The following is a 288,358-nucleotide window of genomic DNA, read 5'->3' as shown; positions in this document are numbered from 1 at the left end:
AACAGGCTGCCTGCGTTTCCAAAAAGCCTATCCTCCATTTATCCTATACGATCAAGCAGCTTAGTTTTAAGAAACCAATCAACCCATTTCTGGAAAAGATTCAAAAGCGATTCGCATGAATATGGCCACTTCTCTTAAAATAAAGGTTCATTGACATTGATGGTTCCATGAAGAATTCTAACAACATTTCAATTCCACAAAAGGTTCTTTATTAAAATGTTCTTCACAATAAGAAAATATGTTTAAGGACTGTTCATTTAAAGGTTCTTTGTAGAACCTGAAAAGGTTCTTGAGTGCATGGCATCACTGTGAAAACCCCCTTTTAGGACCTTTAGTTTTAAGAGTGTACAGGTGTTGTTTTTGTTTTTTATGCATCCAACATCTGACAGCACACATACATCGCAGAGATGTGCGTATTCATCTAGAAGATTTTTCAGAGTGTTTGCTCATCTGCAATATGAAGCCTCAAAAAGTACACAAATATATAAAAAAAATAATGCCAGGGGTAAAATTACAAATTAAAACTATAAATCAATGAAATTTAAATCATGAAATCAATGACTTTTACTTAAAATGATATCATAAAAGGACAGATGATCCTGGAAACGTGGATTCCTTCAGTTTCTCAGAGACTGTTTGTATTGGTAGGCCAAGATTTGTATGCATTAAACCCACGTCTGTCAGCATACCCACCCACACCGCTGCATCATGTGTTTGATAATATACATACTTTTAATTTATGCTTGAATAGACCAAGTCAAATGTTGCAACTGACCCCATAATAGAAGCCATGCTAGAACTTGCTATGCTAGCTTGACACAATAGCGTTGACATGCTAACTATACCAGTTAGAAGCTAAGAAAACACTGATTAAAATGTTGACTTTACAATGTTTCATGCAAATCTAGGCCGTGACAAAATCTCTCATCTTTTAACTTGAAAAGTATTTTTTATTTGCAGAAGGAATGATCACATGTGTTTGCTTGCTAACAGAGTATTTTTGCTAACAAAGCATGTGCAATGTAAATATAATTGCTGTAACTTGAAATGGTTTAAATTGAACGTTTCTGATTGAAACCGTCCCCACTCTCAGTGGTGTAGTCTACGTGATACGCAGGTATACGCCGTATACCCACTAGAAAAGGCCAAGGATTTCCGTATACCCACTTAAAAAATCGTGAGGATACGTAACAACTTCGTTTTGTGTCAGAACTTCTCTGAGTTCATTTCCACTTCCTCACGCATTTGTAAGGCAAATAACAACCTTGTTTTTGTCCTGTGAATAATGTATTTTCCAGTGGTGGGTGTGCAATACATTTACATTTATTAATTTAGCAAATTCTTATAAAAGCGACTTACAAACGAGGAATATAGCAAGCGATTAATCTTAAACATGAGAATTGCTAGTAGTTTCAGACATTGTTCAAAATGTTCCAAGCTAGAACAGGGAGGGATTAAAGGGTTAGTTCACCCAAAAATGAAAATTCTGTCAGTAATTACTCACCCTCATGTTGTTCCAACCCCGTAAGACCTTCATTCATCTTCGGAACACAAATTAAGATATTTTTGATTAAATCTGAGAGCTGGATCACTTCTCCATAGGCTTCTAAGACATTATACCTTGTTGCCGTGTTATCCTCTTTTTAAAATTTGCACCCTGTTGACTTCAATGGGGCAAGTTTTAAACCTGCTTTTAGCCTCTTAACATCCTTGATGTGTCATTACAAGTGCACAGCCATGTGAGTGATTCCTTCAGAGTGAACGCGGGTGAATCTGACTGCAGTAGATGTGAAAGATATGAATAAAAATTATGTTTATTCAGCCAGCGCACATACCTGTATTTACATCCTGTTTTCGGTCGAAGTCCATAGTAATCAATTGTCGAGTTCACGCGCATATGTACCTATGATCACGCGGTACTAAACCTATGTGCGTGATCGTGTGCATAGGTATATGCACACGATCATAGTACCTATGATCATCCTCTTTTTAAAAAGAGGATAACACGGTGTTGGCAACACCGATTTTTGTCGTTGTTCTCTGTATTGACAGCACTCCAAATTTACAAAAAAATGAGCTCAATGTTAAAATTGACCGGAGTTCTCCTTTAAGGGAATCCTTTTGAAGGAAAGAGCTAGTGAATTGATGAATACAGGTTGATGTAAAATTACAGATAATGACAAAATATGAGTTGCAAAATACATAAAAGTAACGAAAGGGATGATTGTGTTTTAATGGAACACTTTAAAAGGGTTTAGATGATATAGAGAGACTAATCTCACGGATTATTTACAATGATAACTGCAAAAAATTTATCACAAGCAGAGAGTGCTAGCCTCCTCAAAGTTAGTGTGAATCCTAATTTCAGATTTATAAACTCCTAGAAAAAACATTGAAGTAATTGACAACTAAAATTTAGATGAAATGTGATCAAATAAGCAGAAGCAGTATTACTGGATTAACAGTTGCTAAATGTAAAATGTAAAAAGGCATCTGATTAAACAAACAGCTTGTTAGTGTTTTGAACGTGGAGGAATTGTTGACCATAAAAGAACTAGGAGCTGATGTTTTGCTTTCAAAAGATAAGCTTGTGATTGGCTGAAACAGTTTGCTTATCTAAATCTGGTGTGTGCTGTGGCTGAAACGGCCATGTGCCACAGAGGCACGATCTGAGTGGAAATTTGTAATGTCTAAATTCCCTGATGTGGGCAAAAGACAAATATAAAAATTATGTTTATTTGAAAATGCATGTAATTTCTGGCAAAGATGCCTTAAGCTGGGCCAGAGTTAAAAGATGGTAGATAAAGTTTGATTTTAGAAGTTTATGAGAATGCAGTGTACCAGTCCTGAATGCCTCAAGAGTATCTCTCATTCAATGTCAGCTAAAAGCGGTTATCTGAGCCTGTGTCATAATATAGTAAGACACAGTGTTTTAGTTGAAAACCATAGACATGGATGTTAAAAGAAATCATGCTATACAAGGCAGTTCAGATTTCATACATTTAAAGGGAAATTTGTAAATGTTTTTGAAAGTAAAACTGAATGACTTTAAAGAAGTCTTAAACGATAGAAGTGACGATTTTGACTAGTTTAATTCAGGGCCAGTAACTTCTTTGTCTGATTTTAGCCTCCACCATGAAACAGGGCTAATGACTCCGGCTACAGATGTAACAGTACACTGAATGGATGTTGTGATAACTAAATTCACTGAGTATACCGTAAGCTCAGTATTGCGATTTTGCTGATTTGAAAATGTTTAAAAGATTTAAGTGATTAAATACTGTTGTTATTAACCTGTCTCCCTGTGTTAACACTATTAGGCAGTCCAGAGTGCTCTGGTGACTCTTGAATGTGCCTTTCCTAAGCTCCAGAAAACAACTGAGTCTGTTGAAGAAAACTGATTTTGACCAGTGTGCACGAAGTGACTACTCAAAGACGGGTAAGAACCTTTGGCCAGAAGTCAACCTAAGGCAGGGGGTCACGCCGACACTGGGCATCTCCTGAATGGAGGTGTTTTATGTGAGATGGGTATGAGAGTGCAGCGGATGACTGAGGCCAGCAGCATCAGCAGAACATTGAGCGAGGAGATGAGCTGTGAGGAGTTACGGCAGTCTGACCCAGAAACTGTGAGTTCCTCTATACCACTAACGAGAAACCGCATTCATTGTATGGCTCGTTTTTCATTATGAGTTTTTCATAAGTGTCTGCAACTATGCCAGGGGACAACACCCTGAAGAGAAGAAAATTATAGATTAAGAGCTAATGGGAATGGGCTTTCAAGAGCCAGCTCGAGACCATGAGGTGATTGTCATTATTTGTTGTGGAGACAGTAACAAAACTTAATTTATTTCAGGAAAACGATGCTGGTTGCCTTATGGGCAAGGAAAAAATTATAGAAGTGTTGATATTGAAATAATATGTCTGTAAGATTATTTCTGATTAAAGATCAGGTGTAAGATTAAAGATGAAGACAGCTTTTGTAGATTCAAGAAAAGTCTGGATAACAAAGGATGGTCAAAGGTTATTGTAATTAATTTATTATTAGATTTTGTCTAAGTTACAGTCTTAGGAGGCTGTTGAAAAGATTATTTGTTTATAGTGAGAGAGACTGCTGAGTGGAGGAAGGGATGGTACTCTGTCTGTCTTTCTGTTATCGGCCTGCTAAAGCAAGCTGAAGCAAAATAATGATGATGAACAAAAACAACCCAGCTGACTTTTCTAAGAGAAAATTAATAATGAACAGACGTGCTTTGAAACTGGTTAAGAGACCATGTAAAATTAGATAAAAGCTACAGGAAAATGAGAAGTTTAAAATCTTATTTAAAATTGTAATATTTTTAGAGTAAACATCAAAAGATGTGAATATGAGATTATGAGGTTCATAGTCAGGTATGCGTGTGTGTGTGTGTGTTTGATGGTGACAGCATTGTATGTTTTATGAGTGTTGATTCATGTTTGGTATGTGGTAGTTTAAAGTATGGAGCTCATAATATGACAAAACGATTTGAATTTGAATTGTGTAAATTTGAATTATTTGCAAGTGTAATCTAACAAAATTGAATTTTAGGTGATAGTTTAAATAGTTCTGAATTTGATTTTTTTTAAACAAATATTGAACATTTGAAATTTAACAAATTGAAATGTTTTTATGGCTGAATTTTATAGACATGTATTTTCAAACAGCTAGTTTTTTTGTTCTGAATTCGTATACTGCAAATTTTCAGTTAAAAAAATACAGATTCAAGTTTTCAAGATGAAGAAATTCGGAACTTCAAATTCAGTTTTCTAAAATTCAAGTTAAAAAATTCAAGTTCAAAAATTCAGATCTTACAGAAAGTAGGTCACAGGTCATCCACAGGGAAGAGTAAAGGATCTCAGATAAGTCGAACAGAGCATTTTGGCTGCACTGCAGTAGTTTTCTGCCGCAAATGCGGTGGTGGTTCAAGAGAATCCGTGTATCTTTCGTTCAGTCGTTTTTTATTTAATATTAAGAGTAGAAAAATGAGAAAACAGCTTGAGTATTAGATTTCTAATATTCTAGAAATAATAGTCCGCTGCAGCAGTTGCACGGAGCTTACAAAACTTAACGCGTGTATTGCAACTATAGGCTACATTTAATTTTCTCATCAAACAACTAGACTAACGAATGGCTCGGTACAACAGAAGAGCTTAGAAAGGGCTTTTTCTCTGTGTAGACCAGCAGTTGGTCTGAATTTGCTATAACCTATAGCCTATTTTCAGGACTGTATAGGCTAAGTCACGTTTTATCATGAAACACGTTAAATAATCTAAATGTTGACTTTCAAAAGTAGGCGCGCCAAGAAGGCTATTCTCTGTATTTTGGTTCATTTTTGACTATTATTACTGTAGCCTATATTATTTTATTATACATGGCTACTTATTTTTCATTCTTGTTGTTTTCTGCATTAATTTGTCATACAGTAAGGGAAAGTAAAATAGGCAACACATAGCCTACATGTTAACAGTGTTTATCATGTAAATGTTGTATTTTATTTACAGGTATTTTACACTATTGCTGAATAGGCTAATATTATAATGTTTTTTTTTTGTTTTTTTTTATGACGCGTTTCTCTCTCAGTCTCAACATGATCCGGTGTGACTTGCACTCATGTGTATGCGACTTATTTTCTGGCAAATACGGCCAGTTAAAAAATGTTGCTGTAGCCTATTATTACAAAATGCATAGAGTGGAGACCATTTGGGCAAAAAAAATTAAAAAATAAAAAAAATTTTTTTTGGAAGTTTAGTTGCCAGAGAAAATAACACACCGTTTTGTTTAACATCAATTGATACTCAATATTAATTAATTAAATAAATATAATGTCAGAGAATGCACAAAGCGCATCCTTTTGAGATGTAAATTATAATACATTTTAACACACAAGGCCTACATCATAAAACTCAGAAGATTTTGTATTTTAATATATTATATTATAATACAAATAAAAAGGCGTCATACTTCAGTCGAGTCCCAAAATACACGTAGGCATATAGGCTAAATCAGCGTCTTCACAGCAAGGTAAATGTTTGGAATAACAAGTAGGACTGTGTGCGGCACAGCTTGCCCTTTATATTGTACAACAGACCAATTAAATTAGGCAGAATAACTTTTTATATGTTTGGTTGACTGTGTTTCATTTTGATAATGAGCAGTCTGCGATATGAAGCAACGCCAGAACTGATACTATGTTGTGTGAGAGCGCGATGCGCGAGCGCCATCTCTTGGATTTGTTCCACTGCTGTTATTTATAGTCATACAGATAATATGACATCATTCGAAACAGTAAAATGTATATTTTTATTTGTGTACATTCAAAATGACTACAAAATATCATGTCATTGAAAAATAAATAAAACAACATGATGAGCTGCTTTAGCGCGTCTCGGTCTCTTTAGATCTTTCTGGCGCTCACCAAAAATGAACCAAAATACAGAGAATAGCCTTCTTGGCGCGCCTACTTTTGAAAGTCAACATTTAGATTATTTAAGGTTATAACGTTGCATTATATATGCCTGAGTCAATTTGGAATAAATCACAGCGTGTTTCATGATAAAATGTGACTTAGCCTATATACAGTCCGGAAAATAGGCTATAGGTTATAGCAAATTCAGACCAACTGCTGGTCTACACAGAGAAAAAGCCCTTTCTAAGCTCTTCTGTTGTACCGAGCCATTCGTTAGTCTAGATGTTTGATGAGAAAATTAAATGTAGCCTATAGTTGCAATACACGCGGTAAGCTCCGTGCAACTGCAGCAGCGGACTATTATTACTGGAATATTAGAAATCTAATACTCAAGCTGTTTTCTCATTTTTCTACTCTAAAAAACGACTGAACGAAAGATACACGGATTCTCTTGAATCTTGAACTTGAATTTTTGAACTTGAATTTTAGAAAACTGAATTTGAAGTTCCGAATTTCTTCATCTTGAAAACTTGAATCTGTATTTTTTTAACTGAATATTTGCAGTATACGAATTCAGAACAAAAAAACTAGCTGTTTGAAAATACATGTCTATAAAATTCAGCCATAAAAACATTTCAATTTGTTAAATTTCAAATGTTCAATATTCGTTTAAAAAAAATCAAATTCAGAACTATTTAAACTACCACCTAAAATTCAATTTTGTTAGATTACACTTGCAAATAATTCAAATTTACACAATTCAAATTCAAATCGTTTTGTCATATTATGAGCTCCATATTATGGGAGCTATTCTGTCTTAATAGTGTGTATATTGTGTCATTAACCTCTGGAACGAGAGTTTTATCATTACAGATGGGTTAAGGCAAATGACAAATTTGAAAGAAATTTGTTCATCAAGCTCTGTAGATTATTGTGAACAAAGGGAGGAGAATGTTGTTTGACTGATACTGACCAAGTCTGTACACCACGACCTGACCTGATAGAAACAATTGATGACTTTGACATTGAAAAAATGTTTATAGATGACTGACTTAAGATACCAAATAACAGGCCTGAAAAGCAGTGAGACTCAGGGCCAGTGCCCTTCAAATTATTAGATAAGAAGATGAGATTGTGGCTTACGTAATATTTTGTTTCAGAGGCAGGGAAAGATGTCTGGGGGAAATTTGGCTGAAGGATGGCATTTGGGTTAGTGTTGTAAACTTTGTTTACTCAAACAGTTAAATTGATGCACGAGTTGGATCATGCATCAAAAGGGGGATGGTAACAATTGCCATACCAAGGGGTTAAAATTTGCTGAAAGCCATCGTACAGGTGGGACAATAAATGATGGGAGGACACTGCGTTTAACTGGGTAAAAGCCCTGTAAGAAGTCATTTTTCTCCCTAACAAAATTGCTGTCTGTAAGTGTGCTAATAACAAGGACTGTTTCAACAGGAAACGCCAGGGCAGATGCGGCAGCGAAGGCCACGGCAGCACAGCAGACAAAAGAAACTATGTGTACTTTACTTTCTGACAGTAACCTCGACATTTGTTTTTCTTTACAGAGCATGCAGACTTTTGATACAGGGCAGAATGTGCCCATAATGGCTATGGATGAATTGGCTAACTATCCTGGCCTGGGTTATTATTGTGGCACAGTATAACTTAAAATTTTCCTTTTGCAGAATGTCAGGATGGATTGTGTCAAACAGAACTGATTCTGTTCCAAATGTATAAATATTGTTTTGTTAACATGAGCAAAGTGGGTTTTAGGTTTTTCAGTGCCATTCAGTAAGCAAAATTATCTGGTGACAATATGTTTTAGGCTGTTGACTCCACAGGTCACACCAAAAGGGACGACCAGCTAGACAAGCGGTCAATAACAAAATAGCTAGGGTCTGCATTCACAGGTGACAGCAGGCAGGAAATGGTTCATTCCAGTGGAGGTGCGGTCGGGATCTAAGGAAAAATCTTGTAATGATCAGAAAATGGTTGGAGAGGGTGACACCTGGGTCAAAGCATCTCACCTTAGACTACACCAACCAACCTCAGCAACCCCACGCGCCGACGCGGAGGGCAGTGAGGGATCAAGGAACGTGCTGGTAACGTACCTCCCTTGCCTACGAGGGAAAATCCTCTTATCTCTACGGCACGCAAAGTGTCATATTGGTGAAGACGGAATGTCCATGGGACGAACGAGATGGTCAACACACCTGGAGGAGGATGTGGACCAACTAATGGTTTAAGTTTAGCAGAATAATTTGTTTTGTGACGATTTTGATGATTTTATTTGATTAAATCAAACTAGGGCTTAGTATTGATATAGATCTAATGATTTGATTGGTGCAAATGTTTTCAGGAAAAGTAGAAAATCTATTCAATGATGTGAAGTACGGTCATAAACAAAAAAAGACAGTCGGTCTGTAATGGAAAAGTTAATTTTTAACAACCACATTGGATAGAATGGATAAAATCATAAAACTCTTCTGGTTAGATTTGATTAAATAGGGTATTAAATAGAGCTTACTAAGTAAAACCATTGCCCGATTGAATTAAAAGTTAACAAAATATGGTTAGGAAAATGGTTAGGAAATATGTAGATGGGTGTGGATTAATGGAAAAGGCAGAATGTATAGGAGTTATGATTGTATGTGTTATTCTGATAATTATGTTATTCATGGGTGAATATGAGTGCAGGAATGAATGTTCAATTGGTGAAGATGACGGTCAATTCTGATAATGAAACTGGTGAGAACAAATGTGAATGTGACTGTGATACAAATAGCGGAAGCTACAGTAACGTGGTAAAATTGGGGGGAGTGATTTTTTTTTCTTCTTATTTTCTTACTTTCTTATTCTTTCTTTCTAAGGACGATGATAATGTGTAAAGAGGGTTAAAAGCAGCAGTCATCCATGTCACGAGGTGGCATACAAGGACAGGGTTTGAAAATGAGGGATTTTTTATATACTTTTTATCTTTGTGTATTTTTATGGCTAATTGAATTAACTAGGGGTGTTGAATTGATGTGTTTTTCCTACTAAATATAATCTACACTATTTCTTGTTTATACTGAGGTGACTGAGGGTCCAACCTATAGTGTTGGGAATGCAATAGCAGTGCCTGTTCATTTAGCCCGGCTTCAGAATAAACCTTTATTTGCTTGCTATAAAATTAAGGGCCTAAACTTACAAAAACAGCCTAAGCTTCTTTCCTTTTAATCTTTTTTTTTTCCCTACGAGTTTAAGAAGAGTGATCAGTCATATGAAAATCAGAAGTGAAGAGTATAAGTGTGATGTAAGACTCAAACTTGGTTCATTTTATTATTATTATTATTATGGTTTGATGTGTTTTGATTAATCAATTATCAGTAAATGATAAAAAGGGGGAATTGTTATGGAAAATTTTGATTTTCATTGATTTACAGTATTGATTTTCATTTACTTTCAGTAAGACATTGAAATGACTCTTTGCTGGACTGTATGTGGTCTGCCAACATATGACTAATGTGTGTGTGTTTTTAAACACTGGGAAACAGGTGAGACGTCAGGAGGAGGCAGATTGAAAAGGGACAATGTTTTTGTTTTTGTCCTGTGAATAATGTATTTTCCAGTGGTGGGTGTGCAATACATTTACATTTATTCATTTAGCAAATGCTTATCCAAAGCGACTTACAAACGAGGAATATAGCAAGTAATTAATCTTAAACATGAGAATTGCTAGTAGTTTCAGACATTGTTCAAAATGTTCCAAGCTAGAACAGGGAGGGATTAAAGGGTTAGTTCACCCAAAAATGAAAATTCTGTCAGTAATTACTCACCCTCATGTTGTTCCAACCCTGTAAGACCTTCATTCATCTTCGGAACACAAATTAAGATATTTTTGATTAAATCTGAGAGCTGGATCACTCCTCCATAGGCTTCTAAGACATTATAACTTGCTGGCCCAGAAAATGTATTAAAAGACATCATTAATATAGTCCAAGTGACTACAAGTGAAAAAACTCGAGGCCCAGAGAGAAGGAAATGAAAAGTGGAATAAAGTCGTTATTTTTGTGTGTTTTTTGCGCACAAAAAGTATTCTCGTCGCTTTATAAACTTAAGATTGAGCCACTGTAGTCACTTGGACTATATTAACGATGTCTTTAATACATTTTCTGGGCCAACAAGTTATAATGTCTTAGAAGCCTATGCAGGGACGTGCACAGACATTTTGAGGGGCAGGGGCTCAAGTGAAATAAAGGGCACTTCTAATAATTATTTTTTTATTTTTTTTAAAACAAAAAAGTATATATATTAACACAACTCTGACTTCCTTTTTAAAAAAATAATTAAAAAAGTTAATTAATTTTATCTTCCTCAAACTCACGCAATTGTTTCATTTTCAAAAGATGTCTACAAAATAATCAGTTCACACAGAAACCATGGTCTCATAGTATTCACTAGGTTTATAGAGCAGCAAAGGAAACCATTCCACAATGTGCATGTTTTGAAAACATTTCCTATGCTACTAGTTTCAAGTATATATTTAGAATAACCTAAATAACTGCATCAAGCAGAGGGGCGTGTTTTACTAATAATTTGTTTATTTTTGCACAAGGCACTACATCATTTTAATCATTTTGGTGTTATCAGAATACATAACACTTTAAAATCAACACAAATATTCACTCTAAACTATTTTGTTACAGATAGCAAAATCTGCTAATTTATTAATTACTCATAAATAAAAAGTTAATTTATAAATATTGCTATTTTTAATGTTTAATGTTAACTTATTTCTACTCAGTTTTATTTATTAATGTACCAGATGCAGTTACTCAGATTTACTACATTTTTTAGAGTGTATCCTCCATCTGTTTGCATCTGTAGATTTCTTCTAAATTCACCAATTTAGATTTCTAAATTTCAGGGGAGCGCTTCAGAACTCCTGACCTGATATTTGGATATACTATTCTTCAATAAATATATTTGTTTGACAGGGAAGCTGTGCGCAAACAGGAATATATATTATAAAAAAAAAAATTATAAAAAAAAAAACCACCCCAGAAAAAAGGGCACTTTCTCTCCAGGAATAAAAAGGGCAGGTGCTCAAGCCCCCTTTGATGTCTATGTGTGCACGTGCCTGAGCCTATGGAGGAGTGATAGCTGGGAAGGAATACATGAAAAATCATGAAGATTGGGAACTTCTGGAAAAGTTTTTGATTTTTGGCAGGGTGTTAGGTATGGGCCTAAGGTTTTTAAAAATCCATGGATACAAGTTGGGGTGGCCCCCCAGTGGCAGTTATCCATAAAATCCAAATTGGCCCCTGCCGAAAAGAGAAAAGGTTATATCTCACCTTCCTTTAGTCTTAAATTGTTGTATAATGTAATTTTTTTCTGCTTTGTTTGATACAAGGAAGCCAATTATGATATATTCTTCTTATTTTAAGTCCATTTCCAAGTTAAATCTATTATCATAGTCATATTTAGCTCAAATAAACTGTCAATATCTCTGAAAAAGTCACATTGAAATATTACACAGGGCCCTAGACCCATATGTTTACCTCCAAGGTATGATTTTCTTTGTTGATTGGACAGGTCACTATCACTATAGTGTCAAAAATCACATGTTGTGACCAAAAGGACCATTGTTGAGGCTTTAAATTAACACAACATCAGAACTATGCCACAGTGAAAAGTTATATTAGGCTTTTTCACCATTTCATCATTACATTTTAGTCAAATAACACACAAAAAAACAATACATACTTAAACATCATGTATTTATAAAAAAAAAAAAAAAAATGTTTCACTCTTCATCATTATTAGTACAGCCTCCCTCACACTTGCACAATGTGGTACAGCGAAGTCCAGCTCGTTGGCACTTACAGTTGCCCTTACAGGCAACCACACAGCCACAGTTGAGGAGGAGAGCATCCCTTGCTGACATCTTCCAGATCTGTCCAATATGGCACCCAGACTTTGGTTCTGTCATTCCATTCCCAACCCCACTTACTGGGGTCTGGAATCTCTGGAGTTTTGGAGAGGGACTGCTTCCAGACAAAAGCTGCAGTGTGCAGGGCACGCTTCCCATGCTGGAATAAGGCATGCTGGGTCGGGGGGATTGAATCCAGGGACTTGAGGCCATGAGTGAAAAGAAGCTTCCGGGCTTCATTGACTGACTTGACACCGTAGTTCTTACTATACATAAGTAAAGTCCAGCGTTCAAGAACTTGCATGTGCACTGATTCCAGTGTGAGACTGATTGGGTCTTGGGTGATCACAATGAGGGTGTCGGTGACTTCTGGGTAAGCTGCCCACGCATTCCATGCAGTTTTTTTGCCAATTCCATACATTGCTGATACAACGTCACATCCTGTAAACGTGTGGAAGAGGGGCAGTGCTTGGCATTTTTGAGATCCCAACATTTCTGAGATCTGGTGGATTGGAATATCTTTATATGCCTTCCCTGATCCAAATCCAATCCACAGCTCTGAGGCCTAACTCCTGGAACAGATTGATGGCCAGCACAACCACATCACTATCTACTGTCCGTAGGTAAGCCTTGGTGTGACCCTGTTCGGCAGCATGACGTAAATGTAGCATAATTTGTGTGTCTGCTTCCTCTTGCTGACATGTTGACAATGCTTCTAGATCAGTAGGTTTGTTGCTCAAGACCAAGTTAGCCTTTGTTGTGAGGAGGAGGTACTTTGAGCCAGTTGTGGTCTTCAGAAGTTCGTCACTGATGAGTGACACCAGCCCAGCCCCCCCAAAAAAGTCGCTGTTTGAATTTGAATAGGCAAATGCTTAAGAGTCTATGATTGGATCATTATTCCAGTGATTATTATGTTTCTAGCATGTTATATTTGGAAACAGTTCTCCAGTGTGTAGCTTTTCATTTCTTAAACAACCATGTTGGAAGACACATCATGGCCATATTCCAGGATGCCAATTTAAAAAAAAAAAGGCTCAAACTGGGAGAGAGCATGAAGAATAATTTTTATACATGAATTAAAGTCTAGAATTCATTGAAAGTTTTTGGAATGTCAAATATCACAACATTTATTTCCATCAAAAGGCACATCAATTCTTAGCCAAGTTCTTGTATTGACAATGCAAGAGTACAGCACTCTGTAAAGTCTCCTCCAGCACATCCCAAAGACTTTCAATGAGTTTAAGGTCTGGACTCAGAGGAGACGATTCACATGATGTGTGAATTTGAGTCCGATTTTTTAAATTTTCATCCTGGAATACGGCCATGATAAGTCTTCCTACATGGTTGTTTAAGAAATGAAAATCTACACACTCCATCAGTTAGAGTTAGAAGAACTGCTACCAAACATATAACATGCTAAATATAATAATCACTGCAATAACGATCCAGTCATAGACTTTTGTATTTGCCTATTAAATTCCAAACTGTGACTTTTTTTTTTCTTTTTTTTTGCCAGGCAGTGTATTTGTACACACACACACATAGATTGCAAAGTATTTTATTATATTGTATTAAATGTTAACCCATGATTGATGGATGCCCTCTACTGGTTCATTAGGAGCATTGGTCATTCTGTTAACACTGTAAGCTGTCAGTATAGCTCAAGAATGGCAAATAAAGTGATTTTAAAGCATTCTGTCAGTGTAGATATGATGTTTGAAAGAACTAACACTGTGTAACTACACTGAAAGAACTACACTGAGCTCTGATAACATTTCTACACTGTAAAAAAATCTTTTGTTGAGTTAACTCATTATTTTTTTATGGGTTTTTTTGTTTTTTTTTAGTTAAACTAACGTATTTGGAAAAGTGTACCTGACAAATTTGGAAAAGTTTACCTGACAAGTTTCAAAGTACAATGAACTGATTTAATTTAGTTAAGTAAACTTCGAATTTAAGTTCAGCCAACTAAAGTTAAGTTTTCTAAACTACATCCAATAAGTTCAGCCAACTAAAGTGGTGTTTTGAAACCTGCAGTAGTACCAAATAATTAATTACTACTAGAACATTAATGTGTAAAATACATTTGATTTAAAAAAAAAAATATGGAAAATTAACGATCACTGATACAATTTACAATAATTAAGTCACCTTTATTTATATAGCACTTTTTACAATACAGATTGCATCAAAGCAGATTCACAGTGATAACATGAAATAATACAACAAAATTTGTTTCTAGAAGAAAATTGCATCATCTTCCACCTTAAGTAAGGCAGATCAATAATATTGTTGAATATTAAATGTCCCCAACTAAGCAAGCCAAAAGCCAAGGCAACAGTGGCAAGGAACCAAAACTCCATCAGGTGACAGAATGGAGAAAAAACCTTGGGAGAACCCAGGCTCAGTCGCTCAGTTCTCGTATACGGCCCGGATCCGGCTGACTTCAGTAAACCTAGGAATAAACAGAAAGACTAACATTAGCGTAGATGCCATTCTTCTTATGATGTAACGAGTACATCAGGTGTTATATACAATACAATTTTCTTTGCAATGAACTGCAATGAAATTGCAGCAAACAACCTCATGGAAAGGTGTTTTTACACCTGTCTCAATGCATGTCTTGTGGATTAATCTGTTACATAACATTAAACAAGATCAACCCACAGCATTCAATATAGAAACATCCTTTGTTCCAAAAGAAACCGTTTAAACATTGTTAAACACATTAAAGATGGCATTTTAATATCAACTAAGTTACCAATTATTTATGCTCTCAAGCTTCAACAAATTCATCAATTAGACTAAACACTCTAAAATGCCACTCCCACAACATACCAACAAATGAAACATCCTGTTCACAACATTCCTTTCAAAAAGAAACTCTGAAAAGCATTAACGGTGTTGTTCCAACCCCGTAAGACTTTCGTTCATCTTCGGAACACAAATTAAGATATTTTTGATGAAATCTGAGAGCTGGCTAACTCCTTCATAGGCTGCTAGGTAATCGATATCTGCCAGCCCAGAAAAGTTAGTAAAAACATTGTTACAATAGTCCAAGTGACTACAGTTGCTCAACCTTAAGTTTATCAAGCGACGAGAATACTTTTTGTGCGCAAAAAACAAACAAAAATAACGACTTTATTCAACTCTTTGAATTTTCTTCTGTGTGGGCCTCTGAATGAGTTCACGAGAGCGCCATGAACGCCATGAGTGCGAGAACTGAGAAGATGACGCTCGCGATCATTTGATGGGAAAGTGTGAAAGGTAAGCCATTCATTTTGCAGCACTGGTAAAGCACTTTTACGTTTTCTCATTGGTTTCTCACGATTCGGACATCCAGGAAATGCATACTTTAGAACCATTTTAAACACTACATTGCGACCCATCTTCGTCATCTTCTCAGTTCTCACGCATGCGTCGTTGCGCTCTCGTGAACTCACGTCAGAGGCCCACATGGAAGAAAATGAAGAGTTGAATAAAGTCATTATTTAGGGGTTCAAGCACGAAGTGCTGAAACCCTATTGTAATTGCTCTGATTTTTAGGGGTTCAAGCACGAAGTGCTGAAACCCTATTGTAATTGCTCTGATTTTTAGGGGTTCAAGCACGAAGTGCTGAAACCCTATTGTAATTGCTCTGATTTTTATTAGGGGTTCAAGCACGAAGTGCTGAAACCCTATTGTAATTGCTCTGATTTTTATTATTATTATTTTCCCCTAAAACGCATCGTGCAGCCCAAACCGTAAATGCTGGAGACTTGAAACTCAGCCAAATGGTAGTCCTCAATTTGGGGAGAACCTATCAAAGTATGACCCCGATTGGTCAATAGGTGGCGCTATAGCAAGCAAAAGTATGAAATCAGCCATAACTCCTAGACGATTTGCCATAGAATCAAGTGTCTTATATCACTGTAATCCTTGGCTCAAGACGGTCAAAACGTATATCTCCGATTTCATTTCCGCCTGGGAAAATTTTCCGCCATTTTGAATTTTCTCAAAAACCTACTTTTGCGAACTAGTCCTAGGTTTTTCGTCCGATTGGAACCAAACCAGTGCAGAAATGTTCTCTGGAGTCTGAATATCAATAATTATCGAAAAAAAGTTGAAATTTCGATTCACGGTCGCTAGGGGGTGCCAAAACGTACATTGTGGGAGGAGCCTATTTTACTAAAACGGCTATAACTCGAGAAATAAATGAGGTATCTTCACCAAACTCGGTACACATGTGTAATAGTTCAATTTGAGGTCACAGTAAAAAAATCGCGACGATTTAACAGTAGGTGGCGCTATAACTTGAAAAAAACATGAAAAGGGCTATAACCACCTGACCGTTTGTCCGATTGACTTGAAAATTGGTATGCAGTGTCTTGGTCCAAGGTGCCATGTATGCCTATGAGGACATTGACGTATCTCAAAAAACATGGCCGCCATCGGCCAATGAAGTTTGAGCACCTATTAGACAAGGTTAACGGAGGCTGATCGGAACGAAACTCGATGGGCATGTTCGACTCATGGCCCAAGAGGTCTGTAAGAATTTTGAAAGAAATCGGCCACTAGTTGGCGCTAACAAGTTTTTTCGGCTCTGTAATCACGTGGTGTTGTATACATCCACACAATATGCATATCAGTTGATAGATCTCCTCATACTGAACAACTTTGCCTCAAGAACCATTGCTGTCAATCAAACCGTTCATTTAATATTCGCAAACATGTTAAAAACCTACTTTTGCGAACTAGTCCTAGGTTTTTTGCCCAATCGGAACCAAACCAGTCTAGGACAATTCTCTGGACTCTCTAGATCAATAATTATCAAAAAAAAGTTGAACTTTTGCATTTGGATGGCTGTAATAGGGTCATTTATAAAATGGGCGTGGCAAAATACACTAAAAAGCCTATAAATCCTAAATGAAAACTCAAAACTTCACAAAAATTGGTGAGCATATGTCACATAACCTCATTAACAAGCATGCCAAATTTTATGGACATCGGACCAAAGGTGGCACTATAACTGTTAAAAAGCTTTAAAACCACATATTTCCTATGGTAAATTGCCTGTATTGGCTGTAAATGGACTTTTCAATCTATTATTTCAGTGGTTAAAAGCTTTCTAAATAAATCTTAATGTCTTAAATGCTTATGTGCTTAAAGGCCTTAAATGCTTGAACCCCGATAAATGCTGCTTGCAGCTTTAATTATTATTATTTTCCCCTAAAACGCATCGTGCAGCCCAAACCGTAAATGCTGGAGACTTGAAACTCAGCCAAATGGTAGTCCTCAATTTGGGGAGAACCTATCAAAGTATGACCCCGATTGGTCAATAGGTGGCGCTATAGCAAGCAAAAGTATGAAATCAGCCATAACTCCTAGACGGTTTGTCATAGAATCAAGTGTCTTATATCACTGTAATCCTTGGCTCAAGACGGTCAAAACGTATATCTCCGATTTCATTTCCGCCTGGGAAAATTTTCCGCCATTTTGAATTTTCTCAAAAACCTACTTTTGCGAACTAGTCCTAGGTTTTTCGTCCGATTGGAACCAAACCAGTGCAGAAATGTTCTCTGGAGTCTGAATATCAATAATTATCGAAAAAAAGTTGAAATTTCGATTCACGGTCGCTAGGGGGCGCCAAAACGTACGTTGTGGGAGGAGCCTATTTTACTAAAACGGCTATAACTCGAGAAATAAATGAGGTATCTTCACCAAACTCGGTACACATGTGTAATAGTTCAATTTGAGGTCACAGTAAAAAAATCGCGACGATTGAACAGTAGGTGGCGCTATAACTTGAAAAAAACATGAAAAGGGCTATAACCACCTGACCGTTTGTCCGATTGACTTGAAAATTGGTATGCAGTGTCTTGGTCCAAGGTGCCATGTATGCCTATGAGGACATTGACGTATCTCAAAAAACATGGCCGCCATCGGCTAATGAAGTTTGAGCACCTATTAGACAAGGTTAACGGAGGCTGATCGGAACGAAACTCGATGGGCATGTTCGACTCATGGCCCAAGAGGTCTGTAAGAATTTTGAAAGAAATCGGCCACTAGTTGGCGCTAACGAGTTTTTTCGGCTCTGTAATCACGTGGTGTTGCATACATCCACACAATATGCATATCAGTTGATAGATCTCCTCATACTGAACAACTTTGCCTCAAGAACCATTGCTGTCAATCAAACCGTTCATTTAATATTCGCAAACATGTTAAAAACTTACTTTTGCGAACTAGTCCTAGGTTTTTTGCCCAATCGGAACCAAACCAGTCTAGAACAATTCTCTGGACTCTCTAGATCAATAATTATCAAAAAAAAGTTGAACTTTTGCATTTGGATGGCTGTAATAGGGTCATTTATAAAATGGGCGTGGCAAAATACACTAAAAAGCCTATAAATCCTAAATGAAAACTCAAAACTTCACAAAAATTGGTGAGCATATGTCACATAACATCATTAACAAGCATGCCAAATTTTATGGACATCGGACCAAAGGTGGCACTATAACTGTTAAAAAGCTTTAAAACCACATATTTCCTATGGTAAATTGCCTGTATTGGCTGTAAATGGACTTTTCAATCTATTATTTCAGTGGTTAAAAGCTTTCTAAATAAACCTTAATGTCTTAAATGCTTATGTGCTTAAAGGCCTTAAATGCTTGAACCCCGATAAATGCTGCTTGCAGCTTTAATTATTATTATTATTTTCCCCTAAAACGCATCGTGCAGCCCAAACCGTAAATGCTGGAGACTTGAAACTCAGCCAAATGGTAGTCCTCAATTTGGGGAGAACCTATCAAAGTATGGCCCCGATTGGTCAATAGGTGGCGCTATAGCAAGCAAAAGTATGAAATCAGCCATAACTCCTAGACGGTTTGTCATAGAATCAAGTGTCTTATATCACTGTAATCCTTGGCTCAAGACGGTCAAAACGTATATCTCCGATTTCATTTCCGCCTGGGAAAATTTTCCGCCATTTTGAATTTTCTCAAAAACCTACTTTTGCGAACTAGTCCTAGGTTTTTCGTCCGATTGGAACCAAACCAGTGCAGAAATGTTCTCTGGAGTCTGAATATCAATAATTATCGAAAAAATGTTGAAATTTCGATTCATGGACGTTAGGGGGCATCAAAACGTACGTTGTGGGAGGAGCCTATTTTACTAAAACGGCTATAACTCGAGAAATAAATGAGTTATCTTCACCAAACTCGGTACACATGTGTAATAGTTCAATTTGAGGTCACAGTGAAAAAATCGCGACAATTGAACAGTAGGTGGCGCTATAACTTGAAAAAAACATGGAAAGGGCTATAACCACCTGACTGTTTGTCCGATTGACTTGAAAATTGGTATGCAGTGTCTTGGTCCAAGGTGCCATGTATGTCTATGAGGACATTGACGTATCTCAAAAAACATGGCCGCCATCGGCCAATGAAGTTTGAGCACCTATTAGACAAGGTTAACGGAGGCTGATCGGAACGAAACTCGATGGGCATGTTCGGCTCATGGCCCTAGAGGTCTGTAAGAATTTTGAAAGAAATCGGCCACTAGTTGGCGCTAACGAGTTTTATGGCTCTGTAATCACGTGGTGTTACACTTATAGTCACATTATGCATATCATTTGATAGATCTACTCATGCTGAACAACTTTGCCTCAAGAACCATTGCTGTCAATCAAACCGTTCATTAAATATTCGTGAACATGTTAAAAACCTACTTTTGCGAACTAGTCATAGGTTTTTCGCCCGATCGGAACCAGACCAGTCTAGGGCAATTCTCTGGACTCTCTAGATCAATAATTATCGAAAAAAAGTAGAAATTTTGCTTTTGTTTGGCTATAACATGATCATTTAGAAAATGGGCGTGTCAAAATACACTCAAACGTTTATAAATCATAAATAAAAACTCAGAACTTTACAAAAATTGATGAGCACATGTGACATAACATGCTAAAGAAGCATGGGAATTTTTATGGAGATTGGACCATAGGTGGCGCTATAACTGTTAAAAAGCTTTAAAACAATATATATTCTATGGTAAATTGCCTGTATTGGCTGTAAATGGTGTTTTCCATTTATGATCTTATAATTTTCAAATCATAATGTTCAAATCTAGTGCAGTACAATTCTCTGGACTCTCTAGATCAATAATTATCAGAAAAAGTATAACTTCTTCATTTGGATGGCTATAATAGAGTCACTTCAATATGTAGCCTTGACCAAGTGTCCCCAAAAGCCTATATCTTTTAAATATCTTTCAGATCTAGTCAGAACATGTTACTCTTAACAAGCATGAAAAATTTCAGACAGATCGGACAAAATTTGCCTCTATAACAGTTAAAAAGGTAAAAATTATATAACATGGCATATTAAGCCAATAAGTGGTATTGTACTGCCCCCTGCTGTCATTTAATCATACTACTCCCTAATATTGTTATATAATTCATATTTAGACTTTATAAAATCATTATTTTAACATTTACAATCACATTTTGTCAAAATGCATCTATTGGAGTGTTACTATTGACAATTGTTTTACATTTAGAAAACGAAAGTAAAACCTTGTCCGCCATTTAGGCCACGCCCCCCCCAGTACAAATTCACTCATAACTCGAAAACGGAAAGTCGCCGCGCGCTCAAATTTTGATGGTAAGGACCTCTCCGGGCTCTTGATCGAAACGTAGCTCCCGGCCCCAATCGCCCAAAAACACTGTGATGGTCTCATTCAACAGGGCTCCTCAAGCACTATCTATGCTCTGAGGTTTAGAATTTTTCGCCATCTGGTTCCCGAGATATAAGTGAAAAAACTAATTCCCATTCATTCACTTCAATTGTAAGATGGAGGCTGTAATTCCACTGTTGTCAACTAGAGGGAGCAGCAGTATTAGACATAGTATTAATCTTTTTATCAGCTTTCAGCTTTGGCCAACAAGCAAATGCTTAAAGCTATTTATTATTATTATTATGGACTGATAATACAGATCACAAAAAAATATGTGAAATGGTTAGACCATTAAAAGATATTTTCACAATAACATCCCAAAAACATTGAAAACATATTTGTCTTTGTGTGTGTGTGTGTCTGTGTGTGTCTGTGTGTGTAAGCATGCTTAATGGAAAGAACATGGAGAAACTGCTTTGTTTTACTGGTGGATAAAAAAGTCTTTCAAATGAAAGTGAGTCAATTAGTGGTCTTCTACTGCCCTCTGCAGGACATTCTACTTATTAAAATATTTTTACCTGTGCTTTTGCATACATTTTTAGACTATATAAAATTGCTTGCATGAAAATCACCTATTATAACACAATCATGTTTTGTCAGTTTATCACTTCATTTGTACTGAGCTCTCAGTTTGAACAATTCTGCCTCTCAGTGATTAATTTGAAATCTGAAAATGGTGTTATACAGAGGAGATTTGCAATTATCATTTTGTTACCTATCTTTTGTTTAAAATATCTACATCTACAACCAAATGTGTTTGCATGTGTGTGTTGAAGCATGGTTAGTGTATTAAGTATTATTGTTTAAGTATTATTGTTTTCATTTACATTTTAACCACCAGAAGACCACTCATTGCTTCATTCTGCTTACTAAAATATTATTTTCCATTTAGTTTCCATTTGAAATATTGTTTAAACTTTATAAAATCATTAAAATAACATTTCAAATCATATTTTGTCTGTTTATAAATCCCACAGACTCACATTGGCTGCAATACTAATGTTTTTGAAAGACACAGACCTGATAGTCTAATCTTTGTGTATTGTGCATATAGTATTGATATTATTACTATTGCAAATCATGTTATTGTAACTCATATCTTAACAGAATATTATTTGTAATTTTAATTCTTTATTTCTTAATTGTTTTTTTCTGATTACTACAGATATTATCAACAAAGATATCAACTACACCTTCACTTTTAATATTGATAAGCTGCACACACAGCGCAATCACACACCCACTAATGCATTCAAATAAATGTAATCTTACTGTGCTACTTTATTTGTACATGATTAGAATGAACAGACATCTAAGAATATTTTTCTTCTTTTGTTAAAGCCACTTCAGAATACAAGTAAGCATTATATTACTAATCAACTATTTTAAAGGTGCCATACAATTGAAAACTGTATTTATCTTGGCATAGTTGAATGGTAAGAGTTCTGGACATGGAACTGACACACCGTGAGCCTCAAACACCATTGTTTCCTCCTTCATGTGTAAATCTCCTGTTTGCAAAAGACCGCTGAAAAATGAGTGAATTACAGCATAACACTGACTGTGACGTTGGAGTCGGGATCATTCATATTTATACCCCCCCAATTTGCATATACCAGCCCATGTTCTAGGCCAGGCAGTGTTAACGTGGACCTGCACAGCCGAATCATCAGAAGTTCTGCAGGTATTGTGAAGAAGCAAGCAAGGACAATAGTGAAAATGTCAGATCATGGATATAAATGTTATGTTCGAGGCTGTGCTGCGGATTTCAGAACTTTTCATTCCCTTCCCACAAAAGAGAACTGCCAACAGGCATGGTTGATTTTTACAACAGGATACCTTACCATTTTAATTCAAAGCTGTTAGTTTGCTCTGCCCATTTCACCACTGACAGTTTTTCTAACCTGGGACAATATCAAGCAGGTTTCGCTCATCGTTTGATACTGAAGAAGGGGGCAGTTCCAACTAATGTTATATTTCCATTACAACCCCTACCGCAAGCAGAAAGTAACGTTACTGATTTTATCCACTACTTGACTGTTGAAGACATTTCTGTTTCAGAGATATCAGAGAACAATTTAAAATATATCAATGCATTCTACGGCACCTTTAAAATAATTATTTAAAATGGAGATCAGGCCATAACATCACAAAAACATGAAAAGGGCTATAACCACCTGACCATTAGTTCGATTGACTTTAAAATTGGCATGCAGTGTCTTGGTCCAAGGTGCCATGTATGTCTATGCCGCCATAGGCCAATAAAGTTTGTGCACCTCTTAGACAAGGTTAACGAAGGCCGATCGGAACGAAACTCGGTGGGCATGTTCGACTCGTGGCCCTAGAGGTCTGTAAGAATTTTGAAAGAAATCAGCCACTAGTTGACGCTAACAGGTTTTACGGCTTTGTAATCACGTGATGCATGTCATTTGATAGATCTCCTCATACTGAACAACTTTGCCTCAAAAACTACTGCTGTCAATTAATTTGTTCATTAAATACTTGCGATTATGTTAAAAACCTACTTTTGCGAACTAGTCCTATGTTTTTCACCCGATCGGAAATATACCAGTGCAGTACAATTCTCTGGACTCTCTAGATCAATAATTATATAAAAAACTTAAACTTTACCCATTGGGTAGCCATAATAGGATCATTTAGAAAATGTGTATGGCAAAAAACACTCAAAAGCCTGTAAATCCTAAACGAAAACTCAGACAACTCACTAAACTGCCTTCTGTGCTTAAAGACCCTAAATGCTTGAACCCCGCTAAATGCTGCTTGCAGCTTTAATTATTAGGGGTTCAAGCACGAAGTGCTGAAACCCTATTGTAATCGTCCTGATTTTTATTATTATTATTTTTCCGCCATAAAACGCATCGTGCAGCCCAAACCGTAAGACCTAGAGACTTGAAACTTTGCCAGATGGTAGTACTATTGCTCGCTACTCAGATACACGGACTCAGCCCAATCGGCCCATAGGTGGCGCTATAGCAATCAAAAGCGCAAAACTGCTCAGAACTCCCAGACCGTAAGGCGTAGCTTCAAGTGTCTTATATCATTGAAATCCAGAGCTTCTGAAGAAAAAAACGTATATCTCCGATTTCATTTCCGCCATGATAGATTTTTCGCCATTTTGAATTTTGTCAAAAACCTACTTTTGCGAACTAGTCCCTGGTTTTTCGCCCGATCGGAACCAAACCAGTGCGGAATTGTTCTCTGGAGTCTGAAGATCAATAATTATCGAAAAAAAGTTGAAATTTCGATTAATGGTCGCTAGGGGGTGCAAAATTAACGTTGTGGGAGGAGCCTATTTTACTAAAATGGCTATAACTCAAGAAGTAATTAAGTAAACTTCACCAAACTTGGTACACTTGTGTAAGAGGTCAATCTGAGGTCACAGTAAAAAAATTGCGTCGATTGGCCACATGGTGGCGCTATAAAACAAATAAAAACATATAGACAACTGACCGTTTTTCCGAATGACTTGAAATTTGGTATGCAGTGTCTTGGCCCAAGGGGCCATGTATGTCTAAAAGGATATTGGCGTATCTCAAAAAACATGGCCGCCATTGGCCAATGAGGTTTGAGCACCGTTAACGACGTCCGATCGGAGCGAAACTCGATGGGCATGTTCGGCTCAAGCCCCTAGAGGTCTGTAAGAATTTTGAAAGAAATCGGCCACTAGTTGGCGCTAACGAGTTTTAAGGCTCTGTAATCACGTGGTGTTACACTTATCATCACAAAATGCATATCATCTGATAGATCTGCTCATGCTGAACAACTTTGCCTCAAGAACCATCACTGTCAATCAAACTGTTCATTAAATATTCATGAATATGTTAAAAACCTACTTTTGCGAACTAGTCCCTGGTTTTTCGCCCGATCAGAACCAGACCAGTCTAGGACAATTCTCTGGACTCTCTAGATCAATAATTATCGAAAAAAAGTTGAACTTTTGCATTTTTCGCATGGGTATAATTGGGTCATAAAGAAAATGGGCGTGGCAAAATGCACTCAGAAGCCTATAAATCCTAAACGAAAACTCAGAACTTCACGAAAATGGGTGAGCATATGTGCCATAACATTCTAAACAAGCATGCAAAATTTCATGTAGATCGGACCATAGGTGGCGCTATAACTGGCAAAAAGTTTTAAAACTACATATTTCCTATGGTAAATTGCCTAAATTGGCTGTAAATGGATTTTTCCATCTATAATTTCAGTGGTTAAAAGCTTGTTAAATAAAACGTAATGTCTTAAATGCTTATGTGCTTAAAGGCCTTAAATGCTTGAACCCCGATAAATGCTGCTTGCAGCTTTAATTATTATTATTTTCCCCTAAAACGCATCGTGCAGCCCAAACCGTAAATGCTGGAGACTTGAAACTCAGCCAAATGGTAGTCCTCAATTTGGGGAGAACCTATCAAAGTATGACCCCGATTGGTCAATAGGTGGCGCTATAGCAAGCAAAAGTATGAAATCAGCCATAACTCCTAGACGATTTGCCATAGAATCAAGTGTCTTATATCACTGTAATCCTTGGCTCAAGACGGTCAAAACGTATATCTCCGATTTCATTTCCGCCTGGGAAAATTTTCCGCCATTTTGAATTTTCTCAAAAACCTACTTTTGCGAACTAGTCCTAGGTTTTTCGTCCGATTGGAACCAAACCAGTGCAGAAATGTTCTCTGGAGTCTGAATATCAATAATTATCGAAAAAAAGTTGAAATTTCGATTCACGGTCGCTAGGGGGTGCCAAAACGTACGTTGTGGGAGGAGCCTATTTTACTAAAACGGCTATAACTCGAGAAATAAATGAGGTATCTTCACCAAACTCGGTACACATGTGTAATAGTTCAATTTGAGGTCACAGTAAAAAAATCGCGACGATTTAACAGTAGGTGGCGCTATAACTTGAAAAAAACATGAAAAGGGCTATAACCACCTGACCGTTTGTCCGATTGACTTGAAAATTGGTATGCAGTGTCTTGGTCCAAGGTGCCATGTATGCCTATGAGGACATTGACGTATCTCAAAAAACATGGCCGCCATCGGCCAATGAAGTTTGAGCACCTATTAGACAAGGTTAACGGAGGCTGATCGGAACGAAACTCGATGGGCATGTTCGACTCATGGCCCAAGAGGTCTGTAAGAATTTTGAAAGAAATCGGCCACTAGTTGGCGCTAACAAGTTTTTTCGGCTCTGTAATCACGTGGTGTTGTATACATCCACACAATATGCATATCAGTTGATAGATCTCCTCATACTGAACAACTTTGCCTCAAGAACCATTGCTGTCAATCAAACCGTTCATTTAATATTCGCAAACATGTTAAAAACCTACTTTTGCGAACTAGTCCTAGGTTTTTTGCCCAATCGGAACCAAACCAGTCTAGGACAATTCTCTGGACTCTCTAGATCAATAATTATCAAAAAAAAGTTGAACTTTTGCATTTGGATGGCTGTAATATGGTCATTTATAAAATGGGCGTGGCAAAATACACTAAAAAGCCTATAAATCCTAAATGAAAACTCAAAACTTCACAAAAATTGGTGAGCATATGTCACATAACCTCATTAACAAGCATGCCAAATTTTATGGACATCGGACCAAAGGTGGCACTATAACTGTTAAAAAGCTTTAAAACCACATATTTCCTATGGTAAATTGCCTGTATTGGCTGTAAATGGACTTTTCAATCTATTATTTCAGTGGTTAAAAGCTTTCTAAATAAATCTTAATGTCTTAAATGCTTATGTGCTTAAAGGCCTTAAATGCTTGAACCCCGATAAATGCTGCTTGCAGCTTTAATTTTGTTTGTTTTTTGCGCACAAAAAGTATTCTCGTCGCTTGAAAAACTTAAGGTTGAGCCACTGTAGTCACTTGGACTATTTTAACAATGATTGTACTAACTTTCCTGGACCGGCAAAATTGAAATTGCCTAGAAGCCTATGGAGGAGTGAGACAGCTCACAGATTTAATCAAAAATATCTTAATTTGTGTTCCGAAGATGAACGAAAGTCTTACGGGGTTGGAACAACATGAGGGTGAGCAATTACAGAATTATTTTACAAGAAATGATTAATGCATGACAGAATTTTCATTTGTGGGTGAACTAACCCTTTAATATTTTTGCTTTCAAATGCCTAAAACTTCAGACAACAGGTTTATAAATGATTCACATGATGAATTTAGGAAGATAGTTGAAATGTGTTCTCAAATTACAAGTGACTCAAACACGCATCACTGAAACGCAGTGTGTCAATCACAACCATTTCCAATATTAATAAAAACAGTCACATTTAAAAGTACAGATGTAATAAGTTATTTTACCCACATCAATTCAAATTGATAGTTAATTTTAAGAATTCCCAAAGATTGCAGTGAAAACTCACCTGTATCTGGTGCTCTGCAACTGAGATGTAGTGGCTGAGGTAAAAAAAAATCCAGTTTGTGAACAAGCTTTTAGTCAACTTGACGGAACCTGTGAGTCAACACGAGGAAATACAATGAGCGAATCTTCTATGTGAAAAACACTCTGATTCGAAATACACTCAATAACAGGGTTCCCACGCGTCCTGGAAAACCTGGAAAACCTGGAAAATGAAAGACCAATTTTCCAGTCCTGGAAAACACATGGAAAATGGGAAAAAAAGTTAAATGTCCTGGAAACGTTTGGGTTGTCCTGGAAAATAATTTTCCCTCCTTGTGGATGAATGCAAACGGGTTAAACATTTTACGCATGAATGTCTGTTTTCAGCTGCCTTCAACGGGTAATATTGGGCTGGAGCGCTGGTCTGCTTTCATTTCTGCATGTAGCCAGCACAGCGGCCCACGTGACACAAACCTGCCAATATGTACACATTTTGCGTAGCAAGTATGCAATTTGACATCTCAGTACGCTGGTAAAACTTGCCCCTCTAAACTACGGACATGTGAGTTCTGTGGCAAATGTGCACGTGCGGTACTCCTGTCTGACAACACGATGCAGCAGCGTGGTGAAGCAGTTTCAGCTAATCATTGTAGAAAAGCGGAGAATAACGAGTCTACCGAACCTACAACGTAACATTCCCGTCCCTCTCCTCCTGCCCTCTGCCTCAGCACCGCTCTACTCAATGGCACTGCTCTGCCTCACTCTCTGTACCCCGTTCCCCATTTGCTGCAGCTGGGCTTAAAAAGGTAAACTGTGTGTGTATGTAACACTTGTTCAGCAGGTCTGCAGCTGAACATGATTGATAGATTTGCTAAGAAAAAACGCCTCCCAAAACTTTATTTTTCTTTTTTCAGACTTCGGCTCGAATGTTTCCACAGTGAAAGTAACCTTACGCGTAACGGTTCACATTTACCAAAAGCTGGCAGGTCCGCTCACACACATGTGTGTGCGTGTGTGTGTGTGTTTGTTTTGCAGACTGTCGACGCCATGTGGAGGGCAAAAAACATTTAAAGATTGTGGCCAGTACAGTACAAAATGTCTATATTTTCTTTATTAAAAGTATTGTAATCAAAAATATAGGTTTTATTGTTTGTTTTTTATAACCAATTTCTAGCCAGTGAATGGGGAAATTACTGCGTGCAAAGTAATGGAGTTGCAAAAGTCTGCCAAAAGCTAGCGACTTTCTGTTAAAGAGTGTTGCTGTATGGCAGTATATCGAGTGAGAGGTTTTTCTCCCTCTTTCTGTTGAGTGACAGAGGAGCAGTGGAGAGCTGTGGGCGTGTCGTCACTCATACCTTTGCGTGAAATATATTTTTGGTTTTAGTGGAGCCGTAGCGAGCACGATGACAGCTTCGAGATAGCGACGGGTAACAGGTAGTCTTACCGGGCCACGTTCCACTAAGTATTTCATACTTGTTCTATTGTCCGACAGCAGAAACAAAAAACATGTGAATGAGAAAAACGTCATGAATTCAGCTCTATCAAAATACTGTGTATGTGCACAGAGCCCCAACTTTTCATGCTGTTTTTAGCTAGATACACAGACCGCAGAGAAGAGGCAGTAAGAACTGAAGACTTGCATGTTCATTTGAACACAGTTGTTTAAACGTAAATTTTGTTTTGGTGATTTATTGAACATAAAATATTTTGTGGAGAAAGTACAAGAGAGAAAGATTGAGATGAATAAACATTTAAGCAATCTGGTTAAATGTACAAAATATAAGGTACAACTGTAGAAAATAGCAATTCTCCAAAGCTTGGGATATATGATATATACCGGTATTTTACCCTAGTTTTTCAGAATATTTTACTTCAGATCCATTTCATACACAACACCAGTAGGCTAAATGGATTTAGCATTTAAACACATTTAGCTTTACAAAAGGTCTATCCATTTCAGCAATATAATTGACAAAAACGGTTACAAAGATTTGATAAATCAAAATAATTTAGAGTCAAAAACACATAACTCATCAGTTTATGCCATTATGTATACCAGATGCGTAATGTGCCTTGGTGCGAGCAAATGCAATTAATTTAGAAGTCCGATAATAGTTAATATTTTCTAACGTTAGTGACTGATTGCGAATACAGCTTGACTGTGAGAGTTTGGACTTTTAAACTGATACCAGCAAGTAAAATAGCAGTGTATGAACTAAAGTAGAGAATAACTTCTGTTTTAGTAGTGTGGCATTGCAAGTAGAGGAAAGCAGGTGGCATTGTGAAAGACAACAATCTTTGCACAACTATAATACAGATATAACGGTATAGGTACAATATCTGTTTCACTCTGTTTCAAAATATATCTCGATATGATAATATCGGTATATCGCCCAGCCATAGTTGTGATAACTTGACTCGCACTGTAGCAGCTGAAAAAGTCTTGAAAATGTCCTGGAAAATCATTTCAAGAAAAGAGTGGGAACCCTGAATAATCTTAAATGCGTGACAACATCATGTCTAATTCACCTTATTAACAAGATTTCTTAAAACATGAACATAAGCGCGACGACATGGCGCAAGATCCAAACTCCGAATTAATGAAAACATTCAAACCACAGACGTATTAATTGTAGGCCTATATCACCCATACCGGTTCAATTTGACATTTACTTTTTAAATTCAAAGATTGTGGTGAAAACTTACCTTTTTTCTGGCGCTCTGCAACTGAGTTGAAGTGAATTCTGACTGAGGTTAAAAAAAATCCGGTTGGTGAACAAGCTTTTAGTCAAAGTAGCCTACTTGCCTGTGAGTCAACCTATTTTTTTCAGTCTGGAGTCAACACGAGAAAGTACAATAAGCGAATCTTCATGTGCAGAAATACACTCAATAATATTAAATTAGTGACAGCATCGTGAGTAATTCACCATTATCAAGATTACATGAACAAAAGCGCATCGAAATGGCGCGAGGCCGGCAAAATCCAAACACTGAATAGTAATAATGAAAACCGTGAAATTTCAAACCACAGACGTATTACTTGCTATTTATATCACCCATATCGATCCAATTTGACAAAAGTTAACTTACTTTTTTTAATTCAAAGATTGTGGTGAAAAATTACCTATATCTGGCGCTCTGCAACTGAGATGAAACTGAGGTAAAAAAAAAACTAAAAAACAATTCCCATTTGGTCCGGTTGGTGACCGAGCAGCTTTAATCAACTTGACTGAAACTTGAACACAAGGAAGTAAAATCAGCGAATCTTCTATGTGCAAAAACACTGACTCGAAATGGATAATATAATTCTAAAAATCTGCTTTTACTAATTGTCATTTGCACTTATAAATTTAATGTAGGCCTATGATTTGTCAGAAATTATGTATTTGTGAACACTGTGACTGTAACAAACATTTAATTGTGTACTTTACAAATCTTTTATATTCGATAACACAAGACTATAAAACGCTTATTACGAACTAAAAACTTGCATCCACTTTCACAATATAAAATGTCACACTTGCTCTGTATCACTCCAGAAGACACGTGTAATAAGCTCTAACATGGAAAATCATCCGGTTTCCGCGGGCTTCTCTCGAAAATTCTCAGAGTAAAAAAAAAATATTCACTGAATCATCTTGAGAGGTTCATTTTCATGAATGCTCAAATCCGCCCATGATGGATTGAATCTGACCATGAATAAAAATTGAAACAGCTAGACAATTTTTTTGTGTAATTTAATTAATCTGTGCTCATAATTGTAAATAACAGTAATGTTTTTAATGTACACAGTAAAATAAAATTGAAGTTTAGGTTTTAATGCAGTCTACCAGACAGCAAGATATAGAGATAAATTAAGTTTAGTTTAGGCTAGGCTACTAAGTTTAGTTTACAGAGTAAATTTACTATTAAACGTACAGTATGGAATTTTTCGCCACTAGGGGTCGCTAACCTCTTTACAATAACAAAGGCGTAGTTTGATGACGCAACATTTGCTAAGAATTATGGATCTTGTTGTCAAGTCAAGCCGACCGATCTAATAATGTTTATGGATGACTGAATACAGATGCTTTTATCATGACTGTGATATGAAGCAGTTCGGGATTGCTAAGAGACAGCTATCAGCTCCACACGCGACGCGAGTCCCGCGGATATAACAGTTAAAATGAATATGGACATTTCATTCTACCGAACTACACGCAAGTGCAGAATTACAACTCACAGGTCAGTTTATTAGACAAATTAAACTTGTGAGGTAACGCAGCGCTGTTTCACTTGGTCTAACATTACACTAGCACACTAAACTGCATTTGAATGTGTTTAAATGTATGTGTTAGTCTGTCTGTATGAGACTAGCAGTAAGCTAGATCAACATTAGAATAACATACAGATCATATTCTGACATTTTATCATTGTTGAACTATATAACATTTATTAGTTTTATGTAAATGTGCTCACCTGTTTAATAAAGTACATGTAAGTTAGGAAAGGTCGAAGTCTCGGACGTGGAGCTCTCGTTTATATACTGTCTATGGGAGCTCTCGGCATCTCGAAAACACCGCGCTGATATTGATTCTCGTTTTAGTTCTCTTTTTTATTCAAAGTCTGCTTGCCATGGTCCATAATGTTTGAACGAAACAACAACAGCGTGCAGATAGACATTGCGAACTACAAGTTGTCCGCGTCAGTAGCTTTGGTAACTATCAGAGGGCTCTGGTTCATAGCTCTGGTTGCCATGGCAGCACGAGCGGAAACCAGGGACAACGCGGATATGACGGCATTGGCGGCGACAAAACGGAAATAAAGAAACGGGACGTTTCTCAAATTAAATTACAAATTTCTCCTGGTTTGAAAGTTGTTGGAAACAGTCGGGATAATGTAAGTACACAACTAAAAAAAATATATGTAACAATTTACAATAAGGTTCATTTATTAAACATTAGTTAATGTATTAACTAACATGAACTAACAATGAGCAATACATTTACTACTGTTTTTGTTAATCTTTGTTAATGTTAGTTAATGAAAATAAAGCTGTTCATTGTTTGTTCATGTTAGTTCACAGTGCATTAACTAATGTTAACAAGATTTTAATAAAGTATTAGTAAATGTTGAAATTAACATTAACAAAGATGAACAAATGCTGTATAAGTGCAGTTCATTATTAGTTAATGTTAACTAATGTAGTTAACTAATGAACCTATGTAAAGTGTTACCAAAATATATAACTTAGATATAGTGATTTTTAAAGCAAAAAAGTTACATATTGTGCCTTTAAAGCATTAGAGTATAATTGAAGTAAAACCCACAGAAAATTTAGTGCAGTTGGTTCAACTTACATTTATAAGTTAAAATAACAATTATACTTGTTAATTCAAAAGAAAATCTAGTGCAGTTGTTTAAACATACATTTTTGAGTTAAAATAACAATTTAAATTGTCTAGTTGAGGGCAAGAAAACTTAAAATTTCTTGTTGTCTGGACAATCTAGTCATCTCTACACACAAAAATAAGTTGAAATAACTAAACTGCAAAAAAAAATCTCACATTCTCAATGTCATATTTAGAATAAACAAATCCCTTTTCTACACATGCAGAAGCATTTTGCCTTTTTTGGGAAGTCAAACTGAATTTGCGTATTTATTTTGTCCTTTAGTTAGTTTGAAGGTTAACAGTATTTATTTGCATCATCTGATTTGCATCTCAGGGCGTTTAAAAAAAAAAAAAAAGGACAAAAAGGACAATGTTTCAGTCACAATTTCTTTTATCTCATGATTTTAATTTTCACATACATGTAGTGTCAAACCCTGTAAATGAGTAAATGTTTTTTCACAGAAAAGCAGATTCACAAGATGTGGATATAAACCGCCATATACTGTATTTTCCTGTGTGTGATAAAAGAGGAGCTAAAACACGATGCCAAGCCACCCCACCCCCAGTGCAACAATAAAAAAGATAAAAAGTTGATCAAAATGCTCTGTTAATAAAAACGAATCCAACAGAATGAAAAACTGAAAGGACTGTAGAGGAGATTTCTAAAGTGCACTAAAAATTAGAGACAATGTTACAACAGATCCATACTTTCAGGACATTTCCACATCCTCAACACATTTAAAGGCAAACTTAGTTTTGCTGTTTTTACAGTCTTCAACAATTGGCAATTTAATTTACAGAAAACATCAACTGTGTGCAGCTGTGAAAGTGAAAGTCCAGCTTTCTGCACTTCAGATTGCTCTTGGTCTACTACACCATTCCATGGTATGGAGGTTAAAAATATTGATCTTGGTGGAGCAGGAAAACACATTTAAAGAGGTCCTGTAAGACTGCAGACACACGATACACTGATCTGATCACACTAACCTCAGAGGAGAAAGATAAGAGCACACACCAGCACTGACAGATGATGTTTGGACTGGTCTGCGCTTTATCGCTGGTCACTGGTTCTGGGTCAGTGGAGAAGGTCTTGGATGTAAGGTCTGGTCTGTGGATGCAGAGCTCCAGTGTCCTGCGTTTCAATAGAAAAAACACGGCACTCAACTTTGTCTGTGTCAGGATACCATAAAGCAAAATATACCTTAATTTCAACCTTTCTCACTCATTGTGAAACTAACCGCTGCCAGTCCCACACCAGACACGCGTTAAAGTGGCCGGAGCAACTTCTCTCTATTTATGGTCTCTCAACGATATTGACAAGACACGCATGCGTGACACATGTATGCAATTTTAAAAAAAACAAAAAAAAAACATCCCATCAGGTCTAAAATATAAACACTTATAATTTGTAGGAGCAATGGTTATTCTGTTAACACTGTAAGCTGTCAGTATAGCTCAAGAATGTCAAATAAAGTCATTTTAAAGCATTCTGTCAGTGTAGATATGATGTTTGAAAGAACTAACACTGTGTAACTACACTGAAAGAACTACACTGAGCTCTGATAACATTTAGAGTTCTCTCACATTCTCAATGTCATATTTAGAATAAACAAATCCCTTTTCTGCATATGCAGAGGCATTTGCCTGTTTTGGAAAGTCAAACTGAATTTGTGTATTTATTTTGTCCTTTAGTTAGTTTGAAGGTTAACAATATTTATTTGCATCATCTGATTTGCATCTCATGGCGTTTTGTTTTTTTAAGGACAAAAAGGACAATGTTTCAGTCACACTTTCTTTTATCTCATGATTTGGCATGGCAGAGGTTAGTTTCACAACGAGTGAGAAAGGTTGAAATTAAGATAAGTAATATATTTTGCTTTATGGTATCCTGACAAAGACAAAGTTGAGTGCCGTGTTTTTTCTATTCAAACGCAGGACACTGGAGCTCTGCATCCACAGACACAAATGGACGAGTGACGCATATGCAATTTTCACAAAAAAAACCCCCATCCCATCAGGTCTAAAATATAAACACTTATAATAGGCTTACCATAGTGAATAAGGATAAGACAAGAACACGTTTTGGAAGAAGGATTGATGATGTATTGATTTAAATTGTATTAATTTTTCACAAAAAAGTGACATAGTGTACCTTTAGTTAAAACTAACAGTGCTATTTTTTTCAGTAACTTAAATAAAGCTGAAATAAAATGACCCAAATGATAAAAATAAATACAATAATCAAATAAATAAAAACTACATTAAAACTATATAAAAATATTTCCAAAATATAAAACAAAATTACTTAAACTAAAATTAAAATTACAACTGAAAATATAGCTATAAAAGGTAATTCAAAATATTACTATAATAATACTATAATAGTATTTTAAAAAGTACTGGTAATTCATATCTAGCAGCATTTGACTGAGATTTTCACATTTGCGATTCATGCACAATTTATTGTAATGGTTATTGGCTGATACCAGAGATTTTTTATTTATTAGCATTGGCCAATATTGGATATTCAATTGCTAAATGTATTTATTGCTTTTGCTGTTATTGGACATTAAAAGTTCTTGAAGCTTTAGCACATTTGAAAGTGAACTTTCCCAAACCTCAAAATGAAGCAAATTTTCATACTGTACATTAGGCCTATATATTTTAATGCACATTAAACTGTAAATATTGTACAAATCTCTGTTTTCTCATTTGAATGCCTTTTACCTGTTTCTGAGGTCAATCTGAGCTTGTTTCTTTCAGTTAGTTTGAAAAGTAAACTATCTATTTGCATCCTCTGATTTGTATCGCAGGTCATTAAAAAAAAAAAAAAAAAAAATTTCAATTCCAGTACGGCCCTCTTTTAAAGTGTACTTGAAACATTACACAAACGGTGAGTCAGAGTATTTTTTAAATCAAAAACAGAATCACAAAATGGGGACAAACAAACATGTTGTCTCTGCATTGAAGTGTTCCTTAACCGTTTCTTACATGATAAAAAAATAGAGGTAAATCATGATGACGAGCCACCACATCCACAGTCTCTTTAAAAAGATATAAAGACACAGCCTGCCTCTATCAACATTTTAAGCACATTGACTATTATATTGTCAAGATCAGGAACTACAGTGAGCCATCAGATAAACAGTCTGCAAAAACAAATGAATGCAACAGGATGAGAAACTAAACTAGACCTGAAATGCTTGTAGATTTTTTTAAGCATACAAAGACAGTTCTACGTTAGGCAAGGCAAGGCAAGGCAAGTTTATTTATATAGCACATTTCATACACAATGGCAATTCAAAGTGCTTTACATAGAAGAAATTAAAATAATAACAAGAAATAAGAATAATTAAAACAGTTAAGAGTTTTGAGTCTGGATTTGAAAGTGACTACAGTAGGAGCACGTCTGATCTCCTCTGGAAGCTGGTTCCAGCTGCGGCTGGCGTAATAGCTAAAAGCGGACTCGCCATGCTTAGAGTGAACCCTTGGTATTTCTAGCTGATATGATCCTAGTGATCTGAGTGATCTGCTGGGTTTATATTCAGTGAGCATATCTGCAATGTATTTAGGTCCTAGGCCATTGAATGATTTATATACCAGTAATAATACTTTAAAATCAATCCTAAATTTAACTGGGAGCCAGTGTAAAGACCTGAGGACTGGTGTGATATGTTCATATTTTCTGGTTCTGCTCAGAATCCTGGCGGCAGCGTTCTGTATGAGCTGCAACTGTCTTATGGTCTTTTTGGGAAGGCCAGTGAGGAGTCCATTACAATAATCCACCCTGCTAGTGATGAAAGCATGCACAAGTTTCTCTAAGTCTTGTCTGGAAACAAAGCATCTAATTCTTGCAATATTTTTCAGATGATGGTATGCTGATTTAGCTATTGCTTTGACATGACTACTGAAACTAAGGTCTGACTCTAGTGTCACACCAAGATTCCTGACTTGATTTTTAGTTGGTTGACCCCTAGAGTGAAGGTGTGCGTTCACCTTGAGAACTTCATCTTTGTTTCCAAACGCAATGACTTCAGTTTTGTCTTTGTTTAACTGAAGAAAGTTTTGACACATCCAACTGTTGACTTCATCAATGCATTGGCACAGGGAGTCAATGGGGCTGTAATCGTTAGGCGATAGGGCTAAGTAAATCTGTGTGTCGTCTGCATAGCTGTGGTAAGCAATTTGGTTCTTTCTCATTATTTGGCTCATTGGGAGCATATACAGGTTGAACAGGAGTGGCGCAAGAATTGAGCCTTGAGGGACTCCGCATGTCATGGATGTCCACTCAGACTTATGATCTCCTATACTCACATAATAACCTCTCCCATCTAAGTATGACCTGAACCATTTTAGGACTATCTCAGAAAACCCACCCAGTTTTCCAGCCTGTCAAGAAGTATGTTATGATCGACAGTGTCAAATGCAGCACTGAGGTCGAGTAGCACCAGCACTGATAATTTGCCTGAATCAGTATTTAAGCGAATATCGTTTATTATCTTTATGAGCGCTGTCTCTGTGCTGTGGTGCGGTCGGAAACCAGATTGAAAATTGTCAAAGTATCCATTCGAGCATAAGAATTTGTTCAGCTGATTGAAGACAACTTTTTCAATGATCTTGCCTATGAAAGGAAGATTTGAGATCGGCCTATAGTTGCTTAATATGGTCTTATCCAGATTGCTCTTTTTCAGGAGGGGCTTGACAACTGCAGTTTTCAGGGAGTTTGGAAAACTCCCAGAGAGAAGTGAGGCATTTACCACTTCTAGAAGATCTGCTTCTAAACTGTTTAACACACTTTTGAAAAATGATGTGGGAAGTGTGTCAAGAGCACAGGTTGATGTTTTAAGGTGCTGTACGGTTTCTTCCAAAATTTTGCCATCAATTTCTTTGAAATCAGACATAGTAACTACTTTCTCAGTAGTTCAATATGTTACTTTGGAATGACAGAAATGTAATTTCCACATTCTCCACACATATAAATTATACTTAATTTTACTCCTAAATTTGTGTTTGTGAGAATGGTATCTATCAGATTTGTCTTATACTGAGCAGCATGGACCCTGGACTTACTGTCTGTGAAACAATCTGTGCGTTATTTCACATCAATTCACTTCATTTTCATTCAAAGCTAGACATTTTTTTTTTTAAATACCGTCTCCAGGGTTGGGGTGTCTAATACAAAGCAACTCAAAGGAACAAGGCAAGTCAAGAGGAGGAGTCTTAAAAGTAAAGCTTGACATTTGATTGGTCAAGGCTGTCCTTGTCTTAGTAAGAAATCTTCATAAATTCAGACTTGCAATCGTCACTTCGGGCATTTCTGCTGATGGTAAAACACTGGATATATTGACAATATGGCAATGAAGGCTACAGTCACTGTGTTTGTGTTTTTGAGTCTCTTTGGATTGAACACCAGCCTCTACAGAAAACATTATTATGTGGATGAGTATATGCAGTGGTCAAACGCACAGCAATACTGCAAAACTCACCATGATGACCTGTCCACCGTTAGCAATGAAGAACTGCAACCACTTTCTGATAATTCGCAGATCACTGGTGATTATTTCTGGATTGGACTTCAGAGAGATGCCAGTTACCAGTGGAGATGGACTGGAGGTGAGGATGCAACTGGTGTCATGTGGGACAGTGGCGAACCAAGTACTCAGCAATCTAAAAAATGTGGTGGAGTCAAAACGTCCTCTTCTAAAGTTCATAATGGTGATTGCACTATGCATTATTTACCATTTTATTGTATGGAGGTCTTCGAGCTGATCCTGGTGCCGCAGGAAAACACGTGGGAAGAGGCTCTGGTATACTGCAGACAAAACTACATTGATCTTGCCAGTTTAAGCTCAGATGTGATTATGAAAGAGGCAGAAGATAAGAGCACACCAGCCCTGACAGATGATGTTTGGATTGGTCTGCGCTTTATCGCTGGTCACTGGTTCTGGGTAAATGGAGATGATCTGGGCTATAAGGTCTGGTCTGCGGATGGAGAGCTCCAGTGTCCTGCCATGGATCAGCGCTGTGGAGTTTATGATGTAAACAACAAGGTTTGGAAACCCGCAGACTGTGAGAAGAGACTCAACTTTCTCTGCGTCAAGAAACCATGAAATTATTCATGGTTAGTTAATTCAATTTAAAATAAAAACTATTTTGAAGCATATTTTAATAGTTGTTATATGGTGTAGGTTAACTGCCATGCATTGTGATAGTAATGATAAAGTCTAGTCTTACTTTTGAAACTAGTGAAATATTGTTAGCTGCATCCTACACTTGTTTAGTGCTTTTAAACTTTACATTTGTAATAATAAAAATACCTGTCAAGATGAAGTTTTTTGGTATGTTATACACACATTTAAACCTGCTGTGACTTTTTTTTTTGCACAAATTCCACATATACTTTAAACCATGATCTTTCTGTCTGAATACTCATATATTTTACTTTTTACTTCTTTTGCTTTCTTAAACCATTAAACAAAACTCTCAAAGATGTTGTAATCGATGTTTTATTCCACACAAACCTACTGAAGCACTATATCTTTATTACATCCAGTGTAAAACAAACCCATACAGAAAAAAATATATTGAAATATATTTTAAAGTGTCAAAAATATATATGGCATATATTCCAAATACACTGAAATATATTTGCATTGTTGTTCCCTTATATTTATCATTTTGAAATATATTCTGAAATATAACAAAAATATATGATGTTAAGTGTGAAATATATTTACATTTATAACATGTAATGTAAAATATATGACAAAATATATGGTCATAAAATGTTTAGCTTGCTAAAGAAGGGTCGAAAATGTATTTTGATCATAGTAATTCCTCTACCTTTTCCCCTATACACAACAGTAGGCTACCATATTTAGGGGCCAAGCCCCGAAGGGGCTATGGCACCTATTGTATCTGTTAGTTTTCTTATTATTATTAGGGGCCAAGCCCCGAAGGGGCTATGGCACCTATTGTATCTGTTAGTTTTCTTATTATTATTATTATTATTATTCTTCTTCCTCCTCTTGAAGTCTATGGCAGCCCTATGAACCATACATAGGAAAATGATGAAATTTGGCACACTTGTAGTGATGGTAATGAAAAGTAATTGTAGCAATTTTTGAGTCTCTAGGTCCAACTCTATAGCGCCACCAGCAGTTCAAAAATTCAACATTGAAATGGTTATAACTTTTGAACCCTTTGATCTAGAAAAATGAAACTTAGTACACCTGATTCATCTCATCATGCTGATTAGAACCAATATCTTACATTAAGACTCCGCCCATTACAGTAGTGGCCATTTTGAAAAGTACAGTATGCAGTTTTTTTGCTACTCCTCCTTCAAAATTGGTCTAATTTTGTCCAAACATGTACTCAAATGATCTTCGGACTGAGCCGCATAAAAGTACTGTCCCCGATTTTTTTTATTCTTCTCTGATCAAAAGTTATGACGTCGCAAACTTAACGAGGTCGACCCAAAATTGGTTCAGAAGCTATAGCTCGGCCAAACTTTGATCAATCGAAACGAAAATTGGTACACTTCATCGGAAGCATGATCTGAGGTTCCATGCCAAAGTTGGGAACAGCGCCACCTACGGGTCATGAGATATGGAAAATGCATATTTTGGCCAATAACTTATGAACAGTTTGTCAGAAAATTATAAACTTGGTGTCTATCGATTCCTTGGGTCATGACAAATCCGTGGATATCGATTTTGCCATGATGGGATGTACCACGTGTCCGCCATTTTGAATGATGTCATAATTTGCAATATCTTTTAAACTATTTGAAATTTCTTCACCAAATTTGGTATGGATCATCATTAGCATGGCCCGAAGGTACCTGAGAAATTTGATCACAGCGCCACCTAGTGTTCCAGAGATATCATTGTTTTTTGAAAAAACGCTTATAACTTTTGCTAACATTGCTTGAAATTTGATTTCTTTATGTCAATATATTCCTTGGCTTATGCCGATTTCAACGATATCTCATATGTTATTTATCAACAATGTGACTGGCCGCCATATTGGAGTGAATGTAAAACAGTTTTTTCGCTACTCCTCCTTCAAAATTGGTCTAATTTTGTCCAAACATGTACTCAAATGATCTTCGGACTGAGCCGCATAAAAGTACTGTCCCCGATTTTTTTGCTATACTGGAAAAAAAAAGTTATGATGTCGCAAACTTAATGAGGTCAACCCATAATTGGTTCAGAGGCTGTAACTTGTGAACAGTTTGTCACAAAATCATAAAATTGGTGTCTATCGATTCCTTGCGTCATGTCGAATCTGAGGATATCTATTTTGCCAGCATTGGATGTACCACATCATAAGCTATATTAGCATTAAGTTAGCTTAGCATGCTAATCTCGTTAACATGATTTTGTGTGCTCATTCACACACTGAAGCCTCTCCTCTGCAGCTTTGTAAAACATGTCCTCTGGGTGGCGCAAGTGGTTCAACCATGCGTCATGAATCCCGAACCATTGTGGTCGTGGGTTCGAGACCAGTGTGGGGCGACTTTGAAATTGTGTATAAAATAATAATTTAAATTCCTTCCGGCTCTGCACTGCTGTTGGTGCTTAAATGCTAGCTGTGCTGCTGTAATTGATGTGCTTACTGTGCTTGATGTACATTAAATTTCTGATGTTTTGCTCTTCTGGCTCCGCATTGCGCTACAGCGGCTGTTGCTTGCTCTGCCTTGCAGGGCTTGGCCCCGTATTGCTGCTTGCAGCTATATTTAGGGGCCAAGCCCCGAAGGGGCTATGGCACCTATTGTATCTGTTAGTTTTCTTATTATTAGGGGCCAAGCCCCGAAGGGGCTATGGCACCTATTGTATCTGTTAGTTTTCTTATTATTATTAGGGGCCAAGCCCCGAAGGGGCTATGGCACCTATTGTATCTGTTAGTTTTTAGGGGCCAAGCCCCGAAGGGGCTATGGCACCTATTGTATCTGTTAGTTTTCTTATTATTAGGGGCCAAGCCCCGAAGGGGCTATGGCACCTATTGTATCTGTTAGTTTTCTTATTATTATTATTATTATTATTCTTCTTCCTCCTCTTGAAGTCTATGGCAGCCCTATGAACCATACATAGGAAAATGATGAAATTTGGCACACTTGTAGTGATGGTAATGAAAAGTAATTGTAGCAATTTTTGAGTCTCTAGGTCCAACTCTATAGCGCCACCAGCAGTTCAAAAATTCAACATTGAAATGGTTATAACTTTTGAACCCTTTGATCTAGAAAAATGAAACTTAGTACACCTGATTCATCTCATCATGCTGATTAGAACCAATATCTTACATTAAGACTCCGCCCATTACAGTAGTGGCCATTTTGAAAAGTACAGTATGCAGTTTTTTTGCTACTCCTCCTTCAAAATTGGTCTAATTTTGTCCAAACATGTACTCAAATGATCTTCGGACTGAGCCGCATAAAAGTACTGTCCCCGATTTTTTTTATTCTTCTCTGATCAAAAGTTATGACGTCGCAAACTTAACGAGGTCGACCCAAAATTGGTTCAGAAGCTATAGCTCGGCCAAACTTTGATCAATCGAAACGAAAATTGGTACACTTCATCGGAAGCATGATCTGAGGTTCCATGCCAAAGTTGGGAACAGCGCCACCTACGGGTCATGAGATATGGAAAATGCATATTTTGGCCAATAACTTATGAACAGTTTGTCAGAAAATTATAAACTTGGTGTCTATCGATTCCTTGGGTCATGACAAATCCGTGGATATCGATTTTGCCATGATGGGATGTACCACGTGTCCGCCATTTTGAATGATGTCATAATTTGCAATATCTTTTAAACTATTTGAAATTTCTTCACCAAATTTGGTATGGATCATCATTAGCATGGCCCGAAGGTACCTGAGAAATTTGATCACAGCGCCACCTAGTGTTCCAGAGATATCATTGTTTTTTGAAAAAACGCTTATAACTTTTGCTAACATTGCTTGAAATTTGATTTCTTTATGTCAATATATTCCTTGGCTTATGCCGATTTCAACGATATCTCATATGTTATTTATCAACAATGTGACTGGCCGCCATATTGGAGTGAATGTAAAACAGTTTTTTCGCTACTCCTCCTTCAAAATTGGTCTAATTTTGTCCAAACATGTACTCAAATGATCTTCGGACTGAGCCGCATAAAAGTACTGTCCCCGATTTTTTTGCTATACTGGAAAAAAAAAGTTATGATGTCGCAAACTTAATGAGGTCAACCCATAATTGGTTCAGAGGCTGTAACTTGTGAACAGTTTGTCACAAAATCATAAAATTGGTGTCTATCGATTCCTTGCGTCATGTCGAATCTGAGGATATCTATTTTGCCAGCATTGGATGTACCACATCATAAGCTATATTAGCATTAAGTTAGCTTAGCATGCTAATCTCGTTAACATGATTTTGTGTGCTCATTCACACACTGAAGCCTCTCCTCTGCAGCTTTGTAAAACATGTCCTCTGGGTGGCGCAAGTGGTTCAACCATGCGTCATGAATCCCGAACCATTGTGGTCGTGGGTTCGAGACCAGTGTGGGGCGACTTTGAAATTGTGTATAAAATAATAATTTAAATTCCTTCCGGCTCTGCACTGCTGTTGGTGCTTAAATGCTAGCTGTGCTGCTGTAATTGATGTGCTTACTGTGCTTGATGTACATTAAATTTCTGATGTTTTGCTCTTCTGGCTCCGCATTGCGCTACAGCGGCTGTTGCTTGCTCTGCCTTGCAGGGCTTGGCCCCGTATTGCTGCTTGCAGCTATATTTATTATTATTATTATTCTTCTTCCTCCTCTTGAAGTCTATGGCAGCCCTATGAACCATACATAGGAAAATGATGAAATTTGGCACACTTGTAGTGATGGTAATGAAAAGTAATTGTAGCAATTTTTGAGTCTCTAGGTCCAACTCTATAGCGCCACCAGCAGTTCAAAAATTCAACATTGAAATGGTTATAACTTTTGAACCCTTTGATCTAGAAAAATGAAACTTAGTACACCTGATTCATCTCATCATGCTGATTAGAACCAATATCTTACATTAAGACTCCGCCCATTACAGTAGTGGCCATTTTGAAAAGTACAGTATGCAGTTTTTTTGCTACTCCTCCTTCAAAATTGGTCTAATTTTGTCCAAACATGTACTCAAATGATCTTCGGACTGAGCCGCATAAAAGTACTGTCCCCGATTTTTTTTATTCTTCTCTGATCAAAAGTTATGACGTCGCAAACTTAACGAGGTCGACCCAAAATTGGTTCAGAAGCTATAGCTCGGCCAAACTTTGATCAATCGAAACGAAAATTGGTACACTTCATCGGAAGCATGATCTGAGGTTCCATGCCAAAGTTGGGAACAGCGCCACCTACGGGTCATGAGATATGGAAAATGCATATTTTGGCCAATAACTTATGAACAGTTTGTCAGAAAATTATAAACTTGGTGTCTATCGATTCCTTGGGTCATGACAAATCCGTGGATATCGATTTTGCCATGATGGGATGTACCACGTGTCCGCCATTTTGAATGATGTCATAATTTGCAATATCTTTTAAACTATTTGAAATTTCTTCACCAAATTTGGTATGGATCATCATTAGCATGGCCCGAAGGTACCTGAGAAATTTGATCACAGCGCCACCTAGTGTTCCAGAGATATCATTGTTTTTTGAAAAAACGCTTATAACTTTTGCTAACATTGCTTGAAATTTGATTTCTTTATGTCAATATATTCCTTGGCTTATGCCGATTTCAACGATATCTCATATGTTATTTATCAACAATGTGACTGGCCGCCATATTGGAGTGAATGTAAAACAGTTTTTTCGCTACTCCTCCTTCAAAATTGGTCTAATTTTGTCCAAACATGTACTCAAATGATCTTCGGACTGAGCCGCATAAAAGTACTGTCCCCGATTTTTTTGCTATACTGGAAAAAAAAAGTTATGATGTCGCAAACTTAATGAGGTCAACCCATAATTGGTTCAGAGGCTGTAACTTGTGAACAGTTTGTCACAAAATCATAAAATTGGTGTCTATCGATTCCTTGCGTCATGTCGAATCTGAGGATATCTATTTTGCCAGCATTGGATGTACCACATCATAAGCTATATTAGCATTAAGTTAGCTTAGCATGCTAATCTCGTTAACATGATTTTGTGTGCTCATTCACACACTGAAGCCTCTCCTCTGCAGCTTTGTAAAACATGTCCTCTGGGTGGCGCAAGTGGTTCAACCATGCGTCATGAATCCCGAACCATTGTGGTCGTGGGTTCGAGACCAGTGTGGGGCGACTTTGAAATTGTGTATAAAATAATAATTTAAATTCCTTCCGGCTCTGCACTGCTGTTGGTGCTTAAATGCTAGCTGTGCTGCTGTAATTGATGTGCTTACTGTGCTTGATGTACATTAAATTTCTGATGTTTTGCTCTTCTGGCTCCGCATTGCGCTACAGCGGCTGTTGCTTGCTCTGCCTTGCAGGGCTTGGCCCCGTATTGCTGCTTGCAGCTATATTTCACTACTGTATTATGACACACAGCTATAACATATATACAGCTATACTGTACTTACATTTAAATGACTGCAATGTAAAATGACAGATAGTTGCTTTCCTAGGACTATTAGGTCATATTAGGTGTCACGTATCTAACACTAAGTGCAATTATTAGATTTATTGTTGTTTTATTGACATCTTTCCTGAAGACATTTTAAATATTGAAAATATGCACAATATTTATGATGCAAGCATAACAGTGACACTCCAACAGTGAAGTGCACTTAAACAATAGATAGAACTCAGTATCTAACACTGCATACACACACTATTAAATAACTGTATTCAATTCTGTAAAAATAGGGAAAAAATCTCTGCATTCTGTGTGTTATTTCCTACATAAAATTGTCATTTTAGGCCAATAAAGACAGTAAAGGGGCAGCCGTGGCCTACCGGTTAGGGCTTCAGGCTTGTAACCGAAGGGTTGCCGGTTTGATCCCCGACTAGGAAAAATGTGGGCGGGGGAAGTGGTAGAGCACTGCTCACATCCATGGCTGAAGTGGTCTATCTAAAAAATAAATTGAAATTGTGTTGCTTGTTTGTCAAAATATATTTCAAATGAAACAATTGGCAAAAGTTAAAACATATATGAACATATATGTAAATGTGAAACTTATTAACTAAAATATATTTATTGGGCCAATTTCGAATATTTGCATATATTCCAAAAATATATTTTGAAAATATATTTCAAATATATTTCTTTTGTGTATGGGAAGTAGCCAATCAAAAACGGCCTCTGGACGTGAGGTGAGTCATTTTGATCGTTTGAAAAATGTAGTAGCCCATGATGAAGAAAGGGGTGGTGTAGTTCAGTGGCTAAGTTACCAATACCAATTAAACCAATACATTTAACGCTATACATTTGACTTGCAGTATTTCAACATTCTCAAGGTGTGCGTCCATTGTTCTCTGTAGATTCGTGATGTAATCACTGTGATTCAGAAAGTGGTTAGGCAAAATGATCTGAATCAGTTCACTCACTATTGCATTGAATAGTTTCTGAATGAAGCGATGTTCAACAAAAAATGAAAAAATGAAAAAAATATAATTTAGGCCCTACTCATTATCTGTCATTTCAGACGCTTAAAGGGATAGTTCACCAAAAAATGAAAATTCATTTAGTCTTCATTTACTAGCCCTCAAGTTGTTCTAAACCTGTATGAGTTTCTTTGTTCTGCTGAACACAAAGGAAGATATTTGGAAGAATGTTTGTAACCAAACAGATCTCGGTCCCCATTGACTACCATAGTATATTTTTTTCCAAAAAAAAAAGGTTTTAGCAGATATTAATCAGATGGTCCACTAATACTCGAATGACTGCTAGTTGACATGTAGGTGCAAAGTTACTTATAGTCAGAGCCGGACAGTAACGGAGTACATTTACTTGAGTACAGTACTTAAGTACAATTTTGAGGGATCTTTACTCAAGTATCATTTTTGGGGAGTACTCATGACTTTACTCAAGTACATTTGAGAGGCAAATATTGTACTCTTTACTCCACTACATTTCTATTCATAACTGTGAGTACCCGTTACTACTACTTCTAAAAAATAAAAAAAATAAAATAAAAAAAAAGGAAAAAAGAAACATCTCGGAAACCCTCAATTTGTTGTTTCCCTCTCAAATGTGATTGGATTGTGCAGGCGCCACTGATTGGGACAGCCTATCAGCAATCACCTTCAACTTTCTGCCAAAGTCAACTCCATGGTCAGATTTTGATAAGAGACGAAACCATGGACGAAACAATGGATGAAGACGCAGCAGGTCCATCCCGGGAGCGATATTTTTTTTCCCTGGATGGTAGGGGAAGACTCATGAATATTCATTAGGGAAATTGGTCTTAACCCCAGTGACAGGTAGGTTTAGGGGCGGGGTTAGGGAGGTCATAAGACCCCCAGTGATGGGTAGGCATCAGACCAATCAGAGTCTTCCCCTACCATCCTGGGGAAAAAAAGATCGCATCCCAGGAATGTGCCAACCCGTGGCCCCACCTCGCCAGACTATTTCAATTTTCTGATGTTAATGATAGTTTTCGCTTCAAGTGTTTGTTGTGTTTACCAATGTAAGCACTGTGGCAGTAGTAATGCAATATTTAGAAAATGTACTCTTGTACTCTTGATACTCAAGTACTTTTAAAAACAAGTACTTTAGTACTTTTACTTAAGTAGACATCTGACTGTAGTACTTTTACTTGTACTTGAGTAAAATTTAGCAAGGGGTATCTGTACTTTTACTCAAGTAATGTAGCTGTGTACTCTGTCCGCCTCTGCTTATAGTTAGTAGAGTGGGCCATCAAAATAGAGTGGCACACTTTCAGTAGTCAAGCTAAAAAAACACAACAGGAAATGTTAAAAAATTAAATAAAAGAAAAGGCACTGTTTGTCAGAGTTGTATGTATTTTATTTCATTGGATATTAATCATAAACATTGTAAGCATTAACAATCACAACCACACAACCAAAATAATCAAAACTTTTGGAAGTATTTAATGTATTAAATCTCTTGTAATAAAAAATAGAGTTACAAACTCATAATTAAGCTTATATTGTAACTCTTACATTAAATTCTGACAATCAAAGGTGTCATTTTTGTTACACATAGAGTTGTTCTCCAAGATGCCACATGTAGCAGAAAGGAAAACATCGTCTCAGAGCAAAGCAATATAACCCCTCGCTCTTAAACCAATGGAAAAAAAGGCCTACACATATACAATCAAACACAGCTCTGTTTCCATCTCTCATACCTGTGGTCAAAGACAGATGCACATGTTGTCAGACCACTCATGCACTCTTTAAAACAGGAAATGACTCGGACTCTTTGGGGTTGGTGGCATGTTGCTATAGAAGCCAGGGCAGGAAGTTAGCCTCGAGAAAAGTGACACGCAGTGTGGTATACATGTTAGAAGCTAAACATGTAGTTTAAAGGCCCGATAGAAAAATACATTCATTAAACAAATATTATTTAAATTATTAAACAAGTAGAAAAGTAGACATTTTGCATTCTGTTTGATTATTTGCTAATACATGTAAGTGATTACCATATACTACATAAACACAAAAAGTTGTTCTTGTGATAATGTTGAAAGCTTATTTACAGGTGCGACACACTTAAGATGACAGTGGAACTGAGTCCGGAAACTTCCTTCCCACTTTTGATTTGAGTCTTATTGTTTTCCTTTCTTCATTTTGATGGTCTCGTATGTGTCCTGATCATGAGGCTTGAGACCCTGCGGTGTGGAGGAGAGAGAGGGACAAAACGGATGTGGCAGAGAGTGAGCGCCATTTCAATAGAAGCTTACACCAGATCAACCACAGGCTTCAGAAACGTAATATGCATCAGTTAAATGCTATACAAAAAAAAACAAAAAAAAAACTGCATGCTTTCATTATAATACCGTCATAACGAAACTTAGTGTATTTACTAGTTGCCTTATCAGCACTATAGAGTAGAAATTGCACCAGAATTAAAAAAATCTTTGGAAGATATCACTGAACATTTATTTAACCATAGCAAAAGTACATTTCTCAAGTTCATTTCTCATCTCTGTTTTGATATTATCTCAATCTGATATTATTTCAATCTTATATCTGTTATTTAACAGTTGAGATCGTTCTTTAATGCTGATCTAGCCGGGTTTAAATCCCATTGCACAGGTGAGGATCATTGTAACACTGCATTACAGTTTTCCCCTTTGAACTATGCTATTATATTCTTTTGAGAAACCATTAGAAAAAGGTGAATAAAAAATTATTAAAGAAATTATTAATTATTGTTATGCTTTGAACTATGCTGTATAGCTGTGTTTTGCGGTGTGTTTGTTGTCAAACTCAAAATATGTTTTATTTTTAATTATTAAAAAGTTCCATTCTTTTATATGAAAAAGTTAATAATTGCATTTTAGTTTTCCTTTTATATATATATTTTTTATTAGATCAGATAACATTTTAAGCTGTCATGGTCATGTTACAACGTGCCACACCTATGGGGCATGTTGTTACTTTTGAGGTAAATCAAGAAAAAAGTATACACTATATTAATGAAAATTTGTGAAACATTTTTTGACTGAATTTTCAGAGTTGTCAGCAAGCTGACTAGATAGTGAATGTTTATGGTTGTCAATGAATGGGATGCTAAATATCATTTTAACTTTAAAGGGATAGTTCACACAAAAAATGGAAATTTTGTCATCATTTACACACCCTCAAGTCATCCCAAACCTGTATTGAGTTTCTTTCTTCAGTTGAACACAAAAGAAGATATTTTAAAGAATGTAGGTATTCAAACTGTTTCTGGCCTCACTGACTTCCAAAGTAGGTAAAAAAATACTATGGAAGTGACGTCGATGGGTGCCGTCAACTGTCTGGTTTACCACATTCTTCAAAATATTTTCTTTTCTGTTCAACAGAAGAAAGAAACTCAGGTTTGGAACAACATGTTGATGCATAGCCTAAATAATGACAGAATTTCCATTTTTTGGTGAACTATCCCTTTAAGAAGATTTTACAAATAAATAGGCAAGAATAAACCCAGTGTCTTGCATGATTCTTGTCCTTTCCGACAACAAAGAACTTGTTGTATAATTGTATTTACGACTTCATAAGTCGGAATTAGGACATTTCCTATAGCACGTGAACTGAAGGCAGCATTAATGTACCTAGCATGCGGGTGAGACTGAAAGATGCAAGGCCTATAGTTTTACAAATAAATTACATTTACAACTCAAAAGTAAATATGAAGATTATGTAGGTATTTTAAATCTTTTTTTTTTTTTTTGTAAATAAATTAATAAATCCAGTCAAACGTATTAACAGATAAAATTTGAACAGCCCGACAGTCTTATAGCAAAGGGTGAGTCATTTTTTCACTTCCTTATTTGCTTAATGAAAGCCTACTTTAAAGTATTGTGTTTATGGTGCATTTTCAATCTGTTTATTGCTAAATTTAGCGCAGCCTTTTGTCATTTAGCGATGTATCTTCTGGTTGCTATGACAACTTCACGCGCAGTCATAGAAATATCACTTCAGTATTATTATTTATAGGTAAATTAAAATGACCAACGCTACTGGCTCGGTCTACAGAATATAGACATACACACAAGAAAGGTTAATTTTACTGCTACACGGAATATTAAAAAACCACAACACAAAAAGAATAACGTTACCTCATAAACCCCATCGCTGGCATTTTTCTGTAAACGAACGGAAAGAATAAACACATTAGAAAGGCTGTAACAAAGATGAAACATGGAGCTTCAAAGTTTTTTCAAAGCTCAGTGACAGTCACATAAGGTCTAATGAAGTTTAAACAATGTTCTTTAGTTGAATTATAATAAGCTTTCTGAAAAGGATGTATGCTTGATCTGTATGTGTTGTGTGAAAGGTTGCATGCTGAAAAGCAGCAATTTTTAGAAAGGCCTTCACACAATGATCACGACAGGATGCTAAAGTGTGATGTGGGTGGAGAGGGACAGTTAGCAAAAACAGATAATTTTAGAGATTGAAACACAAGATTGAGTCTTCAGAGACTCAAACTGGACAAAAACACTGCTCCTTAAGTCAGGTTAGGGTTAATTTAAGAATAGTAGTAGTTAACCTGCATAAATGTCATTTGTTGGTCTCAGAATGTACTGGCCATCGTTACAGCCGTGTCTTAAATTATGTTTTTCTATATTTTAAAATCCTTTTCCTTAAGAAGAAGAAGAATATATGTAAACATATTGCATGTGTGTGTGTGCGTAGCCTATATATGTGTGATATTTACTGTATGTATGTACAGTAGGCTATATACAGTAGTCAACATTTGAAATTGATCAAAAAGGTACATCAAAGCTGTCCTAAGTAAAGAACACACATATATATATATATATATACATACAGTATATAGAACATACTGTGGAATAAATTAGCATGGATGGATGGATAGTCTTACCCCTGAAAGTTTTTCGGCTTGTTTACTTCGCATCTGAGGGTGGATGGATGGATGGATGGATGGATGGATGGATGGATGATTGGATGGATGATTGGATGGATGATTGGATGGATGGATGGATGGATGGAATATACAGATATTAGATAGACAGTAGTTGTCTGTATTAAAATTATTAGATGAAGTTAAGTTAATAGCTTTTTACCAAATAATTTCAGAATGGCATGTACTTAAATCCGGTCTATTTTATGAGATTTAATCTAGCCTTGAACAAATTAATCGGTAACACTTTACAATAAGGTTCATTAGTTAACATTAGTCAACTACATTAATTAGCATGAACTAATAGGCTAATGAACAATGACTATTTTTATTAACTAACGTTAACAAAGATGAACAATTACATTAACAAATGTATTGCTCATGGTTAGTTCATGCTAGTTAATATATTAACTAATGTTAACTAATGAACCTTATTGTAAAGTGTTACCAATTATTCAATTTATTTATTCAAATCATTCAATCTTGATTTCCCATGCAAAATACAAAAGATAAAAAACACACTTAAGCTTTTTGTAAGTAACTTTGCCAGCTAGTTAACTCCAACTTTGCCAGCTAGTTAACTCCAACTTTGCCAGTTAGTCTTAATGTTTAAAGGATTGAACACACTACACTTGATGATGCCGTGATTATGACTTTCAGAGTTTAAACTGTTAAAGAGTTTGATCACATATACAGTACCTTCATTCTGCAGTACAGGACCGTGAGAACGACCCCATAGACGAACATAACCGCGTCCAAGATGTAGCATATCTGCGGCTCTTTCAAACTCACTGCATCTGCAAAAATGAAAATAAAATCTCAATATATTGTGCTTCAGTTAAAGTATTTTATGACAGTTATTAACAGTGAGAATATGATTTTTGATATTATATAAAACGGTCTGAGTCAGTTTTATAGGTCACAGCTTCATATATAAACTAGGTTACACTTTATTTGAAGGTGTGTTACACTGCATGTACATTTAATACTGAGTGATATTAATTAACTACATGTAATTATAGGATTAGGGTTTATGCATAATTTATAGTTATTACTATAGTAACTACATGTGTAACAAGGACACTGTAAAATAAAACTCGTTTACAAAGTTTCTCTGCTGTATTTTAATACATTATCAATTTACACTTGATCAATTCTCTGTAAATGTATGGTCATTAATAAAAAAATTAAAAAATGCATCATTAATTGTACTGATGATGCATATGCATCACATCATTGGAATTGCATTGGTGATGCTATCATCTTGATTATATGAAAGATAAGACATGTTTACAATACAAATTCTAATAATCAGACACTAATACACACCAACAAATCAGAAATCTACAGTATATCTGCTGTAACAGTTTTGATATTAAACGCTGAAAATGTAGCAAAAAGCAATGCATTTGTAAGTAAAGGTTTTTGTGAGAAACTAACTCCACAAAGTCCTAAAAAGTGTTGCTAAGTGTTAAAAACCGTAGTGAGAACGTGCAATGTTTAGTATCATATCCCGCAGAATAGTGTTACTTCTCTTTTCGCTGAAACCTTCAAGTGCAAACATGAATCCGCTGACCACCACATACTCATAATTAATCCAATTACAATCAATAGATACAGCGCTGCATGATCCAAAATAACTTGCTATACTAAACTACTCAAACATTGTGTTGTTTTAATGGCTCCAGGATCACTGGATTCATTCCAGTGCAACACAAATACTGTTTGATCGAGATGCATGATTTTTATTTTTATTTTTGTCTCTCGTAGATGAATTTCCCTTTGCTCGTTAACTGCATTTTTATCTGTTAGAATGAAAGTATTGAAAGTAATTGAATAATAGAAAATACGGTAACACTTTACAATAAAATTCATTAGTTAACATGAACAAAGAATGAACAGCATTTCTTCTTCCGCATTTATTAATCTTAGTTAATATTAATTTCAACATTTACTAATACGTTATTGAAATCAAATGTTGTATTTGTTAACATTAATGCACTGTGAACTAACATGAACTAACAATGAGCAGCTGGATTTTTATTAACTAACATTAACAAAGATTAATAAATACTGTAACAAATGTATTGCTCATTGTTAGTTCATGTTAGTAAATACATGAACTAATGTTAACTAATGAACCTTATTGTAGAGTGTTACCGAAAATGCTACAAAGCTCAAATCTTTGAACCTTGTTGTTTAGTTCTCAGAGAGGCAGAAGGGAAGTGGATCAGCGACCAGCAGAACTAACACAGACAGAACTTAAAATTAAGCACCGCTTTCACAAGCACTAGTCAAGACATTGAGGAAATTGCCCCATGCATTTATTCTGTTATTGTGAACTTTGGCTTAGCATTTGTCTTTTAAATATAGGGTCATATTTGTGTGGTACGAGGCTTGTTTACAGATTAAAGAGAGGCTACTTCCTGGCAACACAGTTTCATTTCAAACACTGTTTCAATGTTCTGATGTAGAAAAGGCTTGTAAAAAACAAAAGATGTGAAAAGTGAACCGAGTAACCAACCAAGGCTCTGACTTCACTCTTCACTTCACTTTTCTTTTCTTTTTTTTCCACAGATGCTGTATTGCAGGACTGACACATGTGCACTGGGGTTTTTAAGCGTCATTTGCTTCATTTTAAAAGCGCTGCCAAAATACAGAAGCAAAACCTTGTATGAAATCCTGGCATACTTCCACATTCAAGTAATGGTCAGAGCGCACTATTCTTAGTGGCATCATTTCATAATTTATGAACAGATTAGAAACAAAACAGTTTGGCTCTAAAAACACAATGAAGCTCAGTGATCGCAATATATTAAGTTTCACAAGTTTAGTGGACAAAATGACTACCTTTAAAAAAAAAAAAAAAAATGTTCACACTCAACTTTAGTTTGTTATACATGATTAAAATGTTGTAATACCCCTTAGGCCTTCCCTAATAAGGGAAAGTTGTTAATATAATACATTTGCATTCATTAATTGACATTCGATTTCAAAAAGCTTAAATTTTTTTAAAAGTTTGTCTGTCAACCTGCAAGCTCTGTGTCGACGAGAGCACGCAAAACAATTCCTTGTAATCTGCATCGCTCATTTGAGATTGAAGCGTTGATATTTAACACTTACCAGCAACGCCGAAGCTGAGCCAAAGAGAAAGAAGAGAGAAGGGCATCCCCACCTTCATCATCATCATCTAAAACTTGGGCTTTGCTCGAGTACCTCGCTGGACACACACCTCCAAAGAAGACTTTCAGTGAACAGATGTGAAAAGCACATCAGAGGCAGACAAGAGGGAAGTTGTGGTGAAAATATGTCCGTTTTGAAGTTTAAACCACCCCCACCCGTAAGTGACGAAGAGGAAAAAGGCCCGAAAGCCATGTGATGCGCTTCAGACCGCAGATCCTTGGAAATGCTGAATCAGTATTTGACCCTATGGCTGCTTTAAAAACTGCTTAATTGTAGTTTTTTCATATATATATACACATATATATATATATATATATATATACACATATATATATATATATATATATATATATATAAATAAACAATCTGCAGATTCTACGTGCCAATTTGTACTTTTACAGACCGTCGTATTGCAGCACTTCCTTGCTTGCAAGTCACATTAGATAAAAGCACCTTCTGAAAAAGAAATTGCGCTTTTTCCCAAGTTTTAAAATATTTATTAGGTTTCATAAGCATTTACAAGGAGAAATAAGAGGAACTTCTGTCGTAACATCACTAGAATGGCTTGCAAAGACAGAATCATAACCAGACACTCAGGGAAGCACATCGGCGTCATCAGCGGTCCACTTCACCAAACACGATGTCCTGAGTGCCTGTGGGAAGAGACAACAGGTTGTTTCAGGTCGCCATCGTAACAGTTATTAAACACTGAAGATATTTCTGCAAAACGTGTCATTTTATTCTTCATCCTATCCCGGTTTAATTTTCAGAATCAATGCATTAAGCATAAGAAAAATAGCAGTGCAATACTTTGCTACAGGAAATGACAGGCTGAAATAACTGAGTGCAATATCCCTTATGCAATAACCCTTATTTATATTTAAACTACTTTATTATAATCACTACTATCCAAATTATTATGTCAATGTGTCAGGCTTCAGGTCTCTGAAGATTATGCTGCCTGATATTGCAAACTGGTATTTCTTACTATCTTATTTTAATGTATTGTTGTAATTATAAACACACACTGGCTTGTAGCGCAACTAGTTGACCGTTTACTGCAATTTTCTATTCTTAATCTCGTTATTTCCCTATAGTATCTAATGAATCGGAAGTCGCACATTCACAGGAAATAGCTCACTTCTGCATTGCAAAAAAAAAGTGGATGCATTAGGATGAAACCGGTTCTTAGTTGCAGATGGACTTTAGTTTTACTGAAAATACACTGAAAAATCAATAATATCACTGCACTGGCCAACATCTTTGAGTTTGTTATAACTTTAATGTGCCATTAACAAGCAATGAATGTATATGAAATTAACATGATGAAGGTTTCAAGACATTTGTAACTATATAAATGTTCATTAACTAATGATCTGTTAAGCATTATATAAGCAGCATTCTGACTGTTTTGTGTGTTCACAGGCATTTAAATAAGCAGGAAGCTCAAAGTGTGGAAAAGCTCAATGGATCATTGAAGTCTTTGGAGAGTGACAGAGAGACGGTAAGCAAATAAAATATTTGTAAGCAGAGTGTAAACTGGAGCATCGCGGCTCTGAGTCTGTTTATTTGAGAAGTCTGATATATCAACACTTGGACTGGACTAAAAGGCCCGTTCACACCAAGAACGATAACTATATTAGCGTGACGTCCACACTAGCTGTTGATATCGTTCTGTTTATTCGAAGCGCGCACTGCAGTTAAGTCGTCTGTCGCTTTAAATGCTCGAGTTAAAGCAGGACAGATTCTGATTGGCTGTCAATGTTTTTATTGGTCATCAGCTGGACAAAATCGTTCTGAAAGTGAGTCCAATGATATTGCTTCTCTGTGCCATTATCATTATAGTTGTGGTGTGAACTCTGCTATTCTTTCATATTGAGAACGATTTTTAGAATCATTATAGTTATCGCCTCAAGACAGGAAGGGTTTTTACTATTACATAAATACTAGGGCTGTCAAAATCAACCTCTTAATTAAATATAAATCAAAAAACGTCTTTTTTTTTCTGTCATCCTTTGGTTGCGGTACAGTATATTATCATTCATTCAAGTGCTATTAAACCATTCAAGCGCAATAATACGCTGTCTGTGAAGCTGCTCTCAGTGAACAAACACCCGAAACGCACACACAGAATGCCAGCGCCACATTGAACGGACAAAAACTTAAAATTATCAAAATTCCTGTTGTCGACTATCCCCGTTAGCACGGTCTTGAATGAGTTAAAAAGTTTTAGAAAAGAGTTGAGAAAATAACATGCGTGTCAGATCCGCGTCATGCAGCTTAATAAACCTGCTGTTGTCTGTCATTCATCACGTTAATCAAAGAAAAGAAAAAAAGACTAAGAGAAAATCACTCTGCTCTTGACTGAATAACTTTTGAAGCTTTAATAAGGATTAATCTATATTCATTTTATAATTTATGCAGTGAAGATTGTGCAGTGTTTGATTATTTAATTTCTGAATATGCACCTGTTAGACCTACCGGAAAATCTTAAAGGTTACATGGGTCAAAAACAACTAAAACAATAACTTTTTTTGTGCATTTTAGCAGAGCAAGTAAAAATCTGAACTGGCCCAACTAGGCCAATGGAAAAACCCTAAGCATCGAGCCCTGATGTATTGAAGGTCACTGCTAAATGTGACATTTATTATAATGGGTTTATGTGAAGATTGTTTTAAGTTCGCTTAAATTAAAAGTTGTTATATATTTTAAAGCCTATTTAATGTTAAAACTGATAACTTTCATGGCTATAACTAATGGCTAAAATTGAGGTGGAAAATTCATGAAATAGAGACATCAGTATGAGTGATACTGGCCTTCATTCATAGTGATTAGTCAAAAGATGCCATTAAACAAATATTTAAAATATACTGTCTTCATGTTGTTTCTCTACATTATCATTATCTACATTTCTACATAGACTCATTGTGAAAAGTATTACAATATATAAATATTAAAAACTTTAATGGTAGGTGCGATTCATTACAGAAAAATGTGATTATTTAGTAAAAAATTTAAAAAAATATTTAGTCGATTGAGAGCACTATAAATGTACTGTATGTTGTTTCTACTTTATCTTAAGAGATTCATTGTGGAAATTATTACAACAGAGAAATAAATTAAAAACTTTAATGTTAGGTGCAATTAATTAGTTAATTTTATTTAATCGATTGAAAGCACTAATACATATTTTTTATCATCATGAACTGTTACTGGCCTTTTATTTAATTTTCATACTTCAGACAAATGTGCAGTTCAGCAACAAATTGATGTGACATGCAAATCTCTAGTTTACTAAAAAAGCCGACAGAACTGAGATGTTGAACTGTAAGAGAGGGAAGAACTAGTTCTTACCGATGATTGCCACCACGTCAGCAAGCATGTGTCCTTTAGACATTTTATCTAAACCAGCCTGAGAGAAACAGACCACATCGTTGTGTGACATCACAGCACAAACAGGAAAAAGATCAAACCTTTTTTTTTTTTACATACACTACTATTCAAAAGTTTGGGGACACTAATTTCACTATGACTTTGACTTTTTTTTGAAGAAGAAAAAGGAATCGATACTTTTGTTTTGCAACAAAGCATTAAAATTGACAAGCAAATACTGACAATCCAAAAAGTGAATCATGGCTTCTGCAAAATTAAGCAGATTTTGTAAACTTTTAAACATTTATAATAATAAAAAATGTTTCTTGAGCAACAAATCAGCATATCAGAATGATTTCTGAAGGATCATGTGACACTGACGACTGGAGTAATGATGCTGAAAATTCAGCTTTACCATCACAGGAATAAAATACATTTAAAAAAATATATTCAAATAGAACAGTTATTTCAGGTTGTAATATTACTGTTTTACTGTATTTCTGATCAAAAACATGCAGTCTTAATGAGCATAATGAGACTTCTTTCAAAAACATAAAAGATTTTTCTGACCCCAAACTTTTGAATTGTAGTGTATGTTCTTTTAATTATTTACAAAGCATAATATAATATAATATAATGTGTATTATTTTTGGTGAGTGCATTAACAATAACTGATTTAATTACCAAATGAGCAAAGCCAGGCGCCTTGATCTTGCAGCGGTAAGGCCTGCTGGACCCGTCAGACACCAGATACACACCAAACTCACCCTGCAGGACAACACAAACGAGTTCAGGGAAGGGAATTATGGGGAATATAAACATTCTGGGTCTGATTCCTCATAAGTCCGGTTCCTTAATGGTTTTAATAGTTATATACTTAAAAAGTAAATCATATTGCATTTATCAGCAGTCTGTTGCCAAATTATGAGATCAGTCAAAAAGTAAAATACACTGGTTGCATTGTATGTTTTTGATTGGCTGAAAAGAACCAGGGGCCGGTTGCATAAACTGCAAGTTAGTCATCAAATTTCTTTCTTTATTTTTTAAGTCAGTTACATAAAAACATAGATTGGTCTAATTTGATACCGGAAAGTAAGACTGATTAGCCCTAACTAGTTGTTTATGCGAGTTCTTAAGACACAGTCTTAACATAACGGCCAGGTCATAAGAGTCGTTTATTCGTGAATCAGACATACACTGGTCGTGCTGTGTTGCGGCATTGTTGGATTAAAAACTGCACCGCAAAAAAAATACCTTTACAAAGCACCACAGAGACAATAACTTTAGAAACCCACATTCCCCACATGTGCATGCTGACTAACAAATTCGCCCAAAACCTCACCATACTGGATGAAAAGACGAACAAAAACCACTGAACAATAATTTCTCTTGAGAACGGATGGTGTGCAGGTCACTGCTGTCGCACTCACCTTCGGTGCCTCTACAGCGGTGTACGTGGCTCCTGGAGGAACCTGGTAGCCTTCAGTGTACAGCTTAAAGTGATGAATGAGAGATTCCATTGACGTCTGCATGAAAACAAAACAAGAGGGCCGTTAGTTTACGTTACAGGACACGAACATGAAAACGTCTGAAACCTTTTTTTCTTAAAGGCGAAGTGTGCTTTTCTTGTTATATAATATAAATGTTTTCTCATTTCTTAACGGACCCTTTTCACATGTATGTGGTTTCCAGAAGAGGAAGTCGCCACAGTTGGGTAAACTTCTATAGTAGTCACTTTTCTTTCACAATTTGAGCCTGATTTTTTGAAATGTCATCCTGGAATATGACCATGATGAGTCTTCCTACATGGTTGTTTAAGAAATGAAAAGCTACACACTCCATCAGTAAGAGTTAGAAGAACTGTTGCCAAAACATATAACATGCTAGAAACATAATAATCACTGCAATAACGATCCAGTCATAGACTCTTAAGCATTTGTCTATTTAAATCCAAACAGCGATTATATACATGTATGAACATATGTATATACTGTATATGTACACTGCCCGGGCAAAAAAAGTTGGACAAAAAAGACAAATGCTTAAGAGTCTATAATTGGATCGTTATTGCAGTGATTATTAGTTATAAATTATAAATGTGTATTACATTTTTATAAAATTAAAATATGAAAAACTTTACTAGACTTATGATGCTGATATTATGATTAGCTCAGCTTTTTATGTATTGGATCATAAATTATTGCTGGACAAACTGAAATGTTATAAATGTACTTCTCATACTGTACATTGATTTAAACGTTATCTGACTAATAGGGGACAATGTGTATTTTATAGTGGAGGAAGTTATTCAGATGTGGTGTGCCTCAAGGTCAAGGAAGTTGCTTAAGACCATTATTATTTTCCATTTTACCAATGATCTTCCTCTTGTTTTAAAGTGTGCACGGACAGTCATGTATGCAGATGATACAACATTATATTTACCCGCAACATCAATTGAGCAATTGTCTACTGCTTTGGATGAGGAATTACAATTAGAATACAATTACAATGGAATAATAAGCTGTCTCTAAATTTGAACAAAACCAAAAGCATTGTGTTTGGATCAAATTCTAACTTTAAATCCAAACCACAGTTAAATATGTCTGTAGAGAGTATGCCTATTGAACACGTAGAGGAAATAAGACTTCTTGGTGTTATATTAGACAGCAGGCTTAAGTGGTCAAAACAGAAAATATGGTAGCAGTTATGGGAAGAGGTCTGTTAGTCATAAAGAGATGTGCAAAGAAATTTGTGGTCGAGTGCATCAAGTAAAGACTTAAATAGAGCCGCACTTTCAACTGTAATAGTAGGACTAATATAATAACAATGCACAAAACTTTAGGTTGGCCACTGGTGAAGGAATAATGTTTTTTTAAGAAATATTTCAGTGTCTAGAGTTCCTAATGCCCTGCACTGTCAACTTTTGTATAGTAGTACTAGTCAATTTTAATACCAGGCAGGCATTAAAGGAGCTGTATGTAGTTTTTAGCGACCTCTAGCGGTGATGTTTCAGATTGCAACCAATAAGTTTACAAGCGCGTGCTCTTACGCGTGCTCGACTTTATGAGCGAGCACTGTGGGTACCGGCCAGACTGAGACGCAACACACAAAGCATCCCACAACATGCTGGAAACTCAGGTAAACTCCCACTGCAACGTTACTATAATAGGTTACTTTTATCAGCTTGACGTTGAACTAATGCTCCATGCTCGTAATGTTACCATTATAAGTATGGAACCCTATCAACCGTGCCGAATTTTGCCACTGCAAGCACTAACTTCACATTTTCTTCAGGAAATGTACATTCTAGGTTTGTAGATAAGGTTTCTCTCTATGATTCAAATGCCCTGCCGATGTTGATTCGTGTTTTTTACCCGAAGTTCATCCGATTCACGTCTGGCCTTGAGCAAAGAGCTTCAGCAGAAAAAACTTTTTTTTTTTTTTTTTTTTTATCAATATGTGGAGTTTGTGTTGGAGCCGGTGTTTTGCTGGGCGCAGGTCGTTTCTTAGTGTTATCAGACATGTCATAAGTTGCATAAGTCATAAATCCATGTCATAAGTTGCAGTGTCGTCGCTGTTGAGTGCAAAGTCAGTAGGCTAGAGACGAGGCGAGAGGCTCGGGAGCGCGCATGCAGGTGACGTCACTGGCGGTAAATCCGACCCAGGACCTTCACATAAAAATAAGAATACTTGCTTTCAGAGGTAATAGCAAAACCCGCAAAGTGGATACTTTTAATGTGAGATTACAACCCCTTCACACACAGGCAATAAAAAAAGGATTCGTTTTGGTAAAAAAGCTACATACAGCACCTTTAAAGGGATGTTTTTTACTTCCCATTTCAAAAACCAATGCAAAACAAAGGGCTGAGGAATGAAAATATGGAAAGACTTGCCATCGGATATTACATATTTTTTTAACACGTAAAATGAGGTTTAAAAAATCTTTAAAGGAATATTTAATGGCACAATATTACAATAATGAACTGTTGATTTTGATATTGGAATGAATTTTGGGTTTGTATGTTTAATTGACTGGACTTTTACGCCCGTTTCACACATACTCCGTTTGCGGTGTGTATTTTTTTCCGTACCCATGTTAACAGGTTAGAGCTTTCACACAGCAGGTCTGCGGTCCGGCGATCCGTTCCAGGAGCGGTGCGTATACAGCAGTGCAGCGATCGTTTCCGCACTGAGTCTATTTTTGCTGTGCTGCATGCACTGAATTAAAGTGACAGCGCATGTTTCGTGGTCAAAATGAACACAGATTGACATGAAAATATAATAATCTCACCATAATTGTATTTAATTAAATAAAATGTAGTAATCTCATCATAAATGTATTTAATTTAATACTACTATTTTTCACAGTCATCTTTTTTTACTTTAAGACCGGGGTAAAGCAAGGAAAACTACAATTTACCTCAGCAAGGCGACATATGAACAACACTCGTCTCATTCATGGAGGTGGAAAAACAAGTTCTTTGTGATATGCAAGATTTGTTGTATTAAAATTTAAATGCAAAAGAAAAGGCATGAGAGTCGGCTGTTTTTGTCAATTTTAAGTAATTTTTTTTCCAATTTTATTAAAAGTACATGGTTAAATCTTTTACCACTTGCTTGAGCAACTTAATATATAAATCTATAGAAGAAGCATTGAATAATACGTTGTTTAAACTGTTTAAACGTCTATTAAATAGTGTGTATGTGTACAAAGAGAATAGCAATGCTGACAAACTTTTTTTTTTTAAATAAAAGTTGCTGATAACATCTGGATTTGAAATAAAAATAGTCAATATGTGTTTGTGGTACAGCCGTGGGTCAGTATATGTGAAAGCACTATAGCGCGTGCTGCTCCTGCACTGCACACGGAGTATGTGTGAAACGGGCGTTATTGTTGTTGAATAATGTAGTTCTGTATTTTATTGTTGGGACCCCAGAAAGAGTAGCCACTACCTAGGTAGAGGTTGATGGGGATCCAAATAAACAAACAAACTACTTTCTTTGACCCCCCCCCCAACATCTTATTTCGATGTCCTTCAGGGGTTAATGTCCATGGAATATGAAGAGACAATTATAATTAAGCCATTTAAAGGTTGTCTGGCTCCGACCCGGCCCCGGATAAGCGGAAGAAGATGGATGGAAAGGTTGTGTTTAACACTGTGGTTCTTTAAAACATTGTTTGTTTGAGCATCTCGACAAAGAAAAATTGGCTCAACCAATGGCTTGAGTTTTGGGCAAGACTGTATGGCTGACCAAAATGAGGGGAGTGTTTGGAAAAAACGAATAATGAATAAAGTCATTTAGTGACATTATTGGTGCAGAAATGACAAAAATGCACCTTTAAATAAGCTTATCAAATCATTATGAAATCACATTTCTTGCCATTTGAACATAAGATACATATGCAAACATATCTTACTTTCATCTCAGATCTCTTGGGTGGGGCTATTTTGGCGTCATCTACTTTAATCTCTCCAGCAGGCATTTTGTTGAGACTCTGAAGCATGATACGCAGAGACTGCCTCATTTCCTCAACACGGCACAGATATCTGAAAGTTAAGCATAGGAATACTTGCATCACTTTCTATATTTGAACGCAATACATTTTCAAAACCAATCTGTGATATCACGTTATTTACAGTACAAACTCCTAATGTAAAACGTAGTATGAAATTATATTTAGTCGGATTGTCTCACGTTCTCACAACATATTTTATCTTTTTTTAAGTGGCACTTTTCACTCCACATTTCACATGTGATACCATCAGCATATGTGGTGAGAAAGCTGAGCAGAGTCTAAGACCAATTTATAGCCTGTGGTTGCATTTAGATTTCCTGTCATTGAGCTGCATGAAACTCTTAAACCCAATCTAAAGCAGAAAACATTGACATGTGTGGTCACCTGTCATAGCAGTCGCCATTACTTCCAACGGCCACGTCAAACTCCACCTCGTCGTATTTGTCGTATGGTTGACTCTTCCTCAGATCCCATTTAATACCAGAACCTCTGAGCATCACTCCGCTGAAAGAGATCAAGAGCGATTTAAACAACCGTTCAATAGAGTTCAGTTACTGGATACTATGTACATCCTCCGTGAACATCAATCAGGCTTGCTGTGTACAATTAATAATAGCACATACACAGATTTTAAAGGGATAGTTCAACCAAAACATTTAAATATTCTGTCATCATCAGGCTCAAAACCTGTATGACTTCCTAAAACACCAGATATAGTAACAGCTGTGATGTTCAACTTGAATCAATGTTATTGTGTAGTCAGGGACAATATTATTTAGTATTATAGCCAAAGGAGGAAGGTCCTAGGACTATCTATTAAAATATTTAATTGCAAAATTGATGCATTCAGTTCCACGAAATCTAAATAATATGACTAATTTATGTGGATGACACTGTCAATTATGCAATACTGCTCTTTATATGTCTCTCACACACAAAACCCCCCCCAAATATTATCTTTAAACTGTAAAGTTGAATATTAAACTGTACTGTTAAGTATTAACTGTAAACTTTTCTATTTATTTACTCATTATTAACATTATAATTATAAAACATGCCAAGTTATTTTTATCATCATCATTATTATTATTATTATTATTATTATTATTATTATTATTAATAATAATAATAATAATAATAATAATAATAATACATTTCTTAAGATACACTGTGGTCTAAGATTAACATCTCATTAACATACAGTGTTGCACTTGACTTGTGGGTGATTTTTCACATTACTTGAGCCATGACGATGAATAAATCACCATACAAAGATTTATTCAAAATGCCTTCATGCAAATTACTTTGCTTCTGTTCCTGTTTGTGATTTATTTATAAATAAATTGGTCTGTCTCCATTACTTAAGCCCCTTTCACACAGAGATTCCGGAAAATACACGGATAAAGTGACCCGGGATTTGACCCGGGTTCGTTTGATTTTGGTTCATTCACACTGCCAGTGATTTTCCGGAATCAGAGAGTGCGTTCACACACAACCCGTAAAAATCCCGTAAAGACATGTGACTTTAATGTCTCTAAGCAGCGTCTTAAGTTTGCTTATGAGCTGCGATTTCTCTCGAAAAAAAACACGGCTGTGCATTTTTTCTCTGATTCGATCATGAACTTGCGCATTACGCACCGTTTCACAGCTGGGGAACGATCCCGGCTTCAGCGTCATCACTACGACACGGCATTATTACGGCTTTTGTTCACACAGCGCGAGTTCCGGGACTGAACACGGCAATGTTACTAGGTCCCCAACCCGGCATCGATCCCGGCATAAATCCCGGGTCGTGTTTGCGTTCACACAGAAGGCGCTCTGGCAATTTGCCGGCAATTTCCCGGGTTCAAAGCGCTGTGTGAAAGGGGCTTTACTGTAAGCTCATCTACAATAGTAACTTCTGTGTATGCAGGCGAGAGAGAGTGAGACACTTGAGCTGCAGCTCTGAGCAATCAGATTGACTTCATAATAAGAAACTGTTTTACCTGAAGCCGTAATTAAGTGCATCCTCTGCCCCAATAACACCAATGCCAACAGTTCTGTTCTTCCAGATACGGTTATTGGTCAGCATCTGAAACAATAATTCATTTAGAAACTCCATATAATTACTGCCAATCAAATGAAAACATGCATTTTGAAAAATAAACATTAATCTACATGCTCAGTAAGACAAATATCCCATTTTAGAGATGTATTTAATACTAACTAGCACTTTTCTTGAGTAAAACCGGTTGCATTTCGGTGCACATACCTCCTCTAGTTCATCAATGCGAATAGAGAAATTCTTGCACCATTCATAGATGTCGTCCATGAGACCAAGAGGCAAGTCCTGCAAGAAGAGTGATCAGCAGGTTGAGGCAGACAAGTTATAACATTTAAGTATAACCAGAAAAGATAAGGATTTTTCAGTTATAATGACATTAGCTATGTTTCCATCCAAAGTTGTGAATTTGACTCGTGCTCAAAATTGGAATATCGAATAAACATTTGCAAATACGGCACAAGAACAAAATGTTCAAATGGAAAAATTGTCACTAAATGGAAAAGTGGCACAAAATATCTGTAATAAAAATGGAAATTGCTGCAATCGCGGAAGCCAGTCCTCCATCATAAATGACTTGCGCCTCAGAGCGCGCAGATGAAACGCAATAAACGCTGTCATGGTCTCTTGCGTTCGGAGGCAAATACCTTGTGTTTGGGAATACAATCGTGTGAGACGCTTCTAATTAAACCCAACCATTTTGAAGACAGATTTTGTCTCATTTCAGAATGATCAAACCAACATTTGAGATGCTGTGCGATGAAACTGATCCATTGGTTAGTCCAGTTATCCAATCACATCCACTGTTAAAACAAAGTCACTTTTTTTTGAGCATCAAAGGATTTATACGGTAAATGTGTCTCTATCGTAATTTATGCGCATGTCCTCTTATGGGAATAAAAAAATAATCTGCCTCAATTGAGCGCACAAGTTTTTTATGCTAATCTTTTTGAATTCATGTGAATCTTGGCATCTTTTTATGCGATATCCCAAAATTAGCATAAAAATAAGTGGATGGAAACATGGCTAATGTTCATCAAACCGTACCTGATGAACTCCACCGGGTCTGACGTATGCAGCGTGCATCCTGGCTCCAGACACTCTCTCATAGAACTCAAACATCTGCAAGACACCAACAAACAGACAATTCAATGGTAACTACGTTCAACACAAACAAACAACAGCTTATAGCATCTTGTATAGGGCTGAAACTAAAGATTTGTTGATTAATCAGATTTAAACAAGCCAGGTTTTATTTTTTTGTATTTTATTTTAAAAGAGAAAGTTACTACATCCTCCCCAATGTTGTCCTCCAGTGTGCAAACTGAAGAATTTATATATGTAGGCTATGCTATATATTATGTGATAAGTGTATATTTAAAATATACACAGATGAGCCAAAACATTACGACCACCTGCCTAATGTGCTGTTGGTCCTTTGCCGACCCGCCGAGGCGTGGACTCTACGAAACCCCTGAAGGTGTCCTGTGGTGTCTGACACCAAGACATTAGCAGCTGATCCTTCAAGTCCTGTAGGTTGCGAGAGGATCAAACTTGTTGGTCCAGCACATCTCACTGATGCTTAGTTGGATTGAGATCTGGAGAGTTTGGAGGCCGAGCAACATCTAGAACTCTTCATCATGTTCCTCAAACCATTCCTGAACAATGTGTGCCGTGCGTCAGGTGCTTTATCCTTCTGAAAGAGCCACTTCCACCAGGGAACACCAGTGTCATGAGAGGATGTATCTGGTCTGCAACCATCTTTAGGTTTGTGGCACGTGTCAAATTTGCATCCACATGAATGGCTGGACCCAGGGTTTCCCAGATCACCACACTTCCTCCAGCGGCTTGTCATCGTTCCACAGTGATCGTGGTGCCGTCACTTCCCCAGGTAAACGGCGCGCACGGCTGTCTACGTGATGTACAAGAAAACAGGACCTTCTTCCACAGCTCCAAGGTCCAGTTCCGACGCTCACGTGCCCATTGTAAGCGCTTTCGACGGTGGACAGGGGTCATCATAGACACTCTGATTGGTCTGCGGCTACAGTGGCTTTCTCTCATAACCATCATTAAAATTTTGTAGACCTTCTGTTGGCTCGGACCAGACGGGATAGCCTTCCTTGTCCTCATGCATCGATGAGCCTTGGGTTCCCCACACCCTGTCGCTGTTTGTGGTTTGTCCCTCCTCGGACACTGTTGGTAAATTCTCACCACTGCTGACCAGGAGCGAACCTTGCCGTTTCAGAGACACTCCGACCCAGACGCCTTGCCATAACAATTTGGCCCTTGTCAGAGTCACTCAGATCTTTATTCCTGCCCATTTCTCCTGCATCCAACACGTTGAATACGAGAACTGATTGTTTGTTTCCCATCTAATCTACCCAGACCTTAATATGTGGCCTTGTTAGGAGATGATCAACAATATGCGCTTCACCTGTGACTGCTCATAATGTTTTGGCTCATCAGTGTAAACATTACATTCGAAACCAATAAAGTAAAAACAAAAACAGACAAAAATGTATCTTTCTATTGTAATTATATTCATGTATACCCCATTACAACATTTGCTTTAAAGTTACTGTTCTCAGGAAAATACCATTTTAAACGCATTTAAATGTCCAACAAAATGCATGTTTACCTTTCTGTAAAAAACAAATAAAAGTTTTTACCTTCTCTCTCTCCTCAAACAACCAGAAGAAGGGAGTCATGGCACCGATGTCGAGGGCGTGGGTGGTGACGCCCATGATGTGGTTCAGGATACGGGTCATTTCTCCATACAGCACTGCGGAGGCCATATAACACATTTATGCAGCTGACACATTCAACAATCAATGCAAACTCAATTCATTGTGGAACTGTAACATCGTTTATGCAATTTTTGGGGGATTTCTTTTAGAAAAAATTAACTCTGGTTTAAATCTAATTTGGATTCATGAGTGCAAACCAGATTGAAAGCGTTGTAGTTTTTGTTCCTCACCTCTGATCCACTGTGCGCGGGGCGGAGCCTGGATGTTAAGCAGCTTTTCTACAGCTAGAGAATATGCCTGCTCATTACACATCATGGACACATAGTCAAGCCTGTCGAAGTATGGAAGAGCCTGCAGCAACACAAACACACACACATTAATATAGCCAATAATATTCAATAACAGACAACAGCATAATAAAGTATCAAAAAACAGCAGTTATGACAGCTTTTTTTTAATGACATATAACATTTCTATAATTTAAGTTCAACAGACAGTTTTATCCAAAGTGACTTACATTGCTTTAAAGAAATACATTTTATCAATAGAGCTAAATTGAGGATCCCACTTCAGTTCAATTTGCACTTTATTTAAAGGTATAAATATATCAGGATCAGAAAAATATATAAGGATCCCACTTTATATAAAGAGCTGGGCAATAATAAAGCTACATTTTGCGACAAAATAAAATCTCTTTCCATGAATTAAGTGGCTGTGTTTATTTATGTTACCGAGGAAGTAGAAGGTGTGGGAATCACCAGAGGCCCCATGATATGATATTATCATGATGCCACGATGCGATATTATTGCGCACTTTGTGATATGCTGAGTATTGCAAAAAATATATATATTGCAAATGCCCCCAAAAGGAACACTTTGTCCACGCATTTAAAAAAAAAAAAACTAATAAGATAAAGGTAATTTCACATCTTCATATCAGTCTCCGTCCCTTCCTTTTTCAATATTTTCTTCCTTACATTTTAGAACAGAAATGACATATTTGCACACTGAACTAAGCAGTTGGTAATATAGTGTCTCAAGTACCTGTAAATACGTCTTGTACTCGATGAGTTTCTCTGTGCCGCGGTGCAGGAGGCCGATGTGAGGGTCGCACTTCTTCACCGACTCTCCGCTGAGCTCCAACACCAGACGCAGCACTCCATGAGCCGCCGGGTGCTGAGGGCCGAAGTTAATGGTGAGGTTGGACACCTCCTTCTCTGCTGGTGGGTCCTTATCTGAGAGAGATGAAGATCTTTTCAATACTGTGGTTGGCCTTATATGGTGATTGTGTAAATACGGAAGACACTAAGCCAAAATCAAACCAACCGTTCCACGGTGGAGGAGCCCACTTCTCAGTGATGGCAGTGGGGTACATCACCGCTCCAGCGTACTGCTCTGCCCACTCCACATCTGGCTGCCATTGCTTCTGCCTGGACAGACAGGAAACACACATTCGTTGAGTCATCCCAAATGACACACTATACACTATGTGCGGTAACACTTTATTTGACAATGTCATTGTTACACGTTACATGAAGTTACTAAAGTAATAAGTATAAATTATGCATAATTACATGTGACTAACCCTAAACCAACTCCTATAGTAAGTACATGGAGTTACTTAATATTACTTATTACTTAATATTTGTTTAAGTACAGTGTAACAAAGATACCTTTAAAAAAATGGGTTACACTTTATTTCAAGGTGTCATTGTTACAATGTAATTATATATTTAAGTACCGAGTAATATTAAACAACTACATGTACTTACTATAGGGTTAGGATTTGGTTGAGGGTTAGTTGCATGCAATTATGCATATTTTACTGTTATTACTATGGTAAGTACATATAACATATGTAACAAGGACACTGTAAAATAAAGTGTTACCAAAAAAAAAGTGTAACCCTATGTACCCGACCATGTAGTGTACGAACTTTATAAGGTTATGTTGTCATTAAACAAATACTACAATTTATACTACGAAATGGCATAGGAAAGTGCATAAGTACACGAACACTGATTTTTTGATTGACTTGCACACATAATGCACAGAGATATACACTCAAACTTCAAGAACAAGAATGGCGAGTTTACAAATTACAAGATGTCAGCATTTACACAGTGGCCTCATTATATATTTGTAAGCCACACTTATATTTAAGTTATGAATTAGGCTATCTAATGCCATAAAACTAATCATTTTTAAAGTCGGCATGAAACGGGAGGTTGTGAGTCTTTTCTTCCATATTGTGACATAGCCACTACTTCTAGAACAAGCAAAAAAAAAAGTGGGGCGGGACTTGATTTTGTCAATTATGAATTAATTGGCTTGTTGTGGTTTGCTATTGGCCGATCTCATGTGAGTGACAGGTTGTCCCGCCCTCATGTCAGTAAACACATCAGAGAAGTCATTTTGATTAAAGATTACAAAGGCACATGAAGAAAAATGATGTGCACAGTTAAATCATGCAATATTCCACACAAAACAAAAATAATTGTCAGTTTTGTTTTCTCTTTTAAAAAGTGCCCAAACTTTGTCTTCATTTTGAACTATATCAATCGTTTAAAAATTAAAACAACAACAACAAAACACATCTGACTGAAATGTTTTGCTGGAAAACGGTGCTTGTGTGATTGTTATTGTTTGTGTGATTGTTATCTAATGCAATGACATTCAAACAGTGTGATGTGTGGCTTCAGTACTTTCTGTAGGCCACTTTTTCTACAGATATTAAGATAGGTTTGCGTTGTCGGACATTTCAAAACATAAAGCAAAGCAGATGTACAAGTAATTGGGAAAAAAAGATCCATTTTTAAAACTAGGAGTTGTTTGTTTACTGCTCATGTTTAATCTCCACCGGCTAACGTTACATGCTCATTTACAGCAGTTAATCAAAACTTTGGCGGAGGGGGGGAAATGACAATCAAATAGTGACATGCAATAATAAGAATTAACAGGTAGTTTAGTAATATTGTACATTTCCATGCTTGACAGAAACTCGAAGTCGCAGAAATACTGGTTATCTAATCCTGATAACATTGACAGAAGCAAGCCGCTATCTAACGAACCCAATGCTTAAATTTCACGATACTGGTGAATATAATGTGTGTACCTCTTCTGAAGCAGAGCACAGGCTGGAGTGCTGAGATGACCGTTTAAAATGACTGAAGGACGTCCGAGCCTGGAGAGCGACCTCAGCATTGTCGCCGCCATCTTCCCTCCTGTCAGCCGCTGTTTCTGCGGTGATCTCGTAACGGAGCTTTACTGCGGCTCTGTCGCCATCTGCCGGCGGGAGGGTTAAAGCTCTTCTTCTTCTTCTACTTCTGATTGGCGGTTGGCAAACAACTTTTTAATGTGCATTACCGCCACCTTCTGAAATGGAGTGTGGATCAAAATAGCCTACTTTACTCACTACTAAATAAATAAATATCTAATAAAATTATTAATATTAATACATTATCATTCACAACATTATTAATACAATTTTACTAACAATTAAACTCATATCCTTCTAATGAGCCCAGTTTTTTCCAAAAAACTAAATATTGCTCTATACCCAACATGCCCTGTAATATTTCCTTCATTTCAAATCTAATGAAGCCTATCTTTCAGAATCATCCTTTCCTGCTTATACCTATGACAATTAATAATTACACTGCTCTTATACTATTACACTGCTCACACAACCCTGGTTCATGTTTCCCTATTATTTTAAGTGTACTATTTAATCCAGTATGCCCAAATCTCATTCTCGAAATAATGTCCTCTTCCTTTTTATTTCTATTATTTTCTCTCATTCCTCCTACCTTCTTCTGGATACTATAGAACATTCTCGCTTTTGTTTCTATATTCCACTTCTCTTGCCACTTCTTTTTCATTTCTGTTTTGATTATGCTTTTAACTTCCGCCTTACTATAACTTACTGCCATATCTACCTCTGTTTTTTTTGTTGTTGCATTTTTTGCATATTTATCTGCTAATTCATTTCCAACTACTCCTATATGGGCTGGAATCCAGATAAATGTCACTATTACTCCTACTTTATTGATCCTGTAAACAATTTGGGCTATTTCCAACATAATGTCCTGTCTTGCTTCTGACTGCATGTTTTTGAAACTGGTTAGTGCACTACTTGAATCTGACCCTATTAACACTTTGTTTGGCTTACTATTTTCTACCCACTCAAGGGCTAAAAGAATGGCCAACATTTCTCCTGTAAACACTGACAATTTATCATTAACTCTTTTACATAACATAATATTTAGGCTATTTCTGGTATAATGAACGCAGCTCCTACTCTATTATCATCTGTTTTTGATGCATCAGTAGGCCTATATATCTTAATAAACATAGAATAATTTTCCTCTAAATATCTACTAAGCTGAATCCTGTCAATACTTCTCTCTTTTTTCCACCCTAAAAGGTGCAAATCTACCCCTAATTCCCCTAATAGCCAAGGTGGGACACTAGATAATGGCACAGTGGGGCTTATCTTTATATCTCCTATCCCTATCCTCTTGTATCTATTATCCAACCAAAACTCTTATTCTGTCGTCTTTCCTTTTCTTGACAAGGTTGTAACACCTTCTGAGTCGGGTGATTTTCCTTATGCCCTTTTAAATTTACCCAATACGATAATACTATCTGATTTCTTCAGATATCTAATGGCATTTCGTTCATTTCTACTTGTAATGCTGCTACTGGTGTTGTTTTAAAAGCACCACAACAGAGTCTCAATCCCTGATATTGAATCACATCCAACTTTTTTATTAATGTTCTCGAAGCAGATTGATAAATTATACATCCGAACCGCCCTAATTAATCATATACTGCTTTCAATGAGATAGGGTTAAGTTGTAGGTTCAGTGCGCATTATAACTGCACACAAATCCGTCGACTCTGTAGTTATAGTTTTATGGATAAATGCAACTGCTGATGTGGAATTTAAAAGTACCCTATTTGTTGTGAAATTTTTGCCATCCTCCACTAATTCTCTTTCTGAAGAATCGTTGCAACCGGATTATCGGAGTTAGACACGAGAACCGAACCAATTCGATTCTTGAGCGAATCGTTCTTTTGAGTCGGTTGCTTTCAATGAATTTGACCAGGGGTGTCCAATCCTGCTCCTGGAGAGAGTCACTGTCCTGCAGAGTTCAACTAGCTTACTAGGCATACTAGAAACTTCCAGGCAGGTGTGTTGAGGCAAGTTGGAGCTAAACCCTGCAGGACAGTGACCAGTCCACCCCCTGAATTAGGCTAATCGAACTGACTGATTCGTTAACGAATCGACTCAATTCACGAACTCAAAGATCCGGTCGCTGTGTGCTGAGCTCTACAGGTACAGTACAGCTACTGTGTTATACATAGTAGACTATTATCATGATATGGTACATTTTAATACTTTATGTTCGTGATATTTGTAGTTAATTTTACAGGTATGATGTAATTGTTGATATAATATTTATAGCAGATATTCGTTCAAAAGTTTGGTCAGTTAGATATTTTTTTTAAAGAAATTAATACTTTCTATACTTATATTTTTAATACATTTATGTTCAGCAAGGACACATTAATTTGATTAAAAGTGACAGTAAATACATTTAAAATGTTGCAAAAGATTTCTATTTCAAATATATGCTGTTTATTCAAACTTGTTGTTCATCAAAGAATCCTGAAGAAAAAAAAACTAGTTTCCAAAAAAATATTAAGCAGCACAACTGTTTTCAACATTAATAATAATAATAATAAATGTTTCTTGAGCAGCAAATCAGCATATTAGAATGATTTCTGAAGGATCATGTGACACTGAAGACTGGAGTAATGATGCTGAAAATTCAGCTTTGATCACAGGAATAAATTACATTTTAAAATATATTTAAATAGAAATCAGATATTTTAAATTGCAATAATATGTCACAATATTACTGTACTTACAAGAGATTATAAGATTTTTTTATATATATAGGCTACTTATAGGCTACGTATAAACTTCTGTGTGTGTGTGTGTGTGTGTGTGTGTGTGTGTGTATATATATATATATATATATATATATATATATATATATATGTGTGTGCAGTGGTCCTTAAGGAATATTCTTTAAAAACTGTATTAAAACTTGGCCTATATTACTGTATTCATGAAAAATGTATGTGGTCCTATAAACAATAAAGTTCTCATATTTTTTATATCTTAAAGCTGACGCCAGTTTGTAATTAAACTAACGCTAGAAATTACATTCCCAAACACAAGAATGAACAGTAAATTTATATATAAACCACACATTCAATGTTTCATTTATTCTTAGAAAAACAGTGCTTTTATTTCTGATATACTGTGAAAAAATAATTACGTAACATTTTTAAAAAATATTGGAAAAAATCAAAGGGAAATAAAAAAAAAAAATCAATAACTTTTGTTGTACATCTGTCAAACATTTTTCAGCTACCAAGAACAGTACAGTAAGGTCAACGTTTATTTTCTAAGACACAATTATACAGGATACACTCCTACCAGCAGAAGAAAAGTATTGGAGCAGGAACGTGAGAGAAGTAAATGAACGGACTACATAAAGATTTTCATATACTCAATCGCACTCGCACAAAAACACGCATACCTTCATCTGCACACACTCCTCTGGCCTAAAGCCGGTTTATAAAGTGAGGGAATATAAAAGTCATGTTTTCCTAAGGCCACTCTTTATTTTTATTCACTCCTTCATATATTCCTTCTTTCTCGTCTTCATGGAGCTTCAAGTTCTTAGATGGGGCGGGGAATGCAAATACTGTCCAGCGGGTCACATGATGTCCCACAAGAGTTTCCCCCGGCCATCGGTATAAAGGATGAGCGATTGGCAGCTCAAGATGTTTCCGGATCTTCCCGAACACTCTTGATACCGCACTGGCTCCAACCAATCGTCCGCTTTGTCCCGTACTGAGTCCGAAAGTACCATCGCTATGGCGTTTGTCGACCTCCTTCACGCAATTAAAAACATAACAATACTGCATTTAAAGAGTGCATCACATTTGGATGATGTCAAATAATACATGAAGTCGGAATTACACACGGGAAGTATTTACAGGGCTCGTTTGAAACGTGGACGAAGACGAAAACTAGTATCTTCACTGCTCTGAGGGATTGTCTTCATCCTCATCCGTCATTGCTTTGACAGCGGCATCCTTCAAAACCCGTTGAAGACAGTTCATAGCCAAAGACCATCTCTGGTCCCCGTAAGGTAGTTTTTCGAAATTGGCGGCAAATACTTCAAGTTTGTCGTCTGTGTTTGGCACAAATATCAGGTGTGTGTCTGTGTGAATAAGTGAGTGAAAGACTCTCCAATCTCAAACTTCACAATATCAAAGTCTGGGGCGCGAGACGTTATAATACCACTCCAGACCTCTGACCTTAAATTAGTTCCAATTTGATCTTCGTTATCTTTAAGACGAATGTGATAGCAGCCTGATCTCAGATCAGTAAGGGTGAGATTGGATACCTAAGGCTGGATCAGTTTAAGACCTTCTCTGCTGTTCCCAACCCTCAAAACAAAAAAGAGAGAGAGAGAGAGAAAAAAAAGGGGAAAAAAAGCTCTGGGTCACTAGCGACCGAATAAATTCGCATACAACGATAACAAACAAATCTGCATATTTTCTTGTTCGTTGAGGTGAATATCACCCAAATAAAGACTGAAACTCTAACGTTGAACCTTTGGTCCAGAATCACTTACAGAAATATGACAAAAAAAAAAAAAAAAAGAAGATTTTCGGTAATATTCAAAACGTAGAGAGAAAACGCTCTATCCTAGTGTGCAAATGAGAGATTACATATCGATTATGAGGGTAATCTAAGCTAGAATACTGGAATGCAGTGCAAACAATGACCCCACGACAAAAGCACCATGGAAAAGAGTGGGGCATTCCTGTATATGAATATGTATATAGATTTATATATATTCCATGGTTCTGAACTATTTGTACGATAGTGAACTAAATGGCCATGTCTGAAAACAGTTAAATGGCTTCCTCGACTGGTCTCCGTCATAACAATGTTGAAATTTAAAGGGTAATGTGTTTTATTGCAAATGCTCAAAAGTGCTTTTTAAAATGGAGATGCACTAGCGCGACTGGAAGGCTACTATCCTGTTTATCGAGGTAGCTCAGCAAGCCGGATAGCCAGGTAGATGCTGACTTACAGAGTAATAAAGAGTCTTCGAGACAAAAAAAAAATTAAAACATGTTGCTTTGGTGATCAAGAGTGTTGTATGAGTATCATGTACTCTTTATCTCTTTTGTCAAACGCAGACTTTCATTTAAGAATAAATGGAAAAAAGATTGGATATTTTGTAACACTGGTATTTGTGTACAGTGGGGTCTAAAAGTCTTCTCTAATATCCATAGATGTATAATTTTTCATTTTCATAATTTTGAGTCAAAGGTTCGACACATCTCTCACCCATTATGGGTCAGATTTACTAAACAGGGCAAATTAGCGTGAGAGCGCAATCCCAAAAATGCACCGATGGGAGTGGAAAGTTGGACGCGTTATCCACACGCAAATTAAAAAACACATATGATTTCCATAATGACCAACACAATCTATCAAGAGCAGCGCAAATTAGCATATGGAATTAAGACGTGCTTTTTTCGGCGGTAAGTAATGGTGCAAATACTAGCGCAAACCGCAGTAAATCACCTTGCACGATTCATTTAAATACTCTCCTCCCATAAATTTTGCATCTGAAAGGGAAACTCCTACAAAAAAACGGTGGTACTTTAATCCAGTGGTAACTTTTTTTGACTCTAACAACCCCCTGCCCTTATTATCCACAACAACAATATTCGAAGGCCCTATGATTTTTCGTTTGTAGGATCTAGACGTTGGTGGGGTTACTTAAAATAAGAAATATCTTGATTCTTAGGGGTTTTCATTTATTTCAGTGCTTGATTTGTCTCATTTGAAATCAATTTTAGTTATCTTGAGGCTTTAAATATGGTAAACGCATTATTACCGTATTTAAATCAATCCATTTAACACACATTTGCACAAGTAGTTCACATGATCAAAATTGACTTACATTTGACTAATGACTTAGAAATAGCGTAGAACCTTAAATATTTATGCTTCATTTAGCTTCCCTGTTTTTTGATGTATTGTGTCATTTAAATCCTGAAACTTGCAGTTTATGTTAAAACTAAAAAATAAAATTGGTGGTCTCAGACTTTTAGACCTTACTGTACATTGTGCAGTTTGCCATTAAATGCCATTTTAAACTATACTAAGCTTAAGGAGAGAAGTTGAAGAAGCCATTGAAGAGAATTCATACATGTATCTCGACCATCTCTGTGAGAGAGAGAGACCACTGTTAAACAGACTATATGAGCCTATAAGAGGCACCCTTCATTTCTCAGGAATCATGCTTATTAAAAGCACTCAGAATTGATCGATCTTCTGTTAGATATTTTCGAAACATCAGTCTTTCTTGATTGTGACTTTCGCTTTCAGCTCCTGCAGCTGAGAAATAAACGCTAAGACCCCGCATCCCGTTCTCTGTTTACTTTGACCCTCTCTTCGCTCGTTCACCCTCCCGTGGTTCATTCATTGTCTCTGTCCTGTGTATCTGTGTAAGTGTGTGTACATGTATGCACTTATACATCAGCGTAACCTGTGTCACGTACACGTGATGCTTCTCTCTTACACATGTGTCTGCATCCTCTGTGTGTGTCGGTGGGAATAATCGGAATGCTGGGAGGTGTATGAGAACCGTGTGGAACTGCCATATTTCCCAAGTCCAGTTTCTGGGGTCCCGGTACCGCCTCCTGCGCCGACGCTCGGCCCGACCCCGTACATCTCATAAGCCGGCCCGCCTTCTAACGGGGCGAGGCTGGGCGGAGCGAAACCCATCCGAAATGCCGGATAGTGCGACGGGTAGCCATAATTCTCATATCCGAGCTGTGCGGTCGAGTCCAAGAGGCTGCATTCAGAAGGGAAGTCGCTAGTCTGTGGGCCAGAACTGGGCGGAGGCTGCTGGGACTGCCCAGCGCGGGTGAACGTGTTGAATTGGGCATAGCTGTTGTGTGAGAGTCTGGAGGGAGGACGAGGGTCGTAGCAGCCCGCTCGTGACCCCGGGGCCAAGCTGCTCGGTGTTCCCGGACCTGCCGTGGCTCCTGGCGCTCCTGAGCTACTGCTAACAACGGCCGCAGCGCCCCCTGGCTGGCCCGAGGTGCGATAGTCTGAGTAGTGCATGGATCGGGAGGCGGGACGTCCCTCATCGTGGGTGGAAGCTCGCACGTTGTAGTAGCCGTTTGTTGGGTCCTGTAAAAAAGATAACATCTTCTTCAGTGAAGTTTGTTCAGGCACAAACTAAAACCGCTATAACATTTTTAAAAATTATTTTATTAAGGCATTAAATTAGAAGCGACAGTTGCTTTATATTCAGCAAATACTCCTGAAAACAAATGTATCACTTTTCCACAAAAAATTATTAACTGCTTTCAACATTGATAATAATAATAAATGTTTCTTGAGCAAAAAAATCTGCATATTTGAATGATTTCTGAAGGATCATGTGACACTGAAGACTGGAGTAATGGCTAATTTCACAATATTACTATGGTGAGCATAAGAGATTTTAAAAAGCATTTACATTTTACAGACCCCACTGTAGAAACGATGTATTAAAAAAAAATCTATATGAACCACATTCTTGGTTCTGGAAATATTTTTTCCCATTCATTTCTCCATAGAGATTAGAAAAGAGAAAAATGTTAAGCCATGAACTGGACCGAATCAAACAAAACAACTTAATGACTTGCATTACAAGCGATTTAAAACAAAAAAGTTACTTGAAAATCAGAGGGGGGAAAAACAATGTTACACAACTTTCTTGACCATTATAAAATTAATTTAATTTTATGGTCAAATAAACTACTGTAATGAAGCACTGCAAACGACAATACATAATCAGATGTTACTTTGCACTACATTATAAAACGGTTAACTATAAATTCTTAATTATAAATATAAAATATATATTTAAATTTTATTGCAAAATACTCAACTATATAATAAATATTAGTTGTTTAAGAGTGTGGTAAGACTGTCTTGATTATCTATTATCCTCCGACTGGTGGGGATCTGTTAAAGATGATCAGTAGTGAAGTTCTTCATCTGGAATTTTTTTAATTATTAAAAACTAAAGTTAAAATCACACGTATGGCTTCTACACTAGCATTTTCCTGAACAAAAACAATGTTTCTAGTAAGGGTAATACTAGTGGTCGGTCGATATTTGGCATTTTTGAATTTGGCAGTTTTTCTGGTTGGCCGATGTGTCAGAAACGGGACTTTTATTTTGGCGGAGCATCTCTCTCAAAAAAATGACCAAATAGTTTCGATATTTTTCCTATTTAAAACTTGACTCTTCTGTAATTACATCGTGTACTAAGACTGACGGAAACTACAAGAACTACAGAAGAGTCAAGTTTTAAATAGGAAAAATATCGAAACTCTTTGGTCATTTTTTTGAGAGAGATGCTAATGGTCTTGTCCGATTCAATGATCTATGCTAAGCTATGCTAAAAGTGGTACCGCCAGACCCGGAGATCGGCTGAATGGATTCGAAAACGGTAAAACTCAACTGTTTAACTTTGGGGGAGTTGTAAAATGAGCCTGTTTCCAAAAAAAGTGTAGTATCCCTTTAACAGTCCTAACAGTCCGTTATTAGTTAGAACTGTTAAACAAAGAAAGTAAACTGTATACGAAAAAGTATTATGATATTGGCTATAATCAATAAAACCAATATCGTTAGTGAATACGATGTTGCTAATTTGTCCACGGAGAAATGAATGGGATTTTTGCGTGTGGAACCTGACTGATGAGGTCTATAGAAGCCGCATGTTTTTGTAAAACAAAGTACAGGTCATATATCACTTGTGTGTGAAGCATCGGAAGTGTGTCTATTCACCTTGAGCTCGTAGTCCTGGCGCGTGTCCAGCGTGTCGCTGCGTAACTCCTGTTTGAGGTCAATGTCATCTTTAAAAGGCTGGGAGGAGGGAGAGAGGGTCACAGAAGGTAAAAACTAAACCATAAACGACAAGAGAGCAACCAAGAGGGGGAGAGAGATGCAACGTAAGAGGGGAGGAAAACCAACAGGAGATAAGAAGAGGAAAAGAGAGGAAGGATATAAAGGAAGAGAGGGAGGTTGAGAGAGAAAAAGGATTAATTTTAGCTTTGGAAATGTTATTTAAGAGGAAATGCATTGGAGGAAGTAAGGTTTATTAGCACTTCATTTTTGTAAAATGTTAAAGAAGTGTATTTCAGCATTAGTGTCAGTGTTATTGCATCATCTTCACAGGACAAGGCACAGTCACCACTGTGAGACACAACATTGAATCAAGAGAAATTTGTACTCTATTACCATAGGAATATGAATAATTAATAAAAAGTAATATTATGCAATTATCCTTCATACATTTTGCAGAAAAAAAAGTCCAGATCTTGTCGGAATGATAAATTATAATATTCTTGACAAAATTTAGCAGTTGTGAGCTACTGAACTGTTCATGAGTTTTAACTTAACTCATCAACAAAATTATTTAATGCAGTTTATTACACTTTAATCCAATAGTCCACTTTAGACAGTCTACTAATTATAAATGCCTAACTCTCATTAGAGTATTAGTAGACTGTTAGGTTAAGTAACTTATGTTCAGCAGATTGTCTGTTATGGGATCAACTAAAATAAAGTGTTAGCAGATATTAATCAGTCCACTAATACTCTAATGACTGCTAGTTGACATGCAGTTGCAAAATCACTTATAGTTAGTATGTATGTATAGTGTATGTATGTTAGTATGTATAGTTAGTATATGTCTAAAGTGAACTAACAAAATAAAGTGTGACCTAGTGCAGAATAACAAAAAAGGATAAGGATTCAGGATAAGTAATATCTTGCTTTAAATAATGAAACTATTAAACTTCACAATCTCAAAGTCCCTCTACATCCTCCGGTTATTGCAGTCGTGTTGTGTTGTCAAAAGTACTCACAGAGTACATGGCCTTAACCATGCGCGTTGCAGTGGAGACGCTTCCCGAGTCTTCCTCCAGGCTGTGGGTCTCTTTGTTTATGGTCTCTACCTTGATATCTGGCTTGCCGAGCGTGACCCCTCGACGACCTGGAAAGTAAACATCTCAGTAAACCTCGGATTTATTGCTGCTACGAACATGCTTTTTGACGTCTTTGTGGCCATTATTTATGTTCTTAAATATGGCTGATTGCCCTTGGGGTTTTCGAGTATTTAAAGGCACTTTTGCTTCTACCTTCTCATAGACAAACTTGCATGTTGCTGTTTGGAAGACTTGCCATTTCAGATTATTGTTGCATTAGATTAGATTTATTTTTACACAGCTCACTAGACAGGGTTTCCCGTACAACGATGTAACTCGCTGCTTAAGTACCGTAGTACGATGCATTGTTGAAGAAATCAATAAGCTAGTCACGACTGTTTCACGAAACCATACCGACGCAAATTTGTCGTTCAGCCACGTTGGTTAATGATGTAACACAAGTGGTGTAGTAATAACTTCTTTAAATAACTCTATTGGAGATCGAGTTAATGGCAGATGATTTCCTATATATTACGGACATAGCATCTGAGGACTAATTCTCATTTTTCTCAGTTATTTTGCTTCATTTCCAGATTCAACCGTAGGCTCGTTCTTACGTACTAGAGCATGTACGCACATTTAAATCTCTTGACAAACTAAAAGACGTAAATGACATTTGTATCTATTTTCGGAATAAAAGATATAGGTTGTACTGAATGTCGTCTCGCTTATTTTTGCTAAAGATAAGGATTTATCGAGTCCACATGTCATTCAAACAAGAAACTACATTTCTAGTTGCAGGTCGAGAGCTGTTGTTCCAACCACACAGTTCTTGTGATGCTGTTTGCGAATGTTGAAACTCAGACTTGTTGAACTGTGCCGATAAAGACGGAACCTGTGACCATATGTGGCTAATGATGCTTTCGGGAAACGCAAATCGCTTGACAAATCATTATAAAAAGTCTTTAATAATACAATTAAATAATTCACAGTACTGATGAAGGGTGAATTAAATTGATCAAAAATGACTGTGAAAACATGTAGAATGACACACTATTTAAAATTATTCAATGCTATTTTTTTAAACTCTATTCAATCAAAGAATTGTGGGAGAAAAAAAAAAAATCACAGTTTTTACTAAAATATTAAACAGCACCCCATCATCTTAGAATGATTTTTGAAGGATCATGTGACACTGAAGACTGGAGTAATGATGCTGAAAATTCAGCTTTGCATCACAGGAATAAATTACATTGTAACATATATTCAAATCAAAAACAGTTATTTAAAATTATAATAATATTTCACAATATTACTGTTTTTACTGTATTTTTAATCAAATAAATTCAACCTTGGTGAGCACTTTGATAAACATGAAAAAAAAAATTGACCTCAAACTTTTGAATGGTAATGTATAATTAAATAATTTTTTTGATACCTAATTGTGAACAAGGTGTAAGAGAACTCTTCTGGTGGGCTTTGATAACTTACTTCCTTTGCGTTGCCGGTACAAGAACAGCACTAACGCTAGTAAACACAGGAGAAGCAGAATCGAACAGCCGACGGTGCCGCCCGCAATGATCCCGACTGGAACTATCTCTGTGGCAAAGGAAAAAAACAAAGAAAAACATAAGCACCACTATGTGTTTTTTATTGATGGTCTTTTTGCTTTTAATCATCAGGACATCAAAGGACAGATAGAAAGACAGAAGGAAAGAGGGAATGGTATTGTAATATGACCCAGATCAGACTCGTGCGTCACAGGTCCAGTGTGTCATGAATGTGTGTTAACCGCTGCACAAATCTTTGTCTAAAGTTTCATGACTAATTTGTAGACTAAACTGTATACACACACACACACACACAGTGCTGGGTAGATTACATACTTAAGCAATAAGTTAAGGGACAATTTAAAAAAATAAAAAAGATGAATTAGTGAGAAACAATAAATTATTAATAATTTACTGCCATTTTGTAAATATTAAATGAATAATCATGTGATCAATAAAAATTCAACTATAGTCTGATTATCAGTATTTAAAAAAAAAAGTAAAGTAAAGCTTTTAAAGACACGAACTGTACAAATCTTTGTCTTTAAGTTTCATGACTAATTTGTAGACTAAACTGTACACACACACACACACACACACACACACACACACACACACACACGCGGGTAGATTACATACTTAAGCAATAAAGAATTGAAAAACATGAATACTTTACTGCCATTTAGTAAATATTAAATAATCATGTGATCAATAATAAATTAACTGTAGTCTGATTATCAGTATTTTAAAATGCAATATACTGGTAATCTAATTACAAATAAATAATTTTAGGAATCTGATAACGTAAATATAATCAGTTACTACCCAGTGCTGTATATACAGAACATATAAAAAAGACTTTCACATAAGATTGTCTCCCTTATTTAGCAGCATCACGTATATATGCAAACGCAGGCACGTCTCCTCACCGGTCTCCTCCAGTGTGATGATCATGGTCCCCGGGCCGAACGAGTTCCACGCAGTGCAGTTGTACGTCGACTGGAAGTCTGACTCCATGACGTTGTTGATGGTGAGCGTGGACAGCACCGCGCCACCCTGTGAGCTCAGTTTGCTCTGTTCCACCGTGTATCGTTCTGATAGGGTCCCCTTCTCTTTTTCCCACACATTCTCCTTCCATGCCCACACCTGGGGAAAACACAGAGATCACTCACATGCATCTGCAAGACTACGAAATGTGCAGGTTCATATATATATATATGTGTGTATATTGAGAGAGAGATAGATAATATTGAATAATATACTTAGCCGATATCACACTCATAGCCAATACTGTCTTAAACGGCCTGTGCGAAGCACTCCGTCTTTAACAACATGAGCTTTTGGACAGAAAAAACTGAGCGCCCACATAGCTACAGTAAACTTTAAAACCTGTAAGTTGATGAAAACGTAACGCGATGCACTTTCTGCCTCAGATTCGGCTGTTCTAATGACAAACAAAACAGTTATGTCCAAAATTCGCTGGTCAAAAACATCTTAACTCTTTGAGCTTGATTTTGGTAAAATGATAATAAAATGACTCATGCAAGTGTCTGACCATATATAACGCTACAATATCAACTAAGACAATGAGGTGTTTAATTACTTTAAAAAATACGTTGTTGTTTTTTTTTATTTCCTGAAAAGTAGCATTTTTGGGGACAACGACGATAATAATTGTTATTTTGACCCACAAAATGCTTCAGTAAAATAGTCACCTGTCTTCTTCCTAAGTTCCACATGAAAATACAAAACTACATAAAAATATAGCCCTAATGTGAACATTAAAAGTGATACATCTAAAAATTAATGATACATTTAAATAGCATCTAGTAATGCCTGAGAAATAAATAATGAAATAAAATAAAATAATTTCACCGTCATCTGCAGTGGCCCTGCAAGAAGCAAGTGGACCGAAAATAATTCATAATCTGTACCTTTCAAACAGGAGTGAAAAAAGAAATCCTTTATAAATATTTAGGATTTTAAAAGCATATTCAAGTGCATAAAATGTACCTGAACTGTATCTGGTTCGCATTGCCCGCATGAACACATATTTCACACCGGCAATGGGATAAATGGCCTTTCTGTGCTGAAACATGGGGCTGGATAATGGTGAGAAAGCACCAGTTCTCCTTTCAAAACCACTAAAACTGTTGTATTATTCATGCTGAGCTGTGAGAATATTTTAAAAATGCATACCTCCACATGCTCATGGTAAGCTTCCATTTACCTCACAAACCAAGACATGTGAAAAAGCTACAGCATTAAAAGGAACGACTGCTCTGCCCATGTTTCATATTTCATAAATCTCATCCTGGAGATGTATCGGGGTCTGAGCTGAGAGTCATTTTAAATTAGAATCACTTGTAGTTTCAGAGAAAGGATGCATTTGAAAGCCACATATACTGAGCTACAGCAGAGAGTGTTACCTTGGGATCAGGTCTAGTTTGAGTTAGTTTTAACCTAAAAACTGTTTAAAAAAATAAAATAAAATTCAGTTTTAGGTGTCTAAAGTGAAAATTTGAAACCAGATTTCCCACAGAATTGATTAACATAGACAGCAGCAGGTATTCATGGGTTACTGTCACTTTAAGACCTAATGAATGGATCCAATATAATGATACACATCAGATTTCTTTTTCAACCGTTTACGTTCACATAACCGACTGTGTTTTCGAGAATACTTGCCGAGACGAGTATTTTGACATTTTGTGTGTATGTGTCCGTTCAAGCTCAAGGAGATGCGAAAGAGGAATCAATTCGGAAAAAAAAAACACGTGCAAATGATAAACATTCACTCTATGATGTTAAACTTAGCTATTAATCCGCAAATCACATGTGTTTCGAACCGTAATAACAGCCACTTGAATAACAGCAAAACAGTGAAACATCAGAAATATCAATTGTTTAGAAATATTTTTGTACATTTCTCTGGAAAATAGCATACATGTAAATGTGACTTACAATCTTGTCAGGGGGAGGGGTGCTGGCAATATAACACTTGACTTCCCCTCTCTCCCCTCGAACTGCATACTGGACCGGTTCGCTGGAGATGATGGGTGGACCTGCACGAAAATACAGTCCAAAACAAAATACATAAATAACAAAAATCATACAATCAGAAAAACTACATAAAGTTCTGATCCTCCAATGCAGAACTCACAATGAGCCAAATATTGATAAAAAAAAAGTGCCCCTATTATGCTATTTTAAAGTTTCCTAATGTTGTTGTGTAGTCTCCTACAACATGTTTACATGCATCAAGGTCAAAAAACTGTTTCATTTTCTCATCATATACATTTGCACATCACCACATTTTCAATGATTCTCAAATGACTCGTCAGATGAATCAATCTCTCTAAATCTACTGTGTAGAGTAGAGCTACTCTCTAGAGCTACGCTGCTCTGATTGGCCAGACAGCTCAGTCTGTTGTAACACAGCAAAAGTTTAGAATTTTACTGCTGTGATATCGTGATAAAGATTAACTTTAACCTCTGATTCTTCACATGCTCGTCCTTGGGCAGTGAAAAAAACTGGCTTTACCTTCACATTGTAGAGCACAGCGTCTTCTCGACATGATGCTGTCCAGCATCCACAGGAATCAGCAGCTGGTTTGAGGGGGTTCAAGTTTTCCCTGGTGTCTGTGCGCAATAAGTGGGCGGGCAATATGCTAATGTATCGTATTGACGTCACCACGAATCGGCTTATGACTCGTTTGAAAAACTATGCATTTCATTGACTCGGAGTCGACTCTTACTTTTGAAAGACGATAACTTTATATACGGTGCACTTTCTGATTTAAAACTTTGCAGGATGTTTTCATTCAGTTAGAGCTGTGTCACACACTACATGAAAGGTTTTCAAAAATCCATAATAGGGGCACTTTAAAAGCTGCCTGGTTTTTAAAACAGATTTATTATTTCTGTTGGTCCAATAAGATAAAAGAGCCGTACTGACCGTTGACAGTGAGTGTGACCTCTGTCTCGCCCACTCCGATCCTAGGCACGATGGCCTTACACACATACTGACCAGCATCTGCCTGACTTACTGACTTCAGATAGAGCTGGTTATTATTACTCAAAACCTGTGAGAGAGAGAGAGAGAGAGAGAGAGAGAGAGAGAGAGAGAGAGAGAGAGAGAGAGAGAGAGAGAGAGAGAGAGAGAGAGAGAGAGAGAGAGAGAGAGAGAGAGAGAGAGAGAGAGAGAGAGAGAGAGAGAGAGAGAGAGAGAGAGAGAGAGAGATGGAGGGGAAAAGGACCAAAAAAGCTGTAAAGCCATTTCAATGTAGACATTATCTAAAAAGAAACAAATGGACCAAAGGATTGCAGCTTAAACATCAAAACACAGTTGGAGGGTAAATATGGAAGAGAGCCAGGAAAAGAGGGACACACACGGAGAACACTCACCGATGAGAGATTAAGTCAGAGGAAAATGTCATAGTCTGACAAAAAAGTACACTTCAGAGAAAAGAAGGAGAAGAAAGAAGAAACTGCACATGCAACAGAAAGGAGGTTTGATGAACAGATCTACAGGCAGCTCACCATGCTTGAACCCTTTTTTGTCCAGGTTAGTGTGAGTGGAGGATTTCCAGCCCACTTGCAATTTAAAGTGACGTCCGAGTCTAAGTCCACCGTTACTGGTTTAGGCTCTACGACCAGGATAGGCCCAACTGCATGAAACAGAGGATAATAACAGCTCAGTGTTTCTGCATTTAAACAGCAAAATAAACTAGAAATGTTTACTAGACAGACAGACAGACAGACAGACAGAGATATATATAGACAGACAGACAGACAGACAGACAGATAGATAGATAGATAGATAGATAGACAGACAGACAGAAACCACACAAACTATACAAAATAGCACAAACAAACATTTACACAGAGACATACAGTACATTGCACTATACAGACACACTTGTACTTGTACACAAACATCTTTAATTATTAGTCAATTTAATTATTTGGTGATTTGCTTTCACATGCTAAATTTCACATGAAGATTTTCTAGATTGTGCGCTCTAAAAAGCTGATACTCACAGTGAACATCGACGAGTATACTGACATTTGTGCTGCCCACGGCATTGAACACCTGGCAGGACACAGGCTCGGTGAAGAAAGAGTGATCCGCCTTGGCGGAATAAACACTCTCTCTCGCCCCCTGGATGACCACACCTCCCTTTGCCCACCTAGCCAAGCCAAAAGGGTCAGTCAGTGAAGCTTTAGCAGATTTATGAAGAAACACCCCTGAAGCATGTACAGACAGGAATTCAAGGGTACGGCTGCCGTAACAGAAAATAATTGAAGATATATGGGCCTTAATAATACTTAAAGGACGTCTTTATCTCCCTGATAAAACAAGTCATTAATTTTTCATCTCACAAAATGTAAAAGGAGCCACTTTAAGCATCACATTTAGTAAGAGACATACTTATAACCCATAATAGGTGGGTTGGCAGTGGCTTGGCAGGTGAAGGTCACTCTCTCTCCTTCCAGTACGGAGCGAGGCTCAATGGATAACGTCACCACTGGAGGGTCTGCAGAGAGCATTCAGAATACATAATAAAGACATATCGTTCATTAGACCAAAGGCACGCTGAAGGACTGATGGGAAGGAGCTATGAATATAGTGTCAGAATGTAGATGAATGTCACAGTTCTTCCTCGTGGTTCATGCTATCATCTTAAAGGGGTTTTAACATCTTTGAAGGTTTTAAAGGGATAGTTCGCCCAAAAATGATATTTAAGCCATGATTTACTCACCCTCAAGCCGTTCGAGATGCATATTTCAATCTTTTTTCAGACGAACACATTTTCAGTTATTTTAGAAAATGTCTTAGATCTTTCAGTGGTTATAATGTGAAGCAATGGGGTCCAGCAGATTCAAGTCGCAAAATGTGCATGCATCCTTCACAAAAATAATCCATCCGGCTCCAGGGGGATAAACGAAGGCCTTCTGAGGGTAATCCGTGCAGTTTTGTCGTAAAAATATACATATTTAAAACTTTATAAACGAAAATAACTGGCTTCCGGTGGCGGTCGGCGCGCGTTCATGGAGATGAATGACGTCGTGACGTAGAACGAACGTAGAGTTTTGTTTTGCTCTGCTCTCTGGCTGCGCTGTCACGCTCGTTCTACGTCACGACGCTTCCTGCGCTACGTCCTACGTCATATGCCAGCAACCATCTCCATGAACGCGCGCCGACCGCCACCGGAAGCCAGTTATTTTCGTTTATAAAGTTTTAAATATGTATATTTTTACGACAAAACTGCACGGATTACCCTCAGAAGGCCTTCGTTTATCCCCCTGGAGCCGGATGGATTATTTTTGTGAAGGATGCATGCACATTTTGCGACTTGAATCAGCTGGACCCCATTGCTTCACATTATAACCACTGAAAGATCTAAGACATTTTCTAAAATAACTGAAAATGTGTTCGTCTGAAAAAAGATTGACATATGCATCTCGAACGGCTTGAGGGTGAGTAAATCATGGCTTAAATATCATTTTTGGGCGAACTATCCCTTTAATGCGCTATATTTTTAAAAAGCTGTTTTAGAAGAGTTCGTACTGTCTTGTGGGTTTGGTCAGGTTGCCTAAAAATGTGTTTTATGTGATGTGTAATATCTAAATGAATGGGTTTTATTCAAGCCAAAATATCATTTAATAGTCCACCTGACTAAATTAGGTCACCAAAAAAAGTCATTTTTAAGGGTTAGATCAAGTAGAAATAGCTATTTAAGAGAAACAATGGCACTAGGAATGGACTGAGACTAAAAAAGGAGCCCTTGAATTATATTGGCCCATCACAGCCCACAACGGACAATTCATTACTATATTGTACATGCATTAAAGTTCAAAAGATCTGGGTTGGTAAGATGTTTTTAAAAGAAGTATCTTATGCTCAACAGGGCTGCGTTTATATGATAGAAAATACAGAAACAAACAGTAATGTTGTGAAATATTATTTCAATTTAAAATAAATATTTTCTTTTTTAATATATTTTTAAATCGAATTTATTCCTGTGATCAAATCTGAATTTCTAGCATCATTTCTCCAGTCTTCAGTGTCACATGATCCTTCAGAAATCATTCTAATATGCTGATTTGCTGCTCTAGAAACATGTATTATTATTATCATTGTTGAAAACAGTTGTGCTGCTTAATATATTTGTGGAAACTGTGATCAGAATTCTTAATAGAAAGAAGAAATTGGTTAATTTAATTATTTATCCTTGCTGAGTAAAAGTATTAACAAAAAAACTAAAAAAATCTTATTGACCCCAAAGTTTTGAATGGCAGTGTATGCATAATACAAACTATTGTCTGATGTATTATTTATTTTATTTATAACTATTTTCAATGTATCCACCTTAATCCACCTTATTTTTCACGTAAAAGCGGCACAGCCATTTGTAAATTGAATGTGTCTGGCTTCCACTCTCATCCGTTTCCAGATATATTTAGCTGTACAAAACAGCTGGTTATGCTGCTCGAACTATTGCAAACTGGTAACTCTTACCATATTATTTTAACATATTGTCGTAATTATAAACACACTGGTGTGTAGCGCTAACAGTTTATTTATTTTTGTGCATTTTATTAATTCTAGTTATTAACCTATAGCAGCTAATGAATCAGAAGTCTTGCACATTCACAGAAAATAGCTTCTGCTTTGCAAAATAAGGTGGATATGTCTGAAATATCTTTTTTTTACACTGCACCACAGAAAATAAAAAATTAAAATAACTTTCCTCATAAATGTTACTATAGCTGGAAAGGGTTCTAGACTCACGGTGTACGTTGAGGGTGATAGTGGTCCGTTTGCCCATCGGCACGGCCAGGTTAGTAGCCACACAGGTGAAGTTCTTCCCAGTGTCTGTATCCACTGGTAGAATGGGCAGGTAGCTGCGTGTGGTCACGCGTTTCCTGTCTGGAAGCACCTCCTGCGCAACAAAATGATGTTGATACCATAGATATATACATGTAGCCAGATTTTTAAACTATGGTAACTTTTTAATGTCGTGTTATCTAATGCCCTTTGTCTTGTTGTATTGTGTTAGTTTAGTTTCAGATATAGATATTCATACATGCGTCTAACTACGTTTGCAGACGCTCAGTCAACTTGCTCTCGAATGTTCACAGACCAGCTTTGACCGTTCCAATATGGCAGATGGCTTATGTATATCGGTCTATAGAAACAGCCGCTAATGATGCATCTATGTATATATATATATATATATATATATATATATATATATATATATATATAGTTAATACCAAGTGTGCCGCACAAGTGCTGAAAAGTGAAGCCAAAGAATTTGATCGCCCCCTGGTGGCTGGCTGCGGTATAGGTCATAAACCCCGCCCACTCCATGTAATCAAATGGGACGTTAGTCAAACTAATAAATCCAATTGCACTTAAAATATTTTTTTTCCAAAGACGGTTTCTGTCATTTTAGGTAGTTCTCATCACGCATACATATGTTCAAGTGTTCGTTTTTCCAATCAGTTTGGTTTTAGTTAGTTATTTGATGCTATAAACGGGGTGTAACGTCGTGATTGACAGCTGTGATGCGATTGAGTCTGAGGGAGCGAGAGTGTGGGCGAGACCTCGATACTGCAGGTCCATTACTGCACAGACTCGGCCTCCGGGTGTGTGTGTCCTCGGTTTGCAGTGTGTGTGTGTGTGTGCTCACTGGATATTTTGGATATTTTCCTTCTACAGTGGAAGGAAGCAGAGACACGCTTGTCCATCTTGTTTTACAGCCTATGGTTGATACCTTTGTTCTTGAGCTACATAAGCTATTATATACATTTAAACTCAGACGAGTCAAAACTTTGGCATGTGTGTGCCTCACCGTGGTGCTGACAGTCCCTTCTATCGGCAGGCCGTCTTTCTGCCACTCTATGACGGAGGCAGGTTTGGCTCCACGGGACACACAGCTCATGTTATAGGGAACCCCTGCTGTGAGGAGGATCTCCGGGGACCCCTCAATCACCGGCTCATCGGGAGGAACTACAGACACAAACACATGTGGAGTTCAATTATTAATGGAAGCAACTCATAAATCTATTCATTTCATAACACATTAACCCCTTCACTCCTCATATTCTGGTAAAACCATCATAGTCAACATTTGAAAACAACAAGCTATAGAATGCTTGACCATTGAGGTTCCTTTCTAAGCAAACACACAAGACTCACTGAGGACGGTGAGTTTGGCCCGTCGTGAGCGCAGCGCAGCCTCCGTCGCCTGGCACTCGTAGAGAGAGTCATCTGAGAGTTCAGCGGCCGAGATCTCCAGATTATACTGCCCAACATCCACCAGCAAACGATACCGGGGCCAGGCTGCAAAAAGACATGCACACGCAGATCAGAATTTGTCACGTTTTGGAGGTAGATAGTCTTTATTTGAACACAAAAACACACTGACTGAGCTATTTTGCATTTTCCGAAGGAAACGTGAGTGGTCTGATTGGTTTTTAGTGTGTTGTTATGTGTGTTGTTATGCAGTCACTAGGGTGTTCTGGGTAGTTTCTTGTGTGTTGCTATGTGGTGTTCTGCATAGTTTTAATGTTGCAATGAGGTTGCTAAAGCATTCTGAGTGGTTTTTAATGTTTTGCTATGTGGCTGCGACAGTGTTCTGATAGCTTTTAAGGGGCATTCACACAGAACGTGAAAAAACGCGAGACACAGGCATGGTCTCAAGACATGTTTTATAAAAGCTAAACTTGAGCACTGCATTTTTAGAGAGCAATGTTATGCGCAAGACGCTGCAAAAAAGCGCAACTGTCAAAAGATGCTTGCATTTTTACATAGAAAAACAATGGAAAAGCAGCATAGTGAAATAAATAAAAAACAAGCTCTGTATGAAAGGGTTCTTAGGGCCAGATTTTCTAACAGCTTGTGCCAGCGCAAACCATCTTTTGGCTTAAAAAAAATGACTGTCAGGATGTACTAAAGACAATTTTTTGTGGGGAAAAGCCTTGGATAGTTATTTTTGCGGCTGACCTTATTGCAATGCATTTGTAGGAGTTTCTTTTTCAGATGCAAAATGTATGGGAGGAGAGTATTTAATTTTAATTTACTAAGGTTTGCGCTAGACAATATATTGGTATTTGCGCCATTATTTACCGCCCAAAAAAGCATTGTCTTAAACCAGACGCTAATTACTGCTCTTGGTAGATTGCTTTGGTCATTATGGAAATGATCCGGCTGCGTTTGTGTTCTTTAATTTGTGCGTCGTCAGTAGATGACTTGCAAAACTTTCCACTCACATCTGCATTTTTTGGGAATTACACTCTCACGCTAATTTGCCCTGTTTAGTAAATCTGCCCCTTAGTGCGTTGCTTTTGCACTTGCTAGAGTGTTTTGGGTGGTTGTCTATTGGCCCAAGTGAAAATAAAGTCCAAAAATGGTTTTAACACTTAAGGTTAAAGGTTTGTTCAAATCTCAGATCTCTAAGCAATAGTAAGAGACGCTTGCCTACTAACAAGGAAAAAAACTAGCTTGCAGTGCAGTGATGTTATCCACCACTGGATGCCAGTAGAGTTTGCATGATATATGCTAGCGCTATGACATGGACATTTCCAGCTTCTGCTGCAAGAGAAATGACAAAAATTCTGCTGTGAATTACATCACGTATCCCCAACCCACACAGCCCTCTCTCTACTGTGGGATTGAGTTGTCAGTGTGTGCTGTGCGCCGCTGAGTACGTGCGGATGTATTTCTGCGTGTGCACATTTGTGTACATGTGTGTATGTGTATGTGTGTGTGTGTGTGTGTGTGTGTGTGTGTGAGTGCAGGATTTGTTCACATGCTTTTATATGAAAGCCAAGGGGACAAACCAGTGAAGCATCACAGTGTAAATACAACTACACTGAGTCAAAGTGAGAGAGCGAGAGAGAGAGAGAGAGAGAGAGAGAGCAAGAAAGCGAAATCTCCCTCATGCCTCATGTCTTTTAACAAATCTGGCAAATGCAGCAAATGTAGTTTATCAGGTCCACATTTATCTATTTATAATGGCAGAGGTTAAATATACCACATCCTGCCCTCACTGTTCTCATGACAGTCCACAAGGAGCGAGAAAAGATGAGCTAGTGGAGCAGAAAGCAAAAGAGCAAAAGGGAAGAGAGGATAAAAGTTAGACAGAAAACAAGCAAACAGGGAAACAGTGAGACAGATGAGAGATGAAATTGAAAGGGTGTACATAGGGAAAACTAAAAAGTTCAAGAGAAAGAAAGAAATACACACATCCTTACATTTTATTAAGAAAAGTGTTGCCAATCTATTGCTAAGGTGTCCTGGCTGTTTTGTGTGTGTGTTTGTGTATCTAAGTGTTTGCTAGGGTGATTGGTTTTGTAGTAGGGCTGCCCCCTTATAGTCGACTAAACGTTAGTTGATGAGAAGCTATGGGTACATTTACCTGACAATGATAACGTTTTTTTCTTTGTACAGATGACAACGTTGTCAAAACGATCCCCATTCACACGGTTCTGTGAGAACGATTAAAAACGCTGTATTCTGCTGCCAACCAGTAGTTGGCAATGTCACTTTGTAAAGAAACGCCTATAGACTTAACACGTAATACACATGTGCATGACATCACCATATTCGCAAATTCGTGTTTTTGTAGTTTACACGGAGACAATAATGGTATCATTTTCAATAGCGTGCACTTTGAAACCCGTTTTCAAAAATGCTCCCAAAACGCTGTTGTCGTGTAAATGAATGGCCAAAATGCATACAAAGTTTTCTGTTTTTAGTTGAAAACGGTGTTGTGTAAACGGGCCTTTAGTTGACCAAAATTTCATTAGTCAGTTAGTTGCAGAAAATAAAACAACTCCACAGGAAGTGGCGAAGTCACGCAGTCCGTGAGGGACAGATGGTTAGCGGCGGGTCCTTGTGGTTATTATAGTATGTTGGCCTGGAAATCCAAACGTTTGCCGATCATCCATCGACCTCAAATATAGCTCATCATTTAGTAGCAAACATGTAGTAGCAACTTTACATGGCCACTCGCTCTAACGTTAACCTAGATAAATGTACACTATTATTATTATTATATTATTATAAGTTGTTTGTGTGGAGTGTGGAAGCTGAAGTATTAGCACTGCATGACATGGAGGCGCTGGTGCGATCACTTGCATTTTTGAAACCGTAAAGTGTCTACTTTTATTTGTGTAAACTCACAATAACAACAAAATGTTGTGCTTTTGTAAAATACAGAAAACAAACAGAAGTGCTTTCTGCAGTCTCTGTCTCAGTGAACTGGAGTGCGTCACAAAAATTAACTATAACTCCAGCGTATATAGGCTACTTGCCTCACAGACATCAGAAATATATCTATAGAAAGCTTGAAATGTCTACTTTTAAATGAACCAATTAGAATCGAAAGCTCTCTGATTATGTAATCCGTATGAAAGTTGCATTTTTCTCTAAAGGCGCAATCACTTTACTGCGGAGATGGCGAGTCAGCATCGTCAAATTCATCTTTGCAGCCGACACTGACTCAGAAAACACTAGTTTATTAATAAACAATTAAAATGTCTCCTTGCTGTTTTTTTCCGACACATTCATAATCATTACTTCTGCCGGGGCTTTGCAGCAAGCTTTATGTGTGCGCTTGAGTGGAACAGGCATATATTACGCCCATATATATTAAACGCTCATTATGGTTTAGTATTGTCCTCAGTATTAAAATAATTAAATTAATATAAACATGCCTTTAGTCGACTAATGACTTAAATGAACAACTACTATTCGACTAGAAAAATCTTTAGACTTATGAAAGGCCAAAGAAAGAAAGAAAGAGCGCTATGTATCACTGACCCCGGAGGTCTTCTCCGATGCCTAAGGCCAGTCCATCCTTGGTCCACTGCACAATGCCCGAATAGTTGAAGACCACGCAGGACAGGACCACCCTCTGGCCCAGAACCACTGACTGGTCTGCAGGCTCCTGAGAGAACCGCGCCGTCCGCACTGAAACACAACAGCCACAATTATTAAAATATTAATGTCATGAGTGTTTGTATAACAAAAACAGTGCAATTACTGAAAGAACTGAGGCTCTAGTTCAGTTTACTTCATGTGTTTGATGCAGCGCAAGTTAAAATGCAACAATATACTGTAAAAAGTAAAAAGTATTCGATTATGTTAATAAAACTGGCAGAGATTATATCAGGATAATAAATTGTTTTGGAGAATATATTACAGGAAACGTTCACACAAAAACCAAATTTCTTAATCATATTTTAATCATTTACATATCTATTCAGCCTTGCTGCGTTGCGATCAGTCATGTGACACATGAAAACCAATCACTGGCGTTCAACCTGGTTTAATGAGTCTTTAGCAGCATTAACAATCTGCTAAACTATGGCCTGGTTTCACAGACAGGGTTTAGATTAAGGCAGGATTATGTCAGGTTTGGCATAGACGAAGCAGACAGAATGGTAAGTTAAATGCTTTAATTTGCAGAATGGATCGGTACAGTGAAACAGGTGAGTAAACAGTAAGTTGAATTTCAGATGATAGCTTAACTGAAGTGTAACCAAGTCTCTCTCTCTTTCTCCTGCAGATGATGATGGAGTTCCTTAAGACGGAATGGTGACTGGCTGAGAAGATCGGGATCGAAGGTAGGTATACAGGTAAGTATGGCAGAGAGTCTGTGTCGTGTAGACGAGATCAGACAATGACTTAATGTTTGTAGCAGGTATATATGGGTGAACTGATGATGAGGTCCAGGTGACGGTGATTAGTAATCAGGTGACAATGAGCGTGTGAATGACTGAGTGGGCGGAGTGAGGGAATGAGTGGAAGGAGATGGTGATGGAATCCTGACAGTACCCCCCCCTCCCGAGGCGGCTCTTGACGGCTGGGAAGAAGAGAGATGGTGCCGGCGGCGAGGTCGACCACGACCCCTGGGCGGTCAGGATGGTCAGAATGGAACTGGGAGAGTAAGGCTGGATCTAGGATATCATCACGGAGCACCCAGGAACGCTCCTCTGGACCGTAGTCCTCCCAGTCCACCAGATACTCCAGACGGGGACCTCGCCGCCGGGAGTCCATGATGGATCGAACTCTGTAGATGGCCTCTTCTTCCACAGGAACGGGAGGAGGAGGCACGTCATCTGAGGTGGGATCTGAGGGAACAGAAGAGACTGGGTCAGTGAAGGGTTTGAGGAGAGAGACATGGAAGGAAGGAGAGATCTTGTACTGAGGTGGAAGGTTGAGTCTGTAGGTTACTTCGTTCAACTGCCTCTGGATGGTGAAAGGTCCAATGAATCGAGGACTCCGCTTACGGCAAGGCAAGCGGAGGCGAATGTCCCTCGTCGATAACCACACCTTCTGACCAGGTTGATATTGGGGTGTATCGGCTCGTAGACGATCCGCTTGATCCTTGTGCCTCCGCACTGCCTGTTGTAGATGCACATGAGCTGAGACCCATACCCCCTCGCTCTGATGGAACCAAAAGTCGACAGCTGGAACCTCCGAGGGCTCACCCGACCAAGGGAAGAGAGGTGGCTGATATCGGAGGAAGCACTGAAAGGGGGTGAGCCCGGTGGTACGCTGAGTGAGGGAATTCTGAGCGTATTCCGCCCAGGGGAGGTATCGGTTCCAGCTGTCTTGGTACTGGTGGCAATAAGTTTGCAGATAACGTCCTATCTCCTGAATCTTCCGCTCAGTCTGGCCGTTGGTCTGCGGATGATATCCTGAAGAGAGGCTGACAGTGACCCCGAGGAGCTTGAATTGGGGTCCCCTGTCCGAAACGAGGTCTTCTGGAATGCCGAAATTTCTGAATACATGATGAAACAATGCTTCAGCTGTTTCTAAAGCCGTGGGTAAACCAGGTAAAGGTATCAGCTTGCAGCCTTTGGAAAATCTATCCACAACGACGAGCACACAGGTAAATCCACCGGATCTAGGAAGGTCAGTCATGAAGTCCACTCCGATGTGTGACCAAGGGCGTCTGGGTATAGGTAGTGGCACAAGTTTATCCTCAGGTAGTTTCCTGGGAGTGTTGGTGATGGCGCAGACTGAGCAGCCACGGACGAACCTGGAGACATCTTCGGAGATGGATGGCCACCAGTACCGCTGACTGAGGAGCGAGAGGGTACGCTTGCTACCTGGATGTCCAGAGCCCGGAACTGTGTGAGCAGAGTCCAGAAGGGGAGTACGAAGATGTTGAGGTACGAAAGTACGCCCTTCTGGACCTCCCGGCGGAGCAGGATGGTGAGAATTTTCCTGAGAGATTTGCTGGTCGATGTCCCAGAGAATGGGACTGAGGATTCAGGCTGGAGGGAGGACGGTTTCAGTACTGAGGTCCTCTGAAGATGAATGATGGAGTCTGGAAAGAGCGTCTGCCTTGCAATTCTTACTGCCTGGGCGGTAAGTAACAACGAAGTTGAATCGAGTGAAGAAGAGTGCCCAGCTTCTCGAAGATATTCCAAGTTGCGATGATCTGTAATTACTTCGAACTGGTGATTTGCTCCCTCCAGCCAATGTCTCCATTCTTCTAAAGCCAGTTTTATGGCTAGCAGTTCCCGGTTGCCGATGTCGTAGTTTTGCTCCACCGGGGACAGCTTTTTGGAAAAGAAGGCACATGGATGGAGTCTGGGAGGCTCACCCTGCCGCTGTGACAGCACCGCTCCAACCCCAGTGGAAGATGCATCGACCTCAACGATGAAAGGAAGTTCTGGATTGGGATGGATGAGGATTGGTGCTGTCGTGAAGACTTCTTTGAGGCGATGGAAGGCTTGGATAGCTGTGGGATTCAAGGACAGAGACTTGGGTCGATTCTTTAATGAAGATGTGAGAGGAGCATTGATGAGACTGTAGTTCTTGATGAATCTTCTGTAGAAGTTTGCAAAACCGAGGAATCTTTGAAGTTCTTTGACAGATGTGGGTAATGGCCAGTCTTGGATTGTTTCCACCTTCCTCTGGTCCATCTGGATACCATGCTGATCTATGAAGTAACCCAGGAACTGAACAGAGGTGATATAGAACTCACACTTCTCCAATTTCAGGTAAAGCTTGTGTTCTCTCAGTTTCTCTAGTACTTGAATGACATGACGATGGTGTTCAGCAATTGAAGATGAATAGATGAGGATATCGTCAATGTAGACAATCACAAAGCGGTTGAGGTACTCACGGAACACTTCGTTCATGTACCCTTGGAAGACCGCTGGAGCGTTGGACAGCCCGAAGGGCATAACTTGATATTCATAATGGCCAGATGGGGTGACGAACGCTGTCTTCCACTCATCTCCATGCCGTATACGGATCAAGTTGTATGCACTCCGAAGGTCCAGTTTCGAAAATATGCGAGCCCCACGCACCTGCTCCAAGGCAGCTGGGACCAGAGGAAGGGGATAACTGAATTTGACGGTTTGAGAGTTGAGATGACGATAATCGATGCAGGGCCTCAAGCCTCCGTCCTTCTTACCCACAAAGAAGAAACTTGAAGCGGCAGGGGAGGTCGATGTGCGGATGAACTGTTGTTGTAAAGCCTCCTCCACATACTCCTCCATGGCCTTCTGCTCCGGGATGGACAGTCGATAGATACGACCTTTAGGTAGAGTGGCTCCAGGTAGCAAGTCGATTGCGCAGTCCCATGGCCGATGAGGTGGTAGTTTAGTAGCCAGTTTCTTGCTGAACACATCCTGGTACGCCTGGTACTCCACTGGAATCTCTACTTCAGGGCTCTCAACCGAGGTGGAACAAACAGGAACTTTGGACCTCTTCTGAGGCATCGATGATGAAGGGATTTTCTTGATGGATGATAGACAGGACAAATGGCAGCACTCAGCCCAACATAATACTTCACCAGATTTCCAGTGGAGCGTCGGCTGATGTTGAACTAACCAGGGGCGTCCCAGGATGAGCTCAGCGGTGGACTCCTCCAGCACTATAAAAGAAATCTCCTCTGAAGGAAGACAACCAACATGCAGCGTCAGAGTAGGTGAACAGTGACGAATTCGACCTCGACCCAGCGGTTTTCCCTGGATGGTTTGTACATGGAGGTCTTGAGAATTGCGATGTTTACGGATGTTCAATTTTTGGAGAAGCTGTGTGGAGATGAAATTCCCCACCGAACCAGAGTCAATAAGGGCTTGCGCTGAGACACAAATACGAGACGTTAATACATGCACAGTGGAGCGATTTAAAGCTTCAATTTTAGGTGAGACTTGAATTGTGCTTACCGCTGGGCATGGAGGTCGAACAGGCCAAGAGCTGAGAAGATGATTATCAGATGCACAATAGAGACAGAGTTTACGAAGAATTCGTCGTTGACGCTCTGAAGCTGGAAGATGGGCGGAGCCGAGATCCATAGGCTCTGGTGCTGGAGGAGTGACTGATGGAACCGTGGGCGGAGGACATACAGTGGGAGTCGGAGAATCACAGGCTGATAGTCTTTGCGAAACTCGAATGGATTTTTGAATTAATTTCTCAATTCCCAGACTGTCGTCGTAAACCACCATCAACTGAAGAATGTTAGGGTTCAAACCATGACGAAAAGCTGTGATCAATGCTGCCTCATTCCAACCACTGGATGCCGCTAAAGTGCGGAATCGTAAAGAGAAAGTACTCACAGAAGATTGACCTTGACGAAGATTGTAGAGTTGATCATGTACTGATAGATCGGCAGCTGTTTGACCGAAAACTTCTTTGAAGTGTTGTATGAAACCGGAGAGGGATTTGACGACTTTTTGACGAATCCGAATTCCACAGAGACTGTGCCCACTGAAGTGCTTGCCCAGACAGAAGTGAAATGATGAAAGCAACACGAGCTGAATCGTTGATGAATTGATGTTCTTGCATGGAGAAATACAAAGATACCTGAAGTAGAAACCCACTGCAGTCCTCCGCCTCACCGGAGAATGTCGCTGGTCAGGCCATGGGACACGCTGAGGCAGTGAACGAAGCAACGGGCGCTTGAGGAAGTGAAGCTGAAGAGGTGTGTTGATGAATGGCAATCGGATTGACAGGTGAATTCGCTGTGGATTCCGAAGGATTCTGCATGGTGGTCTGATCTTCTGTCAGGTTTGGCATACAGCGAAACAGGTGAGTAAACAGTAAGTTGAATTTCAGATGATAGCTTAACTGAAGTGTAACCAAGTCTCTCTCTCTCTTTCTCTTGCAGATGATGATGAAGGAGTTCCTTAGAAGACGGAATGGTGACTGGCTGAGAAGATCGGGATCGAAGGTAGGTATACAGGTAAGTATGGCAGAGAGTCTGTGTCATGTGTAGACGAGATCAGACAATGACTGAATGTTTGTAGCAGGTATATATGGGTGAACTGATGATGAGGTCCAGGTGACGGTGATTAGTAATCAGGTGACAATGAGCGTGTGAATGACTGAGTGGGCGGAGTGAGGGAATGAGTGGAAGGAGATGGTGATGGAATCCTGACAGATTAGGCCTTAGTTCAATATTAGGACATTTATGTAGCTTTTGTAAATGTGCCTTAGAAAAAAAAAACATTACTGGTGTGCATCTTTTTAGGATATATCAGTGCAAGTTGCTTTCAGTTTAGACAACTCAAACATGCATTTTAGTTTAGACTTAAGCCTTGTGAAATAGGGGGTCTGAAAGTCTGAGGGGTTTGTAATGATATTAGGGTAAGAAATTAATGACGGAAATTATTAAATTTATAAAACCTGACATTAAGTAAAGTTTATATGACTGACTAAAACAAGGAACAATCTCAATGACTGAAACGCAGCATTACGCCTGCATCTACTGAGCAATTTCACTCTTACAATCAATCTTCAGAGTAAGTCAATGTGGGTTTTTGGAAGAAGGAACGTGTCCCTTGATACCAAATTCCAGACACATTTCTTCACCCGCAAAACATGGTATCCACCAGAGTCGCTCTCTTTCTCTGACACACAGGAGGATATTTGATACTCCAGACAAGCCCGAGTCTCCAGCTTGAAGAACTGACTTACAATGAAAGCTTTCATTCAGAGCCTGAATTGTGGATCTTTAATTGGACTGAAATCAAGAATGTTGTAAATTAAGAAAGGGCAACTCATATTTTCCCCGCATTCTTCTTTTCTTCACTCAGTAGTTTCTTTCTTTCTCTCTTTCTTTCTTTCTTTCTTTCTTTCTTTCTTTCTTTCTTTCTTTCTTTTTCCAGGTCCACCAGAAGGCAGTTTGCAACCTTCCTTGTTCACTTTTTCTCTTCCTTTCAAAAATGGAAGTCCTGTCATGATTTTTATCCACCCTCACATTGTCGCAAACCTGCATGACATTCTTTCTTCTGCAGAACACAAAAGGAGAAATTGTGAAGTGTACTAGTTTTCTCTTTTCCATATACTACAGTATAAGGAATGGAGACTTAAGGGATAGTTCACCCAAACGTGTGCGTGTTTTTGGGTTTCATTTTGAATTTTTTTAAGATAAAAAAATGACACTAAAGCACAAAGTAAATCAGAAAAGTTTCATAAAAGTTGTCCGGATCAACTGATTCAGGACTCTAGACTCAAAAACTCAATATTATTTATGAATCACAAGGGTGGGTGTCAAGATTTTCAGTGAATAAAAGGACTTAAAATGCCCCTATTATGCTTTTTCGAATATTACCTTTCATGCAGTGTGTAATATAGCTGTTTGTTACAAACCTATGTAACACATTTGCATAATGCCAGTTTATGGTTTTCATTGGTTGCCTGTGAACAATGTCAACTTTGACCCTCAGACACTTTAGTTGTAGCTGAGCCTGGAAGAGTTTGGTTCGTGTTGTTCATGTCAAGAAGACGCTGTTTTCAGCTCAGAGAATCCACTTTGATGCACTTCAAAAGGACGAGGACTCACGCTGGAATTTATATGGAAAAACAGAGGCCATCGTTACTGTTAATATTACTGTGTATCAAGCGCTGTGTAAGCCTCCGAAGTTGAAATTCAGATATGGTAATGGACATTTTGGTTCCAACACACGCTGAAAGCGGTAGACCAATCACAACAGGCATGGACCATCTGACCAATCAGAGCAGAGTAGACCAATCACAACACACTGGGCCATCTGACCAATCAGAGCAGAGTAGACCAATCACAACACACTGGGCCATCCGACCAATCAGAGCAGAGTAGACCAATCACAACACACTGGGCCATCTGACCAATCAGAGCAGAGTAGACTTTTGGAAAGGAGGGATTTAAAGAGACTGAATCTTCGAACAAACCGTTTTCAGACTCTCTGAGAAATTAGGGGATACTGCTGTGTATATTATTAGAAGATTAACCAGTGTTGTTATTGTTAGCTAAAACTAAACCTATTAAAAATAGTTTGATACCTGAAATAAAGCTGAAATAAAACAAAATATTAATATTAAATCAAAAACGTAAAATAAAATTAAAGAATTAGAAATGTTGCTTTGGCAAAATAAGTAATAAAATAAAAAATAATAAATTAAAGCTAAATAGAAGCATTAAAAATAGAAAACACCATAATAGTATTTAAATGATGGCTAAAATAACCCTGCTTCAAACATCATGTCACATGGACCACTTTTATTTCCCTTAGGAAGCTTGAAAGCTTCAAATCTCATTCACTAATACTGCATGGAAAAGATCAATTCCTTCAGAATTTGTCTCACTAAAGAAAGAAAGTCGTACAGGTTTGAAATGACATGCTGGTGAGTAAATGACAGAAATTAATTTCCCTTTAACTTTTTCTACTAGGATTTCCTAGTAATAGCATCATCTAGTTCAGAGTAAAATTAGCAAGAACATTCGTTACTTTTGATCCGGTTTGTCATTTTTGCACAGTTTTCTATCCTTCTTGTTTAAATCCATTTTCCTCTCAGCCCTGCCTTCTATTTCTGTGGTCTTCCTCTCTGGTTGGAGGGGGTTTGGAGACACGCTGTCACAATCCATTTATCACATTAAATATCAGCCCTCTAGCCCTCTCTTGTTCTCTCGCTCCCTCTCTCTCGTCTCTCATCCCTCCAGCATTCCTCTGTAGGTCCCCATCTCTCTCAGTTTCTTAACAACTGGCATATGCCCACTCATCCCCCCCATGACCCTATCCCTCACTCTTTCTCTCCATGTCTGTTTGCTCTCCTTCCCGTGCAACATCCGTGATCACTTTGGGTGAAATTGAATGAAGTCAACAAGGGGAAACAATGCTCTATAATGACCATTAAAAACATCATATTCGGTAGGATAATGCAGTTAATATGTTGCTCTGACATACCAAACTCCTTTTTTTCTGATAGCCATTTAATATCACATAAATCTCATACTTACAGGGATAGTTCAACAAAAACTGAAAATTTCATCATCTTTTGCTTGCCCTCATGCCATTCCAAACCTTTACGACTTTCTTTTTTTTCTGTACAGTGTTGTTATTGTTAACTAAAACAAAACTATTAAACTAAAACTATATAAAAAATAATGCTGACAAAACGATTAATCACATCTAACATAAAAGTTTGTATATATGAAACTGAAGCTATTAAAATAAAAGCTAATTCAAAATATTAATAAATGCTATAATAGTGTATAAATAGTACTAAAATATCACCGTTCTGGACACAAATTATGATATTTTAAAGAATATTTCTACTGTTCCAGTCCATTTAATGAAGGTCAATGGGGTCCAAAACGATAATGCTCCCACTTTCACGTTCACAATATCACAAGGGTGAGTAAATAACGACATCTTCACTCACAAAAGTGACTAGATTTACGATTTACAATAGATCATAAATCAAGAAAGAGTGACTCGAGCCATCTCAAGGGTCCAGAATATTAGGGGTGGACTCTTATGACTTGAGCCAGTAAAGCAACCACCTAGCAAAAAATTAAGCAACTGCATAATCACTCTGTGGTAACTAACCACCCACAACATTTTAGCATTGTTGTTCCATCACATGTCCTACGGAAAATATAATTTCAAGTTACTATAGTTGTTGTTATTATACAACGGGGCAGTATTTGGCCTTCGCTAAAATCCATATCCATTAACATTATTACATCACAGGGAGGTCATGCAACCCAATGTGACAATGCACTTTACTGTCGTGTAAAGCAGCAGTGTATTATGACTCCTTTCTATAGAAGATTATTCCGCTGAAATTGTCCTCCTCCATGCACCTAAAATGTTTTGTGCACATATAAATGTACGTTCATCTAATACATGCATAAAATGGGAGACCAGTGTACAGTATGCAAAAAGTAGCATTCATCAAACAGCACATGAACAGTATGCGGACTCAATATCCGCTGGGACACTTGCTATCCCATGAGGCCACTGGAGCCTATAGGAGCTGTCAGATCCAAAACGAGAACTGATTCAGGAGGCTTTTTTCAAGTGATATTCCTCATGGTTAATTTGTACTTGTTTAATGTCACTCAAACTGTCTATCATTCTGATTTTCTAGACTATTTTAGGTCGTAAAGTGCGCAGGATAGGCTATATACAAATTTAGCGCATGGCATGTATTTATGATCCTTAGCTGGGCAGCGTGTGCCTGAGCCTCCCCAGCTCTACAGCGCCCCACAGTTTTCCAATGACAATCTGTGGTGAAAAATGGAACTGCAGCGCGCTCTAACTGAGGGTCATAGACTTTATTCACAGCAGCGGCATCTATGATCTTTAACGGGAATGAAAGCGAGGCGGTGAGGGATAGACATACATCTCTTCAGTGGGTTGAACTGTTTGTTATTTAATGTGTTTTTGGATTGTTCTGACGAAACAGTAGTATATTTCCAAGGAATTTCAGTGGACAAAAAAATCCAAACAAAACAAAATTATAAGTGATCTAGGAGCTTTATACAGCGGGTGCCATTGAAAACACGGTAAATTTATCCCTCACAGACTCCCTTTCATACCTGTCATGGCGCTGCTCTGAATAAGGTCTATTTGGGCAGATTATTTCAGACTGCCCGCTTATTTTCACGTTTCCTAAACCTCGCTCCAGACCAAATCGATGTCAATCCGATTCAGCTATGTGTATATTAGTCTGCATCAGGTCAGTAACTAGTTGGCTCGTAATATTCTAAATTAAAACAACATTTGGAGGCAATAATTACTACATTAAAGCAATTCTAAGATAGAGTTCTGTGTGAGTGTGTACTAGAGTCTGTCAATCAACATTATTAGAGCGCCACCCTCAGGCTGAATAACGCAACCTCTGCCAAAAATGTGTCTGAATGTTCAGCGATTAGAATATAAAGCTTACAAAATGTTTCTCATAAACAGAATCTGGCCTACTTAAAGGGATAGTTCACACAAAAATGAAAATTCTGTCATTAATTATTCACCCTCACGTCGTTCCAAACCCATAAGACTTTCGTTCATTTTCGAAACATAATTGAAGATCTTTTTTAATGGAGTCTGAGAGATTTCTGTTCCTCCATTGACAGCTACGCAACTACCGCTTTGACGCTTCAAAAAGTTCATAAAGCGATCCTAAAATGAATCCATATGAATTGAGCGGTTTAGTCCACAATTTCTGAAGAGACACGATTGATTTATATGATGAACAGATTGAATTTAGCCTTTTTATTCACATAAAAAAACACAGACATTTTTCAAAATATCTTTTGTATTCCGCAGAAGAAAGTGAGGGTGAGTAAATGATGACAGATTTTTAATTTTGGGGCAAACTATTACTTTACAGTTTAATAAAATCTATTTGAATCTGAATTTCTATTTCTCAACAATGATTCAATACATTGTGTAAAGTAATGTGAAATCTTCTGATTATGACATTTTTGTTTGTCTCTGTAAATAAAAGGAGACTGATCAAAATTGCCACACTTTTTATTTTTACCAAAGAATATTTCTCAGAATGGCCTCTTTATTATTGTCCAAGGAAAAAAGTTTCAGCTTGACCTTTTGTGAAAACATACCCATAGTGGAGATGTTACAACTTTTGCATTACAACTTTTGACCTATAACCCTTGTGACAACTTCCCATGTGACAATTAGCCCCGCTCTCTCCTATAAGGTCCCACTACATGCTTGTTATTTATGAATTAACCAGAAAAAAGAAAGGGTGACAGAGGAGAAAGAGGAAAAGGGGAAGAGAGAAAGACACAGGGGGGATGAGGACAGAAAAACAAACACACAGAGAGAGAGAGAGAGAGAGAGAGAGAGAGAGAGAGAGAGAGAGAGAGAGAGAGAGAGAGAGACATGGCTGGATTGGGAGTAAAAGACATCTAATGAGAGAGGACCTGAGAGAGAGCGAGAGAGGGCTTGTATAGTTTTCATTATGTGGGTTATGCTGCAGCGACAAATTTAGAGTGTCCTGATTTTCTTGAGTCACTGATCCCTGGGTACCAGCAGTAGTCCATGCCACACTGCCAACATCCTGACCGCACAAAGACGTGGTCACACTCACACACTCACTCCGACCACACTTACACACCACACTCGTGTCAGGAACCACTTGACCGACCTGAGAGAACAGCCTCTCATCAAGGGATCACCGAATCACAAACCCAGCACACCAGAAAATTCACTTCTGTCAACAAACATAAATCATAAAGATTATCAGTTTTCACTCCAAGATAACCGGATCCAATGAAACGCCTTCAGATGCGTGCGCGTTATAGTATGAAAATATTCAAATGCGCAACAAAGACTGAGATGATGTCATTTAAATATAACCCCCTTCATGAACAGAGATAAAAATGGATAAGCCCTGCCCCCTTTCCCATTAACCAGAGAGAACTCTGCAGATGACATATTGAAAGATTTTATTGATTAGTATTGTCTTGTTTTCCAATACCTAAACCTAAATCAAGATACGGTACCTTAAGAAGCAAAGTGAATGAAATATCATACATAACTATGTTTTCAGTGGTGTACCTTACATAATGAACTGTTACGTTTTTATTACCTTAAAATGAGCCATTTCTACATACTGTACACCGCGGGTCCCCTTACATTGGGCCATTTTGCGCCACCATTTTTATACAGTAGCCCTAAACGGATAAACGCGTTTCGTCACTATTTTGTTCTTCGTGCAAATAATCTAGCTAAAGTCAGCGAATAAAACACGGACACAATGATGAACAAGTAACAATAATATTTGCAAACATATCGTTTTACTGAATAATTAAGTAAACCTAATTTTTTTAATTTATCTTTGTAAAGAAACCTCATTGTTTAACTGGCAACTCTCTGCTGTCTCAGACGACGACATCTTTTCCTGTCGGCCACCGTAACTTCTGTTGTTTGCAATTCGCAACCTCACCACTAGATACCGCTAAAAACTACACAGTACACCTTAGTTTTAAGCTTAAACTCACTTAATGTTTTTTTTAATATATCACTATATATATATAGATGGATGGATGGATGGATGGATAGATAGATAGATTTATTGCTTGTATCTTGATTAAAGAATATTTAGATATTTGTACTGGAAAACAAGACAAAAACACTAAAATAGTTTTTTGCAGGTTTATTTATTATATTGTACAGACAAAAGTAAGTAAAAAAAAACATAGTTTTAATTTGCACTTATTACGCAAAAACAAATAAATTTTGGAGCATCTGATCTGGAAACAGCATCTTCAGTGTCCCATCACATTTTATTGGTTCATCCCGCATTTCATTCTTTTTGTACCAGTCAAACAATTACGTAATGTTTTTTGAGATTACGTATGAGAATCGAAGACAAAAAAAGACTGTCCCCATTACCTTCCTCGGCACTCTTTAATCAAAACGGACCCTTCGAGGTAAAAATCCTAGATACTACCAGCAAAATCAGCACTGAAAAAAAAAAAAAAAAAGCCGAGCTGTTCTCCTCCGTGCGCATGCAGCGCAACGGACCAGACACTTCTGTGACTTCATGCGCGAGCCACTCTCAGACAACAAAGGAGTGTGTCTGGACCAGGAATACGTCACCTGCTGCGGTCAAGGTGCCTGTGCTGGAGCAACGGGGGAAAACAGCGACTCCGAGTGCATTTGACACCTCGACACAGAACAGACAGCCACTTCTAATGCTTTCCATGCTCGAATCATTTTATTGTCCATTTCTGATTTCATACATCGTTAAACCGCTGTGTGTGGCTGCCATTGATAAATTAGCATCATATTATTTATTAGTGTACATAAAGCTGTCGTAATCCTTACGTCTGTCCATTTTTTAATGCATCCTCTGTCGTAACCCCTCTCTCAATGCCTTTTTTCATCCCCTGCTACTCCAACCAATCGGGCACTTTCACTGGCTCATAGTGTAGCGTCACCATAGCAACAGCTGACGTATGCAAAAAAACTACCCCAAAAAGTTTTTTCCTCGTTTGCAGGAATGTGCATGTGTGAGTATGCATGCATGTTTGTGGTTCGCTTATGTGTGTGTATACCTCCTGGTGCTTTTTTAACATTTAAACAGTTAAAAATGTCCTGTTAAACAATTCCTTGAGATGCACTGATGTATGCATTTTTGATGAATTTAAAACCATCTGCATATCAGCTATAGCATGAAAAAGGCTAATACTGATTATTTTGATTAATTAACTGCGTTAAGGCACTGAATTGCATAATGTATGTTGCATAATCCAACGTTTTTACGTCATAATCCAACAATTGACGAAACTGTCACTGTCCCGATCGGGCCAGTGCTGCATCTTCACAAAAGTTTATCCTTTGCACGTGCTTTTAAGCCTTGCCAATTTAAATATTCAAGCGCAAGAAGATGTGAAAAAGAACTCAATTTGGTACCCACTGTGAGATTAGTTTCACATCCGAAACGTTCGGCGGGAAAGCTACGTTTTAGACAGCGCCACGAGATCTCGCGAGATTAAAATGTGACGAGATTTCTCGTTGAGGTGAAAAGCTGTCTCGTGATATCGCCATGACGAAGCGTGAGGATGAAATTAGCATAGAATTGCTTTTTTTATAGAGATAATTTATAGAGATTTTTTATTTAATTCAGTTGGATAAGGGTCGCTTCAATTGTAGGCTATTCTAAACATCTGCTCTGCTCAGCACGAGCTACAGAAGGAATCCCAGGTCACTGATCGCGTGACGAGAGTTAGGCGAGATGAATGACAAGACCATGGCGGAGGATTTGTTGCACAACAGAGTCTTATTTTGTAAAATGCGCGCTCAGCACCGCCACTCCCTGTTCACAGAGTACGTGCGATCGCAAATGTGTTGGAAGTTTAATAGGGATTATATTTATCTTATACAACAGTGTTATGTTACATTTGATTTCAATTTCTGTGGCTGAAAACTACTGTTAGAGCCACGTGAAAAGCACTGTTTATTTCATATGCATCTTTGTTCTGTTCATGCATTTATGTTGGCCGGTTACATTTTAAATGGATCCAATCAGTGTTAAGTGTAGATGATTTGATGATGCAGCAATAAACTAGCTAGTATACATGCGTTTTTGAACTTTGCTAATTTAAAACATGATCAAAACAAATCTTTAATTTTTTATATTTTATAAATCTTTTATTTTTTTCATATTTTTAACGACAAAAGTTACATCTGTATCAGTATCGGCCAAAATTCCTATCGGTGCATCCCTAACAATTACCCAATGTTTTTGAGATTACAAATGAGACAAATGTGTATGCGTGTAGGCCTACATGTGGTTTGCTTTTTTAAACAATTAATATTCCTTTCCTAATGTTCATTGGTCGAGAATAACCTAAATCACTCAGGCACCCTGTTTGTACAGTTACTAGCTAACAGTGTATATATAGTGTCCCTCTCCGTCGTCAACATTTCCTCCTGTCGTCTCTTATTTGTCCGCAGCCTCATCCGACGCTTTCCCTTCATCATCTTCCCGCTTTGCTTCTCTAGATTCGCCCTTGCCATTCCTGACAGTGAGGAGAAACACCTCTTTCCCTGTGTCACTCTCTCATTCTCATCTTCCTCTTCACACCTCTCTCTCTCTCTCCTCATCCTTTTCTCCCCCTCCATCCCTCGTTCCTCTCCTTCTCGTTCTTTGTCCCTCGATCCGTGCAGCCCAGAGTTGCTATAGAAACCGATCTATTTGAAATAAAAGGGAAGGAAAATTATTTCTCGCTGGTTTCTACTCTTCCCCCCCCCAACCCTTTTCACTCCTTTCCCGGCCACAGCTTCTCATTTTCTGCAGGATTTATCGAGCTAGATTTTAACATTATTTATTTGCGTGAATCGCATTCAGGGGTATTGTTGCCATGGCTACTGTGGGAACATTGACATAATATTATATACAGTGACCATGGCAACCTCAAGGGTCATCAGCAGAGTGCTATGCTAATGCTTGGAAGGACTGTCCACTTCCAATAGGCCGAGGCTTGAAGTATTACCTAATACCTCACAGACGTCCTTTCAGTGCACTAAATATTTGGCTTTCCAAACAAATATCAAGAGGCTGAGAATGCCAGATGTGGTTTGTGTGTGTGTGTGTGAATGCATATGAGGAAACACGCACAAACTGACATTAAGCTCGCTCTCAGAAGCTGTTTCATCATATGCCTTTTATTTTATGACTTTGACGTACTTTGATGCAAAAGAATGGAAAAGACTTGTCATTATAAAGCAAGCGCTGCACTCAACTGTGGGAATCTCCTTCAATGCCGATCTAAAGCTGAGCTATGCTGATGAGTAACTAGCCAAGAGTCATAATGTCTGATTGATGTTTACACGCTCTTAATGCATTCATCAATAGCTTCAAGTCAACATGAAAATGCCGTTCATGAACCATTTTACTGTACTTCAGTGTTATTCCGAAATAAAAAATAAAATGCATTTACGAGAAGGGTTGCAAAGTTCTGGGAAATTTCAATGTTGGAAACTTTCCATGGAAATTAATGAGAATATATGGGAATTAATGGGAATAAAATGAACATGTGTAAAATTGCATGTTAGCATATAACAGGGAACTTAAATGTATAAAATTAAAAACATCTTGCAGCATTATCTTGGATAAAACAACCAGATTTAATGCAAATTCAGCTGAATTTCTACACTGCACATTCCTCAATCACATGCACACAGCAAACTACTTCCTTTTGGGATCATATGGAATATGTTTATTTTATTCAACATTCATGCTTTTTTGTTGTTAAATGAAAGAATTGACATTTAAATTGAATTGAAGTAAAAAATGACCCGATTATAAATTATAAATATAAATTACCCCATTAATTCCCGTTAAGTTTCCAACTTGGAATATTTCCCAAATTCCCAAGCTTAACTTCCCATGGAAAGTTCTGGAATTTCTGGAAATTTACAAGACTTTTTTTTTATATATTCAACTAAAAATTAAGGCAGGACTTTATTTTATCTATTGGCAATAGAGCGTTACATTGGACTTGGCTACAAGTATTTTTCCCCCCAAAATTAAAAATGTTAGAGTTATAAGCCATGGACCAAACCAACCAACTCTTAAGGGCCGTACACACCGGGACGAATATCGGCGCGCGTTATTCGTCAGCGTTTTTTGTGTTCACACCCAAGCGATTTTCGCTGACGATGAGCCGAGTGAACATGCAAATTCATTCCCTGACATTAGATGGCGCTTAATGTAAAACAGAAATACAATACCACTCCATAACAGTATATACTCTGCAATACCACTCCATAACAGTTCTCTTTTATCAAGATTTTTGTAGTCGCTGTCACGTTTGTCATATAGTTCTTTATGTTCCAACACCAACGAGACCAGCAGCTCTACATTCATCTTGCCTTGCATCTTCCTCGTCTTATTTCTTCCAGGCAGTGTAGACGCTACTTGGCGTATATCTTCTTCGCCGTAACATGTGCGCTCGGCAAGACCGTTTTGTGTTTGAGCGCCCCCAAGTTGTGTTTTACTGTAACTTCAGAAGCTCCAGACACGTGAGCAAAAGCGCCAATCTCATTGGTCAGATAGTTTTTGACGCGGCGCGTCAAACCAAAAAAACGAACCCGAGGCGTTTTTTAAAAAATGACGCTTTTACGCGTGGCGTTTTTCACGTCGGTGTGCACACTCACATTGGCGCCCTTTGTTTAGTCACGAGGCGTTAAACGTCGGCGAATATCGTGCGCGAAATTCGTCCCGGTGTGAACAGGCCTTGAGGGTGAATCACAACATTACAAATTTTGATTCAAAGCAAAATAGCACTTGAAAATAGGACCAAACGACAAACTTTACACCCTGAAGTAATTCGTAAAGATCTTTCGGCACATTACTCCGACCCGCAGATACCCACACTTGACCGTTGCTCTCTATTGATTGGATCGAAAGTCCCCCTGTAGTCAATCATTTTATCCCTTAAAACTCATCTTTGATCACCAAAATGACATATTTAAAAGTTTTTTCCTTCAAAAAATGTTTTGTCCTGCCTTAAAATAGCTTGAACGTAATTCTACACCCTTGCCTCATTTAGTACACGCGGTTCTATAAATATGCAAATTAGCCCCACCTCCACTCACACCAGCTATTCGTTGATGATGATCACACGTTGACCCGATTGGTTACAAGGTAGTTTGTGACGTCAGAAACACCAGAGATTTCAAACCGTGTTTTTGAGACTGTCTTTGGTTCACTGCAGTTTCAAGAACAGAAATACTCAGCAATGGTGTTGACTTGTGAATTTGCACATGGTTTGTCTTTAAGGACATTAAAAACACCACATAGACATATAAACAACATTAAAAGCCTGATTTTCACCACAGGGGGACTTTTATAGCATTTAATAATCTAGATTAATGCTAATTTATACATTTACACTACCGCAAACATATGTAACATTTTAAAGTTCAATAGGCCTATTAATGTATTATGAAAAAACATGAGGTAACAATGAACAACAGTAAATGTATAACATTAGCCTTGTATAAAATGTATAAAAAATACGTAAAAGTATTGCTCATTGTTGCATTTATTGAACATTATTGAAAAAGTGTAAACTTGCTCCTCAATAAGCCCAGCAACATATGTTAGTAAAGTCAAAGGGTCCATTTTGGTTTCCCATTGACTTCACAATGCATCTTTGTATTGAGTCAGCACCGGAACAGCTAGCATTTTAACAGCTCTACATTTTGGTCCACAACCTCACTGGGTGACCGGTAATAATGCTTTTTGATGCAGAACGCCTCGCTGTCTCCCCAACTGTGAATGGCTTTTATTGCGAGTCGGCTGATTGGCCGAACACGTCGATCAGCCCTCCCTGATTTGAAAACTTCAGAGAACGAGAAATGACATCACCATCATCATCAGCCACATTCCATTGCAGTGGGGGAGGGGATGTCTGAAAAACTCCCCCCACACACACACACACACAACAGAGGAGAATCTCATCAGGGTCTAGAGTACAGAGTGGCCTCTTCATCATGCGCTCTCTTTTAATTCATGTGCTTCTCCATCTCTCTCTCTCTCTCTCCCTCTCTTTTTTTTTTTTTCATCTGTCCCTGTTTCCCTCTCCTATTTCGTGACCCCTCCCCCTCTCCTCTGACTACAGGAATGCAAGAAACACATCTGGAACTTATTAGAAAGAGGGAAGGGGGAAAACGAACTGGGGGATGGAAAGAGGGAGAAGGGAAAAATGAGAAGACTGAGGGAGTGAGGAACGACAAAAGAATGAAAAGCAGAGCGAGGGCCAGAACAAGGGGCCACTCGACAAAACCATTTCTGGAAAGAAAGAAAGAAAGAAAAAGAAAGAAAGAGATGTGCAATGCAGGAGCTCAGGCACATTTTAAAGGGATAGTTCAGACATTCGGACATTAATTACAACATGTCGCTGCAAACGCGCATGACTTTATTTTGTGAAAGTCAGAAGGTGATATTTTGAAGAATGTTAGGGTTGGCTTTTGTCCATACAGACAGGGAACCGGAGCTTTCAAACTTTAACAAGAAAGCAAAAACACTGTAAAAGCATCATAAAAGTAGTCTATATGGCTCATGCACTCCGACTGACATCTAACTTTTTAAATGCATGAGTTGAACTCGAGATCTGAATCATTCCAATTTGTTAACATTCAGCCGAGTTTTGTGAACCGGATCAACTGATTAATTGAAAAGAACTGACTAGATAAAGACTTCTCTCACACAAGTCGTATGGACAACTTTTATGATATTTCATGGTGGTTTTTGAAGCTTGAATGCTCCAGTTGCGATTCTTTGTGGTTGTACGTGGAAAAAATGTCTGGTGCATTCTTCAAAATTTCCCTTTAGCGTTCTACAGAAGAAAGATTATGACGTGAGAGTACATGATGGAGGAATTTTCATATTTGGTTAAGCTATTCTTTTAAACATGACAAAGTAACGGCTAACGCTGACAAAAAAACACACACAATGTGGATGAATGGAAGGCTGTTCATCTGAAGGGAAACATGGCATGTTCAAAATCGTTTCAATGAGATGGGATGTGGGAGCCCCTAAAAGAGGCGAGGGGGGTTCAAAGATCCTCGTCTAAGCCGGGCCTTTGAACTTTTCCCCCCTCACATTCATTGGAAAAGAGAGAGAGGGTGTGAGCAGCCTCTTCTATGAGAGCAGTCGAGCATGAGTAATAATGCCTTTCTCTCCCTCTGGCCTAAAGCACACCCCCCTCTGGTCCCCCCGTCACCCATCCACAACAAAAAGAAAACTCAAATCTTTGTCAATTCAGTGCCTCAACTTCACCCACCTGTCCCCAGGGCCATCTTCTCGTACAGACTCACCTCCCAGACTAAAACTACGTATTTTCTAAATCCACTAGTCCACTGGGTCGCCTGAATGATTAATTGACTAATCGGTCTTAATGCCGTGATGAAACAGAAGTAGGGACAGATCTGTTCCTCTGCAACGTGATGCATGTTCAAGTAAAACAGATTATCGAGGGGAAAAAAAAGTAGGTGCAGGGTTTAAGCGGACTAAATGATTGGACAAGCCCGGCATTCGTCACCAGAGAGAAGTCTGTCGTCATCCTGATTGAAAAATACAAGGTCAAAACTAATTTTAGAAAATGAAACGTGCATGGATGAATCATTCACAATAAGATCAATAACTTGCATTTAGAAAATATATAGGGTGAAATTGAATTGCACGTTGACTTAATGGACGCCATACATTATTAGGTTGGTTTCAGGTTTACGTGACGCATTTCTAAGGGGGTGTCCACTGTCCACACAGGAGCTTTAAAAACAACTAATGGAGAACAACCGAATGGAACGCAAGGCTCTTGATGCCCATTTTTAAGGCAAGACGCCCCAGGTGAACATTGTAAAAAATAATCATTATCTAATAGATGTCACCATAGGTCCCCAGTTGATTGATTACATCATGATTTGCAAAAAAAAAAATTGTATTACAAGTTTTCTGAAATGTTACATTTAAATATGCAAATGAGGCATTATCTAAATAAATATTCACTAATTTGCATACATTTCTAGAACAAAAATCTGAACATTGGATTAAGCCATTTCATTTTTTTTGACATATTAGAGTCAGAGGGGATTTGGATATCTTTTTATCACTCCATAAATCAGAAAAAAACTGTCAGCAGACAGAATTATTATTTTTTATTTATTTTTTTAGGAATAAAATGTTGTATAAAATCAGGAAAATTATGTAAAAACAAACCCCTCTGTAGAAACCTTCAGAATATAGTTAGTGCAGTGCTTGAGAAAAAAACTCATTTTGAGAAAATGGCCTTTAAAGATAAATTATGTACTGTAATTGAAATCTACAGACGCAAATAGATAAAGTGCTATAAAAGATTTAAAACGTAAGTGTATTTTGGATGTTTTCTTTCAACTAGTCAGAAAAAAACAAAATGCACAAAATCTTAAAATTGACAGATGCGTGAAAAAACCGGTAGTGCCTGTAGTGTCTCGCCTTAAAGGTTCAAAGGTAAAAAGTACATTATTTATTTTCAAAACCATAAAAAGAAAATGCATTGCTCATGCCAGGATTCTCAAAATGGCCAAACACAGTGATTTCCATTATTACATTAAATGCACCAGAAATAAATACACTTCTATAACAAACAGGTAAAGACCACAAACCAATTCCTCAATCTGATCTTTTCTTTAAATTCATCCAAAAATGGAAATTCTGTCATAATTTACTCACCCTCATGTTGTTCAAAACCTAAAAGAGGATAGTTTGAAGAATGCTGATAACCAATATGAATTCCACTGAACGGACAAAAAAAAGTTATAATCAAATCTCAAAATATCTTCTTGTATGTTCCGGAGAAGGCATGAGGCTGAAAGTTATTTGCCGATACTCTTCCCCTCTGCAGAAGAAATTTGTGTTCAGAAACAAAAAAGGTGAATCAATGCATCACAACACTGACACATTGACACCGAGTCATTGGTTGAATATGCAAGAACGAAACCAAAATTTCTAATCTCCAATTTAGGTTTCTTACACAAAACTATCATATGGCTCTAAAATGTGGAGAAGAGCACACAAGTCTCGCAAACTACATTTATGGTGTTTTTGGGGCTCGATAGATCCCGTTGCATGAAGATTCTTTACAAATCCTCCTTAAGTGTTCAATGGACAAAAACAGCACATGGGTTTGGAACAACATGGGGGACAGTAAATGAAACGCTTTGTGAGCTATCATTACACACAGAGCAGGTGTGTTCACCTTCAGTTCTAACCCTGCTCATACACACCTGCCTGTGATTTACACGTGAACCGGAACACAGTAATTATCTGGTTCAGGTGAGTTTGATTAGATGGAACTCAACTCAGCAGGAACACAGATATCCATGAACAGGAATTGAATATCTTCTTCTTCCTATTATTCCACAGCTCTACTGTATAAGGTAATGCGTGGAAGAAAATAATGTAGCTTTATTTATTTTTTCTTGACAAAAAACTCCTTAGATTTTGTTGTAAAGCGATGTATCAACATATATCTTAAAGTACCCCTATTATGCTATTTTAAAGGTTCCTAAATTTGTTTTGGAGGTCTCCTACAATAGGTTTACATGCATCCAAGTTCAAAAAACACTTTAATTTGCTCATAATATACGTAACATTTGTACATCACCTCATTTTATTTTTTACATAGAGTCTAAAAACAATTTGTTTGAATTCTGCTCTGATTGGTTAGATGGCCCAGTCTGTTGTGACTGGTCTACTCTGCTCTGATTAGTCAGACGGCCCAGTCTGTTGTGATTGGTCTACTCTGCTCTGATTGGTCAGATGGCCCAGTCTGTTGTGATTGGTCTACTCTGCTCTGATTGGTCAGACGGCCCAGTCTGTTGTGATTGGTCTACTCTGCTCTGATTGGTCAGACGGCCCAGGCTGTTGAGATTGGTCTACTCTGCTCTGATTGGTCAGATGTCCCAGTCTGTTGTGATTGGTCTACTCTGCTCTGATTGGTCAGACGCCAGTCTGTTGTGATTGGTCTACTCTGCTCTGATTGGTCAGATGTCCCAGTCTGTTGTGACTGGTCTACTCTGCTCTGATTGGTCAGACGGCCCAGTCTGTTGTGATTGGTCTACTCTGCTCTGATTGGTCAGACGGCCCAATCTGTTGTGATTGGTCTACTCTGCTCTGATTGATCAGATGGTCCAGTCTGTTGTGATGATTGGTCTACCGCTTACAGTGTGTGTGTCGGAAGCGAAACGCCCAATACCATATCTTAACTTCAGCTCCGGATCTTACACAGTGATACGAACAGTAACGATGGAGTCAGTTTTCCATATCAATCCGAGTCTTCATTTTGAAGTGCATCAAAGTGGATTCACAGCACTGGTAACTGCGTATTCTCGATATGAACAACACGAACCAAACTCTTCCAGTCTCAGCTACAACTAGCTGTGTTTGAGGGTGGGGAAAAGTAGACATTGTTCATGGGCATTATGCAATTTTTTTTTTCTTAGTTATGTAGGTTTGTAACCGGAAGTGAGACTGGAATTGCTAATGACTCGTTTCAGCAGTTCAGAATCGATTCTTTCTTTTAGGAGACAATAACTTTACTATAATTAAAATTTTGCAGACTTTTTACATTCACAAACAGCTATAATACACACTGCATGAAAGATAATATTCAAAAAAAGCATAACAGGGGGAATTTAACCATAAGAAATACCGATACAACAGGAAATCATGCTGACACTGCACTTGATCACCTTGTTGATATGATGCTGTGGTGCATTAGGATTCTTTAAAGACAAAGATTTGTAATAATCTAGAGAATGTTTTGTAGAAATCCTGCATAGTAAAAACACAATATCAAAGTATGATGTAGCTTAAAAAAGTTCTTTGTTTGTAAAAGGTTAAATTACAGGACATGCCACAGAGTGATTCATGCGACCGCTGAATGTTTTATTTGAGGTATTGCTTCTGAAAGGCTCCTGGCTGCTATGATGGAATGGGCCTGATGCTTAAACTCACATTACAACGTCTTTTCACTGTACAAATTATAGACCTCTTCATTATACACGAGTGCGCAATACGCACAAATATAACAAACACCAGACGTTTAAGAGTGCCTGACAAACCACAGGGAAAAACTCACTGCTAGAGTAACAAAAAATTAAATTATCCACATATTACCTGGACAGAATCTGCAACTTGGTCTAATTTCTAATGCATTACGAACATTGAGTGCACGGTTACAGTAAGTGCAGATGGAGTCGTTCTCACTTCAGTCTATTCAGCAGGTTACTATGCTTCACAATGTGTGCTTAATCTTGACCTATATTACTACACTGCGTACAGTATCATTGAACAGTTATTAGAAGGACAATGGCTGTATTGTTGTGAGGTCATCACTATTGTCTCTGCTAACCTTAGAAAAGTCATTACAGTTTGAACTATCCCTTTATTGCGTTGCTACCTGTAATGCCACATTGTACCTTTCATTCATTCTAGTGAGTCATTCTGCGTTCTTCTTCATTTTATAATGGGTTTAAACATTGTGTGATGCAGAACAAAGCCGTGTCTGTATCCCTGGAAGACAAATCTCCCCAGATCTTGTCGCATGCTGACGTTCAAAGCACCTGAACCTGTCTTCAAAAGGTATTTCTCGATGAATATGCATGTTTCTGCTTTGATTCTGGACCTTATGAGAATGGGTTACATCATTCGTTACCTTCCTGGGACAAAAACACGCCCCTCACCTATGATGGAGTGCTATGTACCTGCTCTCTCCCTCTCACACACACACATGCACAGTGTGTGACAATAGGGAGGGTGTCCGCATAGGCGCGATCACGGGAAAAGATGCTGTAATCTAACAGGTAGAGCTCTGTGCTGTCGCCTAGCAACTCGCTGGATACATTAATTCAGGCGCACCTGGATTTGCACAATGCAAAACATTAATTGGCCATGCGATATGCAGGGAAAATTCTGTGATGAAACGTGCTTGACTGTGAGTGTCAGACAAGATGCGCAGGTGCTGAATTACCTACAGGAGCCCGAGGAAAGAAAACGAAGTGGTGCGTTTCTTTATGCGGGAGTCTGTCAAAGAACCCCTGCGTGCGTGCGCGTGTGCGTGTGCATGTGCGCGCGTCCTCAAACCTCTCGTCTACTTTGTATTCTCATGACGAGAACATGTTTGACGGGAGCGACCGCCGTTCTTCAGTGTTCCGCACTGGCAGAGTTTTCAGTCATCACGTCATAGAGGGATCGAACGAACGACATCACCGTTAACTTTGCGCGTGGAACGCAAAGGTCACGTTGCACCTTGATGACCGGACGGACACGAACGCTATAAGATCCACAGTACATCTACATCTCCCCCCCGTTCTCCCATTTCTCTCTCATATACTCTCACACATACACAACTTTCAGCTCGCGGTTCATTAAGCCGAGTCTCTTACCTCTGTGGAAACTCAACGCCAAACTCAGAAGCAGCAGCAGTCCATGCATGGTTCAAATCTCCTCATGGGGAGCGTCAAAATCCCTCCAACGGTGGATTATAATCCTTCCATTCACGTGCTGGCTGTGTATTGCCCCTTTTGTCCCCCCTTCGATACTTTTTAACGCATTTCTGGTCGTTTTTCTTCAGCCGTTCCTTCTTTTGCCCTCCTCTCTTGCGTCCTCAACGACGCTCCGGTTTCTTATTAGTGGCACATTCCTTGTTCCTCTCTCTCTCTCTCTCTCTCTCTCTCTCTCTCTCTCTCTCGTGTCAGCAGCTGCTCCCTCCCTTTCTGTTTCTTTTCAGTGATGTCCAATTCATGAACGTTCTCTTGAACCGAATCTTTTCAGTGATTCTGATGAACCGGTTCGCTCACAAGTCGAACGGGGTCTGTCTCTGTCCTATCGGTTTTCGAGTCAAATAACTCGCTGACTCATGAATCAGAAACTTCCTTTTAGATTTCGGATCAAAGAATCATCATTCAAAGTTGAATTTGCTTTTTTCCATTTAACTTTTAGACCGTTATGGAGAAGAGGTTCTATGTTCTTTGTCCTATCCGGGTTAATAACTCACCGAATGACAGTCGTTTCTGTAGGTTAACCTTTTTTGCAAATAGCCTACTGGTGCCACAGAGGTTGAACGTTTTTGTAGCACATAGGACAATTGTAGAAACGTCTGTTACCATCTCTGAATAATATTACTCTATATTAGCCTATATTAGCCTGCAATTCCTCACAGTCTTTTTTTTTTTTTTTTTTATAATTAAAATGTTAATTAATGTCCTAGTTACACTTAATGTTATCACATTTTCCTGGTTAAATAAACATGTAATATACACTGAACATAATATAAACATGTAGGCTACAATGTATTTAATGTTCTATTTATTTAAATTATATTAATAACTTAATAACTAAAGGTAGCCTAGTAAGAATTTAAACAGTATATTTTATTTTATTCAATAAGCTGCTCTTTAGTCAACTCATTTTCGGATCATCAGTCATCAAGCTTGATTGCCTCCTTTCACGTGATCTTCCCTCGTTCATTCTCAATTACCCCCCACTAAACCCACCGCACACATTAAAGTGTGTTATAAACATAGACTGTAAAAAATAGGGTTATAAATCAATGGGCTCAGAGGAGGCAAGAGTGTTACTAAAAAAAAAAAAACGAGTGACTTTTACACTTTTTAATCTCACATTTTGTAGTATTTATGTTTTTATTTTTGTAATATGAAATATTTTCTCCTATTTTTTAAGGAGGCACTGCCAACCTTGCCTCCTCAGAGGAAACGCCCCTTTTATATAAGAACTTGATCGATAAAATAAATAAATAATGTGTCTACTCATGGCTTTATTGTAACGTGTACAAATATTTGTATTAATAATTTTAGTGTATAATTAATAAATAATAAATTAATATTAATTAATATTTTCCAACGTGGAGCTTTATTGGAACATTTAGCTATTTTTTCCTTTTTTCCATTGCCTGCATGCAATTAAACCTACAAGTAGCCTATAGAACAGGCATGCACGAGGTTAACATTCAGAGTAGTTTTTGACCAATTCATACTGAATCCACGAAAATAAATAAAAAAGTTTTGACAAACCCATTTACAAAAAAGATCGTCTATATCACAGAAAGAGCATTCTTTTCCTCGATACTTTGAAGAGTTTTTTTTTACGCTGAACTGTTTTTTGAATCGGTTCATTGAAACGAACGTTCGAAAGAACCGATTCTCGGCACTGAGTCGAATTCTCCATCACTGTTTCCCTTTGGCCACCCCAGTTCAGTTGAGCTGCCCTCCCTCTTCAGAACTCCAGAGCGACAAAGAGAACAGACCCCGCGGGGCGAAGAAATAAACCTTCTCTTTTCAACATCGTATCCTAGAGATTGGATTCGCATTTTTTCACTGTGCGTTCAGCCCTGTTGGAAGGAGAAGGACTTAGAAGGGCAAAATGTTGACAGCATATGCATTAGCTCACTGGATAATATGGAAAATACAGGAACGCATTAATTTAAACTTGTCTATGGATGCAATTGCAGTTTGGCATTAAAATGATATTTAAGATCGCTGGACTGTCAAATATGAAACCCTGAGATGATTTTCGTGATCACTTTCAGACTTAACGTTTTCTGAACGTAGGCTATACTGTACATATCTGTGTTTGCTCTGCCATCTGCTGGGCAGAATCTCAACTACTGGGCAGAATTTGGACTAGTGACCAAATTACTAGGTAGCCTATATTAGATTGGACTGTATGATAATGTTATCATTATAAACTTCTTATATAGGCTATTTACTACCCAGAATCAAACCTCAATGCAAGATATTATTTTGGCCATAAAAATAACCCAGATCTGGTGCTTGAACTTGGCTACTTAATGCATATTAAATATCGCTCAATGAGCCTATTAAAATAATTCAATTTAAATCTCGTATTTACCAACAAACACAACACACAAAGAAACACATGTTTTTTTTAATGTATTACAATTCTTTCAAATAAAATGAATATCATTACATTATGAGAATTGTGTTTTGGGATTAAAAAAAAAAGAAATATTGGGTGTTAGAATATTTTTTTATAGAATTGTTTTTTTTATTATTATTATTTTTTACAATTTTTAAAAGTTTTTTTACGGTATATATATACCGTAAAAAACTTTTAAAAATTGTAAAAAATAAATAATTATTATTATTATTGATGTACAGCACTTTGGGCAACCTTGGTTGTATTGAAATGCGCTTTAGAAAGAAGAAGAAGAAGAAAAAGAAAAAGAAAAAGAAGAAGAAGAATATTAGTATATTAATATATTAACATGGCCATAATATTAAAAAGCAATTTCACTTAAACTCATTTTAAACGCTGTTAGTCCTGTTACCATTAAGTTAACCTGTGTGTACATAGAGATAATTTTATTATTATTATTATTTAGCAAATCTTCGCATTTTTTGCACACCAACCAAAACATTTGGTGCATGTAATTTTACAGTGATTGGATAATGATTTTTATTAAATTAATCAGTCCATATAAAATCCACTCATCTGGGTTTTACATTTATTACCTTATTCTGCATGCTTTTGGTCAATGCACATAGATAGGAAGCTGCCTTAAACTATTACACTCACATCGTTTATGTGCACAAAAGGCACAATAAAAGCAATTAACATGCCCCATCCGAGAGCTGCACTGCATCTCTGCCGGGACTCGAACCCGGAGCCTCTGGATTAGAAGTCCAGCGCGCTATTCCATTGCGCCACAGAGACCGAGCCAATAAAAGTCGATCAGACCCGCTTTAGAGACACACTGAACAGCGAATGCCTTCATCAGCATCCAGCAGCATCAGGACCACTGCCGCCATTTTGGTTCTCCACGGACGGCCAGTAGAGGGCGCTCTAGCGCAACTAAACTGCAGCTCTGAGCCAACATGGCGGACTTTATGTATCATAAAAAAAAAAACATTTACTTTTTAACTTTAAATTTAAATATACACATATTTATCACGGTTACCATTTTTTCCAAAAAAATAGTACTTACTATTAGACTTACCACGGTCACTACTGTAAAAAAAATATACACGTGTATAATGTATTTTTCTTTCTTCCTTTACTTGACAACAGATTTTTATTTATTTTTTTGCCTTCGTCAAATAATTAAATTATTTTTAAAGATGTGTCCAACTCTAAACAGGATACCCAGTCATGCAAACAATTTCCCTCAAACTTGACGTGAGACAGATATGAAAAAAGGAAAATGAAAAAAATATAAACTTATTTATTTTGAATATCTGAATGTTTCTGTCTTTTCATATCCGTTATTTTTTCTATATCCCTATTGTTTAATCACCATCCAAATACTGTCAACATACAGTATATACACACACATTTTGTGCATACAGTAAACCACATTTTAAAACACATGAAACAATTCACAGTGTATAGAAAATTACATTTCTTTATATACATACATTATATATATATATATATATATATATATATACATATATATATATATATATATATATATACATATATATATATATATATATATATATATAAATATATATATATATATATATATATATATATATATATATATATATATATATATATATACATATATATATATATATATATATATATAAAAGTTATTATAAAAATAATATATATACAATTCTTTTTGTTTAGATTGTAAACCGTGCAAAAACACCCATGAGCCCATAAATGCGGCTATAAAAACAAGCATGGAAAAGTTCAGAAAAGGTGTGCAAAAAGTTCCATGAATATTTTTGGAGTGTATTTCTATCGAGCTATATTAATGGTGTTGATACGTCATCCGCTGGCATTCTGGATATACCGCTGGCTCCATATACAAGGTAATCAGATCCAACCATCCTGCCACAGTAAAGTTTGTTAATTGCTTTTCTTATCTTCACAATACATTCATCGATAACAAGTCACTGTAGTCTTAGGAAGAGCAATTTACTGGCAACACAAAGCAAAATGCGTAATAAGTGAGGTTGAAGTCCACTCAAAACAAGGGAGGTGGAGCCTGGATTGATTATTCATTAACCGATGAAACAGACAGGAGTTTGGTCTTCCTTGCACAGACATTGTCCAGTCAGTGTAAGTTTTGAGCGCGCCCTGAGTCCATCCTGATTTACTGGATATTTACAGTCATCGGAAATGGTTATTTCGGCTCGTGTGGCACATTGTTTGTGGATGGTACAAGTGATGTGTCAGGTTCAAGACTTATACTGCTTTCTACGATTTCTTCAATGGGGACATACAGTCTGACAGCCGCAGGACTCTGGTGGTGGAAGAGATTGAATCCAGAATATTAATATAATCATAATATTTTGGTAGCACTTAATCTTACAGCCCTGCTAGCCCTAAACCTAACCTTAACCCATGTAGTTACCTTATATTACCCAGTATTTTCTTGCACAAGTACACTAATGGCGCTTTTCCATTACCAGTACCAGCTCGACTCGACTCGACTCGCTTTTCGCTCCGTTTTCCATTGCAGATAGTACCTCCACAATAGTACCTGGTCGTCATAGCGACGCCGCAGGAAACTGCCGTGACGTAATCTTGCCGTAGACTCTCTGACCAATCAGCAGTCTGCCGCGTTTTCACGTCACATTTTAGTATCGCCTCAGCTCGCTCAGAACCTCGCCGGAGGTGATACGAAAAAAAGTACCTGGAAGCAGGTACAGGTACAACTTTTACACAGTGGAAAACCAAACAAAGGCGAGTCGAGTCGAGTCGAGGCGAGCTGGTACTGTGGAAAAGCGCCATAAAAGTACTGTAAAATAAAGTGCAACCAATATTTTTTTTACAGGCGAATGTGTAAATCTGAGAGGTTTTAAACAAACGAATGATAACTTGCTGCACAATTTACCCGTAGATCCTCTGAGGTTCTGATGTTGTTGATGAGCATCCCCTTAAAGAGAAGCGTTGGCTCTGGGATTTTTGGGAATATGATGTCTTTATGTCTGAAGGAAGAGAAACAAGTTTGGATTTCAGTTCATTCCAGGCCTCAGTAATCAATACTCAGTCATGTATATATTCAGTTCTTAAAACATGATAATATGCAATAATATCGTTTCATATTTGGTATTTTCAAATCAAAGAGCAGAACAATGAAAATCAAAGATTCATCACCTTCTGAGCAGCACAAGAGAGACTATCAGGCAACAGGAAACTATGAGCGGGATTATAATGACTGCCAGGAACGCAGGCAAGTGCGGGTCACTGTTCTCCCCTACGAGAGCACAAAGAAAAACAGTTCATTTGTCAAAGACCAGAGGGAAAGCACATTTTATTTTGCAGGATGTGAAGCAAGTAACCCTACACACACTGCCGTTCAAAGCTTTGGGGTCAGAGAGAGGCTTCCACAAAGATATGAAACAACACAACAGTGAAGTATGTATGAAAAGTATGATTTCTGAAGGATCCTGTGACACTGAAGACTGGAGGAATGAAGCTGAAAATCAGCTTTCTGGTTTTCTGAACATACAGGTATTTTAAATTGTAATTGCAATTAAATACAGTACATGCAGCCTTGGTGAGCTTCTTTAAAAAACATTAAATTAATATTGCAGACCACAAACGGAACGGTAGTGTATTCATGTAAATAAAGTGGACTATTAATATAAAAATGTGAAAGCCTAAATTAAATCTGTCCATCACATAAAGCGATCGAGTCTCTTCAGAAAAATTTGGACTAAACCGCTCAATTCATATGGATTAGTTTTACGATCTCTTTATGAACTTTTTAAAGCGTCAAAGTGGTAGTTGCGTAGCTGTCAATGGAGGGTCAGAAAGCTCTCATATTTCATCAAAAATATCTTCATTTGTGTTCCGAAGATGAACGAAAGTCTTACGGGTTTGGAACAACATGACAAACCGTTAGGTAATCAATGACAGAATTTTCATCTTTGGGGGAACTGTCCCTTTAAAACTGACAATCTAAACAAAGAGTGATGATCATTGTTGAGTATGACACTAGGTCCAGACGTACCGTATTCCACCTCGTCACTCGGATCACTCCCCCCTGAACCACAACTTTTTGAGAAGAGGATCTGCACTCTGGCTCTGTACTTGCAGGCGGGGTCAAACTGCACTTTATATTTAATTTCGCCGTTTGCAGTTACATTCTGTAAACACAACAGAAACATATAAGTAGAAATAAATATATGGATCTTGTTTAACATGTCATTATGTGCTCCACTACATGGCGCAATATTAGCTCTGCTGAAATAATGCTTGAAATGTGACTCGGCATGCACTGCATTGCATTGTTTAAATAAACACTTTCATTTTCCATTTCTGCTATAGTCTTAAGCATCCGAAGAGTTGTTGCATTGAAAGTTGTAGTGAGAATGGAGAGAATCTGATCCTGTATTATTAAACATAAAAGTACAGAACAGGGTTTACCTCATTGCACTTGGTGTATGTGTACTGGTAAGAGTAGCAGTCATTGTCAAACTCTTTTAAATCTGATTCATTTGTTTGAAAGTGGAGCTCCTGCCCGACTCTATGGATTGTCAGTCGAGGTTTGTTTAGTTTCACTGCAAAATAAGTCCAAAAAAGAAAAAGAGATTATTCATTAGTGTATGTCTATTTAAGCAAACAGAGAAGCAACTGACATTAGAAAAACTGGAAAATGTAGCTCATATTCTCTAATGCAGTTCTTGCAGGTTAAAATAAAGGTTGCACTCAATGTCACACCACACATCAACGTGATCAATGTTAAAAATAGTTTGCTGTTGTGAAAATGACAACTCTCGATATTCATAGTTTTCAGTCATGCGACTGGCGCGAAGACCTGGAGGGCAAAACATATTCCTGAATATTAGACCTGAATATTCAGATCACCTCTCAAAAGAAGAAAAACTAAAATATGTGAACAACAGTTTTGGGGAACTTACAGCAGGACATTGTGAAACACTTCATGTGAAAAACACTTAAAATGCTTTAATGTACTAAAACAGTGACCACATATTGATGATGCATATTATATAGGTGAGCAGATACAATATGAACGCAATACGCTAAATGGATGAGTGTTTTCTTTATAATATTTATCTTAGGAAAAACGAGAAATGTTTCCGGTTTATATTCTGGGTTCATCTGCATAGAGTATGCATCATCAATAAAGTGCATCTTGAATTTAGTATTTTTTAATATCACTGTCTTGCTACATTAGCACTTAGTACAAACCTGGTAAAAAAAAATGTTTTGCAGGCAATGGAGGAACGCCTTGTTTTAACCATACACACACTACCGTTCAAAGCTTTGGGGTCAGTGCGAGGTTTCCAGCTTTCTGGTTTTCTGAACATACAGGTATTTTAAATTGTGATAATATTTCACTGTATTTTTGGTGAGCAGAAGAGACTTCTTTCAAAAACATGAAATTAATCTTGCAGACCCCAAACGGAACGGTAGTGTATTCATGTAAATAAAGTGGACTATTAATAAGAAACGTGAAAGCCTAAATTCAATCTGTTCATCATATAAAGCATTTGCAGCAATAGAGGAAAGCCTTGTTTTGCCCTCCAGGTGGGCGTTCCTATATGAGTGTGACGACAGGTGAAAACCATGAATAATGTGCCATAATTGAGTAGCCAATTCTGTGAAAAGGTGCATGTTTACCGCATTCTGATGGACGTACACCCTCGAACGTGTTGTTTACAGGAACACCATTGCGAGTCCCATTGAACAGATAGTATATTTCCATCATGTTCTTAGGATCATTGTGTATGATACATCCTCCAGTCTTCATCATCTCATCAAGTGTACACTTTATTATTGACTCATTCACAGGTAGCCTGAAACACACAAGTTTACAAACGATTCATGGACGCAAGGAACTTAAGTGAGAAATGAAAGGGAAATACGCAAAAAAACAAAAACAATGGTAAGACAAACAGAAAATGACATACCAGTAATAAAAACTGAGGTCTTGGACATCCTCACCAGGTTTCCAAGTGCACTTCATCCTGCTGTGGGAATATCCGCAGCTTAAGTCCGTCACCAGCGTCACTGAAATAAATGAGCAAATTTCAAATCAAGATTCAAAATCCCTGATGTATAACAGATGCCATTATTCCTAAAAACCTGAAGAAATAACAATAAAAGTAAAATGTGCTGCTATTCACCTGATATTCAGCCTATTTGTGGTCGACCAATAAGGGGATTTAATTTAACTGTGCCAAAATACATCACATCACATCATTTAATTTAAAGATAGTAAACAGAACATGCTACAATAATAATGCACTGGTTGTGTGCACTTGGAATCCCCTTTTCTCAAGGAAAGACCAGGAAACGCTCATTTTCATACAGTTTAGAGTGAATATGACTTCTATATATTATGGACTTAAAGGCCCAAATGTTTTAATTCAGTCAACATTTATTATGTCATTCCAAACCCGTTCATATTTTGTAAATAAACTGTTCATCTTGTGACTTTCTTCTTTGGTAAAATGAATCAAAGGATTCTGCAATCCGTATCCATTAATTCCAAAACATTAATTCATTTATAATGGGATGTAACCAACATCCATCAATTCTAAGAACAGGATATCATAAATACTGTATAAACATTAACTCATTTAATTACCTAAGGCACCAAAGACTGTATACACATAATGCTCATGATCATAATTGAGTCCACTGCTAATGTATCAACATTGAATGATTAAAAAAGGACAAAGTGTTGGCTATCGTGGCGAGTACCTGGAGGTGGAGGTAAGATAATGGTCGTCCGTCGACTCTGGAGTCTGTCTCCACAGTTTTCAGGGTTTGTTGAAACACTGATACACAGTCCATTCTTATTGGAGACTTTCACTTTATAGCTCAGGTGTGAGACTCTATATAACTTGTTATTGGGTTTGTGAGAACAGTCCTGTTGGTGAAAGTGGATTTTAGTATTATTATTACTGCCGTAAAATACAGTACTTTTGTACTTTCATTGTGTGGTGTTGTGTTCGTGCATTCCTCCGTACTGAGTAAAGATGAGTCACAGTTTCTCATGAAAGCCTCCCCTTATTCCTTTCCAAACAGTAAAAAAAAATCCTTTACAAATCCATCAAGACATAAGATGGTTATATAAAATGTGTGAAATATATTCCAGGAAATGTTTGTGTTTAAATTAAAAGGCCTACAGACTGGCTCCAACTACACAAGAGCATAACCAAAAGTATTACATCATGTAGTTACACAACTTCATTTGCATTTTCATCTTTCCTTTCCAAACCTTGTTATTGTGTATAATGCGCGCCTGTATTTTATCCAAAGCGACTTGCATTGCATTTCAAGGTACACATTTACATTATTAACAGTTCTGTTTATAGCCGTTAAGACAAGCCTGATCAACTAGCAATTAGTTAGGGCTAATCAGTCTTGATAAGGCTAGACCAATCTACCTTTTTATGTAACTGATTTAAAAAAAGTTATGACCAGTCTTGAAGAAAAAAAATGAGCTGACTAATTTGTAAGACCGGCCACTAGTCTAATCTAATGGTATGACTTACATCAATGTGAAAACAATTCTAATAAATTGATTTTTCTAATTAAATGTAGCCTTTGTCAAGCTTTACAGTGTCAAACTCGTTACTAACCTGACTGGCTGTCCCAGAAGGAAGTGACTTTTCATATGGATGTTTAACTCTGAAACTCCCTAAAATGTCACAGGCTAGACATGCACCTATTCATCAGGTGACTGATGAACACTGACTATAAAACGAAACCAGATCAGGTTTTTCGTTTTATCTTGGCTGATCTCCGTTCCGGACTTGTGCACAAACTGCATTGCCGTCATTTCCCAAAATGTTATTTGTGTGTAAATATTATGAACTCTGTAAACTGGATGAGACAACACGCCAGCAGAGAAAATACTGAATACGGCATTTTGTTTGCGATGCCCGAAACAAATTTATACTGAATTGGGGGTGGGGGTTTCTATGAATGTACCTCTAAAGGGATCTGACTGTCTTCAGAAAAGGCATTTTCTTTGCATCTACCTCCCGTAGAGACACAGCCACAGAAGAGTGGCCCAATGGCCAGTCAAAAGTAGCCCAAAAATATCCCTATGCAATTTTCTCCATCGGGCGGCTGAAGTCTCCACAGAATTTGTATGTTTGGGGTGTGTTTTGGGGGTGTTGGAGCACCGAAATCGCAAAAACTTAAAAGTATCCCAATTCTGAGGGAAAACCACAGACTTGGCAACACTGGCACAAGGCACAAAAAATGGAAAACACTTCAGGAGTTTCGAAGTCGTCATTTGATTGGTTGAATTCTATAGGAGACGTGCGTGTCGAATTCTTATATACTGTATATACCACCACCACAAAACACAATGACAGGTGTGGGGCTCTTAAAAGTAAATTAAATTAGCTCTTTTAGTACCTGGCAGAATTATCAGACTAAGTACTGTATTTTTGTTCATTACATTTCCTGTACCATAACAATCGACGGGGAACGCAAGAGGAAATTAAAGGCATTAAGGCAAAGGGTTGGGGGTTTATACAGTAAATGAAAAATTAAATTTAACATGTATACGGGGAAATGACAAACCCAATGTAGACTTTGAGTTTAGATTAGATCTGACCTGATTTTGTTTTATTGACTTAAATGCCAATTCAGCGGTTGTTCTGTGGCTCTCAGGCTTGTTTAATTGCGTGAAAAAAAATGTTCCTGCATTATAAGTGTGTCAGGGTCACTTGTGCTAATCCAGTCTGTCCTGTTATGACTCAAGAATGCTCATAAAACTGAGTGAAATGTGACAACAAAGCCATTTTCTTCAGTGCTAACAGTTACTGTTTCACCATTATACCCTAGAGACCCATATACTTCTGAGGACCGGCCAAAATGTCCTAGCTTTACTCTCTTTGTCCTCGCTTCCATGGTTTAAAACTCAAACTGGTCCTCACAAACACAGTTGTGTGTTTTCATGTTTTATAGGGACTTTCCATAGACATTATGATTTTTATACTGTACTAACTGTATATTCTCTACCCTTAACACTAACCCTACCCATCACAGAAATATTTCAGCATTTTTACATTTTCAAAAAACATCAGTTAGTATGAATTATAAGGTGTTTTCCCCATGGGGACCATAAAATGTCGCAAAAACCTATTAAATCTTTAAATCAACTGATAGGTTCACACACTTTCTCCAACAATAAAAAAAATTAAATGATGATAATAAAAAATATAGATTTTTTATACATTTTAAATTCTTTAAAAAATGGTGAAAAATATTTAATATTATTGATCACTTAAAACGAATATAAGCTCTGACCACATAGCGATGTAAAGAAAAGTACTGCATGTATAATTTTACATTCTTAAAATAGTTCACAGAGTTTCTATCGCGACTGTATCTACCGAAAATTCTTATTTGAAGAGGTGTCTCACCTGCGATTTATTCACATGTACAGTGTAGTTCACTTTACAGCCACGATCCAAATCCTCCGGCTCTTCCCATGTCAAACTAAGCCTGAAAGGTGTTTCCCATAGGAAGTTCAGATTCTTCGGAGGAGGGAGTTCTAAGATTTTAAGCAAAGAGAAACAATAGACGACCAAGAGAAGGGGGAAAAGAGGAAAAAATATAAAATAAGAACAACAAATGAACAAACTACAACTCAAAGTGTCCAAGTTCAGACGAGAATGTCTCTGACGTCACGGTTTCGGGAATTATACAGGATATCCCGCACGCGCGGCGCTTTCATGGAAAACTTAAGGGGAAAAGCGTTCCAAACAAAACACACAACACAACACAACAGCAGTAAACCCACCTGTGTTCTCACACCCGACGAACATGACCGAGACAGAGAAGCATACCATCAGGGATAAATTCCAATATCGATACATCGTGTTGGCTGTCTGAGTAAAAAGTGTAAAATCCGATGTGAAATCACGTAATCCCGTTTTGATATGTGCTAAACGCGATATTTTTACTGTACTCTTAAGTGGTCGTAATCGTGCTCGACATAATAGCCTAATTCAACAACAGCAGCCTAAAGTAAAGTCACGTCCGTCAGCCTCGGGCTCGAAACAGAAGTGTGACTGGAACTTCTTGGACTGACACAGGCTGTCAGACTGAAGTGGGTGGAGTGTGTGTGTGTGACTCACTCCAGGACTTCTCCAGGAATCACGTACACATACACACATCTTCTACAAGCATTTAATAAAAAAAAAATAAAAAAAACAACGTAGGCCTACACATACACACTACTTCAGTGGCATATTGCCTTGTTTATACGGATTTATCTGCTTCATGTCGAGTTAAACTATGAATATCGTCCCTGTCGACCTAGTTATCAGGAAATGATAAAATTACAGAATCTGTTTGTTCACACCAAAGTTCTCTCTCTCTCTCTCTCTCTCTCTCTCTCTCTCTCTCTCTCTCTCTCACACACACACACACACACACGCACGCACGCGCACGTACGTTTACATGTCTTATGTGGACTTTGCATAAACAAAATGATTTTTATTTATGTAGCCTACAAACTGTATATTCTATTCTTTCCCCCATTTTTGCATTTTCAAAAAACATCACAAGGACAAGATTTTGGATATTGCCAACATTTTGTTCCCATAATGTAGGTTTTGCCAGGACACACACACACACACACACACACACACACACACATTGTGACGAAAGAGGTTTAGATAAAAAATAAAACAGAGATGAGTACATTTTGTTGTGTTTACAGAATAACAGTCTACCCACATATGACTAAATAAATAAATGCAAATATAAATAAATGTAAATAATTGTAAGACTTTCAGGGTAATGCAAGGAGACAGTTCTGAACAATTGATTTTTTTTAATGAACTTTCTCAATAATTGATTTTTGTTGATTTTAACCAAAAAATCCTCTGAACTCCAGGTTTAAATCAATCAATGAATAAAACAAGTCAGAAAGGGATAATCTTAAATAGTCAACCCTGTTACCATAACTTTGAGCTTTCGCACATGTAATGGACACTTAAATACATTCCTGTTAGAATGAAAAAATCCTGATAGAATGTTTAAAATCGTGAAGATATTTAGCTTGAAATAGAGTAAATGAAGGAATTGGTTAATACCATTTAAAGTAGCAATGTTGTTATCTGTACATTTCTGAGAGTTTCATCTTTGTTGCTTCTTCATCATTAGGTGAGCGTGATTTGAACTCGAATAACATACCGTAGTCCAGCAACTTCTTTTAAGTAAAGTTTAATAACAAAATTGACTGGAGAATGTTACACGATCAAAAAAACTGTATCACTCCAATTGCGCCACAAGAAAACTAGCCGTCATAGCCGGAAATGACATCATCTTCAATACGAAATATTATATTACTCATATACAATTATTTACTCTAGTTATTTAGTTACTGATTGCTTAATGCACACAATTATTTATTAATTGACTTATGGCTCTTACAGTTATTCATGTTTAAACCACAACATAAAAGTCACTTACTAAGGGTTTAATTTTCAAACCATTCATTAAATTTTTTTTGACAAACATAACTGTTTTCATGACAAGAACTCGTTCTCCAGCTGTACACAACATTTGTAGGCTTATAGCAATTTTCTTGTACAAATCATTGCGCAAGACAAAACTGTCATTTTGTCTTTGATTTATACATATGGTTTCATGGTAAATGCCTGTGACGCATTAGTCATGACAGTTAACCGTTGAAGCTGATATTTTATGTACACGTCAGATATTATATTAATCACCTCCAGTGTCTCTCAGAAAGCAGGCATCAAAATGAATTGTGTTAAATGCCATCTTGGACATAAATTATATGGAAATGGATTTAAAAGTTGTGTATGCAATATAATTAATGTTTCCAATGCAAATGTATCAAATTCTCTTGGAATTAAAGAACAAATGGGGTCTGAAACCCGTTTTACTGACAAAGGTCACAGATTTTATCAAACATGTTTTGTTTTTGTTTTTTTGTGGTTTACAGTATGTGTTTGTGTATAAATAAAGCAGTATAGTTATGGGAAAACAGCTCAAAATAAACACAAAGACTTTGTTGTTGTTGAAATATTTAGTTTATCTTATGAACTACAGACCACAGAGGAGAAAAAAAACATTCATACATTATATGCTGACATTACTTGAAGGAAATAATGAACCTGATCTTCGGAAATGGCAGCGTGTCTCATCATGCTATCCTCTTTCTAGAAAATTCATTGTCCATTGTTGATCAGAAGATGAGTTTATTACTAAACTAGCAATTGCAGACATTTAAAAGATGAAAACTGCTAGCAAATACTGCTATTTCAATACTGTAGATGTTTCCATTCTCTCTCTCTCACACACACCCACACACACACAAACACTTCCTATATAAATCTATTATCCTCTGTTTGCAATTTGCATATTCAGTGCAGAAAGGTCAGACAAGTATTAACAGCATTTTGTGTGTGAATAAATTAGCCCTGGATAGGTTGTGAATCATATCTGGATATCAATATCTATGCTGTTACATTCTGCATTATATCATTCCTGCCCATAAAGTCAGTTGTTCTCTAGCATCTGGGGTATGCATTCATTTTAAAAAGCTTTGCATATATATATTTATATCATATCGTTTTAACTCCAGATGGCTGCTATTTGATTTACTGATGGAAATTATGCACATCAATGATCTTAGTTGAGTCTTACAAACGTGTAGCCAGTCAGTAACCACTGAGTTGATGTCTACTACTGAGAATAGGGAAGAGGGACGATATGATTTGACCACATACAGTTGGCAGCACTGAACTAAAAAGCCAACCATGTTTCTCATATTACACAACATTCAGTTTGCACCAGGCAACAAGCATAAATAAGGACAAAGTAGACAAAAAGGCCCATTGAGGTCATGTTCAGTGAGTAATTCAATGATTAAAAGTCAAATTTTCATTGTAAAATTGTTTTCTGACGTGATTACATAATTCAAAAAACTATAAAAATAAAAAAATTGTACCTTCCAAATATATATATACAGTATATAAGTTTGTAAAGTTGTGATTCACATTGAAACTAGTTGGTTGGGTTTGTATCTTATAAATGAATTTTTTTCTGAAGATAAATGGAGAAAATGAATGGCAAAAATACCTCCTGAACCGAAGCCACTGAAAATGTGGGCGTTGCGCTCTACTGTCGTCATGTTTATGTCTTTTTTACAGTTGTGAATTTCATCATTCAGTACAAAGGTTCAGCTTTAGACTTTAAGATCACCTGACATTTCCAGAAAGTAAAACTGTCAATGTAAAAGCCATTTATGATATGGAAATGTCCAGTTGATCTTTGGTGTGCTGGGAGATCTACACTGTACGTTTTCTTTCCAGTGGAATCCCTGCAATTTAAATGGACAGTTTGGCTGGGATGAAAAACTTGGATTGTACAACACAAGAGAAAATTTACAGGCAAAATGCAATTGCATTGGTACCGCATTTTACTTTAATGAGACATATTTCCAAGAATACAAAAAAAAAGAAAAGAAAATCATGAAATTGTGTCATATAGAGATGAATATATGGTCTATGGAAGCCCAAAAATCATGCTTTAGTAAATCCTAATTATGACATACTAAGTCATAATTATGAGATTATAATACTTTTTAATCTCATAATGACTGGAATCTCATAAATACGGAGCCCTAAAGGTACATGGTGATTGAAAAAATATGAGATGGGGGAAAAAAAATATTTCAATCCCTGAGAAAATTAGTTTGCTCTCAAAATGTTTGCGTTCTTTCCGAGAGAACCCAAAGCATTGAAATATTTTTTCCATCACCATGTCCCTTTTTAGACTTTTTTATCGCATTATTATGGCTTTTATGTCAATTTCACCTTTTTAAGTCACAATTATGACCTTTTATGTCCGAATTATGATTGACCAAAGCATGTACGAATGGTGGAAATAAGCTTCCATAATGATCAGAGGGTAAAGGTTGAAACAATTAAAAAAAGCTTGGCAATGTGAGCCTGATTGATGTTTCCTTTAAAATGAATTGTAAAAGCAATGTGTACTAGCTGTACACAACAAGTAAAACGAGGCAAAGACGCTGACATTCTTGTTCTCTGATGGGATGCTTGTTGAAGGCCTGGAATCTTGATTTGTACATTCAGTTGTGAGGAGTTGTGCGGAGCGAGCATCAGGTTCTAGATCAGGTGGAGGTTCCACTGATCGCATGGAACACATGGAGAGAGTTCTGCAACAGGGAGCGCATCATATCCTCCTGGAAGATCTGAGCGACGGAAGATGAGAACAGGATAAGGATTTCAAAATGTAATGGAAGATTGGATTTACGTAATTAGCTGATAACATGTTGTCTCTCACACACACACACGTCATACAATTATATAGTATATAATCATAGGACGCAGCAACTGCATGCACAAATAAAAGAAAATAAGACAAATACTTTTGGCAAAGCGATTTACCTAGAACTCAATCTATAGGACATGGCAGCATAAGGAAGAAAAACAGAGACACGTTAGAAGCGTAATTAAAAAAGAAGAAAGAAGAACTTTACATCCAATTACTTTGGTTTAAACCTTTGATGACTTGTTTTAACCAGTGACTAAATCATGTTGCAACAAATTACCACATTCTCATTTCCAGTAATAGCTAAGTTTTTTAATATTCATGATTACACATTAAGCCTTAGGCACACAGGCAAACCCGAACTTGCTGCAATTCTGCTAGTCTAAACAACTGAGTAACAAGGGAAGTAATCTGTTAACAAAGGTCTTTATAGAAAGCTATCATGTTGTGTCAATATGTATTAGAGGATGTGTGTATGTGTGAAAAAGTATGCTCCTGTATTAGAGATGAGAACTGCCTGTTCATAGCATAAAATTCACATGCAGAACAACTGTCTAAGGATTACATTGCATTGTACAGTGGCGTAACTTTGTTTAAAAATTGGGTGGGACAGGAGTGTGTGTGCGGGGGTGGAGATTGCTGGTTATACAGTATCAGAAACGTACAATACTAAATGCACAAAAAATAACATTATGATGTCCAGAAATCAATTTCAGTACTTCAATTTCAATTTACTTTATTGACATATGTGATATTTTCATCTACTATACTGCAATAAATCCTTAATCTCTCGAGTATTTACATTAGTGAATAAACATGTATCTGATTTAAATATTCATTTGTCCTAATAGTCTGGTGGTAGAATTGTTGTTAAGCGTGTCAGAGGTTTTGGGTTCTAATCTGCCCTCATATAGTTTATTATTTTTTTCTCATTAAAACCAAAGATGTTCATCAGCGATAGCAGGGACATGTTTGTGTGCATTTTGCTTTGTGATTCACCGGAGCGAATAGAGAGTCTTCGCAACAGCGTTAAAGGGATAGTTCACCCAACAATGAACATTTGCTGTTAAATTACTCACCATCAGGCCATCCAAGATGTAGGAGACTTTTTTTCTTCAGTTGAACAGTAAATATTTTTAGCTGAAAATGTGGTCCTTTGAGATTCTTATAATGTGGTCAATGCCTACCATCACTTTAAGAGTCAAAAACATATATACAAAAGCAAAGCAAAATTAATACCCGTGGCTTCTGACGATACATTGAGGCCTTATAAAGCCAAACGATCGGTCTGTGCAAGAAACTGAACATTATTTACAACATTATTACCTGTAATCCAAAGCCTCGGCTAACGGTCCTGAACGAGCTTCCTGTCGCATAATGACGTATGTGCGGGAGCGAACTCACACGTGAGCTGACGCTGTTTGTTTGCTACAGAGAGGGAAGACGCGTACTGTATGTTGTACTGCTCATCAAAATCATACTTGTGATCAAATAACTTTTTTTGCTCACCAGTCACAGTGGCTAGTGGTTTTCCAAATTATTAGCCACTCAGCATTTTCATTGGCCACAATTTTGACATTGATACCATGGGGAAAAATGACCATAAAGTTATTTTTAATATTATCTCATAATTTAGCAGCAGGTATATTAGGCTGCTGTCACTTTAAGAGCTGACGTACGGATCCATTATACTGTTACACATGCGTTTTCTTTCTCAACTGTTGACGTTCACTTTAAACATTACTGAATGTGTTTATGTGAATACTCACCAAGACTGGCATTTTGACATTATTTTGTGTGTATTTGACTGTTTTCGGCAATTAGCAGCAAAAAAGAACTCAATTTAGTACTGAGAGGTGGCTTTATGTGACGCACTTTGGGTGCGAGCACAAAATCTGCAGGAATGAGTAAAATTATGTGCAATAAGCGCAATCCCATGTCGAAATTCAAGCCCTGTAACACAAACAATATTCATCCGGAGCAAATGAAACGAGTGAGATGTGGGTTTGTGTGTCACTCGCTGTCAGAGAGATGAGAGAGAGAGAAAGATGAGCTGGTATCCTGCTTCTATTCTGTGGAAAATGAGAACTGGAAGCGTTTCAGATATTTCAGTATCGATATGTAACAAATTGCACTACATTGCACTTAGTTTATTATTTCAGATGCCTTTTTAAAAGACTACAATTGAAAACTGTATATATTATATATAAAATTTATATAGCCAGGGATGTTGGACTGGGGGTAAAACCAGTACTGATTACCAGGGCCCCAAGGGGAGAGAGGGCCCTTGAAAAGTCTGGAATATATTTTATTTTACTTGGATATTTTCATTTCCTAAATAAATTTCATAATGAATGTCAGATGAAATGTAAAGTTAGTGTATTGGCTGAATAACTTTGTTGATTGACTGACTACATTTTGTATACAAAAAAGTAAAGACTATCTAAGGTCTCACGGCCCCACCCCTTGCTAATGCGCCAAATGGTTTAGTCCATCTGCACGCGTTTTGTTTATGTTAGTTAGTTGAGCATCTGGTGGAGTGCAAACTTCTGCTGTAGAAATGTCTCAAAGAAAGTTGAGGAACATGGTGGCCCATCAGGACTGCCCGGGATCTTGTGCAATGGCCCTGGATGCAGCAACCAATATATGCGTGATCTCAATCGGAAAGATTGACTTTTCATACATTCTCAATGTTTGAGCTTCCACACATACGTCATTATTAGTGATGGGCGATACTGCAAATTTCGGTATCGATCCGATACCAATTAAATACAGGGCCAGTATCGCCGATATCGATACCGATACCAATACTTTTTTATTTTAAAAGCATGCACTTGAACTTGTATGCACTTTCCTGTGCTAGAGCCGTGTGTCATGATTTATGAGGTGAATGCATCATTAATATGCTAAATCTGAATACGTTTTCATAACTACTAGCCCTAAATATTTTGTGATTTGTGCTCTCAACTCGCCTGTAATTAGTCAGTGACTTTTACAAAACTACCCTAATTATAGTACTAGCCTACTGTTCAAAAGTTTGGGGTCTGTAAGATTTTTAATTATCTTCTGCATTTATTTGATCAAAAATAGCCTACAGTAAAAACTGTAATATTACAATTTAACATAGGCTATCTGTTTTCTATGCCATAGTAAACTGTAATTTATCCATGTGATCAAAGCTGAATTTTCTGCATCATTAATCCAGTCATGATGATATTTCATTTTAATATGCTGATTTGTTGCTCAGGAAACATTTCTTATTATTATCAATGTTGAAAACAGTTTCATAATTTTGTGGAAACCATGATACATTTATACAGAAATATTTGATGAACAAAGTTGAAAGAACAGCATTTATATGAAGTAGATTTTTTTTTAACAGTCTACCTTGACTGTCACTTTTGATCAAATTAATGCATCGATCCTTGTTGAATAAAAATATTAATTTCATTAAAAAAATCTTACTGACGTCAACATTTTGAACCGTTATGTACACTTTTGGTTTGTTTATTGCGAAATAACCCGATTGTTTCTCTGTCATCTAAGCAAGGCTTCGTTTCCCAAACGCACTGGGCCTGTGAGCTCAGCGAAGCACCAGCATCGAACGCTCTCTGTGATTGATTGGTTTCGTCTTGTATCCAGATGACTAGGAGAAAAACTTCTATCCTACACATAGACAGTATATAAATGATCCTACACAATTATCCGCTAACATTCGATTATTTTCCCACTTAGAAGCTTATTTTATGCACTGAATTGCCTGCTAAATTAATAAAAAATTACTGGTAAAAAAACACACATTTGGATCGATATTTTTATGTGAGGATCGATCCTTTTCGATACCACGTCAGTATCGAAGTATCGATACTTAAGGATCGATCCGCCCATCACTAGTCATTATGCGACAGGAAACTCGCGCTCCAGACTGCCATGAACGCGTTCAGGACCATTTGTCGAGGCTGTGGATTACAGGTAATTATAGTGCAAATAATGTTCAGTTTCTTGCACAGACCAATTGTTACGCTTCATAAGACCTCAATGTATCGTCAGGAGCCATGGGTATTATTTTGTTTTGTCTGTATATGTTTTCAAAGTGACGGTAGCTGTTGACTTGATTATACAAATCACCAAGGACCATGGTTTCAGCTAAATATCTTCTTTACATTTCTACCGAGGCAAAAAAGACATCTACATCTTGGATGGCCTGAGGGTGAGTAAATTAACAGCAAATTTAAATTTTTGGGCGAACTATCCCTTTAAGCTGTAGATTGAAGTGTGACGTGTGCATGAGCGCCAAGAGAACACTGTCGCTTTCTGCCACTGATAACACTGGCAATGCACACTCACCATGACTCACAAAAAAACATATTCCAGTCCCAGATCGCCTCTTATCTAACATAAACAAACAAATTACTAATCAACTAGAGATGTTTCTTTTGGATTAGGTACATCCGTGCCGTGAAATATTTCAACGCATATTCGATGACGTGCACAACACTTTTATTGACATTTAAATGCATTAAATAGAAAAAAATTTGTTTAATTTAATTAAACTATTAAATAGTTCAATTTTAATCAAATATAATTCTATATGATGATAAATAAATCAAACCAAATCATACACAGTGGATATAAAAGTCTACACACCCCTGTTAAAACACCTGTTTTTTGTGGTGTAAAAAATTAAACAAGGATAAATCATATCAGAACTTGTGTGCACATTTACATATAAAAATGACAACCTATGCAAAGCAATACAATTTAACTTAAGTAAAAAACGTAAGTGCGCACACGCCTGAACTAATGGTCGAAGCGCCTTTTGATTTTATTACAGCACTCAGTCTGTTTGGATAGGAGTCTATCAGCTTGGCACATCGTGACTTGGGGATATTTTCCCACTCCTCTTTGCAAAAACATTCCAGATTTGTTAAACTGCGAGGGAATCTCTTGATCATGGCCCTCTTCAAGACCGCCCACAGATTTTTTTTATAGGATTCGGGTCTGGGCCATTCCAAAAACGGTCATCTTTCTTCGCTGAAGCCATTCTTTTCTTGATTTGGTTGCGGTTTTAAATCATTAACAGCTTTTCCACCGTCGGGCCAAACAGTTCTCGTTGCTTAACCGTTCCATTCCATTCCGGACCAATCCGGTACGGATACGGCTTCATTTTCCATTGTGAGGCTGATAACAGAGCAAGAGTTTAGAGACGGTATGAGACGGCATTATGGAAGATAATATGATATTTCTTTTAATTTTATTATTAACTTGTGTGTACATCACTCAAATAGCGTGCTTGGCCAGAAACAGAAAAACTGGTAGACAGGACACAGACGAGTGACCAATCCTGAGTGGTGAGGTCACTACACACATTCTCCCAGCACGGTTCAGTACGGTTAGCCAGTCGAGAACAGTCTGTAATTGTGTTGTGCTGAATCAAGCTCAAGTGGAAATATAATGGGAACCATTCCTTACTGTGCTTCTTAGAAGAGTTCGGCCTGACGGTGGAAAAGCGGCTACTGTCATTCTGAAAGGTGAAAGTCTTTCTTCATTTGCAGTTTTCTAGCAGATGCCAGAAGGTTCAGTGCCAAAATCGACTGGATTTTGACTTGGAGCTATTCATGATTCTCTCCACCTTCACTAAACCCCAGTTCACCAGCGGAAGAAAAGCAGCTCCTACACATGATGCTTCACTGTGGGAATGGTGTTTTTTTACTGACGTGTTCTGTTGTTTTCGCTCCAAACACACCTTTGACAACTTTAGCCAAAATGTTCAACCATTGTCTCATCAGACCATAACTCATGTTTTCCACATGGTTTTGGGAAATCATGTCAATCAATATGAGATTGTTTTCTCTCTCAGGAGAAATCGTGTGGAAATCATTGATGCTCGTATGGTCGAATATTACGAGCCGAGCCGACTACGTTACGAGCATCTCCCGACCTCCCGATAATTTTGTAAAAATTCAGGGAGTCGGCCTGATTTTGACCAGCTTATAGGCTGTCCCCTATTGCCAAATCATACACAACCACGTCACATCGGCTAGATCTATGAATGTTCGTTGGAAATATTTGCCATCAGGATGGATAATTAAATACTATAAATGATCAATTTGGGCAGCTTTCAGCAACTCTTGAGGTTCTTATCCAGTATGTGAGATGAAAACCTTGCTAGCGTAGCTGTGTTTACCGACTTTGATGAGGCCAGCACTTATTCCTTTGCACTGTCCATTTAGCTGTCATCAGCGGGAAAACCTCTCTCTACACGATTACGTGTGTGTGTTCACTATGGCCCTCATTTATCAAAAGTGCGTACACCAAATTTCCAGCGTACACCTGGCGTACACCCAAAACCTCGGTGACTTTGAGATTTATCAATATGGACGTTGGCGTACGGCACGCTCAAATCCTACGCCAGCTCAGGAGGTGGTGTACATGTACGCACGTTTTGAGTTAGTGCGGAAATGCGCAGAAAAACAATTCCTAACACCACAAAACGCACTGACAAACTAAAAGATATTATGACCCACTGTAAAAAAACAACAACATAGTAATTATAAACTTCAGTGTTTATTTTTGTGCAACATGGACTTCAATGTTTAATTTGTGTGACTTTACCAAAGCATTTGATTTGTAGGCATATGTATTCCTTCAGTTGCGAGCCTGTGCGCTTTACCTGACGTTTCAGGGTTAGGCCCGGCAGGTGCGCACGGACTGGGTTCAGTAATGAAAGGCTTTCAATGACCAAAAAATAATTCAGACTGACAAAATAATAAAAATGACAGACTTCTTCTTTTAAATAATAATAATACAAATAATAATAATAACGACATTCTTCTTCTAAGTAAGGGATAATGTATAGCGAGGCGGTTGTTATAGCGAATAACAACCCCGACAGGCTGAAATGGATCAGCCTGAAGGGGTTGTTATTCACAACAACCGCCTCTCTATACATTATCCCGCTTATTACATGGCTACCTACAAAATAAATCAATAATTTGACACAAAATATTGATTTAAAAAGGAGTTTATTGATTTAAAAACGATTGTATTGCTTCCGCTAAAGAAAACCGTCCGTTCCGCGTCCATAGCAACGCTGTTTTTCATGGCAACGGTGTGTTATACTTCGCAGCGGTCTGTTATCAAGAAATAACTGACCGCATTCTACATTGGAATTCAACCAAGCCATGTAATAAATAACAATAAGCGTCATTAATAATAAAAATCATAATAATACGAATATTACAAATTGTCATGCAATTATTAATGTGAATGAATGGTACTCCACATCACATCATCATCACTATTGTACACCCCAATACATGTGACGTGATACGAAATTAAATGCTAATTGTTTCAAAACACGTGCTGTAAAATAATGCATTGTGATAGGTCATTTGCTCATCCAAACAGCTATTTAAACTGGATTTCCACCGCATTCCCATTCTTTAAACTCCCAAATAAAACAATTTTGTTTCTTTACACTTCCCTGGTGATGGTCTCGATCTCCACGTTGGAGAAGTTTCTCTTCTTTGCCGTCTTCCGTGTGTCCATGGCGTAAAATGAGGGTGTGGGGGAAGCGGAGACTTGGATATATAGGGGCGTGTTATTCTAATGACGATCGTTTTCAGCCGCGGCATTTATCAAGGGCAGGTATTGCGTACACCTGGATTTCAAAGGTACGCACAGCTTCATAAATTAGGCGGTGAGAGGAGTGTAAGCATAATCTTACGCCAACATATACGCCCGTTTCTACGCAGGAATGATAAATGAGGGCCAATGAGTGTGCACTAACTTGGATGGATTAAATGCAGAGGACAAATTCTGAGTATGGGTTACCACCATATTAGGCCTTCACATGTCACTTTTACTAATGTAGGGAGAAGCCAGTTCTTCCCAGAAAGAGCTGCTGCTCTAGGCCTCTTGACAAACTCCCTGACCAGTTTTATCTTTGTCAATTTTAAAGGGATGATCTGTTTTTGATAATGTCACTGTTGTGCAATACTTTCTTAACTTGCTGATAACTGTCTTCTTTACTGTGTTCCATGGTAATCTAATCTCTTGGAAATATTTTCGTAGCCCTCACCTGAGTGACACCTTTTTCCACACCTCACTCCGCAGAAGTAGCAGTGCTTCGCCTTCTGAGAATATAGTTCCCAGTATGTATACGGTTAGAAGATGGCTGTGTCTCATGTGACTATACAAATCACAACATGTAAATAGGAAAATGTTGGCATTATTTTGTCACTTATTGGGAGCAGTATGCTAGCTGGAGTCATTTACCTCCAGTCTTTGTGCTAAGCTAGGCTAGCAGAGTTACGACACGCACGGAGATGAAAAGGGTATGTATGGACTTATCTAACTCTGGTGGATACGATGATTAAGCTAAAGTCCCAAAAAGTCGGTGTGTTCCTTTAATATATCACCAACAATATTACTGATCTGCCTGCATTGACACCATTATATGAAAACTGAACTGAGCTGGACAATGACATCCCTGTTGTCTCCAGAGCGGCTATATATACAGTCAAATCAAAATTTATTCAGACACCTTCAACATTTCTTACATTATCACAGTTTATTCGCTGTAGTTTAGAAAATGGTAATAAAATATGACAAGAACTCAGAGCTATCAAATCAGTCGATATTTCTCTGGTTTTGGCCATCCTTCTGTTAGACTGTCTCACAGATGAATTAGGTTGAATAGCAGTCAGTTTTCAGCTGTTAAATTTAAGTACACAATTAGATAATACCAATTTAGGTCAACCAATTACCAAGCAATGCTTAATTTTAAAGCATTTAAAGAAAAGAACACTTGAGCAAAACATGGTCATGTCAAAGTGTCTGAATACTTTTTGGTCCCAAATTTTTATACATTTTACTGGTAGTCCACTGTATGAAGAATGTTTGGGTATAATATGTCACAGTTTACTTTACTTTGCTATCCTCACTTACATAAATGAATTATAGTGTCCTGCACCCACTTGTAAAATATAAAAAAATTATATCTGGTATCTTTTTGGTTTGACAGTATAAATGAACTAAATTAATAACTTTTTTACAACAAAAAATTAACCATCACTGAACTTACTTAAGCTGTACTATGACAATATTTTCTTCTAGATCTGATGTACAGCCGAATCAAAATTTGTTGCATTATTTTCCTGTCACTGTAAAGCTTCTTTGAAAAAATCTGTATTGTAAAAAGCGCTGTATGAATAAAGGTGACTTGACTCAGATCGGCTTAGTTGGATTAAAACTTCACGTACGTTCCGTTGAGTTTGGGAAATTCTTTACACAGTAATCATCAGAATATCTCTTCTCCTGTCACTGAAAATGTCCAGATTTTTAAGTCTTCTTGCGAACAAACATTTTCAATCATCCATCCATTTAAAACCGAAGTGCATCACGAAGCTCAATGCAAGTAGTCCATAGTGAACACAGCCACATATTATAAAAGGGTGTGATTGTGCACACTTATACAGTTAGGTTATTTTAAGGTTTTTTATTTATTTCTCTTTCTCACTTTGGTTTTCAGTGGCATTGCAGAGGTTGTAAATTTTACATCAAATGTGCAAAAGCTCTGATATGATTTATCTTTGTTTCATATTTTACATCACAAAAAAACAGCAGTTTTAACAGGGGTGTGTAGACTTTTTTATATCCACTGCAAGGTAATTTAAAAACACTGTGGCAGATAAGTAAATCAGTATAGACAAAATAATTAAATGTCAATAATTCACACTAAATTAACATTGAACTGGAAACCATGTTAATCTACAGTTCCATTATTTCCAGTCTAAGATAAGTAAAAGGTATTTTGAATCTTTCACTCTTAACGTCTTCAGTCAAGTATGTAATCTCAGGGCACAATCTCTCCAGGATAACAGAGTTCACGAGCCAAAACAGATCAAACCTGTTGTGTTTTAACCGTCCCAACCCAACAAACCTGTCTTTCACCACTGACTGCTAGTCATGAGATGAGGACAACAAAAACAAATTCTCTGGTGAGATCTCCAAGTCTTGAATAACATTTCCTAACCAGTGGAGACATACAGTACAGTAAATTAGATTTTTGGTTTGTTTATGGAGGGAAATGCCCAGTTAAAGTAGCTCATTTCCTGGAGTCTACATGGACAAGATAATAGACAGTACAGAACCACAAATTTATCTTAATTCAGTCTGTAATTGCTAATAAATGTAGTGAAACTGCAAAAACAATCAAAACCAATGCACGGGGTCCCAAAAGCAAACTTGCCAATCAACAAATGCAAGCAAAAACTGCCATTAGTGTGAAAGTTGCCCTTTAACTTTCTTTATGAAGTGCATCATAATGCATGGTCTGACATAAGCGATAAAAATTTATATAATCAAAGAGTCAAAGATCATCTAAGGCAGGGATGGGCAACTTCGGTCCTGGAGGGCCACTGTCCTACAGAGTTTAGCTTCAACCCTAATCAAACACACCTGATCAAGCTAATCAAGGTCCTCAGGATTACTAGAAAATTACAGGCAGGTGATTTTTTCAGGGTTGGAGCTAAACTCTGTAGGACAGTGGCCCTCCAGGACCGAAGTTGCCCATCCCTGATCTAAGGAATCAAACCCTTTTTTGTCTTGTATAGTCAAATGACTTAGTGTGGCAATACATTACTGGGGATTATACATCGAAACAAAAAATGAGGAACAAAATCACGATGGGTGAACATTTTCAGGAGAAGTGGCATTTCACACTGATACTGTCAGATATGTGAAAATGACGTGTGCTTTAATCAAAGCAAAAATCAGCTAATGTCACAAAGACGTCGGCGCCACCAGGATTTTAAATCTTATTCTTAAGTTAATCTTAAACTTTCAGCAAACTCTAAAAGCAGCACACCAACTTGCCTAGAAAGCATTTGAATGGAGTTTGGGCTGAATTAATTGCAGTAATAGGTTTTTTAGGAGAAGTTGAAAGAAGAACAAGAATTTTGTGCTGCAAGAAGATGGAAATGAGCAATGAAACATACCTGCTCGTGGATGATTTCAGAAAGTTCTTTAACCATGCTTTTGAAGTTAGCCTTTAGTCCCTCATGATACTCATACTGATCCTCCTTTATCAGTCTCTCATTTATGTCCAGAGCCATACTGCATGCATTGACAAATTGCCTGCAGCACATATAACCAAACAATCAGGCATAACAGAAACAATTTAATCAAGAATAAAGGAGCAAATAACAAAAATAAATAAATAAATAATGTGTATAGTGTGTGTGCGCATGTATAATTTTTAGCACCCTAATGTGCTATTTCTAGTGAGTAGTTAACTTCAAAAGCTTCAGATGATTTAGTTTGACGTCTTATTTTATGGGGGGAAAATTGACTTTTTTACAAACTAAAACTGTCATGTAAATGTCATCGAGACTCGAGAGTGCTATGAACCACAAATTCCTGAGTCAATTCCAAAAATGAGATGTGCTAGCATGAAAACAGATACATTCCTGCAGCATGGCAAGACGATACATGCTGTTGAATAAAACAGTGAGTGCAGTTGGTTGCTTCCTGAACATGACTAACTTCATCTTCACCTATTTTTAGAACACTTACTATCGTATTGAAATTAAAGTTCTTGAGAAGAAAGCTTAAAAACTTCCCAGATTCCCCTTTTATAACTTTTATTAAGTTAACTGATAAGAGAATTTCGGGTAATATTTGTATAGATATCTCTATAGCCTAACTCAGAAAACCTGTATCAATAGGACCCCGTTTACACTTGGTATTAAGAAGTGTTTTCGTAAATCCGATCACAAGTGGACGACACTAAATACAGGCATAAACGCATTTATAAATGACGGTATGAGTAGAAAAAGCACTTGACCGGATTTCTTTCATTGGGTAAACGCTCATGTTGTCGAATACGTTCAAACAGCCACATAAGACCATACTGACCTAATGCATGAACAACATTATGGGAAGCGCAAAAGATCTGAAAACCCCATACATTTACCCACTCATAGACCCTCTCCTCAAAGAGATAGAAGTGGTAGAAAGTGGACACAAGAGACGGATTAAAACACCAGGTGTAAACGTGAATGTGTATCCATCTACTTGTGATCTAATCGACCAAACGTATCTTAATACCAGGTGTAAACAGGACCTTGGTGTTGGACAATTTCCTTGTAATTGTTGTTTTAGGTTCTTGTTACCAAACCATGCTTTTTCCTTGTACAGTATGTACCCACAGTTATCTGTTTCCTTTCTAAGTTCAACAAAAACTGCAAAGGTAATACCGCATACCTGAATATTTCTTTGAGCTCCTTGACTTTCTTACTGGGTTGACCTGATTTGGATTCATCCAGGAAAGCTCGGGCATAGGCCATCGGTCCCGCATTCACCTATAAGCCCAAAAACGATATTAGATGCATGATATGATTGCGTGAAAAACCATTATCAATGAACTGCCAGTCAGGGACTGTGACTTCATGCGCAAGATAATAGAATTATAGGTCAAAAATGTAAAAACGTTTGTTACATTTAATTTGTTTCCCTGTTATAGGGCAACAGGAATTTTGTTTTGGATGTAATTAACTTGATTGGCATTCTGTCATCTTAAAGGTGCAGTAAGCGATTTCTGAGAAACACTGTTGATAGTTGAAATCAACTCAAACAAACTTCATTGCTCCGCCCCCAAAATGCATAAACACTCAATGCAAGAGTGGATGTCACTTTATCATAGCTGAAGAAAAATAATACTTTGCAAAAATATCAAGTGAAGATGGCAAATGAACTACAAGGAAGAACAAATAATGAACATACAGTACACAAGAGTAATTACAAGCAAGAGTTGGTTGTTAGTTTCCAGCAGCAGCAGATCCAGACAAACAATGACTCTCAAAACTGTCCTGTTATAGAGCTAACATTACAACACCAGCATATCTTGATTCTGTGAAACAGAGCAAAACCAATGTTACTCACGTATGAAGCAGAAACAACGAAACCTCACGTCTGTTTTCAGGCCTTCCCGCTTTACTCTTTTGTAATGTCTCTCAGCCATCTCTCTTTCTACAGTCTTTCTTCAAACCTCCCTCTTGCTCACTCTCTCTCCTCCCCCATCATGAATGGACACGCCCCCTACTGCTGATTGGCTCACTCTCTCTCCTCCCCCATTATGAATGGACACGCCCCCTACTGCTGATTGGCTAAAAGAGTGTTGTGCTGCTCGGTCCGATCCACTTTCAACAGTGCTTCTCAGAAATCACTTACTGCACCTTTAATCAACACGTTCGTGTTGCATTATAATGAGCTGTTTTTTCATACTTGATGTATTATCATCATGTAAACACAATTGAAGAACTAAGAAGAAATATTGTGGAGCGATATTATCCATGATTGTTAATTGTAATATTATTTTCTTGAACATGATAACATATTTCTCACCCAATTCTCATTGACCTAATGCATGAACAACATTATGGGAAGCATGAAAGGATGCAAAATGCAAAAACATCTCATTCTCATTCTCATTGTTATAATGGGGGAAAAGCTGATTTAATGGGAAAAACACAGCATTACAAATTATAATAAATTGAACTACAAAAATATTTTTTTCACAGAGATTAATTAATTAATTAATGAGATTTCTTTTTGGGGAATTATAGGGAAAATGTGCTTAACTATCATGAAAAAAAAAGTCAGACGCAAAAAAATCTTGATGTTTTCTATGTTCATTTTAAAATGTAATTTATTCTATTGATCAAAGCTGAATTTTCAGCATCATTACTCCAGTCTTCAGTGTCATCTTTCAGAAATCAATCTAATATGATGATTTGCTGCTCAATAAACATTTATTATTATTATTATGTTGAAAACAGTTGTGTAATATTTTGTGGAAACATTTTTTTTTTAGGTTTTATTTTTGCAGGATACTTTGATGACAAGAAAGTTCAAAAGAACATTTATTTGAAAAAGAAAATTGTCACATTATAGATCTCTTAACTATCACATATGATCAATTTAATGTGCATTTGCTAAATAAAAGTAGTAATTTCTTTTAAAAAATAACTTTTGAATGGTAGTGTAAATAGTATGAAGACTAAAAGGCCCAATGAGTCTGTACTGCATACTAGTACCTGCACACTAACACAGCCTTGGAGTTTCAGTTGAAGCGTGATCATGTTAACCTCTTGATTAGAGCAGAGTTTAGCAAGTTCAACACTCCTCTCTCTCATCTCATCTATTGCCACATCGATCGGCTTCAGCTCCAAGTGCTTCTCTCCCACAACCTCGATGCGCTTCTTTACATAGGGAAATGTGTTGGCCGCTGCAGACACAAAAAACAAACACACACACACAGTACGCTTTTGAACCTCAACACAGACAAACAACACCACTCAAACAAAAGATAGTAATCATGGTCTAATAGTGGTACATCTAATATTTCATCTATGACTGACTGTCAGACAGAGTCACGAAGTTCACAGGTACCAACGCACCTGTTGTCGCCACAATTGATTGGTGTATGACAACAACTGACTAAAGAGACCAACTGAAAAGACTCATTATCTAAATGATAGGTTGCTCACAAAAGTTGTCACGCAGGAGCGTGCCAGTTTAAAGAATAGTAACGCTTCTGGCCCATGGGGAACTTGTCATTGCCATTGTTCATACAAGACTGTTTTTCTTAGTTACATCAAATATTTACACTGATCTTATACAGTATTAAATACATGCCATTTAATTCATGGTATTAATTCATGTAAAGAATGTTCATTAGGGTAACACACAGCAAAGTTTCAGGAGTGATAACTGCATTTAAAAGTGAGAGTGAACTAGTCACTAAGATAGATATTTGTCTTAAAGTCAGTAATCAACTGGGGAAAGTTTCATGCTGATATCTATTAGTTACATTTTTTTTTCCTATTCACCTGGGGTGTCTCCCCTTAAGAAATCCGATGATAGCAACTTTTTTGTTTTGTTTTTAAACTAAAACACCACTGACAGAAGCACTGTGTTTAAATGTCATTAGTGACACTGTGAAGCTGCTTTGATACAATCTGTATTGTAAAAAGCGCTATATAAATAAATGTGACTTGACTTGTTGGTCATTTTGGTTCTGTACACTCCTGTAAATTTCTGAACTGTGTGTGTCACGACAGGATTAAATAAAGCAATAAGCCCCGTGAAGACGTTAGTTTAGAGCAGCTAAGGGGTGTTGATTAAATTCACTGTAAACCACGGCTTCACAGGGCTTATTGCTTTTATAAAACGGTTATAATAATAACACCGTATCGACCTTATGTAGCCCCGCCCCTTTTCAGCACTGCGCTCGATGTGTTCTCTCTTCCGGTTTGTATTTCCACAGCATGAAGGTAAGATCTTACGGATTTATGAATGAACTGCTTGTTTTAAAATCTTCCCGGTCTACTGACATTTGTTATGAGATCCGCTTCAAACATTACAATGTTCATGATCGCTTTCGTTAACTCTATAATATGTAAATCCACTTCATCAGCTAATTACTCGTTCGATGACAGAAATATACAGAGCTACCGCAAAGTTCAAACACAATGTTCTAAAAATGGCTGCTAAACGCTTGTTTCATAAGCTTGTTTTCATAATTCTTGTGACGCATAAGGTCTATAAAGTAACACTGATGTAATGATGTCACAGCGCGGCTCAACAAATCAGAATCAAGGACTGGAACTATCCCTTTTGTAAGTGTAGGTTCACCGATTTTCAACCTGCTTTGTATTGTTATAGTGTCGGTAGTAAACGAACAGTGTTTACTCGTTCTCCGTGTTAACTGGGCCGAGAAAGTCCTGTTTATGTATCAACAAAACTCTTTTGACATCTCCATGGCTTCTGTGAAAACTACTGATTGTATTGTCCGCGGACTGTCGGATCAACAGAGGGTTATTAACAGAATGGTTATTGTATTCAGGTTTATCACTGAAAATTGTATTGTACTTTGTGTATTCTTCAAACAGCATTATGGTAAAAATGCTATTGCAACAGCCTTCTTTGTTGTACTGAACTGACAGAACAGCAATTTCTTTTAGTTTAGTCTTTTAGTTTCTGTTTGGACTAAAACAGTGTTTATAATCATCCGGTTTGAAATTGACACTATAAACATGGAGGTTTTTCAGATTTTCCATTGTGGCGGTGTTCTCTCCATATTTACGAATGGGGCAGTCGTGGCCTAATGGTTTGCAGTGTATGTGTGTGTGTGTGTGTTCACTACCCACTGCTCCTAATGTGTGTGCACTAACTTGGATGGCTTAAAATTCAGAGTATGTGTTACCATAGTTGGCTTCCACATGTCACTTTTACTTTGCAGCCACTGCCTACAACATTCTGGATCCTTCACTTGAAACTGAAAACAACTCCTGCTAAACATTTACTCTCTGAATTCTTGCACCCAGGAGCAAAACAAGTCGACACCAAGTTTGCATTTCCTACTCAAGCAAGGCGGTATTTGATGACTGAGAGTGGTCTTGGATGGCAAAATGCCCAGTGCATTATGGGTGTTAAAGGTTTCCAACATTTTTTGCAAAAGGGAAGACAACAGCCCATTTTTTGTTTTCTCTAGTCAAGTACCACAAATTAAAAAAAAAAAAACGTCCTGCCTTTCTACCGCATAGGCAGCCATGTTTTATTGAAAGCCCATTTTACCAGTGGTGAAGTAAAAGATTAGTTCACTTCAAAATGAAAATTCTGTTATCATTTACTCACCCTCAAGTCGACAGATGACAGAATTTTAATTTTGAAGTGAACTATTCCTTTAAGCACTAAAAGGTGAAGTGACAATCAAATCTGATTGTCTTGTGTATGTAGCCTAGGTGTTGTTAAAAAGCAAACTGTAAGAGTTGACAAAATGTTGGCAATCTCAAAAATATGAGGTACTGGGAGTAACGCCAGATCTCCTGCTGTCTGCGTCCTGCGAGCTTACTGGTAAGTACCGTCCTCCGCTTGCACTGCTCCTCAACTCCTCCTTGTTTCTTTCCCGTTAGCGTGAATGGAGTCTCAAAGACAAAGCGATTGATGTTATGGCACTTCTCGAAGTCCGTCTTCCTCTCCACCAGCTCTTTCTCATCAAAGAAGGGCTTGACATACGTGACCTGAATGTAGGCAAACTTTGGGTCCAGATCTTTCTGGTTAACCTGTGGGTAAACAAAAAGTTGATGTGTGGTTCCTTTTATTTAAAGAAAGTGAGTTTACTATGAAATGGGTAAAAATGTAATGTGTTTCCAAATGTTAAATACTCAAAAATATGCAAAGACTGAAAGATAGACGCGTCTCCAAATGTTTGTTCTTGAGATAAACAACTCTTTCCTGAATGATGACTCAGATGTGCTGCTCTTCATGGTCATTTAATCTCAATACATGAATCTGCACAGTGAAATAGAATCTCACTTTGTTGGAGTCTTGGATGATTTTGACATTCTCTGCTCCAAACTTTTCTCCGTAGAGGCTTGTGAGGCGAAGGGAAATTTCAGGAAGCTTTGTGAGCTTTGGCTCTTTGTAAATGTATTCTTTTCCATCCTCTTCTTCAAAGAAGCCCTGAAGTCCAAAAAATTGTAATTGTTTTAGTTGCATGACCCATACACAAAAGAAATATATTTGAAATATATTTTCAGAATATATGCAAATATTTGAAATTGGCCCAATAAATATATTTCACACTTAACATCATATATTTTTGTTATATTTCAGAATATATTTCAATGTATTTGGAATATATGCCACATATATTTTGACACTTTTGGGGACCCATACAGAAAAAAATACATTGAAATATAACAAAAATATATGATGTTAAGTGTGAAATATATTTATTGGGCCAATTTCAAATATTTGCATATATTCCAAAATATATTCTGAAAATATATTTCAAATATATTTCTTTTGTGTATGGGGATTGACATGTTGCTCCTGTTGTATTATTGTGCTGTGTTATTGTGATACATCTATTTTGATGATCTTTACATTACACTAATGTCTGGGGTCAGTAAGATAAAAAAGAACACTTTTATTCAACAAGGATGCATTAAGTTAAAGACTATATAGTTTTCAACCAGAAAGTTTTTTTAAATAAATGCTTTTCTTTTGAACTTTATATTCATCAAAGGATCATGTGACACTGAAGACATGAGCAATGATGCTGAAAATCCAGCTTAGCATCACAGGATTAAATTACATTTTAAAATGTATTAAAACAGAAAACACTTATTTTAAACTGTAATATTTTTTTCTAAATATGACTGTTTTTACTGTATTTTTTGATCAAATAAATGCAGCCTTGGTGAGCACAAGAGACTTTTTAACAAAAACATAAAAACAGACCCAAACTTTTGAACGGTAGTGTAAAAAATGTGTTTCATGTGATAAAACATATTTCAGCTGCCAGACTCTAAAGTGCACAATATCAGTTGCGCAAGATATACACAATATAAATGGTTTACACAGAGAAGTCATTTTGGGAAGTGGTAGCAAAAAGCAAGTCAAATCTACACGAGCATAAACTTGTGAACCTACCTGTCCATAAAAGGCAACTCTAAAGTAAGACCCCAGCAGACGTCGGCCAGACTTTATTACCTCTAATATCTTCGCATAAGCTCGCTGCAGTGTGTCATACAACCTCCTCAGTTTCTATCGGAGAAAGAGAGGAATAACAGCTCTGTAAGAGAACGTTTGAGAACTGCTAGCATGCAATTTCCATGCACTTTCGTGTAACAATTGCGGTTTTCAACTTTGGATTGCTTAATATGAATTGTGAAAAGCATAATGCAAACTGACTGCTTTAATTTATTAGCATATTTATCAACAGGAAAAAAAGAGAGAGATATAAGACAAGAAAGATGGGGAACAAAAGCAGGAAATTAAAAGTCTGATGTGATGAGTGCATTAAACACTAGGCTGCAGGACTGCAAGTGTGTAAACTTTAATAAGGATGTGTTTGTTAGCAGACTCAAGGTACATAATCTAAAGTCTCCTGTTTACAGTTTTCCTCAGAACTGTTAGAGTACTTTATCAGAGTAAAGTAAATTGGCTTATGCTACAAAAAACATCAGCAGCACGTGCGTGTTCCTTTATGACATGTCGGCAAATAAATCTTCCTGTCCGACTTTGTGGTGCCATCACACACTTGCAAACATGACTTGGAAAAAGTGTCAGAACAAATTGTCAATATGATCATCCTATATTCATACATGGATGTCATTTAAAAAAATGGATATGAAAAATCAAATGGAAGAAATGGAATCTAATTAAATAAAAACTATTTAAATATTTAAAACAGTTTAAATAATGACTAGGGAGGTGTTAAAAGTTCATTTGCACAAGGCAACGGTAGAAAGGAAACACAGGTTTTCATATTTGCTCACCTTTGTAAGCATAACATCCCCTAAACATTGGTTTGGAGATAATGATATTTGATTTTACAGCTGGATCAGCTTATATCCATAAACACAAATGAAGTCAGATTATTTAAAGACACGTAGGGATGGGCGATACCACTTAATTTGCTTTCAGTCCGATACAAAATATCATCAAGACAAATATCGGCAATAGCGATACCATCGCTGGACAATTTTATAAATGTAACAACAATTACAGAACACGATCAATCATTTAAAAAAATTTCAAGTCATAAGTAATACCATCTAAAATACAAATCAATAAATTTCACACACAGCTTTGTCGTTACTTAAAAGGGTTAGTTCACCCAAAACTGTCCGTAAGACTTTTGTTCCTCTTCGTAACATAAATGAAGATATTTTTGATGAAATCTGAGAGCTTTCTGTCCCTCCGTTAACAGCTACACAACTGAAACTTTGGCGCTTCAAAAAGTTCATAAAGAGATCGTAAAACTAATCCATAATGAATTGAGCGGTTTAGTCCAAATTTTCTGAAGAGACTTGATCGCTTTACACGATGAAAAGACTGAATTAAGGCTTTTATTCACATTTAAACATTGATCAACTCACTCATCAGTTGTGGTAAACGGAAGCTCAAGCATGTTTGCTCGACGTGCGAAAACCAATGAGGTTCATTCTCGTGTTACGCATCACGCTTGAGCTTCCACAAGAACCAATGAGGTTCATTCTCGTGTTACACATCACGCTTGAGCTTCCACAAGAACCAATGAGGTTCATTCTCGTGTTACACATCACGCTTGAGCTTCCACAAGAACCAATGAGGTTCATTCTCGTGTTACACATCACGCTTGAGCTTCCACAAGAACCAATGAGGTTCATTCTCTTGGTTACGCATCACGCTTGAGCTTCCACAAGAACCAATGAGGTTAATTCTCGTGTTACACATCACGCTTGAGCTTCCACAAGAACCAATGAGGTTCATTCTCGTGTTACGCATCACGCTTGAGCTTCCACAAGAACCAATGAGGTTCATTCTCGTGTTACGCATCACGCTTGAGCTTCAGCAAGAGGTTTGTTCTCGCGTGTCAAGTTCGGTTGAGCTTCTGTTTATGTTAGCTGATCAGTGTTTAAATGTGAATTAAAGCCTAAATTAAATCAGTCCATCATATAAAGCGATCGTATCTCTTCAGAAAATTTGGACTAAACCGCTCAATTCATATGGATTAGTTTTACAATCTCTTTATGAACTTTTTAAGCGTCAAAGTGGTAGTTGTGTAGCTGTCAATGGAGGGACAGAAAGCTCTCAGATTTCATCAAAAACATCTTCATTCGTGTTTTAAAGATGAACGAAAGCCTTACAGGTTTGGAACGACATGTGGGTGAGTAAATAATGACAGAAACTTCATATTAGGGTGAACTATCCCTTTAAAGGAATGAAATATCTCCACATGGTGCTTCAAAGTTTAGGATTTGCAAACGTGTCTGTTGTGCTTTGAAAGCACTGACAAACCCCACACATACACCCCTTTTTTCCCCTCACAAAAAGTAAAAATCCTTTTCATTTGTGAAGTGAAATCATCCTGTACTTTCAGTAACCATTGTTTAGAAAGCCATTCACAAACACACTCTCCAACATGGAAACTTTCCCACAGTGCCAGCACTGTCAAGAGAAGTCATGATTTGATTAAAACGGTTCCCTCTTCTAAAATAGGCTGGCTTCAGCAGAAGAGCCCTCTATGTATTTCTAAGGGGTTTTCCTGCAACATGATTTTTTCATACTTATTTTCACGTTTTCCTCATTTAACTGAGAAGTGAAAGTGAAACAGATTGAGGCTCTGTTCATAGTAATATTGCCCTCACCGTCCACACAAATCTGACTGAGCAACTTTAATCCTCTCACATCCGGTCAGAGTGTGCAAGTGCTTTCTAAGAGTTAAGTTACTGAGTCATGAGTTTCTGTCAAATAAAAAACCACAGGTGCCACAAAGTCTTCTACCCACAGTGCTGTGAAAGACTATTCAGAGAAAATGAAAGAGTTGGGAAACTGGTAGGACAATGAGTACATTTCTTTAATCTGCATTGCGTCAGTGCATCCTGTTTTTTTATTTTTTTATTACCTCAAACTCATGCCGTTTCTCGTAAATAGGAATGATGAGTCTCGCAATGTGTGTTATGAGTTCAAACCTCTCGGCTTTCCATAGACCCTCAACACACACCTCCAACTGCTCAACCAGGACATCCTGTCACAGAAGTACAGCTGAAGTTTCACAAATGCAACTTGTTCGTCAAACATATCATTATGGAGTTAAAAAGCACTATGATTCTAGCATGATCTGTCTGTTTTTTTTTGTTTTTTTTGCATTGATAAAACTCCCCCAGCGCTGTTTACCTCAGTGTAGTACACATCTTGCATCCCTACATCTTCTTTCATAGCTCCTTCTTCATCAATGTTCTGGGTGATTCTCTTAAAAGCTGCCAGTCCACTCGGGAACAGCTCTGAAACAATAAGATAGCAGAATATGTGTCACTATACTGAGAAAAATGAGCAAAAACTCTTTATATATACAGTTACAACTAGTGCTGTCAAATCGCATCTACCATAAAGGTTTGTAAATATATATACAGTACACTGCTCAGCCAAAAAAAAGTCACTGTTTGGAATTAAATATGCAAATGCTTAAAGTCCCCCTGTAGTCAATAATTGTATCCCTTAAAACTCATCTTTGATCACCTAAATTATATTTTTTCCTATGAAAAAAAAAAAATTCTTCATGCCTTAAAATAGCTTGGATGTAACTCTTGCTACATTTAGTATACGCGGTATAATGCAATATAATATAATGATCCAATCATAGACTTTTAAAGTCACCCTGTGGTGAAAATCAAGTTTTTAATGTTGTTTATATGTCTATGTGGTGTTTTTAATATGCTCTAAGACAAACCATGTTTGAATTCATGTCAACACCATTGCTGACTATTTCATTTCTTAAACAACCATGTAGGAAGACATGATGACAATGCCAAGATTCATCAGGCTCAAATTGTGAAAGAATGGTTGGGAGGGAGCATGAAGAATCAGTATATCAGCATGAAGAAAGTGCACAAATACAGCTTGGGGCTAATTTACATAAGCTAATGCAACATATTAAAGATTACTCATGGAGAAGCTGATTAGGATTACAAAATAACTGGATCACTGTTGCCAACACATGACTTATGAGAAACAGACAGCAGTCTTTTCAACAATGGCATTTTATCTCTGGTTTCTAGACATGCAAATTTGTGGAACCTGCGACATGTTTTTTTAGTTTTGCATTGGCACAAAACTCTGAATTGCTAGCAGTTAATAATACATATACTATTTTAAAAAAAACTCAGAAAACTTACTACATACTGTAATACTATGTTTAAAATATAAAAAGAAGAGGAAAAAAAAACAGGTTTACTATGCTATCCATAATAGCTCCACTATTCGTGATGCATTGTTTGAGACTTTGCATTGCCATTTGCATCGTGCACCACACATTTGGTCTAAGACAGCAGAGTGTTTGTCCAAGCAGGAGCCTTATTTGCATGGGGAAAATAAGGGAAATCACATGAGCCACAGTTTATTGTTTTTGTGTTGTCCATTTATAATTGAAAAATTAGGTGGGAATGAAAATAACATTGTAATATGAGGTCAGACATGCATTTAGATTTTAATTCAGCAATCAGTGTAAACTAAAGTTACGGCTGATTTTTTAGGACACGGTAACATAAGGAAGAATGAATATGATCCAAACAACTGACCATGAACCCTTTGTTGAAAGTAAAGAAACCTTTGCAAACTTACTTTTCCTGTACAAATACTCTGCCACCAATGCAGCAACATGAACATTACACATAGCAGCCTGTGAAAATACAAGAGCGGAGAGATATCAGAGAAAACAAGGTTCACAGAACTAAGAAAACAAATCTCATACATAATGAATAGAATCATCAATCTGTAGGTTTCCATCCACCTACTTTTATTTTTATCAAAAAAAAAAAAAAATGCTGGATAGGAATGCCAAGATGCGCACATATTGTAAAAATGAGCATAAAGGATTTTGGATTCGATAAGAAGACACATAAACTACAATGGAAACACATTTACCTAATAAATCCATTGAAGCACAACAAAAGACTTTGCCTCAACAGTGGATGTGATTGGATAACTGGACTAACAGCATCTCAAATGTTGGTTTGATCATTCTGAAACGCCTGAGCTAAAGTCTGTCATCAGAATGATTTGGTTTAATTCCCTCCCTGAAGCGTCTCACATGATTGTTCACAAACACCAGCATCCAAACGCAAGAGAACGTGACAGCGTTTATTGTGTTTTATCCATTCGCTCTGAGACGCGAGTCATTTATGATGGAGGAAAAAAGAGCCACAGTTTCTTCCCCAATTGCAGCAACTTCCATTTATATTACAGATATTTTGTGCCAATTCTCTCAGGAAGTGACGACTGAGCTCTCTTGAACACATGGGATGGAAACGCTGCTTTATTCGCAAATGTTTTATGCAATATTCCAATTTTGGATGGAAACATAGCTAACGTCAACTGATTTTACGATACCATCCAGAAAGCAATAAATTGTGTTCAGTACAAAATTAGGTCTATAAAGCACGTAAATATATATTGAAGAACATATACGTTGCATTTATATGTTTTAGGCCATCTACTGCAGAAGGCACTACTGTTTCATTATCTTTTTCATTCTTGGATGTATTCCCTGTATGTGACCAAAATAGAAATATAAGAGACTATGGCCAGGAAATGACCTTTAATACAGTCCAGTTCCTGTTTTTCATTTCGTGGGGGATATATTTATCTGAAGAATCAACCACTCCTGCTGACCTAAACATACCAGAAGAGTACATGATAGATTAAGCACATTTGTTAAATAATTCATGGCACAAGTAAACAGCACTGAAAGTCTCTTGTGAAGTATTGTTAAAAGACTGAGGCTTGATCGGTGTTCAGACAGGCAGAGGGAGTGACAGGTGCTATTACAGGTGCTCATGATTGTTTAAAGGGTAATCTGAACGTTATACCACCGGGAGGTGGTTTCCAGAGGACGGCCCGTCATTAAATATAACTGATCTGTAGTTTTTGCTTAAAGAATTCCCCACACAGGGGTTCCAACACAAAAATCGGGAAAGGAGAAATACTTAGAAAATGATATAAGCTTCATCTGTTTATTTATTCTTTATCTCTACTCTCACTGTCCAGCTATATTGGGTGCAGACAGTTTTGGTCGGCAATACACAGTTTTGGTGAACTGATGCAAATGTATTGCTAATCAAATTTAACTTACCTCAGAAAAGTCCCCGTTCTTACTGTGTGCCCGTGCCATGCTGTCCAGCCAGGTCCGCCTGAGCTCTGGAGTGCTGGCGTACGATCGGGCGAGACTGTACTGCAGGTCAAGCAGCATTTCTGGGTCTTTTTCGTGCTCACGCATCTGAGCGGTGGCCATTAAAACCGTACGAATTCTCATCGTCAGACCCTTCACTTCAGATGGAAACGTTGTGGTCTGGGGAGACATATAGATTTCATGTTATAAAAACAGAAGCAAAAGTACTTTTTTTATTATTACTGTAGGTGTTATGGCATGTTCACAAGTCATATGACTCGCAGCTTTCACAAGAATGCCATGCAGACTGTATCGCATGCTTTTAATAAAGCTGAATGTGGTATGTCGGGCGCGAATGGAGCGAGGCCTGTGGCACATAACCTGCATGCCACATCGGCCTCGCTGCATTCCCACAGCTCTCGGCTTCGCCCTGCATACCACATTCAGCTTTGTTAAAAGCATGTGCCACACCTCGAGTCTCAAGGAGGAGCTCTGAAAGGATAAATGGAGGAGTGATGACACTGCAGGATGAGAGAGGACCAGGCCTGGACTTTATGTTGTTGCATTTTATTGTTTATATGCGCCAGTTTTCCGTGTTGGGCTGCCGCTTTACGTTGAACGTTTGCTGGTTCCAGCCTCCTTCCCTGAACTATGAACACGGTTACACTGAACTTTAGAAAACGTCTCTCAAAAACACATTTTCTCTTCCACTGCATTTTATGGCGCTTTTCCACTGCATGGTACGGCTTGGTTCGGCTCGGTACGGTACGGTTCGACTCGGCGCAGAGCGGTTCGGCTCGCTTCGCTTTTCCACTGCGTGGTACGACTCGGTACGGCACGGTTCGGTTCGCTTTAGCTCGGTTGCTTTTCCACTGCAGTTAGTACCGCTTCAAAGTGGGTGGGACTGATCGTTATAGTTGCCGCCTCTACTGCCATGATATCATCATATTAAATGCGAATTTTTCATTCCGTGTTTCCCCATCCACTCCTCGGCAACCAACGAGAGGAACGTCTGCACCTCGTCCACTGACCACGATTCAGCCATTTCTTTTTTTGAAGTTTATTTTATTTTTATTTTTTTAAAGCAAATGCTTTTAAAACAGGCGCTACAGCGCTGGCTGTTGTCTACTGGCTATTTAAATCTAGCGGGTTTAGTGTCTCGTGTCGTAAATACAATGACGCTGGTAGTGATGATTCTGTCTGACCAATCAGTGATCTGCAGTGTTTTCACGTCACATTTTAGTATCGGTACGGTACGCTTGGAACCTCAACAGAGGTGGTACCATTTAAAGCGAGCCGAAGCGAGCCGTACCGTACCATACCATGCAGTGGAAATGCGCCAAAAGTGAGCCGTACCGAACCGAGCCGTACCGTACCATGCAGTGGAAAAGCGCCATTAGTGTTTTGCGATTGTTTTTGCTATTATTTTGAAAACATTATCTCGGTCTTTACAGAATGTGATTTCTGCGATTTAGTACACAATTCGAAGCGGAATTATCACAACCAAGCAAACCTCGCTGTCATTAAAACGTATCGTTTCAGAGAAAAAGTTTTACAAAAGCAGATGATATGTCTATTTACTGCTTAAAATAATTAAACTTTTCCCCCCGGTTTGACAGACGAGGCTTAGCCCCAGACTAAAATGCATGTTTGAGCTGGTTTAACTGAAAACAACTTATTTTAAAATATGTCTCAAGATACACACAAGTAATGTTTTTTTGCTAAGGCACATTTATAAAAGCTACTTAAATGCCCTAATTAAACTAAGGCCTAGGCCTAATCCTGGCTTAATCTAAGCCCTGTTTGTGAAACCAGGCCTTTATCTTCTGGAATAATTAATGTAATTTGTTTGATTAACTCAATTTTTTCATTTAAATGTGTGTAAATTCACAGTATTCTCTTTACTTCATCATTTTGATCACACAAGTAAAAGAGGGAGCACTGTACGTAAAGTCTGTCAGTATGCAGGCGGCATGCACATTTATGTTGTTTATTTTTTATGTATACAGATAAAGATTGCAAGATTTATACATCAGGCCCCTGATGTTCTGGACAGCGCAAATGTTTTTCTGGTTCCATGTTTAAATTAAATTATGAAGAATGATGGACTGGTATGGAGCCCTTAAACGGACATGGTGGTGGAAAAAAATCTGAGATAGGAGGGGAAAGAAATATTTCAATGCTTTTGTGTAATCTAAAGTTTTGTGTTGCCCCCAAGAAACTTTGCATTTGCAAAGTATATAATTTCTCCTCCCATCCGTAGACTGGAGATGCTTTGATTTCAGACAGTGGCTTTCAAAAAGTGGTGAAGCACATGTAAGCGGCCCCTAAAAGGAAATTATTTATGAGGTAGTTTGACAAGTGACTGCAGATTCCAGCTAGCAAACTCTACTGCACCTTCATGACTTTATCGCTGTTGGCAAAGTTGTTGATGATGGACAGTGAATCCTGGAAACGTGAGCTTCCGGTTAATGCCACATCAGCGATAAGCTGGCTCACAGCGATGATGATCTAACGGTCAGAAAGGAAACAGACAAAATATCATTGCAATATTTTAGAAACATTCTTGAGTCACCCAAAAAAGGCACATGTCTCAGGGATTGCTTAACCAATGTACCTGACTCAGACTTTCAGAAAATATGAATGAAACTATGTTTTAAATTAATGAAAAGGATAATTTATTCCAGACAAATTTATTTATATATATATATAGAAGATAAATATGGATGAAAATATTTTAAATGAAAGGATGAAAAACAATTTACAGATATGTGTGTGTGTGTGTGTGTGTGTGTGTATATATATATATATATATATATATATATATGAAATATATTAGGTATATATATTAGGTATTCACAGGGTGAAAGTGTAAAAAAAAAAATGCAGTTTTAAAAATAGGTCTAAAGCATTGTAAATTCATTGTGAATGCAAAATATACTAACAAATGAGAACCTGTTTTCACTTATAATGAGGATACAATTGAAATGTATATAATAAATCAAAAAAGTGAAGTTATTGCTTTGCATTGAGTATAAATGGTGCAGATTCCTTAAGACGTGAGAAATTGCAATTGAGCTAAAGAAAACATCAAGTAAATGTGGCTTGACCTGTCTCACTGGAACCATGAGGCTTTGTTAACGTTATTAAGATTACACCGTGGGCTTAAAGGATTAGTTTACTTCAGAATTCAAATTTCCTGATAATTTACTCACCCCCACATCATCCAAGATATTCGTTTCTTTCTTTCTTCAGTGGAAAAGAAATGAAGGTTTTTGAGGAAAACATTCCAGGATTTTTCTCCATATAGTGGACTTCAGTGGGGTCCAACGGGTTGAAGGTCCAAATCCAAATTTTACCTTTTTTTTGTAAATGGCTTGTAAACACTAGGTCGGTACTTACGCCTTACGCGTGACCTTTCAACGTGATTATGTAATGCGTGGCGCATCGCAGAGCTAGTGAAAGACGAGCATTTGTGGTTAAAAAGTAAATAAATGTTTGTTTGTTTTTTGAAAATGACCAATCATTTCGCTAGATAAGACTCTTATTCCTCGTCTGGGATTGTGTAGATCTTTGAACTGCACTGAAACTGCAATTTGGACCTTCAGCCCGTTGGACCCCATTGAAGTCCACTATATGGAGAAAAATCCTGGAATGTTTTCCTCAAAAACCTTCATTTCTTTTTGACTGAAGAAAGAAAGACATGGACATCTTGGATGATGTGGGGGTGAGTAAATTATCAGGAAATTTTTATTCTGAAGTGAACTAATCCTTTAAGATCCTTGTCAGGGCTGCCAACTTTTGAGTTTAGCTTGGAGTGAGATTTTTTTTTGGGGGGGGGGGGGGGGGGATGGGGGATGTAAAAACAAATATTGCATCACAATAAGTGTAATTGTGATTGTCAAAACATTTGGTAACTAAATAGAATTTTATGCAGTTTAGTGACAACATGTTACAATGTTTACATTGTACAATGACTGGTAGGATACAGTTTTTATTATTGCTTGACAAAAATTTCAAGATTTCAATTCCATTCTTGTGATTTGATTCCGATTTTGATTCAATATTGACTAATTTGGATACATGTTTATTTTAAATTTTATTTAAAAAAATAATCTCACCTAATGCTGTAAACATAGAGGGCCCAATCTGCTGGTATTTTTAAAGGTTAAAAATAACAAATTAAATTAAATATAATGCAGTTTTTGTTATAATAACAATTATTTAATGACATAAGTAAAAATATACTAAAAATGTAATATAATGCTCAGCAAAATCTCCTCTCTAGCTATTTTCTTCTATTCAATTAACATATTATGGTCATTAAATGGCTTTCCTGAGGTAAATGTAACGTTATGTGACATAATTGTTCTCCTGCTGTTATACTGACCTCTTTCCATGGTTGAAAAACACTAATTGGTCGATATTATGTATACTTTCGGTAAGTTGTACTGCATCTTTAAATAAAAAAGTAACAGATGATCGGTTCACGTGCACTTGAACTGAGGCGCTCAGCGATCTGTCACGTCACATTTACAAGCGCCAAACGTATTTTTGTCTGAATTTCGTAATAAAATTGACGGAATCTAAGAGCTGAGAATTAGTTTAATATCAAAAGTACCTCTTTGCTCCGCAATTTTTCTGTGCGTGAGAAAATGGATGTGTGGCGTGAGAGCGTGTGAAAAGTGTCAATTGCGTGAGTCTCACGCTCAATGCGTGAGAGTTGGCAGCCCTGCCTTGTGCAAACCTTTTATGCTTTTTGATAAGAGCGCATTACAAGACAGTACGTTAGCTGCGTTTACATGGACACTTATAATCGGAATTGACGGCTCAATCGGACTAAAAAACCTTCATGTAAACACCTTAATCGATCCGATTGAGCTCGATCCGAATGAAATTTCGATCCGATTGAAAGGGGTGGTTTATCCCTTTTGTAATCCGATCGAGAGTACATGTAAACACTTGAGTACATGTAAACACTTGATCGGATTGAAAACCGAAACTGAAAGGACTGCGCATGTGCGATGACATTAGCGTAATGACATATGACGCGCGGAACGAGCTGTTCTTCCTGTTGAATAAAGTGTCATATTAATAAGTTTGCCGTCATTCTAAAATCCTCATTTCACTCGCGCGTCTGTGAAGTGAAGCAGGAGGGGGGGGGGGCATTTTCACTGCGTGATCAATAAGCAGCACGGCAAAACGGTTAATATGCTCTAAATTATGACCAGAGACGAATTAATATTACGTCTGCTGTTTAAAACAAATAAAGAACCAATAGATGAGAATATTTATGCGCGAAACCGGGGAACTCTGTATATATTCGTGCAGTGTGCGCATGTCAAAACATCAGATCCGATTTGAAACTTGTGACATATAAACGCGCACATCAACCCGATTACTTTATTTATCATTCATGTAAACACCTTGTTCGGATTCATCAATCGGATTGATTTCATTCCGATTGTGTCCATGTAAACGTAGCTAGTGAGACACTCAAGTAATTTTAGGTACACAGAAATGTTTCATGACGCATCGTATCTGCTTGTGACACATCAGATGGAGAATTTTTTTTTATTCCAAATCAACACACACACACACGTTGGGTTTCCATGTTTTATGTGGACTTGTAAGCTAGCAAGTAGCTTGCCTACTCTTCTGCTACACTCTCAGAAGTATGTACCTTTTCTGCACAAGAGTATACAAATTAATTTTAATGTTAATACGACTATAAAAAAATAAATGTGTGAAAAACGTATAAATAAACAAATCATCTCTCCGACAGCAAGTGACACACAAACCCGCCTCTCCTCACTCACTCCTTTCATTTGCCCTGGATGAATACTGTTGGTGTTGCAGGGCTTGAATTACGGCGTGGGATTGCGCTTATTGTATATTTTTACTCATTCCTGCAGATTTTGTGTCCACACCCAAAGTACGTGCACATAAAGCCACCTCTCAGTACTAAATGTAGTTCTTTTTCACTGCTTAAACTCACTTCACTTAAACAGTCAAATACACGAGTATTCACGTAAACAGTCAGTAATGTTCTAAGTGAAAGTAAACAGTTGAGAAAGAAAAGCAGGTCTTAAAGTGACAGCAGCCTAAAATACATTCTGCCAAATTATGAGATAATATTAAAAATATCTATATGGCAGTTTTTCCCCATGGTATCAATGTCAAAATTGTGGCCAGTGAAAATGCTGAGTGGCTAGTAACTTTTGAAATACACTAGCCACAGTGACTGGTGAGCATTTATTTTGAAACCCTGTATATAAGATATAAATTATAATAATTTATATGAGGACAAGCATTAAGCTGGTTCAAATCATACCTATCTGACCGCTACCATTTTGTCTATTTTTTAAATGGAGAAAAATCGTTCATAACTTCAGTAAACTATGGAGTGCCGCAGGGATCTGTGTTTGGCCCTCTATTATTCTCAATATATATGATGCCACTTGGAAATATTATAAGGAAACATGGAATTAGTTTCCATTGTTATGCTGATGACACTCAAATATATATTTCATCACGGCCGGATGAAAACGCTAAATTATCCAAATTGACAGAGTGTGTTAAAGATATAAAAGATTGGATGACGCGTAATTTTCTTTTATTAAATCCAGACAAGGCAGAGGTAATACTTATCGGTTCAAAAAACCACCCACAAAACCTCTTACAATACAACTTTAACATAGTAGGATGTCCTGTTACTTTATCCTCTACAGTAAAAGACCTGGGTGTTATACTCGATTGTAACCTGTCTTTTGAAAATCATATTTCATATGTTACAAAAACAGCCTTTTTCCACCTTAGAAACATTGCTAAGCTACGTAATATGCTATCAGTTTCTGATGCAGAAAACTTAGTTCATGCATTCATGACCTCGAGACTAGATCACTGTAATGCTTTATTAGCCGGTTGTCCTGCATCCTCAATAAACAAGCTACAGTTAGTCCAAAATGCAGCCGCTAGAGTTCTTACTAGATCAAGAAAATATGATCATATAACACCGATTTTATCATCACTGCATTGGTTACCTATAAAGTTCCGTATTAATTACAAGGTATTGCTACTGACCTATAAAGCCCTAAACGGCTTAGCTCCAGTCTATTTAACGGATCTTCTATCGCCCTATAATCCATCGCGCTCTTTAAGATCACTAAATTCGAGGCTTTTGGTCATACTTAGGATATCCAGATCCACCAAAGGAGGGAGAGCATTTTCACATTTAGCTCCAAAACTCTGGAATAGTCTTCCTGATACTGTTCGTTGCTCAGACTCGCTCTCCCAGTTTAAAACTAGATTAAAGACGCATCTCTTCAGCCAGGCATTCATATAATATTAATCTTACAGTTCAAACTACAATCCGGCCTCTAGTTCATAAACGCCAGAGGAGAACTGGCCCCCGACTGAGCCTGGGTTCTCCCAAGGTTTTTCACCTGATGGAGTTTCAGGTCACCATTAGGTCACTTGATGGAGTTTTTCGGTTCCTTGCCACTGTTGCCTTTGGCTTGCTCAGTTGGGGATATTTAATTTAATTTTATCAATCAATAAATTCCACTAGAAACAAACCTTGTTGTATTATTTTAATTTAATACTGTGAAGCTGCTTTGATACAATCTGTATTGTGAAAAGCGCTATACAAATATACTTGACTTGACTTGACATGAATAAAATGTACATATAAAATTTACGTTTTAATATATGTATATCATATATTGATATAAAGTGAAGTACACTACACTTCTGTCAGAGACAATCACCTTGAAGCAGCCTAGAGTTAAATGGACCATAACATGCATTAAAAAAAATTTCACTTAAAATGTTGGTAAAGTTTTTGCAGCAAAAACAGTTTAATAAGAAATAAGATTGTCTTAATAAGATTGTCTCTATGAAGTGTCTTACTCAAGGACCCAGTGGCGCAAGCTCGTGATTCACCCCTTCAAACGTGCAACCATGCAGTAACCACTCCATATTTTATGCATTAGGTTGCAGGACTCAGATAAACTCCCCCACATCCAAATGCTCATTTACCACAAAGTATTGTGTAAGAGTTGACTGTTTACAGAAAAGGAAACAATGAAATGAAAATATGTGCTGACATACAGTAAAGATGGGATTTGTAACGTCCAAAATGAACAAAGATCAGAATGGTGTGAATTGTCATGAGATTTGCCTGAAATTGTCATTATATACCTGTAAGTGCATGCGCAGGAAGCTTTTCCTCTTGGTGTAATCAAAATTGTTCCTCATGAGCAGGTAAAGAAGTGCAGACGCCTCCCCACGTAGGACACTTAATTTAGACATACAGCACTTCAAGACTTCGTAACACAGCGAACCGCACAGCGTTACACGGCCCTTGAAAAGGGGAACCTGGAACTAAATGTATATAATCGAGACACAAACACATCAATGTTCAATCAGGCAAAATCTGGAACATCTTGAAAACATCTCATGTTGTTGCATTTAAAGATTGTGGTCATTCATTAAAACTTCATTCAAGATTATTCAAAGGCACCAAACCTGCATGATAAAATCTTTAAAAAAATATATATATATCTTTTGTTTTATACAGAAAAAACACCAGCACTTGTGTTTGGAACGTCATGAGGATGAGTAAATAATCGTTTTCTGAGTAAACTAAAGAAATATATTGATCTCACCTTGATGATAAAGGCTCGCAAAGAGGCAAAGATGTGTTTGATTGCTGCTTCTGATTGTCCGACTTTCAGTAAAGTGAGGTACGTGTCAAAGACCTTCGTCATCAGAGCATTGTGACCTTCATTGTCCAGCAGCTGATTCTGTCAGAGTCCAGTAATCACATTATCAGTTTATGGAAGAATCAAATTATTTAGAACTGACCCTTTAGCTTCATTACGAACTCTAGAAGACAGATCTAAGTTAAAAAAAAACCCTGGTGATTACCTTGAAGCTCTGAGTGAAGAGTGAGAGGACGTCCAGCACGGTAAGGCAGGCTTCTGTCGACATATTCCCCTCAAGCAAAGACTGGTGGTTGGTCTCTGCTTCTGTGGGACCTCCAGCTGAAATACAAGACTCCACAATTACACATTCATGAAAACAACTGGCTTCACTTACAGCACATGATTTATAAAAAATTCTGTAGTTTTCTTGTTTATTTTGTACTCATAAGACTAGATTCAAGAAGAGAGAAAAAAATGAATTGCGTGATCCCTAAAGGGACATGGTGATGGAAAAAATATGAGATGGCAGGGAAAAAATGAGAAATGAGATGATGTGCAATGTATATTATGAGAAAATTAAAGTGTTGTTGTATGCATGTAAACCTATTGTAGGAGACCTCTAAAACTAAACGAGGAACCTTTAAAATAGCATAACGTTTGCAACATTGATAAAAAGAAATTATTTTTGAGCAGCAAAATCAGCATATAAGAATCATTTCTGAAGGATCATGTGACAAAGAAAGACTAAAATAGAGAAGTTATTTTAAATTGTGATAATATTCCACAATATTACGGGTTCTACTTTTTTTGATCAAACAAACTGGTGAGCTTATAAGCCTTTATTCAAAAACACTGAAAAATTACTGACCCCAAACTTTAGTGTATATCAGGCATTAATCAAAATCAAAATTGCATGATAGACAACAGAGACTTGGAATTTTAAAGTAAAGCTTCATGGTAAATTAAGCTATTATGTTACATAATATTATATTATGTTAAATTAGATAAAGTTGTCAAGTTTTATCATGTCCATTGCATTATAGTATGTTTAATTTTGTTATGTTACATTTCAGAATATAGCATAATAGAGCATTGTAGGAGCAGGAAAGCCTGAAAATCCTGTATCATAATGCGGTGTTTCACAGACTGAAGGTTATAAAACAACAGGAGTAGACAGATGTTTACCCATGTTCAGGGTTAATGAGGTGTCCATAGTGCTGAACTGCTGCAGCTTTGCTTGCATGAAGCTTCCTCGACCACGCAGAACCGGCATTGTCTGGGACTTTCTGTCAGACGAGAAGAGTTTCGACACCCAGGGTTCCTGACTCCTAAACAACACACACAAACAAAGACGTATTGTTCGCAACAGTGCTAATCTTGATGCCGCTGCTTATTTTGAAAACACAGAACCCATTCAATGAAATGTAAATATATGGCTTTGATGACACGATAGCAGGCAACACAATATCACAGTTGTGGTTCATGTAAATATGAATGGTGATATGAATGTGGTTAGCTCTTAAATTGGAAACATGTTTTTTGTTGTTGAGTCCTGATTAAGCATACCGGCTAATGCTTCTCTTGCCAACATAGCGGAACTGGACTATGCAGATCCTACAATCAGAGAAGACAGAAAATTAGTCTATTATGAGATAGAAAGCCATATAAACACAAAGAGACAAGGTAACATATTTGAGGGTCATGATTTACTTTCTGGCAACAGACCTTCATATTCTCAAACAATTTTTAAGGCCAGAAACCCAGAATAAGAACGTTCTGCAAGTATGAAGCTGCTTCCAGCTACACTTCCCAAATAGTGTCAGAGCACAATTCATAAAGCAACACAATTCTCAGTAGCTATTTTTCCATCCACCTATTTTTATGAGCATTTTGGTATATTAGGGCTGGGTAAAAAAATATCAATTTCTCGATTTTAATCGATTCTCATTTTTACGAATCGATAATGATTCTTAAATCCAAAGAATCGATTAGGCTAGTCATCCTGTTTTCAGTTGATGAATGGAACATTGTAGCGCGCATCCCATCCAATATATCGCAATAATCTTTTGTACTATTGGTATGAAACAAAGTCTCAGATTTCAAATTACGTTCATTTTCTTACGAAATTCAAAAACATAAATACCGTTTTGGCTCAGCTCAAGAGAAGCAGCAGCACATGATCTTCTTCCGCCTTAATAATACCAGTTACAGCGCAAAATAAACATGAATGAGCATCTGAACGCGTGTTAAAAGATAGAGTAGAACTTATCGAAATCCGTATCATGTCACATGTAATCGCTCAATCAGTGTTTCAACCGTGGAAAGACGTCAGTAAAACAGCTTGTAAACAATGTCATGTAACGTCACATTTACCTCAGAAAAACCATATCCAGCGACCATAAACTTGTTAGTCAGCTAGAAGAATTAACTCTAGAGAGGAGCATTTTGCTAAATATATGCACCATATTACATCTTCATTATAATTTTTAATGTTCTTCAATATTTAATACATGTTTGAATAAATCTGGCAAGTTTTTAAGACAGCCACCATTTAAATGTTTATATTTCATATAACTTTATTATTGTAAAAATAAATAAGTGTAATTTAAGTGTTTGTATACAAATCAGTTAATTTTTACCTTCAATATTATAGTAGGCTAATGAAGCCTATAGGCTACCACTGACTCCCATAGTTTACAGCATTGGTTAAGAGATTTGTTTTCCTTGAGAAAATTTGCCATGTATTGTACCTGATATCCAAAATAATCAATATTGAATCGAATCGGAATCGAAATTGAATCGAATTGTGAAATTTGTGTCAATACCCAGCCCTAGTGTATATCGCATTAAAAAAAACGCAAGATGTGAATAAATTCCAAATATGTGCATAGAAAAAACGTATGCACTCAATTGAGTCGGATTAATTTTAATTTTATCTCTTCGGCTCACTGGATGGAAACAGTGCAAATGTTTTATGAGATATTCCCATTTTGCGCATAAGCTAAATTCTCAACTTTGGATGGAAACACAGCTAATGTCACAACAAGTGGCCGTAAAGTGGGAACTGGTGTAAACTGTCTTATGCACTTCTTATAACTTCAGTGCCTAATTGTGCATTCAAGTCACGTCAGAAAGATCATATTAACATGTTGAATGCACATGAACGGCGCCACATAGTTGTAAATACAAGTAGAAAGCTGGGGATTTCTTTGAGCCCAGAGCTTTATGAGTTGGGGGCATGTCATTGAGAAACATGGTGGAATACCAAAATGCTTAAAGGTATAGAGCAGTGAAATATTAAGCAGCACACATGATTTCTGAAGGATCATGTGACACTGAAGACTGGAGTAATGATGCTGAAAATTCAGCTTTGATCACAGGAATAAATTAAACTTTAAAATATATGAAAATAGAAAAACGTCATTTTAAATTGTAATAATATGTCACAATTTTACTGTGTTTTTGATCAAATAAATGAAGCCTGGTTGAACATAAGAGACTTCTTTCCAAAGAATCGTACCAACTTATCTTGTATGATTTACCATCTGATTGTGCCACACAAGATTGAGATACACATGAATGACAAGATCAACAAGGACAACGCCTTGTGGGAATGTTGGTGTCACTCACTCGAGCAGACTGAGGAAGTTCATGATGTCTTGTGGATTGACTTTCGACCAGTAGGCCATCAGAGTGTCTAAAGGAAGACATTAAGACAAAAGCATTAATGCAACATAGTTCAACTCTTCTTCCTATAATGAACATGCATATAAATGTAATTTATATAGACTTACACTTTACATTAAGGCTCCATTCGTTAACATCAGTTAATTCATTAGTTAACATAAACTGACAATGAAAAATACTTCTAAAGCATTTATTAATCTCAGTTAAAGGGATACTCCACTTTAAAATGAAAATTCTGTCATCATATACTCACCCTCATGTTGTTTCAAACCTGTATGAATTTCTTTCTTCTGCTGAACAGAAAGGAAGATATTTAGAAGAATGTCAGTAACCAGACAGTTTCTGGTCTCATTGACTTCCATAGTATATTTTTTTTCCATACTATGCAAGTCAATGGGGCCCATCAACTGTCTGGTTACTGACATTCTTCTAAATATCTTCCTTTCTGTTCAGCAGAAGAAAGAAATTCATACAGGTTTGAAACAACATGAGGGTGAGTACTGTATATGATGACAGAATTTTCATTTTAAAGTGGAGTATCTCTTTAATTTTAACATTTAATAACACATTATTAAAATCATAAGTTGTAACTGTATTATTTAATGGACCTGAGCTAACATGAACTAACAGTTGTATTTTAGTAACTAATGTTAACAAAGAATAGTAACTTCTGTAACAAATGTAGCTATTTAACATGCCAGTTAATGCATTACCAAAGTTAACTAATGAGAACTTATTGTAAAGTAATACCTATTGTTCTTTATAATTATTTTGCATTTTAATCTGTTTGAAACTTTATACATTTTTGTGTATTGCTTTATTGTATTTAAATGTTAAGTTCTTTTTGTTATAAGAAAAAAAGTTATTAAACCTGTTATAGTGACAACACTTTTTTAACTTATTTCAGTATTGTGATAATACCGTATACCGCAATGAAAGCTTCAGCAATTGAACATTTGATACCATCACATGCCTTCTTCCTATTAGAGTGACATTCCCAAGAGTTTCAGGAAACCCATCCACAAGGTTCCCATGCTCTTAGAGCAATGATTACTGGGATGGATTTTTGAGTGTAAATTTTTTTTTTTGATTTTAATTAATAATATATGTACTAGTACACTAATGTCTCCAATAAGAACCTCCAAAAAAAAAAAAAAAAAAAAAATCACTTATTTTACTCTAAACAGGAACTCACAATATCTAGACGACGTTGTGAGTGCTATTTCAAAGCAGATAAATACTATAAAAACAGATTCAATAGAAATCTATGTGTTTTTTCCCGTCAAATCACAATTCCAGGATTTTTATGAGCATGGAAACCCTGGATCTTAGACCAGGCACCAACTTGTTTAAATCAGTTTCTCAATCCTGCTCCAGCACTTCATCTTTTAGGTCACTCCCAACTTAGATCAAGCATTACTCTACAAATGAGCCGACAAGTAGCGTGTGAGTCATCCGAACTGTGTTGCACCGGAAGAACCCAAGAGCAGGACTGATAAACCCTGGATTAAGAGTTATTTGCACCCACGAAGCTCCAACGGATACTCAACAGATTTCCATAAAATTTAAACACCTGTCATTTAAAGATCAACAACAGCTGCCGCCCACAGCTCAAGTGTTACATTTGAGCACAACAGCAGTCTGCCCCGTTGAAGTCAAGTGAAATTAACTTGTATGGCGCTTTTAGTTTTTTTAAACACATTCCCCCAGTTTCACAGACAAGGCTTAAGTCTAGTCCCAGACTAAAATGCATGTTTGAGCTGTTTTGAGACTATAATCTTGAGTAAAATGGTGGTGTTTTATGATGATAACAAAAAGGCTGGATGATATGATGATAACAAAAGTGTGCTTACCATCTGACAAGGTTCTTACAATGTTTAGGTAACACAGAAGCAGCCCTCTGATCTCATACTGTCCCAAACGTCCAGCGGCGGGTACAGTGCTCATAGTGGAGCCGCGCCTGTTTAACTGAGCAGAAGGGGGGAATATTAAAAATGATGCATGATAAGGGTCATGTAAATAAGGTAACCTGTAGTGTTGGGGTAACATGTTACGCATATTTTTTTCATGTAATGAGTAATGCATTACTTGTTATATTTATACCATGATAACCACATTAATTTTATATTTTAACGAAGTCCTTTTCACACAGTGGGAAAAATAGGTATATTTAAGAGATATATAATTGTGGCAGTAAGAGTATGTGTGATTTATGTTCAATAAAGCATTATTTGCTGTGCGTGCCGTCATCAGTAAAAACAGAATTTGAACATCGTTGTCTCAAAGTTTGCAAGTGCGGCCACCATACAATTAGCTGTTGTCATGACCATTAGCATGTGTCCAGTTTTCTGTTGATGGTACATGAGAAATACAATATGATAAATGTTGCTGTTTAAGTAAATTATTATATATATTATGCAGTATGCACTACCGTTCAGGTTTAGGGTCGATACGATTTTTTAAATGTTTTTTAAATAATTTTCTCATGCTCACCAAGGCTGCATTTATTTGATTAAAAATACAGTAAAACATATACAGTGCAATGCATAAGTGAATACACCCATGCTAAAGTTGATTAAAAAGAGGAATAAAAAATCATATTTTGCAAATTGAACTTAATGCCTTAATTTAAAAAATTAGGAAAAATCCAACCTTTAAGGACACCAATTTTCTTTGTGAATGAATAATGTATCGTAAATAAATAAATGTTCTTCCTTAAAATACATGGTGCATAAGTGAGTACACCCCTATGTTAAATTCCCATAGAGGCAGGCAGATTTTTATTTTTAAGTATTTTTTTAATTTTTTTTTAGGATACTATGCATCCTGATAAAGTTCCCTTGGCCTTTGGAATTAAAATAGCCCCACATCATCACATAGCATTCACCATACCTAGAGAATGGCATGGGGTACTTTCCATAAGATCATCTCTCAATGCAAATCAAACTAGCTTTTAGGCTAACTGAAATAAAATCATGCCAATCTCTAGGTATGGTGAAGGCTATGTGATGATGTGGGGCTATTTTAATTCCAAAGGCCAAGGGAACTTTATCAGGATGCATAGTATCCTAAAATTGTTTTTAAAAAAATACTTAAAAATAAAAATCTGCCTGCCTCTATGGGAATTTAACATAGGGGTGTACTCACTTATGCACCATGTATTTTAAGGAAGAACATTTATTTATTTACGATACATTATTCATTCACAAAGAAAATTGGTGTCCTTAAAGGTTGGATTTTTCCTAATTTTTTAAATTAAGGCATTAAGTTCAATTTCCAAATTATGATTTTTTATTCCTCTTTTTAGTCAACTTTAGCATGGGTGTATTCACTTATGCATTGCACTGTATATATATATTGTGAAATATTACTGCAATTGTTTTCCATTTGAATATATTTTAAAATGCAATTTATTCCTTTAATGCAAAGCGGAATTTTCAGCATCATTACTCCAGTCTTCAGTGTCACCTGATCCTTCAGAAATCATATTAATATGCTGATTTGCTGCTCGAGAAACATTTACTATTATTATCAATTTTGAAATCGACTTTATATTTTTTGTGGATTATGTAATTTTTTTTTTTTTTTTCAGAATTCTTTGATGAATAGAAAGTTCAAAAGAAAATAGAAATCTTTTGTAATATAATAAATATCTTTACTGTCAATTTCATGCATTCTTGCTGAGTAAAAGTATTTATTTATTTCTCTTACTTTTGAACAGTAGTGTATCTGTAAAAAGTAAGGAAACCTTAACCTACTGTGTTTACACAAAAAGTAACAAATCTAACTTAATTTGTGAGTTTGACTTTTAAAATGAACATTCCCCAACACTGGACATGTAGTGAAATCTGTTTCTGTTTCACCTCATTGATGTCTGGAGTGCCAGGATCTCCATACATAGAGCCTCTGGACTCGCCTTTCCTACTGTGTCCATTCTGGGAGACCACACCGGCTGTGAAACACACAAATGCACACTGTGGGTTTGTCTGTTTACTTGTTACTTCTGCTGCCAAAAGACTTTGATACTTACTAGGTTCCTTATCAACGATAGAGCTGCTTCTGCGGCTGTCCACTGACAAATCATCTCGGTACTAAAGGAGCATGGGAAAACAGGAAGTGCTTATCTAACTCCGGATCAAAAACTTGCCAGGTTAACATTTACACTAGGACATGGAATGTAAATGTAGCACTCGCATGTCTCGAGTTATACAACAGTGTAAAAGTAAACCCAATCGGTAAATACTGAAGCAACGCACACAGACACACAATCGACACACACTGCCGACAAGAAAAATAACTGGTCCATCTATAAACTCAAAGACGGCACATATATTTTATTTGATTGAATCAGATTATACTTTGAACTCTAAAGCTATAAATAACAATATGCAAAATATCCATTTCGAAAGTATCATCGAAAGATATTTGAGAGTCGAATGAAAGTTGATTTCCACTCTACAGTCAGAGTTGTAGGTGGAAGTTGCTATTAACATTTCTTTATGTTTCTGTGAAGATTACAAAGAAATATCAACTAAAGCCTGTTAATATTTTTCAAATACCGCTGATTTGTCTTATCTTTTTGGACTGACATTTGTGAACAGTTTCAATCCATTAAGCAATGCAATTTTTTTTCCATAAATATTTCATATTGATTGCAGAGAACAGATGAAGACTGAGTCATTGTTGATCCCAGATAAGCGAGAAATGGGCGTTTACCATGAGGCTGAGGCCATTTCTGCAGAGTTGCCTTGGGCTGTTCATCTGGCTCATGTTCTGGTAGAGCAGCTCAAACAATGGCAGGTACAGCAGACAGATGCGGGCCTGTTGGTTCTGTCATGAGGTCAATGGTAAATTAATGATTATAACACATAGTAGCAGAAACAATGGAAGGCATTGTAAGTCACTTGCCAATAATGTTACTATGAGTGTGCCCTGCAGCTTTCAAAAGAACAACATTATACTTTTCAAAAGCTTCCATGATTTTAATAATGCAGGAACAATCTATTTTGACAATAAATTACACAATAATCGAAAAATGCGAGTTCAAACCTGACAATTCTTGAAAGAGTTTAGCATGGTAATGGATATGACAATGGATATGTATTTGGTTTTGGCGGAATAGATATGCTACTCTGCTGCTGCTGTTGGTTATTGCTGCTGCTGCTTTACTTGCTGATATTGCTGCTGCTATTGCTGCTGGTGCAGTTATTGCTGATTTCGCTGCTGCTGTTATTGCTGCTGCTGCTGTTATTGCTGCTGCTGCTGTTATTGCTGCTGCTGTTGATTATTGCTGCTGCTGCTGTTAATTATTGCTGCTGGTGCAGTTATCGCTGATTTCGCTGCTGCTGTTATCGTAGCCGCTGATATTGCTGCTGCAGTTGATTATTACTGCTGCTGCTTTTATTGCTGCTGCTGTTGATTATTGCTGCTGCTGTTAGTTATTGCTGCTGGTGCAGTTATTGCTGATTTCGCTGCTGCTGTTGATTATTGCTGCTGCTGTTATCGTAGCCGCTGATATTGCTGCTGCAGTTGATTATTACTGCTGCTGCTTTTATTGCTGCTGCTGTTGATTATTGCTGCTGCTGCTGTTAGTTATTGCTGCTGGTGCAGTTATTGCTGACTTCGCTGCTGCTGTTAGTTATTGCTACTGGTGCAGTTATTGCTGATTTCGCTGCTGCTGTTGATTATTGCTGCTGCTGTTATCGTAGCCGCTGATATTGCTGCTGCAGTTGATTATTACTGCTGCTGCTGTTGATTATTGCTGCTGCTGCTGCTGCTGTTAGTTATTGCTGTTGGTGCAGTTATTGCTGACTTCGCTGCTGCTGTTGATTATTGCTGCTGCTGCTTTTATTGCTGCTGCTGTTGATTATTGCTGCTGCTGCTGTTAATTATTGCTGCTGGTGCAGTTATTGCTGATTTCGCTGCTGCTGTTATCGTAGCCGCTGATATTGCTGCTGCAGTTGATTATTACTGCTGCTGCTGTTGATTATTGCTGCTGCTGCTGTTAGTTATTGCTGCTGGTGCAGTTATTGCTGATTTCGCTGCTGCTGTTGATTATTGCTGCTGCTGTTATCGTAGCCGCTGATATTGCTGCTGCAGTTGATTATTACTGCTGCTGCTTTTATTGCTGCAGCTGTTGATTATTGCTGCTGCTGCTTTTACAGATGTGGCCTTTAAAAACGCGCGTTTTCTCCCGCGGCATACAGCAATTCGTCTCGCATAGTCTCGCAGAATTCTGCAAGTGCTTTCGGGGGGGCGTACTTAAAAAATCCCTCAATGTGTTTCGCTTCACAGAATATCTATATTTATATAAGTGCAACAGAGAATTTAGTGTCAGCATAATACACGTGACTCTGCCTGTAAAAACCCAGCAGTATTTTTTTATATATATACACAAAATCATCCTAACATAATGAAAGGCTTAAATAATGCGACTTACCCAGATTCTTAATTCGTGCAGATATTTCTTGTGTGATTGTTCTTGGGCAGATATTTCTTGTGAGGTAATGTTGCAGCACAACACGTTGCATTTATATTTTGGGCGCATCTGATTTGCCATTCCATTATTAATAAATATTTTTAATTGAACTGTCTTAATGCATTAAGCATAAAGATTTTTCCACGTTAGTCTCAGAATGTCCGGGGTTGGTTTGAGGTCTTGCCGACAGTTTGTAAATCTTCTAAATATTCATATTCACAAATTCCATATAAAGGGTGATCAACAGTTATGACTTCTAAAATAAAATAAAAATGACCAGATAAGAGGTATCTGATTGACAGTTTGACAGATGTTGTTTTAAAAAATAATTACAACATTATGGGGAAGTGGTATTAAATATTTGGTAACACATAATACAATTATTTTAATTACGCATTTTGTTCAGTTTTGCTTTTACAAAATGTTCCCTGTTTTTTATATAATTAATTTTACCTGAGATGTGCGTTATATCGCTTTTTGATCATTCTTTGTGTTGTCGAATTTTGAAACAGTTTCATTTTTTGTTCATAATAATTTGATTCATAATTATGTCATTTTTTTTCTAAAAGTAGCAATATTCTAAAGAAATACAAAGACAGTGTACATGTACCCACCAGATTTCGTCATGAGTCATTTTGTACCCACCACTTTTAACTTCCGTTGACCGTTTTCAGTGGTTATGAGCAATATGAGAGAAAAATTTGGTAATCATTGTCTGACACAACAAAAAAACATTATAATATTCATTTTATTTTAATTTTCGTGTTCGCATTTATGAGGGAAAAAACAACGTGTCAGTTTACGGTTACGCACGTGAGCGCTCTGAAAGCGGCACTAAAAGACTGCTTTAAAACTTGCAGAGACCTCAAACAGAACAGCTGCCTTTCTTTAAATTGAATTTCGTTTTGTATTAATTATATCTTAATTTTTAATCAATGTTTCGTGAACCAATTGCCTGGATTTAAGAAGTAAATATAGTAGACAATCACGACATTGGAGGCGCCGGCGAGTGAACTGGAGTTCATCTCATAAATGAACCGAAACTCGGCGTATAATGCACATTCACATTCACAGCATATTTAGACACATTTAGACGCATTCATAATCATTACTTTTACCGGTTCTTTGTGGCAAGCTTTATGCGTGCGGTCGTGCGCTTGAGCGCGGCTATATTATAGTAAACGCTCATTACTTAATACAAAGCATAAGCCTCTTCCTGGCATGCAATCTAATCTACTAGGCTACAATGTCAGTTGGTTATATCAACATACTGTATGTCAAATTAAGTTACGCGATATCAACAAATTAAGTTATAAACATTAATTTGAAATAACTTAAGCGTATGTAGGGGGAGCGCTGGGCACATCCTAACGCGGGGTTAGTTGTAACACGCTTGTTTTAAATACTTCTGCACATGCTTGGATGACGAAACTTTGTGTATTTACTAGTTGCCATATCAACACTATATAGAAAAAAAAAATCCGCCAAAATTATTTATTTTTTGGAAGATATCCATAGACTTTTATTAAACCATAGCAAAAGTAAATTTCTTACTTAAGTTAATTTTTCATCTCTATTTTTTGTGTTTATTTAAAATAAGACAAATCTGATATTATTTTAATCTCCAAGATGTTATTTAACAGTTGAGATAGTTATTTAATGCTTCGCTAACTAGCAGAAGACACTAGCAGGGTTTAAATCCCAGTTGTGCAGGCGGGGGCATGTTGTAACACTGCGTTACAATGTGCCCCTATTAGAAATATGCTATTATATTCTATACTTTTATTATTTTTATTGAGAAAACGTGAGAAAAATGTGAATAAAGACTGAGAGTCAATGTTCAGAAATTACTAATTATTTATTTGTTTTGAACTATGTTGTATAGCTGTGTGTTCGTAGTCAAAACTCAAAAATTAGTTTATATTTAATTATTAAAAATTGCCATTATTTTATATGAAAAAGTTTTTTAATTGTATTTTATTTAGAAAATATTGTTTTGTTTTGTATATATATTTTTAGATCAGATAACATTTTAAGCTGTCATATGGTCATGTTACAATGTGCCCCTGCACGTTACAATGTACCCCACCTATGGGGCATGTTGTCACAATTCACTTTCATTCTTTCGGGGTATATCAAGAAAAAAAGTATATACTGTATTGATTAAACAAAAACACATAATTGTACTAGACATGTGGGAAAAAATAAATACTCTGAACCATAAGTAGATTTACACAAACTGAGAAAGTCAAAAAGTGTTACTTTGTGCCCCGCTCTCCCCTATAGTAGATTTGCTTAAATAGCATTTAAACAAAGGAACTGCAAGGGATTAAAACGCCGCCCACGCGCTGGTGAAAACAGGAAAAACCGGTTTTCTTTTGATTCCCTGAGAGGAGATCGATTAGCATTGGGGGGTGATAAAGAATCGGCAGACCTGGGGGGTGGGTGGTTTGTAATTTCTTGACTCTGTGTCAATTGGTAGCAGCTAAAACAAGCAGCTAAAACAAAGACTGTGCAATTAATTACATTTTGGAAAAAAAAATTGAATTTGTAAGTAAAGTATTAAATATGTTTTACAAAAAATTGGTTTACAAACTCTTGGAGGTTTGTGGTTACCATCGAGTGGTGCTTGTGTTTAGACTTGTGTTTTACGTGATTAAATCAGGAAGATTAGGCCTACATTGGTTTCTGTCCACACGGAGACGCATTTAAGACGGTTTAATCAGGAATTGGAGGCACCGGCGCAATATAACTTGCATTGCTCGTGAACTGAGCTCGTCTCATAAATGAACCGAAACTCAGAAATGTATCTAGAAAGCTTGAAATGTCCACTTTTAAACAAAACAATTCAAAACGAAAAGAAACAGACAACTCTCTTATGTAATCCGTATGAAGTGTGCATTTCTCTCTATAGGCACGTTCATCTGCGAAGATGACGAGTCAGCATTGTCAACATCTTTGACTGACACATAAAACACTAGTTTATTAATAAACAATTAAAATGTCTCCTTGCTATATTTGACACATGATTACTTTTGCCGGTTCTTTGTGGCAAGCTTTAGCCTATGCGTCCGCTAACTATCGAATATCGTGACTCATATTTTGTACCAAAATTGGATGAGCTCCCCCTACATACGCTTAAATTAAAATAAAATTAATATTATAATGTTTTTTTGTTGGGTCAGACAATGATTACCAAATTTCTCTCTCATATTGCTCCTCATTACCACTGAAAACGGTAAAAAAAATTACCCAAAAGTCAAATTAATATGGACGGAAGTTAAAAGTGGTGGGTACAAAATGACTCATGACGAAATCTGGTGGGTGCGTACCCACCGTCCCCACCGAAATCGACGCCTATAAGGGAAACATGATCATATAAAAAGTACTGTACAGTAATGCAGAAAAGCTGCTGCAGTTGATTGTTGCTGCTGCTGCTGTTATTGCTGATATTGCTGCTGCTAGACACACTGCTGCTGCACAAAAGTATATGAGCATATGAAATTACCAGTAGCAGATCTATACAGGTAAGGCCTAGGAAGGTGGACTGATTCAGAGGAACTTTGAAAGCGTGCTGCAGACTGCTACAACAAACACTGACAAACTATTTAAATGTTGAGCAGCAAGATCATTGGCTCCAGATGCAACATGAAACAGTCTAGTTGAAAATCATGTAATTGTCAGCAGGTTGTGTTAAAGACCCATCAGCCAGCACAATCTAGAGTTTCATGTCAGAACTTGTTTTTTTTACTGGGTTTAGCAAAACTTGTAGCTAAAGAAATTCAGGGCCCTATCTTGCACCCAGCGCAATTGACTTTGTACACCGACGCATGTATCATTCCTATTTTGCACCCGACGCACAGCGGACTTTTCCCTCGACAGACGCACGTCGGTAAATTAGGGAATGAACTTGTGCTCCCGGGGGCGGTTCAGTGAAAAGAGGAGGCGTGTTCCGGCGCAAACGTTCCCTGGTGCTATTTTGCAGTTCCAGAAAACAATTCCGCGTTTTCAGTGGCACGTTCAGATGCTATTTTAAGGGCGCATGCTTGGCCATAATGTAGCATGTGCACAACACGCATACACTTTGCTTCTCTCATCTACACACAGACGCAGCAGTTCCCATTTTTGCAAACCATACATAATTCCAAAATTATAAACCAAAATTATAATACGCCTGTTTAACCGAAGCTAATTTGGGTGGGTTTCTCCAATCCCTATACAATGTCACTTCTCTGTCTTTTAAGGCCCTGACGAGAACGTCGGTCTCCTCGGCTGTGAACCGCTCCTGGCGCGCGCCTGGCAAATCCGCCGTTATAATAGCAATCCGCCATGGAACAAGCACGCCTGCTCTTAAAGGGAATGTGAGATGATGCTCTGATTGGTTTATTAACCACACCTATGAGTAATGAAGCTACTTCAGACCAACCCATTTTAGATTTGCGTCGGGCGCAAGAGTCATTTATCCTGCCGGTATAATAGCAACAGCGCCCGAGATCCGCCCACAAAGTTACTTGCGTTTCGCGTTTGATACTTGCGTTTCAGATCGTTAAAATAGGGCCCTCAGTATGGTCGTTGATAAATAGTGTTTTTTTTGGGAGAGGGTGGGGGGTGGCTGGGTTGCTTACTGGACGACCAAAAGTAAAAAGAATCCAAGTCTCTTTCAGTGTTATTATAGTTAACTAAAACTCAAACAATTATGAATCATTAAAAAACATTTCCGTAAAATTGAAATAAATCTGGAATAAAACAAAACATTAGAGGAAAAGCTTTAAATAGAAATGCTAACTTGCATCTTACTAAAAGTATAAGTTTAACTAAAATGAAATAAAATAAACTAAAGCTAAATAGAAATAATAATAACACATTTTTTATATAAAATGTAACTAACAAAATTGTACTAAAGACTAAGATTAAACTTCTAGGAAATATTCCTGGAATGATCCGTCCCATATGTTTTTCAAAAGTGAAAGTCATTCTTGTCATTTTTGTGAGTAAGTCTAGGCATGTTTTCAAATCTAAAAATCAGCTAAAAGCCACACCATATTAGCTTCTGATGTTCACTGTGTTCTGGAAATTGCCTCATGATTACATGATGTTCTGGCATCAGTAGCATCACAATGTAAAAAAAAAAAGAAAATGTGTTGTTCAGAGCAAACAGATCATGGTGACTTCTCAAGAAATGCGATTGCAGCAGCAGCTCGAGAGCCGTGTCTGTGGCAACGATCTGGAACTTTAATCTGGATGCACCAAGTCTGGCATTTGCATAACAGACAGATGTCTGACTGAGGTGAATGAACAATGTGCAGCAGTTACTTGCTATGGTGACAATGGCATGGACATAACTCGAGGATTTCTTTGTGTTAATGTAGGTCACCCATCTTGATAAAAGATAAAATGCAAATGTCACACATTTGAATAACATCGACCTGCTTATTCATTGTGGTCATCTCAAATACCTTCCTGTGCATGACTTCCTGTAAGTGATATCCTGTACAGGAATGCTTAACTACACTTACTGTACAGTAGCAACCAAAAGTGATGTCCAAAGGGAATATTTGTTTTAATTGACATTACAAGTTCGATTAAACCATTAAAATATGAGGAAAATGTTTTATCTTTTTTTTTTATATTTTAAATATGAAGGAAGAACAAAACTAAACTTATCAGACAAAATTATTACTACAGATACGGGTTTTATTTTACTATGCAAAAAAAAAAAAAGCATACATAATCAGTATATATACACAATCACTCTTGTTTTTGTATGTGTTCATAATTTGACAGCTCGGCTCGGTTTCATTGCGTAATCACAAATAAAACAATTGACTCCAAGCACAACAACGCAATATGCTTACAAAATTTTCAATCACACAATAATATTTTAATAAAGGGTGAAGATGTCGATTTTCCATCACCTTTGGCTGGTGCTGTATTTGTGGTGTTTATTATTTATTAATAAATGAATATACATTTATTTACTTTGTAAAAGCTGAACTAAATTGAATATTACATTTATAAAAGCGTAATATCGTAAGTGCGGGCTGCAGTTTTGTTGTCTGCAGCTTTAAATGCCCGAGCTCGCAAAACAGGATGGATTCTGATAGGCTGAATGTTTTTATCGTTCGTCAGTTGAAAAAAAAAAAATTCTGAAAGTGATTCCAATGACATTGTTTATCTGCGCCATTAACGTTGTGGTCTGCTATTCTTTTATATTTAGAATGATTTTTAGAACTATATCTTTATCGTTATCGTCCTTGGCGTGAACCTTTAGTAAACAACTAATTAATCCAATAGTGCAAAACAAAAGACTGATAGAGACTGCCAATGCCAGTGAGTCTGAAACTAGACCAAGACTGCAGGGGAACAATCGCACTCGGACTGCAGCAAACATGCCCAGTGTGAAACCCCCTAACATTAACGTTATTAAACAGTTATGTAAAGTTGCATATGCAAAACAGCAATCCTCCTTCTAGGGTCAAATAAATGACACTTTTCAATTCAGCAGCAGCAGGGACATGGCAAACAGGAAGTGGGTTAAGTGATTTACTACTTGTAAAATGATACATGTTTGTACGCTTGCATAACCCACCTTAAAGGCATTGTATCTGTCATCTATGGCGTGTTTGATCATGAGGTTCTTGAGTGTGGCCACAGCCAGCTGTCTGATCTCTGGGCATCCCTGGAGTCCATCGGCCACCTCTCGCAGAAGCAGACCCACCAGGAAATGGTTCTTACAGTAGTCCTCAGTCAGGCTGTACTCCAAACTCTGATCTGAAACATGTCCTTTGAGGGTCAGTACTGTTCTCTACTGGTAATATTTAATTTGACATTTATCATGATTTGGTTTTTTTTTGCAATCTGTGTGGCCTTTTAGTAGAAAGTATCAAGCAACACTTTTATTTCATGCATCTTAAAGACGCAATACTTTTAAAGATGCTTTTATGCAAACGGTACTTAACATACAGGTGTAACAGGTAACTCCTATGTTAAGTCACTGATGTTTGTGATAGTGAAAAGGCATCCAAACGAAAACACCGTGTCTATAATTGAATGATTGATTACAAGTGTTTTCTGAAAGCTGACTTCACTGCATTCCAGACATCACACAATAACAGAAACAGAAACCAAAGAGTGACAGAAAAACCTTGTGTTTCATTAAACTGTGTTTCTTTGTTAGAAAACCAGTCATGCAATCCCAAATATATGCAAATAACCTCTAACAATGGTGACAAGATTTTCCCCCAGAGCTCAAGTTCATGTTTTCCTCATCTTCATGTTGCTTCAGTCATGCATGCTGTTACACAAATTCAGTGTTACACAAAAGGAAAATGTTTAAATAATCTCTATACGTTGCAAAGCGGATCAGTGAACAGTCAGCCAGTTCTTTTTAAACTTGACCAAATGAATAAGAGTTCAGTTCCCTCAGTTTTAGCGGTTCTCTAGGCATTCAAAAGTTTGGGGTCAGTACGATTTTTTTTTTAAAGAAATACTTTTACTCTGCACTGACGCATTAAATTGATCAAACATTACATTAAAGACATTTATAATGTTACAAAATAATTCTACTTCAAACAAATGCTGTTCTTTTGACTGTTCAATTCATCAAAGAATAGGAACATGTGACACTGAAGACTGGAGTAATGATGCTGAAAATTCAGCTTTGCATCACAGAAATAAATTACTTTTTTTTAAATAAATTCAAATATTGTAGAAAACAGTTATTGTAAATTGTAATAATATTTCACAATTTTCACTGCATTTTTGATCAAATACACGCGGTCTTGGTGAGCATAAGAGACTTCTTTCAAAAACATGATAAAATTCTTACTGACCTCAAACTTTTGAACTGAAATGTCTACAGCAATTTACATCTAAGTATGTAAGTTTCGCTGCTAGAGGTCGCTTATTCAAAACAGTAACTGAAGTCGAAGCTTGATGGCGCCGTGAATGAGCGTGGAATCATGGGAATTGTAGTCTTCACCTCCACAGCCTATGGAAAGCAATCTGACAGGACTTAGGCAGAAACCATGTTCATAGATGAACTAATGCATTAAAGTTTATTAACGTTACTGTGGTATGAAGCAGCGCGAGGCAGAGAGCCTGGGACATTATACGTTGCTGTTTTTATTATGCTTATATGCTGCAGTCGGCCACTGCCATTGCTGTTTATGTTTATTTTACAATAACAAGTTACGTTTAACATCTGCTTCCTTGACATCATTTTATTTAATTCTAATGAAACAGCCGCAAGTGCTGAATTACCGCTTATAAAGGTCACTTTATCTGACAAATTAAAATGATGTGGTAACGCAGCCGTTTTATTTGGTCAAAACAATCATACTAAAAATACATCTAAGTGTGTTGAAAGTTATGTTAACGTTACGTGCGTTCGCTATGAGACACTTGTAAATTTTGGGGAAAATGTCATATTGTGATTATTGAGGTCAATATTGCGATTGCAATTGCAATATGCGATTGTGATATAATAAACTAATGGTTTCATGAGTCAACTTGCTTGGTTCTCAAGGAAAATGTACACATAGATTAGTGAAAATGCTAAAATATGTATTTCTCAACTCAAACAACAACAACTAAATGCAGTGTTTTCAAATTAAAATAATATTTTTTACAAAATGAAATAATGACATCTTTGCATTACTGCAAACTTGTTATTGTCTCAATAGTGCAATAGTATAAATAAATTGAACAATAAATAAAGACAAGTATGCTCATGAAAATTAAGATATTTTGAACATTCGGTCCAGACAAACAGGGACATTTAAGCAAGATGTGTATTGTGATTAGCACTGTGCTAAATTGGTTTTCTAATTACCTGAGTGGTAGAACTCAGTGTGTGGCATTAGATAACTGTACCTCATCCTTGCTAGAAGTAAAAAAGGGTGTCCCCCAAGGATCAGTTTTGGGTCCTATTTTATTTTCCATTTATATAAATAATTTAGGTGTGGATCTGAATCAAACAAAGGCTCATTTTTACACAGATGATACTATTTTGTACACCTCTGCTACGTCACTGAAGGAAGCAATTCATCATTTACAGTCTGCCTTTAGTCAGGTACAAAAATCTCTGGTAGTATTAAAGTTGGTATTAAATGCTAAAAATGGTTTTTACACATTCACATTCTCTTATGGATTTCACTATTTTAACACAAAGTGGTACTCCAACAGAGAAGGGTGACTTCCTACAAATACCTAGGTATTTGGTTGGATGATAAATTGTCTTTTGGGGTCCATCTTGAGAGCCTTTTAAAAAAACTCAGACCCAAGTTAGGTTTTTATTTTAGATTGAATAAGTGCTTTCCGTATTCAGCAAGGAAAAGGTTGGTGCTGAGCACATTCTTATCAGTTTTGGATTATGGTGACCTAATGGATTTATTATACCACTCTGTATGAAACTGTTCAGTGGTCCGCCCTCTCCCTAAGAAGGAAATTCAATTTATTGATTTTTATTGCTAAAGCACTAATGGGTAAATGTTACGTTCCACGTGTGTTTGTGTATTTTTTCTTTTTCTTTTGTGTTTGTGTTTCTGTTCGTTATTCCTAGGTGGTGATCATTGGTTGCCCATAAGAGATGTGACGTCACGACGTTAAAATCAGAACTGACGTTCCACCAATCCACAGGCGTTCTGCTGGTTTAAAAGGCCCAGTGACCAAGAGCGAGGGAGATCAGAGCCAGATCTCAGCCAACTTCCCATGCCTTGAGTTGTTTGTTGAAACCATGATCATGATCACGTTTACGATTGTTTATGATTATGTTTTTGTTTTTGCTTTTGCAAGGGTTCAGAGATTAACATTCCTTTGGGGGTTTGTTAGTATTGCTGCCGATGGGAATGCACTGTTTAGAGTTAGAACACTAGAAGTTCGTAGTGCGTGTGATCTATGCGTGCGTGTTCCATCTTTAAAGACCATGGTAGTTAGAATTGTTTTCTGTTATTTAGTCGGAGAGTGATCGCCACGCATTGTATTTATTGTTTTTTATTTAGTCAGCGTAGTTTATTTAAGGCAGCATATACGCTGAAGATTTCGGGTTTTGTTTCTGCATTTTTCTTTTGGTAGGTAGTTTTAGAGGTTTGGGTAAAATAGTTATGGGAATTATGTTTTGATTATTTCATTAATTTGGCGACACTCTTGTTTTCTTACTTTACGTTTTCCTTTTACATTTGATAATTTTTTCATGTTTTGTAACGTCATTCATACCTTTTCAAATTTAACGTTTTCAACGTAACTCTGGTATTCCTGGTTGTTTCTGCTACTTGCACACATGGCAACAGTATCTCACTTAAGTGTTGCGCAATCATCCCGTTTACATCTTAAACTCGTAACAGTAAATTACCCCTCTCCATTTCAAATTTGCTTACTTACCAAAAAAAAAAAAAAAAGGTTAATTATTCCATCAACAAGAACAGAACTTTCTCATCATATGCACCAAATGTCTGGAATGAACTCCAAAACACCTTAAATCTAGAATCACTTCCACCTATTAATACTTTTAAAAACAGTAGTTTAAAAGTTTAAAGTTAACTCTGACTGAACAGTGTAATTGCTTTTAACTAGGTGCCTTTTAAATTTTATGTCTGTATTTGCCTATGTTAAGTATAATGTCTTGTTTGCGTATGTATAGTGTATGTATAGAGATTTGTGGTGTAGTATGTAATCTTTGTCCTGTCTTTTATGTATTTTTTTATTTTTTTATTTTTTTACTTTTTGGCCACCTGTTTTGGCCAGGACTCCCTGGGAGAAGAGTTACTGTAACTCAATGGGACCTTTCCTGGTTAAATAAAAATAAAATTAAAAAAAGTACATGTTAATACATGGATGACTTGTAGTGTTAAATGGCATGCAATTGATTTTTAAACAGTATGGTGGAGAAAATGCTGTATTACTGTTACTACAAATAAAGCTCTTTCTGATTATGCTATGTTAGCCACTAGGGATGCATGATTTGGGGAAAATGTCATATTGCGATTATTGAGGTCACTACTGCGATTGCGATATGCGATTGCGATAAACTAAACTAATGGTTTCATGGTTTCATCAACTTGCTTGGTTCTCAAGGAAAACGTACACACATTAGTGATAATGCTGAAATGTGTATTTCTCAACTCAAACTAGCAACAACACCTAAATGCAGTGTTTTCAAATTAAAAGAATATTTTTTACAAAATGAAATAATGACATCTTTGCATTACTGCAAACTTGTTATTGTCTCAATAGTGCAATAGTATAAAATAAATAGAACAATAAATAAAAACAAGTATGCTCATGAAAATAAGATATTTTGAACATTCTGTTGAGACAAACAGGGACATTTTAGCAGGATGTGTATTGTGATTGTCAAAACATTTGGTAACTAAACAGAAATTTAGTGACAACATGTTACAATGTTTACATGGTACAATAACTGGTAGGCTACTGTTTTTATTATTGCTTGACACAAATTTCACGATTTCAATTCAAATCTTGTGATTTGATTCCGATCTTGATTCAATATCGATTGATTTGGATAAATATTAGCTACAGTAGATACATGTTAATTTTTCTCAAGAAAAAAAAATCTCACCTAATGCTGTAAACATACAGAGAGCCCTGTCAGCTGGTATTATTATTAAAGGTTAAAAATAACAACTCAAATTAAATATAATGTGGTTTTTACTAGGCTATTATAACAACGTTACAATATTTTAATGATATAAGTATAAATATTTAATATAGTGCACATATTTAGCAAAATACTCCTCTTGAAATGCTAATTTGTCTAGCCAACTAACGTGCTATCAAATGGCTTTCCTGAGGTAAATGTAACGTCATGTGACATATTGTTCTCCAGCTGTTTTATTGACCTCTTTCCGCGGTTGAAAAACACTAATTGATCAATATTATGTATGAGGCATAAACATTTCGGTAAGTTGTACTGTATCTTTCAACACACCTATTGTTCTTTTAGTATTAACTAGTAAAGAGTAAGAGATGTCCGGTTCACAACCACGATCTGACTGTCCCGTCACATTTACAAGCGTCAAAACGCTATTGTTTGAATTTCGTAATAAAATTGACAGAATCTGAGAGTTGAGAATTTGTTTCCTATCAAAAGTAACCTGCTCTGTCTAGTCTGTCGGTGTCAGTGTCCTCTTTGCTTCGTGATTTTTCTCTGCGTGAGAAAATGGATGTGTGGCGTGAGAGCGTGTGAAAAGTGTCAATTGTGTGAGTCTCACGCTGAATGAGTGAGAGTTGGCAGCTCTGCCCTCTCTGCTCAGTGTCGGTTATCTTATAGCCAAAATATCGCCATATAACAGAGGTAGAATTTAATCGTGCAGCACTATTAGCCACTTGACAGAATAGTGTCTCTGAGGTACAAACATGTTCCTCGCCGTAAATCAAGAAAACAAGAGATTCAAACAATAAGACTAACCATGTTGAGCTTTATAAAAATGAATTAAAAAAATTATTTTCTGTCAATAAAGTGAAATGTCGAATAAAACACGTAATATATTAAAGTATTTTTGGTGTTTTCATGAATTCTAAGGAAGTAAAACTGGAAATTGACGGTAAAGCGGACATGACGTCACTGATGGGCGACACATTGACACGGGCCGTTACACTAGTTAAAATAGCTGATTTCTCTGGATTTAAACATTGTTGGAAATATTAGGATATTGTAAGTAAGTCAACAAAATGTTTTTTTGCATATTTTAATCCAAAAATCTTACATATTGTACCTTTAAGGTGCATCTGTCATTTTAGGAGCTTAACAGCACTGGTCACTGTGAACTCTTATGGAATGGAAAATATCTACTTTATATTTATGCTTTTTGTTTCAAAGAATAATGTAATTTGGTTTTGGAAAAACATGAAGGTAAGTAAATAATGAAAACCTTGCATTTTTGGAAAAACAATCCCATTAAGACAATTCCCTGTAATCAGAGTTTCCTCACATTTTCCTGTACAACACTAGTGATAGAATCAGATTACGACAAGTGCACACAAGATGTTTCCGCACTCATTCTGAATATACAGTATAAAATTACAGTTTAGAGAGCAAGTGAAGACAGAACATGACAGACAAATGCAGGATACACGTCATTATAACAGTCAAGTGTAACAGCAACAAACTCAGACAGCATGAAACACGGCCCTTTAAACTTCTATAATGTAAAACTATACCAGAAATTCTCTGTAACAATCCACAGTCATTTAATTTCAACAGACCAAAGCAAATATGCAATACTTGGTGACAGAAAAAGCAAAAGTGTGAAATGCAGTTAGACAGTGGTTTATGAGCGATGCTGGAGCATAGCAAGGCAATTAGTGGGGTTATCAGGACGATAATCTGGCGACTGGAAGTGCATTGGCATTGGTCGGCATCACCTACCTACGACGCCGAAACACTCCGCCGCATACGAAATAAAATCTGAAATAATGAATAAAGGAAGCAATCATGCAGGATTGCCATCAACAGTGAGGGTGTGAAGCTGTGAGGGTGTGTGGATACGCCTGGAATGAAATACTGCCTCTCTAATAGGGTTGGGAATCGAAAATCGATTCCAATTCTGCAATCAGATCCTTAAGGGCAGGAATTGGATACTAGTTATACACACACCCAAAACGTGCGCACAGAAAGCCGCCTCTCCTGCTGAATAGTGCATGATACTGAACTGAATTCTCTATCGCATCTTTTTGCACTTGAATGGACAAATGCACACAAAGATATGTCAAATATCCTCATAAACACTGTCGGTTATGTCTTAAGTGAACATAAACAGTTGACAAAGAAAATTCATGTGTTTCAGTATACTAGATCCGTGCAGCTCTTAAAGCGACGGGAGCCTAATATTCCTGCTGCCATCTCTATAATAACATGAATAATTCATTTAAGCATTACTTTAATAATGCTTAAAATGTATATTAGTTAGGCTACTTGTTTTCGCTATGATATTTTTAAACCATAGGCAAAAGTTTCTTGTGTTAGTGTTCTTTAGCCTGTTGATTTTTGTTCATGGTATTCAGCTACAATCAAATGTTTTCCAATTAGACTTAGAATAAATGTGAAAGATTTCTAAGTTTTGTTTTTTTTACCTTATTGGAATCAAAAGTAGGAATCGAAAAGAATCGGAATTGAGAAGCAGAATCGGAATCGTTCAAAATTCAAACAATACCCAACCCTACTCACTAATGTATACTGCACATTACTGCATATACTGCATACTTCCTTTTATTTTTTATTTAGAATTTGGTTATGCATTATGCACTAATAAACACTTTAAACAGTAGTATGCTACATTGTCATCTATCTTGCATGTTTAATTCTACATGCTTTTGTGTGTGCTAATTTTGCTTTTTTATATCCAACTTGCCAATTTTGGTGGCCTGATCAAATAATGAGTTAAAAAATTTCTGGTTTATTCATTACAATGGAAATCTAAGCACGTTATAGGATCGGTTTGGGGTCGGTGAGATTTTCTTAAGAGATTAATACTTTTATTCAGCAAGGATGCAATAAATTGATCAAAAGTGGCAGTAAAGACATTTATAATGTAGCAAAAGATTTCTATATCAGATAAATGCGGTTCTATCCATCAAACAATCTTCAAAAAACTGTCATGGTTTCCATAAAAATATTAAGCAGCACAACCATTTTCAACATTGAATATAATAAGAAATGTTTATTTAACAGCAAATTTAGCATATCAGAATGATTTCTGAAGTATCATGTGACACTGAAGACTGGAGTAATGATGCTGAAAATTCAGCTTTGATCACAGGAATAAATTACATTTTAAAATATTCAACAAAAAAAAAAAAAAACGTTATTTTCAATTGTAATAATATTTCACAATATAACTGTTTTTAATCAAAATAAATACAGCCTTTGTGAGCATAAGAGACTTCTTTCAAAAACATAAAAAATCTCACTGACCCCAAACTTTTAAATGGTAGTGTACAAACTGTGCAAAGTATACATACTTTACACTGCACATATGAGTAGTGTGGTAGCATGCTAATCCTGTGTCTCAATACTGAATTCAGAACCGCCTACTAGAATATCACTCTTACTATTTCTGCCACACAAAGATGTGGTAAAAGTAGTACAAGTAGTGTACTAGTATGCGGTTCCGAACTCAGCATCAGTGAAAAGAATGAGAGGTCATAATTTGTCTGAACTTCATCTGAACTGCGTTTGTGGTGTGACAGTCAGTGGAATAGTAATCATGGCAAAAATATGTTACTTTAATGCAGTGATCCATGCTGACTGACTGAAGGTAGTAGTACAAAGAGACTGTTTTATTTGTTTCCAATTAGAAATGGCAAAACTGATAAACTCATGACAGCCATTATACGTGTTATAAATGAATTTTTGTAATATTAGTAGGGGTTAAACGGATCGTTGTTGATCCGTACGGACCAGCCCCCACGGTTCGGCACGCATGTGATTCGCGGATTAATTTCAAGTTTAACCGCCATAATCTGAAAGTTTATCATTTGCATGTGTTTTGTCTTGCTGGTTTACACATTCAATAGATTTTAAACCATTCTAGTGCTAGAAGAGGCAAAGGAGAATTTTATTCGGTATTCGCACGCTGTTATCTGCACACACCCGCACACACACAGAGAGAGGTGCGTTTCAGATTTGATTCCTCTTTTGCGTCTCCCTGCACTTGGATGGACACACACAAAATTATGTCAAAATATCCGTCTCTGCAAGTATTCTCATAAACACAGTCGGTTATGTTTCCAGAGAAAAAGAACAAGAGAAGGATGTATCATTATTGGACCCGTGTATTTGATCTTAAAGTGACAGCAGCCTATAAACACCTGCTGTTGTCTATATGTCATTAATGTAAATCAAACTACAAAACACAGCTTTAACAAAGATTAATCTATATTAAATGTATACAGTGAACAGTATAATTTTACATTTAATTATTACATTTCTGTACCTGAATGCTACAGTTAGACCTTACTTTATTTGTAACATTGTTATATTGTATATATCTATGCTTGTAATGACTGTTCACTCGCCTTTAATAATGTTTGAACTTTTTTAGTTAGGCTAGTAGTTTTTGTTGTGGTTTCAGAGTACTTAAAGTGTGCTTTAAGTGATAAATGGAAAGCAAAGTTATCCGAAAAATGATCCGATCCGTGACTCAAAAACAGTGATATGATCCGAACCGTGAGTTTTGCGATCCGTTGAACCACTAGTGTTTAGGGAAAACTTATTCTGATAAAATATGATGTTAAGCTTAGATGTCATCACTCCCCATTTCATGACACTTAAATTCCTGTGTAGCTCGGTTTTCAGGTTCAAGTAACATGGCGTGAGGAATGGTGATACTAGCAGATCTGAATGTGGTGAAGTCGTTAGACTGGGATGGAGGGGAGGATGAGGGCAGGGGAAAGCCGTGGCAGACTCAATGATAGGGTGGAGACACCTACCCTGCACTCGCTGCAACTTGGTTCGACCGAACGCCATGGGCAGGTTAAGAGGAATGTAGTGCTCGTGGTTGCACACCGTCATGAGGAAATCGAACTTCATCTCTGTAAGCTCCTGTAAATATAGGATATGAAACTGATGAGTGAGTTGCTGGAGAAGTTGGTATAGATATGTAGATATGTGTAACAGACAGATAAGAGATTTATCGCAAAAGGGCATCTGCTCAAGTTCTGACAAGCTAAACGCCTAAATTCACGTCCTAGTTGTTACTAAAAAAACAGTTAAGTACAAATTAGGGAGGCCAATACTAAAATTCTGGCTGATATGATATGACAGTAATTATTTTTATGTAATGGCTGACAACCAATAAAAGGCCAGCATTAAACTTCCCTAATATTTTGTCCAAATAAAAAATAAAGTTTAAAAAAAATATAGTTTTAAATGCTACAATTGAATTTAAGAAAAATGGATGTTCATTTGGAGATTTGCTAAAATGTACATTTAACAGTGTTATTAAATGAATTATTATTACACTATTAGAATTAGTTTTTAAAGTATGTGAGCTAATATAAGCTAAGGTAATCTAAACATAACTGTAGTGGAAATGACCATGTACAATTAAATATAAAATATCAACCGATACAACAAATACAAATAAAATAAAAAGATAGTACCGTTATACTGTGCTCCCCTGATGTTTCTCATCATTAACAAAAAATAAATAAACACAACAACAACAGTGCAATATTGTCAAATTTCAGTGATAACTGCAATACATGCTTTCCATAAATAATTAAAAGAATGCTTTGGAAAAACAGGTTTATATGCAAAGCATAGTAACACTATTTTACAGTGTCCTTGTTAAACATGTTACATGTAGTTACTATAGTAATTACTATAAATTGTACATAAAACATGCAACTAACGTTAACCCCACACGTTAATCCTAACCCTACAGTAAAAACATGTAATTAATTATTATAACTCAGTACTTAAATGAATAATTCGAATATTTGAGTAAACATTAGTCGACGAGGACCAAATGTTTATTTGTTTGTTAGTCGCAGAAAAAAAAACACAGGGATTGGCGAAGTCACGCAGTTCGAGGCGTTCAGATTGTTAACACAACTGGTCCATGTGATAATCATGTCGAGCATAAAATACAGACGTTAGCCTATCAACCTCAAACATAGTTTTATCAGATATTTAGTACAGATTAATCATTTGCACCATATCAATGCATGTGAATTCCAAGGACAGTCTAGATGGCTGTGGCACACAGTATTTGAAAGTCAAAATAAGTTATGCATGATGTTATGATAGGAACCCTCTGTGATGTCAACAGCACAGAAGGAGAGCACAGAGAAGCAGAGCATGTGAGCGGAGTGGAGCGGTGAGAATCTCCGCTCATCGCTCACGGAACTGTTCACCCCTCCGCTCCCCCGCTCAAAGCTACATCAGGCCGCTCCGCTCATTATCGCTCAACGAGGTTTACTTCGCGCTCCACTCAAATCGCCCCCCGCTCGCTCCAAAAAAGGAAAAAAATATACATGTATATCACTTTTAGCTTAGACCACAGCCTTACCTCCTAAAGAACTAATGAGTAACAACAACATTTTTCAAATAGAAATGTTTTATTTCAAATTACAGGCCTATGTAAGAAGGAATATAGCCTACACAAAAAGTCCTGTAAAATTAAACAAATAAATGGGCCTAATAATCTAAATAAAAATTATATAAACAAAAATATGATACATTTTTTAAAAGTAAATTAACTATAAGGCCAGAATTTTGATAAGTGAACTTTTGCGCAACGCGCACAATTAAAATTTAAATTGGCTTCCATACACACAAACTGCTGTAAAATTAAACGAATAAATGGGCCTAATAATATAAATATTATTACGGACGACACAAATTCGGCTAAATAAAACGAACCATTAGGTCTACTTGAATGAAAAAACGAATTTGTTTGAATATTACGCTATATTTAATTTACACTTTGTTACAAGTTACCGTATTCAATTTGCTAACCTTTTGTTTTCTTCCCAGCGTGTTCGCGTAGCTCATGTTCATGTTTTCGAGAGATGTGTCTTTTGAGATTCGAAAATGAATCTTTGCTGACTGAAACGATGTCTCCACATTCGTTTTCTTGTACCACATTATCATTGTTAGTTAGTTATATTAATAGTACACCTGACCTGTATGACTTCTCATTTTCCCTTTTGAAGTAGCCTACTTTTTGAACTCCATTATTGAGCCGAGTTTTGACTGAAAATAGTCTACTGTTGATGACTGTGCAAGACAGATGGATCCTGGTTTAGGTTTGACTGAGCATGCTTCAGACTCGTGGTGTGAGCGGAGCGAAATTGGAGCGAAAATTGGAGCAGGAAATAAGGCGACGCTCCGTCCTTTTAAAAATGCCGCTCTGCGCTCTGTCCAAGATCCGCCCACTCCCGCTCCCCGCTCGCTCCCGCTCCACTCCGCTCACATGCTCTGCAGAGAAGCAACTCCATAAACACAGTATGACTCACACACATCATCTAGATGTCTGTTGTGAAAGCCCTCACAGGGAAGACAATCTCTTAAGAATCCAAATGGAAAAAGATCAACTCCCTATGAATGCCAAATTGGTTTGATGAGATAAGAGCAACAAAGCATGAGAACTGTATCTGCCAAAGCAAACAGGCCACTTCTCAGTGAGGAAATTAAAGGGTTAGTGAAAATTCTGTCAGTAATTACTCACCCTCATGTTGTTCCAACCGCGTAAGACCTTCGTTCATCTTCGGAACACAAATTAAGATATTTTTGATGAAATCTGAGAGCTGATCACTTCTCCATAGGCTGCTAGGTGACCGAAACTTGTTGGCCCAGAAAAGTTATTAAAGAGATCAATATCAAGCGACGAGAATACTTTTTGTGCGCACAAACAAACAAAAATAACGACTTTATTCCACTATTCATTTCCTTCTCTCTGGGCCTCTAGTTGGTTCACGTAGTGTTTTTGCGCTGCACGTCTGTGTTACACGTCACCACGTAGGCTCACTATTGGCCGACGCTGGTCATGTGTGTGAGTCGTTATTTTTGTTTGTTTTTGCGCACAAAAAGTATTCTCGACGCTTGATATACTTTAGATTGAGCCACTGTAGTCACTTGGACTATATTAACGATCTCTTTAATAACTTTTCTGGGCCAGCAAGTTTCGGTCACCTAGCAGCCTATGGAGGAGTGATCCAGCACTCAGATTTCATCAAAAATATCTTAATTTGTGCTCCGAAGATGAACGAAGGTCTTATGCGGTTGGAACAACATGAGGGTGAGTAATTACTGACAGAATTTTCATTTTTGGGTGAACTAACCCTTTAAGGAGATTAAATATGTAAAATGATCTAAAACGGTTAATTTATTGATCTAATTTGACATGGTTTCATTATGAGTTATGTGAAGAAAAGTAAAGTCACTGAATTTAATAATCACCCTTTAATTGTCATGATACAAATACTGTGAAGACCACTGGGTTGCAGCAGTAATTAGATTTATCAATTAGTATTAGTAACCCGGTGAGTCAATATAGGTTGCATTGCTTTGACCGTATAATGGAGTTGAATGATTTTGCCTACCTTTGGATCTTTCAGGCTGAAGCCACACATGTAGTCATTTATTAAACTGAAAGCAAATCCTCTGTTCATAAACGTTAGGCAGCGCTGTGCAGGGGAAGACAGAACAACATAATGCCAATCAGTGAGTTCATGAGAAAAATCAATAACAAATCAAATAAATATAATATAATACAATTAAATAACGATAAATAACACATGATTCAAACTGTATGTTTGTTTGGTAAAACTCTATTATCAGGAGAAACAGGTGCGGGTTTAACTTTGATCTTGAATGTTAGCCAGACATTCAGTGAAATCTATCTTGACTTAATGAGTGATCCATAATTCATAGTGACTATCGGTAGCAGAAAAACTACAAAAATATTTACATAACAACACGCACTTATGGTGAGCAAGTCCAAATGTTGAAACACACTTCAAATAATGTCTATTAATAGATTTCTTTAATAGTTTTAATAGTTCCTTGAAAATAAAAATCACTAATTGTTAGTGTGGTGGATTTTTAATAGATAAAATAGTACACTGTATATTAAACTAACCATGTTTCTAACATCTAACCTTACTTCTCTTTTCAGGCCTAACATGATAACACTTTGAAACACAATGTACTAAAACGTTCTGTCCTGTGTTTTTGGATGTTGTATTTTTGCCATACCCCTTTGACATTGGTTGTGTGAGTGTATAAATAAGTTTGGGAATTGAAACTAGACAGACTAAATTGAAACTTTGACTAAATTTGAACCTTGTGATTAACAATGAAGTAATCATTAAAACAAAGTTTGCTTTACCTGGTAACAGAAGGGTTTGTCTATGAAAACCAATCAAATTGTGGGGAAATTATGTAATGCAGTATGACATTTTTGCCATACCTCCTTATTCTATAAAAACTGTTGTATTCGTGTTAGCTGGTGGGATTCTCAATGGAATTTGTCTGAGATCCTCCAGCCTTACTTCTTCTTGGGGGAGATTCTCTGAGAACTGCTCGAGAGATCCTCCGGCCGTGATTAAAGCATTTAAAGGACATTTGCTAAAGTCTGTTTGTCAATTATTCCTGCGCAGGAAGAAAGCTAGTTAGGGAAGCAAGTTAGTTAGGTAGCTATATAGGGAATGTCGATTGGAGACAACCCAGATAGTTAGGTTTAGGGAATAATCTAAGACATTAGTTATTGCTCCAGGAGGCTTGAATGTTAATATCAGTATAAAAAAAAAAAGATTGATCAACCTTTTCCTCTTTTCTACAAATTTTTTATCAGTTCAGTTTAATTATTAGTCTGATGGGCATTTGGAATAAAGTAGAATTTAAAGTAGAATATCAGAATATCTTGTGCTCATTTTAAAGAACATATACGTAATGCGATTCAAACAATTAAAATGAGTCAATCTTAACCTTTGACCTGACCCTAATGAAGCACGTAAGAGTAAAGAACATTTTACACCGTATGCAGAGACTGCGAGTTTCATATAAAAACTTATACATCTACATATACAGTATTTAAAAACCAAAAGATTGAGGTCCACTAATTTGACTTAAAACACAGCAAAAAATAGCAATATCATATTATTACAACAATAATAATGAAACATTACAATTTAATCTAATATTTATGTTTTTAATATATTTTAAAATGTTATTTATTAGCTGATTTGGTGCTCAAGAAACATTTCTCCTTATTATAAACGTTGAAAATGGTTGTTCTGTTCACCTCATTATGGTACTAAAAATTAGGGCTGGCCTTAAAGGGATAGTTCACCCAAAAATGAAAATTAGCCCATTAGCCCATAGACTCACCCTCAAGTCATTCTAGGTGTATATGACATTCTTCTTTCAGACGAATACAATCAGAGTTATATTAAAAAATGTCCTGGCTCTTCCAAGCTTTATAATGGCAGTGAATGGCTGTTTCTGTTTTGAAGTCCATCAAAGTGCATCCATCCATGATAAAAGTGCTTCACACGGCTCAATATCCATAACATATAAAATATCCATATTTAAAACTTTATCGACTAAAATAACTAGCAGACGGCCGTACGCATCAATTTACGGTGGAAGAGTGACCCTTGACCTTGACGCACAACGTAATGACGAACGCGGAGGATAGAGCAAAACAAAACACCAGTCACGAATTATAAGTCTAAAACGAGAATTTTTAAAGAGAAATGTCGGAGGAGCTTGAGTTTGTTGCCCAGCCCTGTTTGTTTGAACCGCGAGAGGCGTCTAAACTTACGATACTCCTACATCCTACGTCATACACCGTCAAGTGTTACTCTTTTGGCGGAAGTCAACTTGCGTAGGCCGTCTGCCGGAAGCTAGTTATTTTAGTCGATAAAGTTTTAAATATGGATATTTTTCTTACACGAACACAACACTTCACTTCAGAAGGCCTTCACTTCAGAAGAATTTGTATTCGCCTGAAAGAAGAATGTCATATACACCTAGGATGGCTTCAGGGTGAGTACATTTATGGGCTAATTTAAATTTTTGGGGGAACTATCCCTTTAACTCAAGCACTAGAATCATAGGCCAGTTGCATAAACTGCTCAGACAAGTCAAAGAATTTAGTCATCTATAATTTTCTCTTCAAGATTGCTCATAACTTCTTTTAAGTAAGTTACTTAAACGGGTAGATTGGTTTAATATGAATCCAAAAAGACTGGTTACTCCTTGAATAGCTGTTAGTTGGTCACACTAGTTTTTTTAAGATTCAGGCTTCACATAGTGAGTGTGTTTATGCAACTGGCCCCTGGTCTTATTCAAATACTACAGCTTTAGGCCTGACCTTAATGAAGCTGGCCAGGCTGAAGTTGGCGCACCGGGCCTCCTCTTGGATCTCCACATAGCGGATAGTGATGTGAGGCATGATTGACAACAGCAGAGACTGCAGCGCTTGGTGGAATGATTCTGGAAACCTCTGTGCTCGCGGCATCTGTAGGGAATGCAGGTGGTTTCATATGATTAACCATCAATGCTCTATAGTTTCAGTGGTTACGGCAAATGTTCATTTGTAAGAAAAGTTTTATCAGGTTTCATGTCAGTTGTCAGTATCCCAGATTCCCACACGGAAGTTCAATTCTAAAAAAGAACTCAGTCGCATGATCGTGTGTTATGCAATCCATTGTGCAGAAGGCATGTAAGAACAACAAACTTCACGCGCTGGCCCTAAATTGGCATAACATGAGACACAGTTATGCAAATAGGATCCAATGGCATGTCAAATAGGTCTGAACATGTCTGGAAAGCAGAAACTGTTAAACACACATTGTACATGCAAAAGTCAACTTAATGTCAACAATACAGCTCAGCTTGTGCTTTGTGTGTGTTTGAGTTCAAAAGGTGCGTGTTTTTTTTCTCCTTCAAGTGCCTTGATCACGTACACTTTTAAAGAATGAGGAAGTTAACTGCATTCTATGTACACATGCAAAAATTGAAAACATCCTGCTTGACAACCCAGGATTCTTTAAATGCAGCTGGTATATTTACCTGATGATGATGAGAATGAAAAGGAGAGGAAAGCCCGTTGTATTCTTCTCATAAAACAAATGGTTGTTAATACCTGCGTGAAGTTGGCCCCCCACCCAACGCAAAACGTCGTCAAACTATGCTCAATCGTTTGTGCTCCGTTTGTGCTGGTTTGTGCTGTAAAAAGTTTCATTTGAGCTGCTTCGTTTTTTTTAGATATTAAAATAATATTATGTGGTCATTCTGAGGTCACTCAGCCCCCCCCCCACATGCTCCAAATTCACCCAAAATAGTCTCGAATTCGTTTGTGCTCCGTTTGTGCACAACTAACTGAATGGGAGAGACACTGAATGAAGAGAGAATTATAGACGGTGCACCAACTACACTTTTTTTAACAGTAGGCTAGTTGAAGTAACAAGGTAAGACCTAAAGAATCGGCAAACCAAATCACAATATTCAATTACTTGTAGGTTATGTTATCCTGTGCGTTTTCAACTTTTAACGAAAACTGCAGATCACAGGATGTGGATGCAACACAAACTTCAAGGTAAGTGTTTTACTTACTGTGTGTTGTGTTTTGTTAATAACATATATGAAAATTGTCACAAATACACGCACCATAATCTGTTTGCTGTGTTTATACACGTGTGTAAAGGCCTATAGGCTACAGTAGGCTAGGGGTCAAAAGTTTAGATTCTTCTTCTTTTTTTTTTGTGTCTCTTAAGCTCACTAAGGCTGATTTTTTATTTTTTATTTTTTTATGAAACATACACTGATATTGTGAAATATTATTACAATTTAAAGTAGCTATTTTCGGTTTTAATATAATTACAATGTAATTTATTCCTGTGATGTAAAAGCTGAATTTTCTGTATAGACCTACTACCCAGTTTTCAATTTCACATGATTCTTTTGAAATCATAGTAAAATGTTGATTGTATGCTCAATTATTATTGGTGCTCAGTTAAGAAAGGTTCTTAATTTTGATCAATGTTGATCAACTTTTTATTAATTTATTACGTCCTTGCTAAATAAAAGTATTATTTTTTATATTACTTAACCAAAATCTTTGAATTGTTGTATATATTGGTTTTCAGAAGAAGAAAAGAACAACAATAAGCAGCACAACTGTTTTCAACATTGATAATGTTTCTTGAGCATCAAATTCATAACATCAGTAGCTATATTAGAATGTTTTCTGAAGGATCATGTGACACTGAACTAATGATGCTAAAATTCAGCTTTGATTACAGGAATAAATTACACTTTACTATACAGTATATATTCACATATAAAACTGCAGTATTACATTGGAATAATATTTCACAATATTACTGTATTTTTGATAAAATAAATATAGCCTTAGTGAGCATAAGGGGACATTAAACTTTGAGAAAAATAAAAAATAAACTTTTTAAATCTTTTGACTGGTAGGCTACTGTGTGTGAATTTAAGTGTCTGTGTGTATATATCATTTAATTACTACTATTATTATTATTATTATGTATGTGGAAACTCATGACTCAATTAAGTCAAAATGATTTAACTTTTGAAATTTAATTATGTACTATCGAACATCCATTAACAAAAAAAAAAAAAAAACTTTAAAAACTTAAACTTAAAAACACTTAATACTGACAAGTTACAATCTGTCTTCAAACCAAAGATACCACACAAAATAATAGACTTGAGTGCAAACTTCCATAAAATAGCACACTACTTCTCCTAACAGGAGTAGGAAAACAAGGGTGTGTGGCATACAAAAAGTTCAACAAAAATAGTTTAACTTGTGAAATTAAATATAAATAGTGCAATCAGTCTTTAGTGTATAATACAGCATGTGGGCATATTTTGTTTTTATCTGACGCTCCTGTCACTCCACTTCTCAGGTCGTCATACATCTCCCAGACACATGGAGACCTCCTGCAATAGGCCACATAATGTCCAAGAGCATCCTGGGTTAAGCCTCCTCTAAAAGCAATGACTGCCCGTAAAGTAAATCTCTTTCCCTGGAGCATCAGATTGGAGGGAAATTCACTCAAAGGAAATTCTGTGGAGTTGCTTCCCAGGTCAGTGTCAATCCACATAAGTTCTCCCAGACTGTAACTGTGAGAAACTTTCCCTGCACAGAGCACTTTTTCTGAGGTATCTGTCTTGATTGCAGAGGGACACTGTGACGGACTTTGGATCGGCCTGAGGCAGGGGGACTCTGGAAGGTCAAGGCCTTCTTCCACCGCGGTCTGAAGATGAGCCATGCCAGAAGCCTGCAGTACAGCAACAGAAGTACAAACAAATGCAATTTCCCTTGTGACTTGTTTGCTGAGACCACAATACTGTGAAGAGCACTGTTTTGTTAATGAAACACAAGTGCGTTTTGTCATTGACTTTTCAATGATAGTGGAGATGTGGCATTGTGCATCGATTTGGAGAGCACCAGACTTCAGTCGGACAGCTTTGAATATTTCGCTCAGCAGTTCTGCCCTCTGTATGTAGGCCTGTGCATTCAGACCTTTTGCGGTGATGGATTTCACTAGCTGGAGGAGGTTGTTGGAATCCTCATTGCAAACAATATTTTCAAAAGTGACACTATCACAGTAAGCATTGACAAAAAGCATTGACAAAAAGCATCAAATGCACATGTGTTCAGCACAGAGATTCTTGATTTCCTGAGTTTAACAGGCTGTTGATTGTTTCCATTTTTCAACAGGTCCACTTTGAGTCTTTTCCCTCTCACAGATGGATCTGCATGGAGCCATTCAGGACAAGGAGAGAGGTATGAAGTCCTCTTCCTCTTTTTGGGTGGAACTGCTAAGCCTCTCCAGTTTTCAACAGCTTCTTCATCTGTTGGATGGATGTTTGTGACGGCGTCAGACTTCCCAGAGCAGGAAGCATCCATCTCTGGCCTTTCATCCATCCTGCAGGTTGTGGTGGGTAGTGGATTGACTCCTGTGTCGATCACTGTCGCAACAGCCTCATCCTCTTCACCTTTTTCCACACTCTTTTGTTTTGCAGAAAAAATACGCATGTTGCCTTCAATGAAGGACAGATGTCGAGCAATGAATCGATCCCCTCGAATGGGCAAGTGTTCATGCTTGAAAAGGCCGCGTTTGATGTTTTTAACCTCGGCTTCAACATTGGCTGAACTTGCGGTGATTTTGGAGCTCCGGAAGTGAGGGATCATTACCCCTGTCCAGAGAGGTAAGTAATTTGCAAGCCATATTATTTTTGGAATAATCTCAGGGAGGAAGTGCATACATGTATTGTCATGATCACCATTAGATGTGGCAAGTGACCTGCTCTCCTCACATATATCTGTTACCCACTGCTGCAGGTCTGCACCCTCTACATCTGGAATGATGACACACTCTTCTGCAATTCGGGCTTTTAGGTATTTCTTGCACCTTTCTGAAATGAGGGGGGCTCCAGAGCTGTCACTGCCCTCTGTTTCGCTGAGAGCCACAATAGTAATGCATCTTAGTAGCTCTCTTGCATCGTCCATGGATTGTGACATGAGAAGCTGAGCTATTGACCTAACAAAGAAATCTTTAATGCGATGTGGTTTTTTTTTCAAGCAGTCCCACCGGCAGATCATCTTAATGCAGTGTGCAACATCAACCCGCACAAAACAAGGTGGGATTTTTGCTGACTGTCTACCGAGTAAGACACCACAACACTCATTGATGTAGGTCTTAAGATCAGGATGAGGAGTAAAAAGCCTTGACCAAAGCTCCGAGCAAAGCCAGAGAAAAGTCACTCACAACCGCTTTTGGAATAGGTGCACCTGCGCGTAACCATTCTGTCAGCCAATGTGTTATGGCATTAACGTCATGCTACCACTGTATTTTAACATCTGCAATGACAGAATAGGATCCTTGTCGCCTAATTCTAAATCATTTCTCTCTTGCTTTGCTTTGCGCAGAGTGGCCAAATTAGGCAAGATGACTTGGCTCAGGATCTCCAAAATCCATCAGCTTTGTTGCCTCTGATGCCCTCCATAAATGGGGTTCCTTTCTACCATGACACATTTCTTTGGATATCTGCACACGCAAGTTACCAGACATCGCACGCTTGGAACAGCCAGTATGCAGGGAGTCATCAGTGTTTTTAAGTGAACACCTGAACATTATTGTGCTGTTTATTTCAGGCTTTTTGTCACATGTTATGTGAATGTGGCCATGACACTCCTTACAGTTGCCTCTGATTACAATATATTTGTCTGTGACTGATGGATAGACCTTGGCTCTTTTAAAAGCAAATGTGTAGGGGCATTTCACTTCTTGACAAATGTGATGATTTATCACATGCCAGCCTTCAAAATTGTGTATTCCCTTTTTTTTGTTTTAGAGAACTTGTTTTTGTACGTTACTTTTTCAGGCATAAATTCAATCCATTTCTGAAATGGAACTTCAAAATCAAAAGTGCAGCAATCTTTTGGACTGGAGGAAAGGGACCCTGGCTCAAAATCAGTGTCATCACTACTGCCACTTGTTTCATGATCACTTTCATGAGTAAACCCTAAAGCATTCCAGATGTTGTGTCTGTTTAACTTAACAAAAGTGTATAGTGCCTTTGCAGTGATCTTGTTGTCTAGCTGTTTACTAAGCTCTGTCCAGATACTCTGATTAGGAGTAGCTATGTTGCCATTTTGGACTATGGCCTCTTTTGATGAACACAGGACTGTGAAAATGTAATCCCTGTCGACTGCTGGTTTCTTGGGCATCTGGCATAAGCAAAACATAATTACCCTCAATTATCCTGACTCCAAAAAATATCATGTACAGCATAAATTTGTTTTAATATATTACTGTATTGGTCTGAATATAAGGATAATATAATATAGTAAGGATAATGTAGATGGATAATATATCTTATATTAGGACCAATATGGTAATGTTCACCCCTAGATTGTCAGTGTTTATTGAACCGAAAACTCATTGCTAACACTAATATCACTAATTTAGCTATGAAATGTTAAATACAGTTGCACATGTGACCCATGGTCGTTTTTTAATAGTAAAAGGCAACTTTGTGCAACTGTAATCAGCATTTCATAGCTAAATTAGTAATATAAGTGTTATTAATGAGGTTTCTGTTCAATAACAAGTCTTAGCTCTCTTGAATGTTGTACAATTATTCTTGAAGCTACTAATATTGTAACTGACAGTTTTAAAACAATGTATACTTACATTGGCCAGAAATTTGGATTAGTAATGGCTTTTGTAGTTTGATTTATATCGACCTTTTCTCCACTAACTCTACAAGAGTCTCACATAATGTCTGAACAACATGACGTTTTTAATAAACACAACAGGGACTACAAAAACACTGATAAGAAGTTGATGTTCTTTTAAATCATCTTTATTAGCATCTAACATTTTAGAGATTGAATAAATGACAAACCCGAAATAAAATGCTCCTACATCATAGGCTAGGCTACTGACTAACTTCACACAAAAATACAGAGCTGTCTATAACTATTTTTTATCTTGCGACCATTGATTGATCTATTTTATTCAGTCAGCCTTGTATAGGCCTAATAAATATCAACATTTAATTTTATTTAACTTCTGATATTTTAAAACCCAACGCAGCACAAACGACAATTTTACCGGCACAAACCAGCACAAACGAACAAGACTATTTTGGGTGAATTCGGAGCATGTGGGGGGGTTGGTGACGTCATCAACAATAATTTAATGTATAATATTTTAAAACCCAACGCAGCACAAACGACAATTTTTTTTTTGGGGGGGGGGGGGGGGGGGGGGGGCGAGTGACCTCAGAATGACCAAAGAATATTCTTTTAATATCTAAAAAACCAGTTTGTGAAGTTGGAGAAAGTTAGGTGCTCGATACATGGTTCTCTTGCAAAGTTCAATAAAACTTGGGGCCCATTTTTTGCACATGTTGAGGGATTGATTTTTACGGCTATTCCAGAGTAGCCACCCTGATTGTCTACTAATTGTTAGTTTTTTCTTGTGTGAATTGGTAGCATGCTGGGATGTTTTTTATTTATTTCTGTAAAGTGTACATATTGGGCTTTTATTTAGCAGTGGGGGACCATTTTGTGTTTTTGTTTTGTTCTTTTTTTTATTTATTTTTTTATTTTATTTTTTATTATTATTATTATTTAAACTATAACTTATTCCTTATCTGATTTCATTTTATTTATTTATTTTCTTCTCTCTTTTTTTTTTTTTCTTTTTTTTTTTCTTTCTTTTTCTTGTAGTTGTACTTGACACTGTTTTGACTCCCGAATCTACCTCTTGATTTTGTTATGTCACTGAAAAATCAATAAACAAATGTTTAAAAAAAAAAAAAAAAAATCTAAAAAACCAAAACAGCACAAATAACTTTAACTTGTGTTGAAGTTATTGTGTAACTTCAACACAATATCTTAAAGTTAGATATTGTGTCAGTTTAAAACATGTGAATGGATTATACTAACTTTCATTCTGTTGCCGTCCTGGAGGTGCTGTGCCATTGACTTGGCCATGGTCTCAAAGAAGAACCAGGAATACTGTAATTAAGACAGAAAGAGAGAGGATTTAATACAATTACACAGAGGAATGTTGTAAATGTGTGCAAGTACACATTTTATATACAGATATAAAACCACAAACCAAATTATACATACACACTACCATTCATAAGTTTGGAATAATTAAGATATTTTTTTTAAAGATTTTGAAGGAAGTCTCTTCTGCTCACCAAGGCTGCATTTATTTGAACAAAAAATGGTGAAAAAATAAAATAAAAATTCTTGCATCAAAATAACTTAAGTGTATTGTGATTGTCAAAACATTTTAGTAACTAAACTGAATTTTATTAGGTTTAGTGACATGTTACAATGTTTACATGATACAATTTCTGGTAAGCTACGCTTTTTTTATTATTGCTTGACACAAATTTCACGATTTCAATTCAATTCAATTCTTGTGATTTGATTTAATATTGACTCATTTGGATAAATATTAGGTACACAAGATAGGCGTTAATAATTATCTCACCTAATGCTGTAAACATACAGACAGCCCTATCAGCTGGTAGTATTATTTAAGGTTAAAAATAATTATAATTTTATTATAATAACAACTTTATTTAATGATATAAGTAAAACTATAATAAATATGTAATATAGTACACATATTTAGCAAAATACTCTATAGCTCTTTTTTTCTAGCCAACTAATGTGCTATAGCCTATATTATGGTCATTAAATGGCTTTCCTGAGGTAAATGTTATGTGACATAATTGTTTTATTGACCTCTTTCCATGGTTGAAAAACACTGATTGATAGATATTATGTATGAGGAATATACATTTTGGTAAGTTGTACTGTATCTTTCAACATTGTTCATTCGTGTGTATTTACTATTAGTAGAGATGATCGGTTCACGTGCCGCTAAGGATCTGTCAAAAAATGTAAAAAGTGTCAATTGCGTGAATCTCACGCTGAATGAGTGTGAGTTGGCAGCTCTGCAACATAATCACAAATGAAATGCACAGTGAAAGTGAACTGCATTCCTGAAACGATGTACTTATTATTCAAAGTCAAAGTCAAATCCGTTCTCAGTTATCTAATAGTGTAACAGCGGATTCCCTAAAATCGTAGTTCTAAGGAAGCTCTGAGAATTGAATTCCAAAAAAATGTGTCCTTAAGGAGTCGTTAAGGAGATGCTTAGTCTGTGTGAGAAAAGGAGGGTATATTCATTCAAATATACTGAGGAAGTCCAGTGGTTTTTAATAAAAGAAAGTGTCTCAAGTTATGTGGGTGTGAATCATGACATGAGCATTATTTGTATTAACCAACAGATTCCTTGGAACTTAGACAGCAAACTTCAATTCTGAAGTGAATCCAAAAGACAGAAAATAAACACAACAGCGCCATCTGCTGTGCAAATAGGTCATATTCAGCATAACTGAACAGTTTTGTCACCTTGAGGAGTTTGTTGCAGGTGTTGGAGTCTGCAGTTTGTTTGAGGATGGCAGTCACTGCTGTAGCCAAAACTTCATGTGTCGTCACAGAGTTTTCTGAAGATGTGTTGTTGATCCGAAACACGTACTGCAAGAGAAAAAGGTGGTTCAAATTCCAATTTTTTTTTTATTGCGGCTTAATGACCACGGTAAAATGTGGGTCCCATGGCCAAACCTGTGGAGAACCACTGGTTTAAACCACTCTTGGACTAATCAAATCAATGTTTATGTTACTAAATTAATAAAAATAGCTTTTCAGTTGTTTTACCAAACGCACATTTATTTATTTTTTAAATAAAATTGCATTTACACCTGGCTTTTAGTGTGGTCGAGTGTGATCCCATCAAAAGGCCTGTTTGCACTTGGTCACTTCATGCGTTTTCTGTGATCAGATAGCTATCCGATCGTGCAAAGATGAGGTGTAAATGCCCTCCGAAAACGCTTTGGAGACGGATTTAAATCCGATCGTTCAGGAGGTGGTCTGAGACGCATTCCAGATGAAACTGGACAAGTGTAAAAGCATCTGGTTGTTGAAACCATATATGTAAATTTTACTCCTCCCAAAATGTAAAAAAATAAACACATGAGAGCGTGTTATTGGCTATATGACATGATCTAGCATGCGCGCAAACTGACGCAAATAAAACGGAAAGTAAGTCGCAGATGATCAAAACACAATCATCTTCATTGAAAGTACTGAGACTTAAATGATCTTTCCAGTTGCTGATGCCGCTCTTTATTGTGGTCTTTAATCTTGATTAGCTGATGATAAATAAAATGCAGCTCATATCTGCTGCTTTCACTGAACTGAACTTAATTTAATTAGCATATAGCACTGGAATTTGTTATATTCGTTTTGTGGAGACACATTTATGTGGGCAAGTGTCAATGGAACCGTTTTAACAAATCAAATAGCTATCTGATCAGTAAAAACGCATGATATGTCCAGGTGTAAACAGGCCCAAAAAATGTTAGTTTTAACAGGGAGCCTTAGTGTCGTACCTTCAAAAAAGAGCGTAGGTGGTGCTCCAGACACTCCTCATGACACTGAGACACTATGTGAATGATTACACTGTAAAACAAAGGCACATTAGTAATGTCAATACGAGGAAGCATTCCTACATTTTAAATTACACGAAAAGATGATGTTAAAGGTACACTATGCAACTGCATGCATTTTGCGGAAGAACATTGTTTTGGTTGTGCTTTGGTTCTGCGTGACTGTGAGGATGAACATGACCCTTCACAATAGATAATGCTTTACAGTGAACTCTGTTAGAGAGCTACATGTGGCAATTTATCTGTTCAATAAAATGCCTTACTTATAAAAACACAATATCTACAACGCATCTACAACATTTCAAATCCCTCAGTTCGAGCCATCTCCGAAAAGCCAAGCAGATGCTAGTTTAATTACGAGCTCTTGTCTCTTTTCGTAGGCCTGTTTGCATTCAAAACAGTAATGCAGCTGGTGTCTTTCTGAGAACACTAAGGTAAGGTAGTAAATCACCGTGTGGAGTTGACAGCAATGTCTTGACCCTCTTTGTTTGCCATAGTGAGGACTCCAAAGAGCTGAACGAGCACCGTAGGGAGGAACGTGATGATGACCCGAGTCTCCACCGCATGTAGGCACTTGGAGAGGAGACAGGAAATTAAAAGATTACAAAGTACACTTACACCAGGTTTGGGATCGGTAAGATACTTTTTTCCAGTAAGGATGCATTCAATTGATCAGAAGTGACAGTAAAGACATTTGTATTGCTACAAAAGATTTCCATTTCAAATAAAATGCTGTTCTTTTGAAATTTCTATTCATCAAAGATGAAATTTGCACAAAAATGTTGAGCAGCATAACTGTTTTCAACATTGATAATAATGAGAAATGTTTCTTGAGCATCAGATCAGCATATTAGGATGATTTCTGAAGGATCACGTGACACTGAAGACTGGAGTAATGATGCTGAAAATTCAGCTTTGCATCACATGAATAAATGTCATTTTAAAATGTATTAATATAAAAAACAGTTATTTTAAATTGTGTTAATACTTCCGAATATTACGGTCTTCAATGCATTTTTGATCAAATAAGCCGCCTTGATGAGCATAAGAGACTTCTTTTTTTTAAATAAAAATATAAAAAATCTTACCGACCCTAAATTTTTCAGTTATTTCCTAAATTAGTTCCAAAGAAAAGCTCAGAGAAATCATGTGGGTGAGGTTTAACTTAAATGCATGTCCTCTGTTGTTAAAAATGTTTTAAAAGTCCATAATATTGGGTTTACATCAAATGACATCTGCATTTTCCCTTGTTCTCACCTTTAGGCACTTGACGAGTTCAGCGAGATTGCCCTGTGATGCTGACCTCATCAGCTGGCAACACTGGAAGAAATTGTGGAGGTGCAAATCCTGGATGGGGTGGAATTTACTAGATTTAACGCTTTTATTTTACATAACACTTCATTATTCTCTGTTCAGTACAATGGATTGAAATTAGCTAAACAATCCTTAGATCAGATCAACATACCTGAGTGTAAATTGTTGATGCTACATTCACTCGCACTTTGAATAATGGTTTGCCATTCTCCACCCATTTGATGTCCGGGGAAGTCTAGAGAAAGAAATTCATTTAAAAAAATGACAGAATGAATCAGTGAATCAACCAAATCAATCAATCAAACCAGTCAAAGTACAAACAAACCAACCAATCAACAACTCAACCAACAAACGCACACTTAAAATTATTTTTTAGCATTAATGTTGCTGAAAAGAAGATTGTACCTTCTTTGAGTCTTGGCTTTTGTCAAACATGTAACCCGCAGGTAGATTAGCAGACACGGGAAGTTGTAGCTCTGATGACTGTATTCTGCCATCCTTCAATAAAGGAGTCCAGGAATAACCCACTGTAGAGAGCGAGGGTTAAAGGTCAATTGAGTGCAACAGTGCTCGCCCACTTTTTCAGCAGAGTTGGTTCCAGATGTATTTTTTCTATTCATTTCTCCCATTGGGATTTCAAAAAAGTCTTTGTTAAAGAGTTATAAGCCTTGAACCAAGCCAATCAGCAACAAGGTGAATCATAACATTACAAACTTTGATTTGAAGCAAAAAAATATTTGACAAATTAGACAAAAATACAAAGAGACATATCTTAAGGTTATTGCAAAATATGCATATATATTCAAATATTTAAATATTTTGAGAGTGTTGGGAGATTGCCTCGATTACGTCATTCACAGTGCTTCATGGGAGTGGGTGGAGCTAAAGAGAACTATTGGCATGTTTTGCTTGTCTGGACTCTGATTGGTGGAAATTTCTGTGTAGCATCATGGGTAATGAATTTTTCCACCACGGATTCCGCTGTTAAACACGATTATTTTAAAACTAAGTTGAAATAATGTGGGCTGCCCGCTTCAACCGAAGCAAATACTATTGATTAACAACTTCGTAGCTTACAGTAGGTCTACATTTAAAGGTTTATATAAGTTATTGTTAAAAATCATTTTTACTTCCAGAACCCGACTGTAGCACTCTTTTCCATTCACACACACATACTACCGTTCAAACATTTGCGGTTGGTAAAATTTTTAAATGTTTATGAAAGAAGTCTCTTAGGCTCCCAAGACTGCAATTATGAATAATATTTTGAAATAGTATTACAACTTAACATAACTGTTTTCTATTTGAATATATTTAAAATGTAATTTAATCTGGTAAAGCTGAATTTTCAACATCATTACTCCAGTTTTCAGTGTCACATGATCCTTCAGAAATCATTCTAATATGCTGATTTGCTGCTCAAGAAACATTTATCATTATTATCGACGTTGAAAACAGTTGTTTTAGTTAATATTTGCTTAATATTTTTAGTGGAAACTGTGATACATTTTTTCAGGATTCATTGATGAATAGAAAGTTCTAAAGAACAGCATTTGTTTGAAACAGGAATCTTTTGTAACATTATAAATGTCTTTACATTTAATGCATCCTTGCTGAATAAAAATCTGAAATAAAAATCAAACTGACTCCAAACTTTTGAACGGTAGTGCATACAGTACACAAACAAACACTCACCCAGTGTTTCCACTCCCTCTCGCTTCTTGGTGGTGGCTTTGTTGCCAACATCACAGCTTATGTGGTAGAACGTAAAGAGAATGTGATGCTTCTCATGGAGATGAACAGGGAGCTCGATTTTAATCTGTGACAGAAATGAAAATATTTAAACATTAAGGGGAACTTGACAAGTTTCATTTTAACCTAGTTCTTGCACAAAAAAATTGGTCCCACTTTATATTAAGTGGCTTTACGTACTATGTACTTACAATGTACTTATTGTGTTCATGTTGTATTGTAAAACGTGTAAAAGGTGTAAGGGAAGGGTCAACAGTGTAATTACAAATGTAATTACATAAATTAATTACAGCTGTAATTACATGCAGGAATTTTTTAAATTTAAGTACAATGTAAAACCATGTATCTACACAATAAATCCATTGTATCAAATTATTAATTTCAATGTTGGTACATAGTAGTTAAAGCCACTTAATATAAAGTGGGACCAAAAAGGGTATACAAACCTAATTTTATCTCATAAATACAGTGCATGAAATGTAAACGTCATTACTTTGTGATACAAAATGAGTAAATAATGGCAGAATTTGAACACATTGTCTTAATCCATATTATGCATTTTGTTTATAAAGGTTTTCTAGGGGAAAATGCTGGATATGCAATTTAGTGTGTTGCATTTATATTCTGGGCTCATCTGTTTGCCTGGATATAATATGCATCATCAATACAATAAGGTGTATTTCCATTTTTGGTGAATGGCTCCTTTGAGGCTCTCCAGCTGATGATATACCGTAACACACAGCTTTATTGGCTATGTCTGTGCCTACTGAATGTGTTGATGTCTTGTGACTCATTTCTCTACTGAGCGAATAATATGTCTTTAACATCTTGGCCCTGAGGGTCCAGTGAAGCCTAACAGGATGTGTCTCTGGAATGATTCAGATATTGTCTTGGGAAAACTCATGCTTTGTGTTGTTTATGACTCAACATCATTGGCATTGACTGGGTCCTGAATTATGTAATAGTTTTTGGTCTCAATAAAAAAGTGTGGACTCACATTTTATGAGCTATTAGTGTTCTCAGATATATACACATTATAAATATTGATTATTTAACAATGATGATAATTCATAGATGTCTTATTTAATTAATAATAATGATGTTGATATTTTTACTACTCAAAAACTTTTTGTTAATTACGATAAGTCCAATATGAGGTGATGTATTCTGCTAAATAGATTCATTTTTATTTACGGTGACTGTGAGAGATTGTGTTGCTGTGCAGTTGAGCAAAAAGAATTACACTACATGACAATATGCATGATAATAAATGGATATATTACCTCATCATAAAACTCCGGACACTGATTGTGATGCAAAACTGCAGCAAAAGCACTGGTGGTGAAAAGCGGATCCCCAGGCTTGCCGTAGATACACTAAAAGCAATCAGTGGTTAATCAATAACACATTATACTGCACTAATTATTATTAAATATTAAAGAACTTGTGGTGTGGAACAATGCTGGTACCACATGAAGAATAATCATTCAGTCACCTTCAACGGACCGTCTCCCTCCTCATCAGAATCCTTGAACTGAACACACACTGCAATGTTCCGAGCCTGAGAGGAAACACACACGCTGCATTAGACTGCATGGGCAGAAAATGTATCACGTATATATAAATAAGTGTGTGTGTGTATGATTTCATTTTTGATATGAAATCAACATATACTTTGCAACTAAATAATCTTTGCAATGCAACTTAATTATCAAAGATAAATAATTATTTGCCTCCTCCATTTGAATAAGCACAATGCATTTGCAAATAATATATTATATGCAACAGACAAGGCTATTTTAGTTCATAAATATGGCATAATATCAAAGGTATAATTAGATGCTAAGCTAGTAGTTGCCAGTGTCTTTGACAACATGTAAAAACAGATTGAGAAGATCATTATAAAGCAACATGTATTGTGTAAATTGATATATTGCAAATTAATAAAACTGAATAAAAGACAGATGTCATTAGAAAACATGAGGAATAGATCTGTATACATGTTTGGTAGCATCTCTAATTTAGAAGAAAAGAAGTTGGTGAGCAACAGGGCAAACAGCCAGTGTTATAAGCTTTCCAGCAGTGCAGGAGGAAGCAATTAACCCTGAAGTCTGTTTAATTAGAGATACGATCTTTCGTGAATTGATTATGAATAGAATCCCGGCGGCTTTTCACAAAGCCTCATGTTTGAAAACACGTAGGCAGACACTGTTACTGCTCGAAAGAGCTTGTTGTTGTACCACCACCCACAGCTTCCCAGTTCCACCAATTACCTTGGCAAATGTCTTCTGATTGTCGTATTTGAGCTGCTGAGGATAGACGTAGAGGTGGTTCTTGTAGATGGTGAATGGGTGGTTGAATCTCGCCTCTTCTGGAACAAACTCCTCCACTTCCACAAAAACCCTCTCACACTGTTCCTCGAACGGCTTCACCGGAATATAAGATGATGTGACCGAGTCTACGAACATAAAGGTTATATAGTAAACGCCACAATCATCAAACCACTTTCCACAAATAGAGTATAAATTCAGATGACAGTATTACAAGCTGAAAGTGTGCCTGTAGATAAAGTGCTACTGAGAAGTCAATAAATGAATGACCTTTAGGCCTCGTTTACAGTGTCAGTGAAATGTGACCCAATTCCGATTTTTTGCTCATATGTGACACAGATCCGATGTGTTCCATGACAGTGTAAACAGGAAAAAAACGCATGCATTCGGATATTTCGAGATTTCAGGCCTCATTCATATGTGGAAATAAATCGGATATGTGCCAATGCGACTGTCATTTCCTGAGGCATTAGGCAACGTCTCCGCGGTTTAATGACGAGAGAAACCCCGACGTGTATCTGCAAAGGGACCCGATGAAACGTTGTGTCGTCATAGGAGAGGAATGTGAACAAACGTTGACACAACAAAATTTCAGACCGACTGCTCCTCGTTAAAGCCAATATTTAAAGCCAATACGCTCCCACCAGTCCTGAGATCTCTCTCACACACAATAACTGAAGCAAATGCGCAATGATGGCACTTTTCGTCCTCCTTCGCCTCAAAATCATGGTGATGTTTGGCGAACTTCGCATATATCGCAGAGCTAGCATCAAGCTTATTTCGCGTCCGCCCATCTGTGCAAGAGAATTTACCCCTTTAAGCATGCGTGATGTTTCAGATAGTATGGCAAGTGTAAACACATGAATCGGATATGGGTCACAGTTGAAATAACGTGTAAACGGACGGTCAAAAAAATCGGATAAAGGTAACAAATCAGAATTGGGCATCAAGACCTGCAGTGTAAACGAGGCCTTAGATTCAAAAGAGATGTTAGCAAATGTTAAATGCCAAAACAATTAACATAACAGACAAAACAAACTTACTTGACAAGTCTGGGGGAACACACTCAACACTGATGTTAATTTGTCCAGGGATTATCTGCAGTTTGTTCTTCTCTGGTCTATAAAGAAAATTGTCTCTTCAAAACACTGAACTCTTAATGCATTATGCAATAAAGCAACTAACAAGGAAATACATGCATGGTGGATGAGCGGGATTTTGCCAAGTGGAACACGTCATTCCCATCAACTAATCAGATTTTAGGGATAGAGAAAGGGTTGTGGTTTGAATTCATCTTAGGGTGTGTTCACACTTGTAGTTTGGTTCTCTTGTTTCTTTTAGTCTGGGCCAAAAAAAAAAAGATACATTTAGTCCTGGTTAACTTACCGTTCACACTGTTATTTTTAACACCTAACCTAAAGATTTAAAAAAAAGAGGCTTTTATGACATATTTTTCAACGGAACGTACCAAACATCCAAAACAATGCTGTGCACTGGGCCACATGTGCTCGTTGCATTTGCGGACATACAGTATGATGGTATTTTTTACTAGCTGAGAACTTGTGAAGAGCTTATAAAATGTGTAAAGGAGTCAAAATAGCCATCACACACACACAAATGAAGATCTGGTGCAAGGAGACGCGGTTCTGATGCCTGTACCAAACTGTGATGGGCAACATCTCGACTATGATGAGAAGAACCATCTATGCTTGAGCATTCTGTCCTTTTTAGGGTCGCATCATGTCCTGTTTTTGGTTCGTTTACTTGTCTTTGGTCTGTGTTGCGTTCATATTTCATTCGAACCGCACCACAGTTCAGAAGCGGACCGAGACAGCAGCATCATCTCATTTTCAGCATCTCGGTCCGCTTGTTTGGTGGCATCAAGGTTCAGATGGCAGCGTTTACACTTATTCAAATGAACCGCACTAACAGCAATGGCACCAGTGTTCGTTTTAATCGGACCAAACATGTCAAGTGTGAACACATTCCTAGAGGCTGGACACCACTCTTATCACTTCCCATTGATTAATGATTAGTTCATCTTTAGGGTTTAGTTTCAGGATAAAATTAGTACTATGATTGTTTGATAGACATGCGGATCCAGGATCCTTTCCTACCAGACATCAAAAGACAGTGTTAAAGATAGATAGTTATCACTCACTTTTTGAGATCAGTCAATAGTTTGATGAGGTCTTCTGTGGAAATCTTGCTACTGTCTTGGCGGTAGAGTGGAGAGAACTTCCCATCCATGTCTAAACTGCCTTGGGAATCTTTGAACACCTGTCTGAAGCCACACAACACACACACCCTGATGTCTTTGGCATCTATTTCCGGAGTGTACTGACTGTGACGTTCCAGTTTGAAAGGCACATAATTCTACTTAATGTAGAACTCAGATAATATAACTCATACTCTTACTAGTCCATTAAAGTGATAGTTCACCAAAAATACAAATTCTGTCAGCAATTACTCATTAGTAATTAGTCATTCCAAACTCTTTGAAACACAAATGAAGATCCTTTTGATGAAATCTGAGAGATTTCTGTCCCTCTATAGACAGTCTACTCAACCACCACTTTGACGCTTCAAAAAGTTCATAAAGAGATTGTAAAACTAATCCATATGAATTGAGCGGTTTAGTCCAAATTTTTTGAAGAGACTCGATCACTTTATAGGCTGAACATTTAATTTAGGCTTTTATTCACAATATAAACATTCATCAACTCACACATCAGTCATGGTAAACTGAAGCGCAAACATTGCTTGACATACAAGAACCAATAAGGTTCATTCTCGTGTTACACAGCAAGTTTGAGTTTCAGAAAGAACCAACAAATTTTTTTTTGCCTGTTAAGCAGGTTCGGCTGAGCTTCTGTTTATGTTTGCTGATTAATGTTTATATGTAAATAAAAAGGCTAAGTTAGATCTGTTTATCATATAAAGCGATCAAGTCTCTTTAGAAAATTTGGACTAAACCACTCAACTCATATGGATTAGTTTTACAATCTCTTTATGAACTTTTTGAAGCGTCAAAGTGGTAGTTGCGTAGCTGTCAATGGAAAGTACAGAACTGGTTCATATTTTATCAAAAAGATGTTCATTTGTTTTCTGAAGATGAACGAAAGTCTTACAGGTTTGTAATTTGTAATTACTAACACAATTTTTATATTTGTGTGAACTATCCCTTTAAGTGAATATGAATAAGAAGTGAGTTGGCAGTGAATAAGAAGTCTTACTTGGCAGCCCAAGCGAAGGGCATCCGGTACTGGCCCAGCCGTTGGCACGTCTGCTTGGCAGTCTTCAGGACTTTCTGCACTGTCTGAGAAACAGACACATAAAAATACATGGAAATATTCTACAGAACATTCTGGAAGCATTTAAATCTGAATTAACAAAAGCCAAAACCTCTGGAAATACTGGAAGTATGACAAATCATGAGTTAATGGATTGAGAAGCCACACTTTAACTACAAAACATTACTTAACCAACAACTGTATAAATACAACACATCTTATATTATCTTTATACACTATTCTTGTATTTTCCCCATCAGACTGATATTTAAAATGCTAAAGTGCATCCTAGACAGCTTGTTGTCTGTTATGCAATGCTCTGTTCAAGTAGAAAGACATCATGCCTAAGAAGATTTTACAGTTCTCTTGAAGAATGTGTGTTATTCAGCAGCAGACCTTGCTGATGTCGGAGGTCTTAATGTAGGGCTCAGCGCAATGGGTAATGCCATTCTGTAACACCTTTTCCACCCGTGCCAGCAGGAAGATGTCTGTGTGAGGGTTGGTGACGGAGAAAATACCCTGGATGAGACAAAAGTCATACTGTGGTTGTACGTATATTCTTAAGTAAAGAGGAAAATTAAATATATTGACAGATGATTATTATGGTAAGTGGTTTGTTGAATATGGAAGTTCATTGTAAGTAAACATTTACAACTTTTTTCCCCCCAGAATTTAAAAAATAACAAAATTACATTTAAATAATGAGACAATACATCATCAATGCTTCTTCTAAAACATGTTTTTGTCTGATTCACTATGGAAAGCCTATTAGAAGTGTTTATATTTTAGACCTGTCGGGATGGTTTTCATTGGAAATTGCATACATGCGTCACTCGCCCCTGCATGTCTTTGAGGGATTTGTAATGCTGTAAAAGTGACGCGGCGATGGTGTTTTTATTACTCAACAGGTGAGAAAGGTATTTTATCGAACAGATAAACTCCCATATGTAGCTCTCTAACAGAGTTCATTGTAAAACATTATCTATTAAGGGTCAAATAATTATCCTCACAATCACGCAGAGCCGAAGCACAACCAAAACAATTTCTTCTGCGAAATGCATGCAGTTTTATTCTTTAACCGCCAGAAGGCCAAAAGTTACATAGTGTACCTTTAACTCGAGTAAATAAATGGTAAAGAGCGAGTATAGTGGTTTAGATTTTTTTGCTTATTTGTTACTGTTTGATCCTGATAGAATAATAATACTTAAAATTATTATAATAATAGCACTCACTATTTTTGTGTGGCATTGGGCCACATATGTCCCTGAACACAGAGGTTGAAATAGAGGGAAATGTATTCCTGGCCTCTGCAGACTTGTCAATTCACAATCAATTCATCCAAGTCATCAAAAGAAATCAAATTCATAACAATCTAAACTGCAAGACATTGCTCATGCTCTTTAGTTTTTGTCTTTCTATCATTGTGTCTATTTCTCTCTCTCTCTTCTTCCTCTAACAACACATTCAGCTATCTCTTCTTCTTCGTGTCAGCTGCCCTGCCCAGTGTTTCACCGGGGACCTGCGTAATGTCAGTTCCAGTAAAGCCACGTCACACTCCCCAGCCTGCCAGCAGAGGCTTGAGACAGTCATGGCACTGGCTTTGATTTAGTGTGTAGCATTAGTGCTATGAAACAGTGCTGTGTTAAAAATTAAAGCTGTTTCTGGCCTGGCCACACGCCACGCACGGCATGGCATGCTCGAACACATGAAAACACACACTTGAGCACACTCAGATAAGTAGGCCTTGAGGGGATTAGTGAAGTTTAACAATTCATGATTCATAACTAGAAAACTTCAATACCCGAGATAAAAAGGTGCATTTATTTAGCCCAGGTCTCCGTATCATCCTGTGACAGATGTAAATAATAAAGCAAAAAACTGTTTTCAGTTGTATACTCTTAACTCAGTGCTAATGTGGTATGAATGTTCATGTGCACATGATTTTGCATTTGTGGCAGTTATTGCAAAATGGACAGAGGCTTTCAACAGAAGGCAGAAACACAATGACGAGGGAAAATGACGCAAGTCAGCCAAACATCGACTATATTCAGCCACCTGCAGCCCTGCAAACTGCATGGATGTGCAAAAATCTGAAACCACATTGACTTCCCCTATCAGAAGCACAGCAGAAGCATCCTTCTTATTCAGCAGTGCTGGACAATGCTTACTGGGAAGGGTTGCCAGTCATTTACAGAAATATTCAGCAGAGTGCAGATTTTAAAAGGTGAGCAGGGTAAATCTGTCATGATCTAATGAACAAAAAGCACTTTCTTGGTTTTTAGTGATGCTTGCTAAGGCTTTTTTTGTCTGGTGGACCATAAAACAGGCACAAAAAAATCCATATGCTTCCTTTGAGGAAAGGAGCCATTTCAAGTGACAAGAATATCATAGAGAGCCGAATGTGGGGCCTGTAAGCAACCAACCACATAGCAATACACTAAAGACAATAATATAATATAATATAATATAATATAATATAATATAATATAATATAATATAATATAATATAATATAATATAATATAATATAATATAATATAATAAATTAGAGCTGTCAATTGATAAAAAAATTAACTAATTAATCACACGTTTTTCTGTAACTAATCATGATTAATCGCAGCTTACATTCAACTTTTTAATATATATTTATACAGTAATAATTTTACATTTAATCTCAAAATTTATGTAGAAACAACATAAAGACAGTAGCCTATATTTTAAATGTTTGTTTAATGGCATCTTTTTATGAAAGAAGGCCAATATCACAGATACCACTACTACTACTGATGTCTCTATACATTTTTTAGTTTTTTAATTTATCCAATTTTTAAAGAACTTTTAATTTACGTGAACTTAAAACAATCTTCACATAAGCCCGTTATAATAAATTTCACATTTAGCAGTGCCCTTCAATTTATCAGAGCTCAGATTTTTCTATTGGCCCAGTCATTTTTACTTGCCCTGTCAAAAAATTGTATAGTTTAACTTTTTGACCCTTGTAACCTTGTAAACAGTGCTGTAAGATTTTCAGGTAGGTCTAACAGGTTGGATATATACAGAAATTGAGTAAAGTTATCAAACACTTCACAGTGATGCACATTAAATAGGCCTATAGATGAATCCTTATTAAAGCTACAAACCTTATTCAGAGAAGTGAGTGAATTTCTCTTTTTCTTTTGTTCTTTGATTATCCTTCATGACAGACAGCAACAGGTGCACATGACGTGGATCTGACACGCATCCTATCTTCTCACAACTCTTTGTTCCTTTAAGACTTCACTGAAATCATTTAACACTCTGCTTACGAGGATACTCGACAAAGCGGCGTGTTTTTGTCCGTTCAAGCACTGTCTGAAGCAGCTTTCTGTGCGCACGAGTGTGTGTGTCACACAGACAGGAGATTCACAGACACATGCGCCAGTAGTAACACAATGCGTTCTCTTTTGTGTCGTATCGCGCTTGAATGGGTTAAAAGCATTTGCATGAATAAGAGTGTGATCATATAATGTAACGCTAGCCAAAGGATGACGGAAAAAAACGGATGTTAATCTGAAAAAAATGTATTGCATGCGTTAACGTGTTACTTTTGACAGCACTAAATATAATATAATAATAGATAAATAGTTTTTATATAAGATAATTTTATCACTATGGTATTAGAAGATCAGCATTTTCATTTAGTAAAGGATTATCAAAAGTGACTTTTAATTAAACATCTCTAGAAAGCCATCACCTTTATCATGAGTGTCTTTTACCTGAGTGGGGAAGCGTAAGAGAGACTCTGCGACCCTCTGGATAACCGGTAGGCCGTGTCCGTTCGCCCTTTCATTTGCGTCTCCTCCTCCTGGTTCTGGTGTTCCAGGAGAGCCGTCTTGGATCATTTCCCTCACGCAGGGTGGGTTGAGGTCAACATGGAAGTCTGCAGAGATCTTACAGCCTTTGGACAGATCAAACAATGCTAGGCTGATGAAGAACGGCTCTACCTGAGGAGAAACACAATAGTTGGGAACGTCATTACACCTTCTTTTACTTTCTTTGACACATCTGACCTCATCTTTACCTTGATTCACACACAGCATTTGATGAAGAGCAATTTGTATTGTCTGAGAACTATTACATACTGTGAGAATCATATAGTTTGTTGCTGATATAAATTATATAATATAATGAAAGCAAATTAGAAGTAAAAGACTGTACTTTTCATTTTTATGAACCAGCACATCTTTGTATGTAATTTCACTCCATTCCCATCAGTCATGTCTGTCTAGATCCTTCAACAAAGTGTGGGAAAGTCGAGACGTGTTCTGAGGGAGCAGTAGTTTTCCAAACCAAGCTGACGAACGCCAGCATTCCTTCCCTGGAGCCATTAAAAGTGCTTCACTGAGCGTGTCCATATTCATCACTGCATATTCATTCTGGATGAGTCCTCTGTCCTCATGCCAAGAATCTATAATTCATCTCTCATTCAAGAACTCCCTGATATTCAGCGATACTGACCCATAACTGCTGTTCTCTGACAATGAAAGTCACACAATAGTTGACAAATGTATTTAACCTGGAGCCCAATTTTATTCAGTGTTGTAGCTTAAAGTCCCCCTGCAGTCAATAATTTGATCCCTTAAAGCTCATCTTTCATACACTCTCAGAAAAAAAGGTACACGGTGGTACAAATAATGTTCCTCAAAGAACAGTTTTGTACCTTTTCAATAATAGTACCTTTAATGGTACAGGAAAGACCACTGATGATACTGTTTGGTACCTGTTAAGGTACAATTGAAATGAAGGTACATAATTGTTCTCACATCAAGGGTACAGTGATGGACCAAATTACTGTTTCATTCATGATTGGTTGCTGTGTTGAACATTTGGCATAGCAACAAGACACTGATTGGTCGAAATCGCTTCAGCCAGGAATTTTCCGAACTGACAGCGGGAAGCAGCAGGCTAACATTACACACTGCAGCGCGGTCGAGATTATTTTATCAAACTTGAAGAAGACGAATTTTAAAGGTGAGTTCTGATAATTTATGTATATATTTAGTTCACAAGTCTAAAATATAAATGTTTCAGCCACTTAACGTTAATTTAGCGAGTTAAATTAGCTTTGCTCCAAATGCTTTTTAGCCATTTGACTTGTAAGTTATAACGTTACACTTTAAAAAAAAAAATGCAATTATTGACTATTATTAAGTCATCACGTGTACAATATATGGCGTTTGTTCTCCATTATCCACTATAACGTTAACTGTTAAATGTTAACTTTGCTATTAGGCAACATGAAACTGATTGGCCAAGGTTGCAGCCGTTACTGCATTTTCAAATAGACCGGAGAGCGGGAACTTCGCGAAGCAGATTACGAGCACGGAGCACCACCACAAGCCATGGCTTCGCCCTCTTTGTCGTCAGAAGTACTTTAGTGGCTGGACTCGAATTATAAGACGAAGAGAAGAGGAAATTCAAAGGTGGGTTTTATGTTTATGTTTAACCAAATAAAATGTATAAAACGTTACAGCTACTCAACATGATAATAGCGAGTGTAAATAGCTTAACGTTAATTGTACGAATCCAGTCAGTGATAGCCGTCTGCAAATATATTTTAAAGCAAAATTGAGTTTCTGTGTCGTAAGTTCACATTTAAAACATTGTTGTAAATGAATGCTCAACCAGAGGTGCCATGCTGGTGTACTTTACATTAGTCCACAATACTGTATGCGGTTTTGGAACAAGGTGATTGAACGCCAACGAACAGTGCGCAGATAAAATAGTTGATCACTCGTTCTGTGTTTAAATGAATGCGATTACCTGATTCTGTCCTAAGTCATATAAAGTTACATGTCATATACTCATAGCTAATGTGTCTTTGATTTTTAGATGGGGTAAACCGTCACTGCTGGTCTCACTGATCACACATCTGAAAGTCTTCCTGCGTCCTCAGCTGTGAGGCAAGTATCAGTACAATGTGTTATTTGAGTTTCTTAATCTTATGATATTCTTTTTTCTGATGAGGTTGAATTTATATTTCTAAGACAAAATGTTTGCCATAATGACAGAGTGATGTCAATCTTGATAAAGCACAGTAACTGCACTTCAAATGAACTCTGAAAGATTTCTGTCACTTAACTGAAAGTATATTCACCTAAAACTCTGACACTCACAAAGTATGGTAGCATACAGGTACCAAATGTCAATATGAAATGTAACGTGCAAAATGGCAATGCAATGTGTAAAATGGCAATGTATTTCTGTATTTATATTTACATTTTCTATATGATATGTGCAACATCTGGAGCAAAAAAATATTCAAAATCAATAATATAATAATTTGCATTACTACACTAGCTTTAACATAAAATTAAAACATACATTTGAAAATGTTATCAGTTCAAAAATAAAAAATTAAATGTATTACAGAAATTAGATGTTTAAAATGTTCAAGCAAATATTATAGCAAAATTATAATTTAGGTTATTTTTCCTAGTTGCTTTTACACTCAAAGTTAAGGCACTTGATGCAATGATCGTCTCGGAATCCTTTTTTTTAAAATCCAGATTGAATTTTGCCACGTTCATCGCGGGTATTTAATAAAAATGCAATCATAAGTGTCTTAACTGTGAGTGTAAATGCAATTAAGAAAAATAGCATTTAAATTATCATTTTGCTACAATTTTACGTTGAACATGTTAAAGGGTTAGTTCACCCAAAAATGAAAATTCTTTCATCAATTACGAGCTTTCTGACCCCCCATAGACAGCTAAGCAACTACCACTTTGACGCTTTAAAAAGTTCCTAAAGTGATTGTAAAACTAATCCATATGAATTGAGTGTTTTAGTCTAAATTTTGTGCTTCCTTTATGATGAACAGGTTGAATTTAGGCTTTTGTTCTCACGTGTCAAGCATGTTCGGTTGAGCTTCTGAAATCTGTTCATAATATAAAGCGATCATGTCTCTTCAGAAAATGTGAACTACGGTAAACTGCTCGATTCAAATGGATTGGTCTTACAATCTCTTTATGAACTTTTTGAAGCATCAAAGTTTTAGTTGCATGGACTGTCAATGGGGGGACAGAAAGCTCTCAGATTTAATTAAAAAGATCTTCATTTGTGTTCCAAAGATGAACGAAAGTCTTACAGGTTTGGAACAACATGAGAGTGAATAATTAATGACATAGTTTTTTTAATTTTGGGTGAATTATGCCTTTAAACATCTCTAATCATTTTTGTAATATGTTTAAATTATATGTTAAAACAAGTGTAGGAGATGGCTAATTTAATTATATTATTGAATTTGAATTGTCACTTTGCCCCAAACATTGCACATATGGTATGGAAAATGTAAATTTAAATAAGAAATACATTGCCATTTTATATATTACATTGCCATTTTGCATATTACATTTCAAAATGTCTTTTGATACCTGTATGCTACCATAATAAAGAGATCGTAAAATAATTTGAATTGAGCAGTTTAGTCCAAGTTTTTCTGTAGAGATACGATCATTTTATATGATGAACAGATTTAATTTAGGCTTTTATTCACATATAAATATTCATCAATTCACACATCAGTTGAGGTAAACGGAAGCTCAAGCATGTTTGCTAGACGTGCGAAAACCGATGATGTTCATTCTCGTGTGTTTTGCAGCACGTTTGAGCTTCCGCAAGAACCATTGAGGTTTGTTCTCGCTTGTCAAAGCAACTGCGGTTGAGCTTCTGTTTGTTCAATGTTTAAATGTGAATAAAATCCTAAATTTAATCTGTTTATTATATAAAGCGGTAGTCTCTTCAGACATTTTTTACTAAACTTCTCAATTCAAATGGTTTCAAATGATTAGTTTAACATTTTAATTTTCTGGGTATTTTATATGAAGCTTTAAGTGAATAATTTAAAACTTTGTGGAAAATGTAAAAATGCAGAAAGTTTTTTTTTGTGTGTGTGAAAATTGTTTTCTTATCTGCATTTCAGTTATTCCAGAAAATGGACCGAATGCATGCTGTGGTTGATTTAAGGTGTTTCCAGGATTCCTTAAAGGTATAGTTCAGCAAAAAAAAAAAAAATTCTGTCATTAATTATACACCCTCATGTCATTCCGAACCTGTAAGACCATCGTTTATCTTCGTAACACAAATGAAAATATTTTTGATGAACTCCAAGAGCTTTCTGTTCCTCCATTGGTAGCCTACGCAACTAAAACATTAAAGCCCCAGAAAGGTAGTAAAGACACCATTAAACTAATCCAAGTGACTCCAGTGGTTTAACCTCAATTTTTTGAAGCGATGTAAGCTTTGTTTTGCCCAAAAAAAACAAAAAACCCCCATAATTTACCTCTATATTTACAAAATAATATTATCTAAAGCACATTCACGGAACAACACCCGGTCTTGAGTCAACACAATTCGCATGCGTCGTAGTGCTCCCCCTACTAAATAAAGTGGTAAATTGTGTTTTTTGATAAAAACAAAGCACCTGCATCGCTTCATAAAATTGGTTAAACCACTGGAGTCACATGGATTACTTTAATGATGTCTTTCCTATCGTTCTGGGCCTTGAATGTGTTAGTTGCATTGCTCCCAATGGAAGGACAGAAAGCTCTCAGAATTTCATTAAAAATATCTTCATTTGTGTTCCGAAGATGAACAAAGGTCTTATAGGTGTGAAATGACATGAGGGTGAGTAATTAACAAAATAATTTTCATTTTTGGGTGAACTAACCCTTTAAAGGGATAGTTCGCCCAAAAATGATATTTAAGCCATGATTTACTCACCCTCAAGCCGTTCGAGATGCATTTGTCAATCTTTTTTCAGACGAACACATTTTCAGTTATTTTAGAAAATGTCTTAGATCTTTCAGTGTTTATAATGTGAAGCAATGGGGTCCAGCTGATTCAAGTCGGAAAATGTGCATGCATCCTTCACAAAAATAATCCATCCGGCTCCAGGGGGATAAACGAAGGCCTTCTGAGGGTAATCCGTGCGGTTTTGTCGTAAAAATATACATATTTAAAACTTTATAAACGAAAATAACTGGCTTCCGGTGGCGGTCGGCGCGTTCATGGAGATGAATGATGTCGTGACGTAGAGCGAACGTAGAGTTTTGTTTTGCTCTGCTCTCTGGCTGCGCTGTCACGTTCGTTCTACGTCACGACGCTTCCTGCGCTACGTCCTACGTCATAAGCCAGCAACCATCTCCATGAACGCGCGCCGACCGCCACCGGAAGCCAGTTATTTTCGTTTATAAAGTTTTAAATATGTATATTTTTACGACAAAACTGCACGGATTACCCTCAGAAGGCCTTCGTTTATCCCCCTGGAGCCGGATGGATTATTTTTGTGAAGGATGCATGCACAGTTTGCGACTTGAATCAGCTGGACCCCATTGCTTCACATTATAACCACTGAAAGATCTAAGACATTTTCTAAAATAACTGAAAATGTGTTTGTCTGAAAAAAGATTGACATATGCATCTCGAACGGCTTGAGTAAATCATGGCTTAAATATCATTTTTGGGCGAACTATCCCTTTAAGTAAAATTGTTGAGGTTGGCTAAGCTGAAATCCGTAATAGAAGCACATTACATGGATGCCAAACGAGATGTTGAAGGATTTGTAGTTCACCCAAAAAATGAAACAGTCAATGGGGCCCCATTGACTTCCATAGTATGAAAATAGTATGAAAAATATTCTATGGAAGTTAATGGGGCCCCATCAACTGTTTAATTTTCAATTCTTAAAATATCTTCTTTTTTGTTCAAGTAAACAGATTCGGAACAACTTGAGGGCGAGTAAATGACAGAATTTTCAGTTCTAGGTGAACTATCCCTTTAAGTCTAGAGGTCAAATTTGAGCTTGTCATTGGGAGTATAAATTTAATAAATTTACATCTGTCTTTACTAATATTGATTCTTCATTATGTTCAGGAAGAACTGGCTATCTCAACCCACTGTGCAAATCTTGGGAACTTCTTGACTGGACGGGTCTTCAGTGAGAGGAGAATCTTCAGCAGTGTAAAAATGGAGGGATCTGAAATTGCCGAGCAGTTCGGTTGGAGGATGGTGTTATAAAAAAGTTAAATAAATGCAAGGGTATTGTGTGAAAAGTAGGGAAAAAAAACAATTCTAGCTTTGTTGTAGATGAGAAAATATATTTTATGTACTGTAACATTTTAGTGTAATTGCATTTTAAATTCTTTCAAATCTTTTTAAAGAAGTGATATTCTGTTAATTTTGCTAAGTCTTTATTGTATTGTGAAGTCTTTGATGTATTTACACAAATAAATACTTTACTGTAAGTTGGAATGAAAGTATTCAAACGTTCATATGTATTTGATATGTATTTACAGAAATGATTAAATTGATGCCTTTTGGATTCAGTTGTTGAATGTGCATGTTATTCAATAGAAAAATAGCCTTTAATAGTTCTCGTAGGAACAAATTTGACACAGTTAAGGTACAAAGGGGCTTGTCACTGGGGTGGTACCTTAAAAGATCAAATTTGTACCTTTGATAAAGGTACAATATTGTACCAACAAGTTTTAATAAACAAAAGGTACATTTTGGTTGCCCATGGTACAAATCATGTCCTTTAAGGTACAAACTGGAATGGAACAAATTTGTTCCTCTATATTAAGGTACAATTTTGTACCAGTAAAAGGTACCGCCCCAGTGACAAGGGTTTGTACCTTCTTTGGTACAAAATTGTACCTTTTTTTCTGAGAGTGTAATCAAAGTGACCTATTTAAGCGTTCTTTTCATGTGAAAATAATTTCTTCATGGATGCTGAAGAAATCCATGAAATGGATTATAAATATAATATTTATATAAATTAGCATTGCTTGTATCTAAATGTTTTTATTGTAACTATTTATGGTATTTAATTAATTTTTGCAAAATGTATTTTTCAGCACCAAACTTTTTATATTAAAAAATAAGAAATAAGATAATAATCATAATATTTTATTAATATAAAAAGTTTTACTAAGATGTTGAATATATATTATATATATAGACTTTTAGTATACCAAATTAGTATACTAAAGGTAAAATTGCGGGGTATTTATACATAAATATGTAAATGTATCTGTAGTATACTGTAATGTATTTCAAATACATTTTAGTATATTTATTTTTCACTAGGGTCCCATCATGTGCAAACATACATCAGCAGTCTCTTAAAATGTCTGATTTAGAGTTTTACGAACCTTTAATTTATAGATATATTAGTTTGTATACTGGTTCAAAAGCAGATCAGACTGGCAATAAGAGAGGGCAGTTTATAAAGGAGATCTGAAAGATTATTAGAGAAACTAGTGCAAAATGCCCGTGCAAAAGTTTGTGTACAAATTCAGTTTTTGTGTGTGTTTTTAGTAATTGTTGGTTTGGTGTGTTTGAGTGCTCATTGTTACAATTGCACAGCAAAAGTTCAGTGACATTTTTATTTGTGCATGGTAGAAAGCAAATACTGATACTGACATACAATAAATGTGGAACATTGAACTACACGATTCAGGGAGCAGGATACACAGGGAACTCCAAGCTACTTGAGCTCCACTGCTTTCTTCGACCCTCTCTGTCTCTGGTCCTGGGCTGTGCTCACTCAGTGTGCAGTGTGAGAGGGGGAGAGGCCAGTGGCTAGAGTGACAAAAGCCAACAATATATTTTGCATTTCTAATCCAAACGTCAAACTTGGCACTGCACTTACTCGTGCCCGTAGCAAGACACCTGTCAAGTTTGAAATCCATCGGACTAAAGGTTCGAGAGATATGCGAATAACACACACACACACACACACACACACACACAGAAAGACGTTCCCGTAATTTATAGATAGATATAATATACATAAGTAAACAGCATAGGTGACTTACAGATTCAGTTAACATCCACAAATGAATAAGCGCGACGATTCAGGGAGCAGGCTACACAGTGAACTTGACGATTCAGGGAGCAGGCTACACAGTGAACTTGACGATTCAGGGAGCAGGCTACACAGTGAACTTGACGATTCAGGGAGCAGGCTACACAGTGAACTCCGGAAAAAAACACTACACTTGAGCAAAAAGTTTGTGAATAGGTTACTACAAATGATGGCCGTGAATAAAATATAATATTCAGAAGTAAACAGTGTAGCTGTTTGTCAGAATGTTTATTTTTAAACCACAACCTTCTAAGTGCTTCTTTTACTGATATTTTTAACGATATCTTTTGCATTTCTAATCCATACAATGTCAAACTTGGCACTGCACTTACTCGTGGCAAGACACCTGTCAAGTTTGAAATCCATCGGAATAACGGTTCGAGAGATATGCGAATAACAGACACACATACATACAGACAGACACACAGACAGACAGACGTTTCTGTAATTTATAGATAGATACAGGCCTAGGTGAGATCACTAGTGACATCACAGCTAAGAAAAATTAGAATGTTGACAGTTGCTATAGCGAACACTCATTCTGTTTGACTATCTGCATGCAAGATTTGTTCTGCTCTCAAAAAATATATATTCTGCTCTCAAAAAACATCAAGCCATGCTGATCACCGTGAGCCTGGTGCTGATGTACTTCTACAGCAAGAAGAAAAAACTGATGGCAAAGACAACGAAGGGACAACTTGAATGGCATTTCAAAAAAGATCAAGGTAAGCGCATTGTCACTGTACCGTCTCCATCTGAGCATATATTCAAGTAAATCAAGTAAATTATCATTTATGCAGTAAATGATCTCCATCAACTGTGTTTTGATGAGTGCACAATTGAAATGTTTTGTTTTGTGTTATTTGCTGCTCTAGGGCTAGGCCTTAATGCTGTTCTTGATGAGGAGGAAGATGATTTGTTCTGGGCGAGCCCAGCTTTAAAAGGTGATACACTTCATCAAAATCCTTTAACTTCTGGTTTATGTTGTATAATTATAAAAGGGTGATCTTGACATTTAAAAACAGCTGAATTATTTTTGAATTAACAGTGCAATCAAACAAATATGAGGGTCAATGAACAAATAAAGCTTTAAAAATGTGTTTTTAAAAAATATTTTCAAATATTTTCATTCATATTTTGAGTGATGAACAAATGTGTTGCATGTGTTTAAACACGTTTCTGTTGTTAAATAACATTTCAATGTGTAACGTTACATTTTTAGCCTAAAAAGTATAGATAGGTTTCCGATGACGTCACATTTCTCCCGCAACTCCTTACGGCGCCATCTTGTGTGTCAAGTGGGTCAAGCGTTTGTGTTACGGAGCATGATAATACCCTGAATCGGCATTATTCTGAACATAAAAATCATACGATTATTCTCCGTTTGGCTTGAGTTAATGTTCAGTGCTGCTCTTGTGAACATTTAGAGGTTTTGTGCTCTGGAGATGTGACACTTTATCTAATCATTTCCAAGATGGGCTAGCTAAATGCGCTAGCTAGCTATAATCGGCTGTCAAATCGCTGTACCCAGGCGGCTACTATCGACACAGCCCTTGAGAGGTGTTGGCTGGGCAGAAGCACACTCTGACGATTGTCCACCTTCATCACTTTCTCTGTGGCCACATCAGCTGGTCGAGCCAGAGGCAGAGGCTACACCTGGAGCACATCGCTCCGTGCCTCTGCTCTCCATCTCTCTCCTAAGTTACACTAAATTAGCTCGGAGCGTTGTGTTGTTGTTGTTTTACCCAGATGGTGTTGTCTTGACACTGAGTCTAAATGTACCATATAATAAGGGCTGTGCAGATATCAGCCGCCTGGCTACAGCGATGTGAACCGTCAATGCAGGGCTCCAGACTAACATTTCCACGAGGGAGAGAGAGCAAGACAGCGCTTAGTTTGGAGACGGTGAAGTCTTGTTTACATGTTCGCCTGGCTCCGAAGAGAGAGAGAGTGCGCGCGCGCGACCGGCTCTCTATCTGCTCGTTCTTTCAGTTAAACATGCACCCAGTTCATCTACATTACTCACCGATCAAATAAGACTTTGGCGGGACAAAAATTCACTTTGGCGGGCGCTAAAACAAGTTCAATGCAGGAGAATTCATGCGTGAATTTAACTGAGTAGTGTATGACCATGCACTCGCACAAATGCGACCACATAAAATTTTAACTCGGACATTCTAACAAAATAATTGTATGCTTCCAGAGACTTTCTTCTTCTTAATTTGTCATCGTTATCTCAACACAAAAGAGTCAAAAATACTTTATATTAACTGGCTTTCTATTAATGCAGCACAGTGAATGAGCCGTGTCTCCCAGTGGCTTACTGACAGCTTTGACACACAACATGGCGGCGCGCCGCAGAGAATAATGGGTAATTCGAGAAACGGAAACCCATCTATAGTTTAGGAGCGGCAGAAACAGCGGTGTCCATGGTAACGGCTGTACACAAAGCAGCGTAACGCTCATAAACGCTGCTTTATCAGGAACGATATAAAATAAAAAACACGTTTTGACTTTGAAACGTGCAGTGCTCATGTTTATTCAACGATGTTCCAAAAAACCCTAAAAAACTAAAAAAGGGTTTTTATGGGGGAGGAGTCAATTGCATGCGCAGGTGTGGCGCGCCCATTAGCGAATGGTGATCACAAGCTCCTCGTCAAAAACTATCATATTTGAGATTAAATATGAGAAAAAGACTGCAGACTTTTGACACACCGCGGAATAGTTAAGAAGATAACAGACAAACTGTCCTCTTGTAATCTGCTATTGGTGAGTATCTAACGTTACCCTGATCTTTTTGAAGATTCACTCACGTTATAGACGAATCCGACGAGCGTTCTGTGTAGGCTGCCATCTTGTGGCGACGCCATTACTGAGCTGTTACTAGTATGTAAACAAACCTCCGTGATAACGCAAACGCACCCTCGATGACAGCTACAGCCAGGCAGTATGACTTGTTGGGTTGATGATGTTAGACAGTGGCCTCCAGTAACAGATGAAGGTACAAACGATCTTACAGATTATTTATGAAAATAGCTTGGCAATAACTATGCTGGCTAGGCTAGCTAACGAGGAAACTATTAAAAGATCTGTCCATTTGGCAACAATAAATAAATGAATGATATCAAATAAACGAATTCATGTTTTTCATTTGTGACAATTATTTATCTCATTTTCACATTTCAAAAGGAAAGGGTAAGGTACAGCTAACTGCTAGCGTTGTTGGTTCTCAGAGTGAGAGTCACAGTCAAGCAAATACAGTAATGTTACTAGGAGTACTGCCCCAACGCGCCCCTTCGGTTGTTTTAAATGTATTCAAGAGTATTTTCTCCTTCGCCTGGCATCCGATGATCAACAAAATTTTATAGAGGGTCAAAAAAATTGTCTGAGCTCCGTATGGGTTGGTCAAATAATGCACACTCTACCAGATGATACATACATAAGTTAGTTCTTAAAGGACCTGTGCGATTTTCACAGACCATTAACAACACTTATACTGTTCAAATAACTCTGCAGAGGAAGAATAGTAAAGTTGTAGATGTAACGTTAGTGACAGTCGTAAATCGCGGGCTGTTTATTCCAGTGGACGTAACCAAACCAATAGGAGGCAATGGCGCAACGCTACCCAGCAACAGCTCAGTAATGGCGCCCGCTTACTTCCGGTAGTTTCGCCGGATTCGTCTATAGGCTAAATGCCAAATAATATAGATTTTAATATAAATTCTTGCAAATTCTTGTTCGCCCTAGCTAGCCTGGGGATGAAAAAAAATAAAGAGAAAACGTTGTTTTAGATCTAAACACATAGATGAATGCGTTAAACAAGCGTATTTGACCGTTATTGCATCTCTTCTGCTTTTACAGTTTCTCGCGCCATGTTTTAAAATGCCGTGTCAAGTTAAAAGTTCAACTTTTGTAAACGCGTCTCGACACCCGCGCTTTTTCCATTTTGTTTGCGTTTTAAAACATAATCGCGTTCCTTACTTTAGCTTACTGCAGTTTTAAAGCCCTCACTATCTGTTATAATATATACATGGACATAATACGTTGTTAACTTATAGCCTATATAGGCTATGTCTATGGGACTGCAAGTCGACAAGTTATAGTATGCCTGTGTAGGGACTAATTACATGCTTGATCAGTGATATTACTTTATTTGTGTTGCAAGTACATTACAAATTCATTACGAGTGTCTTCGAAACATACAGGCCATATACCATAAGTGTATTATATATATTTGAGTAAAAAGTATAGGCTATGCTCAGTAATACCTTTGGCTTAAATTCCAAATACTACAAATTACAATAATACAAATACAAAATGCAGATTAATAAACAAATATTACTTGGCTATACTTTGTACAATATACTATTGCATACTATAATGTATTTTGAAAGTATACTTCAATGCATTGTTACAATGATCATTTTCATCACACAGTTAAAAATATACCTAAAATATATATTTTAAGTAAAGTGCAAATAAACAGAATTTTTTTTCACTTCAAGTATATTTTTCTAAAATATATATTTTTAGAAAATATACTAAGGTACAATTATTTTAAAGCGTGTTAAAAGATCATGTATTGTGAAAATAGGTAAAAGCATGATGCTAATATACTTTCAATATATATTTTTAGGGGTTCAAGCATGAAATGCTGAAACCCTATTGTAATTGTAAGGATTCGTAAAACGCATCGTGCAGGACAAACCGTAAGGCCTAGAGACTTGAAACCTGGCCAGATGGTAGGCCTCAATTTGGGGACAACCTATCAGAGTATGACCCCGATTGGCCCATAGGTGGCGCTACAGCAACCAAAATTTCAAAATCGCTCATAACTCTTAGGCCGTTTGTCCCAGGGTCAAGTGTCTTATATCGTTGGAATCCTTGGCTCAAGGCGGACAAAATGGCTATCTCCGATTTGGATGTAGGCAGGGAAAATGTTCTGCTATGTCGAATTTTGTCCAAAACCTACTTTTGCGAACTAGTCCCTGGTTTTTCGCCCGATCGGAACCAAACCAGTCTAGGACAATTCTCTGGACTCTCTAGATCAATAATTATCAAAAAAAAGTTGAACTTTGGCATTTGGGTGGCTGTAACAGGGTCATTTAGAAAAGGGGCGTGGCAAAATACACTCAAAAGCCTATAAATCCCAAAGGAAAACTCAGAACTTCACCAAAATTGATGAGCATATGTGTCAGAACACGGTGAGGAAGCATGCAGAGTTTCATGGAGATCGGACCATAGGTGGCGCTATAACTGGCAAAAAGCCTTCATTCTTATTAGGGGTTCAAGCATGAAATGCTGAAACCCTATTGTAATTGTAAGGATTCGTAAAACGCATCGTGCAGGACAAACCGTAAGGCCTAGAGACTTGAAACCTGGCCAGATGGTAGGCCTCAATTTGGGGACAACCTATCAGAGTATGACCCCGATTGGCCCATAGGTGGCGCTACAGCAACCAAAAGTTCAAAATCGCTCATAACTCTTAGACCGTTTGTCCCAGGATCAAGTGTCTTATATCGTTGGAATCCTTGGCTCAAGGCAGACAAAATGGCTATCTCTGATTTGCTCGTCCTTCAGGCGCCAATTTCAAGTAAATTGCATTTTTTTTAAAAACCTATTTTTGCAAACTTCTCCTAGGTTTTTGGCCCGATCGGAACCAAACCACTGCAAGAGTATTCTCTGGAGTCTGACAATCAATAATCATCCAAAAAATTCAAATTTCAATTAACGGTCGATAAGGGGAACCAAAATATTTGATGGCACCAGGGCCACTTTTACTAAAACGGTTATAAATTGTGAACGGAAAGAGATTTTTTTTGTTAAACTTGGGATACATCTTCCTGAGCTCAACCTGAGATCACTTTAAAAAAAATCGCAACAATTGGCCACTTGGTGGCACTATAAAACGGTTATAACTTGTGAACGGAAAGAGATATTTTCGCAAAACTTGGGACACATGTTCATGAGCTCATTCTGAGGTCACGTGAAAAAAAATCATGACAATTGGCCACTTGGTGGCACTATAAAATGGTTATAACTTGTGAGCGGAAAGAGATATTTTATAGAGAGATATATTATAGTTGACATGAAAAAAAACGTGACAATTGGCCACTTAGTGGCGCTATAACAGTGAAAAAAATCATGAAAATAGCTATAAGCGCACCCAACTGTTAGTCTACTGAAAATTGGCACGCAGTGTCTTTGTCCAGGGTGCCATGATAGTCTATGAGAACATTGGTGTATCTCAAAAAACTCAGTATACGTCATTGGCACAATGCCTTGAAGGAGCCTTAGAAGTTTCAAGCCAGTGTTTTTTCACAGGAGTGACCTCCTAAGACTCCTGAATCCTTGCAGAATCCAACAATACCAAACATGACAGGTTTCGCCTTATGGTTTTTGTAAGTGTCATTTAGAGCTTTAAAAAATTGTGTTTATCTTCAAAGCCGTTAGTCCGATCGAGACAACAACAAAAAAACACAGGAAATTTGAAAACATAGGTAAATAGCTAAACAATAACGCCAAAATGTTAAAATTATGATAGGAACTGACAAAAAAATGAATTAAATCCAATCAATTTCACCCATGGATCATTTTGATGCTCTCACATGTTTGAAACAAACAATGATGGATTGTCATGAAATTTGTTTTGAATTGGGACTGGCGAATCCCCGTCCATACTGTCAATGACCATTCGCAAAGACCCGCCCACTTTAGTTACTGTCTGACAAGCGACGCCACTCTCACACCACACCAAGTTCTCACGCAGTGAAAAATACATTGCGGATCAGAGAGGAGACTGCGTGCTGACAGACAAGTACTTTTGATATGAAACAAATGGCGCTTTTCCACTACAGCCAGCTCGGCTCGGCTCGGCTCGGCTCGACTTGACTCAGCTTTGTTTGGTTTTCCACTGTGTAAAAGTTGTACCTGTACCTGCTTCCAGGTACTTTTTTTCGTACCACCTCCGGCGAGGTTCTAAGTGAGCTGGGGCAAGCTGAGGCGATACTAAAATGTGACGTGAAAACACGGCAGACTGCTGATTGGTCAGAGAGAATCGTCACTATTCACTGCGTCATCATTGCACGCGCCAGACGGAGTATCCTGAATAAAAAACAGCAAAAACAAAAACATCCAGAAACAGCATACACTCGATTTCCTTCATTGTCCATTGTGTGTGGCAGCGGATGTATCTCGCGTAGAAGATTAAGTCACGGCAGTTTCCTGCAGCGTCGCTATGACGACCAGGTACTATTGTGGAGGTACTATCTGCAATGGAAAACGGAGCGAAAAGCGAGCCGAGTCGAGTCAAGTTGAGTTGAGCTGGTACTGGTAATGGAAAAGCGCCAAAAGTCTCACCTTTCAAATGTAGTCATTTTTTAGAGACATTTAAACAATAAATACCGTTTTGTGACTGTTTAATGTGTCTGACAGATCGCTGTAGACTCAAGGCTCAGTTAAAGCTGCTCGTGAACCGATCATCTCTTCCTTCTAGTTAATTTATAGCATTAAAATAAACATGAATGAACATAAAAGGAATGTTGTTTTAAAGTGCTAAGACGTCAGTACACTTTGTTTTTCAAATTTAAATCCTCCAAAGTTAATCTACTAACTCTCCTGACTGCTTTGTGGGACAAAATGGCAGATTATGATTAGTCAGATCACCTGTCAATCAAACTCCCTGCGAAGGGTCAATTGAGAATGCCCGTGTGCACAATCCTGATCTAATCGACAACTTTGCAGTTGCACATAGGAAAGCCCGGAAAATCCCGCTATAATGTAAGAGAGCATCTTTTTTATGTATTTGGACCTAGGCCTAACAATGTGTTATGGTGCGCTGTCACCAGTGTTTTTTTTTTTGGTTTTTTTTGGTGAGCGTAGGCTCCTCCTGATTTTGTTAGTCATCTCATCTCTTATATGCTGTGTATGATCATATCCTGCCCTATTGATGGTAGCCTACTCGCGGACATTGCGTCATCAATGTCATCAATTGCGTCATCAAGGGGCCCGCCTTGATAATCCTACTTAAGTGCCCGGTGTTGGCTCGTTACGCCACTGAATATAATTGTCTAAACTCCTTATCAAAATTACATATTTACAACAAATTTGCCACATATATATAGGCACACTTTGAGTACTACTAATAAAAGTGGTGGAGATCAGGCAAGACTGTAAGAAGACTCAGGCAAAAAGGTGCTATAACTGTAAAAACGCTTTAAAACCATATATTTCCTATGGCAAACTGCATGTATTGGCTGTAAATTGACTTTTTCATCTATGATGGCAGTTGTTAAATGCTTGCTAAATAAAACGTAATGTCTTTTGATGCTTGTGTTCTTAAAGGCCTTAAAGGCCTTAACTGCTTGAACCCCGATAAATGCTGCTTGCAGCTTTAATTTGTTAGTATATTTGCAATGTACTATTAAAAAAAGGGAATATATTTTAAATACAATAAAGTATACTTTTTTTCATTAGCGATTATTTATTCTTTGCACCCCTTTAAACTGTTAAGCCCCCCCAAGAAAAAAATCCTGGAGCCGCCACTGCTTGAAACCTACACAGAAGTGAATTAAACGTTTATAGATATAGAGACTACATTCGTTCTGCGGTACCGTTGCTCTCACGGAATAGATAGACTATATGTGCTTATTTATATAAGCACATATAGTCTATATATATATAACTTTTTAGAGTTAAATAAAAAGTACCGTCTGATGAAATTCTGCAGATGTCAGTGCTTTCTCTCCATCCATGCAATAGATGCACACACTTGAATGAGTGCGGATTTCTAGTGCATTTACTTGAACTTCTTAGGTAATAGCTGTGATTTAACCCATTTGAGTGGACTGAATATGAATAAAGCTCTCTACGAACTTGACGTGCGATGCCGCGCTGACTGACATGTATGCGCATGAATCACTGTCACGCAATATTGTAAGTTACTGCATGATAATACATTTTTAACTAGCAGAATAATAATGCATCATGATACACATTAGGGCTGTAATCAACCAAAGAAAATCTAGGTCGACTGAAGTCCTGAAATTTTCGACTAAAAATCGTCTAAAAATGGTGTTAAGAAAAAAAAACGTTAAATTAATTAGCTGCGCACTGTGGCGCAGTACTTGGTAGCCTTGTTGTCCGCCTAAATGAATTAGAAATAAACATAAAAAACTAGTAGGCTATTTGCAGTATATTAAATTGTTTTCTGAACTTCAGAGGCACTTTAAGTATATTAAAGTGCCTCTGAACATTAACTATTGGCTTTACTTCTTCAAGTCAGCTGTCACTGTAGCGTGAAGCCAGTAGCATATAGCATTAGCTCCTAAGCCTGAGATAGGGGGCGTGGTTTCAGCAGCCAGGCACCTCAGCTCCACCCACGCCCCGCCTCTTTGCCCATTTTCTTCTTTTGCCACAGTGTCTGAAACTCCTACTGAGAACGACACCGTCTCTATGAACGACACCGTCTCTGAGAACGACCCTGTCTCTGTGAACGACACCGTCTCTGAGAACGACCCTGTCTCTGTGAACGACCCTGTCTTAGAAACGACACTGCCTCTGAGACTGACAGTGCCTCTACGACTGACTCCGACTGCATTGGAGCCTGTCACTGTATTAGAGACAGTCACTGCATAAATAAAAAATACAGTTTTCCTGAAATCATTCATGTGGAAGCAATACTGTCTTATTTCACTTATTTATTAAACACTAGGGGTGTAACAATATATTGTGTCACAATAAATACAAAAATGCAAAATACAAAAATGCAACAATATGTATCGTGGATAGTTCACCCAAAATAAATATTACTCTTCTATTTTATTTTTTTAATAATATGTATGTATGTATTTAAATCTGTAAAATACAACCTTTCTGAATTGTGATGCCAGATTATATAAAAATCAGTGTTTAATATATATCAGGACTCTCCATATATGGATAAATAAAAAATAAAAAAATGAGTAGGGTCATATGAGGATAACTGAGTCAAAGGTTATATTAATGTTTTGGCTTTGAAAATGATACAGGTATGATAAACATTCTCATGTAACTGAGCTCAACATTACTGTAGAATTTACTACAAATTCTAATAGCAAAACAGAACAAAAATCTGACACTGACAAGAAAGATGAAATGTACAGATGAGAGTTTACTCACGTTAGTTGAGACGCCATCATTCTTCTCACTGACGCATCCTTGCAGGCTAAAGGTCAAATCATGACAACTAACCATGATCCTTCGTCCGAATCGCTCTTCGAACGGCTTCACGTCAGGCTCGATGCCTGAGAAATCTAATCTCTGAAAAGAAAAAGGAAGATATATTAGATTGATTTTCATTAAAAGTTCAGACTGTCTTTCTAATAGCAGTACACTGTGCAGAATGGACTAACCTGCATCTCCGGATCGAGGGTGAAGATCTTCTGTCGGCCCTCATTCCTGCTCATTTTATTCAGCTGCTCAGTTTCTCTGGCATACTGGAGATAACAAGACAAAAACACTTTGCATTTGTAAAAGCTTATGCATTAATAAGACCAAAATTCACCAATTGTGTCATAAAGTATTTTAAGCATTGTGCAACGCATTAAACTCAACTTGACCTTCCATTTACTGAATGATGAATAAAATCAACTGCGATTTATCTCTTTCTTGATTTATTTTTTATTTTTATTGGATTGCCATGATTAAGACATTTATACACAAAACTGGACTAAGAATTCTAAATAATATATATTTTAATACCTGGACGCCACTCACTGAATTAAATGGTACAACATGTTGAGGACACGTGACAACAATGAAGCATACTTTGTTTTAAAATGTGTATTGTTGCATACCGTTCATTTTTTATTACAACAGCATTCAGTATAAACTGCACAGTAAGCAGCAGGCAGTAAGCCTGCCATGATTATTGATCAATTATCTCATTGTAGTTATTTGATCTAATCGCAATTATTTGAGATAACCACAATAATTGTGCTGTTTAAATCACATTTTGCAAAAGAATATTAAAAAAACACAAAAATAATCAAAGGTTTTCCTTCATACAAAAAAAAGGTTTATGGCTTTAATCATACTGCATTATTATATTATATTATATTATATTATATTATATTATATTATATTCACAGCATTAAGCTAAATCATATGGGCCTATTTTATTAAACATTTTATTATTATACTTATATACACTGGCAGGCCACTTTTTAGGTACACCTGTTCAACTGCTCGTGTGAACGGGAGATTCACATCACGGATGTTCAGCCGATAAACCTGCAGTAACTGCGTGATGCTATCATGTCAATATGGACCAAAATCTCCGAGGAATGTTTCCAGCACCTCGTTGAATCTGTGCCATGAAGAAGTAAGACAGTTCTGAAGGCAAAAGGGGTCCAACTCTCTACTAGCAAGGTGTACCTAATAAAGTAGCCAGTAAGTGACATGAAACACAGAATGACAATTAATTGGCCTAGTGACTGTCCTAGCAGTGTTCAAACCACTCCAGTTAGCATTGTAATTAGAGTACCTTCATTAGCTCTGGATGAAGACTCCGGCCAAAGCTCTCCGCAACATTTTCTGGTTTCCCCAGGCTACTGCTGTCGTCATCTGTTGGGATGAGACGTTTGTTAATCAAAAGGCGAACTGATTAATTCTACTGAGAGCGCATGCATAACAGACAAAAGATTATATTATCACGCAGTGGGTGAATATGGGCTTATCTTAGACACCAAGCAGAACAATGAAAACTTTCTTTAATCACGACTGACTGGTTCTTTTAACCCTCAGAGAGTCTTCGTTTAGCAGTCACACTCAGTGCCTTCCCGGTCAGAAGTGACCGGACACCTAAAAATGAAACTTCCTCCATCCCAGTAAAAACCAATGCAATTTATTTTTGTTCTATAATATTTATTCTTTTTAATTTAGTATTTTGAAACAATTTGATTGAACTTATTAATATTTATGCAATATTTATAGTCCATTTTTTGCCATTGAAAATATATATATTTTTTTAATTATTATTATTTTTTATTTATTTTTTTCTATGCTGTATTTTCGGTTAAAATAGAGACTAGGCTTTCAGAAAAAAATAAATAAATAAAAAAATAAATCAATTTATTAAACATAAAATTAAATAAATCATGTTATTGCATGGGTTTACCACTAGATGCCTGTAATAGCTCTAAATGGAGATGCTTGTGAATTCTAGTTGTTTTTGGACCAAATTACTTACTTTTAAGATGTGGATTGATTGTATTTTTTTAGAAATTCTCAAATAATACTTTTTGCCAAGGTTTATAACATTTTATTAATTATTATTTTAATAATTTTTATAATTATTATATTAATTATATATTTATATATTCATTATAATTATTAATTATGTTATGTTTTTCACTCTTGATGTTTTAGAGTTTCACCCCTTCATTGCTGAGCACTTTTTTTCTGCATCGTGGCCGATTTGTAGCGAATTTTTGTGTTTTTGTCAATTTCCCATTCATTTCCTATGGGGACATTTTTGACCGAAGACCATGAGTGTGACTATTTTTTTTACGACCACTTAGCATGCTCGGATCATGACCTCAATTTTTTTCTGTGTTCACATACCTAATGCCAGAAAAGTCACCAAGTTTTGTAACATTCCAATGAAGCTGTGATTTTTAAAAATTCAAAACAGATTTTTTGTAATCTGAATTTATTGGTGTGTATGTGTATAAAAGTGTGTTTCTATGTGTGTGTGTGGGGGTGGGGGTGAATTTTTTGCACTCTTGATGTTGTAGAGTGTCACCCCTTTACTGCGGTGTACTTTTTTTTAGAATCGTGGCCGATTTGTAGATTGTACAGACAAAAATTCAGAGAATTTTTGTGTTTTTGTAAATTTCCCATTCATTTCCTATGGGTCGGTCATTTTTGACCGAAGGCACTGAGTGTGACTATTTTTTTTACGACCACTTAGCATGCTCGGATCATGACCTCAATTTTTTTTTGCATACATATACCTAATGCCATAAAAGTCACCAAGTATCATAACCTTCCGATGAAGCTGTGATTTTTTAAAATTCAAAACAGAAAATTTTTCGGTCAGAAGTGACCGAAGACTCTCTGAGGGTTAAACAGTAAAAGTCAAAATCACATATTTGCTGATCAAGATATTTTTGAAAGTCAAACAAGTTGCTAAACTGCTCTGAGTCCACTGGAACAGAAAGCAGTAGCAGTAACTGTAATGTGTGCATGCGTTACTGAAAACACGTGTCAAATCAAGGACACTAGGTGGAGCTTTCTGAGGATTCAGATGTCCTCGTTTATTCAGAGAAGGTGCGCTGCTCGAAGATTTATCTCCACACTGAGGAGGAACATTTTTACATATTCTGGCACTTTTCCATATGGTACAGCTCAATCTCATGTATTAGATTTATTGTATAAACTATTATCTAACACAGGACATAAAATAGCTGCCTCTCCCCTGGTGATTTTGGCCTATATCCAGCAATTAAAATAAAACGTTAACATAATCTGTTCAATCGATATTCAATTCATTGCATTAATGTTTTAAGTTATTAACTTATTTTAAAGACCAAAAACATATTGTCCACATTTACTTTAAATGCAACCCTGTTAAATGCATTTTCTGAGGCTCCTTTCAAAGAAAAAATATTTTATACTATTTTGTATGCTGTTCATGGAAAGTGTCCTGTATACTATCAAGTCTGATGATAAACAAAAGGAATGGCTTCCCAAATAGGGACATGAAAAGAGGGGTATCATACAATCTGTTAAACTTAAGAGGAATGAAAACCAGATGAACTGGAAAGTGCGTGAAGACATCCAGCGCCTGTTGTGTTGTTATAGTTATGTTTAATTCTAATGCTAATAGTTATGGTTATCATATAATAACTGTTTCATTTCAATTCCAGAAATCTGAATTCTGCATATTAGTCATTCCAAAAAATGAAGAAGTTACAAATGTAATGCATGTGATTGAAAGCATAATTTAATTTCCTCATGACCATCACATGGAGGGTCTTAAAGAACATTGACTATAGTTTATACCATAGAAGCACAGGGAGTTGTTTATCAGTGTCTTTATTGTACAGGCCTAAAGTAGCATTCCCTTCACGACTCCTCTATGTGAACAGAGCCTCCCTAACATTTCAGAAATTTGCCATCACAACATAAATGATTTACTCAGAGTAGAGAACATTGTGTCTCCTATAATAAAAGAGCAGAAACTGTACTGTTATTATTATTCAGTGGTTCTTATTTAGAATACAGAGAAAACTTCAAGTTCAATAGGCTTTTAGAAGCCCCAAAATGAAAACAAATGAATGTTTTATTTAGCTGAATGGGAACTATGCAGCTCTTCAGGAAGTAGCACAGACCAGAATTTCCCTTCATTGCTGAAATACTTGTTATATGGTCATGTTGGAATAGTTTGAGTATTTAGTTCATGAATGAAGTGGTTTGTGTTCCAAGATGAAGAGAAAACTCTGAGAACAGCCAATTAAAAACTGTTTGTTGTTGATATTTTGGGAATGACATCATGTCTTTGATGATGATGATGATGCAGTAAGTTGTAGAGATGCACCGATTACAATTTTCTGGGCCGATTCCGATTTCCGATTTTTCATTAAGTTTGACCTGCCGATACCGATTTTAGCCGATTCCGATTTCATTTTTTCTAACCACTTTACAGCACACACAAATATTTATTTTATATCTTTTCTGTAATAGAACATTTTACAATTTGCATAGTTCACACACATCTAAAGTGCAGTGTTATGGAAGAACCATTTCCTTTTCACATTCAATATCCAATATTTTTTATATATGTATTTAACAAACTAAACGTCTGTATGAAAACAGGGAATGGCAATAAAATAATATATAAATAAAAAATAAAATAATATAGCCTTGCAGTATAAAGATATTTCTCAAAGCACACACACACACAGGCCTATTGCAATCACTTGTACAAACTGAATAATAAAACAAGTTTAAATGGGTACATTTTCTATAAATATTAGTCTTCGTTTTCTTTTCTGACATAGCCTACTCTAGTTCTTGTTAAAACAGGCAAAGTCTGTGCATTTTGGGCACTTTTTTGGTGAAACCCTATTTAGGCTATTTTGTCCATCAAAAGTGTGCTTTCCCTTTAATTGAGCGCGAGCAGTGCAGCAAATGGACTCGGCGCCGAAACACGCGCTTCACTGCTCGCGACGCTCCTGCTTGACGCTCACGCGCTGCTCCTGCTCCCGTTGTGAATGCACTCATTGATTAACATGCACGCCGAAAAAAAATACGCGCTTGCGGTCTGAACGGACGTAATTCACGAGGTTTTCTACATGTGTGTACCGTGTGCACGTGTGATGCTGATGTTGCGCGATGTTAATCATGCGGCGCCCGAGTGCATTTGACCGGCATAAAATTTGTCAGACTGACCGGCCGGTCGCCGGTCACGGCCGATCACGTGAAAATCGGCCAATTCCGGTCACCAGCCGATCAATCGGTGCATCTCTAAGTAAGTTGCATTACATCAAGGTCATGATGGTGGTCTCATGATGGAAAAGCTTAAAGGGATAGTTCATAAAAAAAATGTATACTCTTGCCCTCCCAAACCTGTCTATTATTATTTTATGGTGGAACACAAAATAAGAACATTTTAAAGTGCCCCTATTGTGCTATTTTAAAGTTTATTAATTTTGTTTTGGAGGTCTCCTTCAATAGGTTTACATGCATCCAAGGTCAAAAACACTTAAATTTTCTCATAATATACATTGCACATCACCTCAATTCTCAAAGAGTCTGAAAATGGTTAGATTGAAAATTCGGTCTCTCTAAACCCCTCCTTTCCGAGAGCTACTCTGCTCTGATTGGTCAGATTGCGCAGTGTATTCAGAGCCATAGAGAGAAAGAGTTGCGACACTCCCATAGACCTCCGTTGTAAAAAATGGCGGCGCTTTTAACCGCCTACTTCCGGGATTTGAAGATCGGATTAGTTCCAAACACTGTCATTTGGGCGTTGGACCCCATTCACTTACATTGCTGCGCGTTGAGTTGTTCCAGAGTTAAGTTGCTGAAATATCGACCTCTTTTGAATTGTCAACTGTCTATATTGTATCAGAGGCCCTTTGCGATGCTTATACTGGTCTTCATTTGTACATGCACAGCGTAATTATTTATATTTTATGTTGGTTGTTTCAACCAATTTTCAAGCACTGCCTGCTAGCTAGTTAGCTAGCGCGACTTCGTCAGCTGTGACAGTAAGAGTTCGGTAATGAATCGCTGCCACCTTTATAGCAACTTTTATTTAATTAATTTTTTTGGGATATACTAACTTTTCATTATGTTTTATTGTCTTGAGTGAAGCGGCTTGTGAGAACAATGCTGGACCTCTAGGATTGTTATGGCCATCACCAGTCCTGTCTGTTTCATGGATCACCTGCCCCTGTTATTTGTTTTTCTTGTTCACACACACACTCACACATTTTTGTTGTCTGTCATTGTTTAATAAAAAATATTTTATTTGAAAACCTTAATTTGTATCAGCCATGCTTAAATTCGTTTTTAATCTGTTATAGTTTTGATAATGTGTATGGCTTAATCTTAAAATAATATTCTTAGTCTTAACATGATCATGTTTCACGTTGTGGTCCTGGGGGTGGCCACTTTCATCAGAAGAAGTGAGCTAGCTTCTAAGCGAATTCTGAACGGACCGCCACGGCAGACCTCTTTGCGTGATCACGAAGGTAGGCTAATGGCTGAATCAAAATTTATAAGCAAAATCACGGGAATCAATAGCCTAATACAGCCCAGTTGTGCTAAAATAAATATCATGAGACGTCCATCATCAGATGAATGATATGGAAAAGTTAAGTTAGAGTCGCTAAAGCCAGTGCTACTACCCATTCGAACATGAACACTAAGCTTTTCCCTCCAAAAATATAGCCTAAAACGTATCTCCAAATGCAAAACTGACATTAACAAAATGCAATAACAGCTGAAAAAGTACTTGGGTGTGTGTTTTATTTTATATTTACCGTTCAATAATGCAATCGCTGCTGTCTGTCCCATAGAAGAACATGACAGCCAGCGTATGTTTTGGAACTATTGGGGCTTACATGAACCACGTGACAGCCATAGCGGCGACATCAAAGAGTGTCGCAACTCTTTCTCTCTATGGCTCTGAGTGTATTGTGATTGATCTACTCTTCTCTGATTGGTTAGATGGTGCAGTCTGTTGTGATTGGTCTACTCTGCTCTGATTGGCTAGATGGCCCAGTCTGTTGTGATTGGTCTACTCTGCTCTGATTGGTTAGATGGCCCAGTCAGTTGTGATTGGTCTACTCTGCTCTGATTGGCCAGATGGCCCAGTCTGTTGTGATTGGTCTACTCTGCTCTGATTGGTCAGATGGCGCAGTCTGTTGTGATTGGTCTACTCTGCTCTGATTGGTCAGATGGCGCAGTCTGTTGTGATTGGTCTACTCTGCTCTGATTGGTCAGATGGCACAGTCTGTTGTGATTGGTCTACTCTGCTCTGATTGGTCAGATGGCGCAGTCTGTTGTGATTGGTCTACTCTGCTCTGATTGGTCAGATGGCGCAGTCTGTTGTGATTGATCTACTCTTCTCTAATTGGTTAAATGGTGCAGTCTGTTGTGATTGGTCTACTCTGCTCTGATTGGCCAGATGGCCCAGTCTGTTGTGATTGGTCTACTCTGCTCTGATTGGTTAGATGGCGCAGTCTGTTGTGATTGGTCTACTCTGCTCTGATTGGTCAGATGGTCCAGTCTGTTGAGATTGGTCTACTCTGCTCTGATTGGTCAGATGGCGCAGTCTGTTGTGATTGGTCTACTCTGCTCTGATTGGTCAGATGGCCCAGTCTGTTGTGATTGGTCTACTGCTTACAGAGCGTGTCGGAAACGAAACACCCAATACCATATCTGAATTACAGCTCCGGATCTTCCTCAGCTCTTCATACACAGTGATACGAACAGTAACGATAGCATCGGTTCTACCGTTTCAACTCCAACACACTGCATTAAAGGTAATATCCGAAAAAGCATAATGGGGCACTTGCACTTGCTTTCAGAGTGTGTGTGTGTGTGTGTGTTACTTACCCAGAGAACCTTCAGAAGGTTCTGACCCGTTCCTCCTGTCCTCCATCGTGCTCAGTAAGGCCTGTTTCAGTGTGCTCACCCACTCCTCCATCTCGGCCTCGCTGTCGGCCGCCAGATAGTGACTGTAACGATCCTGCATCTTCAGCTCAAAACAGTGGCGCCGCATCTTGGAGCACTGCTAGAAATGTGCCGCGTTAGTCAGTGGAGGAATTTAATGTTGTGACATTAAGAGCTGTTTTAGGTTCTAATAGTAATGGGTGTTCAGTAAGAAAGATTCCTCCGTCGTGCTACTGATATTACACCCCAGCCTGAGGGCTGCTACGTACTGTCGGTAAACTTCCTGAGAAACGAATCAAACCAAGTTCAGACATTTCCTTCTGAAGTATGAAGATAAGTGGGTCAAAATAAGTTCTAAAATAAGAATTAAACTTAACAGGCAATGCACGTTTTGATAATAATTATAATTGTATCAGTAATTATAATAAACTTTTTAACAATAATAATAATACTTTTATTTATAATTATAATAATTATATTTTATTAATTTATATTTTCATCAATCGTTGTACGCCTCATTTGTAAGTCACTTTGGATTAAAAAAGTCTGCTAAATTCATAAATACAAATTACATATTTACATGTTACAATTTGTAATGCTAAAAACTTTTTAGGATTTCTGTAAGTAAATTGAGAGCATGTACCGGAACTACATCTATACAGGAGTCCAGATAGATGGAGCCTTTTGATTCTTTGTAGTTTTTTTCATCTTTGTAAGAATTCAGTATGTAGGAGCCATCAGGGAGTTGAGACAGGTAGAAATACCTCCTCTTGAACACCTGTGGAGGAAAAAAAAACGTGTGAAAAATGGAGGTAGTCCATTGAAAATAAACGGAAATAAACTAAGTAGCATTTAAACTGGCTTCACTCTCACACTACTATTAAAACGTTTGGATTTGGTAAGATTTGTGAAAGAAGTCTCTTATCAAGGCTGCATTTATTTGATAAAAAATACAATAAAACAATAATATTCTTAAATATTCTTACAATTATAATAATTGTATATTATATATTAGATGGAGACTCCATCTCCATCTACTTTATTTTAAAAATGTAATTTATTCCTGTGATCAAAGCTGAATTTTCAGCATCATTACTCCAGTCTTCAGTGTCACATGATCCTTCAGAAAACATTCTGATATGCTGATTTGCTGCTCAGTAACCATTTCTTATCATCAGTGTTGAAAAAAGTTGTGCAGCTTGACATTTTAGTCAACTTTTTTTCAGAATGCATGGATGCCATTGTATTGGATAAAAGCATATAATAATTATCTTTTGTCTTACTTTTGAACTGTTCATTTATTATTTTATAATTTGACACCTAACAAACACATTTTAGTGAAATGTCTCCTGATTTAACATCTATGGCATTCATACATTTTTATGAGTCCAAATATGTATTGAGGCCACTGATATAATACATTAGCTTCAAATTAAGCAATAAGCCCCGCGAAGCCTTACGTCCCATGACGCTTTGTGTGAATTATGGGTGTAACTTCCATTAAGCAGTAAACAATCAGTGAAACGCTCGCTCTATGAACGCAATACGTTAAAAAAGTGTCAAAATGTATATCACTGTAGTAATATATATCTGTATTATGTAACTTATGTTGCCTTAATCAAAAATGTTCATTAACTTCAGCATTGCGTGATACTATTTCAAAGTGATTTCCGTAATTTTGACAGATTATAAATTGTATTTTACCTGTGAAAACAAACCTGGAAAGAGACATGAGGATTTGAGGAGAATAACGAGAGATTTTTCGTGCATTCCAGTTAATTATTAATGGAATATATTGTAAATTAAAATCGGTAGAACAGACCACAAATGAGCAGTATATGTTGTATTTTTCATACTTTTACAGCGGATTGCAAAAGGAAAAAAGAAAATAATGACGAGGAAAAGAAAGCAGCGACTGAAAAGAGCTCTTGCCATAGATATTCTTGTTATAACATGTCACGTTAAAATACCAAGTATAACGTTATTCTCATGATGTCTGAAAATAAATCATGAAGGAAAATTGACAGCTCATCCAGTCAAACTGACGGATCAGCTTTATTTGTAGGACAACTTTATGATTTGAAATGATTCGTTTCAGCCCTTTTGAATGGAGGTTCCCCAAACCGGAAGTGCCACCCATAATTCAAAACACAGTAAGGTCGTCAGGAATAAGGTGGATAGTTCTATCCAACTATGGTTCCTCAAACTGTATTGATCAGCAGATGTACTAAGCAACAATAGCCGCGTTTCCATTACCCTTCAAATTGCGCAAATTGAAATTGCGAATTGAAAATACGCACAATGGAAACACGTCAATTTCGCAAAAACTCCCGTTTATCGCAAAAAAGTTTTTACGCTCTCATGAGGTGGTTTTTCAGGCAATTCGAAAAAGGAATATTTCGCAAACCTGCAATGGAAACAGTTTTTGCGCATTTACAGTCACCTGACTTAGAAGACGCGGTGTGTTTGAGGTCCATGTATAGCTACACAAATAATAATAATTTTATATTATTTTATTCTAACATTTAATAGGCTATATTTAGAAGACGCTTTTATGCAAAAAAGGAAGCTGAGTGTGGAGCGCGCACTGCATGACACGGAGGCGCGAGCGCGAACACTTGCATTTTCCTATCAACAGTGGAAACAACTTAAAATACTCTATCATTTCTGGTCATACAGAAAATAATAATACATTATTCTCAAAATTTGTGTAAACTCACAATAACAAGAAAACGTTGTGCTTTTGTAAAATAAAAGAAAACAATCAGACGCACTTTCATGATCTCCGTAAACTGGAGCGCGAGAACTGAAACAAAATGTAGGCTAAAGCTTGAAATGTCCACTTTAAAACGAACAAATTCGAATCGAAGGCTAATACCTTCTGATTATGTAATCCGTCTGCTTAACAGCGGAGATGGAGATGTGATTTTAGCCAAAACAATAGTTTATTAATAATATTAATGGCTCTTCTCATTCAGCACTGCGGGAAAAACATCAATTCCAGGTTCTAATTTGGCCTTAGAAAACCAGTAAAATCGACATGTTTTCCATATTAATTTGTGAATATTTTAAATGTTTAATAAAGGGGCAAAAAGTCATAAACTGAAAAAAAATCTGAAAATTCGTCGATATTTACTTTTTTGCGCAGCAGTTGGTCTAGCCAGTTCAAATTAAAATTTTGGTGACACAAAAGTAGCCTACATGGATCGTTTGGACAGAATACGAGACAGAGTTCTTTATTAAATTAATAAAAGAAACAATACTTAGCCTATAGGAATACTGGATTCTAAATCTCAAATAAATGCCACAATCAAAGATCGGAGCAGAAATGAGGGTGAAACACTCAGAAACTGCTTAGGCTTTATGTGTCGTTCGCAGTATAAGGGTCTTTCCTGCCATTAATGCTTGGATAACACGCCACGTCTCCTTCGATTGATAATAATAATAATGTCTAATGCGGTGGCTGTGATATTATATAAACCAACGTCCATATTGCCGTGATTTTTGGAATGACTTATCGCGAGAGAAAAAAGGACGTGTTAGTCGCATAACATCGGTTAATGGAAACACCGTCATTTCGCAATAGTTTTTTATCGATATTTAGATAATAGCGCAAAACATTTGCGTAAATCTGTAATGGAAACGCGGCTAATGACTGCTTTTAGAAAAGGTGTGCCGATGATTCCACGAACCTTCATAGAGACAGACAGACTGCTGTTGATGTTGGCCTTCTGGAGCCAGCCCTGCTTCATTACTCCTCCTCTCTGAGAGCAAAGAGATGACGAGTCCTGAAACACACACACACACAGAGAGTATGAACTGATGAAGCAGATAAACTGAATGCAAAGACTCAGATCAATGTACATCTATGAGCGCTACCTATCTACCTTAAAGATAGATCAAATGCTCTGACACAAGCATGAACTCTGTGTGTTGTGCATTTACAAACCTTTATGCAAATAAGTTAGTTATCCCTCGCATAGTAACTCAACATCACACACATTAACACAATACAATAATCATGCAAAACACAGCTTAAAGAGTAATATATGCTTAAAGATGCTTTGAATTCTGTGTGTGTGTGTGTGTGTGTGTGTGTGTGTGTGTGTGTGTGTGCATGCTAATTTAATTGAAGTGGCCTGGCGTCCTTTATGACTGTGCTTTTCTCTAGCTCTCCACTGTAATATAATTGTCCGAATGCCCTTCTCCACTCTTCCCTCCAGCATTTCTCATTCCCTCCCTCTCTTTCTGTTCCTAACAGCCCCTCTGAGACTGATCAATTGCTTTCACCCTGTTCTCCCTTCTGAGTCACTCAGCTAATTGATTAAACTAAATGGACATGACACAGCCAACATGATATACTGTACATACACTACCAGAAAGTTCAAAAGTTTGGGTTTGGTATGATTTTGTAATGTTTTTGAAGGAAGTCTCTTCTGCTCACCAAGGCTGCATTTATTTGATCAAAAATACAATAAAAACAGTAATATTGTGAAATATCATTAGAATTTTAAACAAAAAAAAGTATAATATATTTAAAATGTAATTTTTTCCTGTGATCAAAGCTGAATTTTCAGTATCATTACTCCAGTCTTCAGTGTCACATGATCCTTCATGATCATTCTGATATGCTGATTTGATGCTCAAGAAACATTTCTGATTATTATCAGTGTTTGCTGCTTAATATAATTGTGGAAATGGTCATACATTTTTCTTTGATGAATAAAGTTCAAAAGAACAGCATTTATTTGACATAAATCTTTTGTAATCGATTTGCAATCTTTTGTAATCGATATCAATCGATTTAATCAAATTAATTAATAAAAGTATTAATTTATTTAAAAAAAAAATCTTAACGGCCCCAAACTTTTTGAACGTTAGTATAAATATACAAAGGTATATATGAGGTACTATGACAGTAATATAATTCATATTCATTGTTGATCTAAGGACTAAGTCATGTAAATACAGCAAACTATGAGGTATGGGATGTAAATGAACATTATTCTATAAAATATCTTATGTGTTCTGCAGAAGAAAGGAATGCCTACAGGTTTGGAATGACATGTGGGTGAGAATATTTTCATTTCGCAACTGAACGAGATGCTGAATTCTTTCTCATATCATTGCCTTATTTTTGTGCATGTCTTGGCTTCATTGGCCTCTCTTTAGCCCATAAAAGACTATCCATGTCTAAACATGTACATACACACAGATTCAGACGCACATGCACACACACACAGGGTGGAGAAGCAATCTTTTTGCCCTGTAATCACCAATCCTTACATCTAATTTTATCAAGATCTGCTGGACACTTTAGTGTGTGTCTATTAATAGACCACGAGGGTCAGGTTGCATGTAATGGGCCGCCTGGCCTTCATCTCTACATCTGATTATAGGACCTCACAGAAGCATCGTAACATTTACAGTGCGGTCTGAGGAGAAGGACAATATCTATCATGAATGCAATAATTGATCATGAAAATACAATAAATGTGTGACTTTTTAACCTAAAAGCATTTCAGAGAGATCGAAAATTCAGTACTTTTCAACTATCTACAAATATTTTAAAAAATAAGTATTTTTTTCAAATTTTTTTGATTGGATACAGTCCTTTTTAGACAGTTATAAAGCTGTTTAGTCATGACGACAATTTGTCGGCCAACTCAAACATTTCTAATGGATCTTTAGAACAGTGTCTTGATATATGATTGAAATATGTTCTGTGGTTAACATTACTTGAAGAGACATTCCTGTTTTGTGCTACGACACACTTAGATGTCAAACATGGATTTTGAAAATTCTGTTTGCTTTAAAAACGTATGATGATAATAATAATTTATATAAAGGCTCAGTTTTTTATCTTGACCTTGAATAAATCTCTTCTTTTATCTGTGACAAAATGAGCAAAGCATTTTTATGCAAGAAAAAAGGCAAGGCTACACTTTTATTATAAGGTGTCATTGTTACAGTGTAATTATATATTTAAGTACTGAGTAATATTAAGCAACTACATGTACTTACTATAGGGTTAAGGTAGGATTAGGATTTGGTTGAGGGTTGGTTGCATGTAATTATGCATAATTTACTGTTATTACTATGGTAAGTACATGTAACATATATGTAACAAGGACACTGGAAAATAAAGTGTTACCAAAGGCAATTTATTGTTTGATTCTGGACATAATTAAAAATGCTTTTAAGAAAAGCTTTTTTTAAAACAAGAAAATGAAAAGAGGCAGTGCAATATCCTGCACTCAGTTTTTCACCGTCACACATTAGCGTCTCTTACCTCCTCCCCCTCATCCACCTCAAACACTTGGCTGGGAAGCTTTTCCATCTTCATCCCTTTACTGCAAGACAGAAAAAGTAGCTTACGCAAACTTTGCAAATAGCACTGCAAAACCTTTGGCAAAAAAAGCAAACTCTGACATACCAGGGCAGCGTCCGGAAATCTCCAGAGTAGGCCTCATAATTATAGTTGATGACGTGCCAGTTGGTGTTGTACATCTTAATGCACTGCCAAAGAGCATAAGCATTGCTCAAGTACTCAATCACATGATCAGAAACACAGCAAAATATGAAAAACAGGAAAATGTGATCTCATATTTTTTTATCTGGAAAACTGCAGGCTTGCTCTTGTTTTGGCATTGTGAGGTTCTTTACCTCTTTGGCGAACAGGCTTTTTGCTTCGTTCTCTGCATTTTGAGGAACTGAAGATACAATGGTTCTCCTTTGACGATCAATCTGTGCCTCCTAGATAGATAGATAGATAGATAGATAGAAAGGCAGATAGATAGATAGATAGATAGATAGATAGATAGATAGATAGATAGATAGACGGAGACAGACAGACAGACAGACATATAGATAGATAGATAGATAGACAGACAGACAGACAGACAGACAGACAGACAGACAGACAGACAGACAGACAGATAGATAGATAGATAGATAGATAGATAGATAGACAGACAGACAGAGAGACAGACAGACAGACAGACAGACATAGATAGATAGACAGAAAGGCAGATAGATAGATAGATAGACAGAAAGGCAGATAGATAGATAGATAGATAGATAGATAGACAGACAGACAGACAGACAGACAGACAGACAGACAGATAGATAGATAGATAGATAGATAGATAGATAGACAGAAAGGCAGATAGATAGACAGACAGACAGACAGACAGACAGACAGACAGATAGATAGATAGATAGATAGATAGATAGACAGACAGATAGACAGACAGACAGACAGACATACAGATATATAGATAGATAGACAGACAGATAGACAGACAGACAGACAGACATACAGATATATAGATAGATAGACAGACAGACAGACAGACAGACAGACAGATAGATAGATAGACAGACAGATAGACAGACAGACAGACAGACATACAGATATATAGATAGATAGACAGACAGACAGACAGACAGATAGATAGATAGACAGAAAGGCAGATAGATAGATAGATAGATAGATAGACAGACAGACAGACAGACAGACAGATAGATAGATAGATAGATAGATAGATAGATAGATAGATAGATAGATAGATAGACAGATAGATAGATAGACAGAAAGGCAGATAGATAGACAGACAGACAGACAGACAGACAGACAGACAGACAGATAGACAGACAGACAGATAGATAGATAGATAGATAGACAGATAGACAGATAGATAGACAGACAGACAGACAGACAGACAGACATACAGATATATAGATAGATAGACAGACAGACAGACAGACAGACAGACAGACAGATAGATAGATAGACAGAAAGGCAGATAGATAGATAGATAGATAGATAGATAGATAGATAGATAGATAGATAGATAGACAGACAGACAGACAGATAGATAGATAGATAGACAGACAGACAGACAGATAGATAGATAGATAGACAGAAAGGCAGATAGATAGATAGACAGACAGACAGACAGACAGATAGATAGATAGATAGATAGATAGACAGACAGACAGACAGACAGACAGACAGACAGATAGATAGATAGATAGATAGATAGATAGACAGACAGACAGACAGACAGACAGACAGACAGACAGACATAGATAGATAGACAGAAAGGCAGATAGATAGATAGATAGATAGATAGATAGACAGAAAGGCAGATAGATAGATAGATAGATAGATAGATAGACAGACAGACAGATAGATAGATAGATAGATAGATAGACAGATAGATAGATAGACAGAAAGGCAGATAGATAGATAGACAGACAGACAGACAGACAGACAGATAGATAGATAGATAGATAGATAGATAGATAGATAGACAGACAGACAGACAGACAGACAGACAGACAGACAGACAGATATATAGATAGATAGACAGACAGACAGACAGACAGACAGACAGACAGATAGATAGATAGACAGAAAGGCAGATAGATAGATAGACAGACAGACAGACAGATAGATAGATAGATAGATAGATAGATAGATAGATAAAAAAATGATTTATGTTGTTTAAATAGTAATCTTATATTTTGTAATATTTGCTATGTAATATTAGGCTTTGTAAAGTCAGGCCTGCCAAATTAGATTTGTAGGATGCCTGCACAAGATTGAGGACTTGATCCAAACAAATAAACCGCAGGAAATGTGCTTGTGACGGACTCACTGAAACATCGTCAGCTGGCCACAGCAGCAGGTCTCTCTGCGGATCACTGTGGATCTGAGCTTTCCTCTGGAACACCACATTCTCATAGTCCAGCGGCTCGATGATCTTCGGCTGCTCCTGCAAACACACGCGATGTGGATCAGTGAATCTGAACAGACTAAATTTGTTTAATCTGTTGTGCTTGTTAGTGTAGCTTACAGTGATTTGAAAGCTCTGCCTGTGAATATAGCAGACACAGCTTACTGCCCCTCTACACCCTTTCCACACAAAACAAATGAGTTCAAGGACTTCCGATTTCTTACGTTTTAAGCCTTTGAGTGTGGTTCAAAGCTTTATCTCGATTGCTTTCCCTTTCCAGCTTCCTTCTAAAAGAGAATCATGTGTTAAAGCTTAAACACACACTACTGACTCAGCTGACATGCCCGTGTCATGGTCTGAGCGTTTCCACCAAAACAGACCATGTGGGATGATTCATTTCATTTAAATATTCAAATGATTCATTTCAAATATCTCACATTTCATAAATGAATTATTTTGCACCACTTTAACCCATGTTGCACAGTACCAAATGGGAATTGCCAAAGAGATGACATTTCAGCTGACTTGCTGGCAACCCTTGTTAGAAAAGAAAACCTTCAATTTGTTTTTAGAGAGATATAAAGTTTCAGAGATATAAAGAGGAAGTTACAGTTTCATAACTATAGTACTTGGGGTTTAGATAAAAACTGTTCTGTTCAAAGTTCAGGTCTGGTTAAAGCTGCTCATTGTTTCTCGTGTTTAAAGCAGTTCAGCTCTGACAGGATCAGTGTGGATTAAACCCATAATCACATGGGTCTTTTGCGAATATTTCAACTGAAATCAAAGTAATAAAGGAAAAGTCCAAATTAAAGCAATTTCAACTAATCCTTTTTAGAAATCATCTTGTGGAAACTTCTCCTAGCTTGGACGCTGCAGCCAGAAAATGCTTAAAGTTCCCCTATTATGCTTTTTTCGAACATTACCTTTCATGCAGTGTGTAATATTGCTGTATGTGAATGTAAAAGGTCTGCAAATGTTTACAGGTCAAAGTGCACATCAAATAAAGTTATTGTCTCCTAAAAAAATTATAGATTCTGAACTGTTGAAACGAGTCGTCAGCAATTCCAGTCTCACTTCCTGTTACAAACCTACGTAACAATGTAACAAATTTGCATAATGCCAGTCTATGGTCTTTGGCGAACAACGTCAACCTTCAAACGCTGTAGTTGTAGCTGATGAGGCCTGAAAGTGTTTGGTTCGTGTTGTAGACATGTTGAGAAGACGCTGTTTTCAGCTCAGAGAATCCACTCTGATGCACTTCAAAAGGACGAGGACTCGCGCTAAAATTGATACAGAAAAAAATTACGCCATCGTTCGTTTCACTGTGTATGAATGAAGTGCTGAGGAAGATCTGGAGCTGAGATTCAGATATGGTAATGAGCGTTTGGTTTGCGGCGCGCGCTGCAAGCAGTAGACCAATCACAACAGACTGGGCTATCTGACCAATCAGAGCAGAGTAGCTCTCGAAAAGGAGGGGTTTAGAGAGACTGAACCTTCGAACGAACTCTTTGACAAACGAGTTGAATGCTTATGTTTAGGAGAACTAACAATTGTATTATACAAACAAGTCAAGATTCAGGACTAGGGGTGTGCGATATCACGGAAAGAAAACAGAGAAAATTGAGAGAAAATCTGTTCGTCAAATGCGTGTATATTAGACTCGTTGCGTGCAGGTCTTAAAGCGACAGTAGCCTAATAGTAAACATGCTGCCGCTTGTCCTTAAAGAGATAGTTCACCCAAAAATAAAAATCATTTTTTTATATTAAAAATATATATATTTTATATTATATATTTTCATAATTGTTAATTTTAATTACTTTCTTCAATGCTACTGTTAAATACACCTACTGTAGCTGAAAAAATAAAGTACTGTTTATTTAATGTGTATATTAAATTGTGTATGTGTTACGTGTATATTTGTTCTTAATTTTTAATAACAAAGAAAATAATGACAAAGATTTTTATCTTCGCCATTGGCCACACAATGGCCTAAATGTCTGCCATTCTTTTTTATTTTATATTTGTTCCCTATACGGCTTTGTCTTTAAAATAGGGACATTACTTTGGCTGTAATGCTCAGTCACTTGCAAAATTGTAAAACCAACATGAAAAAGAATTATGATAAAATCGTGAATTGTGATTTTCCTGAAAAAAAATTGTGATGTGATATTTTTGCCATATCGCCCACCCCTACTCAGGACCAATGCGCACTACCGTTCAAAAGTTCTGTTAAGTTGCTAAAGTTTTTAATTTTTTTGAAAGATGTCTCTTATGCTGCATACATTTCTGAATACATTTGATCAAAAAACAGTACAAAACAGTTATAATGTTACATTTTATTACAATATAAAGTAACTGTTTTCTATTTGAATACATTTTAAATAATAATTTATTTCTGGCAAAGCTGAATTTTCAGCATCATTACTCGAGTCGTCAGTCACACGTTCCTTCAGAAATCATTCAAATTTGATTTGCTGCTCAAGAAACATTTCTTATTAATATATTCAATGTTGAAAAAATTATAATCATAATCATTTTGTGATAAATTTGGTTCAGAATTCTTTGAAAGTTAGAAGAAAAAAAAGCATTTGTCAACAATGTCAAAGTCATAACTGTCACTTTTCATCCATTTAATGCAACCTGGCAACATAAAAGTAGGTCAATTAAACTTTTGAACAGTAAAAATTGCACTATATGTTTTGCTTTCATTAATTGTCTTGCTTGAGAAACAACAGCACAAAATAAACCCAGACAAAAACAGCCATACATCAAATACCATCTCTTTTAATACACATAAATACTTCCTGTGTTTTCTAAAGCACATACACAAGAGCTGACAACCAATGCGAGTGTTTCTGCAGCAACTTCCTGTCATGTGTCATACCACATAGAGGCAGAAAACCACAGCCAGTCCAGCTGCAACAGAGCATGAGTTACAGCGAAGTTCTGTTGGCTTGTGACTTCACTCTCTCTAAACTGCCCTTTCAACCAACTTCCCCAGTGGGAATTCTTGCATATTCCCCAATCCAAGTCCTGTCTCTCGCTGCAAGCCAAGCGTTAAATTCTCAGGGCCAAGGTTAAGCTACCTTATCGTGGCAGGACGAGCTTCTTAATGCCAAAAATAGCCCAACCTCTGCAAAAACAACCACAAGGCCTCAGATCGTTTAAAAAAAGGGTTTTCAACGTCAACCCTGTTGAGGTCAGAGAGGAACTGAAGAAGAAGAAGAATCACAGGCCATCAAACCACAGGCTGAGGTATAAGGAAATATGAGCCAGATCACCGCTCACAAGCTCATGGGCGTTGGCGCCACGCACGTTTCAGTCATGTTATTTCCGTATGCAAGAACTCAAAATGAAAATGTAAAGGGGCGACAAAGTGGGCGACATAAAGAAACCATGACCTGAGCCCGTCTACTGGGTGGTTAATGTACTCTCCAGATGTGAGGCTTTGGCTCCGCAGACAACAGCTGATGTGCATTAGGCCACTGTGTGTAAACACATACGCCAGCATTCGAACTGAACGGCCACGGCCTCCGTCTGAACCTCTGCAATACTATGCCAACACAGATCTGAGCTTTTTTCTGTATCTTGACAAGTCTTTTGCAAAGCTTATCTTGTCTTGTAAATCTTGTGGAGGACCACATGCTTTGTGGTTCTGTGAGCATTTGAGGTCCAACATTTGAAAGCATATTTATATCCAGCAAATCCGGTGCAGCAAACATAGCATAAAACATTTCGACTTAGCAGTTTACACTTAACTTTCTGCAGCTTGGCCAAAACTGACCCATATTTAAAGCAGGGCTGTCAATAGATTAAACATTTGGTTACATTTTATTTTAAGGTGACGTAGTTACATTGTACTTACTCAAATAAGTACTGAGTAATAATATTAATTAACTACAAAGAGTTGCGCTTAGGGTTAGGGTCTGGTTTATGGTTAGTTACTTGTAATTATGCATTATTTAGCCTACTGTTATTACTAGTAATTACATGTAATAACGTGTAAGTTAACTACGAAATAAAGCGGTACCAAAATTTGTATCGATTAATCGCACATCAATCCTATACTTATCATGAAATTAAGCATACACCATTTATCTTGCAATTCTCATAAAACTATTTTTCTGCAAGCTTTTTTTCAAGGTAAATTTAGGTTTCTTTCCAAAAAAAAATATCCCTTGGAGACTCCAAATCACAAACTGATATAAATGGTCCATATAACTTCCATGAATTTATGCACACCAAAGAACACACACACAAAAAACATCACAGAACAAAACTTTTCAGAATTCAGTGTTTATGTGTACAGTGCAAGGACTCGCGCGCGCTTACTGTACGACTCCTGTATGCAACTTCAATCTTCTTTACCTTGATTGTAATCCTCATCCATCAGAACTTTACTAGCAAGACGCTGGTTCACTTTATCCAGCTGAAAAATGTAGTTTGTGCATCATCTGGCCATACAGCTGCGGGATGCTTTTGCTTTCTTTACATTAGTGCTGTTTTGAACTGACTGTTTGAATGCATTCACTTACTGGATAATTTGACTGAACACTTTCCCAGAGTTTAGCAGCTTAAAATGATCTGATCGCAAACACTGACAGCCCTAATTTAAAGTCAATATGAATTGCTGTTTGCTGAAATGGTGCCTAAATATGATTAGGCTATTTTTAGTTATAAATGGGAAGCCATTTCAGAGGAAGAGCAAGTTATGGTAATATATTAGCAAGTCTGTCTATAGTGTGCCGCTTTGTTTGAATGGGTTTTTGGTTAAAAGGTGCAGGGGTGATGTATTTTTGCAGGCCAAAACCTGTAAACGAGTTTGCATTTTCGCACTTCTGGTACCATCGTCCAGAAGTCAATGGGTTTTTGGGTAAATGCTTGAAGGTGAACACGAGCTCAAGATATTTTCACGTTTTATTCTACCATTTAAACACATCAGTAATACTCTCTTGTGATTTTTTTAAAGCTTTTACTTGTCTTGTAAAAGGTAAACTCATCTACTCACTAGTTTGCTTTCAGAGCCTCGTGTTTATTATCGCACTTTTGCAAACTATTATAACTCAAATTTTCAGGGAATTTTTTTTTTAATATTGACAAAGAGTTATCGGAAGCTTAGTGATGGTGACGTTGAAGTCATGCGACATTGGTGCAGTTTGTTAACAGCCTACGTTTAGCTTTTCACTTCTGTCGATTGCATTTACGCTTTTATCCAAAAGTCAAAGGAAAAATCCTATTGGCTTTTCTATCAAGGCAATTAGGGTGATGCAAACTTTCAGGTTGGCCTACAACAATATGTCACTCAATATGCTAGTGTTCTCCAAAGTGTTACACATACACATTTAAAATGTAGTCGTACTCTTTCTGTAAAACAGTGCAAAAAATCTTAATGACTCATCCTGCACTATTTTTGTCCAATCAAATTCTCTCTTGAATTACAATGCCCCGCCCCCTTATACCACCTGAAACCGAATAGCAAGTAGAAAATCATGATCATGGCTATGTCAACTAACAACCTATTCCCTATTTAAGAAAATATGGGAAGAAATAAGGAAACTCCCGATGAGAAATACGTCAACACCAATAAAACTCCGCTCGTTTATCAATTCCACTGGGTTTTTAAGTGGAACAATGAGCGGTGGTAATAGAGCGGCCACTTCTTTCACTTCTTGTATCATCATTTTGGTCGAATTTGTGCAGATGCACAGTGTGCGAAGGAGGCACAGAAAAGGGAAAGATGAAACAAACACTTTATTCAGCGCATGCAGAGGACACAGGAAGCAAAGCTTAGCAGCCGGAGGGTATTCTCATGGGAAACACAAGGGCTTTGCAATCTCCATAGAGTGCCATTTGTTGTCTGTCTCCCTGGAAACCACAATCAAACTGACAATTATGACATGATAGGCCTATACTCAAACAGCTCTAGTAGAAAATCTCAGTCTCATGACATATGTCTGGCTGAAAATATCATTTCTGAGCATAGCTACTGATGCCTCTAATGAATGCTGCAACAATCTATATCCTCTCTGAAAAACATTAGTGACACAGAACTGTTCTCTGCCTCTGATCATTTATTTCTCAATGGTCCATTAAAGAAAAAGAGAGCATGGACTCTGTTCTTGGACTGGTGCATGGGCACATCCACATGTCTCTTTACACAAAGGCATAAGGATGCTCCATGTGGTTCCAGTCAGGATCACCTAAATACCAGCCTTTTCGTGTAATAGATCCCTATTTGTTATTTAAATCAATGCATATCTCAGTATGTACATGCTGCGGCCGTCTATGTGATGTGTTAGACAGATGTTGAAGCTGTGCTGCGGTTATTGCCTTGAATGCACGAGACGTAATGCTTGTCTGGCACGTGTTTCAATAATAATTACAGACGCCGTTTACACACACAAAAACGACTATAAGCAATACCTGGCAGCTCATATGCACATACGAGGTCAGATAATAAACTAGGACTGTTTTACACACTAGTGAGCTGGCTGCCATGCACGCGCCTGTGATGTCCAAAACGCCGCCTACATAGGTAGCTCACTACGTGTTGAGACACAGCCCACAGAGTAGTCTCTTGAGTTACTAACCACAGCAATGGACGTCCTCACCGCCTCCGACACACTTTGTCTGAGCTCCGCAGCCGTCCCAGGCTTGCTCAACCTTTTTGTGAATTTTCGTACTTCGGACATTTTCTCCTTCTTTAGTTAGAATGTATTTCCATCAGCGTCTTGATTGCGGAAAGCGACATCGCGGCACGTCAATCTGCGCGTCTGACAGAGATGCGGATGCGGGAGGGGCGGGGCCTCATGGACCAGCGTTAACTCCGCCCACCGCGAGAGGTTGCCTGATATTCAGCAATCCCTGGTTTAGAAATATTTAAAGTTTTATATTTTTATATTTTATACTTTGAAAGAATATATTTGGGATTTTTAGATATTATAATCATGAGATAAATTAGGTGGTAAATAAATGTCACCTCCAAAGTAATAATGAAATTAAAGGGATAGTTCATAACAAAATGAAAATTCTATCATTTACTCACTCTCAAGTTGTTTTAAACCTGTATAGATATATATTTTTTTTATTGAACTCAAAAGAAGCTATTTTGATGAATGTGTTTAACCATGCCAGTTGACAGTAGCCATTGACTTCCATAGTAGGAAAAAAAGTACTACGGAAGTCGATAGCTACCATTAACTGGTCACCAACATTCTTCAAAATATCTTCTTTAGTAAATGACAACATTTTCATTTTTGGGTGAACTATCCCTTTAAGTGTGAGCTTTAGCCATTTCACTTTTGTAATAAGATTTTTAAGACAGCTTTGGCCTACCTTTTCTATCAGCAGTAAATCATGTTGCATTACATACATGAATTTGTGTTCTTGTGAATATGATTCAACATACTCATTAATATGATTATAGGCTGACACCTTGTGGTCTTGGTCGGTACTAAAATGTATTAATGCATGCCAATAAATGTAAGAAAACTCATAACATAAAGTATTTTTTTCAGTTGTGATAAAGGTAACCATAAGACAATAATATTGCATATATGCGTTGTATTTTTATGTGTACAAAATGCATGCTATATACAGGGTTAGTTATAGAAATAAAAAACTACATATATTATCTTATATATACACATACATACATATTTTTTATACATTTTGTACAGTGCTAGTATTCACCTGACAGCTAGCGAATACATCCATACAGCTGGGTTTAAAGCAGTGGTTCTCAACCAGGAGGCCGGGGCCCACTAGGGGTCTCAGCAAGCCTCCCAATAGGTCTTAAAATGGTATAAATGTAATTATATTCACATAAAAACTTGACATTTACAACATTAAACTCATTTATTTTTTATTTTATTACACCAGAAGTACCAGAGGTACATATCAGCTTAGACAGGAGGGTCTCCAAAATTTTGTCTTGGACAAAAGTCGCAACTGTTGAGAACCACTGTTTCAAAGAATTGATTCAGAGGGTGAAAATGGTCGTAATAAAATAAAGGCTAAGTTGACAGGTAGCATGGAAGACTCTAGGTCTTTGAACTACATTTCGTTTTCAGAAGCTGATGGACTTTTTGGCTCAAGCTGGGTCTCCATGGCTTCACTATACTCTTCATGTTAACCATGGGACGGCCTTTTCTCACATCCTCGTGTCCGACTACAAGATATTCCATCCCTAAAGCAAGAGGAAAAACAGTTTGATCACAAAAGTATCACATTAGGCCAATATCACCAAACATGTATGAAAAAAATAGGCAGTGTTAAAAATGAACTAATTTAGTATTATATATAAACTCTTGAAGTATGTATTAATATTTTAACTCTTTTATTCTTATATTTTCGTTATGTGCTTTTATTAGTTTATTATGTTTTACATTTTTATCCATCCCATCCCACAGCCTTTTAAACCCATTCACTGATCATTAATGTTTGTATATTATTATTGGGTTATATTTTGTCATTGTTATGTATTTGCTTTATTTCCCCCCTCATTTCATGTATCTCTTTAACATAATATACAGAACGTTAATTAGGTTAATTAAGTACTATACTTAAAGCATATATTTTGTAAATACTGTAAATACTCCACAATCATGCCCGGAAATCAAGTTTTTATGATTTATTAACTGCATTTCTGTAGGCTTAGGCTATGCCAGTATGTGACAATAAATGAGCCTTGGCCCAATTCCAATTTTATTTTTATACCCCTACGCCTACCCCTTCCGTAAATATGAACACAAGATTCTGGCAATCAAATGTAAGCATAAAACATTAATTTAATTTATTTTTTAATCATCTGAAATTAATTTCATCTGAAATTAACTTTTTTCTCAAACAATATTATTATTATTAGTTTTAGTATTATTATTACATTGAGACATAGCTTCTACTGTACAACTGTAATATATTTGTCACAATTTCCGAACTTTTATTTTGACGGGTTGCCGCAAGGCCTTTGAGTTTGTGTGTTTATGATATATGACCATAGTTTTTTATCAAATGAATGGGTTCAACCTGCTAGGGCATTCAGTATTATGGCCCTAAGCTCTGAAATAAGCTTCTCCAGAAACTCTGAGCAGTCTCTTCACGGCAGAACTGAAAACTCATTTATTCACGTTGTTTTGAAACTAATGGGTTCCCCTTTCTGCTATATCAACACTTCTTCAGTTCTTCATCTGCCATGCTGTGTTTATTGTTTGGCTGCTTGTTGTTCTTTGCTTGTTCTTCTGTATTATTTGTCTATTTTGTAAAGTGTCCTTGGGTCCTTGAAAGGCACTATATTAATAAAACATTGTTATTAATAATAATAATATAAAAATATGAAATAAAGATGACGTGATCAGTGAATGGATTTAAAAGGCTGTGAGATGGGTAATGTTTTCTTGTAGGCCTATATTAGTTTAAGTATTAGTTCTTACATATTCTTTTAACATTTTTTGATAAATTCAATTCACATTTATTTGTATAGCGTTTTTCACAATACACATCGTTTCAAAGCATGTGTATGTATATATATGTGTGTGTGTGTGTGTGTGTGTGTGTGTGTGTGTATATATATATATATATATATATATATATATATGTATATGTATGTATATGTATGTATGTATGTATATATATATGTACGTGTGTGTGTGTGTGTGTGTGCGTATATGTATATAAATATATATTCACACACACACACACACACACATATACATTATATATATATATATATATACACATTTCTGAAATAAATTAAGTGTATTAATTAAGGGCAAAAACAATGAGCTCATTGAGGTAAAGAATGCATGTTAACAAATCTTTAAGATATATATAACTTTTTTTTTAAACAAACTTAATAAAATAATACAAAAATATTAAATAAAAAAAGACATGATTGGTGAATGGATTTAAAAGGCCTAATATAATAGTATAATAGGCTATAGGTTAATATAATCAATTTTAAATTTGTCATGCTTAATTCAAAATAAAATATGAATTTATTAATAATATCCATTTGTGATAATCACAGGTTGCTATGGTCATGCAAGTTAGTTTACACATTAAACTCATGGCCACAAGAATGAATCGTTCCCTAAACATAGGATCTCGAGGCCACGACATATCATCACGTTCCCATGAGTTAATATGTCATGGCCACAACAAAACTAAGTGAACCGAATATGTTCCCTTTCCCAGATTGTGTGTGATATGGCATTATATTAAATAACTTTGCTTCCACGGAATCTGCGCTCACAGAACTCCGGTGAAAACGCTGTAAATTCACACATAATTTACAATGCATTTGATTTGAATACCTCCAGTTAAACACGTTTCTCCATTTAACGCAATCTGATCAGATTTAAATCCATTCCACGGATTTATCCCCACAATCAACACAGAAAATGTGCGGGGAAATGTGCAGACGGGCTTGCGTATCATGACAAACCATGAATCTGTGTGCATGTTTGCTAACCTGGGAAAAGTACAGGGCAGGTGCAGCCTCGTGAGGTCCACGACTCGGGATAAAGGGTTCGATTTCCCCGAGAGAGCCTGAGGCGCGAGTTATCCCACAACACCTTGAGAACCTTCACATCCACTTCTGCATGAGAGCCCTTGTCATGAGCACCGAGCACTCTCACCTTCACTGCTACAAACACACAAGCAAACACACATTAACTACGTGAAGTGAACAATTTTTTAAAAGTTTTATACGCTGCTTACCATAAGCATATTTTACGTTGCAGAATACTTTGCTGTTTCCAAGGGCTTGCTGTTTGCATACACACTTGTCTGTCAAGAAAAGAAATACCCAGCAATTAAAGTACTGGCTGTCAGTTTCTTTCTGTAGCTATGACAACTTAAAAACAGGCACGACTTTACAACAGCACATGCCTTTAACCCAGACGAGACAATAAACTTTTCACGGGAACAAGACAGCGCTGTTATCAGCTCCAAGATTTCCATTTAATACCTGGATGACTAAGGGCGGAGAAAAGCTCTTCTGTTCGAAAAAGATGATTTTCTGCCGTGCCGTTGTGATCTGATTCAGACCTAGACAAGAATCACACACACACACACACACAAAGAAAACACATGCATGGTTATATATCTATGTTACTATCTATCAATGTAATTTATATCATAATATATAAATTATATAATACAACTACATGTAAACCACAAAATGTCTTTGACCTTATGGGAACATTTTTTTTGGTGTAGCAAGCACACTTTCCTAGCAAGAAGCGTCAAAGATGGCATGTGTTGAATGATAAAACAAAACGTACATTACTATTCAGAATGAAGAAAAATATTTGGACACTTTCTGATTGTCCTCTGCTAGGACAAACTCAAATTCCATCCAAATTCACCTACAATCACCTTGGGCCAATTGGTGAAAATATCACATAGTTTGATATTTTTGTAATCTAATGCTATGAAATTCATAAATTTTTAAATGTGACTTACAATAAGGGTCTAAATGTTATTTTTGTATTATTTATATAACATTGTAGTATTTATTATTATTATATTTTTAAGTTCATTTTAGTTTTAAGTTTTAGAAATTGTTACGTCCGTCGGTCATATTAATTATTATTTAAAAATATTTCTATATAGCTTTAATTTATTTTTATTTCAGTTTTAGTTTTAGTCATTTTGGTACCTCGACTTAAACTTCAGACTGTAAATTTTCATTTATGTTTTTCATCTAATATTTATATTGTATTTTATTTCAGTAACCAAAATCATTTGTTTAACAGTTATAGCTTTAGTTAACAAAAACGACACTGATACTACAGTAATAATACACACTAATATCAGCATTATGTAAATTATAGTGTATTGTTATTGTACTTTTGTTCAAATAAATGCATTATCATGTCTTATATAATCAAAAAGCCAGCAAAAAGGTTCATATTCACCTAATCATACAGTCTCCTGTGTATGGGTCACAATCACCAGCACACTGGCAGGGCTTGCAACCATATTCATCCAAACCCCAGTATCCCAGCATGCATTGGTCACAGTGTGGCCCGGCCACCCCTGGCTTACAGATGCAGTCTCCATTATCAGGGTTACAACTTGTGGAACCAACATGGTTACACATGCAAGCTGCAATTCAGAGAGAAAGAAAGTTACACAAAATGCACACATCAGACTGCAAATTACATGCATATTATTAGTGGCGTTTCCTGAGGCTCAACACAAATATAATTGTGCTTTTCTCTAAGCAATGCATTTTTCAATGACTCACATCATAAGAACGAATATATAGAGCTATCCTGACGCTTTGCATGCGCAGTCAATTATTATGAGCCTGATGTCATCTGATGATTAATCTGTCTGCCTCCACATTCACAATATGCGCGTTTACACTCCTGCACACACACATGGCCGAGATCCCATCAATGTTCTTGTTATTCTACATGTCCCGACTCGCCGTAAGAGCCATTAGCATTCCGAGCAGGAACAACATTCAATACCAAACATCCCCTCAATGCGTGCATGCGTGTGTGTGCTACAATATTGGACATGTTCGCTGATCTCTTGAATTCTGACATCTAGGCCAAGCTGCACACGTATACTCAAACACTCACTCGCATTTTCATGCACACGTTGAAGAAAGACGGAGATCAGGAACGGAACTGAACAGTGGGGAAATCACAGATACTCCACATGCCATTTTAAGCAGCTTTTCAAAATCTGAGATTAATGCCTTTCATCTTTGTTTAAGACACAAACACACACATTCACACACACACAAAAAATACTAATTATAAGGAACATTGGATCCAATTTTTTTTAGAAGTATTCCACACTTAGATAGCCGTTTTGTTAAAGTTGAAATATTGTGTATAAGTATATAATATAATCCACGGATAGCTGTGCATTAAATTATTTTAATGCATGACGTGGAGACAAAGAACCACCAGACGCGAAATGCAGTCTATTCAAAAAGATTAAAGCACAACTAGCTGTGGATTATCCCTCTTATACCATGGTCATTTGCCAGCACTGACAAGTTAAAGCTGTTATGGATGTTTGCAGCATAATATTTGACTGGAAGAGTACAAATGACTATTTTCATCGCTACAACAACCATAATGAAATTACCCTAGCATACTGCTCCCAATAAGTGACAAAATTACATGTTGTGATTTGTATAGTCACAGCGTGTACAAATAACAAGGTCATATGAGACACAGCCATCTTCTAAACCGTATATATATACTGGGAACTATATTCTCAGAAAGCGAAGCACTGCTACTTGGGCGGAGTGATTTACTCACTTTTGTGCTGCGAGCAAATCACTCCACCCAAGTAGCAGTGCTTCGCCTTCTGAGAATATAGTTCCCAGTATGTATACGGTCAGAAGATGGTTGTGTCTCATGTGACCTTGTTATTTGTACACGCTGTGACTACACAAATCACAACATGTAAATAGAAAAACGTTGGCGTTATTTTGTCACTTATTGGGAGCAGTATGCTAGCTGGAGCCGTTTACCTCCAGTCTTTGTGATAAGCTAGGCTAGCGGTGGGTGTGTCAGACAGAGTTACGGCATGCACGGAGATGAGAAGGGTGTGTATGGACTTATCTAACTCTGGGGGATACGGTGAATAAGCTAAAGTCCCAAAAAGTCGGCGTGTTTCTTTAATACAGAACAGTGATTAAATTGACTGGAACTACCTGTGCAATAAATGGTTTTAGTACACCCCTTCCAGCCAGTCATAATCAAGAACTCAGACTGACCATAGTATAAAAATATATAAATGTGCCGATGTTAAGCGATTAATGTGTGAACGTGGATTTGAACGTGCGTTTACACAATGAAGCATGATTGTGTCTTACATCTGCAGGAACCCGGGGCAGTGAAGGGTCTCTCGGGGTCTCTGTAGAAGCCGCTCTGACAGTGCTGGCAGTGGCGGCCGCTGGTGTTGTGAAGGCAGTCACACACACCGCCACTCCGTTGACCCGAGCGTAGCCATGCACTTTCGTCAAAGTGACAACTCTCAGCGTGGCCGTTACATTTACACTCTACACAATGACACAAGAATACACACATATTAGGTTATTACAGATATGAATCAACTCACAGACAAATAGACCAAGGTTGCCAGATATGGATTTTAGAGTCCAGTAGATATGGTAAGCATTCAGAATTTTCCAACGGCTGTTGGTTGGTCAAAAACATTCTGATAAACATCTAACTAGTCCAATATTTCTACCACAAAATAAAAAGTCAACCACTGCAGTTCAAAAGTAGCCCAATTCCTCACTGTATATATATAATATATAATGTTACTGAATATAATACTTTTATTCAGCAAGGATGCATTTAATCGATCAAATGAGAGTAAATATATTTATAATGTTACAAAAGATTTCTATTTCAAATAAATTGTCTTTTGAATTTTCTATTCATCACATTTTCCTGAAGAAAATGTTTCATGTTCCACAAGCAGAAAAAAACTGTTTTCAACACTGATGATAATAATAAATGTTGCTTGAACAGCAAATCAGAATACTAGAATGATTTCTGATGGATCATGTGACACTGAAGACTGGAGTATTGATGCTGAAAATTCAACTTTGCCATCACAGAAATAAATTACACTTAAAATATATTACAATGGAAAACAGTTATTTTAAATTGTAATAAAAGTTCACAATATTACTGTTTTTATGATTATTTTTTATTTATTTATTTTTTAATAAATGCAGATTTGGTAAGCATAGACTTCTTTCAAAAACAAAAGAAAAATCTTACTGACCCCAAACATGACAACAGTGTAAGGAACAAATTATATATTGAGATTTTGAGTAACCAAATCACAGCAACACCCTGACAACCAGTAACAACACTCTAGCACAGATGTTGTGAGACATCACACATTTCTTCAGTGCTGCTCTTTCCAAGTTACCACTTAGTTTTACATATGAACTGAACTTACTAGCACACTGATGAGCTTCTCCGGTTAAACCGTTAGCTGGCTGCCATGGTCGGTCGTTGTAAAGACGATCACAGCGTTCACAGTGATCCCCAGCCGTGTGATGCCGACACACACATTTACCGTGAACCTGTGGCAGAGGCCAGAAAAACACAATTCACAATACAATGACATATTGTTACACATTCACCTTAGAGGACCTCAGGCCAAAGACTTGTTAAAAATCTTACAAGCACAGATCTACTAAGCCGATCGCCAACATGCTCCAGCGTCAACTGTGTTCATTCAGGTGCCAAATATTTAATCATACCGCATAGCATACTTTGCCAAACTATAAACCAAATGGGATAGGCCAACACCTAACGCTTTGTGTTCTTACCTGAACCTATACTTAACTTGTTTGCTACACTGGAGTTTTTCCAATTGACTTACATTGCCAAAACTAATTATTAGATACACTAGGTAGGTACACTACCCAAACATTTACTTTAAGTAAAAGTAATACATGTAAGGTATTACAATTAATACAGCAAGGATGCATTCAATTTATCATTAAATTGATCAAACACGAAATTAGAGACTTTTACAATGTCACAAAAGGTTTACATTGTTACAAAGGTTTTCGATTACAAATAAATGTTTAACATTCCATTCATCAAAGACTCCTAAAAAATGTATCATGGTTTCCACAAAAAAAAATTAAACTGTTTTCAAAGTTGATCATAATAATAAATGTTTCTTGAGCAGCAAATCATCATATCAGAATGATTTCTGAAGGATCATGTGACACTGAAGACTGGAGTAATGATGCTGAAAATTCAGCTTTGATCACAGGAATAAATTACATTTTAAAATATATTCACATAGAAAACAGTTATTTTAAATTGTAATAATATTTCACAGTATGTAAACAGTAATATTGTGAAATATTATTACAATTTAATGGTATTTTTGATCAAATAAATGCAGCCTTGATGAGCATAAGAGATTTATTGACCCCAAACTTTTGAACAGTAGTATAATTGATAACATTTTGACATGACTGCCATTACTCTTACTACTGCTCACACTTTTAGGTTTAGGGATTTGGAATATGTAAATAATAAGTCTAAATATTTAAACTTTTTAAAGGATTTGTGCAACAGACATGAATGTTATATCAAACCGTGTGTCTTCTTGTGGGGAGTTGTGCTTTTACTTTTCTAAGCCAGCAGAATTTTGCCTGGGAGATGATTAAATAAAAATAAAAAAATACCCATAATCCATTTCCACGTGCTGCAGCCCCTCATTCTCTCCTACATCCCTTTAAATTAATTATGTGCTCAACATCTCTCGTTTAATAGTCCTGTATAAAAACATCCTCCTCGCCCTGTTTACCTAATGCTTCTCAATATCCCAGACTCAGCCATCCATCCAGATGTCCTCTCCTCCGCGAGTTCCCAATGAAAGCACGGATAAATATTATCGGTCACTCTCATGAAGAATGAAAATAAAATGAGAAAAGAATTTTGAAAATACCTCAGGAGAAAAAAAGAAGGACAAATTAGCGCTTCAGAGGGAAAGAGGAGAGGGGGGGGGGGAGGTTAGCTGGCAGCGCTCCATTCAGTTGGCATCTGAAACACTTTCACATGTTTATCATCATAATATGGGAGGAAATGCACTCAGACGCACACACTCTCCCTGCTAACCAAAACATTCCTGCAGGGGCACACAAGGGTTGCGTGTGAGCACGTGTTCCTATTATGAGTGTGGATGGACGAAGCATGTCAATGCGACCGTGTTTGTCTGCATGTCTGGGTGGGAGGTGTGTATGTCTGTGTGTGCATGCTTGTCGATTGGCACGGGGTGTGTGTTTTGTCTGGGATGCTAGATCAAACGGTCTGACCTTTGATAAGAGAGCAATGAGTTGATGTGTGTGTGTTTGAGTGAGTGAGACTAATTGCTGTTATTGTCTGATCACAGCATGTAAACAACAACAACTCAATTAGGAAAAAGGGCGAGCAACGCAGCCCCTCGTTTTCGTCTCGGCGCTTATCGGTATTCCTCCCTCCGTTTTTATCCTTCAGTTGCTATCAAGAGTTTTATCTCTCCACAGAGATAGAGCCAAATGAACAACAAAAACACGGCTTATATAATCTGAAACAAAGACAGTGAGAGTGAGAGGGGGAAAGGGAATGAATCAGTAACAGGCAGGGAACTGTTTATGTAACCATACGGGAAACATGTTCTTGGGAATGTGGATAACCATTGTTATGCCCACAAAAATGAAAGCCAATTTGATCCAAAACTGTGTTGTTATTAACTTAAACTCAGAATCCATAGAAAGAAGGATATCATTAACCACACAAATGAATAAGAGCCGTTTCAGTACTGTGAGATGGGCGAAATCCTAAAAAGGAAATGGTTCAAAAAGACCAATTACAGTCAAGTATAATCATATTTGAGATTAGAGATTGGCCTGTAGTTGTTCATATTTAAATGATCCAGGCCAGATATCTTAAGGATGACTGTTTATGTAACCATACGGGAAACATGTTCTTGGGAATGTGGATAACCATTGTTATGCCCACAAAAATGAAAGCCAATTTGATCCAAAACTGTGTTGTTATTAACTTAAACTCATAAAATCATTTTCATTAATTAAAATAAAGCTGAAATAATACTAGTTGAAAAACTTACCTTTTTCAATTACAAATTACAAATATTTCCTTAGCAACTAAAATCTTAAGTACTAGTTGAAGTTGAAGTACTAAAATACAGAGCCCCGCACATGACATGCAGAAAAAAATATGTACCGTATATTGTGGCCACTAATTAGCAATTCGTTCCCACGACTTATTTATATGTCAGCACGTTTTACCAATTCGTTCTCTTGTTTTAAGTTGTCATTGGTAATGACATGACATCGGTAATGCTCATCTATGCTGGCTCCTTTGAAGGTATCTTTGAGTAAAACAGCTCTATATTTAATGAAGCACATACAAATGCGACCTGTTTTACAGATTAATAAAGTTTGTGGCGCATAATCCACCGTTAGTTTGTAAGGCCACAACCGGATACTCTTTCATCCAGCCACCACAGGGAGCTGTCATCCAAATATTGACATCACTCCATTCCTTCTAAAGGGACTTCCTGTTTGTAGGTTTATAAGCCATTGGCGAAATTGCATACTTCCCTACTATATAGTAGGCGAAAAACTATATGTGACAAAATATGTATGTCCGAATTCATATACTCATAAAACAGTAGGCAAAAAGTACCCTGATGACCCACTACCGCGAGATTCTGAAGTGTGCATATTACTATCCCATGAGGCCACAGGAGAGGATTTATGAATGGCAGTGAAGAAGCGTAACTGGTCACTTGATAACGACAGCATGGCGAATGTAGTATGTATAGATTACATTCATACTATCTAGAACGTACTTTTTTAGTGGTCGTGAAGTAATTACTACTCAAGAGAGTATGCAATTTCCGACGCAGCCCTTGTACTCCACTAAGCCAAAGACTATAGGTATACAAAGATGTTGCACTCCTATTACTTTTGAATGGGAGAAACTGCAAAGCGCAATATGGCGGAATATGTCCCGCTTTCTAAATAAAAGAGCCAATCACTGGTTGGTAGATTGTGTAACTTCATTGCATCCAGTGTTTGATTTCTGTAATACTTGCAGACAGTGAGTCAGGCAGAGATGAAATATCAGAGGAGGTGGTAAGATGGATTTGGATGTCATCAGCATAACAATGAAAGTCCATATTTGTGTATGATATCAAGTGGTTGCATGTAGATGATAAAAAGTAACGGACCAAGGACTGAGCCCTGTGGAACACCCTGTGTCAGTGGAGTTGTGGTGGACTTATACCCTTGACAATACTTTCAATCAGTGAGATAAGAAATGAACTAGGAAAAAGCAGAACCACCGATTCCAATAGCAGAAAGACAGGAAATGAGAATATCATGAAAGATAGTATCAAACGTTGAACTTAGATCAGGGAAAATTAGGATGTTTGTAAACCCAGAATCCATAGAAAGAAGGATATCATTAACCACACGAATGAATAAGAGCCGTTTCAGTACTGTGAGATGGGCGAAATCCTAAAATGGAAATGGTTCAAAAAGACCAATTACAGTCAAGTATAATCATATTTGAGAGGCTACTACTTTCTCTAATATTTTTGCCAGAAATGGTAAATTAGATTGGCCTGTAACTGTTCATATTTAAATGATCCAGGCCAGATATCTTAAGGATGGGTGTGACCGCTGTAAGACAGGAAAAACTGGAAGAGAGGGCTACTCTCTGAGAAAACAAAGGAAATGAACATTTGAACTCTCTTGCTATATTACCATCCCCATTCGAGACACAATCACACTTGAGTTGATCACCTCCCAATTTACACATCATTCCCTTCACCCATCCCTACCTGAATTCACCCAAAAATCTATATGGTTTAATATGAACAATTATCATATAGTATTATACATGTTTGGTATCATTTGAAATGTCTCAGTGCGACTGGTACAAAGGTTTCATTCCCACAGAAGTAAACCAAAAAGGTAATAAGGTGTGGAGAGTTCAGATATATCTTGTTAACTGCTGTGGGTGTGCCCCCATGTAAATCAACCTCTGTCCCCAGTAAGTCTGGGACGGCGATTAATGTAAATTCCCACTGTGAACTCATGTTTACATTTGAAAAGAGGTTTCTGGGTTTCTTGGTCTGAGTATCTAAAGAGATGCTGAAGAAGGCTCAGGGCGATTTGTAACTCAAATTAGCCCGTGATGCGGAGTGTATGCAGGCACTCCACATCATGTATTTTATAATGTCAGGTTCGCATCTTCTCTCTTTATTCCAGAGCATTTGATGTTTTGTATTTATTATCTATGAACTGATTATGAAATTGGCATGATACATTTACCTGACATAATAAATTGTTACATTTGATTTAATTCCGACTGACTCTGAAATTGTTTTCCCAAGTAGATTAAACCGATTCGTATGTTACCACAAGTTTTGCGTCAGATTAGTGACAACTAATATTTGGCATCAATTCAAGTGTACTTGGTTTGCAAAGACAAGAAGTGAATTTCCATTTAGAACAGCAAATGCTGCTTGACCAATCTAAATTTGGGTGTGTCTTACCTCTGTTTTAATTTAATGTTACTTTAGATAAGTCTACGTGGGAAACCACGGCATGGCCAATCCAAAGCTATTATAAGAGAAGTAATGTTGGTCAGCTTATATCTGTAATAGTGGCCATACCTCTACTGAAGTAAACGTTAAGTTACATTCAAGTGTATGCAATTCCAGGGGGCTATACCAAAGTATCTTTGATTGTGTAAACGTGAATGTGACCGATCTAAGGTATATAGCAATTACCTCTGTTTGGTGACCAAAACTGATGGGCTTGTAAACGTGAGACCCACGTTAAACAGAAGACGTGAGGACCTCTGAGCGACATAGTTTCCTAATCTGAACGAGTAAAATAAAATTAAAGAGTTAAAAAGAATAATCAAACATTCGCTCACATTTAATGATGCTCAGATATCATTAAAACCCTTTTCATTTATGGAGTCAATACATATGAGAAAATGTATTTCGTTTAATCTTGTTGTGTTGCGTAAAAGGAAAGACAGTAATGCGCAGAGACCTTCACCCGTCTTAGCGGAAACCCCCATTTGGACCGATAAATGGGCTTACAATATCATGTATGATATCAAGTGGTTGCATGTAGATGATAAAAAGTAACGGACCAAGGACTGAGCCCTGTGGAACACCCTGTGTCAGTGGAGTTGTGGCGGACTTATACCCTTTACAATACTTTCAATCAGTGAGATAAGAAATGAACTAGGAAAAAGCAGAACCACCGATTCCAATAGCAGAAAAACAGGAAATGAGAATATCATGAAAGATAGTATCAAACGTTGAACTTAGATCAGGGAAAATTAGGATGTTTGTAAACCCAGAATCCATAGAAAGAAGGATATCATTAACCACACAAATGAATAAGAGCCGTTTCAGTACTGTGAGATGGGCGAAATCCTAAAAAGGAAATGGTTCAAAAAGACCAATTACAGTCAAGTATAATCATATTTGAGATTAGAGATTGGCCTGTAATTGTTCATATTTAAATGATCCAGGCCAGATATCTTGAGGATGAGTGTGACCGCAACAATTTTTAATTCCGCAGGGACAATAGCAGATACTAAACTACAATTTACCAAACTGGTTATGATGGGTGAAATATCAGAAACACACATTTTAAGTAAAGCAGGGTCAAGCTGACAGTGTGCAGCGTTAGACTTCATAATTAGATCATGTATGGCAGATGGAATAGAAGATGGTTTCTGTAATCTGTCAGTGATTTAGTGTGTGGATCACAGGTTTGAGGAGTATCACTAACAAGATGCCATGATTGATCTGAGAAAAACTGAAGAAAATCACTGTGAACAGACTTTCCATGAAAGGGACTTTTCACCTTCCTTAGAGAGTGTTTCTCCAATGTGCCATTGTCTTGCCTCATGGTATGATCTTCAGCCTGTTTATTGGAGTTTTTGGATAATTGTTTTTTACCTTGATCGCCTGACTACCTGCCTTGCTGATCACGTTTGCACCTACTGTTTTGGATTTGTTCATTAAACTCTTCTGCAAAATGGGTTCTAACCTGACTTCGAGTCTGGGTTTATTACATAGTTCAAAGTGCCCATGATTTATTAAAATGAGGGAACAAATTAATAAGTCGTCATTAATAAGTCGTCTTAATTCTAGGCCATGATGTAACTAAAATAAGAGAACATATTCTGGTGTGAGATGCTAGTACTAAAATGAAAGAACACTGTGTAAGCTAGTATGTACAGACCTAAAAAAACAAACAAAAAAAATATTACAACTGTACACTTACCATGTGTTTGCTAGGAGGGTGTGAGATCTGTTGGCCACCAGCAGGCACACACTGGTCTGCATGCCCATGGCACAAACAGCCTCCCTTTAAGATAAGGTCATAGATGGCATAGTGGGCAGGAGGCATGTTGGCATCAGGAAGTTTACTCTGGCAGGGGCAGGACTGCGGTTGAAGTAGACGTATCCGTATGTTAGTGATGGCAAGGTGGGATCGGGCATCAATGCTGTATGGATCCAGTTTGTCCCAGGGTGACAGAGCACGGTAAATTACCTGCTCACACACACACAAACACAGACACACACACAACATTTGGGAACCCCTGACGTAACCTAATGCAGTCAGGTTGATTAAATCACATTAAATAATAATAATAATATACCAGTGTACACATGAATTTTTACAATGAAGGTGAGCTACAGAAGCTAATACCATGATACTTTGATAACCATGTGTATGTAACATGGTATTTATACACTGCCCGGCCAAAAAAAGAAGCAGTAGTCGCTGTTTGGATATAAACAGGAAAATGTTTAAGAGTCTATGATTGGATCATTATATTGTAGTGATTATTATGTTTCTAGCATGTTATATGTTTGGCAACAGTTCTTCTAACTCTAACTGATGGAGTGTGTAGCTTTTCATTTCTTAAACAACCATGTAGGAAAAACATCATGGTCATATTCCAGGATGAAAATGTCAAGATTCATCAGGCTCAAACTGTGAAAGAATGGTTGAGAAGGAACATGAAGAGTAATTTTCACACATGAATCGGTACCTCTGAGTCCAGACCATAAATTCACTGAAAGTCTTTGGGATGTGCTGGAGGAGACTTTACAGAGTGCTGGACTCTTGCATTGTCAGTACAAGATCTTGACCAAAAATTGATGCACCTCTTAATGGAAACAACATCACAAAACATTTATATATCCATCAAAAGGTGCATCAATTGATGAGTCTTCCTACATTGTTGTTTAAGAAATGAAAAGCTACACACTCCATCAGTTAGAGTTAGAAGAACTGATGCCAAACATATAACATGCTAGAAACATAATAATCACTGCAATAATGATCCAGTCATAGACTCTTAAGCATTTGCCTATTTAAATCCAAACAGTGACTTTTTTTGACCGGACAGACAATGAATGATGCCTACTGATCATCACCACCATTATTTTCCCGAAAATGCATCACGCAAACGCATCTGCTTTGAAATGTGAGATTCTGTGTGCACTCTCTCACCTCTCCATTGCTGCAAGGCGATGCTGTGGAGTATTTCTGAGTGCAGCAGTGTCCATCCTCCAGGTTGAACACTTCACTGCAGTTGTGTGCATACAGCATAAGAGCGCTCCACGTGCACCCGAAGTCCTGCGAGCGCTCGATTGCCATGGCAGCAGGGCGTGGCGACCGGAATATGATAATGAGATGGGTGAAGTAAAATTCCACCTCCAAATCCAGCTGAAGAGTTTCAACGGCAGTCTCCTGAGAGGACTGCCACCAGGTCGCCGGGTGTTTGAAGGGCGAGTCTGTCATGGAGGCGGGTGGGTGTGCACGATGCGTTACTGAAGCATCACACACCTCGCACTGCAACACACAACTACCCATTTTGTAGTTACAGTAGCGTTCTGGAGAGGTTGAGCCACACTGAGAAACTGTCTGTACAGGACGCCCGACTGCCAGGTTCCCCATGCGAGGATTACACACCCGATTCTCACATCCTGGTACATTTAAACAAGCACAAATATAAAATACAGTACAACATTACTCAAACAAATTGCCAGAATGTAACAAAATGTTATGACTAGAGTGCCACCAAAAAAGGGGGGGGGGGGTTTAGATCAGTGTCCAAGAAAAATGTCCAAGGTGTTTAGTTTTTAGAAAAGTTATATAACATTACACAAACAAATTGCCAGAATGTAACAAAATGTTATGACTAGAGTGCCCCCAAAAAAAGCAGGGGGGGGGTTTAGATCAGTGTCCAAGAAAAATGTCCAAGGTGTTTAGTTTTTAGAAAAGTTATATAGCATAATATATAAGCATATAATATATATATAGCAGATCACTTTGATAGATGTCAAATAATGCAATGACATTCATTAAAGGGAAAGTTCACCCCAAAAAAATGAAAATATTTGTCATTTACTCACGCTCAAGTTGTTCCAAAACTGTATAAGTTTCTTTCTTTTGTTGAACACAAAAGAAGATATTTTAAGAATGTTGGTAACCAGACAGATGATGGACCCCATTGACTTCCATAGTAGGAAAAAAATATGGAAATGGGTGCCGTCAACTGTCTGGTTACCAACATTTTTAAAATATCTTTTTGAATTTTTGGGTGAACTAGTCCCTTTAAGTCACGTGTCGACATAATCGATTACTGTTTATGCTCATCCCTAATCAGAGCAGATGTCAATGTCTAGTAGGTTTTTTTTCATACTAGCATATATGGGTTTCAACAAGGTTTCAGGACTGATAAAGCCAGATTACAATTCAGATTTGTATCGGTATTGAACAGAAAGTCACGTTTGCGCACTTGTGGAAGTAACCATAAAAAAAACACACTATCACTCAGTCTGAGGCGGAATGTCGACAAGACTTTATTATAGATTTACATAACACAATCAATGTTTGTGTTGTTTTTAGATATACGGTGTTTAGATCACTGTTTTAATGGAACAAAATTACAATTTCAGCGGCACGAGATTGACATGGACAGACTGCGCCCGAAAATGACCTTATACTGTAGTTTTTTTTTATTATCATTTTTATTGAACACGAGTCAACAACAAAAGGTTACAAGTACACTATATAAAAAAAAAAAAAAAAAAAAAAGGTAAAAGGGGACAAAAAAAAAAAGATGCTGCCTTAAATTTAAGTAGAATCAACTTGGATGTTTAAGTCATTTAAACTTAAATTACATTAAAATGAGTTTAAAAATGAGTTGAATCTTGTATAATTTATTTTAAAAAGTTGCTTAACTTATTTTGGTGAGTTAAAGCAATGTAAAAACATGTTGTCATAACTTAATCATATAATCTTTTACAGTGTATGTATACACATATAGATACACACATAGAAAGGACATATGCTACAGTATGGTTACATTGTTATAACCTTTATAGGTTATATTGGCTATTTAATAATTTAGCAGACGTTTAATAGTCATTGTATAATTTCCAAACTGAATAATTCCTTAACATATAGGCTACACAATGCTTTAAATTAAAATGTATCACACTGACAAATTAAACGCACTTTTAGCGTGCATCAATCTGAATGCAAATTGGCTGGATTCAGCGAGATCTTGTTGTTGGGTGTGTATGCGCATGCAAAGTTTGGTTTGTTTTGCATATTCAAATCATCCCCATCTCTCCATATCAATCAGTTCGTCACTCAGACACCACGCATGTTTAGCAAGCCAACTTGTTTTGATCGCACGTGCGGGTGAATAGTTTACATGCATAAAACACTGACCTGAACACGCAGGGTGAGGAACGCTCATCACGAGCGCTGCGAATAGCACACATCTCCCTGGCAGCTCCATATTAATCATTAATCCACAAATTATCAAACCCCGCGAGGGTTTTAATCCACAATACCCACGGGAACCTGATTCCGCTCCAGAGCCTTTCAGATTGCATGTAGGAGCACGACTTCACTGGCGTGGGTTGGCCAGGTGCGCAAACGCTGAGCTGAGGTGAGCTGCCCCCATGACAAACAGAAACTATTCACCTGAAGAAGGACAGAAGTCTCGCGCGACAGCGCCATTGGAGTGTAACCTCAAACAAGCGTCTATCTGAGTCACATCTTTCGCCGGTGACAGCTGTCCGCTCGCGCTGCTCGTGGCGCGTGTGTTTTGCTCTGAAACACCTGAGCTGGAATCTGGAGCCCCTGCTGTGAGTGACAGGACCTATGAAGAACAGAGGCCACGCCCCTTCTCCCAGCATTTTTCTCGATATAATGGAGCATTCCTGGCATGAGTCATTCAACGTCAGCTCTTGCGGGATGTGCTCTCGCTTTCTCAAAGACACTTTCCATTGCCCCTTAACCCTAACACATATGTGCCTTTTTTCACACATAGGCTAAGTTTTTTTTTTTTTTTTTTGGTCATTTTTTAAAATAATTATTTTCACATTTACACAATTATTTTCTCTTGCACACACACACACACACTCACACACACACTGAAACTGCATTTATTCTCTTCTCTAGATGGATTCTTAATCTAGTTGTCTAATAAACTTGGCATTGTGTAGCCTACTACAACGATTGTTGGCTCTTTGATGAATGCTTGGTTCTTCTGTAAGTCGCTGTTATCAATGTAATTACATATAGGTGATGTTAAATATAATGTTCAGATTTATTTTTGAAATAAGAAAGTAGCCTGTAGCAAGCTGTCATTTAACACAGCAATGCACTGTAGAAAAATATATGTTGAGGTTATAGTACACATTTAAATGATCATTCAAATGTATTTTTATAGCAAAAGTAAATTAATAAAGAATATACATGTAATTCAGCATTTTATAAAAAAAACAAAAAACACTTTCATTCAACATTCTATGATGAGACCGTTTCATACTGTTCTATTTTTCAGTTGATCAAAGATTCTTTTTTGATTCTCTGAAAATTCTTGGATGACTCTTCTTTGATCTCATTCGGATTGGTTCCAAATTGTGTTAGAAATTCCATGTAATCAAAGCATTAGGGATATTTTGAGATCTAAATCATGTGAAATCAGCTGACAGGAAAAAAAAAGATTGCATATTTATTTGATCAAGGCGGAAAAGCCTTAAGATTGGTCAACAGGAAGGTATAATACAGGATGAAAGACAGGTCACTTTTTGAAATATTGAAAAAAAATTATTGTCTGGAATGCGGATCTGCAAAAGATTTCCGCTCTTAATCCGCTAGGCTACTGTTGGCTTTCAGGCAGCTTTTAAGCTTTGATTCATTCACAAAGTACACAACACACAGATATATATATATATATATATATATATATATATATATATATATATATATATATATATATCTGTGTGTTGTGTACTTACGTGTATATATACATATATATATATATACACACACACATACATACATACATATATACATGTATGTATATGTATGTATATATCAGTCATATCTGGTGGTACAACTGAAGAATCTCTTGGCATGTCATGTCTGCCAAGTTTACATGACATTTCAATAAATGGTAATGAAATGCAAGAAGAAAAAAAGAAGCTGGACAAGTTTTCAGAAGATAAATCAACTTTTATTTATTTATTTGTGATGCAGAATTGCTGTACAAATAAAGGACACTGCTGAGCGATTTAGATTTACTGTTGTTTTTTTTAAAACATAAATCTAACAGTTATATAGAGTTCTGCA

General features: G+C 37.0%; 6 protein-coding genes and 1 long non-coding RNA gene across 11 annotated transcripts; 1 reads left to right on the top strand and 6 right to left on the bottom strand.

Annotated features, from left to right (window-relative positions):
* Window positions 1–47,749: 47,749 nt before the first annotated feature.
* fcer1g (Fc epsilon receptor IgFc epsilon receptor Ig) lies at window positions 47,750–54,663 on the bottom strand. The gene is made up of 5 exons (XM_084108180.1): window positions 54,462–54,663; window positions 52,038–52,135; window positions 51,300–51,332; window positions 50,533–50,559; window positions 47,750–48,597 (listed from the first exon to the last, which is right to left on the bottom strand). Exons 1-5 carry the CDS (start codon window positions 54,526–54,528, stop codon window positions 48,535–48,537), a joined length of 288 nt encoding a protein of 95 aa, XP_083964306.1. The 5' UTR covers window positions 54,529–54,663; the 3' UTR covers window positions 47,750–48,534.
* A 332-nt stretch (window positions 54,664–54,995) lies between these two features.
* On the bottom strand, window positions 54,996–71,473 carry ndufs2 (NADH:ubiquinone oxidoreductase core subunit S2). Its single transcript, XM_084107788.1, has 14 exons — window positions 71,315–71,473; window positions 69,526–69,629; window positions 69,244–69,434; window positions 68,430–68,550; window positions 68,122–68,234; window positions 66,500–66,574; window positions 65,663–65,740; window positions 65,397–65,482; window positions 63,796–63,915; window positions 63,313–63,442; window positions 59,324–59,419; window positions 58,578–58,661; window positions 57,876–57,933; window positions 54,996–55,174 (listed from the first exon to the last, which is right to left on the bottom strand). Exons 1-14 carry the CDS (start codon window positions 71,413–71,415, stop codon window positions 55,137–55,139), a joined length of 1,395 nt encoding a protein of 464 aa, XP_083963914.1. The 5' UTR covers window positions 71,416–71,473; the 3' UTR covers window positions 54,996–55,136.
* Window positions 71,474–74,491: 3,018 nt separating this feature from the next.
* On the bottom strand, window positions 74,492–120,860 carry kirrel1a (kirre like nephrin family adhesion molecule 1a). Of its 2 annotated transcripts, none has more exons than XM_084108907.1 (15): window positions 120,570–120,860; window positions 95,689–95,838; window positions 92,062–92,205; window positions 91,715–91,872; window positions 90,649–90,799; window positions 88,285–88,390; window positions 87,894–88,042; window positions 87,393–87,520; window positions 86,809–86,935; window positions 85,815–85,915; window positions 83,780–83,996; window positions 82,792–82,899; window positions 81,241–81,368; window positions 80,159–80,272; window positions 74,492–78,508 (listed from the first exon to the last, which is right to left on the bottom strand). In XM_084108907.1, exons 1-15 carry the CDS (start codon window positions 120,616–120,618, stop codon window positions 77,888–77,890), a joined length of 2,451 nt encoding a protein of 816 aa, XP_083965033.1. In that variant the 5' UTR covers window positions 120,619–120,860; the 3' UTR covers window positions 74,492–77,887. The 2 variants fall into 2 exon arrangements, with proteins under 2 accessions (XP_083965033.1, XP_083965034.1); XM_084108908.1 differs by having other exon boundaries at window positions 80,159–80,236.
* Window positions 120,861–124,798: 3,938 nt separating this feature from the next.
* Window positions 124,799–133,195, bottom strand: il13ra1 (interleukin 13 receptor, alpha 1). The gene is made up of 10 exons (XM_084107669.1): window positions 132,923–133,195; window positions 132,543–132,673; window positions 129,859–130,027; window positions 129,063–129,162; window positions 128,773–128,948; window positions 127,555–127,688; window positions 127,139–127,274; window positions 126,280–126,379; window positions 126,017–126,110; window positions 124,799–125,422 (listed from the first exon to the last, which is right to left on the bottom strand). Exons 1-10 carry the CDS (start codon window positions 132,996–132,998, stop codon window positions 125,303–125,305), a joined length of 1,236 nt encoding a protein of 411 aa, XP_083963795.1. The 5' UTR covers window positions 132,999–133,195; the 3' UTR covers window positions 124,799–125,302.
* A 3,366-nt stretch (window positions 133,196–136,561) lies between these two features.
* On the bottom strand, window positions 136,562–267,919 carry dock11 (dedicator of cytokinesis 11). Of its 4 annotated transcripts, none has more exons than XM_084110039.1 (54): window positions 267,717–267,919; window positions 261,048–261,164; window positions 259,048–259,137; window positions 258,818–258,900; window positions 258,674–258,734; window positions 256,074–256,169; window positions 253,025–253,159; window positions 252,325–252,502; window positions 245,738–245,817; window positions 244,605–244,688; window positions 244,372–244,512; window positions 226,058–226,285; window positions 222,700–222,822; window positions 222,247–222,329; window positions 221,172–221,294; window positions 220,054–220,130; window positions 218,954–219,138; window positions 218,176–218,241; window positions 217,964–218,056; window positions 216,624–216,747; window positions 215,334–215,455; window positions 215,080–215,163; window positions 214,872–214,961; window positions 214,066–214,187; window positions 213,558–213,627; window positions 212,518–212,643; window positions 211,027–211,098; window positions 203,899–204,045; window positions 201,122–201,205; window positions 197,504–197,615; window positions 194,442–194,480; window positions 187,644–187,825; window positions 179,293–179,406; window positions 178,607–178,667; window positions 178,440–178,528; window positions 176,430–176,544; window positions 174,520–174,586; window positions 172,456–172,503; window positions 172,075–172,217; window positions 171,113–171,228; window positions 170,851–170,988; window positions 170,384–170,566; window positions 164,579–164,692; window positions 162,146–162,361; window positions 160,636–160,693; window positions 159,193–159,299; window positions 158,921–159,043; window positions 155,962–156,075; window positions 154,840–154,986; window positions 154,376–154,586; window positions 151,557–151,747; window positions 149,725–149,822; window positions 148,458–148,596; window positions 136,562–137,374 (listed from the first exon to the last, which is right to left on the bottom strand). In XM_084110039.1, the coding sequence occupies exons 1-54, from the start codon at window positions 267,816–267,818 to the stop codon at window positions 137,294–137,296; spliced, it is 6,192 nt and encodes a 2,063-aa protein (XP_083966165.1). In that variant the 5' UTR covers window positions 267,819–267,919; the 3' UTR covers window positions 136,562–137,293. The 4 variants fall into 4 exon arrangements, with proteins under 4 accessions (XP_083966165.1, XP_083966166.1, XP_083966167.1 ...); XM_084110040.1 differs by having other exon boundaries at window positions 252,325–252,499; XM_084110041.1 differs by lacking the exon at window positions 194,442–194,480.
* On the top strand, window positions 227,199–232,665 carry LOC311080246. The gene is made up of 5 exons (XR_014605541.1): window positions 227,199–227,312; window positions 227,574–227,764; window positions 228,174–228,244; window positions 230,266–230,331; window positions 232,218–232,665. It is a non-coding gene; the product is annotated as an uncharacterized lncRNA (long non-coding RNA).
* A 704-nt stretch (window positions 267,920–268,623) lies between the features above and the next one.
* On the bottom strand, window positions 268,624–286,891 carry ntn4 (netrin 4). Its single transcript, XM_084109824.1, has 10 exons — window positions 286,445–286,891; window positions 284,213–284,688; window positions 282,974–283,243; window positions 276,079–276,205; window positions 274,976–275,161; window positions 273,048–273,237; window positions 272,096–272,175; window positions 271,846–271,914; window positions 271,598–271,771; window positions 268,624–269,314 (listed from the first exon to the last, which is right to left on the bottom strand). Exons 1-10 carry the CDS (start codon window positions 286,521–286,523, stop codon window positions 269,169–269,171), a joined length of 1,797 nt encoding a protein of 598 aa, XP_083965950.1. The 5' UTR covers window positions 286,524–286,891; the 3' UTR covers window positions 268,624–269,168.
* Between the last annotated feature and the right edge of the window lie 1,467 nt (window positions 286,892–288,358).

The sequence above is a fragment of the Abramis brama genome, assembly GCF_963993115.1.
Source record: "Abramis brama genome assembly, chromosome: 3".
Lineage (NCBI taxonomy): Eukaryota > Metazoa > Chordata > Actinopteri > Cypriniformes > Leuciscidae > Abramis > Abramis brama.
The sequence above is the reverse complement of the archived record's forward strand: the minus strand, read 5'-3'. Positions and strand labels throughout refer to the sequence as shown.

Bases quoted from the DNA above. Each gene is read 5' to 3' on its own strand.
- fcer1g (XM_084108180.1), bottom strand. From the start codon at position 54,528: ATGATGATGATGAAGGTGGGGATGCCCTTCTCTCTTCTTTCTCTTTGG. The intron at 51,333-52,037 runs GTACTGTATATG...ATCCACCCTCAG, and splicing joins TCCTGTACTGCAGAATGAAG to ATGCGAAGTAAACAAGCCGA. The intron at 50,560-51,299 runs GTAAGACTATCC...GTTCGTTTACAG, and splicing joins AAGCCGAAAAACTTTCAGGG to AAAAATGCCAGCGATGGGGT.
- kirrel1a (XM_084108907.1), bottom strand. From the start codon at position 120,618: ATGCATGGACTGCTGCTGCTTCTGAGTTTGGCGTTGAGTTTCCACAGA. The intron at 85,916-86,808 runs GTCAGTACGGCT...ATTTTCGTGCAG, and splicing joins GGTCACACTCACTGTCAACG to GTCCACCCATCATCTCCAGC. The intron at 80,273-81,240 runs GTGAGTACTTTT...TTTATGGTTTAG, and splicing joins TGGTTAAGGCCATGTACTCT to TTTTTACCTTCTGTGACCCT.
- ntn4 (XM_084109824.1), bottom strand. From the start codon at position 286,523: ATGATTAATATGGAGCTGCCAGGGAGATGTGTGCTATTCGCAGCGCTC. The intron at 284,689-286,444 runs GTCAGTGTTTTA...TAAATGTACCAG, and splicing joins TCCTCACCCTGCGTGTTCAG to GATGTGAGAATCGGGTGTGT. The intron at 283,244-284,212 runs GTGAGAGAGTGC...GTGTGTGAGCAG, and splicing joins CGCCTTGCAGCAATGGAGAG to GTAATTTACCGTGCTCTGTC.
- il13ra1 (XM_084107669.1), bottom strand. From the start codon at position 132,998: ATGTATCGATATTGGAATTTATCCCTGATGGTATGCTTCTCTGTCTCG. The intron at 127,689-128,772 runs GTAAACATGCAC...CTTATTTTGCAG, and splicing joins TGTACGTCCATCAGAATGCG to TGAAACTAAACAAACCTCGA. The intron at 125,423-126,016 runs GTAAATTGTGCA...TTCCACCACCAG, and splicing joins GAACCTCAGAGGATCTACGG to AGTCCTGCGGCTGTCAGACT.
- ndufs2 (XM_084107788.1), bottom strand. From the start codon at position 71,415: ATGGCGGCGACAATGCTGAGGTCGCTCTCCAGGCTCGGACGTCCTTCA. The intron at 65,741-66,499 runs GTACGGTTTGAT...CTCTTCTTGCAG, and splicing joins GACCCGGTGGAGTTCATCAG to GACTTGCCTCTTGGTCTCAT. The intron at 58,662-59,323 runs GTGAGTGCGACA...GTTGTCCTGCAG, and splicing joins CCGCTGTAGAGGCACCGAAG to GGTGAGTTTGGTGTGTATCT.
- dock11 (XM_084110039.1), bottom strand. From the start codon at position 267,818: ATGTCCGAAGTACGAAAATTCACAAAAAGGTTGAGCAAGCCTGGGACG. The intron at 213,628-214,065 runs GTGATTTACTAC...TTTGTTTTACAG, and splicing joins ATTGCTGTCAACTCCACACG to TGTAATCATTCACATAGTGT. The intron at 137,375-148,457 runs GTATGTTTCATT...TCCGTCGCTCAG, and splicing joins CTGAAATCATCCACGAGCAG to ATCTTCCAGGAGGATATGAT.